Raw genomic sequence first — 288,358 nt, forward strand, 5'->3', positions numbered from 1 at the left:
CTGCGAAGTAGATCTCGGGATGTCGAATACAACATTTCGGTTGAAAAATGTTCATATAATTACTACGAAAACAGCTAAAATGGGGCAATGTCAAAACATTTTGCTGCAAAGGTAAATATAATTTTCCCACTTCGAGAACTCGGAATGCCAAATTAGCACCACATTTTTTTGTAAATGTCTAACATGCGTTTGGACTTTCCAAATATGGAGCTATATATTTCCAAATTACTGTAAAGTCGGCTATAATCATAAAAAATACAAAAAAATGGGGCGGCACCTTAACATGGGGCTTTTTTAAAAACATGAATCTTTATTTACAATTTTCTGAGCATACGTTTTTAGGCCTTTTAGAGCTCAGAATGCCAATCTACAGTCATATCTTTTTGGAAGATGCGCTCAGGACCAGGAATATATTGGGCAGTATTAAAACATCAACCTATGATGAAAAAAAAAATTGGAAAATTGTTTTAACACTCCAATACCAAATGCGATTGAAATATGCCCCTAAGGGTTAACCTTGTATGTAAGTTATACCAAAATGCGAAATTCACCGATATACTATCTTCAATACAAAACATCCTAGGAGTGATTTCAAAATACAAACGGACCCCAATAGATGCTTCGAAGTGTTGCATGCGGGTTGATATATTACACATACCCCCTACCATATAGTGAAAGGAATAAACAATGGAAAACATTTTCCAAAAAAGTTTTTCCAATTAATTTACAATATGTAAGTCCACCTTAATCGAGGTATCTTTCCTATAGAAAAACCATACGTAGACAGTGTTATTTTCAAAACTTTATTATTTTGATTCCTTTTTAATTATCAATTTAGAATCTTCAAGTAATACTTTCGATGTACTAGCAACACTAGAATCATGGCCACCAATCATTTCATCATCTGTGTCATTGGGATTTTGAAATTGATTTAATTCATCATTTTCTTCATAGTCGCCATCATCTTCGACTGCAGAGGATGATGATGCCGATTCATTTGTCAAATCGTCATCATGAGAATTTACAATAGCGGCAGCTTTACGTTTTAAATCTCTACGCCTTTTGCTTATGGTGTTGTCGTTAGTTTCTGAAATCCCTTCAGTTGTTCCATCCAATATATTTTTAATATTATTGAAAACATAATTCATATTCTTAAAGATGTTAGTAGGAGGTAATGTGGCAGTTTTTGACTTTCCAATTGACTTTTTCAGTGCATTATATTCATCCTCTTGGGCAGTCATTTCTTTAAGGTCATCTTGTATTTCGGGAACCAACAGCAATTTATCTTTGGCTGTTACCCTTATAACTTCGGTGTGTTTTTCTGCTTCGTTCTGCTCCACGGTTATTTTATCATAATCAACCAATTCCGGCCCAACACAATAATCCATAGCTGTAAAACGAAATGCCCCGGCTTTGTACAAACGCCAAAATACGTAACGGACATGATCCATTTTTGGGTCACCGCTCAACGATTCCATGAATGTTACAGTATCACGCCATGTCTCCAAGCTGACAGTAATTTTGACATATTCCTTCGTTGGCTGCTTAAAATAGATGGCATACATTAGGTACATGCCACCAATTCGTCGCAGCAGATTTCGCCGTTCATTACCCTCAGTACTCGATAGATATTTACCAAATTCATCTTTGGCACAAATTGATCTTTTGGCCATGTGAAAGATGGTCTTAGTTGTTTGTATAACTTCCAATACAGATGTTTGCACAGCATAGATATGTTGGAACATTTGTTTTTTCCACACGGAACAAAAGCTGGAAAATTCGACGGAATCATTGTTAATGAATTCTTCTATTAGATCGTGACAATCCTTGTAAAGTGCCGCTTCCATTGCGGGATATTTTTTTTTTGTTTATTTCAAATTCTGAGTTTATTATTGTTTACATTTGAGATGATAATCTATCGATGGCCGCGTTATCGATAATAAGAATTTAGAAATGTTTTCTTTTTTGTTCGATTTTACACATAGAAAGTTTGCGTGTGGAAAATCTGATTATTTCGAAATTCATATATGCAAATTATTATTAATATACATCAAAATGGACATGAACATTAAAAAAAATCAGGTTAGATAATTCGTTTATGATTCTGAACATTTTAAAAGAGGATTCGAACCTTTTGGAGGTGGTTATGCCTATAGGTCAAATGGTCTCTCCAAAAATAGTGTTTAAAAATCCACGCCCATAGGTCAGATGGTCTCTCCAAAAATATTATTTAAAAATCCGCGCCCATAGGTCAGATGGTCTCTCCAGAAATATTATTTAAAAATCCACGCCTATAGGTCAGATGATTGGTGAAAAAATATGATTTAAAAATCCACGCCTATAGGTCAGATGATTGGTGAAAAAATATGATTTAAAAAGGTCAGATTGGTGAAAAAATATGATTTAAAAATCCACGCCTATAGGTCAGATGGTATCTCCAAAAATATTATTTAAAAATCCACGCCTATAGGTCAGATGGTTGGTGAAAAAATAGGATTTAAAAATCCACGCCTATAGGTCAGATGGTTGGTGAAAAAATAGGATTTAAAAATCCACGCCTATAGGTCAGATGGTTGGTGAAAAAATAGGATTTAAAAATCCACGCCTATAGGTCAGATGGTTGGTGAAAAAATAGGATTTAAAAATCCACGCCTATAGGTCAGATGGTTGGTGAAAAAATAGGATTTAAAAATCCACGCCTATAGGTCAGATGGTTGGTGAAAAAATAGGATTTAAAAATCCACGCCTATAGGTCAGATGGTTGGTGAAAAAATAGGATTTAAAAATCCACGCCTATAGGTCAGATGGTTGGTGAAAAAATAGGATTTAAAAATCCACGCCTATAGGTCAGATGGTTGGTGAAAAAATAGGATTTAAAAATCCACGCCTATAGGTCAGATGGTTGATTTAAAAATCCACGCCTATGAAAAAATAGGATTTAAAAATCCACGCCTATAGGTCAGATGGTTGGTGAAAAAATAGGATTTAAAAAACGCCTATAGGTCAGATGGTTGGTGAAAAAATAGGATTTAAAAATCCACGCCTATAGGTCAGATGGTTGGTGAAAAAATAGGATTTAAAAATCCACGCCTATAGGTCAGATGGTTGGTGAAAAAATAGGATTTAAAAATCCACGCCTATAGGTCAGATGGTTGGTGAAAAAATAGGATTTAAAAATCCACGCCTATAGGTCAGATGGTTGGTGAAAAAATAGGATTTAAAAATCCACGCCTATAGGTCAGATGGTTGGTGAAAAAATAGGATTTAAAAATCCACGCCTATAGGTCAGATGGTTGGTGAAAAAATAGGATTTAAAAATCCACGCCTATAGGTCAGATGGTTGGTGAAAAAATAGGATTTAAAAATCCACGCCTATAGGTCAGATGGTTGGTGAAAAAATAGGATTTAAAAATCCACGCCTATAGGTCAGATGGTTGGTGAAAAAATAGGATTTAAAAATCCACGCCTATAGGTCAGATGGTTGGTGAAAAAATAGGATTTAAAAATCCACGCCTATAGGTCAGATGGTTGGTGAAAAAATAGGATTTAAAAATCCACGCCTATAGGTCAGATGGTTGGTGAAAAAATAGGATTTAAAAATCCACGCCTATAGGTCAGATGGTTGGTGAAAAAATAGGATTTAAAAATCCACGCCTATAGGTCAGATGGTTGGTGAAAAAATAGGATTTAAAAATCCACGCCTATAGGTCAGATGGTTGGTGAAAAAATAGGATTTAAAAATCCACGCCTATAGGTCAGATGGTTGGTGAAAAAATAGGATTTAAAAATCCACGCCTATAGGTCAGATGGTTGGTGAAAAAATAGGATTTAAAAATCCACGCCTATAGGTCAGATGGTTGGTGAAAAAATATGAATTAAAAATCCACGCCAATAGGTCAGATGGTTGGTGAAAAAATATTATTTAAAAATCCACGCCTATAGGTCAGATGGTTGGTGAAAAAATATTATTTAAAAATCCACGCCTATAGGTCAAGAAGAATCTCATGTGCATTCGGAAGTTAAATAACTCCTAGTCGTGTACGAAGGTGGTTCAAATTAACTATCCACTGGATAGTCTTTTACACCATATTGATTACCATTTGATTTTGATCTTCTACACTATATCGATTAATAGTTTCTATTGAATGTAAAAATAATTTCCATTCAAAATTCCGACAATTATCAAAAATATAATATTATATGAATTAAAGGTACCCCAATACATACTGGACGATGCCTATCGACGTCGGCAATATTGTAAAATTGTGTGTACTCAACCAAGGCGTATAGCAGCAATATCGATAGCCAAGCGGGTGTGTAATGAACGCAACTGGCAGGAAGGAACAGTGGTTGGCTATAAGGTATATTATTTAATACTAATATTCAATATTATTGAAATATTCACCATTAAAAAAACTTCGTTAAAGGTTGGTCTTCATTCCAACGTTAGCGATTACACTCGCTTGTTATATTGTACAACGGGTGTTCTATTACAAAAGCTAATTGGAGAGAAGACCCTCAACCCCTACACACATATTATTGTGGATGAGGTACATGAACGTGATCAAGAAATGGATTTTTTACTAATTGTTTTGAGAAGACTTTTGTTGACAAATTCACGACATGTTAAAGTTATATTAATGTCGGCCACAATGGATACATCGGAGGTAGGGGGTCTTTAAAATTAATTTACCATTACCGTTTAACGGAGAATATATCAAAAAATAAATAACTTTCATTTAGTTCTCCAATTATTTTAAAATACGAAACAATCCAGCCCCTGTAGTGCGGGCCGATTTGCGACGCCTGTTCCAAGTGAAGGAATTTTATTTGAACGATTTGGATGATTTAAATAATCATGTAAGTACAAATTCAATTTAGGTTAGATTTAAATATATATATATAAATTTATTTTCTTTTAGAAAGTCCAAGTGGCTTTGGCGGAACCTGGTATATCAACGGAAATGTTACATTTGGCCTTAAAATTGATTGTCATAATTGATAACATTGAAAAACAAGAAGCATCTCTAAATCCGGATATCAATGATAGGACAAGTAAAACATCAATTTTAATATTTCTACCCGGTATAAATGAAATTGAGCAAATGTTAAGAAAAATTCAATTACTATGTCAGGCGGAAAGGTAATTATATACAATTTATTTATTAAAAATTATTAATATGTTGATTTCATTTCTATAGAGATAAAGTAAAACTATGCTGTATACGTTTACATTCTGTGGTCTCACCCGAAGAACAAGTTCGAGTATTTCATCGACCACCACCGGGTTATCGTAAAGTAATCTTGGCCACAAATATTGCTGAAAGTTCCATAACAGTTCCTGATGTTAAATATGGTGGGATTGGATTTTATTTAATAATAAAATTTAAATTTTATTTTTTATTTATTTTTTGCAGTTATTGATTTTTGTCTAACAAAGATTTTGGTCACCGATAGTGCCACAAATTTTACCACTTTACAATTAAATTGGGCTTCTAAAGCCAATTGTCGACAGCGTGCTGGTCGGGCTGGACGTGTAATGAATGGCAGGGTATATCGTTTGGTTCCACGAACATTTTATCTGGTAATACACTTATAGCTGAACATTATATATTACGTATTTTCTGAGACCATATCTTCATATTTTTTTTTTTTTGGACTAATAGTATAAACAATTTTGAAGATATAATCGAACTTCCCAATAACTAATGGGGGTTTATTTTGTTATTTTGCCTTGTAAGGCCAGTGATCATTTGAATTAAATTTTCATTGAGTTATTTATACTCTTTCGATTCGAGCTTAATGATCTAAGTTTTGCAGAAGAACCTACGTACCCACCATTATGCAACGCTTCGCCGTTGTTTAAAGGGCTCATCAGGTATATTGGGCAATGTGGCTTTACAAAGGTCGTATGTTGATAACTTGGATTTATTTCGCCCTGATGCGAACTTGCATATGTGAATTAAATTCAAATTTGTCTAGGTTCGACATTTGTCTTCATTCTAGAAACAGTACTTTTTAAAACAGATTCTTGTTTTTTAATTATCGGATATTTATTTATGTTTATAATGTATGTCATTAATAATCAGAAGATCACTGTGGTCTATTGTCATCACGTAATCGAGAGATATTATGTATGTATTGAAAGAATTCACAATTTTTCTGATAAATGAACTAGCGAAGGATAGGAATAAAAAAAGTAATAGACAAAAATAGTCTTGGACAGTCATCGGGTTTTGGGCGAGTATCTATGATAACCGAGGCAGAATTGGTGCCCCAAATAATTAATTATATAAGGCCTTAAGGGATGACTCAGATAATAGATACCAATCAACGGCTTTGATTGGCTCTAACATGGCATGGTCTTATCTTGGTCTTTCATCACAATTGTGGACACTGGACTCCCGTGGTGTCACTTGAGGTAACTATTTCCATCATCCATTGAAATAGTGAGCTGATATGTGCCGCGAGTTCAGCCATAAGAACTAGATGAAAATGGGTTGAGACGTCAATATTGACAACCCCCGCAAACGTATAAAAGACCACGATCTGCGAATCTGCACTTGGAATATGCGCACGTTGTACAGAGCATGCACAGTTTTCGCTTTGGCAAATGTACTCAAGAAGTACAAAGCCGATATAATTGCCTAACAAGATAAAAAGGGATTGGTGTAAGTAAATCTGATTATTACGCCTCGTATTATAGCTGCGGATTTATGGTTAATAGGAGAATAAAAGACCTCGTCTCACTCCAGTAGATGAGCGAATTGCAATAATCCGTATAAAAGCGCAGTTCTTCTACATAAGTCTTATTTGCACTCATGTTCCGACCGAAGACAAAGATGAGCAGACCAAAGACATATTTTACGAGAGTCAGAGTGCCAATTAATCGGCTGAAGAACAATAAAGTAGCAGATGCTGATGGAGTTCACCATCTATTCTCGGACATCGGACATTTGTCTATCCGTAACTGTTATGTTATGGGGAAAGAAATTCCATTGTAATTAGATTTTTAAAATTGTTTAGGACTCGATTTTGCGAAATTGGTTAATTCGATTTTGCATCATACCCACTAGGAGATGTGTCAGTATTCTGGTTATCCTCTTAATTAATTAAATGTTCTTCTTTTCTCTTTTTTTAACTTAGAACTATTTGGAAGAATTTAGTGTACCGGAAATGTTGCGTTGTCCCTTGGAGACGGTGTGTCTAAAGGCGAAATTACTAAATATGGGTTCACCACCAACTGTTCTTAGCTTGGCCATGAATCCTCCGAATTTAAATGATATAAAAAATACTATCGTAACTCTGAAGGAAATTGGTGCTTTATATAAATATATGGATGGCGAATATGTTGCGGATGATGGTGATCTGACGTTTATCGGACGTCTTATGGCTCATTTACCATTAGATGTTCGACTATCACGACTTATTGTATTTGGCTATATGTTTAATTGTTTGGAGGAGTCAATCATAATGGGTAAGACAACATTTTCAAATATGTATTTAAATATTTCAGATAAATGCATTCAACCAGTTAATACTTAAAAAAAAAAAATAATTTTCGAGGTTCCTGTTAATATCCTCCTTCGATGTGGTGCGAGGAAATCCTTATTTATATTATCAAACATAAAATTACAGTTTAAAATAGATATAAAGAAAATAAATTACAAATCCAAAATCCTTTTCAGCTGCTGGCCTAAGTGTTCGTTCAATTTTTAAGTCTGGACAATATAGACATATTGGTGAACTTAAAGCCTACATACAAAAACTAAAATGGGCAGATGGTTCGGGTTCGGATCTAATTGCAATAGTATATGCTTACAAAGTAAATATTCCCCGTTTTATTTTAAGTCACGTTAGTTAAATACATTCTCATCCATCTTCCATAGGAATGGCTTACATTCGACCCTGAAGATGATGAGGGACAACATGCCTGGGCAAATCGTAAATATATCAACATACGTTCGATACGTGAAATGCATTTACTTGTTGAGGAATTGAAACAACGTTTAAAGCCGCTTGGCATAAAAATTCCACGAAATAATCGGCAACATAACGATGGCGATTGGGAAAAATCCATTATATTGAAAATCATTATTGCCGGAGCATTTTATCCAAATTATTTTGTTTACACCAAGCTACAACATCCCGATAAAGAACGTGCTGACTTCCATATATTATGCGGACAAAATCCAAAACGTACGGTATATTTTACAAATTTCGATACACGTCACATTGGCCAATTGTATGCCCGATCGATTAAGGAATTATTCAAACCGGCCGATATCAATCCGAAGAATATTGAAGTTAGTTTTCAGGCAAATTGTGAACGTGTATTGGTTATATTTAAAGATGATCCCGATGCAGATGATAGCAGTGATAAGATAAAAACTCCAGGGTCTGTGTGTGCCGAAGTTTATAAGGCGATAAAAATGCGTTCTTTAAATTTACCCAATGCCATTGATGTTATGGAGTAAGTTTGGTCTCATTTTATGTTATTATACTCTCCACCATATAATGTGGGGATTTATTAATTTCCTTGGAGAGTATAACATGTTCGGCCTGCACGAACATAACATCATTTTCAAAAGGACTGTATTTTTAAAGAATTCTTCAAATTCAATTTCCAGACCTCGTGCCGGTGTTAAATACGCTGAAGATCATGGTTTGGGTTCTATGTATGATGGTGCTTGGCGACCAACAAAACGTCTATTGGTCAATGCTGAACTGGTAGTATTGCCATCGGTATTCCAAAGAAATATTAGCGGTCTCATAACTCATGTAAGCTACTACTATTAACAAAATCTATTGAAAAACAATAACCACAAATACGAATTTTAATTAAAAATCTATTTAATATTTGTTCAATATTATAGATTGAAACATGTAGTAAATTCTATTTTCAACCCTTATCGGAAACTGAACGAATCAATGAAATACAAGATATGCTCGATGAGGCCAATAAACATGAAAATTGTCGATTTCCCCATCCCGGGGCTGTGGCAAAGGGCATGATATTGGCCGCACCGTTTGAGGGTAAATATCATCGAGCTAAGGTGTTAAAAGTTATCATTCAAAATAGGCACCAAGTGGAGGTTAAGGTAAAGAAAATTATAATCATTAGGGAATATAATTTTTTTTATAAAAAAAAATAAATTTATTTTTGCATTTTCAGGTTTTCTTTATCGATTATGGCAATGTATCGATGGTTGATTTTAAAGATTTACGCTACTTGTCGGAGACGTGTAAATATTTAGCCGATATACCACCACGTTTATTTGAGTGTCGCTTGGCTTTGGTAGAACCGTCAACATTAAAATCATCCAGTGGCAAATGGACCGATGAAGCAATGGAATATATGCAATCACATGCTGATTCGGGAATTGTCGAAATTGAAATTTTCTCCGTTGTAGATGGGATATCAAATGTCCTACTGAAAAAAGATGGCAGCACAATTAATCATATTCTGGTGGAAAAGGGTTTGGCCCGCAGTGCTGATGAAAGTTTTATGTCAAAGGTAAGTTTTGGAGGTAAGAAATTCGGAGTTATTTAAAATATAGAGTGGATCAATATATGTGGTTTTCGAAAAAATGGTTCACTAGACCCTAAAATGCGGGTTTGCAAAAAACACGAACTTTAAGCTAGGGGGTTATAACGAACTTTAAGCTAGTGGGTTAAATAAATATTTTTGCGATGGAACTATAAGCGTGTTTTTTAACAAACTTTTAATAACTTTTATTTTAAAAGAAAGATCTATGTGTGTGTCATTTTTAATCATTTTTATTATTCAAACTTACTTACTTATATAGCTGGCTTGTGACAGAACTTTCGTTCCATAAGCCGAGCTTAAAAAAGACTTCCAGGCGCGTTGGTCTTTTGCGCAGTTTTTCCAATTTGAAAGACCATATTCGGCAATGTTATCATCCACTTGATCTTTCCATCTTATTCGCGGCCTTCCCCTTCTGCGTGAACCATCAGCTGGTTCGCTTTTATATGCCGTCTGTTCTGGGGCATATTCATCCATTCTCACAACATGACCCAGCCAACGTAGTCATTGCAGCTCAATACGTCTAACAATGTCGATGTCCGAGAATAGCTGGTACAACTCATTGTTCATTCGACGGCGATATTCACCGTCAACGCAGATCGGCCCATAGATCTTTCAGAGAATTTTTCTCTCAAACACTCTAAGAGCTGGCTCATCTGCTTGCGTAAGTACCAATGTATATAAAATCTTGGACTACCTCTAAGCTGTAGTTATCAAGTTCCACAGTTGGTCCGAGTCTACTGGACATTGGTATGATCCAATAATGTCATTGACCATTGGCTTCAGACGTTCACACAGCACGCTGGATAGCACTTTATATGCGATGGTGAGGATCGTTTGGTCTAATTTTTTGTTTGTGCACGGGACACATGGTGCTAAGGTTCAAATCACTAGGCATGCATTCCTCTAGCCAAATTGTAATAATCAGCTGGTGCATGCTCCTGACCAGTATCCGACCACCGATCTTAAATAATTCGGCTGGTAGTCCATCAGCACCTGCTGCTTTATTGTTCTTCAGCCGATTAATTGCTACTCTGACCTCATATTGGCTAGATGGTATACACTCTATACCGTCATCTCTTATTGGTTCTGCGGTATTTTCTTCATCGTTATTATTTCATATCAGAAGCTTTGAAAAATGCTCCTTCCAGATCTTCAGCACGCTGTCTGTATCTGTCACAAGGTTTCCTTCTTCATCTCTACAGGCAGGCACATCCCTGCCTACGGTTTGGCGTTTTACTCGTTGGTAAAATTTCCGGACTTCATTCTGACTCCTGTACATCTCGATTTGCTCACGCTCTCGTTCTTCCTTTATTTGAAAATATATTTCTCCTTTTCTCCCGATAATTCTCCATCGCATTACGTGTTGTAGTGTCTGCAGGGTTGCCCTATACGCTGCGTTTTTCACATCACTGGCATTACGTCACTCCTGATCATACCATGGGTTCCTGGATGGTGGTTTTTGGAACCCAAGTATTGTTTTTGCTGCAGTTTGTGGGGAGTGGGCAATTCATTGCCATTGTACTTCTATATTATTATCGGGACAAGGAATGCTTTCGTCATTTTACGGTCCGATCTGTAAGTCTAAAATATTTTAAAAGGTCCAAGGTACATGCAAAATACTTGTTAATTCGAGTGCGAAATTTGAAAAATATATTTAAAAATAGTTCGTACTTTCTGCATGGATTTTATTTTCCATTCATATATATATTTCATGTCTTTTTTACAGTCTGATCATGATTTGCGTATGCGTAAACAATCGGTGGCCAATCGTTTCCTCGAAAATGACCACTCACGTCAGAATGAAGAATATTTACGTTCCATACGTCCAGAGATTGATATGGACACTGAACCACCACCAAGAGAGCTATGTCGAAATGTTATACGTCTGCGTGGACCATTTAGTCCACTTGAAATAAATATTTATTCAGCTATACGTATTGGTACATGGAAATCGGTACAAATAGATCGTGAATCGGTAAATTATGATAATATCGATAGTGATCCGTTCGATATGTATGAACGTTTAATTGTGGCCTCAGATATTAATGAAACGTCGAAGGGAGATTCCCTACTAGCCAGAAGTACAACCCGAATGCCAAATATTCATGGTTTTGGCGCCCTAATGACAATGTTATTTTGTCCCGCAATGCAAATTAAATGTAATAAAATGCGTACGAAATATGTTGCTCTATTGGCCGGTTTGGGTCATGATGAAAATACCTATGAACCCTTATATGCTGAGCATGATATTGTTCTTAATTTAGATGTTGACATACTACCGGATGATATTGAATTGGTAAGTGGTAATTAAATGTTGAAGAAATTATTTTTAATACCTTCTCGTTTTACTTTTAGATAAATCAAATACGATCAATGATGGATAAAATACTTTATATAGAACCCGAACAAAATGAGCTTGGTAAACATCCCAAAGAAATGCATGAAATTTCAACAACTATTAGAAATCTCATATTAAGGTATACAGCTTGAACTCTTTCGTAGATCATTCCTAATTAAAATCTTCATTATAGACTCTTAAGTAAACAGCGTAAATATATTGAATTACATATTGATGTCAATGACAATAAGTGGGAGACATTTGATGCTAATGAAATTATTACTCCCACCTCCGAGAAACTGAGTCGTTCTATATTTCCTGCTCACTCTTATTTACGTTTATATGATGAGAAATTTGAACATATCCATACGTTAAATATGCATTGCCAGGAACTACATCGTTTGAGGCAATTGTGAGTATTTCAAATTCATGACTTCGCAGTTAAAATATTTAAAATATTTATTTTTTTAGTGATGGCACAATCGAACCCACCACCTGTCGCCTGTGTAGTGTACCTTTGGACAATATTGTACAATTACGCATACATTTGCTGTCACAAATGCATCGTGATCGTGAACAGCACATTCATTTCAGTCCCATAACAAATTAATAAGCTAATTGACATACTACGAAATAAAGCACAAACAAAAATATTTTTCAAGAATCTAATTTTAAATTGCAATGGGGATATATTACTATTAATGCAAATCCAAGCACAAGCAAATTGTATTTTCCACTTCGCAAAGGCAATTATTTTAATATTTTCCGCTACGACCCATATTTTTAAGAAACAAAGACACGATTACCAAAAGTGAGTACACGTTCAATTTTATTTTAAAATATAATTGTAGAAAATTCAATAGTGTATTTCAAAAATCTAGTATGAGTTTCAGACATTACCCAGTTTTAAGTGTTCCGTACCATATGTCAATTATAATAATTATTTTATAAGTTACAATAATAATATATTGAAATTAACCTTCACAGACATAGTAGCTTTATACATTAGGAACTGGAAAATCCTAAAGGTTCCTTATCAAATATATAATGTCGAACCTAAATTTAGGCATTATTGAAATAGAAAAAAATATTGAAATAGGAATCAAACTTAGCACAACCTAATATTTTTACCATGTTCGTATAATTTTGGAAGATGGGACTTATCGGTCCACTCTTTCTATTACTTCAACCACAAAGGTTCAACATTTTAAAAACTTGTAAATCTCATATGAAGCGAACGGAATATCCAAACGAAAACCATAGGTTGAGGGTAAATATCTCTGTAACACCGACTAAAACTAATTTCATTGTTTTCAAACAAAGTTTATTTTTTCAATGAAAATTGTTGTTTTTGTAGCGTCTGAAATACATAATATAATAAAGCTATTTTAGTGGGTTTCCCGACTGTAACAGCCATCCAAATGGTTCACTTCGTTGCGGACACTTTCATATTCATTACATGGAAGAAACCTATATACCAGGGATTGTGCTGATGATTATTACATCTTTACTAATCCTCTTCGATGTTATGCAAGGTGCACTGCTGCAAAACTCATGTGGGGGCGAGAAGAAGGCTTTTATACTTTTTAAGGGATTTACGGCTGCTGATTGCAACCGTTCACTCAGAGACATTTGTCCATTGGTACCTGAAAAGAGGGGAGAAAAGAGAATGGAAGAGAGAAAAGATAGTGGAAGTTGGAGATTATAAAAAGGTGGTTATTTTAGCCATGTCAAAATCTTAACAAAGCTTAGGATCTGCTTGTGGTCTATTCCGGAGAAGATTGCTAGATTATCAATTTCATATTTGCCGAACTGTCTGTGTCTTCTGCCACCTAGCGATGAATAGCTACAGAAGATATGTTAAATTTTTTCTAGCTCTTCCTCATCCTCACATAGACTAATCCACTCCGTTGATGTCCCATTTTGAAGTGAGAGATCTAATCTTGCAGTGATCTGTTATAATCCCCACAATGGTCTCTCTTGTTATGCGACAACAGCGAAGAAGTTCTACGGCGAGAGAATTCTGACCAGATGGTTTTCGAAAACCTGCACCCAGGTTCGGATGATAGCCATCTGTTGCCGACTATCTCGCAATACTTCAAACGGATTCTATAAATAAAGTATGGTCGATTGTACAGATATCTCACTCGGAAGATTGGACGACTGTGAACACACCCGAGTAAGCTCGTCGGCGATCTCATACCCTTCTATGTTACAATGTCCTGGAACCCAACATAATTTAACCATCCGTCATATATCATGAAGAGCAACCTTGTAATCAAGAACCGCTTTTGAAGTAATGGTGTACGACTTAAGGACCGCTATGTGTTATCGGCAGTAAGAGTTTTGCCTATCTCAGCCGCTTTCGCGATTGCCAGGATCGAAGCCGATCGCTGTACTGTATTCATTTTAGCCAGCAGTATTTTCTTGTTGATCCGTTGCCACCATACAAGGCATCCATATGTAAGAATGGGGAGTACTACCGTCACATACAACCTCTCTGTATGATCTATGGCTTTAGTCCTCAACTCTTACCTATAGAGAGTGCTATTAGTCCTTTCTTAGTGCGTTCCTCAACATTCCTTTTCCACGTTAATTTGTGATCAAGAATTGTACCAAGGTATTTTGCTTCTAAAGAAAGGGCTAAGGTAACTCCACCCAATTTAAGGTCAAGAATTGTACCAAGGTATTTTGCTTCTAAACAAAGGGCTAAGGTAACTCCACCCAATTTATTTTACGTTTCCTAGTAAAGAGTACCATGTCTGTCTTAGTGGGGTTTATGCCAAGACCATTGGTACGAGCCCAGTGGGGCAGAGTTGAAGGGCACCCTTTATGATATCGGAAATAGTCGGCAGAAACGTCCCATCGACTGGCAGGACTATATCATCAGCATAGGCTACAACATTTGTTTTAAAGTTGTCGAATTTAAGCAGTATCTCATCTATCACCAGAAGCCATAGAAGGGGAGATAATACTCCACCTTGTGGTGTGCCTCTGTTGACAGATTTCCTCATGGAACTCTCTCCCATGAACGAATTGATAATTGTGCTTTCCAGCATTCTATCAATCCAATCCGTTAAGAGGGAGGGGATACCTGAACTATCGAAAATGTAGGGAATGTTACCTATAACAAGAACTATCAGAAGTCCTCCATAATCGTAAAAGACATTGTAAAGAGAGAAAAATATGAAATAACCAGTGAGCGGAGCAGTATAGTCGGACGGAGCCGACCATACAATACCCTATACAACTGTCACGGAACTCTAACTTTCTGAGGATTTTTATTCCGAGCCTAGGCAATATACCGATTAGAGGTCAACTGCACCTCTTCCTTACACTGACTTATTTTCCGTATTTTACTAATATTTAGTACAGTCCTTCTAAATACTTGTCGAGATTCCCTTCACCTATAGATAGGCTCAAAAAAAAAAAAAAAGGTTTCCGGTCCACTTCATCCCAAAAATGATTACCTGATCATCACCGAAAATTATAGTCGTTGTCCTTGACCATAACTGAAATCTCATTGAAAATTTCAAAGCGATCAGCGCTATATTTTCACACTCTAGCGTGGTAATGGGTTACTAAATAATATATGAATACGTAAGCACCTCTAAATATTGAAGCGTAACTCCCGCATTTTTTACGTTTTTGGTATATTTAAAGGCCAACCACTCCTCTTTGATACACCAACTTCTCGGGTCTATGTCCTTCAGGAGTAAATATATACGCTATAGAATACACATTTTGTCATTTTTCACACAAAAGTCAGGGTCCATTTGACCCGCTAAATATTGACCGATCTTTATCAAAACATGCATGCTTATTCCTTGGCTCAATACCCATCTCCTTGTAAAAATTTGAGATGTTTGGGCCATAATTGCGGCCTCTAGAGCGACCAAAAAAACAAACAATAATAATGTATTTGGTCCATTTCATCCCCTAAATATTAACCGATCTTTACCAAAAACAATAGGGGTCTTCATTGGCCCATTTACCCATTCTACATGCAAAATTTCGTGAAGATTGGTCCATAACTGTGGACCAATCTTCACAATCTTCTTCGTGTTTACAAATTATAATGGAGAGACGGACGGACACACATGTCTAGATCGACTCAGCCAGTCGAGATATGATATGATCGGTATACTTAAAGGTGAGTCTAGGACCAATATTTCGCGGCGTTACAAACTATTGGGGCTGCACAAAGCTATAATACCCTGACAACAAAGTTGTGTAGGGTATAAAATTGGGGAGATTTAAGGGTTAGGCAATGGAAATCGTCACCCTTATTACGGTAGACGTAGTCGTTGTACGGCAGCTCTCGTAGGGGTAGTCGAAGGCGTTGTCGTAGTCGTTTTTGTTCGGTATTATGTAAATTTACGACAACGCCAAATTTGTAATAGATTTTTCTTTTACTCTGTTACAAAAAAATCTTGTTTTCCCGTGGAAATATTTACGCTATACACTAAAAATTTTGTCACTTTAGGTTTTGGTTAGTTTGACTCTCGGAATATTGATCGCTCATCATCTAAACAGCCGCTCTAAGTATTTGGTCGATCTCCTTCACCATGGTAAATATGTGATGTTCTGCATACAATAATGGTCTCTAGAGCGATTAGAAATTCTAACAAATTATCTCAACATCACCAAAAACCGAATCAAACCGATCAGCGCGACATTTCCGCTCCCTAGTAGGGTAATAGTAATACTAAACAACATAGTCATAACACATAGTCATCTTTAAATATTTACGTATAACTCTCACATCCGAGTACATACATGGTATCAATTTAAAGGTCAACCACACTCCCCTTTGTTATACTATTAACCTATCGGGTCTATATCCTTCAGGAGTAAATTTATACACCCCAGAATATAAATTTTGTATTTTTCACACAAAATTCTGGGTCCATTTGCCCCAATAAATATTGAACGATTTCCCGATTCTATCGACCTTGTGGAGAGTGTGAACATTGAATAAAAAAACATTTTTTTATTTTATTTTCTTTTTATTTAAAAATATACTCGTAATGGATTATTGATTCGCAAAATAATAAATACATTTTATAAAGTAATATTATAATAAGAGTTTTTTTATATTTATTATTTTTTTATTTATGTATTTAAAAAAACATGATTCGTTTAAATTATTTAAATAAAATTATACATTTTATTTTTCATACTTTAATAAATAAAAAAATAATATTTTATATGAATCAATTTGATTATTAAAATGAATATGATAGACATAGAAATCGAGAAGACAGTGATAGTTATCTCTGAGATTAAATCAAGTTCAACAAATCGCAAGTCTAATAAGAAACCGCGATGTTAATTTGCTACAACAAATTTCAAATTAGACTTGCAAGAGTTGCAACTTTGGGCAATTGGTGGTGGTGGTGGTGGTGGGTGGATGATGATAGAAAGCAGTTCCTTACTATGAGTGTGAATTATGTGAATATCTGTATATATTACGGATAGAAATGTACGTATATATGTTGAGAAGTTTACGGTATTGAAATATTTTGTTGTATGTTTGTTTTCTTTTTTCTTTTCTTAAAGCAAATTATTTAAATATTAAATATTATAAATATATTGTTTTTTAAATACCTATTTAATAAATAATAATAATTATAATAAATTATAGCTACAAAATAATAATAATAAGATTAGAATTTGTGAAAAATGCCTAGAAAATTCTTTAATTAATTTAATTTTTTTTATTCCGTTGTTTTTTTTTCTTATTGGTAATTTAAATTTTCAAACTACGTGGTCCCATGCGTGGTATACTTCTTGGTCCACTCATCATGGCTTTGGTTGGTTCTTTGCGGGCCTGCGGTTCTTCTCGTGGCACCTCGGCTTGGGCATTCACTTCGTCATCGGTGTCATCGTCACCGAACAACAATGCTGCCAAACTGGTTTCGAATTTCGATTTAATACGTTTGGTGGTGGTTTCGGGGGCCTTGGTGGTACTGGTACTACTACTGTCGACTTCTTTATTTTCGTCTAACAAAGGTTTAACAGTTGTGGTAGAGGTTGTGGAAGAAGTCGAGCTGGATGACGACGGAAGGGCTTGCTGTAAATGCAGTGGCAATTCCATGCGACTGGCCAATGCCAAGGGTATATTATTGCTTTCATGTTTCTGCAATTGTTCCTGCTCCTCATCTTCATTTGCCAATTTGTAACCAGGTGGATAGATGGGTTTGAAACCTCCCTGTAACTCCGGTTGGAATTTATCCATTTCAAAAGATTTCAAAGTAGTGCTCTCAGCGGCCTCATCCTCCTGTCCTCCTTCCTTATTGTTATTGGAATCACCTGAGTTCACATCCGAACGATCGATATTATTCTTGCTGTACAAAGGTTCCTTGGTGGTCGATTGTAAAATATTCCAACCATTCGATGGGGTACTGGTCACTGAGTCCAAACTAACACTGGGATAGAAGGGAGCCATGAAATTCTTTTCATAATTCTGACCCCGCAAATCGACATCATGTCCCCTATCGGCAGCCTCATCATCGAATTGACGAATTTCCTTAATGACCGGTGTGGCCAAATTCACATTTGAGTACATTTGCTGTTCCTGATGTTTTTGTTGTTGTTGCATCTGCTGCTGGTATTGCTGTTGTTGTTGCATTTGATAGTGATGCTGTTCCTGTTGCATTTTTTTGATATGGGGTGTGGGTTCAGTGGGGGTGTAGGCAATGGCAATGGGTGCCACGGTACCCGTACCATAGGCTCCATTAATGATTTTGGGTGCAATCAGGACACCGGGTACCTTAGCTGGCTTATTCAGTTCACTGTATGAGGGATCGGGTTTTTCAATTGGATATGGGAAGGTGTCTTTGGCAGCTTGAGCCTTTTGTTGTTGTTGCAGGGAAACGGGTTTCTTATTTTTCAGAATTGGTTCCTGTGGTTCATCGCGGACCACGGAGAAGGGTGTATTTTGGTATTCACTACCGGTGGGGGGTTCAACATGAGCCACGGCGGGTAATTTATTTTTCAAATCATCCGAAACTTTATCACCCGATTTCTTATCTCCTGCCAAGGGGTAAACCACATACAGACCATTGCGATTATTCGATTCTGCAGCTTGGTTAATTTCCTCTTCCGCTTCATCTAAACTGGGTACCTGAATTTCACCGGCACCGGTATCGTCATTTGGCAAAGAGACAGCCTTCTTTTGGGATTGCAACATTTGTAAGGTGACAACAGGTTCCAATTTAGCATCATTGACCAGGGACGACTCTTTGCTGGGAGCAATGGGTTGTGGTGGATCGTTGATAACCAAATCTTCTTCTTCGAAAGCGGGCAATTTCTCCAAAACTGGAGACATAACATGTCTCTCCACATTCAACGATTCAGCTGGTCTCAAGCCATGTGGTGGCATATGGGGTCTACGTAGTGGTGGGTATGCACCAGGACGTTCCAAATATTGCATACCTTGTCCGCCGTAAGGTGAGACACGATAAATACGTCTGTTGGCAATTTCATGCGGAGCTAATTGGGGTGGTGGTGGTCCAACTGAGGCATAATCCACATTACGATTCAAGGGATAACGGTTAGGTTGACCACCCAAAGGCTGGCGACGATGTGAAAATTGTGGATTTCCTCCTACATTGGGACCACGTTTCAGGTGAGGAGGTTGAGGTCCACCTACCAAGATGTTGCCGGGTTCCTGATTGAAATTAGTCTGTTGAGGATGGCCAGTGGATACCTTCGAACTTGGTCGGAATTGTGGTAAAATATTGGGTAAATGACGGTCGGGATTGGGGCGAGTAATACCGGGTATGGGTTTACGGGTATATTCATTGAAGGGATATTGTGGACCACCATGAGGCCGGTTTGGTTTTTGCAATTCATGTTCGTTAATGCTGTTGGGTAGTGGTGGTGGGAATCGTGGAGGCGGTACCATGTGGGTCGCGGGAGTATTGGGTTCATTCGATGTCGGGAAATTCTGTGAAGAGAAAGGACATTTATTATTGAAAAATAATATCCAAGATCAAATTTTTATCGGTGTACATGGATATTTCTATATAGTGGGATTTTCGTTGAGGTATTAAAGTCTCGGGGGGTGGCGTAGTGGATGATAGATACCAAACAACGGCTCTGATTGACTTTAACAATGCAAAGCCTCTCTTTTATCTCAATTGTGGACTCTGACCTCTCCGTGTTGTCACTTGGCTGTAATGTGGAATTTCGGGTTCTTGGGGAATTAAACAACATATGTTCAATAACCTAGCGGAATTTTCCAACCTAAGTCTCTTTAATCTGGTACTTCGTTTTCTCTAAGGATCAAAATCCTTTTAATAGATAATTTACAACGAAGATCCCCAACGGTCCCGAGCAATTTTTGGTATTTTAAATATGCACTTCATTGTGCATCGTTTAAAATGTTCGGCCGAATCGAACCTACTCTTTTTTTACTTCTTTAAAAATATCCATGTACACCGTACCCCCTCTAAACCTCCTGAAAATTTTAAAATATCTTACCAATTTCTGTTGATGTTGACTCATAGTTAGAACTTCATGTTTTTGGATTTGTACAGCTGCGGGATCAGCACTTACCACCGTACCACTAACGGTCTCTTCGGATTTGGGGAAAACAACAGTATTGCTATTTTGTATTTGCTGCAGACTCAAGGGTTGGGCGTGACCATTAACTTGGGGTCCAGCTGGTGGTCCATTCGAAACGGGTAGCGAGGGTACCTCAGCCGATTGTTCTTCATTGGCGGGGAAACGAATATTTGTGGATACTAATAATTCTTTGGTATTTTGATTTGAACCCAAGGTGATCGAATTGGGATCAGCATTCTCTTGAGGGTCAACCGATTGGACAGATCCAACGCCGGCTCCTTGCATGGCTACTGGAGATTGTTGTTGTTGCTGTTGAGGTGGCTGGGGTTTTTGAGCGGGATTTTTATTTCGAATATTTGAACCAATCAATGGCAACTGTTGATATGGTGAGGGAGCAGCTGGTGGGGCTTCTTGGTACACATTATTACCCGAAGGTCTGGGAATATCAGGTCTCACTGCATCCGTGCCATAGTTACCATTTTGATGGAAATTCGAAGTGGGAACGGGTTTGGGCATTTCCTGATAAGGTGTTGGTGGGCTGGGAGGTGGCTGGCGATTCAAGGTGCTAATGTCCTCATTGATAACGGTACCATATTGGACGGGATGTTCCTTGGAGAATAGTGGTTCCTTTTCAACGCTGCCAAATGAATTGGCGCCCACTTGCTGTTGACTACCCAAAACAAAGGAGGCAGAATTTTGTCCAGGCGAAATGACCACATTATTTATGGCTCCTGGTGCGGGACGATATTGCATTATATTGGGTTGTTGAACTTGATACGAAACATATTCGTTGTTGAAGTTCTCTTGATTGCCGGAAATCACCTGACCATTGAGCGAGGATGGGGTGTTACTGGTGGCGCTGAAGGTTGGCTTTGTGGGTGGAGCCTGAGGTCTACGTGCCGAATTCTGTTGCATGGCAAATGGTGATGGTTTCGAGGGATCTAAGGGTTCCATTAAATTGCCTTGGGCATCTAGTCCCTGATGCGAAGGATTGCTTACGGCAGCCACGGCGGATTCTTCCTCAGCCAAGCTATTGAAAATATCGGCCAATGTCATGCTGGGTTTTTGTTCGAATTTATTTTCCACATTCTTTTGATCCAAAGTGTGATAAACATCAGCGGGATCGAGTTCGGGTATGCGGGTGCTAGTAGGCAGAGGACTGAATGCGGGTGGTGATGTAGGATCTTCGGTGAAAACAACAGGTTGGCCGGTGGTACTTGTACTGGGTGGAGCGGGATACCAGTCCTTGCTTTCTGTGGCTTCAGTGGGGAAAATGGCAGCAGATGGTGTGGGATGGCGTGTGGTGAGCACGGCAGTTGTTGTTGGTTTGGTGGGTTTGGTTGTCACATTGAATTGCTGTTGATCGGGGAAACGCATGGCGGTGGTGCTGGTAGATCCAGTCGTCGAAGGGCTATATTTCTTGGTGGGCACAAACTTCTTACGGGTTGTGGTGGTCTTGGGTACCGGGGTAGTTGTTGTAGTTGGTCGCTTACTCGATGTGGTATATTTGGCAGATGATGTGGCCAATGTGGTTTGGGTTGGAACTGGAGCTTTTGTGGTGGTGGTGGTCGATGTAGATGTCGATGTTGTGGAAGTTGTGGTACTGGTCGAAGTAGAGGTTGTTGATGTTGAAGTCGACGTAGAAGTTGTGGTGGGCTTCTTAGTGGTACTAGTAGTACTTGTAGTTGTCGTTGTTGTACTACTACTTGTCGAACTGCTGGGCTGTGTTGGTGGCACCGGTGTCAATTTAGTTGTGGGCAATGTAAAATAATTGGCCGTATGATAATTTGGTGCCAGCGTCGCCTGCACCACTTGCGTCGGCTTCTTATTGGTGATATAATTTTTATTACTTCCCTGATATTTCAAATTCGCATAAGAACTTGAAACCAGAGGATAGACAAATTTCGATGATGAATATTTAACCGGGAGATTAAGAAAATCATGAATATTCGGCGATGAAGAAGTTATGACTGTCTTCTCATTCGGATCAACGACTTCATTTGCTGAAGTCTCAATACCAGCTGGCTTTTTAACATTGAAATCTAATTGACCGGAAATAGGATCTTTGGCAGCGTAGTAAGGTTTTCCATCATTGAAAATTTGATTTGGCAGTACATAGCTGGTCGAAATAACGGGGTCATCATCTTCTTCGAAACTATCACCATCGCCACCTCGTGCTTCGACGGGCAGTTGGGCTGATGAGAGTACAGCGGCGCTGCAGCCAACGCATATGGCGACAAAGGCTATTAGAAGCCTTATTTTAAATTTAATCATGATGTTGTTGGTGGGGAATTATCTGGAATGACAGAGAGGCAATTTTTAGAGGTTAGAAATGCAGATCAAAATATATAAATGTAAAATGTAATATAAAGAAGAGATTATATCGATAAAAAAGACTTCCTGAAGTAGGAGCAGGTCTTCTATAAATATAAAAGGCATTTCATTAATAAAAGAGGTCTTCTATTAATAGAAAATATTTTCGATGATGGAAGAGGTCTTCTAGGGATAGCAGAGATATTATACGGATAGAAGAAGTCGTATAGGTATGGAAGAGATCCTCTATGTATATAAGATACGTTTTATTGGTAGAATTATTGTTACAGATAAAAGAGGTCTTCTACGGATATTAGAAGAGGTCTTCTATGGATAGAAGAGATCTTCCATGGAAAGAAGAGGTATTTTATGGATTGAAGAAGTTTTCTATGAATAGTTAAGTTACATTTTTTGAATAGCCTCAATAAAAGGTCCCGCCCAGTTTCGATATTCTGGTCCTTTTTTCAACCTGAGTCTTTAATTTTGTATTTCGTACAAACCCACCCTGGTATAACCTCCATATAATAAGACAGACCGACATTACTTACCCGGCCAAACTTTTTAAAACATAAAAAAATTTTTGAGGGCCCTGTTTTGGTCATGTATATTTTACAAATAGTTTTAGAGGTCCTAGTTAAGGCGTGAAGTTTATAAAGAATTTTTTAAGAGGTCCTAGTTAAGGCGTGGTGTTTTAAAAGAATATTTTAAGAGGTCCTAGGTAAGGCGTGGAGTTTTTAAATAATATTTTAAGAGGTCCTAGATAAGGCGTGGAGTTTTTTTAACAATATGTTGAGATTTTACATGGTTTTTTAAATATTTTAAGAGGTCCCAGTTAAGGCGTGGATTTTTTAAGAATATATTAAGAGGTCGTGGTTAAGGCCTGGAGTTTTTAAAGGATATTTGTTCAAGGACTATCAGAGAAGTGATTTTTTTAAAGAACATTTTAAGAGGTCTTGGTTAAGGTGTAGAGTTTTTAAAAAAATATTTTATGAGGTCCTAGTTAAGGTGTGGTTTTTTAAGTATATTTTTTCAAGGACTATCAGAGACGTGGATTTTTAAAGAACATTTTTCGAGGACTATCAGAGACGTGGATTTTTTAAAGAACATTTTTTTTCAAGGACTGCCAAAGGCGTGGATTTTTGAAAGAGTATTTTAAGAGGTCCCAGTTTAAGCGTGGATTTTTTAAAGAATATGTTGAGAGGTCACAGTTTAAGCGTGGATTTTTAAAGAATATGTTGAGAGGTCCCAGTTTAGGCGTGGATTTTTTAAAGAATATGTTTAGAGGTCCCAGTTTATGCGTGGATTTTTTTTAAAGAATATGTTTAGAGGTCCCAGTTTAGTCGTTGATTTTTTTAAAGAATTTGTTGAGAGGTGGATGGGGGTGGATTTTTAAATAATATTATTATTTTTAGAGCTTCCACTGCGCTTTCAAATACAATTATAGGAAGTCAAAATATATAACATCTGACCATTGCTTTAAATATTTTTTCTACTTCTTCTTCCTCATATCGACCCACAAAAAAACAATTATTAAAATTACATCATACCCTCCTGCATGTTGTAGTAGAAATGTAAATTCAATTAATCTTCTCTTCGAGTTGAAATGTTTTGAAAACTTCACAACAATTTGAATAATTACATTTTGTTGTTCATGTCTTTCTTTCACTACCTGTATCTTCTTCAATATGTTATTATTTTTTCGTTATGATTTCAATAAATCATTCATTGATTGTATAATAAGAGAAAAGTTAAAGTAAACTATAATTTATTTTGTATTATTGTTGTAATTACTGTAGTTGTTCAAATTGTGTGTGACTAGAAAAAAGAAACGAAATATTGATGTATTTTTTTATTTTCATGTAGGCTCAGCAAACAAACTGATACGATTTTATGAACATAGACTGAACCATATTAAAATATGATAACACTTGTAATCTAATAGGAAAGCTTCAAGATAAAGTGAAAATCGCTAGAGATTTGCAATATTAAAAATTATGTAAATTTTAACACATTAAAAGAGCGTAAATGGTCTACATTAATTTGTACTTCATATCTGTATCCGACTTTGATCAGTCACTTGGTTGAAAATACTTTTGCATCTTCCCCCCTTATAAACTTATTTTGTCTTAATTCTTGGGTTGTTGTTCCCCGAAAGATGTTTCTTGGTCAACCTCGATTACGTGATACTTGGGGATTTAATTCAAGCACCTTTCTGGTGTCGTGGACAATTTTTCTTCAGACATGACTATTCTATCCCTTTTTCTTACGTTATATATTCCATTGTCCTCGTATATATAAATAATCTACATTTATAATGTCCAGCTGTCTAATCGCGTTTATTTTGTGCACACTGTTTTTCTCAGTAACATTGGCAACACTGTTTTGGCATTCATTTCTTCTTCTTCTCCGTTCAGTTGTCTATTTTAAAAGCCGGGTCGGTCGTGAATTGTACTCGTTGGTTGAAAATCCTTCAAATGTAATTAAATATTTAGTTATACCCAGGGTTTAAAATGCTAACGCCAAAATAGCAAAAACACAGAAAATTGCCGCACTGCTAACTAAATTCATCCTCAAAATATGCAGCACAGCCAAGCACAACTGCAATAAATAGCAATACATTACGAATAATTTTAGCAAGCAAAACTAAAGCTTCTTGATTTTGTCAGCAGTTACAAAATAGCAATGAACAACTACAACATAATTGTCAACGCTACTAACAACCAAAGCTTTCAATGAAGACTAAGCACCTTGACTGTGGCTGCTTAGCAAGATTTTTAGCAAACAAAACCCGAGCATTTTTCGAGTTCAGTGTTGTCCATTGAAATTTTATTATTTATATGAGAGAATTAAAAATCGCGATTATGATAATTTCATTTTTCGAACAAATACAATTAGTAATACTTGCTAAAGAGTTTAATTTAATATATTATTTAGTTTTTAGTACTATTATTGACAGTTTTTAATTGCGATTTGACAAGTTTAAATTAAATAAAAACGCACAAAATGAAATGCCTTTTTTCTAATTTCTGCGTTGGCAACACACAAACATAAAAACAACCCTCGGCTGATTATTCGTCGACAGCGAAATATGAATATGTAGTCGTACTGCCGATTAGTCATAACAAAAAAAGCTCGCATGTGCAATACGTGCTTAGCACGGATGCTACGAACTAAAAAAGCTAGTCGTTTGCTGATTTAGTCGTAATGTCAATATTTTTTAGCAGTAGCTCTGTAAGACTAATGCTAATATTTTTTGATGCTGCATTTTAAACCCTGGTTATACCGTATAGAAAATATTACAAAATATTCTAAAGACATACAACAACAACAAAATATATAAATTGTTGTGTTTTCAACAAAAAAAAAATTAAATAAAAACAAGTGTTTTCTGTGATGTGTCACATCAATGTCATTCTTGTTGTCCCTTATAATCCGTTATAATGATTTCAGTTCGTGTGTGTGTTGATGAGAGAGATGCATTGCATTGTTGTTGTTTTCGACTAAAGAGTAGTGATCTCATTTTCTTCCGGGCGTATTTAAGCTCCGTTTAAAATTGTTGGTGGAGCATTGTTGTGTAATATCCCTATCTGATGGTGGGGAGAGACGTGTTTAAAAGAGAAACGATGTTGAAGAGTGATAATGTGAATGTGATTTATCATGTTTACATTTAACGCATAATTATACAAGTATTAAAAGTGTGCAGAAACTAAAGCAGGAATTAAAGGGGTAAGTTTAAATCAGTGTTGAACAGAACTAAATTAAGAGTAAGTGGTTGAGAGCGTAACTGACTGTCAAATGTATATCGTATCAACAAAGATTGAACTGAAGTCTTCTGAGAAGTTCGAAAAACGAATTAGAGAAGACGAATGATTGTGCGTCACGTAAATATGACCTCTCATACATCGGTTCAAATCTGCGCTTCTTGGCCCGATAAACACCGCTGTACAGTCCCAATTTGTCACAAATTTTTTTTTATCACAATTAATTAGTTTCAAACGATCGATCGATTCGATGCGATCTCTCACACATCGGTTCAATCCAGCGCATTTTTGACAGAGCAAAAGATGACGTACAGTTGAGACTGAGACCGATTGTCTTGTTATACCCGAACATCAAAAAATGAAATGTGTGGTCGACGATTTTCTTCCCCGGAAGATTATGTCGAAGTGTTCAAGAACCTTGTTTATAAGGTGTCTATTTTTGTCCGTGTAAAATGTTTTTACAAGTATCTTAACTTATAGCGTATTTTTATAAAGACGTGGTTTCAATTAGTTTCAAATTTGAATCCATTGTTTCCACGCATTTTATTTGCTAATTTCACGCAAAAACAATATATCTTTCAAGATAGTGCTTTGCCATCTAATTGTTGCATGCATTCCCGGCAATAAATATCCTTAGACTTAGATATGGTCAATGGTCATTGCTAAGTTTTTGAATTGGATGCAACTTTACACTTTCATCCATGGTCATCAATCAACAACAGCAATGAAAAAAATCATAGTTGTAGCGCTAACGAAAAAAGTGCGAAATCATCAACAATTCACACATTGCAAGTGCGCGCGTCACTAAACACGTGCAACATTTAACACAACACCATGTAAGGTGAAACATTTCCTGCAACCACATTTGGAGGCATCAAATCGCAAACATGCATTCAAACAATGCACTTGAATACATAATACAATTTTCGAGTGTGTGCAGATATTTTGTAAAATCTTATCAAGATATGAAACAAAACGCAACACGAGAAGCAAAAAAAAACATCAGGTGTTTTCTACAAGTAGTATCATAGCCATAGACCATATAAAGTCCGAAACAATAAAATATCTGCAAATAGCGCATTTTGTGTTGTTAAATGTTGTTCACGTTGTTGTCGTCGTTGTTTCATTCACTTTTCATTTCGTTGAAAATTGTTTGGCGAACGTGTTCAACTGTCAAAATCTTTTCGAAATCAATTGAAGCCGCATATTTTCAATGTCAATATTTGGTTAGAAAAATGCCTTTGGTTTCATTTCGCTCTCTGACTGATTAGTTTTGAAGCTATTACGGCGTCATTGGTCAATTTTCCTTTTCAATAATTTTGTTTTTTTTATTGTGGTAATGTTTTTTGTTCAATTTTCCAATTGCTTGCCAATGGTTTGCATGTCCAATTGATGATGGCCTTTCATTGTTATTTTGCTCCTGTTCAGTGTCAATCAATCATTTAAGCAATTTTTATTGTTGTTGTTGCAACTACTACTGTTGCTGCTGCTGCCATTAAACAGTTTTCATTTTCAATTTGTTTTCAATATTTCTCTTTTTGTATTCCTGCGGCTTAAAACAACACCACAAAAAACGAAGTCTCATGTAACGTTTAATCTTTGACTTGGCCTTTTTCTCTTTTTTGGCTTTCATCATTCATCAACAACTTTTATTATTTTCTCAGAGCAAAACTAAGATTACAAGAATTCAGCTTTTGAACTTTCAATTTTGTGATAAATGTATGTACATCTAAACGGGTTCCACTCTAAATAAATATATTATATTTTTTGAGAAGAAAATAAAAATAAATGTGTTGAAATTATAATATTTCGGCCAACAGATCTAAATATTTCCAACAGACATTTTTATAACCTTCACCACACTGTGGTACAGGGTATTATGTCTTTGTGCATTTGTTCCTTTCGAGAATATGCATACAATCACTTTCTGAGTCGATTTATGCATGTGCGTCCGTCTGTTGGTGTTAAATTGTAGACAAAGTGCAGGTCGCATTTATAAACCGATTTGATTGAAATTTGGTACAGCTCATTTGTTTGGCCCAAGGACGAATCCTATTGCAATTGGGGAAAATTGGTTCAGATTTAGATATAGCTCTTATATATATTTTTGTCCGATTTTAAGTAAATGGTGCACCAAAGTCCTTATATATCTTTCGATTTGCACGAAATTTGCCATAGCGTACTAATTTAAGTCTAGAATAATGTGTGCTAAGTTTCGTGGAAATTGGTTCAGATTTAGATATAGCTCCCATATATATTTTCGTCCGATTTAATTGAAATGGTGCACAAATGTTCCTATATATATTTCGTTCAATTTCATGCCAGTGTTCTTTCGAAAAGGCGACGTCTGTTATGACTATGTAGAATATACCCGAAGTGGTAGAGGGTATCATATAGTCGGCCCAGTCAGACTTTACTACTTTCCTTACTGGTTAAGCATAAACTTATTCAGTACGGTTTTACGTACGACCATGTGTTGTGTTGGTTACATCGACTTGAAAAATCAATTGGAATCAACTGGTAAATATTTTTGCACTGAGTGCTGCCGCATTAGGAGACTATGTAAAATATACCCAAAGTGGTGAAGGGTATCATATAGTCGGTCCAGTCCGACTTTACTACTTACTTTACTGGTTAAGCATAAACTTATTCAGTACTAAGTGTGATTGGGCGTACGATCATGTGTGGTTTTGTTTTCCAAAAAAATGGAATTAACTCATCCAATTTTTTGCCCGAAGCAACACTCAGTGTTCCCTGATGCCATCTGACATTTACATTGGCGTATGACCATGTGTTATTATCTATTAAACATTTTCGTGTTATAATTTTTTACAACTTCTGACGAGGATTATCATGATATGTGTGCATTGACGCTCGCTCAAAGACAAAGGTCGTCCAAAAACGGTCGTTGTTCCACAGAACATGGTTGTCGTACGTGAACTGATAAAACAAGATAGATATGTGACATAGAAGCGTAGGTTGCAGAGAGGATATATGAGAAGAAAGGAGAGAACAGAGGATGAAATAGCTTGACTAGTTTAGATTTTTGGCAAAACTATGAATGTTGGTGGGAATTATTCCTAAGAAGAAGGTTAGAGATGAGAGACCAATTTCTACAGTGGTCTATTATATTAAAAATTAGGTAGATCTATGTGGTGGAAATTCCAGCTTTTTCGCTATTGCATATTTTGTCAATGTTAGGTAGGTAGGTAGTATTACAGGCTCTGCAGATTTAAAACATCTTGAGATGTAATTTAGACGGATACAATTATAAAGAGAGAAGCCGATGGTTCTAGTTTTAATCTCCATCTTCCTTGCATGAGTAATGTGACATTAGCTCTTTCTTAATGTGCTCCTCTACATCCCTTTTCCAAGTTAATGGGATTTTACATTTCTTAGTGGAGAGCATCAACTCTGTCTTAATAGGGTTTGAGAGATAGAGGCCTCCTTTGACATTTCTTCCGCCAGCATACATTCGATATTGAACGAAGATCTAGCCGTAAAAATGTTTGTTCACGCATAATCGCCCAAAAAAGTTTAACTGATCATCATAGTTCACCGAGGAGGTCTATGAAGGCGATTCAGTTCCATCGAAAGTGGTTCCTGGAAAAAGGTTGTGATTACCTGAGGACTGTCGAATTTTCCAACCTAGGGGTCTTAAATTTTGTATTTTGCCTTTTCCAAAGGTAAAATAACCTCAACAAGGCGTGGATTATTTAAGTAATATTTTCTAGGGACCAATAATGCTTTTAAGAATATTTTGTTAGGAATCAATAAGGCTTGGAGTTTTTAAAGAATATTTTTAGGAGCCAACAAGGTGTAGTTTTTTCAACGTCATCAACGTGTTTTTATAAAGGAAAAAAATAAGCGACCAACCATGAGTGGATTTTTATAAAGAATATTTTTCAGAGACAAACAAGGCTTGGAGTTTTTAAATGATATTTTTTTAGGGACCGATTAGGCTTGGCCCTAAGATGGCATATATTTAACAAGGACCTAAGAAGGCATATATTTAACAAGTAAAACGGATGAGTCGGCGTTGCCGACAGATATATACCCTCACTCTATGGTAGGATGTACTAGAGGAGATGGCAGACGGGTCCCACCTTCGGACCGGATCTAGGCTTGGTAATGATAACCGGTCGCACATTCAAATCGCCTGATATTGGATTTATAAATATTCAAAATTGTGACCCTTTGTGGGGGTGGTATCAAAAGGAGTGAACCAATGGGTCCCATCTTCAAACTTGATCTATTTTTGGTAAAGATAATTGGTTGTGCAAAGTTTGGTTCAAATCGGACATTCCATACATTATGAAAAATTTAGACCATTTGTGGGGGAGGTACTAGAAGGAGGAGACCGATGATTCCCAAATTCAAACTTGATCTAGATTTGGTTAATAGAATAGGTTGTGCAAAATTTGGTTCAAATCGTACATTCCATTCGCCTGATATTGAATTTATAAATATTGCAAATTTTGGGAGGTACCAGAAGGAGTGGACCAATGGTCCCATCTTCCTACTTGATCTGGACTTAGTAAAGATAATATGTTGTACAAAGTTTCGTTAAAATCGGATAGTCTGTTTGCATGTTGTTTTAATATAATTTTTGTAAGCACAATTTTGACAATTTTGTGGAGAAGGTACCAGAAGGAGTGGACCGATATTCCCCATCTTCGAACTTAAACCAAGTTTGAAGGAAATATTAAGATGTGCAAAGTTTGGATGAAAACTATTATTCCCTTCGAGAGAAAAACTATTTTTTTTAGTCTCTAACAAAAAATTTTGTTTTCAATCTCTAACACGGCGTAGTTTTATAAAAATATTTTTTCTCAGACTCTAACAAGGCGTAGTTTTATTAAAGAAATAAATATTATAAAAAGGCGTATTTTTGTTATAAAATATTTTTCTTAATGTATAACTAGAGGTAGATTTTTATGGATCTATATGGGATCAAAAAATAAAAAATAAAATAAAAAATATATATTTTTAAGGGGATAAATCTCAAAGCTTTAATTAGTATGAACTTTACCACACCTCTTTAATAAAACACATATTTTCTTCCATTCATTAAATTTGGCCACCTGGCTAGTGAGGCCGAAACAGCAGGTGAAATTTTTTGTTTATTAAAATAAAAATATTTCATTATAAAAATTCAGCCGAATTTCATTTCTTTTTTCTTAACCTGTCACGAACGGTATGCTAGATATAATATCTATACGTATAAATATATTTAAAGTAATTAAAAATAATGAGGCAAATTGATAATTAAAAATTAATAATAAAATAACAATAATTATTGGCAATCAATATCAACATTTCGATTTTATTGTTTAACCGCAGGGGAGAGAGAGTGGATATTAAAATAGTTTTTTTTTGAAAACTCTTTTGGGAATTTCCTTTACGAAAAAAATTAATCTGTTATCCTGGAAATGAAGGCAATTAAAATTTTGCCAAACATTTATTGAATAATAAACGAAAACACAAATTGGAATATTGAAACGCAAATTTTCCCATGTGAATAAAGTTGAGATTTCCAATGTAGATGACATATAAAAATATGACATTAATACATACATATGTATGATATACTATACGGCCATGCAGAACCTTGCTTCAACTTTCAAAATATATACACGAAAGCTTATCTCGTTTTTATTACCACATGCCAAGCTGGAGGCTGGCCTGGCTGTTAAGCCATACCAACCAAGCCTTTGGAATTTTTAATAAGATGAGTTTGTGTCTTAAGTCTTTTGTTTATATCGCAGACATATGTATATTTATATTAGTTTGGTATGAGACTTTCATTAAAATTAAAGCTGACAAACACACAATAAGAATTTGTTACATCATCATCAGCGTTATTTAAATTTCTGAGAAATTTCTTTTCTTTGTTTGCTTGATGTTGTTGTAGTTGTATTTTTTACATAAATTAATGAAAAACGAAAGTTTTGTTTTTATTTTCTTTTTGGTTAAGAAATGAAAAGGAAATCAATTTCATAAAAAATTGAATTATGAATGGAAGTTGAAGAGGAGGTATGGCATGTGTGCGTGTCTCAATGTCAGGCCAATCAACAACCACAACATAAAAACATGCAACACAAAGTTCAAATTTAATCAGGAATTGGATGGTTTGTTGTTATTATCGGTTTCAAAGGAAATAGGAAATAAATGTTGGAATTTTTCTTCTTTTTTATTTCTTATTTCAATAATTATTACCTGTTACTGTAGACAATTTCAATTCCTTATTATTGGATACAATCTGAAATGAAACGAAATAGAAAGTAAATTAGTCGATATAATAAAAAAATACATGTAAAAATTATGTTAAGTTTTATAAAAAAATCTGCCTATTGGGCATATCGACACTATACTAAAGATTTAAAATATCGTACTCATTTAAACATGAAAGACAGAAAAATACCAAACTTGTCGGCATTTTTAATACCTTCTATTTTCACATACTTCGATGTCTTAAAAATGAAATAAGATAAATCAATTTAGAATACATTATTTATCAATGTACATATGTATATGTATGTTTGTAACAAGCACATGTCTAGCTTATAAAATCAACATGTTCTGTATTTAAATGAAAATTTCTTTAAAGCAATTAAAACTTCGATACTACGTGTTTATGGACATAATAATTGGCCGGAAGAACATCGTTTCTTTAAAGCAATTTGTTTACTTCGTCAAGAGCAATTGTTAGTCAAAAGCTGCTCTGACATGTTGTTCTGGTTGTAAGAAAACAAAAGTGTCATAAAGATAATGGAGATCTGGTACATGTCTGCTACACCACAATAACCAGAAAAAGTGAAATTTAGAATGGAGTTAATTGCAGGTTCGACATTTATCATGATTCTCGTGATATTGAGATATCGTTTTAACTCTCTAAAATACATTGTGGGGAAGATAAATAGTTTTGGAAGTTAGATGAAATTCAATCGTAAGTTATGAATACCAGGTTCTATGCCTAAAATTCACGTCAATGCTTTGATATCCCTTTCAATTTTTTTATATATAGTTTTTAGTCCATTTCATCACTTAAAAATTAACCGATCGTTATGAAACAATTGGGTCTTCTTTGCTTGGAATCGGACCTACATGCAAAATTAGTCCATGAATACCTATAGCGTTTCCACAGGAAGAGGAATACCTACAGCTCTACTAGGAAGAAAATTACATGCAGCTCTTGTATAGGAGAAGAATACCACAGGAAGGATAATACCTTCAGGTCTTCCACAGGAAGAAGAATACCAGCAGTGCTTCCACAGAAAGAAGAATACCTACAACTCTTCCACAGGAAGAAGACTCCTGCAGCTCTTCCATAGTTAGAAAAATACCTACAGTTTTCCTCTAGGAAGAAGAATACCTGCAGCTCTTCCACAGGAAGAAGAATACCTGCAGCGCTTCCACAGGAAGATGAATACCTACAGCGCTTCCACAGGAAATGAATACCTAGAGCTCTTGTAGGAAGAGAATTATATGCAGCTATCGTATAGAAGAAGTTTACCACAGGAAGAAGAATACCTTCAGGTCTTCCATAGGAAGAAGAATACCTGCAGCGCTTCTACAGGAAGAACAATTTCTGCAGCTCTTCCACATAAAGAAGACTCCTGCACCTCTTCCGCAGGGAGAGGAATGAATACAGCTCTTTCAAAGAAAGAATAACACCTGAACCTCTTCTATAGGAAGAAGAATAAATGTAGATCTTTCACAGGAAAAATGATACCTGCAGCTCTTCATCAGAAAGAAAAATACGATTGGTCCATAACTGTGACCTGTAGCGAGTTTTCAAATTATAATGGACATGAGCGGCTGGACGCACATGGCTAAATCGAGATATGACGATCGGTATATTATTAGTTGGGTCTAGGAAGAACATTCCCTGGCATTACAAACTCTTTGGGCTACACAAAGCTTTAATACCCTTACAACATCCTTATGTAGGGTATAAAAATCCTAGCCTGTGTATATTGTGGGATAACTTACCCTCAAATATATTCTTAACATTTTCAGCCGCTGTCTTAACTCTTTGTGGATTATGCTCTGAAGTTTAAATTTTCAAAATACTAAAAATGGTTCTGAAGTTTCATATAACATCTTGGACCTATATCAAAGAGGTTTGTCACCTACCAAGTACTCAGAATAACAAATTACAGCCTCTTCGATGGGAAAATGCGAAAAATACCCAAATTAAGAACGCATACATGATGGAGCCCTGGTGTCACTCGAAATGATTTTTTATTACAACAATTTAAAATAAAAAAAAATTCTTTTGAAAATGTCCTTAAAAATGAAAACCTTTGACTTTAATTAACCTTTAAATTTCATGGCAAGTTCCTTATATTTATGACCTCTACCTAATATATATTTCTGGTCTAATAATGAACCAATTGTCGAAACGCCTATTCCACTCAAATTAATACACACAAAAATAATGGTTTTTGAGTGCTTCAAAAGTACTATCTGGCGACAAAAATCGTTGATAACCCATTCATTCCTCGATGTTCGGGAATAAAAAGAAGTCATTGAGTGCCAAATAGAGGGCTATTAGGCAATTTTAGATGTTGTGTGAGAGCTCGCATTGTCATGATAATCAATAATTTAATTTTTTTAAATCGATTTCTGAATTTCTACAAATATTGCAGGCAAATATAGTATTTTGCGGTGTACTATTTTCCCGAAGTTTTATTTTGATGATGATAAGGGATTGGACTGTGGTATTGGACTGTGGTATTGGACTGTTTCTCTTTTTTCTGGAGTTCGATTTATTTACTATATCACATCCGATTGTTAATATAGATTAATTGAAAACGCTATAGTTTCATTCAGTGAAGAAAATATACCTCTTGTTTAGGTGTTTCAGCATGACAATAGCCTCAAAAATACATCGAAACATGTAAAAGACTGGTTGTGGCAGTCAAAAATCTGAGTTTTATAATGGCCAATGCAATCCTCAGATCTTTATCCTATAAAAAATCTTTGGAGTATCTTAAATTGCAAAATGAAAAGAGTTTCGCAAACAAACAGGCATAGTCTCTTACCAAATGTTCAGGATGCAAGTACCCAAGGATCAAATTGAGCATTTTATTGATTTAATGTCTCGTTGATGTACTGCCGTAATGAAAAATTATGGCTATGCTGTCGATTACTAGCAAAATTTGCCTATTTATAAGAAAATATCAAAAAGTTGCTTTAGTTTTGACCAAGCAAAAATTGGAGAAATTTAGTTTTCCATACAATATAGAAAATTTAGTTATTCATAGAATATAATATTCACTATAAGTTTATTTTCATCAAAGTTAAAGGTCATTTATTCAGTTTGCAATTTCAGTTGCTTTTTTTTTTTGGCCACCAGTGTATCTTTGGTTTGTAGGTTATTTAAGAGATGACAAGTTTTCAGTCAAAGCGAACGGGGAATATTTTTGTAAAACATGACCTCCTTCTAACTGAAATCCTTGTGCGTCTTTTTCGTCCTTATTATCTTGAACCGTGAACTAACTATCATGAGATTTTTTGACCTAAAATTGCTCTTCAAAATCGTCGCTCATAATTTATTAGATAATTTCCTCAAATACAATAAATCAATATTCGTATGCTTTTATCGTCCTTTTCCACTTCTAACCAATCATTGCTCAGAAATTCGATTATCTTTACACACTTATACATTTGGTATACGTTGTAGATTATGAAGAAGTATCAGATTCGTCTGAAATATTTACCATAAATATGTATCATTATGCCAAAAACGATACTATTATAATAATTATTTTCATTGTGGATAACAGATCTGGATCTCTTAAGTTTTTAAACGGATTTTTTAACTCGTATCAGATAATAAGACTTTTGTATCGGTTTTAATCAATCGATTAAACTTATGTGCATATCATTTGAAATCTACTGGCATTGCTAATCACATAAAAACTGTTTGCTTAAGAGTTTACTGGATCAAATACAACGTTTAATTTATAACCTCTTCGATTCAAAATTAGAACACAAATTGTTCTCTTTCGCGCAAAGCATTTTACAACTGCATATTATACATAATAAAGATAAGTGACATAATGAATTGTGTCTAATAGCCATTTATGTGAAAACCCGTTAAAACACATACGCACACAAATACTCACACACACTGCACTTAGCTATAATCAGTTATAATTCTAATGAATGAACATCGCGATGTTGTTATAGTTTGCTGTTTGTTTTGTAAATATAATCCAATACCGGCAAATCAACCAACAACCAATTCAGTTCAGTTGTCTGCGTTAAAAATATGCGCATGAGTGACGTGATATCGGAAAAATAGGCGGGAGGTGCATTCAAACCAAACAGCCAAACAACCAACTAACCACCCCATTATTATGGGGGAGCTGTTATTAACTATTCGCATGCATTCAATTCAGTCGAAGCAAAGTGAGGCACAAAGCAATGTGAGGCACTATCTGTCTGTCTGACAGCCTGGCCAGACAGACAGATAGTGCCTCACATTGCTTTGTTTGTGTGGAAACAAGTTTTCCTAATTTGTGACCCAATTGCCTAGTTTGTTTGGCGTCGTCGATGTTGTTCGTTTTCGCTGCTGTTAATGTCTGCGTTTATGTATTTACATGCCTAAGTGATAGTGTTTGTCTTCTTTTTTTAAAAAAAGACAGAGTAAAAACCACAAAGAGAGTAAAATGTTGTTGGAAAATGTCTTGATCAATTTGTTTTTGCAAAGAAAACTCCATTAGGCCACAAGAGCACATTATGGTCGTATCTACATTTCGAACAAAGCTGTTAGCTGATATACATTCGTATGTATATACATATAAATGTTTTGTTGTTTGTGTCAAACATGATCGAAGACATGTGCTGTAAACACGTTACACATTCGACATGCGACACCATGTTCGACTGTCGATTATCATAGCGTATTGTATTGAAATATATACTCGTAGTATCAAAATAGTTGCCAATTTTCTAGCCACAAAATGATTGTATGTGTCAGTGTTTGTGTGTTCTGTTTTATTTGCTGATTTGTATGTAAGTATGTAAGTCAAAGAAAATTGAAATCATACCATGCTTTTGTCTTAAACAACAACAACAAATAAGTTGTCATCAGGTCGACATCAACATTACCATACATGAGGTTTACAATGTTGTGTATGTGTCATTTAAAAAATTGTACACTGGAGTTTCTTTTTCTTAAAGGGATTCTAAAAACAAGATACATTTTTAACTTTATTATAATCTGATATTTTTTATTTAAATTATTAAAAAAATACTGTTTTTAAACATTTAATATTATTTAACCACTGTCCACATACCAGATTGCGTGTCAGTAGCACACACACGAAATTGGCGCCTGGTTCATATTACATTGCCACAACAACAAACATCATTGGTCTCTTGTCTGTTTCAATTATTAGAAGTAATTAATTTCTTCATTGTCGGTACTTAAAATAGATTATGTATTAATTTATATTTTTATGAAGTGAAAAATTATAACAAAATTAAATAATTTATATTATTTAGTAAAATTACTATTATCTATGTATGGGCGTATGTGTCTTAAGTCTTTAGTATATAAAGTGGAAGAAAAAAGCGATGGCAGTGAAACCAAGAACATTTTATTTGGGTTGGAGAAGTTTTTTGAAGTATTGCAAATGTTCTTGTAAATAATTGAACATATAAAATTTTGAAACATGTTTCAGTTATAGACGACTAATGAAGGAAGTGTCAGGAGGGCGCTAGAGATTTTCTAAATACAGTGTTTCACGACTGGAGTAAATACTTAAATCATTCGGGTGAGTTTTTAACTTAAAATTGTCAACACTCGTGAATAAGACGTTTGTTTGGAAAAGGTGTGTAAAATTGAGGATCTAGACCTATGGTTTAATAAGTTCTATGTTTCTGTTGTTTTTGTATCTAAAAGCGATTTAACAGTTTTTTATTAAAAAAGTACGTGAACACAGTGATTCTGTCTTTCTTAAGATAGGGATATCGGCTGAAAATTAAATTCAAATTGTTGGAATTGACCCTAGAAGGCTTACATATACGAACAATATTTATCATTCTCAAGACGAACTTCAAAATTGCAGCAATGGCGTCAAATTCTGTTGATTATTGTCAGAATTCAATGCAAAGGTTATCAACTGGCTAAAATTCTTTGCAACTGGAGAGCAGTAATATTTTAAAATGTATGTATCATATATGTTGGTATTATAGCCATGATTATGCAATAGGTTGATAATGGCATGGTAATGGGGTGTCTGCGCCAAATTGGGGGTTTAAGGGGACATCCCCCATTCTCGATTTTAAATTTTTCAAGATTTTCATTGGGCGGGTAAAAGAATAACAATGCATGTTATGGTTTGTAACTTTACACATATATAATTGAAGATTTAAAGAAAAGTCCTTATTTCTGATGGCGGGCATGATAACTCATCACTGGAAGATCGGAATCCGGAAATTCCAACGGTGTTAGAAAGAATACACGACTGGCTCTCGTATGAACTAGGTTTATCGACATCGCTCAAAAATTAACAAAATGGGGGACCTTTTTTTTTTTTTTTTGGAAATTCGACTATTTTTGACCACAAACTATGTTCAAAATAACGAAGCTCTTCACCGATTGGCTTTATCCTAGTTCATACGAGAGCTATACACTCCCAGAGAAACGTGGCAAAATTTGGAACCGATTAGATTATTAGTTTTTGAGTTATCATGCCCGCCATTTGTAAAAAGCTGTTTCGAAAAAAATGCATTTAAAGTTTGAAAATCACTCTTGCCGTCACTTGATGCTGACACAATAAATCGGCTATATCTTCAAGAGTTCTTGAGATTTTCACATGAAATTTTGTAGGGACTTTCTAGAATTAGAGTAGATTAGAATTAAATAAAACAAATTTGACACCGAGAAAGGGGGGGGGGGTCCCCATTAAATCTAATATTTCCTACTGGCGTTTATAATCACCGCTATAACGTGGAGTGTAAATGATATTTGTCAATCCGTTTTTGTATTGCCCCTGCAAAACAATACTCCCAAAAATCGGTATTTTCAGGAATGTTGAGCACGAGTTTCAGCCAAATTGCCTATAAATGTATATCTTGACTCCTATATGGTGTCAAATCACACTACCAAAAAATATCAATACCGATCACCGTTTTGGTATAGCCCCAATACAACTTTAACCCCACTATTCCGTATTTTGAATATTGCAGAAATATTTTCCAACTGTCACGTGCCATTTTAAGGCCCTAGCCCAAGATGAGTCTTTGTAGTGTTTGTATCTTCAGTCTTATGGCTAATGACGGTATATACACATTGCAAATGTGTCTCGTCGAAATGTTGGTTTTATAACTCATATTTCAGATAATTTTGAGTCGATTCTAGTATAACGCCAAAAAATGGTAAAAATTGTGTTACAAATTAAGTTTATAATATCATGCGAACGAACTAACCGATTTGCCCTTTACAAAGCCTAGATCAAGTTCGAAGATCAAGAAGATCCCACACAAAGAGTCAACATTTTCCATATTCATAAATTCAATATTAGGCGCTTTTGGTCCACTTCTTCTGGTACCACACTCTCACAGACTCAAATTGTTCAATATGTATTAAGGCGAAAGAAATGATCAACATCAAATGCAATAACTCTATGATAAAAGCCTTATATAAAGCGAATAATAAAACCTGTGTGTAAAACCGTGGCCGTTACCACGATGCAAAATACAATTGTGCATGAGTTTTTAGCTAATAACAAAACCAACCATCATATTTACCCGACTTGGCCCCGATATCTTTTTTCTCTTCCCAAAAATGAAAACACCTATGAAAAGAACGAGGATTATTAACATTAAGAATTGTTAATGAAAGCACGGGAGATCTCGACCGATAACATTTATCATAGTTCATACGAAATATAGAACAAATTTTACTATTAGTTTTTGAGTTATTGTGTCCGCCATTCGTAAAACACTGTCGCCACTTGATGCTAACACAATAAATCGGCTATATCTCCAAGAGTTGTTGAGATTTTCACTTGAACTTCTAATTTTTTAAGTTTGAATTAAATAAAAAACCAAAATTCAATTTTTTGAAGCCATAACTATTATAAATGAGAACAGAGTGTAGGCATAACTTTATGTGCAGGAATAGTGTGGTAGCTTCCTCGACATTATACTTGTTTGAATTGTATATCGAACCTCAGTAATTTATTAACATAGAAAAAATTAGTTCCAGTCTCCACTGAAACAAAACAGATTACTGATTAGCTGATTTTTTTTTCTAAAAAAAATACTGAGGTTTATATTTTATATAAAAAAAATTGTGCTCACTAGCAATACATAAAACCTTCTCTAAAAACCTCTGTTAAATATGAAATATTTTATTAAGTGTATTTTTGTTTCACTTTTTTTCTCGAGTGTATTTATTTAAAATTCATTCAGCATTGGTCATCAGAGGTTATGTTTAATCTTTGTGTGTGTGTATTTTGTTGAAGTAAAGTTCAAGCTGTTTATTTTTCAAAACGAAGAAAAAAAGTTTCACTTTCATTCGACATGTGTGTAATCTTCTTTTGTTGTGGTTGTTGTTGGTTTTTTTCACCACAAATGAATGGCACTGGAGTTTTACCAAAACAGCTCAACGTCCAAGTTATAATCTGTATAATACGTAAATTTGTTTAAAAAAACACAATCGACGAAAATTACAAATGTGAATATTGATTATTGTTGTATCCACCACCACAACCGCCACATACTCGTTCGTACATATTTAACATTCCATTTTATTGAGTTAATTTGATGGTGTTTTATTATAATTTCACCTCGCCACTTTGTGTCAAGATTTTGGAAAATGTCAATAAACTTTGTGATTGTTGCTGAGGAGTTTTGAGTTAGGCTTTTAGCCGGTAACTACCACACAACTGATTTTTGGCCATAGTGGTGTTTACTTCGTTGCTTGGTTGTTTGCTTATCCGCATAACCCAAATTCTTTATTGAACACGTAAAATTATTAATTTCGTTGAACTACCGGATGGACGGGTTAGTTAGCCCCCTCATGTGTTCATGAGCCTACCTTTCTTTCTGGTGGCCTTCCTTCAGTTGCTCACTTCAATTCAGTTTTTGTTTACTTTTTTCTTCGTTCATTAACACTTTCTTTATCTGACGCACATACACGTACATACACACATAATACCTTTAAATTCTTGGCTTATTGAATTGGTGTTTTTTTCTTTGATGTTTATTTAGCGTATATTTGGTAATCAAATTTAATTTCCTTTACTCCAAATATGACACATTGACCTCAATTGCTTATTTTATGAAATATTCATTGAATTATATTTGGCAAAGGAAATAGGTCTTGCCGTTGGCTGCTCCCATTGATTGTCACATCCATTAGAATGACTTTCTTTTTTCTGTATTCACAAGTCCATGCATTTCGTAAATCACACGTTTCTCTTTGAGCGATTGCTTATTATTTGTTTACTTTTTTTGTCATTCAAACAAAAAATTCTGGCTATTATTTATTGATTTTGAATTTTGTTTAACCCAATTTTGAATAAATTGGAACATAACTGAGATTTTTGCTCTATTTGCAAACAATAATGAAATTGATGACAATGGAAAATGAATGGGTTTGGCTTGAAAGTGTTGTGTCATAGATTTTGCGATAAATGTTGGCAAATTTCTTAGAAAATATGTGCATACATATATATCAGGTTACATATCATCGCCAAAAATAGAATAAACAAAATATGTATATATTAAATAAATATATGAGTCAGAATCATCGATTTACATTTTAACATAAGAGAAGCATAAATGGACCTCAGATTTTCCATAAGTTTCTATAATTATGATATCAAATTTCAAATTTCGGCCAGCATTCTAGCAAAATTACGAAAATGACGTGTGACTTTTTATGGGGACTATTTCGGAACATGAACTTATGTGAACATTGTTTATGAAGAAATTGATTACCAGCAGTTACCGAAGTGACAAATTTCTGCCACTACGTATTAAAATATAGTCACTTGCAGACTATCAAACCAGTAAGGAACATAGTCAAGTCGGGCTGGGTCTTCAACACTTTGGGTATATTCTAGAAATGTATCCTAACAATTTCATGTCAATGTTCCTTCCAGGGAATGTTGGCAGAATTCATATCGGCAATAAACTCAAAAGAAATAACAAAAGGGAAGACCTTCGAGGAAATATATTTTGCTGAAATGAGTCCCTGGTAATGGACAATACTACTATGAATGTGGTTATGCCAAAGACAAAAGTATAACGAAAACAGGGAGACAAGCGTCCGCATGTAAAGAGAGTCCAACATTTCATACGCACCAACCTAATATATCGAAGTTATGTCTGCATTTTCACCAATTTCAAAAAGAAAAAAAATTATTCTAGTCTCAATGTGATACGTTGTGCAAAATTTCATGTCAATCAGACAAACATTAGGAGTGCCCCATTTACCTTAAATCGGACCAAAATATATATTTTGGAGCTATATCTAAATCTGAACCGACTTCAACGAAACTTGCCAGAGATTAATTTATATTAAATTCAGTACATTTAACAAAATTGTGTGGCAATCGGACAAACTTTGGGTATTTAGTGTACAATTTACATAAAATCGGAAGAAAATATTAACCGGAACTATATCTAAATCTGAACCGATTGTCACGAAACTTAACACACATAATTAGACAATTAAGTCAGTACGCTATGCCAAATTTCGTGCAAATTGAAAGATATATTGAGACTTTGGTACACCATTTACAGTAAATCCGACGAAAATATATATGTGAGCTATATCTAAATCTGAAGCGATTGTCACGAAACTTAACACACATAATTAGACAATTAAGTCAGTACGCTATCCAAAATTTCGTGCAAATCGAATGATATATAGGGACTTTAGTACACCATTTACTCAAAATCGGACGAAAATATATACCGGAGCTATACCAAAATCTGATCCAATTGGTTATAATTTAACATCTACAGACGTACGAAATGCTCAGAAAGTGATTGTATGCATATTCTCAAAAGGAACCATGGGTCTATCTCGGTTCATTTTGCCTTTTACAAATATATGCCCATAGACAAAATACCCTGTACCACAGGGTGATGAAGGGTATGAAGGGTTTAAAAAAATAAATCGGCTAATATTTAGGATCGCCATATCGACTAGCTGAGTGGATGTGTGTCCGTCCGTCCGTCTGTCAGGCCACAGTTATGGACCAATCTTCACGAAATTTTGCATCTAGGATGGGTTCGGGCTAATGAAGACCCCATTTTTTTTTGATAAAGATCGGCTAATATTTAGGGTATGATATGGACCAAATACCTAATTTGTGTCGGGTTTTCTGGTCGCTCTACATGGAGAAGAGGATCGGGCCAAAGAATAAGAATGCCTATTTGATAAAGATCGGTCAATATTTGGACCCTGACTTTTTTGTAAAAAATTACTATATTTCTCAAAACAGTGTTTTTCGGATGGCGGGCACGATAACTCAAAAACTGATAATTCAGTCCGTTCCAAATTTTAATATGTTAGTCTGTACATACATAGCTATCGTATGAAATAGGATAAATGTAATCGGTCAAGATTATCGGTAATCGGTCACTTTCCCAAAAAAATTCCTACATCGGTAATTTTTTTTAATTTTTGAGCGAAGTCAATAATCCTAATTCATTTCAGAGTCAGATATTACGTTTGATTTCTGAAATTCGGATGTTCTTTTGTGATCGGCAATAATGCCGCCGTCGAAAGGAGCGATTTTTCTTAAATTAAAAAAAGAAACATTTTGTCAATTTATTGTTTTCTTCTTTACATCTTCAAATCTTTAAAATAATGTATGCTCATTTGCCACCCGGTTGGAATTTCGAAATATGAAATCGAGAATCGAAATATGAAAACTAAAAAGTTCGTCGATATATCACCCAGCACTAACTGAAGTCGTTTTCTATAAAAAGTATATCTTATTTAAGTCTGTAGCTAAATATACTTATCAGTCTAAACTGACGTTTAATTTGTACATACCTAAAGAAGTTATTCATTCAGATGAATAGCTATGTATATAGAAGTTTATTTTTATAAAAGACTAGAAAGTTTTCAATCTATAGAATAATTTCGATGTTTACATGGAAAACAATAAGAGGACTTCGACGTTGTTTGTCTATGACACTTTTATGTGCAAAGGCCCGTATGCAAACTTGTATTTTAGAAGATCTTCTGCCCAACTATAAACAATAATTTAACCAACTTCAATAACAATTTTTCTACAAAAAATACATAGTCGTCCACATTGCCAACAGTATAATTTTTTTCTGCAAATTCCCATTATTACATGTTAAACCACTTGATGCCCATTGGGTAATCTGCATACATGAGACCACCCAAAAAATATGGCTGATGGCCAACATTGAAATTTATTGATATTAATCATCAATTGGACACGCCAAGTTGGTCAAATCAATATATAAAATGCCAATTGTAAAATCAACATTGCCAGCATTACTTAATTGAATGATATGCCAACGAGATATAATAAAACCATCAAGATATGCTACAAAAGATACAAGACATCCTGTGCATATTAATTTCAAACTGAGAATATTAATCTCAATTAAAATGACATTAAATGAAAAAGAGAGGAATTGAAATAAATTTCAATGTATATTAATGAGTGCTCAAAAAATTGAGCTCCATTAATTTACTTTACTATCCCACAGATACCAGTGCACCAGATTATCCACAAAATTTCTTACGATTTGTTAAACCTCTTTACATTATTCCTTTGGTTTCTTTTTTCCAGTATAGTAGCTACACTTTGTGAATTTCTTTTCATCCAATTAGAATAACTTGTTGTTGCATTTTCAATTGAGTTATTCAAAAATTCTGGTTCTGCAAGTTTTCTTACAAAAATCCACCTTGCTCTACACCATGCTATGGTTGTACATGCCAGAAAAAGAAATTTCATGTCTTTTAGAAATTTGTTTATTTTTTCTGTCTTTTTTTGGTTTTCAAGATCATGTTTAGTTGGTCAATGTTGTTGCTGTTATTGTTGCTGTAGTTTACTTTCGTTTGTCCAGCAGTCCATGTTTGGAATGTAGAATGTAAATTTGTTTTCTGGATATGTTAATTTTTGAAGGCGAGGTTATTTTTGTGGTAGCTGGGGAATATTTACAGCATTTGGTCAATGCATGAGAACAATCTTTAGTATGGGAAACTCTATAGTTCTTCTATACATTAGGGGTCTTATATAGTTCTTCGTAACATAAAATCCCTTCTTCAGATATTCTATATATAGAAGTACTTCTTTTCCGTAAGTCATTTAGCAAAATCTGTTGGAAACTTGTAGAAGGTAACGCTAGAAGACGTGAATAATGTATTTTATTTGTAGAGAGCGCTTATAGAAAAAGAAAACATATAATGATAGGGGATATATAGAGGAAAACTGAAGGTCCTCGGCCTACCTTAGCAAATAACTTTTTTGTATAATTATGTTCGAAAATATTTTTGGAGGCCGGTTATTACTCATTTAAAATCTGGGAATAAAATATAGTCGCTGGGGACTTAATTTGGAGAATTATAGGATTGTGAAAGCAATACGAATCCAAATTATTATCTTAGTGAATCTTCACCGATTTCGTTATCAACAAAAATTTATTGTAGGAAAACCTTATTGATGATGGAAAACTTTGGCGGTATGAAATAAGTCCCCAAACAGAAAATTGGGCTTTATTTCATTATGAATTTTTGATAAACATCGGTCAATATATAGCTGGTCAAATGGACCTTTTGTGTGAAAAATGACAAAATTTGTATATCTTGTGTATATATTTACTCCTGAAGGACATAGATCTGAGAAGTTGATAGTATATCCAAGAGGAGTTGTTGACTAATACCAATTATATTGTTGTATGTGCGCGGATGTGGGAGTTACACTTAAATATTTACAGGTGCTTACGTATTCATATATTATTTAGTATTACATTATCACACTAGCGGGCGGAAATATAGCGCTGATTGCTTTGAAATTTTCCATTGTCAAGGACAACGCCTATAATTTTTGGTGATGAACAGATACAAATTTTGGGATGAAGGGGACCGAAAACTTAATTTGTAATTTTTTTCGAGTCGATATAGGCCACAATTATAAGCCGAACATCACAACACAACCCACGGTAAAGGGAATCTGGACAAGTAATTAGAAGGGCTGTACTGAATATTAGTGCAAATATTACGAAATATTTTCCAGGCTCAGAATAACAATCTGCAGAAATCTTTGTTGTATTAGTTTGGCTGTAGGTTTTTTAAAGTTAAAAATCGTTTTCAATTTTGATTTTTAATATTTATTGTTTACAATATTTCGATTGGATTCTCCAATCATCCTCAGGGAACTACAATTAGATATATTTTAACAGATTTTCAAAAACAATAACAAAAAGTTAGAGTTCCGTGGAAGATGTGTAAGGTATCGTCCGACTGTACTGCTCACTGGTTTAAAAATATTTGTGTAGGTTGTTTTGTAGGTAAAATGTTTAAATTACAAGTTACAGCCACATCGATTAGAACAAGAGGCTGGGTCTTTAAAGGACTCAATATCGATTGACAACGTTGTATGAACCAAATTGCAGAAATTTGGGTTGGAAAATACGACCAATACCATCCGAATAGCTTCTTTTTGGAGTCTATACCAAAACATATACCTATATTGATGATTGTTTTTGTTCAGAGAACGAGTATCTTCTGAAACCCTGAAATAACTAATTAATGATGAAATTAATTTGGACATTTATATGGGGCTATGCCGAACATGGATCTAGACGTTTATTTTCTTAGAGCCCCTTTGTTGGGAAAAAGTTGCTAGAGACTTCAAAATTTACAAAAGTGGCAGGTGCAGGTGGTTGCGAAATTGAAATACAAATTTGTTAAACAAATAGTTTGGAAAATGAGGCTAGGACCACCAAAATTTCGAAAAAAAACTTTTATTATGTTCTCCCCCTGGACGACCATAAAAATATTTAAAACCAGTGAGCGGAGCAGTATAGTCGGACGGGGCCGACCATACGATACCCTACACAACTACCACGGAACTCAAATTTTCTGTGGATGTATATTCCAGATTGTCCAGATTCCCTTCACGGTGGGTTGTGTTGTGATGTTCAGCTTTCATTTGTAGTCTATAGATCGACTCGAAAATAACACAAACATTTAAGTTTTCGGTCCACTTCATTCCAAAAAATTATTATCTGATCATCACCGAAAATTTTAACCGTTGTACTTGATCATAACTAGAACATTTCAAAGCGATCAGCGCTATAGTTCCGCTCTCTAGAAGTATAATGGGTTACTAATAATATATAAATGTTGTCCGATCTTTATGAAAACAGGCATGCTTATTCTTTGGCCCGATCCCCTTCTGAAGATTGGTCCATAACTGTGACCTGTATCGTGTTTACAAATTATAATGGACAGACGGACACACATGTCTAGATCGACTCAGCTAGTCGAGATATGATGATCGGTATACTTAAAGGTGGGTCCAGGACCAATATTTCGCGGCGTTACAAACTTTTGGGGCTGCACAAAGCTATAATACCCTGACAACATAGTTGTGTAGGGTATAAAAATCCCACATATGGAGAAAATATGTTGGAATCTATATATGAGACCATTAAGTTCCTTCTCTGGTCCCAGAAGGGTTTACAGAAGCTGCGTGGCCTATCAAAATACTTAAAACGTGATAGTAGCCACATATAGTGGCTATATGGAAACTTGTACTTATGTTTTCGACGTAGAGTCTTGAAAAATGAACTACAACCTGCCATTCCGATGTATGAGGATTATTTCAAAGAGTGAATCGATAATTCCCGCTTTTGCTATAAGTAAATTTTAAAATTTTGCAACCTCAATCTTAATTTCTAGAGGGATATGAGAATGGATAGATCTACTTTTGTTCATCATCGACACAATTGTCGTGAGCTTTCGAACGAAGTGACACTTCACTTTCTGTAGGAGGGTATCCAAAAGTCTAATGTTGTTCTATTATATTGACGACTTTTTTTATAAAATATCCCATAGATATAAGCGCTTCATTATTCTTCTAAAGAAAAAAGCTGTTACATTGTGAAAATTCCTGATTCGGATCTCCTTTCTCACAAGACCTACAACTTATTTCCTAAATTTCCGACATGGACTACCCACATGTGATATATAAACAAGTCACAACTCTTCAATTTCACAACCAGCTGACATTAAAGAATGTAACACACACAGAAATACATACATGCATACATATTTGCCAAAGAAATTGTATTACTCATTCACAACTTTTCTCTGTATGTACATGAGTAAATTAAAAAAAATCGGTAATCATATGATTTTTTTTTTTTCGAAGATACCATTCGATGAAAAAAAATGAAAAAACATTTCTTCTTTTCCTTTAGCCTTGCACTGTTGTGTTTGTATGGCTGTTTTGTGATTGTGTTGTGGGATTATGTTTGTAACATGTCGTCGTCTTGTTGTTGTTGTATTTCTGTATAGAGATGACTGTCTGTCGCATGATTTTTGCTGGTCTGGTCTCTGCCTATTTTTACTTCTTACTTAGATTGTTGTGACCGACCGATCGACCGGCTAAAAAAGTGAAAGTAGCTTCTCTGGTTAAGTTTTGTAAATGATATGTGTGAGTGCGAGTGTGTGGCTATGTGGTTAACAATATGTATGTATGGTGGGGTTTGTTGTTATTGTTTTTGAATATAATGCCAAGGTTTTGAACCAAAAAAATTGTTGAGGTGTTGTTGTGCTCTGCTGCAGACATTCTACAGCAGCACTCTTTCTGAGACAAAGTTGAAAGAAGTGGAGTTTTTTTTTGGTATTTTGTTTTGATCACACATTCACATATACTTGTGAATCGTCATTGGGGATTTTTTTTTTGTTTTTGTCGTCAAGACATGAAAAAGAATCAATTTGTAAAGGTGACTCTTTGGAAATGTTTTTTTGTTTTGTCTGTTATTTAAGCCTTTTTTAATTAGTTTGATAATAACAATTTGTCTTGGAAAGTTCAAATGAAAAGCATGGCATCGCTAACTGTTTGGTTGTTGCATCTTTTGTTGTTACTTAATAATTTCGCGGTAAATTAGTTTATTATTAAATTCATTAAGCCTCAATTAGTTGCATGATTTTGTAATTTGTTTTTTAATAATTAAGTTTACAGGGTTTAAAATAAAACCAGTAAGGAAAGTAGTAAAGTCGGACGGGGCCGACTTTATGATACCCTTCACCACTTTGGGTGTATTCAACAGGACCATTAAAATGAAATTGGATGAACTAAAATAGTTGATATTTATTTAAATGTGAATCTACCTAGATATATCCATAAAGTATGTAAATCGACTTCAAACAAATATAAATAGGTCATCCGTTGGGCTATGTCTGTACTTCTGGAAAACGCAACTACGTAATTCTATGCTAAATTTTGTAAGTTGTGCAAAATTTGATGTCAATCTGACTAACATGAGGAGTTTGATGCCCAATTTACCTGAAACCGGGGGAAAATATATATGGAAGCTCTATCCAAATATTAAGCGATTTGAAACAAACATGTCACAGATTAGTTTGTTCTAATTTCAGAAAGTTTTGTTGCTATCAGCTCATTGGTTCCTTGGTGCGTCAATTACTTAAAATCAATCTATAATAAAAGGGAGCTATATCTAAATCTGGGCCGATTTTCACGAAAAAAAGCAGACATCACTCTAGGCTCAATTCAGTACGTTATGCCAAATTTCGTGCAAATCGAAAGGTATATAGCGACTTTGGTGCACCATTTACATGAAATCGGACGAAACTATATATGGGAGCTATATAGAAATCTGGACCGATTTTCTCGAAACTTGGCAGATATCACTCTAGGCTCATTTCAGTGCGTTATGCCAAATTTCGTGCAAATCGAAAGATATATAGGGACTTTGGGGCACCATTTACATTAAATCGGACGAAACTATATATGGGAGGTATATCTAAATCTGAACCGATTTTCTCAAAACTTGGCAGACATGACTCTGGGCTCAATTCATTACGTTATGCCAAATTTCGTGCAAATCGAAGGATATATATATAGGGACTTTGGTGCACCATTTACATGAAATCGGACGAAACTATATATGGGAGCTATATCTAAATCTGGACCGATTTTCACGAAACTTGGCAGACATGACTCTGGGCTCAATTCTGTACGTTGTGCCAAATTTCGTGCAAATCGAAGGATATATAGGGACTTTGGTGCACCATTTACATGAAATCGGACGAAACTATATATGGGAGCTATATCTTAATCTGGACCGATTTTCACGAAACTTGGCAGACATAATTCTAGGCTCAATTCAGTACGTTGTGCCAAATTTGGTGCAAATCGAAGGATATATAGGGATTTTGGTGCACCATTTACATGAAATCGGACGAAACTATATATGGGAGCTATATCTAAATCTGGACCGATTTTCACGAAAATTGGCAGACATCATTCTAGACCTAAATGATTAGGCTGTACCAAATTTCGTGCAAATCGAAAGATATATAGGGACCGTTTACATTAAATCGGTTAAATATATATATGGGAGCTATATCTAAATCTGAACCGATTTTTCCCAATTTCAATAGGGTTCGTCCTTGGGCCGAATAAGTGACCTATGCCAATTTTCATCCAATTCGGATAATAAATGCGGCCTGTACTTTGTTTACAATTTAACATGGACAGACAGACGGACAGACGGACAGACGGACAGACGGACGGACGGACGGACGGACGGACATGCATAAATCGACTTAGAAAGTGATTCTATGCATATTCTCAAAAGGAACCATGTGTCTATCTCGATTATTTTTGCCTGTTACAAACATATGCACAAAGACATAATACCCTGTACCACAGTGTGGTGAAGGGTATAAAAATGTTGAATGGGAATGTAATAAAAATACAACGGGTCATGTTTGTGTCTTAAGTCTTTCCTTCAAGGCTTGAACTCTGTACTTACTTTGAAGGAAAAAATTTCAATTATGATTATTTACCTGGAATTAGAAATGAAAAAATTGATTATTAGAAAAAATTAAAATTATTCAAAATTACATCAATTGTTGTGAAAAAAATAAGAAAATTTAAATTGGAGACGATATGCATACTTTTGTGGGAACGTACTAGAAAAATTGGTTCGATATTCCCCATCTAAAATGTGAACAAATATTGATCATTTTTATGGAAACCTGAAAGTTCAAATTAAAGCCAATTCAGTTAAAACAAGTGCAAAAGCGTTAAGTTTGGCCGGGCCGAACTTTGGATATCTTCCACCATAGATATGCTGACAGGTACTTGAAATGAAAATATAGGGAACATACCAAAAAGTGGATCTATACCGACATTTCTACAAATCGATTATGTGAACCATAATACAAATTTCAAAAAAAAAAAAAAAAAAATTAATAGATAATTATACCCTCAGCCTTATGGCTAATGAGGGTGTATACACTTTGACACGTTGAAAATGTGCCTCATCGAAATATTGATTCTAGACCCCATGTTTCTTTGGGCAAAATTCATTTCAGAAACTTTTGATTCCATCCAAACTTTTTATTTCCTCCAAACTTAGTTCTAGTTCGAAGATGGGGAATATCGGTCCACTGCTTCTGGTACCTCCCACACAGGAGCTAGGGCTAGGCCTAAATGCGGGCTATAGTTCATATAAAGTTCATTATGGAAACATACGTTCTAGTTTTTTATCTCGATATCCTCCGCAGGTTAAAAGATTACAACAGAGTCTTAGAACCAAACCCAAAACGCGGAACAAATCAGATAACTATTTATGTTTTGTGCACATGTTTGTAACAGGCAAAAGGGAACGAGATAGACACATGGTTCCTTTTGAGAATATGCATAGAATCCCTTTCTAAGTCGATGCATGTCCGTCCGTCCGTCTGTCTGCCTGTTCATGTTAAATTGTAAACAAAGTACAGGTCGCATTTTTGATTCGAATTGGATGAAATTTGGCACAGCTAATTTATTTGGCCCAAGAACTGAAATTGGGAAAAATCGGTTCAGATTTAGATATAGCTCCCATATATATTTTCGTCCGATTTAATGTAAATGGTGTACCAAAGTCCCTATATATCTTTCGATTTGCACGAAATTTGGCACAGCGTACTGAATTAAGTCTAGAATGATGCGTGCTAAGTTTCGTGAAAATCGGTTCAGATTTAGATATAGTTCCCGTATATATTTTCGTCCGATTTAAGGCAAATAGTGTACCAAAGTCCCTATATATATTTTGATTTGGACGGAATTTGGCACAGCGTAACGAAATTTGGTCAAGAACGATGTGTGTTCAGTTTCCTGAAAATCGGTCCAGATTTAGATATAGCTCCCATGTATATTTTCGTCCGATTTAATGTAAATGGTGCACCAAAGGCCCTATATATCGTTCGATATGCACGAAATTTGGCATAGCGTATTGAATTAAGTCTAGAATGATGAGTGGTAAGTTTCAAGAAAATCGGCTCAGATTTTGATATAGCTCCTATATACATTTTCGTCCGATTTTATGTAAATGGTACAGAAAAGTCCTTCGATTTGCACGAAATTTGGCATAGCGTACTGAACTACGTCTAGAACAAAGTGTGTTAAATTTCGTTAAAATCGGTTCAGATTTAGATATAGCCCCCATATATATTTACGTCCGATTTTAAGGTTAACAGGGCACCAAAGCCCTTTATATTCCTTCAATTTGCAAGAGATTTGGCATACCGTACTAAATTGAGTTTAGAATGATGAGTGGTAAGTTTCGGGAAAATCGGTTCAGATTTATATATTTTCGTCTGTTTATCCTTCGATTTGAACGAAATTTGGCATAGAGTACTGAGGTGTGGTAAGTTTCAGGAAAATCGGTTCAGATTTCAATATAATTCCCACATATACATATATATTCGTCCAATTTTACATAAATGGTGCACCAAACTCCGATTTGTCCAATTAACACGACATTTTGCACAACGTATCAAATTGGGACTTTAATGACGTTATTGCGTTTCGTTGAAATTGGTGCAGATACAGCCATAGCTTCATTATGTATTTCGAACGGGTGTCTGATTGAAATAAAATTTTTAACAGTGCGGCGTACGGAATAGCCTGTATCAATTTTGCTATAAATCGTTTTCCATAAATTTGTCCCATGGTACGCAGACGATTCTAAATCTGCCCGAATTAAATTAAATTTTGCATAGGTTTCAGACATGTATGTCCCTTTAAGGGGCATATATATGTACAATATACCCAAAGTGGTGAAGGGTATCATATAATCGACCCAGTCCGACTTTACTACTTTCCTTACTGATTTTGGTATGGACATTTTCTACTCAAGGAGAATCCAAAATTCATCTTGTTACAAATGTGTCTGAAAGTGTTAAATATTATAACAAATTCATTCAACGACTTTCGTTATCAAAAAATATTTCTACCGATTTCTTCTTCGAACGCCCTGCGGTCAAAAAATTTCTCTTCTATTCTTAATTAAAAATTCCACGCATTTAATTGCTATTTTATGGAAAATTCTTTAGACACTTTCATCGCAGAGGCATTAATCATTTTTCCTTGCCATTGACACTCAAATTTAAAATGATAATCCCACCTTTACAAAAAATTTTATACACATTTCAACAAACAGGTGAAACCGGCGAACAAGCCAACCAAGCCACATAGCCAAGCCATTGATAATAAATCTCTCAAATTACAAAACTATGTATATGGGTCAATATGAATGAATGAAAGATGAAAAAAATATTAAAAAATAAAGTAGTAATAGAAAAACTAAAAAAAATGAATCTTACAAACAAGAAGCCACCAGAACTTTTCGTCCATTGCAGTGTGGTGTGGTTTATAGAAAATATTGTGGCCACTCAATTTAGCTGGCAATGTACTAAAAATCAAGTGACCATAAAATAAAGCAAAGCCGCACACAATTTTTACTGTTTGGTGTATCACGATGAGCCACAGACAATCTCGTGGTAGTAACAAGAATATGGCCACAACACCAACAACAAAAAAAACTTTTTCCTAAAACCGCAAAAAAAAAACAAATAAACGAAAAAAATTCAAACGTGACTTCAATATTAAATCGTAGCTCACATTATTATCCATCGTAAAAGAATAAAAAGTGAAAAAAGAAAAAGAAAAAATAAAATATTTAAGTAAATAAATGAAAATTAATTTCACACATTTTTCTTATTTGGGTTAAGTAAACACAGAGAAATTATAGGTTCTCCCTTTACCCTCAATAATTTACTAGAAAACTTTTCAGTAATATTTATTGGCTACATAAAAAATGGGGGTTTGAAAATTGACCAACCAAATTTGGCTAACAATAGAAAATTAGCTATGTCCATTTTTGTGTTGTACGAAAAAAGTAATGACCAATATTTTTATTAACTTATTTTGTTGACTTCCTTTTACAGTGGTCAACCGATCAAATCATAATTTACAATTTTGGTAAAAAAAGGAAAAATGTACCCAAAAATGTTTGTTATATTTTGCTGTGTCTTTGGGGTAAAGAAAGTCATGGAGCATGGTTTTATCTTTAAAATAATATTGGAATGGTGTTGTGTGGACTCTTAGACAGCAATGTGACTCAAAATCGAGATCATGGGATGGGGTTGGAAATTACCGCATGGGGATAAAAGCCCATGACGAGTGTATTAAAAACACTGAAGGACAAATTGCCAGAGTCCGGTTTTCGAGTTATGAAGTGATTAACTGTTGCATGTAACTCTAAAATTCATGAAGAACGAGTGCCTATTACAGATATTTTTTGAAATAACATGTCTACAATCAAATCGAATGAGGAATATTTTGGTAAAACAATCCTTCTTCTATCTCGAGTCCTTCTGCGTTTTTTGTCCTTATTTCCCTGAATCGCAAACTAAAATACCACAAGTCCAGATTTTTTGACCTCCAAATATTCTACAAAAATGTTTGTCATACGATTTCAAATAGGGTCCTGAAATATAAGAAATCGATATAAGTATTTTTTACTCGTCCTTTTCCACTTTTACCTGACAATTGTTCAGAAAACTTTATACTTCGTATAAATTGCAGATAATGAAAACTTGTCGTATTCGACTGAAATATTTACCATAAGTATATCTGCTAGTACAAAATGAAAAATCGCTGTTGAAAGCGAGAATGGATGATCCTTTTAAGTGTTTTTTTTTCAATTTTTCAAGAGCAGTTTTAAGATATGGGATTTATGTTGGATTTAGCCAGGCATTTTCCAAACGATGTTTGTCAGGTTGTCCAGGTTTCGACCTAGAGCCCATATGAAGGTCCCGCCCCATATGGCACATTCTGAAAACCTTAACTTCATTTACAACCGGTAGGTATTTCGTGTTTTCAGGTGATTAAAGACCTACTCCTGGTGGAATATACCCATTAAAGGATCTTGTTCCAATATTATATCCACAATAAGGTCCCGTTTATTCAATCATTATAAAATCGTATGTCAATATAGGCTTGCATGTCCGTCCGTCGAAGTGTCTGTTGAAATCACGAAATGATACACATACACTTCTACTAATCACATATTACTATATGTGAGTAGTTTTAGGTTCTGATACAAATCTTGATCAAAACTACATCATATATTCTATCATGTTTTTCAAAGTTCCGCCATTTTGTTTATTGTTGTGCGAAGTCAATAATCCTTGTTCATACGAGAGCCAGGCATGTACTCTTTCTAAAACAGTTGGATGTTCCAGTGAGGAGTTATCATGCCCGCCATAAAAAATAAGGACTTTTCTTTGATCACAAAAAACAACAATTTTTTTTTTTTTGGAAATTATTTTTCTTCCTTTTTAAATCTTCAAATATATATGTGCAAAATTAAAAACCTTAACAAGCATTGGCATTCATTTACCAGCCCATTTAAAATCTTAAAAATAAAAAAAAAACTGAAGGGGGGCGGGTTTTCCCTTAAGGTATTTGAAGACCCTTGTCATGGTTTCAATTATGATTTCATTTTTGTAATAATTTTTGTTTCTTGGATTTTTCTCATATTATTAGAAATTGATAGATAAGTTAGAAAAGGTTTGCCATTATCAGCTTCTCAAACCATAATTTTCAACCGATGTGGCTATAATTAAACATGATTCTATAAAGTCTTTTTGGAAAAATAATTTACCATTTTTGATCTTCCATAAAGTTTTACCTGATATACCCTGATATTATAATGTCAGCAATCAAGGGTCTTTTGTTTTCCAGCAATTTTACAAACACAACAATACAATAATCTGTAAATATTTCGCACACTTGAATGCCTTCCTCCATGGCCTTTGGAAACAAACAATTTAAAAAAAAAAAACAATAATATTGCTACCGTATTTAGCCTTCTTACAAGATGGCAATTTTCTATAGATTGGCCTCCAGAAAGAGGAAAATAATGGCGAAGAAGACGAAGTAGCAAAAAAACAAACTATGTCAGCAATTACATGCATGTTTTGGCACATAAAAACAAACAACTACAATATTATCATCATCGTCATCATCATTTGCCACAATTGAAAATGAAACAAACAAAAAAATAGTGGCAAACACTATGATATTGATAGTGATCAAGATAAGCTATCATGGCCATAATGTTCTTTGGTGTAAAATAAAACAAAAAGTTTTCCTTTTTAAGCTTCAGTGAATAAAATATGGCAGCCAGCACATAAAAAGATATTTGTAGGTATAGAGAGACCAACGAAAATCAATAAATTGTATTTGACCATAAATGAGTGGACAGCAGTGTATCTAGCTACCATATGTGGCAATAAAGTGTGACTTTTCGTTTTTATACCCTACATAACTATGTTGTCAGGGTATTATAGCTTTGTGCAGCCCCAAATGCTTGTAACGCCGCGAAATATTGGATCTCGACTAACTGAGTCGATCTAGACATGTGTGTCCGTCCGTCTGTCATTATAAAAAAGATCGGTCAATATTTATTGTTTTTGGAAAAGATCGGGTCAAATGGACCCTGACTTTTGTGAGAAAAATGACAAAATTTATATTCTATAGCAAGAAGTTTATATTATATCCAAGAGGAGTGGTTGACCTTTAAATTAATACCAATTATATTGTTGTATGTGCTCGGATGTGGGAGTTACACCTAAATATTAACAGGTATCTCCGTATTCGTATATTATTTAGTAACCCATTATCACTCTAGAGAGCGGAACTATAGCGCTGATCGCTTTGAAACGTTCCATGAGGTTCCAGTTATGGTCAAGGACAACGCCTATAATTTCGGTGATGATCAGATAATAATTTTGGAATGAAGTGGACCGAAAACTTAATTTTTGTGTTATTTTAGAGTCGATCTATACACCACAAATGAAAGCTCAACATCACAACACAACCCACGGTGAAGGGAATCTGGACAATAGCTGTATTGAATACTCGTAATATTCGGAAAATATGTCAGTGTGAGGAAGAGGTACTGTTTACCTCTAATCGGGCAAGAGGGTGCAAATATCACGAAATATTGCCCAGAGTCGAAATATACATCCTCAGAAATTTTGAGTTCCGTGGTAGTTGTGTAGGGTATCGCATGGTCGGCCCCGTCCATCTATACTGCTCCGCTCACTGGTTTAGTATACAATTTCGTATGGGCCATAGGATATGGAGGTAAAGTTTGTCGGGATATTTATATCTAAAGCGAATTATCATCAAAAAAAAAAAAAAAAATAGGCGTGGATTTTTTAAAAATATTTTTTTAAAGGTCTAACCAGAGGTGTGGATTTTTTGAAATATTTTTAAATTTATTTAAGGTCTTGCTGGATTATAAAAAATACAATTTTTTAAGGTTAGGTGGAGGCGTTGATTTCTTGAAAATATTTTTTAACGTCTACCCAGAAGCTTACGCCATAAATCGACGTCGATATTTTAATTGTTGAATGTGTCAACGAAATTAAAAAAGAAGAAAGTAGGCAATTTTTAAAACCGATAATGATAAGTATATAAAAAATAAGGATTCCAAAACTGGTCCGGGACATAACCTCTATACTCAAAATAACTTCGTATCTCATAGTCCATAATATACAAAACCGATTCTGCTATGCAGTAATATAACCGTATAGCAGATTGGGGAAGAATATGTAGGCTATTCTGGCCCAACATCATAAGTAACATAAAGGTGTGCAACAACAACTGTCAGACTAAATGTAAGAAATGGTGATGGCTTGGCCACTCCTTAATATACATATCATAACCAGCATGGCGCTTGAATGGAATCACCAAATATCTCGAAATAGAGGATGACCATGAAATATCTGGAGACGAATAATAAACTAGAACTAAGACACATTTGATGAAATGGTGTATGTGAAAAATGATGTAAAAATAATGTCAATCAAAACATGCATTTACATATATTGACAGTTTTCAACAAAGATGATTTTTCGTCCTCCAAGAACCTGGAATGACCAGTTCGTTCCAAGAGTGCGGTTAAAACGACAAAAATACTTAAAATGGCGATACATTTAATGGTGACATTTCAAAGACTGCGCATTTATTGAGCATTTTTGCGAATAATTTTTTTACTCACAAGGATTTCGAATTTCCAATGTTGGCAGGGTATTATAGCTTTGTGCAGCCCGAAGAGTTTGTAACGCCGCGAAATATTGGTCTTAGACCCACCTTTAAGTATACCGATCGTCATATCTCGACATGCATACCTGTTCTGATAAAGATTGGTCAATATTTAGCGGGTCAAATGGATTCTGACTTTTGTGTGAAAAATAACAAAATTGGTATATACTGTATTATAGTATATTTTTACTCCTGAAGGACATAGACCCGAGAAGTTGATAGTATATCCAAGAGGAATGGTTGACCTTTAAATGTATACCAATTATATTGTCGTATATACTCGGATGTGGGAGTTACTCTTAAATATATAGAGGTGCTTATGTATTCATATATTATTTAGCAGCCCATTACCACAGTAGAGAGCGAAAAAATTCATATATTGCAACTTTTATAGGTCAGGGACAACTATAATATGGAATCTGAAATGAAGATAACAATGGAAAATTGAACATTACAACACAACCCACGGTGAAGGGAATCTGGATAAGTAATTAGAAGGACTGTACTGAATATTAGAAATATTTTTTTACCTCTATCCGGTTTGACCCCAGAGGATGCAAATATCGCGAAATATTGGCAAGCTCAGAACATAGAACCACACAAAGTTAGACTTTCGTGGATGTTGTGTAGGGTATCATTTGATCGGCCCCGTCCGACTTTACTGCTCGGCTCACTGTTTACACCTACAATTTAATGTAATTGCTTACATATTTTACATAAACATTCAAAGGCATTTACTCCCAAAAAACCCTCAAACATTTGAATTTCTCCCCACAAAAAAGGTTTCTTTCTTAAGTCTTTCCTTTAACTCTCAACAAACCCAATGCCAAACCTCTTCTTTAATTTTCATTGACATAACTTATCACATTTTAACCTTTACTCATAGCTATGTATGTATATATCACTCACATGTGCACACAGTTCACATACAAGGCCAACACTTTCATTTTCTTTTGAAAAAATAGACAGTCGGCAGCTGCCGCCGCGGTTTCTTGATTTCTATTAAAAGTGACAACATAATCGTCATCATCACTGATTCATCAAAATGACTTGTTGTTGTTGTGCCGAAAATATGGTGTAAATTATGAATCATAATTTGATTAAAATGAAAAGCCACACTCACGCTCACATATGAAATACATAAGAAGTACTTTCTTAACATGAATTGTTTGTTGGCCATTTATGTGTCACAAAAATAAAGATGAAAATAAAATTGCAGACCAACAGATGGACGGACAAATGGGCAGATCGTTTTTCTTTTGTTTTTCTTTGATTTTTGTTATGCATTTGTTATATTTTATTGTCTTGTTGTTTATATTTTCTATTTTATTTTAGTATTTTTGTTTTGCTATTGTTGTAGTTGTTGTTGTGGAAAGCCACATAAAATTACTTTACAAATAAGGCAATGACAACAATAATAACAATAATAGTAATAATAGCGACACCATCATCACATAAGACCACATTAGCTAAATGACAAACATGAAAATGTAGAAAAACCTGAAGCTGTTTCTTGGGGTTCGAATCCATGGTTGGTTGGGATGGTGCTGCTACTTCTGTTGTTTTCTTAGATTTTGGTTTGGTTTGGTCGTTTTCTGGTTGTGCCGGTGTAGTTGGAATCAAGTTTTGAATCTGGTAATGTTTTGCATTACCATAATTAAGGCATTCATTAACCATACAATGTACCAAACACACACACACACGAAATACAAACAAAAAGTAAATTGTAAATAAAGTGGATTCTTGTAAATATAACACACTTACATTGTTTTTGTTGATACAATTTTTAGTAAAGAATAATAATAACCAACAAACACAATCACAACCACAATAATAATAATAACGATGATAATAATTGCAATGTCGTTTTCTTCTTCTCATTTTGTTTGTCTTTGTGTTTTGTTTTTTGTTTGTAATTGCTAACATTCAGCAAATCATAATATTATTGTCATTTACTTTCGCTTTTCATTTAGTGGCAGATTGTTTTTGTTTGTATTGCCTGTTTAAATGAAATTAAAATTTCTATTTTGTTTTTTTTTTCTTAGATTTAGTTTTCAGTTTATTTTTTCCTCATTGTGAAATTTTTGTATAGACCACCCATTGTCATTGCCCCTAATTAATTAATGTTTTTTTTTTTTAATTTTGTAATTGTTATTATTTTTTAATTAGTTTGTTTTTGTTTTCTAATTACAGGTGTGTTCAGTGCCATGAAGGTGACTTCTGGCGGAAAATGTTTACAAGACAAAACTTATGAAATTTCGAAAATTGCAATTAAGGTAAATTAACTATATTTCTATTATGGAACTTCACCATAGGAGACACAATTAAATATTTTTGTTCAGAATATAAGGTCAACATTAATTACAAATGTACTATTGCCAATGGTTTTCCTACAAAGACCTTCAGTAGTTTACATTATTTCTTCTGAAGACACACTTCCCATTGGCCAGGAATCAAATTCGAGCTTTATACCAGTGCAATTTTATATCACAGTGGGGTCACGGTTTACAAATGAAAAATTGTATATTTTTGTGAATATAATTCATTTTTGAAAATTTTTATATAACATTGAAAAGTGTCAAATACAAATTATTTGTAATTTGAATTTCGTATATAAAACTCATAAATACAAATCCAAAAATTTGAGTTTGAGAACCTAGTGGTTTTAGCACCAATCGATTGACAGTAATTTGGTATTTTGGGTTCACATTGCGTAGCACATATTCTTACCAAAAGTGATCAATTTTGGTCCACTTTTTAATTGCGGTATTTTGGGCACGATATTCAACCAAATTGCCTGTAAATTAGTATTTCGAATTCTCATTGGGTGTGAAATCGTCGTACCAAAAATTTTTATTTTTGGCTTATGTTTTGTGTTAGGTCCCATATAATCGGACCCCCCATTATTCGGAATTTTGGTAATTTCAACCACGTTTTTAACAATTAAATCGGATATATTAGCATGGGGAAAAAGAAATCAATTACAAATTAAATTTCTCGAAGTATCGAACAAATAATTTCAGATTTATATCACAGTCAAAAAAATTATTTTGTTGTTTTTTTGTTTGGTGCACTCACTTGTGAGTTACAAGGAGTTGAAAATGGAAGTAAACAAAGAGAAAAATTCGGTACATTTTACAGTTTTTCTTTGACAAAGGCGAAAAGGCAAGCCAAGCGGCATTCACAAGAATGGTGTTTATGGTTCCGATACAGTAACAGCCAATTATGTGCAATTTTGGTTTCGTAGATTCCGTTCAGGAATTTTTGATGTTAAAGATGCACCTCGCCCAGGTAGGCCGGTCGTCGAATATATCGATAAAATCGGAAGAATGATCGAAGTTGGCCGGCATGTTAGCAGTCGTAACATCGCCCAGAAGCTAAAAATCGACCATAAACAGAATTAACCAACAGAAGAGGTGTCGTGTTCCACCAGGACAACGTTAGGCCACACACATCTACAGTGTCTCGCCAGACACTTCGGGAGCTTGGTTGGGAAGTTTTAATTTATCCGCCATACAGTCCGGACTTGGCACCAAGCGATTATCATATTTTTCTTGCATTGCAAAATTTCTTTACTGATAAAAATTTATATCTAGGGAGGATTGTGAAAATCGACTACTAGAGTTTTTTTTTTGCAAATAAAGAGCAGGACTTCTATGAGTGAGGCATTATGGAGTTACCTTTAAAATGGCAACCAAACGGTGCACATTTGGACAAATCGGACATTCCGAAGCATGTTTGTTCTTGTTGGATCCCGCACAATTTTACAATCGTTAAAAAAATGTTTATTACAACCTTCATCTCACTGTGGTACAGGGTATTATGTCTTTGTGCATATATTTGTAACATACAAAAGGAAACGAGATAGACACATGGTTTCTTTTTGAGAATATGCATAAAATTACATTCGGTTAGATTTATATATAGCTCCCATATATATTTTCGTCTGATTTTATGTAAATAGTGTACCAAAACTCATATATTTGTTTCGATTTGCACGAAATTTGGCATAGCGTACTAAATTAAGTGTAGAATGATGTGTGCTTATTTTCTTGAAAATCGGTTCAGATTTAGATATAGCTCCTATATATATATTAACGTCCGATTTTATGTAAATTAAGCACCAAAGTCCCTATATATTGTTCGATTTGCACGAAATTTTGCATAGTGCACTGAATTACGTCTAGAATAATATGTGTTAAGTTTCGTAAAAATCGATTAAGATTTATATGTAGCTCCCATATATATTTTCTTCCGATTGTATGTAAACTATGCACTGAAGACCTAAATTTGTCCGATACAATTTTATACAATGTACTAAAGTAAATATAAATTGATCTCTGGCAACTTTCGTTGAAATCAGTTCAGATCTAGATATAGCTTCCATATCAATTTTCGTCCGATTTTAGGTAAATTTTAAACAAGGCTATATAGTCCACTACGGTGCACTACCCCATGAAAGGGTCTATATTTTGAAAATTCCAGCGAAAGGAATATCTATTTTTATCCAAACTTAGTCCATCGTAATATTTTTAAAGCCTATATCAAGTCCAAAGATGGGATGCATCTGTTCAATTCTTCTAGTACATCCCCCACTGTGTCAAAATTTTCAGTATTTATAAACCCAATATTAGGCGAATGTAATGTCCGATTCGAACAAAGCAAATTTTTTTTGACAATGACAATAGCCTATATTTATGCCCCTAATACTAATAATAACAATATATAAAGGGTTGTTTATTCGTTGCCCAAATATAATTTTGTTGGACCTTTTGATCCACCAAATATTTACCGATAGGTCTCGTCATTGCGCATAATCTACATGCAAATGACGAAGGATCCTGTCTAGATGGACTAAGTCAGTCGAGATGTATCGGTGTACTATCAGGGGCAATATTACACCTTTTTTAAATTTTTGGGCCTATAATATACCTCACAACATCGGGTATTCAAATATAAAAAACAAAAATATCGATATGATGCAAAAAAATGCCCAAGTCATACATTTTACATTTGTTATGCCCACTTTTGGGTATAAATGCCCACTTTCGGCAACACTGTTTGCATGTCCATCCTCTAACAAGTTCCTCATTGACTCCCTTTAATTAACGGACAATAGTGATGGGTAATTAATTTTGGTCTTTAAAAGAAGTGAATGTTTGTGTAATTGAAGTAAAAATTGGTAGCAAATCTTGCCTATTTAAATTTTATTTTTTCTTATTTAATCAGAGGCGAAATAGTCTATACATTCGTTATTTTTTTCCTTGTAAAAAATTATACAAAATCCAATAAGAAATTGCCGACATCATTCTTTTTCACCATATTTATCTTTGTATTTGCATGCCTTACCTCAAACAAGTTCGTTTCTTAAGTCTTTCGTTTCAAAATTAAGTTCACACATTCCACAGTGAATTCCTTGAGAAATAAAAAAAAACACAACACACTCCATATTATTTACAAATTCACTTTCATTGGTATTCTTGCATGTCTCATTTGTATTAAAACAACAACTACTATAAATTACAACAAAAAACCTACAACAACAAATGAAATATCTTTCCCTTTTCTTCTTAATCACATTAATGTCACACAAAATGTAAATTTCGAAAAAAGTAAACTTTCATTGATTTTCAAAAGCAGAGAATGTTTTAAATGATATGATGATGGTGTGTATGAGATATAAAAATAATAATGAAGCGGCAACGTGTTTGGAAGATTCAACGACGACACTATAAATTACCATTTAAAGGCTATCAATTAGGTAAATGATAGAAAATAACCCACGTTTATAAGTAACAATTTAGAAGATGCCGAAATTAAATAAATTTCACCATAAAGAAAAAAATAACAAATTTATTGTTGTTGTTATTTTGAGTAAGCTTTATAGCAATAAATGTTGTCAATAAAATTGGCAGAGTGACGCAGAGTCAAACATTGTTAGTTAGATGCTTGAACATAATTGCTTATCAATTCATATGTACGAAAAAAATGATGTGAATTTCTTCTTGTCGCCGAAGACAACTCTGTTGCTTAGACATTTAGTTTTTTACTTTCTGGTCGGTCGTTTGCTTGTGTTTATCTTTATTCGTTATCTTGTTTAGAGTGTTTCTTCTACGAGTAGAGGAGGAAGACAATTTCTATGTTTGGCTAATAAGTATATTTTCCATACATTTCATCTATACTCAACTACGGTATGTTATTATTAGTAATTTTTCACATTTTTTGAATTGTTGGTTGGTTCGTTAGTTCGGTTGAACTCAATGAATAAGAATTTCAAACACGCACACACAGAGACTGACTGTTACTTTCATTGCTATTTTTGTTAAATTTGGTTAACTCGACAAATAGTCAGACGGTTGGACAGACAGACAAATAAAGAGGGATGAACCATCAATAAATAACCGTTTCGTACTTTAAATGGCCATGTGATATGTCCGCTCCGCCTCAGAGGAAGTCAAGACAATTTTTAAATAGAAATATGGCATAGCATTATATGGGGAGGCATTATTGCTAACAAGTGCCGATTATGGTCTTATAAGTATAAAGTTATTAAAATGTTTATGCATGTAAATCAATTTCTCTTTAATTCGATTTAATAAAGAAATTATGAAGGGGGGAATGTTTAATAAAAAGGAATAGAATGTGTAAAAGAAAAATGTGTATGTGGGCGATTTCAATGCAAATATGGTAAATGGAGAAAATTGGAATTTTGTTTGTGAGCAAAGGTGTGGCAAGAAAGAAAATGTGGTTTATTTGTGTCAAAAGAATTTTGATATGTATTTGTATGTGGTGAAAATAAAAGTGAAAAAAATTGGAGTGAAATGAATTTTTGGTGGGAGAAACTGGATTTTGAGGGAAGTAAATTCTTGACATTTTAGTATTAGTAAAGGAAAAAGTTATTGCGGATATTCACATATTTTCGACCACAAAAAAGAAAAGATCTTCAATGATTGTAGACATTACTGATAAGTTATAAGTTCAAATTATATCGAAATTAAAAAAAAACGTTTGTTTTGAAACATAGAATAGGGTGGGGCCCCCTTAGTATTATAAATTTCTCAAGATATATCCATTTGAACCGATTGTCATATTCATGCATGATTGTAAAAACCAGTAAAGGAAAGTAGTAAAGTCGGACGAGGCCGACTATATGATACCCTTCACCACTTTGGGCATATTCAACAGCTGAATCCTAACAGACATCGTTCTTTTAAATACCATTAACATGAAATTTCATCCATAAACATGTCATTCTGCAACCAATACAAAATTTTTAAGTTGGTCAGATATAGAGTTGCTTCTTACAATGGGACAAAATTATGTAAATTAATTTAAATCAAATATCAATCGGATACCCGCTGATTATTTGTATAAACATCTGATAAACATGAGGAGTTTGGTGCACGATTTACTGAAAATCGGAGGAAAATATATATAAAAGCTATATCGAAATCTAAATCGTTTCATCGAAACTTGTCACAGTTTAGGTTATACCAATTTCAGTATGTTTTGTGCATATAGGCCACATTTTGAGTTCTTGGTGCCTCATTTACTTAAAATTGGCACCAATTTCAACAAAACTTTCCACAATGAACCGATCTGAACCGATTTTCACGAAACTTAACAGACATCATTCTAGACTTAATTCAATATGTTACGCCAATTTTGGTCCAACGGACGAAACTATATATGGGAGCTATATCGAAATCTAAACCGATTTCACGAAACTTAACACACATCACTATAGACTTAATTCAGTACGCTATGTATTCGTGCACATCGAAATATATAAAGGTACTTTGGTGCACCATTTACCTTAAATCGGACAAATATATATATATGGGAGCTATATCTAAATCTGAACCGATTTGCGACCTGTACTTTGTGTACAATTTAATATGGACAGAGAGATGGACGGACGAGCGGACGGTCCTGCATAAATCGGCTTAAAAAGTGATTCTATGCTTATTCTCAGAAGGAACCATGTGTCTATTTCGTTTCCTTTTGTCTGTTACAAACATATGCACAAAGACATAATAACCTGTACCACAGTGTGGTGAAGGGTATAAAAAGACTGTAATTTCGAAGGCTGACATTATTACCGATCAACTTAACATCCGAATCTGACAATTTCAATGCATAGAAAGAGTACATATCTTGCTCCAGTTTGAACTAGGATTATTGACTTCGCTCGAAAATTAGACCCAAATATTGACCCATACATTATGTTGGTTAAAGGATGGACCCTATAAAAATTGGTGAGAATCAATTCCGATTTAGATATTATTCTTCATATATACATTTTGCTTGGATTTGGCGTATATAACGGATCCTTGAATGACGTATAATTCAGAATCCATCCATGCGAGTTCTGGAACTTCTAAATATCTAAAATAAATTTTAAGTGCGTTATTTTGTACTGTTTGGAGTCGAGCTTAATGATCTAAGTTTTGCAATGAAAAGGAAAGCCAGGAGTAGAACCTACGTACCCACCGTTGGTTAAGCGGCTCATCAGGCATATTGCGCTATGTGGCTTTTCAAAGGTCGTAAGTTGATAACTTTATTTATTTTGCTCTGATGCGAAACTTGCATATGCGAATTAAATTTAAATTTGTCAAGATTCGACAATTGTCTTCATTCTAGAAACAGTCTTTTTCAAAGCAGGTTTTTATTGTAGCGATGGATAATTAATCCACACACCTACAATTGCTTACATGGTATACATATGTTTTTATATATTGAGTTCTGGCATATATGTGTTTTGATTTGGCTTAAATAAGTCTGTAATCTTAAATGGGGAGTATACCATAGAGAATTTTCATTTCCAGGGTTCTTTTTTACCATATAAGAAATCTATATATCAGGTAATAGAAATCTGTGTTTGAAACTACAACAAGAACATTTCAAATATCTAATGTGTGAGGTAAAAATGTGCCACTATTTTCTTATAGGCCAATATCATTTTGTACACATGGACTAATACTGAAAACCTTTTGCCGAAATTTAATTACCCTCCAAAAGTTCGCATTGTCAAATTAAAAGTTATTTTATCATAATTAATAAAAAGTTTTTAAATTGTGAATATTCAAATAAATTCGAATAAGACATTTTTCGGTCAGTGATTCATATGTTTTAATAAAAATTATATTAATGTATATGTTGGTCACGCAAATACCCCTAGTACAAATTTCTAGGAAGCTATTAAGAACCTATAACATTAATCATTAATAATAATAATGTGTCATAGATAAATAATTATAACGGTTATTAAAAGAAATTAAGCCAATGGAAATGCCATTAAAATAACAACAAAAAGCTTCAATGATTATGTCATTATCATATATATAGGCTAGCTTAGAGCTAAAAGCTAAGAAGAATCCCATAATAACATGACACATGTTCCTATAAACCAATGGCTACTTCTTTTACTTCATTGCCATGAACATTTCTACCTTTACACTGGCAATAACTCAAAAACATTGATTTCTTATACATATATAGGAACTCACGCAAATGTCTTAAAAAAGTTGTAAAAATCTATGAAGAAGAAGACGATGAAAAGCTGACACAAACACATATTATGTATGAAGCTCATCCCATAAAACGTAATTGTAAGCGGTACAATGTAAAAGAAAAACACATCCAGGTAAATGTAATAATAACAACAATAAAAAAATATTCACATTTTATAACAGTTTTTAAAGTGCGGATGGACTCATTTTCAAATGAAAAATAGACAAAACAAAAACAACATTCATAAAGAAATGTTACAATTTTATATGTTGTTGTGAAAAAAAGTAAACTTAACTCATTAAACCTAATGTTTAGTTTTGAAAGAAATGTGTCAGTATTAAGAAATAGTTGTATTTATTTTTAAAATGGTCAAGAAGAAAATGCAGAAGGGTAACAGGTGTTATATTTTTCTTGTTTTTCTTTTAAAATATAGAATATTGTTGTCTGTGGCCATTAAATAATCACACAACCATTATAACAGATAATTCTGTCAGATATTTGGAACTAACAGCAATCAAAAAATAAACTTTAATATTAACGGCAAAATCGGTGTAAGTAAACAACAATATTATTAAAAAATATAAGTAAAAACAATTAAAGATGTCGATAAGTTCTTACGGGCCGAACTTTTTATATCATCCATCATGTGATATGCATTCAAACTTTTCTAAAAAGCTCGGTACCCTTTTATGGATGCTATGACATTGTAAATTATTTGCTGGTTGGTTGATTATGGTCTGAGGAAATTAAATTCCAAAATACAGACAATCAGATTGGAAAACTGGGATAAGAACATCAAGGTGGACCATTGAATGGGAACTATTAAAAACATGGAAATTACAGCAACTGAAGTGGAAAAATGTGGCTATAATCTTCAAAATACCGACAATGAGTCGGATTTTTTCTATGTCATTATGTCAGCTTCCAAAGACCCGCAATGTCATATTGCTGGAAAATACGGCTAAAACCATCAAAATACATGAACAGCCAGACAGACGGACATCCACAACCCATTGTATATAAGTCTTGGAAAACATTATTTTAAAAATCCACGCCCATTGTATACATAGGTCTTGGAAAACATTATTTTAAAAATCTACACTTGTTATAGGTCTTAGAAAAAATATTTTAAAAATTCACGCCTATTGTAGGCTTCGAAAATAGTTATTTGAAAAATCCAGTGATCGGAAATCATGCCCATCATCGAAAAGAAGAACTTTTCTTTAATTACAAAAAAAAAAAAAAAAAAAAAAAACATTGAGCGGAGCAGTATGGTCGGACGGGGCCGATCATACGATACCATACGCGACTATCATGGATCACTAACTTTCTGCTTATGTTTATTCCGACCCTGGGCAATATTTCTGATATTTGCACCCACTTACCCGATTAGAGGTCAACAAAACCTCTTCCTTTGTAATGTTCGGCTTATAATTGTGGCCTATATATCGACTCCAAAAAACACAAAAAATTAAGTTTTCGGTCGACTTCATCCCTAAATTATTATCTGATCATCACGGAAAAATATAGACTGGAAACTCATGGAAAATTTCAAAGCCATCAGCGTTATATTTCCGCCCTCTAGTATGGTAATGGGTTACTAAATAATATGGTATTCACATATGCACCTGTAAATATTTAAGTGTAACTCCAATATCCGAGTACATACGACAATATATTTGGTATCAATTTAAAGGTCAACCACTTGGATATACTATCAACTTTTCCGGCATATGTCCTTCAGGAGTAAATATATACGCCAAAGAATACATATGTTGTAATTTTTCACACAAAAGTCGGGTTCCGAGAATGGGGGGTGCCCTTAATTCAATATATATACATAAATATGTTTGCTTTTATGCTGGGGTCATACAATCTTATAACACCCTTACAACATATTTAATCATTATTTGAATATTCATTGATTATGGGGTAAAATTATGGCCCGAGGTCAGTTTCGTGCAAAGATTCAAATAAGATTCCATAGCCCCAAACTAAATTGAGATCTTCTTCATTAATTTATTTCGGAATATATTGTCAATGAAAAGACTCAAGTAACAAACTTTTTTGCCTGATGTCATGTTTTATCTTGCCTGGAAGATCGATTTGAAAAATTACTACAAATTGATGACCGACATCAATCGTATTTAGGTGTTTGTTCCATTTATTTGCACAGTTGTTGTTAGAACCAAACAAAAGACTTAAGTAACAAACTTGATGGCACACATATGTGGCAGCAAGTCAAGTCGATATTTTTAAAAAATTCGATTTGTTTTTAAATATTATAGATATTTACCTTTTTTATTCTTATATGATGTAAATATATAATCCAAGTGATTCTTTCTTTGTATTGGAGATGAAAATGTAAACTATTTTCTTTCTTTCTTCTTCGTCTGATTACTTCTTTTTCATCAATCAGACATTATAACACTTTCTGCCACAAATACAATCTAGTTGTCGGGAGATGTTTAACTACCGTTGTTTGCGTTTACTTGCTTGCTGGCTTCTGTTTTCACACCATCAGCTGCGTTTTAAACATCAATTCTATTCTTTGTTTTAAACTTCGTTTAGAAATTCAATTAGTTTTCTTTCTTGTTGTCTGCTTTAGCACTTTTGGGTGAGATTGAATTTTTCTTTTTTATTTTCTTGCAAAAAATATTTTTTTTATTTTCTTTAATAAATGAAATTTTCCTTTTTTATGAATTTTCTTCTTAGTTTTTATTTGACATGTTTATTTTTTGTTAATTTTGTATTTTTTTATTTTTGAAATAAAAGAAATGAACAGTCGTTGAGTTTTAATCCCGTCAAAGACGACCGTGCTGTCGTATGGTCGCGTACTGAATGAAACTTGTAAGTTTCAAATAAAAGAAATGTGTTTTGGTGTGTGGTTGATTGGTTGTTACTAAAAAGAAAGCACACCACCTCTTCTTCGTTTTTATGTTTGTATTACGTTTTACGTTTTATTTGCTTGTGTGCGCATGTGTGTGTGTGAGTCGGTCTGTCTGAGTGTGGCCGTAGAGTAGTAGCAGCAATATGGCTTTTGCTTTTTAGCTTGTCTTTGCTTTTCAGCCACATTGATGTGGTGTCATTCCATACCGCATTTTTGCAGTCAGCAGAGTCATGTTAAACGCTGCCATCACTGGCTATGTTGGCTGCAGTTTTGTTGTTGTTGTACCATCAACCCAGCTAGCTACTGATTGCTGGTGTGGTGTGGCGCTCTACAATCTACAACATCATAATGAAGTTACCGCTTCTTCTTATTCATTGCTTCACACGAGCTTTATTCAATAATGTCTGAATGTTTTGAAAACCATTAAAGAAGCTATTGTTTAATTTAATTTTATTTTTCTCCCCACTTCTTCGTCTTCGTTTTAAGATAAACTTAAGAAAATTAAGACATTTTCCGGAAATATTTGTGATAAATTATTAGAGCAATAGCCCAGCCGCCCATTGAGGCGCGTGTAAATTAAATAAATTTCAAAACTTCTTATACGCCCCATAAATTAAATGATTTTAATGATTTTTAAATAACAAACAAAACTTTCTTTAGGCAAGTAAACCAAAACTAAACCAGTAAGGAAAGTAGTAAAGTCGGACGGGGCCGACTATATGATACCCTTCACCACTATGGGTATATTAAACAGGACTATTAACATGTAATTGGATGAAAAAAAGTAATATTTATCTAAATGTGAATCTACCTAGATCTATCCATAAAGTATGTTAATCGACTTCAAACAAATATAAATAAGTCCGTTGGGCTATGTCTGTACTTCTAGAAAACGCAACTACGTAATTGTATGCTCAATTTTGTGCGTTGTGCACAATTTGATGTCAATCTGACTAACATGAGGAGTCTGATGCCCAATTTACTTGAAATCGGTCGAAAATATATATGGAAGCTCTATCCAAATATTAAGCGATTTCAAACAAACTTGTCACAGGTTAGGTTATACTAATTTCAGAACGTTTTGTTTCTATTGGTTCCTTAGTACGTCAATTACTTAAAATCAATCTATAATAAAAGGGAGCTATATCTAAATCTGGACCGATTTTCACGAAACTTGGCAGACATCATTCTAGGCTCAATTCAGTACGTTATGACAAATTTCGTGCAAATCGAAAGTTATGTAGGGACTTTGGGGCACCATTTACATGAAATCGTACGAAACTATATGTGGGAGCTATATCTAAATCTCGGCCGATTTTCTCGAAACTTGGTAGACATCATTCTAGGCTCAATTCAGTGCGTTATGCCAAATTTCGTGCAAATCGAAAGTTATATAGGGACTTTGAGGCACCATTTACATGAAATCGGACGAAACTATATATGGGAGCTATATCTAAATCTGGACCGATTTTCTCCAAACTTGGCAGACATCACTCTAGGCTTAATTCAGTACGTTATGCCAAATTTCGTGCAAATCAAAAGATATATAGGGACTTTGGGGCACCATTTACATGAAATCGTACGAAACTATATATGGGAGCTAAATCTAAATCTGGACCGATTTTCTCCAAACTTGTTAGACATCATTCTAAGCTCAATTCAGTGCGTTATGCCAAATTTCGTGCAAATCGAAAGTTATATAGGGACTTTGAGGCACCATTTACATGAAATCGGACGAAACTATATATGGGAGCTATATCTAAATTTGGACCGATTTTCTCCAAACTTGGCAGACATCACTCTAAGCTTAATTCAGTACGTTATGCCAAATTTCGTGCAAATCGAAAGTTATATAGGGACTTTGAGGCACCATTTACATGAAATCGGACGAAACTATATATGGGAGCTATATCTAAATCTGGACCGATTTTCTCCAAACTTGGCAGACATCACTCTAGGCTTGATTCAGTACGTTATGCCAAATTTCGTGCAAATCAAAAGATATATACGGACTTTGGGGCACCATTTACATGAAATCGTACGAAACTATATATGGGAGCTAAATCTAAATCTGGACCGATTTTCTCCAAACTTGTTAGACATCATTCTAAGCTCAATTCAGTACGTTATGCCAAATTTCGCGCAAATCGAAAGATATATAGGGACTTTGGGGCACCTTTTACATGAAATCGGACGAAACTATATATGGGAGCTATATCTAAATCTGGACCGATTTTCTCCAAACTTGGCAGACATCACTCTAGGCTTAATTCAGTACGTTATACCAAATTTCGTGCAAATCAAAAGATATATAGGAACTTTGGGGCACCATATACATGAAATCGGACGAAACTATATATGGGAGCTATATCTAAATCTGGACCGATTTTCACGAAACTTGGCAGACATCATTCTAGACCTAAATGATTAAGCTGTACCAAATTTCGTGCAAATCGAAAGATATATAGGGGCCGTTTACATTAAATCGGTTAAATATATATATGGGAGCTATATCTAAATCTGAACCGATTTTTCCCAATTTCAATAGGGTTCGTCCTTGGGCCGAATAAGTGACCTATGCCAAATTTCATTCAATTCGGATCATAAATGCGACCTGTACTTTGTTTACAATTTAACATGGACAGACAGACAGACAGACAGACAGACGGACGGACGGACATGCATAAATCGACTTAGAAAGTGATTCTATGCATATTCTCAAAAGGAACCATGTGTCTATCTCGTTTCCTTGTGCCTGTTACAAACATATGCACAAAGACATAATACCCTGTACCACAGTGTGGTGAAGGGTATAAAAAGGTAATAATATTGCCATTAAAATAATTCTACCCGAACAGAAAGTTAAATATGAAAAAAAATGAATGAACAAATAATTGGAAGTTTTCGTTTAACTATATGCAGCGAACATAAAATGAAAGTTTTCAAGAATCGAAATCAGCAATATAAAACTAATACAGAGAAATACAGGCAAAAAACAACAAGACAAAAACAATTGCAAAGAAAACAATATACTGCGCCACAGAGAACAAAAAAAAACAAAAGACTTAAGCAACAAGCGGGCATTATGCAAAAAAATAATAATGTGCATTTACTCTTTAAAATGGGCTTTCATTGTTGCAAAAAAATGTATTGGAATTTATGTTTATGAGGCAAAACCCCATGGTCTTCATTTTTTGGCATGAATCATCATCTCTACTGAAAAATGTTGTAATTTTTATCAACGTCATTTCCAAAGCTTGTTTTTGATGGGGCAGAAAAATAACCAAATTTCTTGTTCATTCATTGGTAAGCCACACATGACCTGTTACTCTGTTCCCATCATCTGTTAATAATAATAATAATAATGGCTGTTAGTCATTCGGCGATTTTTTATCAATAACCTATGCAAAAATATTTCCCCCACCGTGACCTAATCTCTGTAGGGGGAACGATTTTTGCTAATTGAAATAACAAAATTTATCATTGGTCATAAATAAAAGAAATTTCTCTCCCATGACCTTGAAGTGCTTTCTTATTTCATTAATAAAATGATGTCTCTTGTATGGATTGTATAATGAAATTGGTGAGAAAGTTGTTTAAAATACATTTTTTGTAGATGAAATTCAAAACATTTCAATTGTATTTTGAGAATTTTAATAACAGTTCAAATGATCACATTAGTAATTATAACCTCAGCATTATGGCTAATGGCAAAGTATCTCATTAGCCATACGTTCAGAAATGTACCTTATCAAAATAATAATTTTATACCAAATCGTTTCCAGGCAATTTAAAATCGATTAGAGAAAATCCCACCCCATCCCTCCCAATTCTCGATTTCAAATTCTAAAGATTTTTGATGGGCTTGTAAATCAATACCAAAGCTTGCTAAGTTTTGTAACTTCGCAAATATATATATATATATATATTTGAAGGTTTAAAGGAAAAGAAAAATAATTTACAAAATTTTTTTGTTATCGTTTTGTTGTTGTTTTATGGGATTAAAGAAAAGTCCTTAATTTTGATGGCGGGCATGATAACTCCTCACTGGAACATCGGAATCCGAAAATTGCAACGGTGTAAGAAAGGGTACATGTCTGGCTCTCTAAAATGATATTTTTGGGAAATCGCCCATTTTTTACCACAAACCAAGTTAAAAAAGAAGAAGAAGAGGAAGATTTTGACCGATTTAATTTATCCTAGTTCATACAATAGCTATACACTCACAGAGAAATGTCCCAAACTTTGGAATCTATGGGATTATTAGTTTTTGAGTTATCGTGCCCCCCATTCGCATAAACGCTGTTTGGAGAAAAATGCGTTGAAAGTTTGAGAAATCCTCTTGCACAATAAATCGGCCATATCTTCAAAAATTGTTGAGATTTTTACTTGAAATTTTATTGGGACATTCTTGAATTAGTGAAGGTTTGAATTAAATTTTTTGAAACCCCTTAATGGGGATTTTTCCTTAAACCTGAAAACCCTAAAACATAAACCGATATTGATAACGCATGGTAGACTGGAACATGTGTATAAAATCCTCAAACTACTGCAATTTAGAGCGCAAAGTTATATGAGGCTATGCCTAAAGGGGACCAATATTGATTACAAGGCTAGGAATTAGCGAGGGGTTATCATTATGTGGGAGGCTAATTAATGACCGATATATCGCTCATTTGCTATAAGGCCGTCATAACTCAAAAAACGTGATTTTCGATTTAATGATGTACGATTGTTCGCTATAATGGACCTAATGTTGTATAAAAAATTTATATGAATATCTCTTACACAATCTAATTGAGAAGCTGTAGAAGTTCCTCTGTCCCATATAAAGTGTGAGTAAATTGAAAACTTAAAACGTATTTTCAGTTCGTTTTGTATCTCAATTCTTTTCTTCAGGAGGTATAATTATATTGAGGAGATGCCTAAATGCTGGCCGATATATTTCATTATCGTCAGGTTTGAGTTTTTTTATCACGATATACTTAGAAAGCGGAATAATTACAACCGATGGCTAAATAGTCTTAGAATTTCATACTTTGTAGGGTAAAAACTGACTATAACGACTATCCCCTATACTATGGTAGAATACGCCTATATGGGGACAACTGCAACACACGGAACTAATCAGCTAACTATTTTAATATAAAATGAGGGTTATATGGGAACTACCAAAGGGCGAATATTAATAAATGTTGGTTGGGAGATTTGTTACCATATGCGACTACAAAATAGTAAATTACAGCGAATTCGGTTTAAAAACGCGCTCAAGAACCCGAAAATACTGAAAATTGGGGGTACTCTTATATCGGGGCTTACCGAATAAATCGACCTATATTTATAATTTTTAGTGGATAAATTTGGTACCTAATAAGAACCGAATGTACCAAATTTCAGCGAATTCGGTGGAAAACGCGCTTAAAACCCCATAAAATACCTAACCGTTATATATATATGTTATATATAACGTTATATGGGGTCTATGCCTAAACGTGGACCGATATAGCCAATCTTCGAACTTGACCTCTGCAGGCAAAAGACTTTATATGCTAAATTTTGGCGATCTATCTCAATTCGTTCAGACGCTAGAGTGATTACAGCAGACAGACGAACATGCTTAACCCTTTGTGGCCCAATGTTGCCCACAGGCAACAAAATGTTTTAGAGCTTATATTTATTATACAGCTAGTAGATATGCATTCTTTGGAGTTCCTATGTCAAGACCTGATTATGGACGACACATATCACAAGAAAAATCTAAAAAAATCAAATTTTTAGTAAAGTTATGAGCTTTTTAATACAGAGAAGAGGGCAAAAATGTGTACAGTACTAATTTGTGTATACAGTCAAAATTATTTAAATCGCTTCGTATTCAAATTGTGTTAATTCTGCCATCAGAATTATTTTTGATTCTTGTAAAAATTAATATAGAGAATAATTTAAAAAGATTTTTCAGCCGATTTCGCATTTGGTTTTCTTGATATTGGACTTTAATTTGTCCGAAAGAATGTACTGTATCTCCCGAACGCAAGGATGTAGCGATGTCAAATTTTGTGTACATCCTATTTAGGATAGTTACATTAAATCTGTGAACAGAAATTAGTTCTAAGATTGCGGAAAAAATTCGGGGCTCAAAGGGTTAAATCGTCATAGAATTTTACGCTGATCAAGAATATATATACTTTATAGGGTCGAAAATGATTATTTGGATGAGATATAAACAGAAAAACAAAACTAATATAGTCTCCATACTATGGTGGAGGGTATAAAAATAAATTAAATTTTCTCAGTACACTTCAATTATTGAGTTTATCTTAGCTTATTGTTAGTTGTTTTCTTTATATCAATGTTATTTTGGATTAAATGTCGACATTTTTTACATTTACGTATAAGAAAATTATAGTTTTTTTTTTGAGTATTGTTACAGCCAAATAATATGTGCATTTGTACATTTTATTTGTACTTATTGTCTTCATTCGAAATATATTGACAAATTTATTTTTAATTAAAAAATTGTATACACGCACATGAGTGTCCAACACACAAATATTGGTATGTCACGATTGTCGCATAAAAAAGCACACATTTTTGATCGCACACAGACAACCTTTCAGTCTATTAATAGTGTCACTTGTACCTTAAATGGCCAAATGGTTTTTGAGGTCTCCGAGAACATTTGACACTGCATCGAGCTTTCCCTACTATATCACTTTCATACAAATACTTTAAAAGGTAATCAGTACATAAACATATAGATATTTGAATAAAATCAAAAATACCAGTGTGTTGCATGTATAGAATTTACTAGAAATTAATAATAATTTATATATTCATTTTTTAGAACAAATTTTAAATATTGGAATAAAATGGGTAATAGTCTTTAAAAATATTTTAATTCATATGCATAATTAATAAAATAATAAATCGAAAACACCTTTACTCCAACAAGGTATTTATTGTCGTAAATTTTTAATTGATATGTTTGCAGTAAAAGGATTCATTCAATATTTTGTAGAAGCTATTTAATTACAATGTGCAACAAGATATTGGCGGGTGAAAAATTACTTATGGGAATGAAAGCCTGTGGCGAGTATATATAAAAGCCCAGAAGGACAAATTTTTTTTTTAATTTTTTTCAGTCAATTTTTGTTAAACATATTCTTCCTATATCGAGTGCGCCTCTTCGTCTTTATTTTCTTGAACATTTTGGAGCTACCGCTCTATGTGACCTACCCCAAAACATGGTCCAATATTGATCATTTTTAGTAGGGAGATTTTCTAGCCAAAATCCACAAAATACCAAATATTGTGGGGTACCGCTACATGGGGACTACCCTTAAAAGTGGACCGATTCAAATGCAGTGGTAGTAGCTATATATGGTTAGTCCTGTTTAATATACAAAAGACCAAATATTGTGGGGTACCGCTACATGGGGACTACCCTTAAAAGTGGACCGATTCAAATACAGTGGTAGTAGCTATGTATGGTTACATTTTAAAATGTTTATCTTAAAAGTTGCGAACTCTATTTCAACGGCCAAAAATCAAAAACTTGGCCTATAGCGAATTTGTCCTTCTGCGTTCTTAGTGTACTCGCCAAGGGCTTTAGTCCCCATAGTGTTAATGTTTCTTATACACCTCTATATATCCTATCTTATATTATTGTGCAATGGTTGCTTAGAAATTTTAAAATATTTGGCATACCTTTTTATGAATCATCCGTTTTCATTCAATTTTTTACTTGATGTTGTTCGATAACCTTTTACATTTTTTTTAACTTGAGAGAGCAAACTATCTATGTTTTTGTATCCAACTTTATGTATGTAAGCATATGGATTTTCCATAAACTGAATTATAAATTTTTGGCAAGTCATTGCAATAGTGCATTGAAATTTATGTAGACAATTATTACAGCCTACATTTTGTTTATAAAAAAACATCATTTGTAAACCACAAGGTGTATGCCAGAAATTTTGTTACATATCAACTGAATTTGTTGCCCCAATGAATAATAACAATGTAAATACGCCAAGTAACAAAATCAATATTGAATGGGACATTTTGAGATTTTATTCAAGAAATGCTGCATCATCGATTTACCATGATTACAATGGAATGCAGATGAAAAAACAAATACTTCCTTCCTAAGATTAGAGGACAAATTGTATTATTGTTCACAAAATCCCACATTTACACATACAAGGTATAATTGTAATTAGTATTTTTATAGCCCACCAAAAACGAAGTAAAAAAAAATTGTTAAGTCATCACCGAATATATAGTTTTTTCTTTTTGCTTATGATTTTATTTTCAACTTTATCGACACATTGTCCACAGTGACGATGACCATTGTACGGAATTGAGCTGTTGGTCACAACAATCATAACGGTGACTTCCGCTTTCACTATCATTTCTTTGATGTAACGCAGCACATCGAGGCGAGGGCCATCAATGATGTGTCCGTCGACCAACTGAGTGACTGTTTCCATAACTGATGGAGTTTGTTTTTTTTTTACTTCTTAGTTTTTTTTTTCTGGCTTAACTTACCTCACCCAAACTCTCACGGCGGACTTCACTTGACTTTGAGTGCGTACGTACTCTGTTAGTCATTTTTTTAAATGCACTTGTTTTGTTTTTCAAATTTAATTTTTCTTCTTTTGACCAGGGATAATAAAACAAGAAAATCCGATAACCGTATAAAAGCCCCCAATAATATGTCATACAAATGATCTTAATAGTGTCAATTAATCCTATATGTATTTTAATTTATTTGTAACATTTGGAACTACTCAAGCGATGCCCTTTTTTAATTGATTTATTTCTTTTTTTAAGTCAAGCCCCCAAACATAAAAACTTCATTGATGATAACGCGCCCCATTTAACATTTATATTTCGTGTGAATGTTTTGAAATTTGATGATTATTGCCTTTGTTTTCTTGTAAAAGCCATTGTCATTACAGGTTTTAAATTTTACAGCACAAACTGGCACACACACAATTTTAAGAGGATTATATAAGACTTTTACTTTAATTTATATTAAACATTTGATAATAACAATCAAATTGGTGTTCAACGTGTCAGATAAGTAATGCAATGAAATTCCACTCTGAAAAATGAAATGGGTGCTCAGCGTTTTTTGTAAAAGTGTGTTAAACACCTATTAAAATAAACCAAATTTGGTTTACTTAACTACAACAACAACAATGGTATTTAAGTGTTGCTCCTCAAGGAAAAAAATATATGTTTTCAGAAATAAATTCTGCAAAATGTATTCGAAGACTAATCTCACATCTTCAGATGTTCTAACAATTTTATACTCTGCTCTATAGAGGGTATATTTCTTAATATCGTGTGTAACGCATCAAAATAATCATTTCCGAAACAGAAGCAACTAAAATTAAAAAGTTGTTAAATGTCGTCAATTATGTTATGAAGATGTTTTTATTTTTATGAAGTTACATTAAAATACGAGATTTAATATATAACATACAAATGTGTTCCAAACGTCTTAATAATTATAATCCATTATAATGGACAACACAGTCATCAGTTCTTCCCCCTACAAAAAAATCTTTGGAGTATCATAAATATCAAAATAAAAATGAATTTCACAAACAAACATAACCTCTTGCCAAAGATTCAGGATGAGAGGAATAGTACATACAGGGATCAAATTAAGCGTTTTATTGAATCAATGCCTCGTAGTTGTGCTGCCGTAATGAAAAATAATGGTTAAGCTGTTGATTACTAGCAAAATTTACTTATTAGTTTGCAAAAATTGGGAACGAAGTTTTCCAAAAAAATTGTTATTAAAAAATTAGACCACCAGATTTTAGAAATGAATATAGATGACATCAACAAAATGTATGAATGTACAATTATTTGGTCTGTTTTTTCCATATCATTAATGAAAATTTGTTATCGTAGTTGTTAAATAAAAATAATAAAAAATATATATTGCTCTGTTCGCGAACCTGCAAGAACTAATTTTTAGATCTACTTATAAATATATAAAAAAAAGTTACAAATAATGAATCTTACTTTTCAGATTTGGAACCTTCTGTAATAATGCAAATATAATATTCTAAAATCGAATATAATTTGGACTGATGGAAGATACTTAATGTCTTAAATGTTAAAAGCAGATAAGAGTTCAGTAATAGTTTTAACAGTACAAGCACTGCAACAAATTTTGTCGACTTGAAAAAAATTTAAAATTTGCTAAGATAAATATGGATCGAGGTTTAACCCTTTATGGCCCAATGTTGCCCACAGGCATCAAAATGTTCTAGAGCTTATATTTAACCCTGTCAGTGTCAAAAAAAAATTTTTTTGTCTGATTAAAAATCTAAAATGTTGTATTTAAGGTCATATTAAGGCATAGAGTTTAGAAAAAAAATAGCAATGTTAATTTTAACCCTCGGCCAGGTTCGTCTGTTTTTCAGCAAAAACAAAAACATCAATAGTAACGGTACATAGGATAACAGAAAAATCGCAAAGAAAGAGAGTACTTTTAAATGTCGAATATATTCGACAAAAACACTGAAAGGATTAATACGCGGCAAGTAAATATATATTTTTGGATTACATATATTAAGAGCTGATTATGGACGACACATATCAAAAGAAAAATCTAAAAAATTCGAATTTTTGGTCATCTTATACGCTTTTCAATACGTAGATTAGTGCACAAATATGTACAGTACCAAATATTTTGGACTGTACACACGTCCAAAATATTTGAATCGCTTCGTATTCGAAAGGTACGAATTGTACCCTCTAAATTGTTGTTGAACCTAAAGAATAATTAAAAGTGATTTTTTCGTCGATATTGCATTTGCTTTTGTTTTTTATTTTTTTTCGGAAAGAAGGTACTGTATCTTCCGAATGCAAGGATGTAGCGACGTCAAATTTTGGTCATATCCTATTTAGGATAGTTAAATTAAATCTGTGCCCAGAAAATACTTCTATTGGCACGGGAAAAACTCGGGCCACCAAGGGTTAACAAAATATAGATGACTAAAGATGACCGATTAAAGAAATACACTAATTTTAGAATGTTCCTTTCAAATTTTAAGTGATAAGTGGAAGATATAGTCAATTTAATCCAATCCATTTCAAATTTTAACACATTATGTGCATATGTACGATAGCTATCCTATGAACTTGGAAAAATGTAATCGGTTAGGATCTTCGACTTGTGGTAGAAAATAGGGAGTAAAAAAAAAATAAATTTCATATGTCCACCATTCATACCAGAGCCAGACATGTACACTTTCAAATGCAATTGGAATTGTTGGAATCGGCTGAAAAGAAGGACTTTTTGTTAATTACAAAAACAACTACTAAATAACAAAACTATGTCAAGTCATTTTCTTATCCTTTAAGTCTTCAAGTACTTACATACAAAGTTACAAGTCGTCAATGTAATGCACGTCCATTTGCCAAAGTAATTTTCTACCATTTTTAGTACTAACATTTGCCCGCTACTTCGTTTGCGAATGTGGGAAATATTTAGACATGTCTTAACGTATTAATTTTCCCAAATTTGGTACCATTTAGTACACATGAATATAAATCCAATAGAAGTCATATTTCCCAATTTCAGGATTCCAACCCAATCGCTTCACCCAAATATAATTGTACCATTTAGTACAAATTTCCAAAAATTCCTACATATCTTAATCCTACACCACAACAATTATCCTAACTTCAAATTCCAGGATCCAAGCTCTATCGGTTCACCCAAAATTAAAATTATTCCAAATTTAGTACCCATAAGTATGAATTTCTAAAATTGCATTCTAAACTCCAACAGCAACCTGTCTTTTCAAATTTCAGTGTTCCAACTCTATCGCCTCGCCCAAATCCACATTTGGTGCCATTTAGTACTCATTAGTACAAATTTCCAAAACTTCCTACATATCCCAATCCAATAACTCAAAAGTGGCCCTAACTCCAAATTTTAAAATTTTAGCTCTATCGGTTCACTTAAATCCACATTTGGTACCATTTAGTAAACTTTTACATATCCCAATACTACACCCCAACAGTGACATTAACTTTAAATTTCAGGATTTCAGCTCTATCGGTTCACCCACAGTACGAATTTTCAAAACTTCCTCGATACCCCAATCCTACACCCCATGAATGAGTATAACTCCATATTTCAGAATATAATTTAGTACTTTTTACTACTTTTCGTATACATGAGTACACACTTTCAAAACCACGTATTTACCAAATTTAGTAACTTGTACCAAATGTAGTACATTTTTGTACTTTTCGTATACTTATAGTTCGAACGTGCAAAGAAACCTTCGCTCTACTATTATACTCTATCAGTGACCCTCACTTAAAATTTATGTATTCTAACACTACTTGTTCGCCAAATGCAAATGGTATTTAATACTTTTCGTGCCGTTGTGTATGGATTTCTAAAAACCCAGCCTTATCTGACACCTTTGGACCAAGATTGACCCTCACACCAAATTTCAAGATTTTAGTTTTAGAGGTCGACAGGTCCTCTTTTTACATTGGTTATATTCGAATTAGTGGTCAGCTATATTTCTTAGCGATCAGCCCAACATTTCTTTTTTAAATTATAAAAAAACCAGCACTCAACAATATTCTAAAATTTTTTCAATTTTTTTTGGCGGAAGCCCTTCCAACTTCTATATATACGCATAACAGTGTGTCCTTTTCTAAGGAAGTTCTAAAACTGATCCTGTTAGTATCACATTCAAGGCACTTATTTTTGGTAATTTACTTACACATTTTCTCTTCTATGGATGAAAATATACTTGGTTGGCCTCACTCCCAATCCAGTCACAATCTTCTTATACTACATAAATGTTGGACAATATGGATGTATTCCTGGTCTACTACAACTGTAAAATCCTTGTTTAATGAGGTTTTTTTGTGAGTCATAATTTTTAAATAATAATCATTTGTATTACAAAATAAATATCTATTTTTTTATTTTCATAAATTTAATAAATTCTATATGAGTTCTATGTTACTTAATAAACAATATTAAAAAATAAATGAAAACAATTTGGGAAGGAAAGCAACAGTCTATGTAAACTAATATAAATTAAATTTAAATATATCAATATATGATTATATGAATAATTTGCAAACAAAATATAGTTTATGACGCAGGCAGGAATTCCTAACCGTTTGCGAGAACAAAATAAAATCATGACACAGCCCCTTTGCCTTATTATTTTAACGAGCCTGATTGAATGGATTATCGGGTGATTTGTTCCATTCTTTCATTAGAATTTGTTTCCATTGGGACAAACGCAAAGATGGATTTTCAGCTTTAATGCGAGGCAGGTTTGCAGCTTCAAATGCCTTGTAGGCGGCTCTCATACGTTTCTCGGGATGTTTATCTTCTTCATCGTCCTTGACACTGTAAAGAAATTAAAATTTATTGTATGTGTACTAAAGAGAAAATAACACAAATACCAACCTCAGCACCGCCAAAGCCTGATCAACAGTGGAGGCAACCTCAACATCGGCCATGGATCTATTAAGATTCTCTTCAATATAATTTGTCTGGACCACAACACGAGCCTGTGGCTTATTAGCCGCTGCAATGGCTTCCAGTGCCCTCTGTTTCTTTTCCATTTCTTCCAAGACCTGTTGACGATTGATTTTCGCCAATGGTTGTTTACCCTGTGTTTTAATGGAATTCATTTCTTGATCCAATAGTGCCTTTGCTTCTGCCTTCCTCCTGGCTGCCTCAGCTCGTTTCCGTTCTTCCTCTTCACGTTTTTGCTGCTTCTTGGCCAAAGTTTTATCATCATCCTTCCAAAGACGATCTTCTGCTTCCTTGGCAAGTTTCGATTGAGTAGCCTGTTTTGCAGCAGCCTTGCGTTCACGTGCCTCAACGGCCTTACTATTTATTCCCATCTTCTTAGGCATTTTGTAATTGAAGTCGTTTGTAAAAGAAGTCCTCGTAGAATTTTGTGGAAGTTTGCAAGTGCCAAGTCTGTTGCAAAAAAAAAAAGAAACAAAAACAATATTGCCAAATGTCAAGTGTGATGCGTTGCCAAATCACTGAATAATTGTATACCATACAGAACATGGTGGCTTTAGACTATGTGAATTGAATGTGTGACATATCGTCGGATGTGTGCTTATATATACATGTTTCCAATTCTGATTTCATAGTCAAGGCATTTACAAAGTTTTACTAAGAATAACTCTGTTCTTAGAGAGTTACTATTAGAGTTCTTTAACAAATGTAGTACATAGACTTTAAGTGCATATTAGTATCAAATCGCTATAATTTCGCACGTTTCATTTAAAATTTGTCTCTAAAAATGTTATTTTTTTATGAGAGGCCATTTTTTTTAATTTGGGACTTAATTCGGCAATTGTGTAAATTTCTATTTGTAACTCTAACAAAACAAAGTAAATTGTTATTAAAATAACTAACCAAATATGGAATGAATCGTTAAAAGATAAATGCTTGGTTCAGACCACCAATCATTTCCGTCAACAGCCCGACTTTTTAACCCACTAAGATTCTTGGGTATCCAAGACAAATTTTCGTAAAATCGCCAGCACTGCTACCAATCGCTATTGTTGCTAGATAAAATAAGACTAAACTCTGAACAGACCATGCAACCTAATGCCGAAACATTTGGACGGTATGAAAATTACTAAAAAGTATTTGGCGAACCGGAAGAGCTAGATCTCTTAAATTTGAAATGAGGTTCTCTGATGGAGTTTAGAATAGCTATAGCAATGTTTTTATTTTTTTTTTTTGACATTCGAACTATAAGTATCCGAAAAGTAATAAAATGTACTAAATTTTGTACAATTTCGTAGCATGTAAATAGATATATCAAAAAACGGGAAATTTGGAATACGAATTGAGGTATGAAAATTACTAAAAAGTATTTTTTTTTTTTTTTTTGACATTCGAACTATAAGTATTCGAAAAGTAATAAAAGTTACTAAATTTTGTACAATTTCGTAGCATGTAAATGGATAAAGCAAATTGGAAATTTGGAATGAGAATTGAGGTTGAGAAGTAGGGTCGACCTATGGAGGTGGTTTTACAAGCGTGTACCTTTGTATACGAAAAATACTATATTTTGTACAATTTTGTAATTGGAGGTACAAATGGAGCTGGATTGGAGCTGAAATTTGAAATTAGCATTACCGTCGGAGTGTTGGATTGGAATTTTTTTACTTATGTGTACAAAAAGTACTAAATCGTACTATAATTGGTACAATTCGAATTTGAGTGTATGTACATACCCCTATTATCATAACTCCAATATGTCAGGATCCCAGCTCTAACGGTTCACTCAAATCCGAATTGTACCAATTATAGTATTTGAAATGGTACCAAATTTGGCTGGAAATGAATCGATAGAGCTGGAATCTTGAAATTTGAAGTTAGGATCACTTTCGGGGTGTAGGATTGGGCTATGTAGAAAGTTTTAGAATTTCGTACTAATGTGTACTAAATGGTATTATATTTAGATTTGGATGAACCGATGGAGCTGGAATCTTTGAATTTGATGTTGAAATCACTGTTGGGGTGTAGAATTGGAGTTTGTAGATAGTTTTGAAAATTCGTACTAATGTGTACTAAATTTGGTACAATTTAATTTTTGGGTGAACCAATAGAGCTGGAATCCTGAAATCTGGAGTTAGGGTCACTTTTTGGGAGTAGGAATGGTAATATTGTGTACAAAATTGAACCAAATGTGGATTTCGGTGAACCGATAGAGCTGGAACGCTGAAATTTGGAAATAGGGTGTAGGATGGAGGTATGGATGCAGTTTTGGAAATCCTTACACTTATGTGTACTAAATTGTACCGTTATTTTTTTCTCATTTTGAGTTATATGTTAAAAATATGTAGAACGATTTATTGCATTTCTATTTATTCGGACATTTTTTCTTTTTTGGCAAAATATACCCTACCTTGTATAATTGTACCATGATACCAATGCTGTTTTAAAGCGAAAGAAAATTATATGGAATTTATCTACAACCACCAACAAAGCCAGAGCTCGGGCCCCTCCACAATAATTTCTTGCACAATAAATGTATGTTTTCATTAGCCAATTTTTTAATTTTGTGTGGTAAATAACATTATTTGTTTTTTCCCGTGTATTGGTGGTTGGCAACACGAACAGAGCTACCATCACTGTATTCATCAAAGGAAATACAACTCTGAAATCATATGTGAAACAAAAATAAATTGACAGATACCACTATTGTTTATGTTTTGTTATTAAGTACGTTTCCACAAAATATTTACTGCTGAATTTATTGCTATACTTACAAAAATATAAAACAAAATAAATGGATGTTATAAAAGCTGAAATAGCAAGGAAGCGAAAACTCCTGGAAGAGAAACAGTTGGTGGATGACAAAAAGAAATTCTTCAAACGAGGAGATTTGATAGCCAAGAACAATGAAGGAATTCTACAGAAACAAGGCTACAAGAAACCAGAAAGCAATGAAACAGATCAAAGCATTCACGAAGGATATAATTTCACCGGGGAGGGTCAGAACATATTACCACGAAATGAAGTAATACGACGTCTGAGGGAGAGAGGTGAACCAATTTTATTGTTTGGTGAAACAGAATCAATGGCATTTTCTCGTCTGAGACAATGTGAAATTTCACAGCCCGAAGCTAATCGAGGTTTCCGCAATGATTTCCAAGAGGCCATGGAACAGGTGGATCAGGCATATTTGCAAGAAATGTTTGCCAATACATCGACCACAAAAGAGGAAAAGAAAAACGAATTTGCCGAATTAGATGAGACAGTGGATTGGGAGAGCATAAAGGAGATGGCACAAAAAATGGGACGCAACAATAAGGAATATGATATGGATGTCATTATGACCCTGTTGACATATATACTTAAATTATGGAATGATCAAATTGCCGGCTATTCGAAACAAGAAAAAATGTCAACCAAAGTTAAAATGACAAGAGTCATTTATACACAGACCAAGGAGTATGTGAAGCCACTGTTTAGAAAGCTAAAAAATCGTTCATTGTCCGATGATATTTTGGAAAGTTTAACAGATATTTGTAAACATCTGCTGAATCGTAACTATATACAGGCCAGTGATGCCTACTTGGAAATGGCTATTGGTAATGCCCCATGGCCAATTGGTGTTACTATGGTTGGTATTCACGCTCGTACAGGTCGTGAAAAGATTTTCTCCAAAAATGTTGCCCATGTAATGAACGACGAGACGCAGCGTAAATATATACAGGGCTTGAAACGTTTGATGACAAAGTGTCAAGAATATTTTCCAACAGATCCTTCAAAGTGTGTCGAGTATGTAAGCAAAAAAGATCGAGAATAAAGGCAAGCAAAATAACGTGTATTTAGTCAAATAATTGAGTATGTTTTATTTGTTTATGGTTTTTGGGATGTCATGTTGCAAACATAGAAATATTTCACATAAAAACATGAAACACATATTTCATTTTATTTGGAGGAGTACGCATTCGATTGGTAAGTCCGGCTTACTTTATTTGCCTTTACGTCCAAGTTCAGCAGATCGTTGAGAGGATTTCTCAACGGCATTGATGATGGTGGATCTGAAAGATAAAGAAATTTAAGATATTAAATTTTTACATTTTAATCATAGCTTAAACTGAAAGGAAACTTCTGTAAAACAAGACGTTTTAAGATCCTAGAAGAACCATCAGATCGTTTAGAAGACTTCAAATTATTATCAAAATACTTTGTGATCTTTTTCATCTACAAAAAACATTTAGATCTTTCGTGCGAACACATAATTTCTTCAAGCTCGTATGATCTTCTATATTATAAGACTTTTGGGACATATATCACAAAACAATTTGCGAAAAATTTCTTCTGGTATTTGTTCTTCTATTTCAGAAGACTCTAGTATAGTCTATCAGAAACCCTTCTGGACTGCTATATCAAAAGTATTCTCGGTCTTTGAGTAAACGCGATCTTGTGGTTTTCAATAATCGGGGTACCTCTAGGTTCAAAAGAAATCATTTTTACCTTTTACAATAGAAGCCATTATTTTAAATATCGTATGGATTTTTATTTGACGACCTTATGATCGTTTATCACAGCCTTCTTTTCTATGTTAAGAAAAAACCTCATGGTCTCCATTAAGAAATAGATTTTGGTTTTCAATAATAGTATCCATTTTAATCTTCTTTAATAGTAGGAATTATTGTCTCCTATATCTGAAGACCTGAGGATTTTCTATAATAGAAGGCCTTTTTAGACGATCTTCTGGTTTAAAAAAAAAATATATATATATATATATATATATTCTTCTGTATTAAAATACTTCCTATATAATTTCACCAGGGAGGGTCAGAACATATTTATTACCACGGAATGAAGCAATACGTTGTCTGAGGGAATGAGGTGAACCAATTTTGTAATTTGGAGCGGAATAAATGTGAAATTTTACAACCAGAAACGAATGAAAGTTTCCATAATGATTCCCAAGGAGCCAGATTACGAAAAAACCTCCTGGTCTTCATAAGGAAATACATTTTGGTTTTCAATAATATAATCATTTTGATCTTCTAAAATAGTAGGAATTCTTGTCTTCTATATTTGAAGGCCTACGGATTTTCTATTTTAGAAAACCTATAAGACTATATAAAATTTTCTAGTCTTCTATATTAGAATACCTCCTATATTAGAAGACCCTTTGGTATCTTAAATAGTTAGTCTTTCTCCAATATTTTGACCATAAGATCATCTAATTTATTGCTTTCCTTTTTGTCTGAAAATAAGAATTTTTGACATTGGACATTCCAATCTTCAGCAATCAAATCTCCTTATAGAGTTTTGTTCTAAATTGTCTTTTCTTTCATTTTACTCTAAACCATAGATGACCTTCCATGAAATTTTTTTCTAACCTTTTAAGGTCCCTTTACTACTAGATTTTAGTAATTTCATGTTTTTCTGCAATTTTACAGTTTTTTAAGGAAGATTTTACAGTCTTCTATATGATGATTTGTTTTTCACATAAATCTAGTCCCTCCGGCCATTACTAAAAATTTACTTTTTCTTAAAAATAATACCCTTTGACATTTTAAGAAATATTTCTGATCTGTCAAGATACCCTTTTCTGTCTTCAATAATAGGGTTTTGTGCTCTCCCATTTTCTTTGTTTTAAATTACCTCAAATTCCCCTTTTCCAATTCATGTACACCGACAATAGTAGCACCACCGGGCGAGCAGACTTCATCTCTCAAAACGGCAGGATGTTTACCGGTAACCATAACGGTTTTTGCAGCACCCAAAACAGTTTGTGTAGCAAATTGCAGTGCCATTTGACGTGGTACACCATTTTTAACAGCACCATCGGCCAAAGCCTCAATTATGGTATAAACAAAAGCTGGACCACAACCTGACACACCGGTAACACAATCTATCATTGACTCGGGTACTTGTTGAGCAATACCCAAAGAATTTAACATTAAATGGACTTTTTCCAAATCTTGCTGTACCACATAGGAGCCAGGAGTGTATACCGTACAACCTTCACCAACTTGCATGGGTGTATTGGGCATGGTGCGTATCATTTTTAAGCCATCAATGAAAGAGAAATTCTAAAAATGAAAAAAAAAAACAATTTTATTTGAATTATTTTATTTATTTGTACAACTTACCTCCTCCAAATCATGTAGGCTAACTCCCGCCAATACGGACACAAACAGCTTATCTTTATCCTTAATTGTGCGTACATGATTATTACGCAGTTGCACCGCACATGGTGTCAAAATATGCGGCTTAACACAAATGAAAATTATATCGGATTTATCTAGCACCTCATTATTGTCATCAGTCGTGGCGACACCAATATCACGCCATCTTTGTAAATTTTCTATATTAGGTCCGGATACCAAGACCTGTCCAGTCTTAACAATTCCACGATTTATTAATCCAGATCCAATGGCAAATGCCATATTACCGCCACCAATGAAACCAATTTTTTCATCTAGCTTTGCCATTTCTGAAATAAAAGAGAAACACATTTAATGTTGACATTATCATAAATTGACGTTTTCAAAACAAATTCTTAGCGACTTAAATTCCAATTCCTTCTCGGAAATATGCATTCCACAATCATTAAATTCACATGTGCCTCCTCTAATAAACAATAGAAATTGCGTAATATACCTGCACTAGATTCTGGAATTTTAAATATGTAACTCGAAGCTTTAGCTCTCAACGTTTTCAATATTGCACACAATTACAAACATGCACATTATTAAATTAGAATTTTGTTCAAATGTTTACACTTCCGTATCACTTCTTAATACGTGGAAAATTTTGACTTCTACACATCACCCATCTCAACCCACTTCATTTTCTACAATCTTGAAAATATTAAAACCAAAAATATTTGTGAACAGCTTTGAATTCATTGACTTGCTCTAATCAACAAAAGTTGATAATCTTGATAATTTGTTTACAACATAAAACAAGGAATTGTTGTTGATCAAGTGGTTGTTGTTATCATTAATTGAATGTAAATTACAACAATTATTGATGCACTGTCTCGTAAATTGTTACCGAAATAATCGTGCTTCTTACTTGCTTCTCTCCTTATGTTATTGCTTTTGTTTCTCTGTTCTATATTAAATTATTAATTTCTTAAATTGATTTCAATCTGTGTGCGGCCTTTGTTCAATTAGATTTAATTTATTTACGAATTATCTATACACGACCAACCCGGCCAAATAAACATTTATTTTTTATGCGAAAACGACAGTGACAGGGTGATTCAGAGAAACATTTAAATAAGTTACAGCTGTTAGTGGTGAGTTTGTTTAATGTATGTTATTACACAGGGTGTGTTGTGATTGTAAACAATTGCTCAATTAAACGGTTAAAAAAATACAGTGTGTCTTGTGTTGCAGCTATACAATGATTTAAGGTAAATTTTAAATGGTTATTTCTCGGCAACGGATGGAAATACTTCAGTGATTCTTTCACTGTTAGCTACGGTAATACCGTAACTTTTCATTTATATGTTCGGAGTTTTTAATTTGATTCTTAAAGAAGCTTATTTGATTAAATTCATTAAACATGCTAGAATTTTTCTAAGTTATAATAGAGGGATTCATTTCAAATTCGCTCAGGGAAAAACTAGAAAATTCTATCTAACTAATAATGCAAGTTTCATGGTTTCATGCGGAGATATACGTATTTGAATTTTACCTTGTGCCAAATTATAGCTGCTACGCATTGCTGGTCGCCTAGTACCTCAAAGTGATTTTGATGAAATTTTGGTTGCCGGGTTCAGATTTAACGAAAAGTTAAACATTTCTTCAGTAGGGAATTTTGAGGTAATAGGCGACCAGCACTGTGTACTGTTAGTGATTTTGATGAAATTTTGATTAAATTTATTAAATTTGCTAGATTTTTTCTAAGTTATAATAGAGGGATTCATTTGGAATTCGCTCAGGGAAAAAACTATAAAATTCCTTCTAACTAATAATGCAAGTTTCATGGCAATACCTTCATTCGTTGCGGAGATATACGTACTTGAATTTTACCTTGTGTCAATTCAGATTTTACGTGAAAATTCAGATTTTACGAAAAGTATAATTTCTTCTGGAGGGAATTTTGAGGTAATAGGCGACCAGCACTGTGTAGCAGCTATACAATGATTTAAGGCAAACTTTAAATAGTTATTTCTCGACAATGGATGGAGATACTTTAGTGATTCTTTCACTGTTACATAAGGTTAAGTCGTAACATTTCATTTATATGTTCGGGGTTTTTATTTTGAGTCATATGGAAGCTTATTTGATTACATTTATTAAATATGCTAGATTTTTTCTAAGTTATATTAGAGGAATTCGTTTCGATTTCAGGGTAAAACTATAAAATTCCTTCTAACTAATAATGTAAGTTTCATGGCAATACCTCCATTCGTTGCGGAGATATATGTACTTGAATTGTACCTTGTGCAAAATTATAGCTGCTACGCATTGCTGGTCGCCTAGTACCTCAAAGTGATTTTGGTGAAATTTTGGTTGCCGAAAAATTGCCCTGAAAACTCAGTCAGATTTTACGAAAAGTAAAATTTCTTCAGGAGGAAATTTTGTGGTAATAGGCGACCAGCACGATGTAGAGTTATACAACGATTTAAGTCAAACTTTAAATAGTTATTTATCGGCAATGGGTGGAGATACTTTAGTGATTCTTTCACTGTTAGTTAAGGTTAAGTCGTACCATTTCATGTATATGTTCGGAGTTTTGATTTTGATTCTTGTCATTTCGAATTCAGTAAAATTTCTTCAGTAGGGAATTTTGAGGTAATAGGCGACCAGCACTGTGTGCAGCTATAAAATGATTTAAGACAAATATTAAATAGTTATTTCTCGGGAATGGATGGAGATACTTTAGTGATTCTTTCACTGTTAGTTAAGGTAAAGCCGTAACATTTCATTTATATTTTCGGAGTTTTTATTGATTTTTACAGAACCTTATTTGATTAAATTTATTTAATATGTTTTTTTTTCAAAATTATAATACAGGGATTCCTTTCGAATTCGCTCAGGGAAAAACTAGAAAATTCCTTCTAACTAATAATGCAAGTTTCATGGCAAACCTCCTTTCGTTGCGGGGATATACGTACTTGAATTGTTTGCCCTGAAATTTCAGATTTTACGAAAAGTACAATTTTTTTAAGGCAAACTTTAAGTTGGCATTTCTCGGCAATGGATGGACATACTTTAGTGATTCTAACACTGTTAGTTAAGATAACACCGTAACTTTTCATTTATATATTCGGACTTTTGATTTTGATTCTTAATGAAGCTTATTTGATTAAACTTATTAAATATGATATTTTCTAAGTTATTTTAGAGGAATTCATTTCATTTAGCTCAGGGAAAAACTAGAAAATTCTTTCTAACTAATAATGCAAGTTTCATAGCAATACCTCCATTCATAGCGGAGATATACGCATTTGAATTGTACCTTGTGCCAAATTATAGCTGCTACGCATTGCTGGTCGCCTAGTACCTCAAAGTGATTTTGGTGAAATTTTGGTTGCCGAAAAATTGCCCTGAAAACTCAGTCAGATTTTACGAAAAGTACAATTTCTTCAGTAGGGAATTTTGAGGTAATAGGCGACCAGCACTGTGTAGCAACTATCCAATGATTTAAGGCAAACTTCAAATAGTTATATCTCGGCAATGGATGGAGATATTTTAGTGATTCTTTCACTGTTAGTTATGTAAAGCCGTAAAATTTCATTTATAGTTCCGTTCCAGAACCTAAAAGAATCTTCTATTTTTACAAGTTTTGAACCTTTTTACTCGAAAACCACTTGTTTTCCGCCCTTTTTTGAGAAAATAAAAATCATTATTTTTTCATTCATAAAAATTAATTTATTTTTTTCTCTACACATACATTTGAGCTTAATATACATTTCGAATTACGTTTACATATGATAATTTGACACGTGTTCCATAGTTTTTTTACTTAGTGTACAGAAACAAAATTGTCTACACATTTATTTGATTGTTGCAATAAATTTAAAACATTTACACAAATTTATAGACATTTTGTTGCACTAAATATTTTGTTTTTATAATTATCTAAAAAAACAACTAAATTTAATAAATCTATGATAAAACTAAAGTATACGTATATAACAATTATATGGTTAAACATATACATTTATACATATAGATAGAAATAGGGAATAGGCATAAAAGTATTTATAGAAAACCTACTTTATACAAAAGTTTTATATATCTATTTCATATTGAAAATATAATTTCTAAAAATTTATTTCATTTTTGTGTGAATTAATTACATTAATTGTTTTTATATATAAAATCACAACTTATTAGACTAATGACTATTTTATAAATATTATAATTTGTTATTATTATTTGCAGATTGTTATTCATTTTACAGTGTTTGTTTATTATTTATTTATTTTCTAAAGAAAAGTCTTAGTTTTTTTCGGAATTTATTTACAAAAAATGTATACTATAAACTTAATGGCAACTTTTGTATAAAATTAATTCAATTTCTTTTATTTTTTGTAATTCCTAAATTAATTATTATTGCATTCGTTTTTGTTTCTTCTAAAGTTTTTATTTTTTAAATGTTATATATTTTTTATTTTATTAACTAAACTATTTTTTTAAAATTGTATTTTGGCTTGTTCTTGGGGGATTATAATTCGATTCGATATTTTGTTTAGTTGATTGATTTCATTCGTATCGTATGCTTTGAAATATTTTCATAATTCTGTAGTTGTTTCGACTTCGGAACGATCCAAATCGTTTAGGTAGGAAAATCCCATTTGACCATAATCACGTTTGCCAAATGTAACATTTTCATTGGTGGGACTTAGGTGGGATAGATCGCCATTGGATCTGGAAAAGAAGATTAATAAAACAATTATAATAGTTGGTTAATAATAAAAAATAACATTTAAAATCAGTAAGGAAAGTAGTCAAGTCGGACGGGGCCGACTATATCCTTCACCACTTTGGGTATATTCAACAGATGAATCCTAACAGACGTCGCATTTTTAAAGACCAGTAAAATGAAATTGGATCCATAAACATGCCATTCTGCAACCGATACTAATTTTTTCATTCGGTCAGATATAGAAGCTAAATCTAAATCTGAACCGATTTCAGGAAACGTAACACACATCATTGTAGACCTAATTCATTACGCTGTGCCAAATTTCGTGCAAACCGAAAGATATTAAGGGACTTTGGTACATCATTTACCTTTAGTCGGACGAAAATATATATGGAAGATATATCTAAATCTGAACCAATTTTCATGAAACTTAACACACATTATTCTAGACCTAATTCATTACGCTGTGCCAAATGTTGTGCAAATCGAAAGATATTTAGGGACTTTGTGCTCCATTTACATAAAATCGGACGAAAATATATATGGGAGCTATATCGAAATCTGAACCGATTTTCACGAAACTTAACACACATCATTCTAGACCCAATTCGTTATGCTGTGCCAAATTTCGTGCAAATCGAAAGATATAAAGATGCACCATTTTCATTAAATCAGACGAACATTTTTATGGGAGCTATATCTAAATCTGAACCGTTTTTTTCTAATTTCAATAGGGTTCGTCCTTGGGCCAAATAAGTGACCTTTGCCAAATTTAATCCAAATCGGATCATAAATGCGACCTGTACTTTGTTCACAAAATACAAGGACTATTCAAGGACGACTTGTGTATATTTAAATTGTATTGGAATCACGATAGTGAGCCGCGTGTAGGAGATGATAGATACCAAGAAACGGGCCTGATTGCTTTAACATGGCAAAGCCCAGGCTTACCTTGGTCTCTCTTTCATTTCAAGTTCATTGAATGATTGGGAAAGGACATCATTCTTTTCGGTTGATGGAACTGGCAGCTTTAATGCAATATCAATTGAACTGAGTGACCATTTGAACGACATAGGGTAACTGAACGAGGTGAACGGACTAGTTCTATTTTAAAAAAAGGGACCTAGTTCGCTCGATCACTGTTCTGAACGAGATTGCCCAAGACTAGTCTCGAGCCAGCTAAGAAAGTCGATTAAAAATGCAAGTAAAGGCAAGTTTAAGGTGATTATTGGGTCCCTTGATTCGGTCCTAATGACATCGTCTATAAATTGTCACTTGAAATTGCAAATTTATACGTTTTTACGAACGTATATATTCTCTCGACTCCTCCAACTTACCTCTGAAACAATGGATTTGTTATCGGGACCTCATTATAACCCCTCTGAATATTATGCTGCGGCTGTTGATGATTTCTCCCCAACGTGTTTGTCATTAGCTCTCCATTACCACCACTAAGATCACCATTGAGGCCACCATTCAAATTGGAATTATTACCAAATGTATTACCCCTCCGACCCAAGGTGCTGTAGGCATTATTTTGTAAATTTGCCAAATTATTACGACTAACACTATCCATTTTATAGCCACCATTTTGATAATGATTGGAATTTTGATGTTTAATGCGACCCAAAGTGAGGGTGCCCGGTAGGGTACCATTTGCTGCCAGCGGGTTGGCATTATTACGGGCATTCATCTCGAGTGTACGATTGAAGGTGTTTTGACGATTATTCATGGTACTGTGATTATTGTTGTTGTTGATATTATTATTGGCGGACATATTATTTAGATTATTGTTGTTATTATTCCTTCGCAGGGTGGCAATGGTGGCAGTTGTGGCCTCGGAATGGGATGGACTTGTTTGGCCACCACTTGAACTACCATTGTGTTCCTTGTGGGTAATATAGCTAACATTGTCCAAAGAGAAGGCATGATTTTTGGCACTGAAATCCAGTTGCAATTCATCATCACCATCTGGTGGTACAGCCATGGCTAGAACTTGGGTTTCATATTCCTTCAGATTGGCTACCGTGTCGCCGGCATTTGAGGCCTGAGAGTTGACAATGACCGGATCATAACGTGTGGGGCTTGGAGTGGAATATTGACGCATGCGTTGTTTGAAGTTTTTGTATCTGTAATAAAAGTTGGAAATTATTATTTATTGATTAAATTGAACATAGGTTTCTCAAACTTACTTGGACCAGGAGATACATATGTAGATAATACCAATAATACCCAAAATTAAAATAATTATTGAAATGGCTATCAAGGTGTAGGGGAATACTTCATCATCAATGGCAATGGCGGCCTTGACCTGTAGAAAAAACAACTTTATATATATTTTTTCAGATTGAAATGGATTTCCTGAACGTACCTTGTGGACCTGTTGTTTCATTTCAATGGGTGCATAAATACCCTCTGCAGTGGCCCGGGTTTTCGATGAGGCAGCGAAAATAATCTCCGAACTTGCTGTGGGTTCTAATAATGTCTCTTGCACCACTGAGGCATTACGTGGCAGAATCTTTTCCGTCTTGGGATCAATCAAATAGAACCAAACATCCGTGGCAGCGGGATTTTCCAATATGGTACCATTTTCATTTAAAAATTTACGATTACTAAATCTTTCAATACCGCTAATGAGACCTCCGGTCTTTTCAGAGAACAATTCCTCCAGAGCGGCATAATGATTACGTAGCTCATTGGGTGTGGCATCAGAGAAGAATAGCGAATGACGTTGCAGATCGGTAATTTTATTGATGACAATACGGGCTCGGGTGCGATGGGAACCCATTTCCTGGCCATCATTGTCTCTGGCCTCTACATAGAAAATCATGGGGAATTGGGCTTCGTCGCGGAATAATTTGGCAGTGCGTAAGATGCCAGTGTCCTCGGTCATGGTGAAATAGGTGGAGGGCTAAGGGGAGAAAAATTAAACATAAAATAACTATACCCTTCAGATTTATTCCAAAATCTATACTCACCAAATTCTCATTATTGACATTATTATCCTCCTCATCATAGAGCTTATAACGGATCATTCCAAATTTACCAGAATCCCGATCAGTGGCTCGAACTTGCAAAATTGGTGTATCTATGTCCATTTCAGGACTAACCACACCATAAAAGGTATCCTTACGGCCGCGAGCCCGATTAAAAATAAATTCCGGAGCATTATCATTCTCATCCTGCACAATAATCTTAACCGTTGTTGTACTCTTCTGAGGATTAATGAAATACTTGTGGGAGGTCAAACGCAAATCCAACGAGAATGTGGTCATATTTTCATAATCCAAATGTTTTATCAGCTGTATACCACAACCATGATCCTCTTGGGTAACATTGAAGAGACCCCATTCATTTCCTCCAATTATTTCACATTTAAAACCAGGATTCGATTTGACCGATTTTTTCGAATTAATAACCTGGATGAGTTTAATGGTGGCATTGATACCAGTGGTCTCAGGAACCCCAGTCGTATAGCTATCATCACTAAAGGCCAAACCGAGGCTTTCGGGTGAGGTAATGACACCATTATCGGTGCGTCCTTCCATGGCACTATCTTCATTGGGATCGGTAAGGAGGTGTCTAACGAATACCGGCAAGGTGGCCACTGAACTCAGTTGGGGTTCACCCATATCATAAGCACGAATATCCACCTGGTACTCAGTATCCTCTTCCTTACGTAACTCATCTCGAATGCGTATGGCTCCCGTATCGGGGTCAACTTGGAAATATTTCAATGCCTTACCGCGACCGACAATTTCATAACGTACCACATTACCTGGGGATGAACCATCACCATCTATGGCTGGCATCGTGGCAATCATGGCACCAATTGGTTGATCATCATTGACGGTAACGGGTTCGGGTACGGAAACGAAAACGGGCCTAACATCATTACGATCTTCCACATCCACCACAACTTTCACCGTATCTCCAGGACCATTTTCATCATTCTCAATTGTGCCCACAATCAATTCGTGGGTTTTCTGCTTCTCATAATCCAATCCCTTAGTGGTTCGAATCTCTCCTGTTGCAGGATTAACCTTAAAGAATTCTGTTTCTCCCTTACGTATCACATAGGTTATATCCGGAATAGTATCAGGATCATAGGCTTGCACCGTGGCCACCAAAAAATCTGGCTCATTTTCTGGGACCTTAACATCAATATGGGTATCGGTGAACTTCGGTACTTCATCTGGTAAATCCCGGACCTGTACCGTAACACTGGCCGTTCCCAGGCGGGCATCTGGTGCCCCATCCTTAGCTGTGACCACAAAACGGTATTCATTTTGTTTTTCATAATCCAAGGCCTTAGATGTCCTTATCTCTCCGGAGCTACCATTAATGGAGAATGGTATATCCTGAGGTATGGAATAGGTAATTTCAGCATTGATACCCTCATCAGCATCGGTGGCGTGGACAATGCCGACAAATGCCTGTTCGCGGCCCTCATCAACTTGGAAGACATAGGGCAAGGTGGATTCATCAAATTCCGGATTCTTATCATTGATATCGGTTACCTTAATATTGACAGTTGCACTGCTGGACAAACCACCATTATCCGCTGCCTTTACAATCAATTGGTAGCGGGTCAAACTTTCACGATCTAATTTGCGAATTACAGAAATAACCCCCGACTCTTGTCCCACAGCAAATTGCCGCAAATCATTACCCGATACAATGGAATAGACGACCGGATCGTTTTCAGGATCTTCAGCATGGATAACCGAGACAGTGGAATTAATTTCGGCTCCTTCGCTCACCTGCACCTCATAGACGGACTTCACAAATTTCGGTGGTTTTGTATTCGGTCCCGGTGTAACAGTAACCTCCACAATAGCCTGTGACGACAAACCCCCAACATCGGTGGCCTGTACCGTTATACTATATTGTTCTCCAGCCAATAGGCGACCTCGGGTTTCAATTTCTCCCGTTTGCTCATCAATGGTGAACTTTTGCAGACCATTATTGGAAACGTGGTATATGGAATAGGTAATAGCGGCATTGGCACCCTCATCATTATCTGTTGCCGATACCTGGGCCAGCTTACGTACACCATCTCCGGCGGTAATGGATACGGGTGGGACCATTGAAATTTTCGGTGCATTGTCATTGACATCTTTCAAAATCACAGTCAAACTCAGCGGTGCACTGGCGGCGTTTGTTTTGGGTTCTCGGGCCACAACTTGGAATTTATATTTACCCGGTGCCGGGGGATCACGATCCAGACCTTCTTCATTGACCACCAAAACACCTTCGGAAGTTACCTCAAATGAGGGTGTAGTCAATTCATAAATGTAGTCCGGTTTCGGATCATCTTCTGTTAAATCAGCATCACTGGTCTTAAAGCTAATCGGTTTGCCATGTTCATCTAAAACTTTTGTACCCAAGGGGGAGTTTTCATCAACAAAGCCCACAATGGAGCTAGCAGAAATTACCGGCGGATTGGCATCAACAGGCTTCACATTTATTGTCAATTTCGCCGTAGTAAATCTCTTAATCATTGACACTTCCTCCGCCTTGACAATAATGTCATATCGCTTCGCAGTCGAGGTATCCACAGCTTTGATTTGTTTCAACACTCCCGTCTGTTCATCAATTTCAAAATAATCCGCATAATTTCCAGGCATACCACTGGCAAATGAATAACGTATTGGTGCACTGATAGTATCCAAGTCCACAGCTTGTATTCTTTCGGGAGTAACGGTTAGGACACCTTGTAGTGAGCCGGCAGGCACTGAGGCGGTATATTCGGGATTAATGCATGCTCCATCCAATAGAACACAATTACGATAGATGAACGAGGGATCCAAATCATCCGAATCGGCTATATTCACTGTGAGTGTGGTGGTTGATGTTAGCCGCTCGGAAACGTTGCGAGCGCGATCCTGGAAAGAGAAACACAAGGGAAGGAGATGTGAGAATTGATCGAATTAAAATAATGGGATATGAATACAATATGAACAAGTGAAAGTTCGACTAGGTCATATTACAGCCACTTCGAATCTAAACCTTTATCATATGTCATAAGACGGACCTATATCGAAAATCTTCTTTGAGAACGCGGAAATGACAACCACATGGGCTGACAAGTTCGGATAAAACTTTCAAATTACCGGAAATAAGGCGGAACATCTATATGCGGGTTCATCGGATTCATCGAATTCGGGATTCTTATCATTGATATCCGTAACCTTAATATTGACAGTTGCACTGCTGGACAAACCGCCATTATCCGCTGCCTTGACAATCAGTTGGTAGCGGGTCAAACTTTCACGATCCAGTTTTCGAATAACGGAAATAACACCCGACTCTTGGCCCACAGCAAATTGCCGCAAATCATTGCCGGATACAATGGAATATACAACCGGATCATTTTCAGGATCTTCAGCATGAATAACCGAGGCAGTCGATTTTATTTCCGCTCCTATATGCGGGTTATGGACTTATATTGAATATTTTCGGCATATATGGTTTTCACCCTCCATGAACCCTAAATGCCAAGATAAATCCACAGCATTACGAAAATGTTGCTAGAACATTAAAAGTACCAAAAAAAGGGCGGGACCTTTATGTGGGGGCTTTGTAAGCACATACATCTACGGTATTTTGAGCTAAAACCTTCAAAATACCGAAAGTGATGCGGTACTGTTATAAGAGAACTGTACCAAACCGGAATATTTGACACCCTATGTGCCTTGTGGATCTGATAGCCCCTTAACAAGTATTATTTTAAAATCCATGCCTTGTGCCTTTGATTGTCCCCCAAAAAATTTCTTTAAAAATCTACGCCTTGTGCCTTTGCACAAGTCGGAAATAACACCCGACTCTTGGCCCACAGCAAATTGCCGCAAATCATTGCCGGATACAATGGAATATACAACCGGATCATTTTCAGGATCTTCAGCATGAATAACCGAGGCAGTCGATTTTATTTCCGCTCCTATATGCGGGTTATGGACTTATATTGAATATTTTCGGCATATATGGTTTTCACCCTCCATGAACCCTAAATGCCAAGATAAATCCACAGCATTACGAAAATGTTGCTAGAACATTAAAAGTACCAAAAAAAGGGCGGGACCTTTATGTGGGGGCTTTGTAAGCACATACATCTACGGTATTTTGAGCTAAAACCTTCAAAATACCGAAAGTGATGCGGTACTGTTATAAGAGAACTGTACCAAACCGGAATATTTGACACCCTATGTGCCTTGTGGATCTGATAGCCCCTTAACAAGTATTATTTTAAAATCCATGCCTTGTGCCTTTGATTGTCCCCCAAAAAATTTCTTTAAAAATCTACGCCTTGTGCCTTTGCTAGTCCCACAAAAATGTACTTTTAAAATCCACGCTTTGTGCCTTTGATAGTCCCTCAAAAATTTACTTTAAAAATCTACGCTATGTGCCTTTGCTAGTCCCACAAAAATGTACTTTTAAAATCCACGCTTTGTACCTTTGATAGTCCCCCAAAAATTTACTTTAAAAATCCACGGTTTTTGGCTTTGATAGTCCCACAAAAAATCTACTTTAAAAATCCACGCATTGAGGCTTTGATAGTCCCTCAAAAAAACTGCTTAAAAATTTAACGCTTTGGATTAGTCTCTCAAACAATCTTCTTTAGAAATCCCCGCCTTGTGGCTTGGATAGTTCTACAAAAAATCTTCTTTAAAAATCCCCGCCTTGTGGCTTGGATAGTTCTACAAAAAATTTTCTTTAAAAATCCACGCCTTGCGGCCCAGATAGTCTCGCAAAAATCTTCCTTAAAATTTAAGAATTTTTTTTAAATCAAATTGTGTGGCCCGGGTTCGAATCCAAGTAAAATGAGGCTTACATCTCCCTTGAAGATGAAATGTTTCGAAGGCAGGATATAGCGCCATCCAGAAGAAAATTGCAACACTAAAATAATCTATGATCCCAACCATTGAACACAATTCTAGAAGACGTTGTTTCTAGGCAACAACAGATGGCACTTCCATCACCTGGGTTAGGTAACAGAAGATCAATCATCTGCTTAGCTGGCATGATTCATCGGTAAGATGTTGTGTTTATTATTTCTAGACAACGATAGATGGCATCGCCATCACTTAGGACGAGCAAGAGCATACCCATCATATATTCAGCTTGAATAAAAAAGACTATTCAGAAAGATGGCTATGCTTCGCGGAAGCCCTAAGACCTTAAGAAAAGTAACAAGTGAGACTAAAAAAAATATGTCGGGACCCCAACCACTGCAAAAAATTCTAGGAGGCATTGTTTCTAGGCAACGATAGATGGCAGCATCATAACCTAGAAGCAGACCAATCTATTTAGCTAGAATGAAAAGGACTAATCAGTAAGATAGCTTCGTGAAAGCCAATGCCCTCAAGAGAAGTAACAAGAGGGAAAATAATAAGTCAGGACCCCAACCACTGCACAAATTTCTAAGAGGCGTTGTTTTTAGACACCTATAGATGACATCTAGGACAGGCTACATCTATTTAGCTTGAAAGTACTAATCAGTAAGATGGTTATGCCTCGTGGAAGCCCTATACCCTCAAGAAAAGTAACAGGATACAGAAAAAATAAGCAAGGACCCCAACCACTGCATAAAACTGCGGGAGGCGTTGTTTCTAGATAACGATAGATGACAGTCCCATCAGCTAAGACAGGGAATAGCAGACCAAGTAAAAAGGACTAATTAATATATTCTCATTGACTCCTTAGCCCCCAAAAAAGCGAAGGAGCTATAATGTAAGGCCATATTGATTTAATTTTTTCAAGATCCAGAATTTAAATAATAATAATAGATGTTCATTTATTACTCTTAAACGCCTAAGTCTAACCAATAGTAAATTGCAACGTGCTTTTGCAGTATTCATGCAACAATGTTTTTCTCATATTTTCCTCAATGAAAAATCACGGAAAATTATCCAATTTTTTGGTTTTCCAATATTTCCATACCAAATCTATTGATTAGTGTTTTTATTGGTCAGTTGTAGTTTTTTTCCTCCTGCAGCCTAACAAAGTGTGAAACAACTGTAACACAAAGATCTTATAAGAAAATAAACGTAATTCCTAGTCCACACAATACAGAAAACCTCCGCAAGTGTTACTAACTATGAAGTTAAGAGTTAACACTTTTTCCTGTACGAATACGTGGAGTTCGAGTGAGTGTGTATATCGACGACGATATACATATGTCTTGTTACATGCGATTCATTTCGATTTCTAGTGTGAATAATTACAATTGACATCAAAATTGCAATAACGTGTTTTGTGTCTGTCTGTGTTCACATGGTGGTGTTAAAATGTGTATTAGAAACAAAATAAAAAAAACCAACTGCATTTTGCAACATGCTTTCAATTTCCTAATTTAGTTTAAAGTTTGCCAGAAGTGAAAATTATAAGACAACAAAGCAGGCAAGCAAGCACAGCAATTCGTTCAAATCATGATCGATAAAATGAAGTTTGGATTTTTTATTTCAATGTAAACATTATTTTGTTGGTCTCTATTTTGACTCCCGGGTTTTTTCGCTTTCTTCCAATGTTGTAGTGCTTGACATGTCAGTTAGTTAGACATTCAAACTCCAAAAATAGCTGAATACTTTAAACAAAATAGCAAAATTCCTAAGTGTCCGTTTTAAAAACAATTTTGTTTTATGTTTAAATCTCGAGGGAGCGGGAGAAAGACAGAGAAAAAGTGTTGGTGTTTTCCTTGATTAATTGTTAGATTTTTGTAATGTTTTTGTCCCTCTAATACATGCGTTTTTTTGGTCATTCCAGCTGCCGGTTTGTGTTGTATTGGAAAATAAATTGTATGTTTTCAAAATAATTAAAAAAAAGAAAACTCCATAAAACAACAGCAGCCAACAAATTTGTTTGTCACCAAACATAAACACGCTTCATTGTACACACAACACAACAATTTAGCTGACAGAAAATAGTTTTCCTTACATGGCCGTGTTGAAGTAATCAACTCTCCCTCGCATTTTTTACGTAATCAAAATCTCTGGTTTGGATTTTGGGCATTATTTTTGAAACTGAAAGTTATATTGCAATGTGGAACAAAATGGAGCTCATGGTCTGAAGAGTGGAAATTTTCTTATGGGGATGAATGAGCTTGCCAATAACCTAATAGTATAAATTCACTATAGGTCAAGTTTTGAGGTATGAAATGATAAAATTTCACGAATGAAAAGGTTTATATCGTTTGCGGCCATTGCAGGTTATTTTTGAGATGACATGTCTTCAGTCACATCCAATACGGAATATTTTTGTAAAACAAATCCTCCTTCTATCACGAGTCCTTGTGCGTAATTTTCGTCCTCATTTGCTTGATACGTAAACTAAATACCATAATAAGAGATTTTTCGACATGAAAATATTCTGCAAAATTGTCGCTCATAAGATTTGAGATAGGGTCCTCAAAGATATGAAATCGATATTCGCATTTTTTTCATCCTCCTTTTCCACTATATCCTTACACAGAAAATATTCTTTACAAATTCAGGCTCTGAAAGTCTTAGAAAAAACTGTTTCTAAAAATCCACAATTTTGTAGGACTCGAAAAAAATATTTTTAAAAAATTCACGATTTTATAGTTATAGAAAAATAATATTCATAATAATAATATTCAAAATCAATGCTCTTATAGCCCTAAAAACATTGTTTGACATTTTCAGGCTTACATCTTCCTTTTAGATGAAATGCATCCGAAGCCTCCTATCATTCTAATAACCAACTTCAACACGTGAGGATAACACAAAAATAGGCATGACAGGATATATCGCCAAGCACTGGAAAATGGCAACACTAAAATAAACCAGGACCTCAACCATTGCAAAAAATTTTATGAGACGTTGTTTTTAGGCAACTGTAGATGGCGGTCTCATCACGTAGGATAGGTTACAGCAGTACAATCATCGACTTAGTTGGAATAAAAAAATGCCAATATGAATATGCTTCGTGGAAGCTCTATGCCCTCAAGAAAAGATACAGGATAGAGAAAAATAAGCCAGGGCCTCAACCACTGCATAAAATCCTATCAGGCGTTGTTTCTAGGTAACGATAGATGGCATTCCCAACACCTAAGACAAGGTACAGCAGACCAGTCATCTACTTAGCTGGAACTAATGGAATCGATATGCTTTGTTGGAGCCATATGCAATATAAGAGAGTATAAGATGAGTTCTAGAAAAATAGGCTTTTAAATTGAGAATACATATATATTTTAAGAAATCTACGCTTCAATATGTGTAGAAGAAAATATTTTTTTAAATCCACGCTTCAGTAGGTCTAGGAAAAATATTTTTTATGTTTTATTTTAATGGGTCTAGAGGTCTAGAAGAAAATATTTTTTTTTCATATTCACTAAAAATCCTCAATTGAGCCTTTAAGAGTCCTAGAAAAAATATTCTTTAAAAATTAACGCATGATCTCAAATAAGTCCTAGAAAAAAAAATTCTTTAAAACGATCATTTAATAGTCCTAAAAAATCTTTGAAAAATGTCTCCTAGAAAATATTTTTTTGGTCTCTAATAGTCCAAAAATTCTCTCTCTACATATTATTAAAAATAAATAAATCTGATAGACCTAGAAATCCACATTCTGATAACCCAAGAAAAAATCCACGCTAGAAAATATTCGTTAGGCTCTAATAATCGTAAAAATCCAAACTTTAGCCTCTAAAAATAGTCTTTAAAAATTCACAATTGAGCCACTAATAGTCCTAGAAAAATATTCTTAAAAAACCTCTCATTTTTGAACCGCTAATAGTCTTAATAAAATATTAATTAAAATCCGCTATCTGATACGCTAAAAATATGTTTCAAAATCCAATCATGAGCCCTTTATAGTCTAAGAAAAGAAAAAATCTAAGCCTCTAGTAGTCCTAGAATAGTTCTAGGCAATATTTTTTAAAAATCTGCACTTGAGTCTATAATAGTCCTATACAAAATTCGTTTAAAATATTCTATGATGGGCCTAGAGTATTATTTTAAAATCTAAGCTGTGATAGGCGTAGATTTGAGACTTGAGGCCTAGAAAAAAATATTCATTAAAATCCTTAATCCAAAAAAATCCTTAAATTCTTTAAAAATACACGCTTGTGCCATATAAAATATGACATCCAAATTACATATTTGTTCTTCATTTAATAAAAAAAATGAAATAAAAATTGATTTCCACAAAAATTCATAAAAATAATAACCATAGTCACATACAATTATTTTCAAATTGTATATTGTATGTTCATTAATTTGCCAAAGACAACAAAAACAACAACTACCACAAGTAGCTGCAGCTGTTGGCTGGTTAACTTCCAAAAATCTCAGCCACAACCAACCAAAAGTAAAGTTTGACTACATAAAGTCATAGAAACACCTACGCCAAAGATAGACAAATATGCAACGAATAAAAGACACATACATGAAAAAATTTGGTTATATTTGATTGTGCTTCTAATAGAGTTACAAAAAATTTACCAAAAAAAAAAAAGACAAGAAAAAATTAAAAAACCAAGCAACCTGTCTAACCGAAAACACAACTCCTACAAATCAAAAGACTTAAGAAACAAACACGGCTTTCATCATTCCCCCGTTATTAATGTCGAGAATTATAACTAATATTAAGTTATTTATATATTTGTCTGTCTGTTTTATGCCTGAGAACATTGCTGCCACACCAGCAAATTCTTGGAAATATATTAAAAACAAATTTTAAAGTGTTTCAATTAATTAGAGGTATGGGCATTTTCTTTTTTTTTTTTTTGCAAAAAAGAAGTAAATTTGCTGTATTTGTTGAAAATGCAATATTTCAAAAAATTTTTTTATTGGTGTTCACCACACCAGCTTTTGTTGTTGTTATTTTTTGTTAAAGAATTTTATGGCAATTAAATGGTTAGATGGTCATTTATTTTGTTTGCAGTGCTAATTTGTTTGTTTTGTTCGTTTGGATTTTTTGTCGACCTGCATAGGTGCTGGAGTTCATTGTTGATGTACAACTTCATCATTTATCCATATGTGGCATTTGTGCGAGGTTGTCTCAACACTTTGTCTTCTTCGTTTTTTCGAAGATTTAGTATCGCAATTTTTTCTTGAAAAAAGTGGTACAGTTCATAAGGTTAAACGTCGAAAAAAATATGTTGGTTATGTTGCAATGATGGTAGTTAAGAGATAAAAAACGAAACTGATTTTAACTTAATCACCTTGGATTTTTTTGAAAAATTAGTTGGAGATTAAGAAAACAATTAAAATACCATATTAAGGTCACGATAAATTATAAAATATATAAAGAAAAAATCTATATATAAACCGAGAAAATAATTAAATATACACACCACTGATAGATCTAGATAACATAATCATTAAAAGTGTACCATCGACAAAAAATAATCCTTAAATTCCATTAAGCTTTTATAAAAGCCATTGTTTAAATCTAGGATAGTTCTAAAAAATATAAATAAAAACCAGTAAGGAAAGTAGTAAAGTCGGACTGGGCCGACTATATGATACCCTTCAAGCTCCCATAAATAAGTGACTTGTGCTACATTTTATCTGAATCGGATTATAAATGCGACCTGTACTTTGTTTACAATTTAACATCTGCAGACGGACATGCATACATCGACTCAGAAAGTAATTCTATGCATATTCTCAAAGGAACCTTGTGTCTATCTCGTTTCCTTTTGCCTGTTACAAACATATGCACAAAGACATAATACCCTGAACCACAGTATGGTGAAGGGTATAAAAACACTCTTTAATTGTCCTAGAAAAAAATATTCTTTAAAAATTCAGGCTCCGATAGTCCTAGAAAAAATATTTTTAAATAGTGAGCGGTGCAGTATAGTCGGACGAGTTTTTATCGAGCCTGGGCTATATTTCGTGATATTTGTACCCTCTTGCCCGATTACTGCACCTCTTCCTTACACTGACATATTTTCCGAATATTACTGATATTAAGTACAGTCTTCTAATTACTTCCAATTACAGTTTGAATGTCAACTACTCCTCTTCGATATACTATCAACTTCTTGGGTCTATATCCTTTATGGGTAAATATATACGCCATAGAATAAAATTTTTTTAATTTTTCACACAAAAGTCAGGGTCCATTTGACCCGCTAAATACTGACCCATCTTAATCAAAACAGATAAAAAATCGATGGGCCATAATTACGGTCTCTGGATCGACCAGAAAATCAGACAAAATATAGTAAATATATCCCGATCTTTACCAAAAATAATAGGGGTCTTCATTGACCAGCACCCATTCTACACATGTCTAGATCGACACAGCTAGTCGAGATATGATACGAGATATCGGTATACTTAAAGGTGGTCTAGGACCAATATTTCGCGGCGTTACAAACCCTTGGGGCTGCACAAAGCTATAGTACTATGACAACATAGTTGTGTAGGGTATAAAAAATATTTTTTAAAAATTAATATTTTAAATATTTAAAACATATAATTCAAGAATTCATCCGTTAATGGTCCTAGAAAAACAATATCCTTAAAAAAATCGCATTCTGATAGTCTCGGAAAAAATATTCTTAAAAATCGATTTTCCTAGAAACAAAATATTTGATCCGGAAATCCGAGTTTTTTTTTATTCACGGCCTCCTAGCCGACGAAAAAATGTTCTTTAAAAATCCAAGCTCTGATAGTCTTAGAAAAAAAAAATATTCTTTGTAATCTAGAGTCTTAAAATCCTAGAAAAAATATTTTTCAGTCCTAAAAAAAAATTTGTTTGAATCTCCAAGCTCTATTAGAGCTAGATGAAAATATTCCATAAACGCTCTGATAGTCCCGAAGAAACTTTAAAATCTAACGCTTATTATACCCCATTTAGGAAATATAAATTTCCAAAATATTTTCCCATAAATAACAACAACCAATCAGAGAGCATTACAAACGAGTATTGAACTTTTGCTATCACATAATTTTTTCTTCGGCAATCATACATTAGATTGGTTGTTTGTTACAACATCACATAACATGATTAGCATCAAATGAAAAAAACTAAGCAGCAATTTCATGCAAATTAAAAATTCATTAAAAATATTCAACACTTGTTACTTTTGGACAGACAATTTAAGTAACAACCACTCAACCTACTTCGATTTTTTTTTTGGCAAAACCGAAATAAGCTTAAATATTTTTTTCTTTTTGCTTACATATGAAATTATTTCCATTAAAGAATTTATGTTTGAACTCCTCCCTCTGAAAAAATAGACATTTTTTTTCAAAATGTTAACGTTAACAAATTTATGATTAGCCACAAAGAAAACAAGTTTAGAAATTAGCACACATTTAATTTTTTCTGTGTGGTGGTGTTGTTGGTGCCTATGAAAGGTAACAATTGTGCGGAATGCGATAGAAACCATTTATTGAATTTATGGCAAACATGTAGGTAAACATAGATTTTTTCACAATTGCAGATTTACACAGAAGATAAAAAACTTGGATTTTAAAATGTTTTCGTTGGTTATTATACACCCACTTCCGATAGAATTTTTGGAGATTAGATTTTGAGTTGTAGCAAATAAAGAAAAACTTCACAGTAAATAAATTTTCAGTAGCAGGTAATTTAGTTTGGAAGCTGTGCAAAATAAATTTAAGAAACACTTAATGGTTTCGAATTTAATGCGGAACATTGGTAATAATGTGTTTTGGGTTTCCAAGAATTTATTTTTTTATATTTTTTTAGTCATGGGCCGAAAATATCCAACAAAGTACTTATTTTTGCAAATTTTCAAAATTTGCTGATTGTTGTGGAGATTTTTGTTCTTGGCAATTATCAATTCCACAAGAACCCAGCCATATATTAAGACATCCGGTGGGTTGGCCAAAGAAGCCAAAAATTGATAATAAGTACTTAAGAAGAAGATGAAGAGTCATAAATTAGTACTAAGACCTTTTAAGAGTTATTGGTGACTTCAATTGGGGGTTTTGGAAAAACATTTCAGCTGACATCACTTACGGTGTATGTTGCTTAAGTCTTTTGTTTGACTCATGCATATACAAAACAAGATCTAATGTTGGTAGAAATAAATAATCTTAAAACATGCGAAATTTAGACTCTGATAATCTTCAAATAAATCCACGCTTTAGGCTGTGATAATCCTAGCCTGTAAATTTTTTCATAAATCAAGGCTCTCGTAGTCCTATTAGAATTACGATTTTTAAATAAGACTCTAAAAGTCATAGAAATTTTAAAATATCCAGACCATATAATTGGTCATAAGAAAAAAATGTTTACAAATCCAGGCTCTGCTTGTCCTCAAGCAAATATTTTTTCAAAATCTAGGCTGGAAAAAAATGAACTGAAGCTCGACTACTTTTAACTTATTAGAAATAATATCCACTCTTAATGATCTGGTAGTTCTAAAATAACATTCTTCCAAAATATATGCCTAATCCCACATACAATATCATCAGGACCACGATACAGACCCTGACAATGCAAGAAACAAATATTATTGTGATAGAAACCATACTAAATTTTTAAATGACAAATGTATATGGATGTTATCTAAAAATCCAAATTTAATGGAGAACAACAAATGTAAGTCCACACGGCCTCTCCTCCTCCCATTGTCGTGCTGCAAACAATTAGTGTTTGGCTTAAAAGATTAATTAGCAGTTTAAACTTTTAAATGAATTGAACTGGTTTCTGTTATGGCAGTAGCTATTGCCTCAATAAACTAGACTCTTGGATAAAGCCTATGTGTAAGAAACCCCCTCTCCATCCTTCCCTTTTAAGCCTACTTCAATCCACCCAAAAATTAAAGCCCACAATTGCAAACGGTGCATGCAAGTAAAGCTTATAACAAAATTTATAACTTCTAATTATAATTTACACCCCAAAAAATCAAGAGCTACAATAGCCAAGGCAGCAACAACAACAACAAGGAAAATCGTAATTTACCATAACCCACTTCAAATGAAAATGGTTTTGCAAACGAAAAAGAATTTGAAATTTACAATAACTGTGGAAAATATCAAATTTATGGAAATAATGCCCAACACTTTAGCCAGCAATGGCAACAACAACAATTACTGCAGCAGATAGAAAATATTTATTATCAGCAGTAGACACAACAAAAATACATTGTGGCCTAAAGGTTTTTCAAAAGTAAAAATGTTTGGTGTTTTTTTTTTGTTTTGGTAGTAGGAGTTAAAGGCTGATACAGCATCGTAAACGAGGCGGGTTTGATTGGGGTAGAAGAAAAAAAATTAAGAGAAAACTATTAACAACCGACGTTCTCGAAAATAGATAGTATATGTGTATGGCCTTGGGTTATCCTGTGAAACACGACACCTCTCCTGTTGGCAAATTCTGACCGTTTCTGGTAAATTGCAATCTTCAAACGGTCCAGGTGTTGAGAGTAGAGATCAGAAGTTAGCGTTTGGCCATATGGAAGCAACTCATAATAAATAATCCCCTTATAGTCCCACAAAATACATAGCAGAACCTTCCTGGCCCTTAGTCCCGGTTTGGCCACCGTTTGAGGTGCTTCACCGCTTTTTGACCACGATCGTTTTTGCACAGGGTTATTGTATGTGATCCATTTCTCATCTTTAGTCACCATCCGTTTACGAAATGAGTCTATCTCATTCGGTTTGGCTTCGCAGTTGAAAATTCGATCTATTTTATTTTTTCTGTTAATTGGTGTGGCACTCAAACCATTTACATTAAATCGGAAGAAAGATATATAAGGACTTTGGTACACCATTTCCATTAAATCGGACGAAAATATATATGGGAGCAATATATAAATCTGAACCGATTTTCAGAAAACTTAACACACATAATTCTAGACCCAATTCGTTATGCTGTGTCAAATTTCGTGCAAATCGAAAGATATATAGGGACTTTGGTGTACCATTTACATTAAATCGGACGAAAATATATATGGGAGCTATATCTAAATCTGGACAGATTTCCAGGAAACTTAACACACATCATTCTAGACCATATTCAGTACGCTATGCCAAATTTCGTGCAAATCGGAAGATATATAGGGGCTTTGGTATACCATTTACCTTAAATCGGACAAAAATATATATGGGAGCTATATCTATATCTGAACCGATTTTCCCGAAATTTCGCACACATCATTGTCGACTTAATTCAGTACGCCGTGCCAAAATTCGTGCAAATCTAATGAATTTCAAGGACTTTGGTGCACCGTTCGTCCTTGGGCCAATCGAATGGGCTGTGCCAAATTTCGTCCAATTCGGATCATAAATGCGACCTGTACTTTGCTCACAAAAATGCATGGACGGAAGGATGGACATACATAAATCGACTCAGAATGTGATTATTGTATGGAACCATTATTAAAAGGAACCATGGGTCTATCTCGATTCCTTTTGCCTGTTACAAACATATGCACAAATACATAATACCCTGTACCACAGTGCGGTGAATGGTATAAAAATCCTAGCTTATGCAGTGAAACTTCTTGAAAAAATACTTAAAAAAATAAATTAAAAAAGAACGAAAAATGTTTTTGTTTTAAATCCACGCTTAAGTTTCTTACAGATTCTTTATTTATTTATTTAATTTTTTATTTTATTCTACAATTTTTATTTATTCTTGTTAATATTTGTTTCATATTACTTGACATTCGATATTCAGATATCCGCCGTTCTCACAACCTCATTTCATAAATTTGTATTTTTTTTATTTACTGCACTCGTTCTTTTTTCTTTTTCGAAAAAAAAACTGAACTTAAAAGTTGTGCCACTTATCATGTGTGTGGTTGTTCGTTTGTGTGTTTTGGTGGCGTTGGTGATTGGTTTTGAGGTTTCAATTTTTTTTATTCGAACTTAAGCTGTGATCTTATTACAGGTAGTTGGTTGACTTTTCGTTGGTGGGTTTTTCGCAAAAGTTTTTTTTTGTTTAGCTGGGTCAGCACTTTGTCCATAGAACTGGTATTGAAATAAAGTTTTTTGTGGTTTCTCTTTCGTTCTTTGTTGGTTGTTATTTTTTATATGAGCAACAAAAAAATTAACGCGTCAATGGTTGCAATCTTTGATTTTTTTTGCTAAGTTCGCCAAACTTTAAGACTGCTTGAATTTGCAAAAAAGGTTTTGGGGTAATGCAAATTTGTTAAGAAAAAAAGGAATGGGGATCTCTAAATCCTAAATTGTTGTTGTGTTGGCTTTTAAAGTTGTTGTAGAGAGCAGAAGCCCCTGGTAAAAGATAATACTGCTTAGCTAAAAGTTTTAACCCAAAAACAACAATGTGCGATATTGTATATTTTTATACATTAAAATCAAAGTGATCGCATTGATTGACGTTAAAACTACTTAAGAAGCAATAAATTGCCAATAGCCATCGCCCAGCGATAAATATTTCAGATGATGTCGAATAGCCGGAAAGTGTGAAAACAAACCCGGCAACATAGTATGGAGTTAGGAGGAATATTTTTTAAATGGAGTTTGGTGGTTTTGAGAGGCGGACTCAATTTTTTATTGTGAGATAGAAATATTTAAGAAGGCGTGACAGAAGTTTTTGGTGGGGAAATCTTTTATATTGATTGATAAATATTAATATAAAACCAAGGGGAAATTTCACTTTAAGAATTTAACATAACTAGTAGGCGTTACTACTGTGCTAAATTTTTATAAATTTTTTAGGCCTTAACAATATCTACAAAATTTGTTTATATCTCTTCAACCTAATTACAAAACTATTCATCAATCATAATTTATATCATACATGTATCAGTGAGACCCCCAAAACCAATAGCCGGCAACCAATGTCCAAACAAACAAAGTTATAAGCTATCAAACACACAACACGTTCTATAGACAAAGCTTAACACATTAACTCAAACATCACAACTCCTATGAAAAAAGTTAAACCAAATTTGAAATTGGAAAAAGCCTACATGGTAGAAAACAAAAATCACTAGACCACAAAAAATAAGATTGATGATTACCGATAATGACAAAGGAAAAACCTCTTAGGAGAGTAGAAAAATATATGAAATACTATAAAACCATTAAAATTATAAATTGTGTTAAAGATAATATTGTATTATTAATTATAATCAAGATAAAAGAAAAAAATGTAACATATAGCTAATGGCTATGGCATAACGTCAAAAACACCAAACCAGTTATTAAAGTTAACGCTAACAAATAGCAAAAGCTTACAAAGAAAGGGTTAGGCATTGTCGGTGGTCAAGATATTGTGACACAGTGTGTGGCCCTTAGCTATGGATGTGGTGAAGAGAGTACATTATTTTTTGGGAATAAAAAATAAAAATTGAAACTTATTGCATTAACAATCGTATCATCTATAGCTAGCTATAACAGCTATCAGTGTGCATATTTTATTCTTGCTTTGGAATAATATTCCTAGAATGATTTTTAATGAATATTTTTGATCACATTTTTTAAAATAATATCCTAAAAATTATTATTGGTTAAAGGGTGTAGTATTTTTTTGGTTTTTAGGATAATTTAAGTGGTAAAGAGAGGGGGAAGATATGGTCGTAATTTTCAGCCTTTATTTCGAAAAAATACAGAAATAGTTTTTAAAAGTATAGTTTTTAAACAATATTTTCCCAAAGAGTAGATTTTTAAGATTGAGAATTTTAAAATACAACTAATTTTACAACTAACTTACATTTCTAAAAGATAATTTTTAAGGACTAAATTTTCAAAGCTAAATTCGTTTAATCAATACATTTTTCAAAGTGTGGATTTTTTTTCAAAAAATGTATTCATATATTTTTATTATATTTTGAAACATCAACATCCGATTATGGATTTTTAAAGACAATTTTTAAAAGTAAATTTTGGTAGGATATATTTTACATTTTTATACCCTACACAACTATGTTGTCAGGGTATTATAGCTTTGTGCAGCCCCAAGAGTTATTAACGCCGCGAAATTTTGGTCCTAGACCGATCTTTAAGTATACAGATCATATCTCGACTAGCTGAGTCGACACGATATAGGCCACAGTTACGAACCAATCTTCACGAAATTTTGCATGTAGGAAGGGTTCGGCCCAATGAAGACCCCTATTGTTTTTGGTAAAGATCGGTTAATATTTAGGGGATGAAATGGACCAAATACTTAATTTTTGTCGGTTTTTCTGGTCGCTCCAGAGGCAGCAATTATGGTATATTTCGAATTTCTACACGGAGAATAAGCATGCCTGTTTTGATAAAGATTGGTCAATATTTAGCGGGTCAAATGGACCTTGACTTTTGAGTGAAAAATAACAAAATTTGTATTCTAACGCGTAGATATTTACTCCTGAAGAACATAGAGCCGAGATGTTGATAGTATATCCAAGAGGAGTGCTTGGCCTTTAAATTGATACCAATTATATTGTCGTATGTAGTCGGATGTGGGAGTTACACGTAAAAATGTATAGGTGCTTACGTATTCAGATATTATTTAATAAGCCATTATTACACTAGAGGGCGGAAATATAGCGCGGATCGCTTTGAAATGTTCCATGAGGTTCCAGTTATGGCCAAGGACAACGCCTATAATTTTCGGCCATGATCAGATAATAACTTTGGGGTGAAGTGGACCGAAAACTAATTTTTTGTGTTTGTTGATTCGATCTATAGGCTACAATTATAAGCCGAACATCACAACACAACCCACGGTGAAGGGAATATGGACAAGTAATTAGAAGGGCTGTACTGAATATTGGTAATATTCGGAAAATATGTCAGTGTAAGGAAGAGGTGCTGTTGACCTCTAATCGGGAAAAAGGGTGCAATTATCACGAAATATTACCCAGGATCGGAATAAAAATTTGCAAAAAGATAGATTTCTGTGGTAGTTGTGTAGGGTATCGTATGGTCGGCCCCGTCCGACTATACTGCTCCGCTCACTGGTTTGGAATATTTTATTGTGTTTATTGAATATTTTTATAGGACTTTTTTGGAAAATATTTGTGGAGAATATTCGAGATGATTCCCAACGATGTGTTTTTAATTTGGCAGTCCAGGAATTTTTAACATGAGATTCGGTAAAATAGTATTTGGTTCACTAATAGAAATGAAAACCACCACATCAAATAATACCAAACGATTTGCATTTTTTCCATTATTTATCGGAAAAAATACCTCTAATTTTTATTTGAATGTCCTATGAAAAAGTGTCTACCTTAAATATTCAGCTTAACACGAATTTATCATACCATCGCTACTTAATATTATCCAACAAATTTGAACGAATGAATATAACATCCATAGGAAAGCCCACATCCCTTTTACTTTTCTTACTAACTTTTCATATCATCTATACCTGCAGAGGGAATAAGAAAACCCCCTCTCAATATTAATGTTCATAGCCACATTACATAAAACGTTTAAAAAACAATTTAAAACTAATAACATGCAACATGTATTATGGCTAAATGTAATACGTTGGACCCCAGGTACACCAAACAACAACAATAACCGGGACGACGGTAACGACAACGATGACGACAATATCAACATACACGGGTCATGGCCTGTAACAACCTCTTACTTACTCCATATTCTTGCAAATCCCGACTCCCAGTCATCCTTGTTTCTTTTTTTTTCTTGGTTATGAAATGTTAGACAATTTTGTTGTAGTATTTAGTTCGGCTAAACAATATGCTCTGTGAGGAGCAGGAGTAGCAACAGCAACAAAAGAAAGGATTCAATACGACACAATCACGTGCTACCAACAACAAACCCAAACGGCAGAACAGTAACAAAAATACATGGATGACGACAACGGCATAACAACAACAAAATTCAGGCAACAACATAGATCATGATGATGATAGTTTTTTTCTTTTTTTCGCTCTTAACTTCAATGCGGTGGTAATCAATGGCCACAACGAAGACCACGAAATAGCCTCCCAAAAAAATAAAACACCAAGATATATGTATGTATGAATATTCCGAACAACAGGTACTACTCCATATTTTGTTAATGTTGTTCGACAATTTTCAATAAACACGAGCTACCATTGCTTGAAAGCAAGGCACAACATGTTTAAAAGCAATGTTTGGAGCCAACTACGTTCACTCCTGGCTGGAGATACCAACAGAAAAAAGCCCCAATATTGAAAGATATGATAAAAGACCTTTACTAATGTGCCAATATAAGAAGTTATTGCTATGGTCTCACTTGGCGTTGCAGGCGGCTAAGACGATATTTTGTAGTCTCCATAGGCAACGATGGCTCAGATGACGATGATGATGACAATAATATGGGCAATAATGCCAATGTCGTTTAAATACTGCAGAACACAAAAAACAACACAAAGTTTAAAGTTTAATTTCTCGGGCTCCCTTGCCTGCCTAGCAAAATGAGAAGTAACAAGAGTAGCAGCCATTTTGAACAAGAAAATTTGCATGTTCTCTGGCATTTATGAAATCATTTATCAGAAGTATTTTTGTTTTTATTTTTTCTCTTCTGTAGATCTGTTTGTGTTGGAAATATTTCATTTCATCGTTCATGTTTTTTTTTTCATGAAATAAATTATCATAGATATTTTATCTGAACACAGTACACACCATTGGGGTGTGTGTGTGTGTGTGGCCAACACTCTTACCATGGAAGCACGTCATTGTAATCGTATCGATATTGATTGCCCCTTGGCAAAATAATGTGAGTGGGTGGTTTTATTTCCATTAAACAAGACAATAGAACAGATTAAAGTTTGTTGTCTAAGTCTTTTGTTTCAATGTTTTTTTTTTTGGTTTGTAAGATTTCGGGTGAAATTTGATTTAACAATGACATGTGTATTTTCTATGCCAATCACTTGAGAATGATTTGATTTTTTACCGAATCATAAAATCTTCGTTATAGCCAGTGGCAAATTGCTGAATTTTATAATTTAAAATTAATTATCGGTTGAGTTAAAAAATCGTATTTTTTATTAAAAGAGATTCACAATCTATCACCCTTAAGCAAATATTTATTATGAATGGAGAAAGTTCATATAGGTTAGAATAAGCATTGCCTACCTAAAGATTCTAGTTAAGCAGATTGACTGCCTGACTTAACGATTCATCAACGAATGGACGAAACGGCTGAAGCTCGAATTTTGAAGTTTTGGTTGAGGGCAACTCTAAGTTTGATGGTGTCTGTAAAAGCTAGGTTTATGGAAATTCGTACTAGAACGGCACGAAAAGTGCCAAAAAAGTACTAAATATGGTAGCATTTGTATTTGGCGAACCGCTTTGGATAGACGTACTATTTTTTTTTTTTTTTTGGAAATTCGAACTATAAGTAAGTATAAGTATTAAAATGTACTAATTTGGTACAATTTCGTAGCATGTGAACGGATAGGTTGAGAAGTAGGGTCGATATACGAAGGTTCTTTAGGAAGTGTGTACTAATGTACACAAATGTACTAAATGGTACTAAATTTGGTACAATATAAATTAGGAGGAACGGATGGAGCTGGAATCCCGAAAATTGAAATTTACATTACGTACATTGGAGTGTAGGGTTGGGATATGGAGGCAGTTCTGAATATTTGGATTTTAGTGAAGCGATAGAGCTGAAACACTGGCAATACGATTAATATTGCAAATGCAGAATTGAGGTATGTAGTTAGTTGTGGAAATTTGTACTTATGTGTACTAAATGGTACTAAATTTGGTATTTGAGTTTTGGGTGAACCGATAGAGCTGGTTGGGATGTAGAATTGGGATATGTAGGAAGTTTTTGTGAAATTCCTACTAAGTTTGGTACAATTTGGTATTGATGAAATCCTGAAATATGAAGTAAGAAAAACTGTTGGGATGTACTATTGGGATATGTAAGAAGTTTTGGAAATTCGTACTAATATGTACTAAAATTTGGTACGATTTGATATTGATGGAATGCTAAAATACGGAGTTAGTATGTTGGATTGGGATATGTAGGAAGTTTTGGAAATTCGTACTAATATGTACTAAATTTGGTATTGATGGTATGATGTAGGTAGTTTTAGAAATTCGTACTAAATGTACCATTTAATAAGGTTTGAGAATTCGTGCTATTGTGTACTAAATGGTACTAAATTTATATGATTTATATTTAGGTGATGAGATAGAGCTAGAATCCTAAAAATTGGAATTCATATTACTGTTGGAGCTGGAATCCTAAAAATTGGAATTCATATTACTGTTGGAGTGGTGGGATATGTAGGAAGTTTTGAAAACTAGTATTTATATGCACTCAATGGTACTAAATTTGATTTTGAGTGAACTGGAATCCCAAAATTTGGAAACATGATTTCTATTGGATTGTTTGGGTAGGTAGAAATGGAAATGTATATTAATGTGTACTAAATTTGCTACATTTTGGATTTGGGTGAATATATAGTGCTCGAATCATGAAATGCGGAATTAGTTTAGTCGTTAAGTGAACCGAACTTTTTATACCTTCCGGCATTCAAATCGGAACTTTTATATGGGGATATACCATAATAAATTGCTGCCAGGAGAAAACGAAATACCAAACTGACAACCTTTGAAATACGAAATGTGGCGCGTTCCCTTTGTATGGGAGCTATTCAATATTTTTATTTGTTGGTAGGAAGAGAATACTAATTAAAAGTACTAAATTGTACCCAAATCGGTTAAAAAATATGTCGAAGATCTCCAATATACCGAATGATATAGGTTAACGGAAGTTACACCTGAGCCAATATTTATAAATTTTGGTAGGGACATTTTCTACCTAATGAAATTCCAAAATTTTAAATTACAGCCAATTTGGCTGAAGACGTTGCCCAAACTCCAAAATATGCAAGATATCATTGTATCGAGGGCTGCCCTAAAAATTGAACAAATATTTATAATTTCTGGTAGGCAGATTTTCCATCCAATATGAAACTAACGCCCATAGGGTACACGGTGGTACCCATTGACTTTGTTTTTATTTCCAAATATACAAACTCGTGGATAAAATGATATATTATCCCAAACTTATATATTATTCAAACTGATTTTCCTAAGAAATATTATATATACATAATTTGAATACATTATCAAGATATACAAATTCCTATTACTTCCTATTATAAAATAGCTTAAATACAAATCCCAGAATCATAAATGACCTGGTGGTTGAAAAAATGCAGGAAAACTACTGATAACACAAAACAAATAAAAGACATAACCGAATGAATGACAATAAATTCTATGTGGTCTTATTCGACAAAAAACTATAAAAATGTCCTTCTAATAAAATCAGAAAAATCTTCAAACGTGATGGGTTAAAATTGTCTACAAAAAAGTCTGGAGAGAAAGAAACATTGATCTACGTTCAGCAATTTTATTTACTGCCAGCAATAAAAAGAGGAAGGCGAGCGCAACTGCCAGCAACAATTTACCAAAAAACCAAACAAAGTAAAAATCTATAGACAATTATCTTAAAACACGACCATTTAGAAGAGAAAAAACCTTGCAAAGCGTTTTAAGTCATGAGGATGAAACCAAAAAGGCAAACTAAATTGTATTGGACTTTTCCAGGAATTTCTTAAAAATATATTGTAGCAGTTATCGATAACAACAATGTGTTGAATACAATACACCAGACCTGCAGTATGGAGTACATGGCTATATCGCTGTAAATGCAATTATGCATTCGGTTTTAGGCATTAGAAGCAAATAACTAATATTTTCTTTATGCATAATTAAAATGCTAGTATTTCGATTACGTTTTGTTCTGTGGGGAGATAAATACCAGAGCGTGCAGTTTAGAACAAAAAAAATAGCCAACAACATTATTCTTTACAACCATGACAATCATCGTATGTTTGTTATGCCCGGTGTAATCGTTCGGCTCACCACCAAATGGGGGGCCGCTTATGATCTTGCACGGGCCATCGAACGAAATAAAAACAATGATACGAGACAGCTAAGAACAGAAATGTTGGTTAAAAAAGATTCTAATGTCCACCTCGTTGCTTGTCAATATTTGCTACAGATAGAATCAAATGATGGCACCAAAACAAGAGCAACAACTTTTGGAGACATTTTTGCTCGAAGCTAACTGAAATATTTCGTTTGAAATGTTTGTTGTTGGTGTTTTTTTAATGCAGCACACAATCCTTCCAAAAAAGCAGAGTATCTGTATTACCAAGAGAATAATGTGCATTATTTTTTTAAGGAAAATAAAAACTATTTGGTGTTTGAAAACATGATTATAGTTCAAAATGGTTTAAGTTTTTTTTTTTTTTTAAGAAATTTTCGAGGGTGGTATAGAGAGGAATGAAAATTTGGTGTTTGAAAATAATTTTTTTATGGTACAAATCCAAACATTTTTTATGAGTCACATTATTGATCTCTCAAAGGTTTAACTTATTATTAGCCAAAGGCAAAGGGCTAACTTCGACCGATAAATAGATATTCTATAACGAGATTAGGTATACAAACCGAACAGAAAATTGTAATAAATACTGTACGTAAATATTTCGAAAATAAATTGGTTGGGGCTGTGATAAAATATGGACACATATTGACAAGTATTTGCCATGAGACATTTTAAAACTTCGATATGCCAATTTTAAACCAGATGAGTTGAAAATGTGGAGAATTGGTTTGAACAAATTGCAGATACTCTTATAAAAAGAACTCATAAATTTCAAACATATTCCCACATGGATTATTATGCATGGAAATATTGGAAGATGGGTTCGGCATTTCAATTCTTTAAAAGTGTTTGTTAAATCGGGGACACACATTCTCTACATATAAGATGAGTCCGAAGCCACCCTCTTATTCTTATAACCAACATCGGCATCAACAATTAGACTTATGGATGTCACAAAATAAGGTTATCCGAAATAGCGCCGCCCATAGGAAAATGGCTAAACTAACTCAGCAAGGATCCCAACGACACATTACAAACAGATGGCTCCTGGTTTTCAATTTATTCAGTGTTTTTGAATAGTTGTAAAATTAGAAGTTTATATCCCTTCAGATGAAATGGATACGGCATTCATCAACTAGGAATTGCAGGAGATAGCAGGGATCCCAACCACAGCACAAAACTCAAGGAGGCATTGTTTCTAGGTAACGATAGATGGCAGCCCCATTACTTAGGACAGACAACAGCAGACCAATCATTTACTTAGGTGAAATAAAAAAATTAATAATTTAAGAAACTTTTACTACACAGCACAAAAACTCAAGGAGGCATTGTTTCAAGGTAACGATAGATGACAGCCCCATTACCTAGGACAGCCAATAGCAGACCAATCATTTACTTAGGTGAAATAAAAAAATTAATAATTTAAGAAACTTTTACTATGGCTAATCGAATATGACGGGACTGTGAAACGGATTACCGACTTATTCCAAGATTTGACCGATTCAAAAGGCGCTGGTATGAGTTTATGTGCCACTGCTCACATTTTCATGGTGTACAATGATTCGTATTCTTCATATAAGATATAAGGTAACACAAAGTAGGAATGGCGGGAGATACCGCCACCCGGAGTAAACTTGGTGATGATAAGCAGGGATCACAACCGCAGCACAAAATTCAAGTAGGCACTGTTTCTAGGTAATCATAGATGGCAGCCTCATTACCTACGACAGGTTATATCAGACCAATCATTTACTTAGATCAGAGTGGAAATAATTGTTGTATTTTGGCCTCTTTGGCTTCGTTGCAAAAAGGGAAATAAATTATATGAAATTATAAAAATTACTATTAACGAACCTAGCACAAGGACTTATCGAATAAGTCAGGGTTGTTCAGCGGATAACCCATTTATTCCAAAACTTGGTCTGCCAAAAAGACGCTGGTATGAGTTGTACTATCATTGTGTGCAATGGTTCGTCCTCTCTTCATCATTTTTCGAATTTCTATATATATTTTCAGGCAAAAATTTATGGTGTACGACTTAAAATTTACCATATTTCGTTGCTCAAGCGGAACAGTAGATACATGATCAGTTTAGTCAAAGAAAAAGGTGACACAGGTGCCTCAAAGTGATTCTTCCACGAATAACATTTTTGGGAAATTTGGTTTGACTTCGAAGACACCTTTAAGGATCTGATAAACACATGGTTGAACGTCAAACTGTACTGTACACATTTTTTACAGTACATGGATCTTCGCATCAATCGACACAGTCCTTTTTTGAGTGATTGTCAAATTGTGCGGATCCAATGAGTACGGATGCCATGGTATGCCCCATCACTATCTTGTATTATCAGTTCGTAGCGCGTGACGTTCCTTGGCACATATGTCGTTTTTTGACGAGATTCGTCTTGAACGAGCGTTGGCCACGATCGAATTTAATTAAACCAGTTTTTTAATGATAGACTATCCCGAAAATTGTAAAAAATACCGTACGAACACGTTCAAGAATTATAATATTTTATTGACAAATTGTAACGTCACTGCAAACAACACAACACATGTTCGTACGTCAAACTGTACTGTACACATTTATGCAATAAATTTTCTAATTGAAATCATAGATGGCGTTGTTCAGGTCAGAAATAGATGTATACAGTAGCCATAGTATTTTGTCTGCAGGCGAAAAGTCATTTACTCAGAACTGTCACCAACTTAACCAAGGGGCTAAGAACCACATAAAATAAATATGGCAATGTGGATTTCAGGATTTGGAACTAATGACATTCGCAAAGGTTCGAAATCGTTTATTTTCTCTAATTAAGATAGAAACGGTTTCTGATTTTTTTCTCCAAAAGGCCAAGAAAAATCGGAGGAATGATATAATACGTAACAAATGAATTCGAGGAAATTTCTACCAAAGAGTATTTTAATTGTTTTCAATGGCGAGACTTAATTAAAGTCCTTCCGATTTATTTAATCTAAGTAGCAGTAGTAGTATTTCGGTATGTCCGGAATACCTCCTCTAATATTGTTTCAAATATGTACCTGTGTTGACAAAGCTCCCTGAATTCAGACACCATCTGCCTTTCAGTTTTTTAGAATTTTACTAGGCCAAGTGCCTGCTATATAGACTTCCTGAGAATTATATTTTTAATTTATAAATGGCTTTAAAATCTATGAATTAGGAAAAAATTATTTATTATTTTTTTTAAATTATAGATTCATTGAAAACTATCTTTGTTTTGTGAAAGTAGAATATTTGTCCTACATTTTCACCTCAGACAAAATTGACATATGTACCTCCCACACAATAACCATTAGCCCTTTACTTTTTTTGTCAGAAAGGGTTAATAAATTCTAAGAATTTCTAATAAACCACAAACATTTTTCAATTCTCTTCGCGATGACACAGTTGTCAATTCTGTGTTTTGTATCGGGAAAAATACATTTTCTTGGGTGACCGCATTTTCCATACGCCTTCGCATATTCTGTCATGTTCGGTCGTACGCTTGTTGGGTTCGATGGTGGTGGCACATACTAAATCCATAGTTGGCACATACTAAATCGTGCAATTACCAATATATATTTTTTTGTTCATACGATTTCCTATTTCTCCGTTGTTTCTGTTGTTGCTGTTGTTCTATTTGACAATGAATGTGCCCTGGCCGTTTTGGTCGTTCCAAATCAAATGCTTCTAATGCTACCTACACACGTACCAACATGTCGGGCGACACACTAATCTTGTGTTTTTGTCCAGGAAAAAAAAAAGAAGTTTCTTTTGCTGGCCGAATCGGAAAGCCAGAAACATGGATGGAGTCATTTTGGAATGTTATTGCAATGTAATGGAAACTGTATGAGGGAAGGGGAAGAGGGAGGCAGTGAGCAAGCCAGCCAGCTACGAGTACATGTACACGTTTGTACAATTGGCTATTTGGATGTTTTACTTGTTTAACCTCTTTACGGGAGAAAAACAAAAACCTAAAAGACACCAGCGCAACAAGCTGTAAAAGCAACAACAACACCGAACCAAAGCAACATGTGCTCCAATTTTTTGCATTGTTGTTGCCTCGAGGCTTTTTTGGCAAATGCCGCCTGACAAGACGGCCGCATTGAAGACGCAGAATAAACGGATACTCCATATTGTGGGGAAGGTAGGAAAGCGGTCCAGAGGGTGTCTATGTGTGTTGTATCTGTAAACATGAACTCCTTTTTGATTTTTCCAACCATTGTCGCCGTTATCGCTAAATTTTTCAGTGCTCGCACATGTATCCAACCAATGAACTTTTTTTGGGGCCAGTTGTTATTCCAGCCTCCGAATGGCCGATCGGTCAGTGTTGGTGGTGGCGTTTGTTTGTTGCGTTCCAATTTTGTTGAGTTTGTTTTTTTGCTGTTGTTGTCAAAGATTGAATTTAATTACCAAAAAATGCTGAACCAAAAAATAACCCAACTCAACAAGAAGACGAAACAACGCAATAACCCAAGGCATAGCTCGCCATCCTGCCCGATATTCTACCAGTGACTACAACAAAAGAAATCGCTTTGAAATACCTTTCAAGTCAACTATGTGTGTGGGTTCAGCATCCATACATGATTGCTTTGTTGTTGTTGGTTTTTTCTTTGGTGTAGATCAAATGTGATCTATGCCTTCTGCACTTTACCGGGTATCAAATGGCCACCAACCGGCCCAAATATTTTCGCTGTTTGTTTTTTAACAAAATAACAGGTGGGTCCTTAATTGAGTTTAACCATTGACCAGATTTGAACCGTAAATAGCGATGTGTTAAATAAGCTGAGTGTTTTTAAATTGGTCCATTTTTCGGGTATGAGGGGTTTTAAAGTCAACAAATCGCATTGTAACAAAAAACAAAAAGCCTTCTAAGGTTATAATGTTTGAACCTTTAAGGCAAATAACATGGATGTGTTTTTTTCTTCTTCTTGTTTTGACCACAATGTTTTGTTCATCCGCCGCCGACTCTGTTGGTGGCTTGTTAATGGTTCGGTATTTTTTCTTTTTGTTGTGTGATGTGAAAACTATTTGTTACAATTATTTTTAATTGCCGTTTTAGTGTAATGTCATATTTGGAAAGGGTTAGACAATTGCGATGCACAAGAGGAGGAATTTTGCAATTATCATCCATGGCTGAAATGCGTGTGAAGACAAGCCCCAAAATAAATATCAAATCTTTTTTTTTTTCGGGTCTATAGAAAATAAAAGAGGGTTTTATACATAGCTGAAATTATGACAATGTTGATTTCAGGATATTGTTTTTCAGGCAACCATGGTCTCTGATATTAATTTCACAAGGAGGTAAAATTATATGAATAATATAATAATGGAATACTAATTTAAATGGATTAAAAATAGGCATATATAACAGGCCATATACCGAAAAAAATAATCGAATCGGATAAAAGATCAAATGAGTGAGGGTATTTTAGGTTCTAGAACGCTGTGTGTAAAGGCCACATTCCTCACATACCCCGGATTTCGCCTTAAGTGATATTTTCCTATTTTCAGACTTGATAAAATGAATCGGCAAAAAAAATCATGTCAAAGATGTCAACAATTGAAATGCATACACAAAATGGAGACAATTTTTAGTAATAGCTTCGATACATATTTGAGTATTAGCTTGTTTCTGTAAAATTGGAAAATAACGAATTCGAGGGAGTTCCTACCAATTGTATTTAAATTTTTCTCAACGGGTATACTTATCCCCAGTTGTTGTAGCTGTCCTATTGTTTTTACACAATGTCCTAAGGTGACAGATGTTGACCTCTCTGTCGGGGAAACGACATATCTCCAGTGGTGTCAGTGGGTGCACGTTTTGTCGTACATTAAAGGTCCAACATTCTATAAATAATTTTCTATACGAAGTGTGGAAATTTAACAAGTAAAAACGATGTTAAGAGTGGACCGGCCGAACTTTTTATACCCTCCACAACAATGTGGAGGGTATAAAGGGGACTCCTTGGATAAGGCCATGTTATAATAGGACCTTGAACATACCGAAAAATACGTGAGAAATAAATTATTGCAATTCTCAAAATATCTAATAGTGGGTGTACCGGCTATAATAAAGCTGAGATCAATAATGAGTAGTGAGATTTGACAGCCAAATATAATACAAAACGTGGGTCAATATTAAACCTTTTAGTATGGAAACGTGCTATACAGTGAGAACCCAAGAATCTCTTTATTGAAGGTCAATATTTTCGGAGCGTAATATATTGATTCGAATTAATTCAGATACCGAAAAGGTATAATTTAGATACGGCCAAGGGTCGTCAGATATATCAGAATGTCATATTATGTATTTTTCAAATTCAGGCTGAAATCAGTTGTCCTTTTAGTTACTCAAGAAATTACTTCAGGCTTTGAACAGAATTCGAAAGAAGAAGAGATCAGATTTTCCTACCCCAGTTTGGTCAAACCTCAAATCAATCACTCCATGTGACTATCGAAACGACTTTTGTCGGAATTTGACATCGGAAGACTTTTGCCGATTTTCGAAGTGGAATTCTTTGAATAACAAGTAAAATGAGGGTACATACACTTTGATACAGCAAAAATGTGCCTCATCGAAATATTGGTTTTAGATCCCATGTTTCTTTGGACCAAATCCGTTTCAGACAATTTGGAGTCGATTTCCAATGTCCGTCCGTCTGTCTGTCTGGCCGGCTAGCGCGTACGATGACTCTCGAAGAGAGCAACCGATTTCGTCCAAACTTTGCACATCGTAAAATTTCTTCCAAACTTAGTTTAAGTTCGAAAATGGGGTATATCGGTGCACTCCTTCTGGTACCTCCCCCAGGAAGTGTCCAAATTTTGCAGAAAATTAATTTGATAAAATCATGGTACGGACTATCCGATTTGAACCAAAATTTGCAGAACCTATTACGTTTACCAAGCGTAGATCAAATCCGAAGGTGGGAGCCATTGGTCCACTCCTTTTGGTACTTCCCCACAAATTTGCAATGTTTATAAATCCAATATCAGACGAATAAAATGTCCGACTTGAACCGAACTTTGCACAACCTATTACCTTTACCAAACATAGATCCGAAGATGGGACCCATTGGCCCACTTTATAAAATTGTAAATTTAATTTGAAGCTATTTGATAAAAACCTATACCTTACATAAAGCGAATAATAAAACCTGTGTGTAATTTCGAAGATCACCGCAAACCAGAGGCTGAGGTTAAATATCTGTCGGCGAAACCGACTGACACTTTTTTACTTGTTATCCTTCATAATATCGAAACAATGTTAATTTTGAAGGTTCGTTTGCCACAGTCCGAAAATTTTATCGGAGACCCAAAAAGGGGATACTGAACTTAAATTTAAATAGGATGCTTTGTTACGATGACGGAATTTATCGGTCCAAATTTTGGGAAAATGCATAAGGTTCCGAACATAATTTGGTGTTTTGGATTTTATGAATATGTAAGACCTCTAATATAATTCCATATTAGTCACTGTTTTGACATTATCCTCATATGAAGCTCAGGAATGACTTTAGACATTTTAAAGGTCCTAGCCTCATTTTTCAACCGAAGTGGTTGTAATTTGACATTTTCTGTTTCCAAAGTAGAATACCTTATATAGTATAGCCACAAGTTTTGAATTTGGGTCAATAAAGGTATTTTGAAAATCATAGCATAATTGCTAAAAAATGGCTCGACCTACTTTAGGTATTTTGAAGGTCCTAGCTGCATTAGACACTTTTTGATAATCGTATCCGCAATATCTTCATATGTAGCTGCAATTTGAAAATTCGAAGTTCCCAGATTTAAACAAAAAATTAGTACGAAATGCCTTATATTTTGGAATTTCTGGTTCTCAGAACGCCTTTCGACCGAACATGTTTAATACATGTTCATGTTTGGAGATATCCCAACATAAATTTCAAACCATAGCTTCTATAATTTTGGAATTTCTCGCAGAATTATACGAAATTCTTATTAATTTGTATCACCAGAATTTGTTGTGGTTCTTCATTGTGGGGGAGAAAAAAGTTTGATCTGATCTCAAAATATCCTTCGACAGAAAATTTTTAATGCATGTTCATGTTCATATTTGAACATATCCTAACCTAATTTCGTAGCTAAAGCAAGATTATATGGAACTCCAACTGATTATACCACCCGCATATTTCGTGGTTCTTCGTTGTGGAGGTTAAACAAGTTTCACCTGATCACAGAAGGTCCTTCGACAGAAAATGCTTAAAACATGTTCATGTTTGGGCATATCCTAACCTAATTTTCACACCCTAGGGGATAAAATATCACTTAGAAGGACATTTTCGATATTTGTTTTTGCATGATTAAATGCAACTCCAATTGATTTGTACCACTCGATTTTTTTGTGATTCTGTAATGTGGAGGTTAAAAAAGTTTGACCTAATCTTAAACGAAAATTTTCTTTATTTGTGCCACATCTCTGAACATACCAGCTCCTAATACAAAAATTATATATTTTTATCATAAAAATATAAAATAATGATAGCAATAACAACAAATTTACACCCAACCAACCCAAGCACAATGGAGCATTTGAAACAGCAGCAATACAGTAAAAAAATAACAAAAACAACACAATCATAAGCTGTTGATTAGCGTTACCAATTGGAGCTTTATTATCCGAACGGAATAATAGAAGACAAAACACAAAAAACAAGATCACTTGTGGCTATATTTGGTTACCCAACACAATGTTTAAATGTTTTTCGAAGCAATTTGCGATTTTTAAAAGTGCGCGCGTTCGCAAGCTGTGGTCATATATGGTTTGGGTCTGTGGTTTTTGTTTTCTACTTTTTTAGGGCTACAAGTTTTAATGATACTCGTACATAGTTTGATATGAAATATCTAAGAAAAACATTATATGGGGAGTTGTAATGTAACAAGGGGAGGTGTAGGGGTTGGGGAAATTACAACCAAGAAATAGCTAAACATTGTGTTGAGGCTATGCAATTCACAGAAATGGGGGAGATAGGGGATATATTTTACAGCAAATAGGCAGTCGTTTATAATGTTGTGGTGTTTATAAATTTTGAATTGTTTTATTTTTTTGAGTTCTCAGATAAACGATAACAATCATAAATGTTTAAAAGCGAAATATAAAAACGAGACAACAACAGTGCCAAAAATGCATTGCTCCGATATGTTTTCAATAAAGTGCTAGGTTCTCCTTCCCTCCTCTCGAATTTATTTTTATACAGTTCAAATGTATCGGAATTCCTTCTGTTATGCCGCAACGTAGATACAAATTTACCCAATTGAATTTTTACAAATTTATTTCAGATATGATAAATTAATTACAACATGAGGTAGCCACAAATGTGGGTTTTACGATTTTGAAATGAAATTTGAAGATATTTTTTCTACTTGTACAATCTATCGCTGAAGAGTAGTACAGGCTATTATGTCTGCCACCATTATAGAATAAAAAACAAATCAGACTTATTGATATATCTAGAATTCCGATGAGAATTAACACAACTCATTTTATTAGCCCAAAGATGAATCATATAGGCGATCCTGCCCGATTTTGGTAATTTTCTATTTTTTTTTTTAATTTAATTTGTATAAAATGTTTGACATTCTTGGAATATTTTCAAGAAGCTATTATCTCTAATAACTTGACATTTTCATTTCATTATGAAATTGACAGCAATTTTCTACTGACAATTGTAAACCAAAAACGACGTAACAACACGAATGACACTTCAGGCAATCATTAGAATAATCATTGAATACCATTAATTTGAAATCCCACAGAGAGACAAAATTTGTGTCTACCTCATGATCGATCTTCTCTCATTGCTGCGGATCTGATCATAGGCTACCAGAAAAAAACTAATACTCTTTAATAACATCACGACAATTTGGAATATTGCTCGTAGCCTTTTTTGAGGACATTAAAACACATTTTTTCTCGTCACAAAAACATTTGTGACAACAACGACAACAAAACACAGCGATGACACTTGCCTCCAACTTTAACCCGTAAAGGTATTTTTGTATGGATGCACATGGCATCCACAAACGTAACCACATTTACCACCACCATCATCACTCTAAACTGCAGGAGCATCACCAACCAACCAGTCAGCCAGCCAACTTCAAAAAGTCAAATCATTAAAAACGACAACGTTTGGCACCTGAACACAGTTTTCAATATTTTTTTGTGGCAATTGCCATTGTACTTAGCGCTCCATCATTGGTGTCTAATGACACAGTAATGAGTGAGCAGCTAGCGAGCGAGCCAGCAAGCGATCAGGCACGTTTAGGACCAGCAGCTATAAAACAAAAAGCAACACGCTTTACAATATTGTAGAGGTGATGGTGGTGCTGGTAAGCAAGCAGAATGACTTGATGCTGCTGGTACAATTGGCAGCTGAATTTGGTTGCTTGCTGCTAAAATCGGCAGCAAGCATCGGCGAGGGGTCTGGATGAAACCACCACTATATTTTGTCGATTTCTTAAAGGCTTTAGACATGACACGATTTTCGTCATTTTTACCAGTTTTTAGTTTAGCCATTCAAGATTCAATGAATTATAAATGTTGTTCTTGCTATTATTGTTGTGTTTTGGTATTTTAGTGGCGATTTTTCATGCTAGTGTTTTTTTTTTACGATTTCATTCAATAATTGGTTGCATTTAAGTGATGGCGGTAAAACTATGTTTACCATATGCTCAACTATAACTGGATTTTTTTATTTGTGGTATTGACACTCAGTTTGCTGTCATTTATTCACTCACATTGGAGGATATTCAAGAAACAAAAACAAAAATTTATAAAATAAACAATGATGAGACATCAAAAACCGGATATTAATATTTAAATTTTATATAAATGAGAGATAAAAAGGGAATGTAAAAAAGTGGTATTGGAAGAAGCCCTGGAAGATTTTTTTCGGAGAGCTCTTGATCCACGTATGTCTGATTGACTTTAAAAATATTCTAAATAACTCCATGTCTTTATTGTCTTAAAAATATTCTAAAAATTCCGTCTTAATCGGACGGGAAATCGGAGGAAAATATAGCTCGAAGCTATAAATAGATAGAACTAGACCTGAAGCGACTCTAATCTTGAAAAACTATTTTTAAAAATTTACAATCTTGAAAAATCTTGTAGGAAAAATAAAAAAAGATCACTTTTAGCTCTGAAAATCGTTGAGAAAGTAGGTCTGTTTAGGCCCGAAAGTTCTTTGAACTTTTTGAATAAAAACCCACGCTTTGTGATTTTAAAGTCCTACAGAGAACAATTTTACAAACTCTGCGGCTTTAGCTCTGACAGTCCTTTGGAAAAATATAAAAATCCACGAACCATCATTTCTTAATGTCATTCAAAATGTTTTCTTTAAAATCCAAGATTATAGCTCCGATTTCCTTCACAAAATATTTTCTTTTAAAATCCAGGCTTTTAGTTCTGAAGATTCTTAAAAAGAAATATTCTTTAAAAATTCACCTTCTTAGTTCTGATGGCTCTTAAAAATATTCTGTTGAGATATAAGCTTTGGTTGTCCTTCAAAAATATGCTTGAAAAATAGCTCTGATGGTCCATGAAAAATACGTTTTAAAATTAATACCTATAGTTCTAATAACCCTTCCAAAAATATTTTTTGTAGATCCATAATTATAATAATAATTCTTCTAAAAATATTCTTTAAAAATTCAAATTTTTAGTTTCGCTAGTCCTTAAAAAAATGTTTCAAAGTCTATCCTTATAGCTTTTAAACTTCTTTAGACAATTTAAAAAGAATCCGTGCTTATAGCTATAAGTATCCTTCAAACTCATTATTTAATATCCACGCTTAAAACTTAATAGTATTTCCAAAAAATTTTTTTAAGAAAAAATGCAAATCTTAAAAATAAACTTTAAATTTTAAGCTTATACTTCTGGTAGTCATTAAAACAAATTCTTAGGTATCTTTTGTAGTTCAGTTAATATAAAAAAAATTTAACCCTAAAAGCTTATAACACTTGACAAAAATAATTTCCAAATTCCATCCAAAAGCCATATAGTCTATATAAATTACGAAACAGTTATTTCCTGATATCATCAACGCTGAAATTCCTCACATTCGTTGTTAAAATCAGTTCGTTTACAACTTGTTGCCATAATACATGTCCAATGACTGACACATATCATTGCATAAACTAATTGTTTTTGAAATATAAAACCCCAAGTAATTTTATTGTCCAAATGTTGAAGACTTCAAAGCAAACAAAAAATAAATAACTATTCAAATAACAACAGTTAGATGCCCAATATACATATACATACAAACATATTTCCATAACAAAAACAATACAATGTTGAAAGAAATCCTCTTAAAAACAAGCAAGAATTCAGTGTTAAATAATAATATATTGCTGTTTATTTTTTGTTCTACAAACTTAGTTGTCCGATTATGTGGTATGTGTTTGCTTTTTTGGTTATAATCCTTTTGGTTAAACATCTGGTCTTCTGGTTTCATATAAAGCAATAAAATACACAAGGTGACATTTGAAAGCATCAACTACAATGACAGCAGCAACAAAACAACAACAACATCATCGCAGACAGACAACACATTCTAGCATATCTGCAACAACTCCTCTTCTCTCTCACAGGAAAATAGAGATGAGAACAATATCTTTGTTTTTGGTCTTGTGTCTTTGACACCTGAATAGAATTTAACGTGACACTCAAGTAAAACGTGACAAGAAAATCCTCCGCATTAAATTCAAGTAAGCTAGCAAGCAAACAACAAACCCCAACAACCACACACTCATTGCCACACACACATATATATGAAATCCTTCAACTAGCCGTTGAATGTTACATTTGAAGACAGTTCTGTTGCTGCTGCTGCCAAGAGAAATGCCAACGAAGAGAGATCTCGTGTGTATTGTGCCGGCGGCCAAATGGACAACGGCGTTGCATCAATGTTACTATTGTTGTTGCTGTTTTTTGATATTCGATGCCGATCTCTAACTCTCCAGCTGTTGACATATGTGTGGTAATCATTTAACATAGTTGACAGAAGCGCTCAAAGACAAAAAGGAATAAAAAATGAAACGGAAAATAGAAAACCAAAAAAAAAAAAAAAAACACAACTTTTTTGGAGGGATATATAATTTGGAAAAATTATCCGACTATACTTTAGTACTAAAGATCAAATAGTATACAAAAGCAACCCTCCGATTGGTTGCGGATGAACCCCTAGAGGGGCGAGATTTCAAGAAGAGCTACAATTCGAAATTATTGAAATATGTAAGTTTAAATAGTACCGAAGATCGAAATAGTACTAAATAAAGTATTCTATATTTCAGTGAAATATAAAAATGTTCACACCCAGCCTTAAGTGAGGACAGATTTTTCAATAGGAAAATATACACCTCAGTCTTATATAAGATCTTAAATAAAAATACTCTAATTTTTTCCTATAGAAAAAGTTCACCTCAACCTTTTTCTGTAAAAAAGATCATACCTCACCCCCTTAAGTGGGGTCTAATTTTTTCCTAAAAAACACTCAACGGAGATCCGGACTCTTTTCCCACAGAAAAAAATATTCCTCAACCTAAAAAGAGGTATGTTTTTTTTCTGTAAAAAATATCACACCTCAGCCTTTTTTAATAGGAAAAGTACACCTCAGGCATATGACATACCAGGAGAAATAAGCATTCTTGGGAATTCCATACACCAGCGTAAATTTGATATTGAAAGAACACTTGGACGAAGTAAAGGTTTATTCTGATAGGCTTCCGCACAATTGGTGCAAAGAAATGTTGAGAAATTGGATCGCGGCGCTTCGTCGCAGATGATGAATCATGGGTCTAATGTAGTTCGTACTGGGTAGGAAAACGGACACACATGTAGGTTCCTATATTAACATGTCGGCTGATCTGTTTTGATTTCTGAAAATCAATAGTTCTTAAAATAGAGTTTCATAAAGATTTTTAACTTTCGTTACAATTTGAATCAAATGACAAAAATATCTTTCGAAATATCTTTTGTTTCTTTTTTAATTTTCATCATTCAAAACACGTTTCGAATTTTACACGTGTAATTTTCATGTTGGTGGTGTTTGATGTTGTAAATCAATGATTTTTTTCTTTTATTTTTCATTATTAACAAAAACTGCCACAGCACGTTTGATCTAGATTCTGAACAAATTAATCGAAATAGTATAAAAAAGTTGGTTACACCAAAACAAAATAACTGCAACAACAACAGCAGCACCAAATCCATAAAAAAATGCCCATGGACATGTAGAAAAGTTATTTGAAATTTAAGTTGACTGCGTGTGGTTAGGTGGCATTTTGGTGTTGGTTGGTTGGAGTCTGGACCACAGCAGCCGTTCATTGTTCATGTCAGTTATGTTGGAGAGGGGGAAACACAAACGAAATGCACAACTAAATCCAAATCCAAAATAAAAAAATTTTCTGTGCAACAGTGAGTGGTTGGTCTGTCTGACTGACAGTTTGGTAGTTATTTTCAATGTTTTTGGTTTGGTTTGCGCTTACGTGTTTTCACAAATGATATAAGTTTTAATTTCTTTAAACCAAAAATAAAATAAAAAAACAAATCTATTTAACTTTTGTGTGTTTTGACTATTTTTGTAGCAAAAACAAAAAATTGTTTGCTTGTTTTTACCATAATACATTATAATTAGCTAAAATTTATTTAACCAAAAATGTAGATAATTTATTTTTGTTTTTAAAACCGTCACAAATTCCTAATTCTTCGAAGAAAAACAAAAAATCGTATAAACTCAAATTATGGTCAAAGCTTGCAATATCAACTACCCGGATTTTGCGTTGTATTATAACGCAATCACTACAAATTTAAAAAAAACTCTGTAAAAAAATATTACGCTTGAATGAATGTCTGAATGCTCAAATCAATGAATGAATGAAGGAATTGTAAGACTTCAGCAAATCAAAAATAATTTTGTTGAAGGCTAAACCATTTTCTGATTTGCAACTGTGGCAGTCCATTTGAAATTGCATTAGATTTTGTTGGCTATGTTCAACATCAAGTTGCATACAATGTTGCAGGAGATTTATGGATTTGTAGTGAATTTTTGAAGTGTAGCAAAATTGAAAAAAAATGTTTTAAAAGTTAAAAACATTTTAATTTGACTTGAAAGATGATTTAGTAGCAGATTAATTTTTTTTACTGACACCTGTTGCAAATAAATTAGTATTGTAATCAACATGTTTGAACCAATTAAAATGTTTGTCTATAAATATCAAAACTCTATTAAGGTTGAAGATTACTTTCTATATTCAGCGTCATAAGGCGTAGTGTATATAGACAGGTGTGTATGTATATTGAAATCACGATAGATATCGAAATATTAAATATAGATCTTTGACATTTTGCATATAGTTACCTAATACTCAATATAACGGATTCCCTATCTTTTTTGGTATTTTGATATTTCGAATTCTTTGTGGGTAAAAAAATCCTCAGTATTAGTCCATATAAAGATGCAGTACTGAACTCCGGTACTTCTTACTGAAATTCTTTAGGAAATAAAAATCATATTCACAAAACAAATTAAATATCGGTCCATGCTTTGTCATATCCATGTAAAGGTTTTCCCATTATAGGCATTATTTATTTTTCCAGCGAAGTGGCTGTACTTTGGCATTGCGGGTTCTTGGAGGATGAAAAATATATAGGCTGAACATTTTCAATAAAGGTCCATGTTATATCAAAATAAACCATATATCCTACATAAAGGTCCCGCTCTATTTTCAGAACTTTAAGGGTTGAATGCTAATTTTGTCCACCAAAGTGACTTTAATCTGATATTCCGGGTCTTTGCAGAAAATTATAAATATTGTTCCATGTTGAGACATAGTCCCTTTATAAAAGTCCCACCTAATTTTCGAAATTTTGAAGGCGGCTGTAACTTTATATTCCGGATTTTTTAGAGGCAGAAATTTATCAATATAAGTCCATGCTATGACATATCAACCATGTACAGGTCCCGCCCCATTTAAACTATTTTGAAGTTTCAGACATTTTTTCCAAAGTGGTTTTACTATGGTTCAGCCTAAACTAAGGTCTGATTTTCAGTCTATACTGAGGTCAGATATTTTTTTTCTGTACAAAAAGATCTCAACTCAGTGTTAACCGAGGGTGGAATCATACTCCACTGAAGTCTAATATTTTCTTTAGAAAAAAGATCACACCTCAGTCTGAACTGAGGTCTGACTTTTTTCTATAAGTAGAAGTCCTCCAGCTCTTCTAAAAGAAAAATACAGCTTGCTCTTTTATGAGAAGAATACCTCCTGCTCTTTTATAAGATGAAGCTCTTCTGTAGGAAGAAGAAGACCTACAGCTCTTCTATGGGAAGAAGAAGACCTCCTAATCTTCTATAAGAAGCTGAAGACCTCCAGCTCTTCTGTAGGAAGAAGACGACCTCCAGCGCTTCTGTAGGAAGAAGAAGACCTCCAGATCTTATATAGGAAGAAGACGACTTCCAGCTCTTATATACGAAGAAGAAGACCTCCAATTCTTTTATAAGAAAAATACGATCTCCAGCTCTTCTATGGGAAGAAGAAGGCCCCTAGCTCTCCTATAGGAAGAATACCTCCTACTCTTCTATAGGAAGCAGAAGACCTCCTGCACTTCTACAGGAAGAAGAAAACCTCCAGCTCTTTTATGGGATGAAGAAGACCTTCTGTTCTTCTATGGAAGAAGAAGACCTCCTGCTCTTCTTGTTCCTCTACAGGAAGGAGGAGAAGACCTCAGCCTTTTTTGCTATAGAAAAAAAAATAATCCTCAACCAAACTGAGGTCTGTTTTTTCTTATAGAAACAAATAATCCTCATCCTAAACTGAGGTCTGATTATTTTCTATAGAAAAAAGTTGAACTCAATCTGAACCCCTTAACTGGGGTTTGATTTTTTCCTACAGAAAAAATAATGATCAACCTAAACTGAACTCTGATAGATAAATAGTTTGACCTGAACCGAAGTCTGATTTTTTTCTGCAAAAAAAAAACAAAAAAAATCACATATCTGCCCCGTAACTGGGGTCTGATTTTTTTCCTACAAAATATACTCGACAAAGTAAACAGAGTTCTGAAAAATATTACACCTCAATCTTAACGGAGGTCCGGGCTCTTTTCCCACAGAAAAAACTGCTCCTCAACCTAAACTGAGGTCTATTTTTTTCTATAAAAAAAGTTATACTCAACATTAACCGAAGTCTGATTTTCTTCTGCAAAGAAGATCATACCTCAGCCTTATGTAAGGAAGATTTTCCAATAAAAAATACTCAGTCTTATTTGAGATCTGACATTATGTGTCAGTCATATGGCATACTAGGAGAAAAAAGCATAGTGAATTCGATATTAAAAGAATACATGGCCGTAGAAAATGTTAATTCTGCTTGGATCCCGCACAATTGGTGCAAATAAAAGTTGAGAAATTCGATCGCGGTGCTTCAAAAAATGTTATAGGATCGTGGCAGATGATGAATTATGGGTCTAAGCCGATAAAGCGGAAATAAACTGGCAGTCGACGTGGTTCATAGAAGAAACATTTCGAATCAAATGGTTGGTCGGCTGTTTCTTCGCAACGATGATTAATTCGGAGTGTACGATACTGGGGCTCTCAAATCCGACGAACGCTTTTCTGGAAGAAGCCTTTCATCGTCAAAACTGATCATGTGGTAACTATTCGGCTTGATGAAGGTAGCACGGTCAATGCTGAGTGGCTTGAAGTTTTCGGAGAAGTTTGAGAAATGAATAAGGGAAGACAAATTATTGTGCTTTTTTGACCGGTCAGAACATGGAATACCTAGGTTATCTGTCATAGAACCCTGACATGGCATTAAATGACTATCCTTTTATTCCTACACAAGAAGAAAAAATATGTGGCCAAAGAGTTTTTCTCCGGAAGTCTATGTTGAAGCGTTCAAAAACCATGTTTTGGAGGTGTCTCAATTTTCATTATTAAATCTTCTAATTTTATTTATTATACTAAAACATTTTTAGTAAACCTCGTATGTTCTACAAATACCTCACCTACATACCACATAATTGTCCCTTATTATGCAAATTCCAATATATGGCATCACATCAACATCATCACCATCCCCATGCTCATCTACATAGATCAAGACTACAACTTGTTTATTTATATTGCCGACAAAATGTTACGATAATGTCAGAACAGCAACACCAAATATAAAACCTAAACAATAATCAAAGTGGTTTTTGGCGGTGCGCACGACAAATATGAAACCTTTCTAAATCATATCGCAAAAAAAATGCACACATTTCCATTTGCAGCGATGACAATACGAACGAAGTTCGATATCACTACCACACCACAAGGTGTGCAGCAATCGGCCCATTTTAACATTCATATTCTTCATGTGATACATAATAAATCCATAAAAATGTAGACAACACACGACAGGAGAACAGGATTGTCATGCATAGAGCATAGAGTGTGCATATATGAAAGAGGAAGGAGGGGTGGGATGGTCATTGCCTTCATGCATCCCATACACTGAATAACGCATGAAAACGGCAAATCCATAGAAAAAACCCAAAATACCGCAAACAACAGGATTTGAAAACCAGGGAACGAACGGGCCAACGTGAAAAATGGAAATGAATCCCGAATTGACCATAAACGTATGACATGCAAGACTACGATGAAAGCTATGCAACAACAACAACAGCAGCTTAAAAATGAATAACAAAAATTATATATATTTTATTTCAAAACAAATAAAATTTATTACTTTTGTCGCTCGATGCGAAAGCATGCATAAACTACACACCAATGCTCAACACAGCCGACCAAAGCTATGGTTACAATTTGGTTTTCACGGATGCATGCAACATCAATGACAACCAGATCAAGCCAAACACAAACATTCACACGCATAAGCAGAGCAACAGCCTTCCCCAAAAATATATTGCAATAATACCAGGATGAATTGCAAAGAGAAAAATAAAAAATACACCATTTGAAATTGGTAACAATCCACGACTGGCAGCCAGCCTGCCTGCCAACCAGGCGTGTAGACACTGAAAGCAAGCAATGACACCAGCAATGGACACTCTAAATTCCCGGCATCAACAACATAAAAACTTCAAACACATGCAGCAGAAGCTCGTGCAGTATCAACAGCAATTTGTTGGGTTTTTGGGGGGCTACAACAATGTGCAAATGCCAAAATCCAAATAGAGAAAAAAATAACATAACAGAAGCATTGAAATACTTTGTTGGTTTTTATTTTGTTTTATTTTCTTTTGGGCGAAATGTAACAGCAGCAGCGGCAAATTTGTTTTTATTTTCTACTGCAGCCGATCATGTAGAACAACAAACATGGAAATTTGCTCGAAGATATATTTGATTTAAGGTTTCGTACGTCAAAGAGAGTAATGGCAACGGTGTGAGTCAGTTTAGGCATGTGGATTTTAGAGGGGGAAATTGTACACATAAAAATGCACAGTAATTTGGTAAAGTAATTTTAAAATATAAAATTGTAATAATTAAAATTAAATATGAAATAAAATAAAAAGGTGCCTCTAGGCGTATAATTGCTGTCAACAATAATACGCACAGTGGATCCCCATGATAAAATAGGTTTCTAGCTATGAAATAAATGAAAAAATATTTGGGTATGTCAGAGATTAGGCATGTGGATTTTAGGTAGGATTTGTGCACATATATATTAAATTGGATAATCACAGCAAATTATTAGAGAAATAAACAGGAAAGGTACCTGGTGGTGTATAATTGCTGTTATTATGTATACGCACAGCGGTCAGATTGAGCTGGTGCGCATTGTGCACATACAAATTATATTTACAAAAATTATGTACAAATATCTTCATTTGGACATATAGGTATTGCGTCAACATTGTTACCAAATATGTATTTGTTCCGATTGTAGGTAATGTCGATTAATTTCTCCTCGTATCACTTATGCATTATGAATTCTTATTAAGATATATCTAAATTAAATAATTATAACAAATAAATAGTGGAATGAAATAAGAAGGTTCCAGGTGGCGTATAACTGCTGATATTGAGTATACGAAAATTGGCCCCCATGAAATTGAGAGTTATATTGCATTAATCAGACTGAGCAGGTGGGAATTTTGCACATAAAAATTATCTTCCCGAACATATAGTACAAATAAAAGTATTTCGTATAATTGAAATTGAATAATTATATAATTACAAAAAAAGAAAAGAGGAATATTTGGCGTACGCAAATTGGACCCCATGAAAAACGTACTCAATATCAGCACAAGAAAGTGCCAGCATTTGCTGTTATTTACATCATGAGTACTTGTCACACAGAGTTGTTCGTGAGTTTGATGCCTCAAACACAACATTTATCGGACTTGGCCCCCGATGGAAACGTAGAAAAATCAAAGCAGGAGATGTTGTTATACCAAAAACCAGTGAGCGGAGCAGTATAATCGGACGGGACCGATCAAATGATACCCTACACAACTACCACAGAACACAAACTCTCTGCGGATCTATATTAAGTGTCTGGATAATATTTCGCGATTATTGACCCTCTTGACAAATTAGAGATCAATAGCTACTCTTTACACAGAAAGGTCTTGGTTGATTTGACCCACTGACTAGTGACCGATAAGAACTGACTTTCTAATTAGTTCGCCAGATTCTCTTTCACATGTAATGTGTTGTGATGTTCGGCTTTTTATTGTGGCCTATAGAGCGACTTGAAAAAAACACACAAAAACTTACTTTCTGGAACATTTCATCCCCTAAATATCATCTGATCATCTCCGAAAATTATAGGCGTCATTCTTGACCATAAGCGGAATTTCGTGTAAAATTTTAAATCGATCAGCGCGAAATGTATGTGTTAATGATAATCAAAATAGGTAGATCTCTTTTAATATTTTCGTATAACCAATTCGGAGAACATACAACAATATAATTGGCATCAATTTAAAGGTCAACAACTCCACTCGCATACCCTATCAACCTCTGGGCTCTATATCCTTCAGAAGTAAATATATTTGTTATAGTATAAACAAAACAAAACAAAAGTTTGGTCTATTTGAACCGCTAAATATTGACCGATCATCAACAAAACTGTCATGCTTAATCTATGATCAGACCCCTCTCCCGGTGTAACTGTGATATTCGGAACTCCTCTAGAGCGACAAGAAAAAAAAAAAGAAAAATGAAGTTTTTGGTCCGTTTCATCCCCTAAATATTAACCGATCATTACCAATAACTGTAGGGGTCTTCTTTGGCCAGAACGTCCGTCATAAATGCAAAATTTCGTGACGGTTGGTCCATAACTGTGGCATGTATGGTGTTTTGAGTATTTATGGCACGGTGATCTCAAAGTGTAGAAAATCTTCGCACTAAAAATGATGCGTATTGGTCCATTTTTTATGGTTATTAACATTGAATAAAATTTTTAGTGTAGCCTCTATTTAAAAGAACGTCCCAAATTTTGGCATTTGGAAGGTTTGGAGACGCTTTCCAACTAAACTGGCTGTAATTTAGTATTTTTGAATCTCAATCGACCGGAAAAATTCATATCATAAATAATGAATATTTAATCATGTTTTGGGGTAAGCCCGAATTTAACTTAACTTGATTTCCTTGTCATTGTGTCAGGACTTTTGGGCGGATGATCCCTCAATTCCACGCTTGCAGCTCTGATAGTCCTTCTAGAAAAATTTTTAAAAATTCACGCTTGAAACTCAATAGTCCTTCAAGAAAATTATTTAAAAATTCTTCGCTTTAAGCTCTGATATCCCTTCAATAAAATTAAAAAAATCCAGGTTTTAACCTCCGATAGTCCTTCAATACAATTATTTAAAAAATCCACGTTTAGAGGTATAATAGTTCTCCAAGAAAATTATTTAAAAAATGTTTAAAGCTCTGATAGTCCTTCAAAAAAATTTAAAAAATCAACGCTTTGTGGCCCGAATTTATTATTTGTGGCTCTTATATCAATCAACCTCATGATGGACGTCTTAACTTGATTTCTTTGTCATTGTGTCAGGACTGTTGGGCGGATGGTCCCTAAATTCCACTCTTTGGCTGATCAAAAAAGGCCCAAGTTTGAACCGACGTGTGTAGGCTCGTATTGCCATGGTGTACAATGATGCCTCTCCCCTGTTCGAATTTCTCCTTAGGTGTCAGGCAAAAACAAATGTGGTGTACCACTCAGAACTGGCTGTATTACCTCGTTACACTCATTGATTGAATTTCATCACCAGGCAAAATGCATCGATGTACCCTTGTCCTGATAATCCTTAATAAAAATTGTGAAAAGTGATCGCACGAGGTAACTGACCCATAATAAAAAAGGGATCCCAAAATATATATTTATAGTAATTTGGGAAAGTTTTAAATTTGCAGGGGGGCCCAAGGGTTCGAGGATATGTTTTACATATAATATACCCCATTCGATTTACATAAACACATGTCATCGGAAAAATACCCTACCATAGTCCTAGATGAAGATCTAAAGCATTTTCTTCATGCCCTTTAGTGTTACAAGCAAAAAATGCATCTTAATATGTTCGGTAAGGGTTTTCGTCCCCATAAGGAGTTTTCCATCCCCAGACCATAAACTCGATTTTGTGTCACGGTGTATTTCAGAGGATATTGTTTTCTATATAAAATATTTTTGAAACTTTATATCGTGAGATTGCAAAACGATTTATATTTACAAACTTTTTTTATGGATATTTAAAAAAAGTTTACGGTATAAAGTTTAAGGAAGTTTACGGAAAAACTGTGTGGGTGGCGAATGATTTATATGCCCATGATTGCAATAAGTATACGCTCGAATGTCTGAGACAATCAAATTCACACAATACAATTGTTTAAAATTAATGTAAACATAGCATCTTTGAATTTTCGCCCCATTTGGAGGTAAATAACTGGCAAAGTAGAATTTTGGATCAGATTAGGTGCCTTCCTAAATATATTAATTGACGGATTATATTAATTGGCACTACAAATGGATGTGTTCTTGTTGACGTATATCCTGGATTTAAGACATATTCACAATTGCCAGCGCCATTATAGAATGTCTATAGTTTATGTAAATTATTAACTTCAGTTTATTGGTTTCAATTGTTTTTTACTTTTTATGAAATGATAAATTGCCCCATTTTTAAACACTGTTCCATTGCGAATAACAATTTCATTTCATTGTGTTGATTCCCCAAAAAGCCATATTTAGGCATTTTTTGCGGTTAGACCACAGAAAAAAGAAACATTTGCAGCAACATTAACAACAACAGGAGCAGTTTACAAGCAACAGTAATGGCAACAGTAAAATAAATGTAATGCACATGGAAAGAAAAAAAAGCAACAGCAGCAATCGCCCCTTCCATTCGGGAAGGCGCTTAAGCATATGTACAACAACGATGTTGTCAATGTATCAAAAGGAAATAAAACATTTATATGCCAAAACGTTTGATTACAAGTGAATTGTTTTAAGGAAAGTCGGCGAGGAACAGCCAGCCAAACGCTTTTGGCAATGATATCTTTTTAGAAAAGGTTACCATTTTCCCCAACCCAAAGGGTTAGTCGTACACCGGACAGACATCTGTGGATTGAAAATTTAAAATTGTTATACGAAGAATCAGAGAAAAAAGCCCAAACAAAATATATTTCTAAGCTCAAAAAGATTTATGCTTTGGCGTTACACCAGGCATAGCATGGCAAATTAATCCAGGAAGTGAATTTAGAAACGGAGGAAAAAACAAAAAATGGGAAACAGATGAACAGCCAGAACAGAATTGCATCAAGCAAACAGCAGTGGCCAAACAAAACCAATATGGTATCACTGAAAACCCTGCCTGGTCGGCATATATCTTTTTTTCGGTTATTGTCTTTGTGCAGTCAGAGCATTTTAGCTTCATTCAAAAAGCCATTGAATTGATTTGAAAAAATCGCAAATGGAAGGAAAGCTAACCGCACAAAATACAAGAAGCCAAAATGCTTGTCAGTTTTGGTTGTGGGTTCACAGCGGAATAAGACATATTTCTTAGGAAAACTTCAGTGCTATTGATTTTTTCTCTCTCTCCTTGGCGAATACAGTTTTCCATTGTAAATAATGTTGTTGTTGTTGCAGTTGTTGCTGCTGTTGGTTTATCTCATGGTTTGTTTATTTTCATGATCATGACTTTGACTTACCGATGCGACAATTGTCAAGTAGTAACGTTGTATTTTCTCGTAATCCAATGTTTTAGCAACGGTAACCTGTAAAAAAATCATAGGAAAAAATAGAAACAATAATATTAGTGGATTGGAAAAAAATATGCAACAATAAATAGGAATTATTATTTATATAACGATTTCGCAAGTCTAAAGAAAAAAACTTAAAAAAAGCTACCATATCCAGGCCTGATGGTTCAAAACAACAACGAACATTAACAAATCTGCTCATGTAATCCTGATAGTCCTTGAAAAGAAATACTTAAACTTGTTTAGATAATGATAAGATAAAAGATCTACGTTACTTTGATTTAAAAAAATCCCAGCATTTTTTTAAAAATCCATTCTTCAAGCTCTGATATTTATTTAGGAATATAAATAAAAGAGCTCTGAGAGTCCTTAAAAATTATTTAAAAATCCACGCTTAGAGCTCATTAGAGGTCGAAAATTATTAAAAAATCCAAGCTAAGAGTTCGAATAGTCCTTCAAGAAAATCATTTTAAAAAGCCACGCTTAGAGCTCCGATAGTCCTTCAAGAAAATTATTTTAAAAATCCACGCTTAGAGCTCAAATAGTCCTTCAAAAAATCCACGGTTAGAGCTCTGATAGTTTTTTGAAAAAAATGTCGAAAAAAATCAAAGAAAGTCCTTCACACGCTTAGAGCTCTGATAGTCCTTTACGAAAATTATTTAAAAATTCACGCTTAGAGCTTTGATAGTCATTTAAGAAAATTATTTAAAAATTCACGCTTAGAGCTTTGATAGTCATTTAAGAAAATTATTTAAAAAAATCCACGCTTAGAGCTCTGATAGTCCTTTAAGAAAATTAAAAAAATCCACGCTGAGAGCTCTGATAGTCCTTTAAGAAAAGTATTTAAAACATCTACGCTTAGAGCTCTGATAGTCCTTTAAGAAAATTATTTAAAAAATCCACGCTTAGAGCTCTGATAGTCCTTTAAGACTTGAACACTTCAAGCTCTGATAGTCTTTCCAAAGAATTACTTAAAAATACACACTTCAAACTCTGATAGTCCTCCCAAAAATTAGGGTGGGGTATGTAAGTAATACCACTTTCTAACTGTATTGAATCTTTAAATTTCCTGAAAAAATCCTCCACATTATCTAAAGCAAATAATCATGATTATATTATTTTCGACATTTCAACGGTTGCTGGACGTTGTGGTGGTGAAATAGCTCAAGTACCATCATCATCTTCACCACTAACATTGCCATTTGAAATAACAACTTCAAATCATCAATCATTTAGAAAAGAATTTATTGTCAAAAGCGTCAAAACATAAACCTCACCATTTGATTGATGTATTAGCTTATCAGAAATAATAGAAAAATCTCTACGCCAAAGCCATATTGAGAAGAAAAGGTAACAGCAAAAAAACAACAACAGACGAAGACATAAATACAGGGTATATTGTGGTAGACATCACCATCCACTACTGCCACCATCAACATCATTATAGCCAAACTGCCACAATGTCGCCTCTGTCAGCAAACATCAGGAGAAGTCATGTTATGCCGAAGAAGAAAAAAAGCGAAAACCGCCAACGCAATAGTAAGGGGGATCTTTGTTATTGTACTTTTAATGGTGGAGGTAACTTTTCCAGATTCTTAAGAATGTGATATGGCTTTTGTTTTGTTGTTGTTGAGGGGTTTTCTTATTGTTCTTACGTTTGTTTTATAAATTATAGTGAAATTTATTGTTGTAGCTGGCATAGATGAAGGAAAATGATCTTAGACCACAAAATATGCAACCTTTCACTCTCATTTTATTGGATTCTTGGGAAAATTGTAAAAAATAAAGGGAAATCACTTTTTTTTAAAGGTGAGAAGAAGTTCAAGACTACAAAATCTTCGTTTCTTTATCAAATAGCCCTGGAAGAAAAATATTACAAAAATCTGAATTTCTAGCTCGGATAGTCCTTGAAGAAAAGTAAATTAGAAATCAAGCTCTGAAAGTCCTGAAATAGCAAGACAAAAAGTAGAAAAATGCTCTGATAAACCCGGATAGTCCTTCAAGAAAAATATAATTAAAAAATCTACGCTTCAGGCCCTAATAGTCCTTCAAGAAAAATATTTAGAAGTCCACGCTTTAGATTCACACCTCAGGTCTTAATAGTCCAAGCCTCTGGCCTTAATTGTCCTTGAAGAAATTTATTTAAAAAACTCCACAATTCATGCTCTGATAGTCCTTAAAGAAAATTAATTAAAAGAACTCTACGCTTCATGCTCGGATTGTCCTTAAAGAAATGTATTTAATAAATCCACGATTCAGGTCTTAATAGTATTTGAAGAAATGTATTTAAAAAATAATCATGCTCTGATAGTCCATAAAGAAATTTATTTAAAAAAAAAATAAATTTCTTTAAAAAATCCACGCTTCTGGCTCTGATAGTCACCTCAAGAAATTTCTTTAAAAAATCCACGCTTCTGGCTCTGATAGTAACCTCAAGAAATTTCTTTAAAAAATCCACGCTTCTGGCTCTGATAGTAACCTCAAGAAATTTCTTTAAAAAATCCACGCTTCTGGCTCTGATAGTCCCCTCAAGAAATTTCTTTAAAAAATCCTCGCATCTGGCTCTGATAGTCCCCTCAAGAAATTTCTTTAAAAAATCCTCGCATCTGGCTCTGATAGTCCCCTCAAGAAATTTCTTTAAAAAATCCACGCTTCTGGCTCTGATAGTCCCCTCAAGAATTTTCTTTAAAAAATCCACGCTTCTGGCTCTGATAGTCCCCTCAAGAAATTTCTTTAAAAAAATCCACGCTTTTGGCTCTGATAGTCCTTCAATAAATTTCTATAAAAAATCCACGCTTTTGGCTCTGATAGTCTCTAATAGTCCTTGAAGTAAATTATTTAAAAAAACCACGCTTCAAGATCCGATAGTCCTTGAAGAAATTTATTGAAAAAATCCGCACTTCATTTCTCTAACAGTCCTTGAAGAAATCTGTTGAAAAAATCCACTCTTCAAGCTCCGATAGTCCTTGAAAAAAATAGCCAACCAATAGCCTTTAAAAAATATATAAAAAATCGACACTTATGTAAATAAACTTTTTTTGCACAAGGCAGGACGGGCGGAAAGCAGGAAATCTTTCGACAAATGACCTGAAGGCAGAGGTCTTTCGATAGAAAAGATTGAGTCAGGGAGTTTTTCAATAGATGAGCTGAAGCCATGAAATATTTCTATAGACGAAGGCAGGAAGTATTGCCATATATGGGCTGGAGGCAGGGGTCTTTTGACTCGCTGGAGTCAGGGACAAGCTGAAGGCAGGGAATTTTCGGATGGACGACCTAAAAATAGGAGGTCTTTCTATAGTCGAATTGAAAGCATGGAGTCTTTCTATGGACGAATTGAAAGCATGGAGTCTTTCTATGGACGAACTGAAGCCATGGAGTCTCCCTATAGATGATCTAAAAGCAGGGACCCTTTATGTAGAAGACAGGGAAGGCAGGGTGTCTTTCTATAGGCGACCTGAAAGCAGGAAGTCTTTCGGTAGACAAGCTGGTGTCAGGGAGTCTTTCAATAGATGAACTGAAGGCAGGGAGTTTTTATATGGACGAGCTGAATGCTGGGAGTTTTTCTATTGTTGAACTAACCGTAGATAATCTTTCTATAGCGGATCTGAAAACATGAAGTTTTTTTAAAGACAATCTGAAGGTAGGTAGTCTTCAATAGACCACCAGAAGGCAGTCAATTTGAGAGGCTGTGAGTCTTTTATAGACGAAGGCAGTCTTCTACAGACGATCTGAAGGCAGGGAGATTTATAAAAATCCTATCCTTTGTAATAAACGTCAGTCTTTTAATATTTTATTTTAAGTTGATACTAACTTGATTACAATTGTATATGACACTTAAACATATGCATGTATGTAAGATTGTATACCCCATACCCCTTCAAGATTTTTGTTATATTTCCGCACGTACATTATAACAAACTAACAAGCATTTAATTCATTTCGCAACGATTACAACAATGAGTTAAAAAGTAAAATTGATTTCTTATCCGCCAACAGCATCAGGATCTTCGATACACTGGCAGATGCTAATACCATTCAAAGGCTACCAGAGGCTCCCGCACTTTTGTAACTAAAAGAAACTCTATGGCTATGGCTGCGATCAATCAATGTAATTGAAATTGATTGATTTCGTTTATTGGATATAACAACAAGGAGATCAAAAAACCTCAAGCAATGGACCAGAATACTACACCACCATCGCCATCATCTTTGATTGACGACAATTGCAATATTGCGAATTTATAGCTATAACGTTGGGTGATCTATTTTTATGGCAAATTGATTTTGATTAATTTTCATCAAGGAAATATTCATAAGGGATCCGACGTATTTTTCTGTTTTAAAGCATTGTAACATGTTACGATATTGCGATAGCTTGTTGCAGATGCTATCATGTGCAATGGTTATAACTTACAATGCACATTTTCTTATAACAGGTTTATGTCAGTAAAAAAGAAAAAAAAAAACAGCAGAAATACCCCAGTCATTGTTAAGTGGCGTCCCTTTGTGAAGACACCAACAAAGCCATCAAGAAGTCATCATCAATATGGTTAATGTAAACTAACCAATCATCAGTAGAAGAAAAAAATTGTTAGACTTTGGGTTTTTTTCTTCTTAACTTTTTTATGGTTTAAATGTGCGGAATCTTAGTTAGTGTTTTGTGGTTTGATTTAGGTATTCAGAGAAGGTAATGCGGCATAGCTAAGGGTACAGTGACATGTGACAGTGGGGCAATAAAAATAAAAGTATCAGGATGGAAATATTATAAATCAGAAAAAGATATTCATTATAGACGTGCTTAAGCAGGACGACTTTATGTATGCGAACAAAAACCAGGAAGTCTTACTATAGACGAACTAAAGGCAAGAAGTTTTCCCACATACGAACTGAAGTCTGAGAGAATTTTATAGAATGCAGAGAATATTTCATGGGCGAGTGGAAGGCAGGGGTATTTACGTCAGCTGAAAATAGGGAGTCTTTAATAGGCTGGTGCTAGTATGCTAATAAGCTGCAAGTTTTATATCTGAAGGCAGGCAGTCTTCTAAAGACGAGCTGAAGGCAGGGGTCTTTTTACTTGCGTGCTGAGGAAGAAGGAGTCTTCTACAGACAAGCTTAAGGCAGGGTGTTGATCTATAGGTGAGCTAAAGGAATGCAGTTTTTTCTGAAGGCCAGGAGTCTGTTAAAGACGAGCTGAGGGCAGGGAGGTTTCCTATAGACGAGATTAAGACAGGAAATCTTATTATAGTTAGACTTAAGGCAGGGAGTCTTTCTATATGTGAATTGAAGACAAGGAGTCTTTTATAGACGAGCTGACTGCTGGGAGTCTTTCTATATCAGGGATGAAGACAGGAAGTCTTTCTATAGACTAGCCGAACCCAGGGAATCTTTTATAGACGAACTAAGAGTCTGTTACAAATGATCTGAATAAAGAGTTTTTAATACACTCTGAGGGCAGGAAGACTTCTTTTAAACGGGTTGAAGGCAAGTACATTTCCTATGGACGATCTGAAGGAGGATAGTCTTTAATCTACAGAATTAGAGGCTGGGAGTCTTTCCTACACCAGGTGAAGGCGTTGAATCTTATACAGACGAGCGTAGTGGGTAGAGTTTTAAAATGTCAAAGATAATCTGAATTCTTTCTGTGGACGTGCTAATGGCAGGGAGATTTTTTTCTACAGACAGGTGAGTCTTTGTAGACGAAGTGAAGGTAGTCTTTATAGACGATCTCAAAGGAGTCTCTGTCATTATAGTGGAGCTAGCCCCGCTGTAGAGGGTATATATTGACAAAGGAATGTATGACCTATGAGGCCTATCAGATTTATAAACCTGATTTTTTAAGTTGTTTCCTTGAATTTCTATAAATATTTTTCTTGTGAACTGAAAGCATGTACTTTTCAGGTCTTTATCCCTTTCAGTGCCAAAAAAATTTGTCGGAATAAAAATCTAAAATTTTGTTTAAAATTGTTTGTTTTTTAAAATTATATAAAGGGAAATAGTTTAGAAAAATAGGAATTGTCATTTCAACCCTCAGCCAGTTTCGTGTGTCTTTCAGCATAAACAAAAACATCAATAGTAACGGTACATAGGATAACCGAAAAATCGCAAAGAAAGAGAGTATTTTTAAATGTCGACTATATTCGACAAAAACACTGAAAGGGTTAAAGTAGAATTTTAGGCCCAAATCGTGGATTTTTTAAATATTTTTTGAGGGACTATCAAAGCCCGAAGCATGAACTTTTGTTTATATTTTTCTGAAGCGTGGATTCTTTAAAATTTTTTTCTTGAGGGACTATCAAAACCCGAAGCCTCAATTTTTTAAACATTTTTATTAAGGGACTTTCAAAGCCCGAAGCATGGATTGTTTAAACCTTTTCCTTTCAAAGCCCGATTTTTTAAACATTTTTCTTGACTATAAAAGCCCGAATCGTGGATTTTTTAAATATTTGTCTTGAGGGAATATCAAAGTCCGAAGCATGGAGTGGATTTTTAAACATTTTTTGAGGGACTATTGAAGTCCGAAGTGTGGATTTTTAAACATTTTTCTTGAGGGACTATAAAAGCCCGAAGAGTAGATTTTTTTAGAGTTTTTATATATCAAAGCTCGAAGCGTTGATTTTCATATCCTTTTCATGGGGACTATCAAAACCCTAAGTTGTTTTTTTATATTTCTCCTGAGACTATCAAAGTCTGAAAAGCGATGTATTTAAACATATTCTTGAGGATCTATTATTTATATTATAATTTTTTTATTAATTTTTTTTTTGAGGGGCTTTTAGTCCTCTAAGCTTGGGGTTTTAATATTTTTATCGGTGGACTATTAGACCTTCAATCGTGGATTTTTATAATATTTTTTTCGAAAGACTATTACACCTTCAGGCGTGCATTTTTTAAATATTTTTCTCGAAGGACTATTAGATCTCTATGCGAATATTTTTAAAATATTTTTCTCGAGGGACTATTAGACCTCTAAGCGTGGATTTTTTAAATCTTTTTCTCGAGGGACTATTAGACATCTAAGCGTGGATTTTTAAAATATTTCTTTCGAAAGACTATTCGACCTCTAAGCGTGGTTTTCTTAAATACTTTTTTCGAAAGACTACTCGACCTCTAAGCATGGATTTTTTAAATATTAGACAAAAATATTTTTAAGTGAGGATTTTTTTATAATTCCTTATGAGTTTATTATTAGGCCTCTAAACTATTATGAGAGTTCTTAGTTCTACGTCCATTTTTAAAAAAGCTAAAATAAGTGTTATTTGCCTTATTTATTTTAAAATAAATATCCTGAGAATTTCCTACGAATAATATAAATATTCATCCACTATGAATTATATCTATCAGTTTTTTTATATTAGTATTATTATTGTTGTAATGTTTTTTCCTCTGTCTTTTAATATCTTTGTTATACACTCACCTGGCCCTGATGGGGAAATGATATGGCAAATGTGCCATAACCATCAGCAATTGTCATCTTTTCATCTTCTGTGGTATTTGTGGAGCCCTCAACAATAAAGTACTCAACCAGGCCATTAACACCGGCATCCTTATCCAAGGCTTGAATATTGCGAAAAATCGTTGTCCCCACTGGAGTGCTCTGCAAAAGAATGAGAAAAAAAACAGAAAACGTAAATACACACACGGACATTAATAAACAAGAAAGAAAAAAATACACACAATCGATAATAGAGAGGAAGATATAACGACATGAAGGGAATAACATTAAATCAAGTGTATAAATACCAATTGCTAGATAGATGTTGGTTGGTTGGTCCGGCTATTTTGTAGTCAACATAAAAACTAAATTACTAAGTCAACATAATGGTCTGGCTGGCAAAATGAACAGGAGCAGACGCTTCAGAAGCTAGTAGAAGTTGAAAACCTGGCTGTGCCAGCTAAAATTGAAGTTTGAAATGAAATGAAGCAAAACTAAGCTGTCCTTTTGTATTCAATCTGTTGGCCCTATGCTGGGAGCCGTTGCGTTTTTTTTGTCGATTTGGTCTCTGGCCACCACATATGCTTCTGTAAATGGTATGAAATCATCAACTATGTGTGTGATTTTTTTTGTTTTCTTAGTCTCAACACTGATTATATTTTTCTTTTCTCATCGTCATCATCGTTGGAAGACGACGACGTCATTTCGTGTGTAATAGAGTGCAAAAATATAAAAATAAATAACCAAACCAACAATCATTACAATAGCAACAACAATAATAATAAAATCCAATATGAACATACATATATAATAATAAAAAATAGTAACAAAAAGAATGAAGAAGGAAGACAAAGGAGAGAAAGACAAAAACCACAAAGCTAACATATTCTATGTATAGCATTTACCATAAATTAATTTGTTGTTTAAGTTAGATGAGGCCTGAAGGCACAAACGATGGCCCAACGTCATTGGAACCCCAAGGAAAATGAGTTACAAGGAATAGGGATGGGGAATGATAAGTTCGGGAAGTTATTAAATGAACAGAAGAGAGGTCCTAGATTTTTAAAATATTTTTAACGAAGGATCATATTTTAACTGAAGGACTATCAAAGCTTCAGGCCTAGAGGTGTTTGAGGTTCTTTAAAGGCTCTAATCGTGGATTTTTAGACAAATATTTGTAAAGGTCGTTCAAGGTTCTAAGCGTAGATTTTCAAAAGAATAGTTGTGAAGGTTGATCAACGTTCTAAGCGTGGATTTAAAACCAGTAAGGAAAGTAGTAAAGTCGGACGGGGCCGACTATATGATACCCTTCACCACTATGGGTATATTAAACAGGACTATTAACATGAAATTGGATGAAATAAAATATGTGATATTTATCTAAATGTGAATCTACCTAGATCTATCCATAAAGTATGTAAATCGACTTCAAACAAATATAAATAGGTCATCCGTTGGGCTATGTCTGTCAAATTTCGTGCAAATCGAAAGATATATAGCGACTTTGGTCCACCATTTACATGAAATCGGACGAAACTATATATGGGAGCTATATCTAAATCTGGACCGATTTTCTCGAAACTTGGCAGACATCATTCTAGGCTCAATTCAGTACGTTATGCCAAATTTCGTGCAAATCGAAAGATATATAAGGACTTTGGGGCACCATTTACATGAAATCGGACGAAACTATACATGGGAGCTATATCTAAATCTGGACCGATTTTCTCGAAACTTGGCAGACATAATTCTAGGCTCAATTCAGTACGTTATGCCAAATTTGGTGCAAATCGAAAGATATATAGGGACTTTGGAGCACCATTTACATGAAATCGGACGAAACTATATATGGGAGCTATATCTAAATCTGAACCGATTTTCACGAAACTTGGCAGACATCATTCTAGACCTAATTGATTAGGCTGTACCAAATTTCGTGCAAATCGAAAGATATATAGCGACTTTGGTCCACCATTTACATGAAATCGGACGAATCTATATATGGGAGCTATATCTAAATCTGGACCGATTTTTTCGAAACTTAGCAGACATCATTCAAGGCTCAATTCAGTACGTTATGCCAAATTTCGTGCAAATCGAAAGATATATAGGGACTTTGGGGCACCATTTACATGAAATCGGACGAAACTATACATGGGAGCTATATCTAAATCTGGACCGATTTTCTCGAAACTTGGCAGACATAATTCTATGCTCAATTCAGTACGTCATGCCAAATTTGGTGCAAATCGAAAGATATATAGGGACTTTGGAGCACCATTTACCTGAAATCGGACGAAACTATATATGGGAGCTATATCTAAATCTGGACCGATTTTCACGAAACTTGGCAGACATCATTCAAGGCTCAATTCAGTACGTTATGCCAAATTTCGTGCAAATCGAAAGATATATAGGGACTTTGGGGCACCATTTACATGAAATCGGACGAAACTATACATGGGAGCTATATCTAAATCTGGACCGATTTTCTCGAAACTTGGCAGACATAATTCTGTGCTCAATTCAGTACGTCATGCCAAATTTGTTGCAAATCGAAAGATATATAGGGACTTTGGAGCACCATTTACCTGAAATCGGACGAAACTATATATGGGAGCTATATCTAAATCTGGACCGATTTTCACGAAACTTGGCAGACATCATTCTAGACCTAATTGATTAGGCTGTACCAAATTTCGTGCAAATCGAAAGATATATAGGGACTTTGGGGCACCATTTACATGAAATCGGACGAAACTATACATGGGAGCTATATCTAAATCTGGACCGATTTTCTCGAAACTTGGCAGACATAATTCTATGCTCAATTCAGTACGTCATGCAAAATTTGGTGCAAATCGAAAGATATATAGGGACTTTGGAGCACCATTTACCTGAAATCGGACGAAACTATATATGGGAGCTATATCTAAATCTGGACCGATTTTCACGAAACTTGGCAGACATCATTCTAGACCTAATTGATTAGGCTGTACCAAATTTCGTGCAAATCGAAAGATATATAGGGACCGTTTACATTAAATCGGTTAAATATATATATGGGAGCTATATCTAAATCTGAACCGATTTTTGCAAATTTCAATAGGGTTCGTCCTTGGGCCGAATAAGTGACCTATGCCAAATTTCATCTAAATCGGATAATAAATGCGACCTGTACTTTGTTTACAATTTAACACCAACAGACGGACAGACGGACGGACGGACATTCATAAATCGACTCAGAAAGTGATTCTATGCATATTCTCAAAAGGAATTATGGGTCTACCTCGTTTCCTTTTGCCTGTTACAAACATATGCACAAAGACATAATACCCTGTACCACAGTGTGGTGAAGGGTATAAACATATTTTTGAGGATCTTTGAGGGCTCTAAGCCTGGATTTTAAAAGGAATATTTTCGAAGGTCGGGGAAGGTTTTAAACGTGGATTTTTAAAGAATTTTTTGAGGATCTTTGAAGGCCATAAGCGTGGATTTTGAAAAGAATATTTTTAAGGATTTTGGAGGCTCTGAGCCTGGATTTTTTAAAGAATAATTTGGATGAACTTTCAAACCTGTGTGGATTTTTTAAAGAATATTTTTGAAGGTATTTCAAGGCTCTAAGCGTGGAGTATTTTAAAGAATATTTGGGAAGGTATTTCAAGGCTCTAAGCGTGGATTTTTTTAAAGAATATTTGGGAAGGTATTTCAAGGCTCTAAGCGTGGATTTTTTTAAAGAATATTTGGGAAGGTATTTCAAGGCTCTAAGCGTGGAGTATTTTAAAGAATATTTGGGAAGGTATTTCAAGGCTCTAAGCGTGGAGTATTTTAAAGAATATTTGGGAAGGTATTTCAAGGCTCTAAGCGTGGATTTTTAAAGAATATTTGGGAAGGTATTTCAAGGCTCTAAGCGTGGATTTTAAAGAATATTTGGGAAGGTATTTCAAGGCTCTAAGCGTGGATTTTTTAAAGAATATTTTTGAAGTTATTTGATGGGCGTAAGCGTGGATTTTCTAAAGAATATTTTTGAAGTTATTTTTCTAAAGAATATTTTTGAAGTGTCTTTAAAGTCTTTAAAGGATCTAAGCCTGGATTTTTTAAAGAATATTTTTCAATCTCTTTAAAGGCTCTGAGCCTGGATTTTTTAAAGAAAAATTTTCAAGCTCTTTAAGGGCTCTACGCCTGGATTTTTAAAGACTATTTTTCAAGCTCTTTAAAAGCTCTACGCCTGGAATTTTTAAAGAACATTTTTAAGGTCTTTAAAGGCTCTACGCCTGGATTTTTAAAGAATACTTTTAAGGTCTTTGCAAGAGCTAAGTTCTCGACTTTTTGATTTCCCTAACTTCTCAATCTTCCCTGTTAAAACATTCCTCACAAATCTAACCAAAGCAGGATATCTCTCACAACATTTCATGACAAAGATGTGTTGCATGCAGCTGCCGCTTCTGCTGTGGCCGATGATGTTCTTGTTGCCTATTACTATTATGACTGTTATTGCTGTTGATGTGGTCGGAGCATATTTTTGCTGTCCGCCTAGAGAGTGTCTAAGAATGTCCCTTATTTCATGTAAAGGGCGACATAAGAATGTTAGTTTGATGTACGAAGCTTTACATGGTCAGTAGTCCGTGAGTACAGCTGAGGGAAGTATGGCACCACAACACATTGCTGGAATCTCATCCCCCAGTTGAGTTGGGATAGCTATGTGAATGTCTCCATATACCACATAGATATTTTTTAGTTGGACAGCAGTAACAAATATTAATCAGTTTTGAAAATGTGCTGTGTGTGTTGTGTTGGAATTCTTAAAGTTCAGTCATTTTCAGTCCGTTTATTGTAATGACAATGAACTTGGACTTGTCTTGGGCCATAGCTATGGTCAACATAAATTGGTATTCTAGTTGGCTATTTTGTGAGTGAGTGTGTGTGTGCGCTCTTCATTGTCAAGTTATGTTTACTCCATTGACCGCATAGAGAGTTGATTGTTGTCATAAATGGTTATAGTGTTAATCATGGTTGATTCTTTTGTCTCCATTTAAAGGCAAAAGTGTTTGATGAAAATAATTTCTGTTGTCGTTTGGTTGTAGTTTTTGCTGTTTTTTCTATTTAATAATGATAGCTATTTGAGAAAATGTGTTTTCTTCGGTATATTTGGTAGCAAAAATAATAATTAACTTTGAATTTTACAAATTGTTATAGTTTTTCCAACCAAGGGAATGGGGAAAATAGAATTCTCAAGGTAATGCAACATGAGAAACAATTTTTAATGCCTGTTAGATTTTACAAGTCTAATTGTGTTCAATTATTATCAGAACCAGAATAGTTTCGAAGGTCTACAAAGGCTCTAAGATTGGATTTTTTAAAGAATATTCGTTACAGACTTTGAAATCTCTAAACGTGGATTTTTTTAAGATTTTTTTTTAAGACTTTGAAGCCTCTTAGTATGGATCTTTTCAAGAATATTTTGCAAGGAAGCCTCAAAGCGTGGATTTTTAAAAGAATATTTTGAAAGGACTTTGAAGCCTCTAAGTGTGGTTATTTTAAAGAATATTTTGAAAGGCTATTAAAGACTCTAAGCGTGGATTTTCTAAAGAATATTTTGAAAGGTCTTTAAAGGCTCTAAGCGTGGATTTTCTAAAGATTATTTTTGAAGGTCTTTAAAAGGCTCTAAGCGTGAATTTTCTATTTTCGAAGGTCTTTAAAGACTCTAAGCGTGGATTTTCTAAAGACTATTTTTGATGGCCTTTATAGGCTCTAAGCGTGGATTTTCTAACAAATATTGTTGAAGGTCTTTAAAGGCTCTAAGCGTGGATTTTCTAAAGACTATTTGTGATTTCATAAATTATTCATATTGAAAAAAAAACAACAACAACAATAACACTGAAGAAAAATAATACTACAAATAACGCTTTACAATGCATGGTAAGGCGGCGGTAGTCACACAGCTGGAAAATTTAAAAATTGTTGAACGAGGGAAGGTTTTAAAAGGTCAGGTCTCAGGTTTAGTAATAAAGACTAAAAGTCGTGGATTTAAAAAAAATATAAAAATGATTTTTTTAGGTTTGAAGGCTCTAGGCTTGGATTTTTAATGAATATTTTTGAAGGTTCCACGCGTGGAATTTTTAAAGAATATTTTTGAAGGCTTTAGGCTTGGATTTTTTAACGAAGGCTCTAAGCGTGCAAGGAAGCCTCAAAGCGTGGATTTTTAAAAGAATATTTTGAAAGGACTTTGAAGCCTCTAAGTGTGGTTATTTTAAAGAGCTATTAAAGACTCTAAGCGTGGATTTTCTAAAGAATATTTTGAAAGGTCTTTAAAGGCTCTAAGCGTGGATTTTCTAAAGATTATTTTTGAAGGTCTTTAAAAGGCTCTAAGCGTGAATTTTCTATTTTCGAAGGTCTTTAAAGGCTCTAAGCGTGGATTTTCTAAAGACTATTTTTGATGGCCTTTAAAGGCTCTAAGCGTGGATTTTCTAACAAATATTTTTAAAGGTCTTTAAAGGCTCTAAGCGTGGATTTTCTAACAAATATTTTTGAAGGTCTTTAAAGGCTCTAAGGGTGGATTTTCTAAAGACTACTTTTGGCTCTAAGCGTGGATTTTCTAACAAATATTTGTGAAGGTCTTTATAGGCTCTAAGCGTGGATTTTCTAACAAATATTGTTGAAGGTCTTTAAAGGCTCTAAGCGTGGATTTTCTAAAGACTATTTGTGATGGCATTTAAAGGCTCTAAGCGTGGAGTTTCTAACAAATATTTTTGAAGGTCTTTAAAGGCTCTAAGCGTGGATTTTCCTAATACTTAAAGGTCACAGAAGGCTCTAAGCGTGGATTTTTTTAGAGAATATTTCAAAGGTCATTGAAGGCTCTAAGCGTGGGTTTTTTAAAGAATATGTTAAAAGGTCATTGAAGGCTCTAAGCTTAAATTTCTTAAAGAATATTTTGAAAGGTCATTGAAGGATCTAAGAGTGTATTATTTATAGAAACATTTGAAAGGTCACTGAAGGTTCTGAGCGTGTATTTTTTTATAGAAAAATTTGAAAGGTCACTGAAGGGCCTGAGCGTGGTTTTTTAGAATATTATGAAGCGTCATCGAAGGCTCTAAGCGTGGATGTTTTAAGGAAAATTTTGAAAAGCCACTGAAGGCCCTGAACGTGGATTTTTTTAGGAATATTATGAAGGGTCTTCGAAGGCTTTAAAAATATTGTGAAGTGCCATCGAAGGCTCTAAGCGTGGATTTTTTAAAGAATATATTTTAGGGTCTATCAGAGATTATTTCTTTATGGATATGTAAATTATATATCACATCTTGTTTTATTATTTGCATTTTAGGTGCATACATCATATCTATTGAAACTTCCATTCTTCTTCAGGAATATGTCAAACTGAAAACAATTCCTAACTGAATTGACATGACTTTAAAGCACAAACAAAAAAGGAGAAGGTGGTGGAAGTGGCAGAGGCAGTTTCCAATATGCCTTCCTTTTATTGTTTTAGGCCTTTGGATGGCCACACAAACGGCCAAAATCACACTTCATATTTTAAAGGCGACACAACGGCTAACATAAACAGAAAACTTGGTAGAGATTCTACCATCTTGCCAGACGGCCATCTTAAACAAAAAATGTAAAGATTTGGTTTTCAAGAAAGAAAAAAAAAGAATTGAAAGAACAGTAAAGAAATATCAATAATATTTTAAAGTTTTCAACATATTCTGTCGTAAAAGAAGACGGCTTTTGTAAATGGTAAACAAAGCAAAGCTGTTGTAGTGGCATGGCCTGCCCTGGCCAATAGGAAATGCCAACAAAAATGCATATTAAATTGAAAATCGTTTACAGCTGAAAGATATATGTGGAAGAATTCAAACGGGAGGCATCTTGAAAATGGTAAGGGTTATTTTATTTTGTCACTTGATTTATAGAACCCCCTCCTCGTCTCTCTTTTTTCCCGCCCGTTCCATATTAAATCATCTTGCATAAAAAAGTCGTATCCCCAAACACAATATTCTAAAAGTATTTGCAGATTTGTTGGTTGGTTGCTTTGCTTTCTACTTAACCAAATAATATGAAAATAAACAGAAAGACATATTAAAAAAAAAAAATGGAAGAAGACACCCAAACCGTTGAATGGCTGGCCAAAGAGGAAAAAAAGATAGCTGGTAGCAAAGTGATTGCATGGCTGCGCAACAGATTGGGTGTTTGTTTAGATGGATGCAGAGCTCAAAACCTCTTAGTGGTGGTCATAAAGAAAATCTTGAATAGGGTTATTCCTTTCGGTATGTTTATTTGTTATTGTTGTTGTTATCTTTTGGGGGCTTTGTTTGTTCGTTCGTTGACAACGATGACGGTGACGACAACGACATATGAATGCAATTTAAATATTTGCTATTCGGCTGATCTCTACATGGTTTTCATAAATTATTCATATTGAAAAAAAAAACAACAACAACAACAATAACACTGAAGAAAAATAATACTACAAATAACGCTTTACAATGCATGGTAAGGCGGCGGTAGTCACACAGCTGGAAAATTTAAAAATTGTTGAACGAGGGGAGGTTTTAAAATGTAAGGTCTAAAGTTTAGTAATCAAGACTAAGAGTCGTGGATTTCAAAAATATAAAAATAACATTTTATTAACTTCTTCGAAGGCTCTGGGCTTGGATTTTTTAATGAATATTTTTGAAGGTTCCACGCGTGGAATTTTTAAAGAATATTTTTGAAGGCTTTAGGCTTGGATTTTTTAACGAAGGCTCTAAGCGTGGATTTTTAAAAGACTATTTTTAAGATCTTTGAAGGCTCTAATTGTGGATTTTCTAAAAAAAAATTTTGAATGTATTTAAAGGCTCTAAGCGTGGATTTTCTAAGGAATACTTTTGAAGGTATTTAAAGGCTCTAAGCGTGGATTTTCTAAATATTTCTGAAGCTATTTAAAGGTTCTACGCGTGGATTTTATAAAGAATATTTTTGAAGGTCTTTCATGGCTCTAAGCGTGGATTTTTTAAAGAATATTTTTGAAGGTATTTAAAGGCTCTAAGCCTGGATTTTCTAAACAATTTTTTTTAAGGTATAGAAAGGCTCTATGCGTGGATTTTCTAAAGAATATTTTGGAAGGCATTTCAAGGCTGTAACCCTGGATTTTCTAAATTATATTTTTGAAGGTATTTAAAGGCTCTAAGCCTGGATTTTCTAAAAAATATTTTTGAAGGTATTTAAAGGCTCTAAGCCTGGATTTTCTAAAAAATATTTTAGAAGGTCTTTGAAGGTTCTAAATTTTGATTTTTTAAAGAATATTTTCAAGGTCTTTCATGGCTCTAAGCGTGTATTTTCTTAATATTATTTTTTTAGGTCTTTAAATGGTCTATGTGTAAAGTTCTAAATCGTGGATTTTTCGAATGATATTTTTGAAGGTTTGAGGCTTTGATTTTTTTAATAATACTTTTGGAGGGCTTCAACTGATCTAAGCGTAGATTCAAGGGCCCTAAGCGTGGCTTTTTAACAGATTTCTTTTTGAAGGGATTCAAAGGTTCTTAGCGTGGATTTGTTGAAGGGCTCCAAAGACTCTAACAGTGTATCGTTAAAATATATTTTTGAAGGATTTAAACACTCTAAGCTTGGATTGTTAGAAGATTTACTTTTGAAGGACCACAAAGGCCATTAGCGAATTTTTTATAGATTTTTTGAAGTTCTTCAGGGGGTTTTAGCGGGGTTTTGTTAAAGCCTCTTATCGTAGAGCATTAACATATTTTGGGAAGGACTTCAAAGACTCTAAGGCTTGTTATACGATTTTTACGGCCATAAAGACTATATGCGCGGGTAGATAAAATATTTTTTTCAAAAGCTACACGCTTATTATTTCATGGGCTACAAAGGCTTAATTTTTAGAATAACATTTATGAAGGCAGAAATAATATTTATTTTATTTAATCCACGCCTCTGAACGTTGAAATAATATTAATTTTATTTTATTCACGCTTATGGGCCTTGGAACTTCATTTATTTTATTTAATCCACGCCTGTGAGAATTGAAATAATATTGCATTTATTTCATATCCATCTCTTGTCACTAAAAAGTTTTATTGGATTTGAGACTTTAATCTTTGAGACTTTTAATATGTGAACCCAATTTTTATATACCACCCTTTCATACTTACTATAAAACATAACAATGCGAAAAAACAACAACAACAAAATCAAAATGTAACTATTTAATGCTAATGTCCTTCCACCAAAAAAACTGACAAAGCCCCAAACAAAAGAAAATCCGAATACAAAGTAGCATTTTGTGTATATTGCAAAAAAAAAAAAAAAAAAAACCAAAAATAAAACAAATTTTTACCACATTTGGCTATACTGAGATATTATATAACTGTAAGATAATATTTTTGTTGTTGCTTAATGCTAACTAGCCTTTGACTGGGGTACACAGCTGTAAGTTATATTCTACGTTCTTATTATTTGGAAAAAAACAAACACTATGAAAAACGAACCGATAAAAAAGAAGACGTTCTTAGTTCGCTTTGACCTTTTTGTGAGCTTTCTTAACACCACCACCACCATTGTGTGTAGCAGAGACCATTTGGCCTTTTTTGTGCCTAGGTGGGTTGTAGGTGATGATGTCACCTTAGCTAAGCTTGAAAGGAATAACAATTCCTGCGATTTTTTTCTTCATGATAAAATTCTTATGAACATAATGATTTATGAGTTGTGTGATGGTGGTGCTAAGGCGTTGGTTGACAAATTTTATTGTTCCATCCATCCAGCCATCCATGGCAGTAGATGTATGCGCAAAGGAATGTAAATTATATTTGTGAGTGTGATACTATTCTATAGCTGTCGTCATTTGTCATGTGAAGTGAACTGTAGTGATATCGAGTTATTGTATTTTTTATAGAAATACGAAATGATGTACGAGAAGAAATATGGTGTGTTGAAGTGTGTGCCTTAAGTCTTTTGATTTGGGACCATACCCTTTAAATGAAATACAACATAGTTTGAATCAATTAATACTATAAGTTAAATATGGTGAAAAATAAAAAAATAAGTGAATAAATATTTATAGCAGATTGAGTTCTACTTTATTTAATAGCAATTTTAGAAATACGACAAATTTGTATTATATTAAAAGTGTATTTAAATGTGTGGACTACCAGAACCATGAACTGATTTTGTTAAAAATTTAGTATTTTCCAAGCCTCAGAGGCCTGAATAAATAAAAAAATGCTTGGTCAAGGCGTTTTAAAAAGAAATTCGAATATTTTAAAGATTGTATGAAAAAACTAAATATTATTTTAATACCAAAGTCGGGATTTACTAAGTCAAATATTTGTTAAAGTTTCGGATGTCAGAATTAAAGAAATAAATATTTGATCACACGTTCTGAGATCCGGAGGCGTAAAATAAGTAATACAAATATTTTATTGAGATCAAGGTGCGAGGTTTAAAATATAAAATATTAAATAAGAATATATTTTTGCACACAGGCTTGGATTTAATAAAATTCCTTTAAATTCCAAAAGTGTCGATTAAAAATATTCTTTTAAGTTCCAGATGCGTGGACATGGTATAACTAAAACCTAAACCAAGACTCATGATATAAAAAAATAAAGTCCTGAGGAGTGGATTAAAAATATTAATATTTTTTTAGACTAAAATTTTGATAAAACCGGAGAAATGGTTGAAGTTGACCGGCATGTTAGCAGTCGTAACATCGCCCAGGAACTAAAAATCGACCATAAAACTATTATAAACCTTTTACACAAATCTGGATTCAAAAAGAAGCTCGATGTTTGGGTGCCACACCAATTAACAGAATAAAATAGGATGGATCGAATTTGCGAATTCTGCGAAACTTTGGCCAAATGGAATGAGATAGACCCATTTCTTAAACGGATGGTGACTGGAGATTAGAAATGGATCACATACGATAACTCTGTGCGAAAACGATAGTGGTCAAAGAGCGGTGAAGCACATCAAAGGTTGCCAAACCACGACTAACGATCAGGAAGGTTCTGTTATGCATTTGGGCTTAAAGGCGATTATTTATAAGGAGTTGCTTCCATATGTCCAAACGCTAAATTCTGATCTCTACTGCCAACAACTGGACCGTTAGAATATAGAATCGGCTAAAATTGGCCAACAGGAGAGGTTTCGTGTTCCACCAGGGCAACGCTAGGCCACACACATCTACAGTGACTCGCCAGAAACTTCGAAAGCTTTGTTGGGAAGTTTTAATGCATCCGCCATACCGGCACCATGCGAAAATTGGTATCTAAAAAGGATGTGACAATCGACAACTAGATTTTTTTTTGCAAATAGAGTGCAGGACTTCTAAGAGATAGGCATTATGAAGTTACATTTAAAATGGCAACAAGTCATACAACAAAACGGTAATATTTGGCCCAAATCGGACATTCCGAATCATGTTAAATAAAGTCCTATAGTTCATATAAAAATAACGCATTTCTTTTTCCCCAAATTAATATATTTTAAGGCGCAGATTTGTAAATATGTGTGTCATGAAAAGCTGAATTTGGAGATGTGACCCAAAAATATGTTTCTAAGAAAACTGTGCATAGAAGCATCACTAAAAAATATTTTTCAAGTGCGTGACTTAAAAAATAGTTTTTATTTTAGAGAACAGGGTTTGTAGTTGTGAAATAAAAAATATATTTTTCAAAATTCCAACAGAAGAGGTTTAATTGGTTTCAAGAAGATTTTCTATGGTCTTGGTAAAGATCGAATTTCGGGGAGAAGGCAAATATCAAATGTGGTAGAGGTTTTAGAAGACCTACAGAGGAACTTCTATAGCATAAAGCCTCTGATACTGATACTGATTTCACTGATTTCTTCTATAGATGTTTATAGAATATTATCTAAACTTTCCGAGATAATTGTGAGTAACATGTCGCGCATTATTTAATATTTAAATTTATCATTCCTGGCGCATCTACGGTAGCATAATAAAGTGATTACGTGCCTAAAAAACTGTGCTTAGAGGCGTGATTAAAAAAATAAACAGGGTTTAAGTGGTGAATTGCAAAATATGTTTCTGAATATAAAACCGATGTTCTGAGTTCAAAAATGATTATTTCTCAAGGAATATAAGACCGGGTTCAGTATGATAGATGCTTGTATAAAAAATTCCAGGACTTGACGTAAATTTGTAGACCTGCAGGAAAATTAAATATTTTCAAGGGCCGTAAATTTTTTATAAAATCTTCTTATGGCGCAATGAGAGCAGCAAGCGCGATTTTTTAATATTATCATAAATTTATCAAGATTTTTATATAAATAAAAAACAAAAAAATTTCTCAAATTTATTAATTAAAATTGGAAATTTAAATTTATTTTTATTACTAAAATATTAAAATTATAATTATATATAGCTACTGGTTTTGTGGGCAACAATAAATTAAAAAATCCATTTTCATAGAAAACCACTAAAGCATTGAATTTAACAATTATAAATTGTAACACATAAAATCGCAGAGTAATTAAATGCCAGTTAACAATTTTATTTCAAGTGGAAAATCATGCATAAATAAAAACAATAAGATATGGAAATTAACTGCTGAGTATTTGGTTACAGCTGTGGTAAATTATTTTTTTATTGTTTGCAGTTTAGTTGAGTGTTAAAAGCCAACTGAAAATTAATAGAACCTAAGCAAAATTTTCTTCGGAACAAACATGTGTGTTTTCAAATCAAGAAAATGTTTTAAATTGTTAGAAGGCAAAAAAACGAACATAATTCCAGCCCCGATCAAGACACCTCACAGTCAAAATAATACAGAATCTTGTCGGCTTTAATCCACTACCTAAGAGCAAATTAATATATCTCATACCCTTAAAGGATTATTATTAGTTCCCTTTGATTTATACTCTATGGACCAACATATTTTTTCTTGAATTTCTCACACAAAGTCAAACACCCACTACCCGTTTATAACTCATAAAAACAACAAACAAATCCATATTATTTTCACATATAATTCTAACAATAGTTTGTTTACTCATAACGTCCAATAAAACAAACATGAATTTACCGCGAATTCCGCCACGTTTAACCCTAACCTAACTTTAACAAGAAATAAGCCAAGCAGAAAACAGAAAAAATCTCAAAACTAGTCCCTTTTTGTAAAGATGCACGTAGCATCGTTGTGTACACATACCGAAAAAACAAAGGTTCACAAAAAAATCGTTCATCATCATTGATGGCCCCAATGGTTATGGTAGGTAGTCAATGGCTTTGGTTAGAGAGAAAACCAATTACAATTTTCATTGCCTCTTTTTGCAATAGATTCGAAGGTTTTTTATTGCCTTATTTTCCAATAGCTTCATAGGTTGTGTGTTTTTTGGCGGTTGTGATAAACTTTTTCTCCAGTTGAGGTTAAATTGAAATAAACTTTGAACTTTTTTTATTTTTGGTATTGGGAAATATTTAGGATTCGGGGAAATTCAATATTTGATTGACAACGAATTTGGGGAGCACTATAAACAATATTTCCTATGCTCGGTACACTAAAGAGTCTCATCAGAAACTTACAAAAGTAAATTTTAATATCAGACTCTTTGAAAAAGTATTAATTATTTTAGAACTAGTTGTATGACAATTTGAACTACACTTCTAGTAAAAAAATCGCTCAATACAAAGTTGAATAAAGTTTGTGTCTTGAGTCGTTTGTTTTAAATTGTGTATACAATGTTAAAGTGTTATGACGTTTGTGTCTTAAGTCGTTTGTTTTAAGGGATATTTGCAATGTTGTAGTGGATTAAAGTTTGTGCCTTAAGTCTTTGGTTTTATAGGGTGTATAGCATATTAAAGTAATCCTCCGTTGTTTACATTTTCTGTTTAAAGTACACATATTGGCAATAGAAAAAATTAGCTATATCCTACATGGTCTTCCCTAACTCTTCTGCTTGTTTGTTAGGCTTAAGGCATATAGCTGTTACACAGCAAAGTACACGTGTGTAAATATTGGTTCCATTGCAAAATTTCTTTCTACCATTAGTTGTGGAATCACTATGTTATAAATCTCTTTTTGGGTTGGTTAAGCCTTCAAGGCTATTTTTGCATATATCTTCAGCGGTAACAACAACAAAAAATACCATGGAACATATACATACGCAAACATTTCAACTTGTATTAGATGTAGATATGGCAAGACTACTTTGAGCATGACCGCACGCGTTAAGCGCTTATCGTTTTTTGGGAAGTAAACAGCAAAGCATGGAGTTTGGTGGATTGGAAGTTTATTTTTTTTTATTTAGCTTGCTTAGAATTTTCGGTTAGATTTGAATTGGGAATTTAAGGGCTTGGATAGTTATGATTAATTGTCCATTGTGTAGAACATTTGTTGTTTTTCTAGGCAATGGCAAAAGGAACGTATTTAGGATGAAGTTCAATGAGATTTTCAATATGAATTTTATGAATATTTGCGATCAGGTAAATTCCCTAAAAATTTTAAGGAACGGTAAAGTTTTAAATTTCTTAAATATTTTTTAAGGTATTTATGAATAGTGTCTAGAAGATTTTCTACAGTCTGGCCAGATATGAAATGTGGTAGAGGTTTTAGAAGACCTACAGTGGATCTGCTATAGCATAAAGCCCCTCCAAAAAACTTCCATTGATAAAACATATTTTACTGACTTTACTTCCATAGTTATTCTATCGATGTTTACAGAATGTTATCTACCCTTTTCCGAGATAATTGTGAGTAACCTATCGGACACTATTATATATATAATTTTATCATTTATTATTACTTAAGGCACTGCTGTAGCAATTTCAAGTGTTTACATGCCTAACTAAATTCAGAAATCCCCCTAGGACTATATCTGACTATATGCTATGACAGAACATAATAACAACTCTAGACTATACAGGATCTTCTGGATGTATGCCTAGCCGTAGGTACTGATGCAGCTTGACTTATAATAACCAGCGGACCTTCGATTGATTTCGAACTATGAATAGAATGGCAAAAACTACACGATCGGAAAATACATAATATAATATTATTGGGTTTGAAAGGCGAATACTTGATATTCTCGATTCGACACAGAATACTCGATCGAATCTAAACAGACGAATACTCAGGAACTACAGAACATTTTAAGAATATCAAGTGTTCGCCCTTCAAACCCAAAATGGTATCCTCATCAGTCAGATGACGCCAATACCACAACCCGCCAATGAAAAAACATAAGGTTCTTGCAACAGGTGATTGTGCGGAGTAGATACTATGTACGTCATAATTCTGCTGTACACAATTTAGATTAAAAGAATTTTCTGAAAAAAATATAGCTCGAGCCAACGATGCCTAAGCAAATACCAGTAATAGCAGCTTAAATCGAAAATTTCGAATTAGACTCTGAGATGGACAACCGACGAAATCCCCTGATAAACTACAGGAAGAATTTTAGTTCTCATGATCCCGATTTCGGCTCCCGATTTTTGGAAAACAAGTCTTGCATGAATTCTACAATGGAGCCTCTGTACATATTTTAAAAATATGACACGTCATATATGTCGTTTAGAGTTAGTGGAATTCTGTACGTCTCCTATAGACAGGAAACCTCCCGTCTGTATCGATAAACGGACATTCTGCTGATAGAATATCTATTATAGGTCTAGACAGAGTACTTCGGTAAATAAAAATAAATATACTCTGTAGGTCTTATACATACAGACATGTTCATTTAGATCTTCATAAGTTAGAGAACCTTTTGTAGGTATGTACAATATGTGGGTCTTCGTTGGCCCTGAGACCTCATGTAGACATTCTATAGGCAGAATACCTCCAGTAGTTCTTCTGTAGATAGAAGACCTTCCGTCGATCTTCGTTGACCCTGAGACTTCATGTAGTCATTCTATACCTTTCGTAGGTCTTCTATAAACAAGGGAACTCATATGGGTCTTCTATGGACTGACGCCTTTTATATACAAAATATCTCATGTAGGTCTTTTTCTGCACATATTTTAATGGGGTGTTCAGTATATAAATCATCTGCAAATTTCAAACCTTCAATGAGTTTTCTGTAGAAAAAAAAATTATATACAACACTTTTTACAAGACATAATATAGAATTTTTCCGAATCGTAAACATTTCTCTATAGAAATCCTTATTAGGGGTTTCTTACAAGAACTTTGGATTAGTAGTAGGTATTCTGTAGATCTTATATAAATAGGAGACAGTCCTTCTATGAACAGACGACTTGTTGTAAATCTTCTATAGACCTGCGTAGGTCTTCAATAGATAAAATAGCGCATGTTTTTGTTTGGTTTTGTGTATATATGAATTTCAATGAGTTTTCTATAGAAAAATTAAGATACTAAATTTTTTACAAGACTTAATATAGAATTTTTTACAAGAACTTCGGACTCCTATAGAATAGGGAGGCGTCCTATGGCTACTTTAGGACGACTTCTAGGTATCTAGAATAAAACTATAAAAAAATCTTTTATATGATCTCATATCGACGCCACCGAACCATAGTATGCTAAGTCTGAAAAGTGAGTTTTTCAGTAGAAGCTTTCAAAGTATGGAAGTTTATTTAATCGTACGTGCCATGCTAAACATTTTTGATTATAACTTTGGTTTGGATTGGCCGATGATTACCAAAATTTCAGTGAATATAAATTAAGGACCGTAGTATATAAAAACGTAAAGAACTTTAAAACATGCTAAGCCGACTTAGCATACTATGGTTCGGAGGGGTCGATATGTAGATTTCCTGTAGAAAACCTTCCTAGAGAAGATCTAACATATATCTGTTATAGAATACCTCAAAGAGAATACCTCAAAGTAGAGGTTATCTATGAATTATCTCCTGTAGGTCTCGTAAACAGTACATTCCATGTGTCTATTTATACTATTTTTATAGATCAAAGATAAAAGAGTTTATACATTGCCCCTATATAACATCTAATGTGTACTACATAAACATTTCGATGGCACATATATTAACCATCTCTATAACGCTAATGTCATGTATAGTGGAAGATTTTCTTCAGGACTCTGTTCTGAAGGTCTTGGAAATATTTCTGATTTTTTAAAATAATTTATAGGTGGTCAGAAGTGCACAGGTAAAACTTTTTATATGTAATACTTTAAAAAAATCCTGTTTATCCCTTTAATTTCTTTTAATTCATGTTTGTTTCTTAAGTCGTTTGTTTTCTCAGCGCAATCCAAATATAGCAAATATGATTATATTAAATATATAATACATTAAAAATATTTCTACAAAAATAAAAATGTCCCCTGCCATTCAGACCACCACCTTACAAATACATTTCTCACATCACCATGGCCAACATGTGAAAATTATTGCAATGCTTGACAGCAATGGAATAATGACAATTATATTTCTAACACATGTCGATTACACCAAAGTAATTTTATGGTATGAACAACAAACATGACTTGGCTTAGACAAGAAACAAGATATCCACCAAGAAGAAGACTAAGAAGAAGATGTGGAAGAATCCGCCTTTTCTATACGAGACAAAATATTTGTAATTGGATACTGCAGTGGTCCATACCATAGCTTATAAGAAAGAACATGCTCTTAATCCGTTTTATGTTAACAAATAAATATTTCGTTAGCAGTCAGATAAGAAGAAAGTGCAGCGCAGTGCAGTGGAGTGGCGTGGTCTGGTATATGGAGAAGTTGTTTTCTCCAAATACCTACCTGTAGCAACTGCTCTTTGTACGCTGTGTGTACATATAAATAAATATATTTGATTCTTGGCAAACAGTTGACTAAATAAAGCATTTTAATTGGCTGTAAAACAGAGCAAAAATATTTACTCCAATATGTCCGGTGACGGTTGCATTTGTATTTTACGTTCTTGGAATACGGTTGGCATTAAAACTTTGTTTGTATCATGCATGGAATGATGCTGTAGTTGCTTCGTTTTTTATTTGCTTTCCAGAATTACAAACATTGTTTTGAGTGGTTGGGTATTGCATTGCAAGTCCCGGGAGGTTTTGTGGATGTGTTTTATCAAGTAACCAACCCAACACAAGAGCCAGCCAGTCAGAAAACCAACCCGTCATCCAACTAAAACATTCAATACAACAAACCTTAATTCCTTAATGTTTACACATGTTAGAGTAGAGATATGTTGTGGGGCACTGTAATAGCAGAGATGTGTCAAATAACTGAATAGCTAATTTCTACAACTTGCTGTTGTTGCAACTGTTGTCTCCAAAGTTGTCCAGCATCTATAGCAATTGTCATTGCTGGGTACATTGCTTTAAAGACAATTGCTGTTGTTTGTCGCCTTTTATTTACTTGTGTGTGTGTTTGTGTGCGTTTAAGACCATTTTCCTCTCTGGTTTGAAATTAAGAAAATTCTACAGTCTGTATTTATATATATGGCCATTGCAAGAATTGTTTCAGCAGCCCCATCTCATGTTTATTTATTAGCGTCTTTAATAAAATATTTAGTCATAAGATGTCAATTAATTTTCCATTTATTGTCTGTGCTCGTAGCTTTTTTGTTGCTCGTTACAAGGAAATTGATTTTAAATTTAACACATAATTAGCCAAGTTTGGCTTGATGAAATTCATTGTATGTATTTAGAATTTACATTTAATTAAATTAAATAATGGGATGGAAATGTGTAGTAGCTGCAGGTGGGGTGAATTGTCGGGTTATTTTAAATAGTGCGATTTTTACAGAAACCAAGGTAAAGTATATCCAACCTTACCAAAATATAACAGACGCTGATCTTCCGTGCAGTTTACCGCGATATTAATGTTGTTCATTTTGGGAAACATAATAGATAAAATTGGCTAAATTAAGTAAAACGGTAAAATATAAAAGACGCTATGATTAGTTTTATTATGAAAAATAATTATAAGAAGCAAAATTAATTCTGCATCTGTCCCGAAACTTCAAGACCTTCTATAGGTTTAAAATGGAAAAGGAACTGAGTATCTCATAAAGAATACCTCATATTCTGTAGGTCTCCTATATTGGTATTCCATGGGCCCTCATAAATATCTTTTATATGTCCCTAATATCTCTTTTATAGGTTTGGTATAGGAAATCTAGTGAGTTATTCTCTATTGAAGAAATGTAGTTCTAGATTTGTCTAGGAAATATCAAAATATTTTAAATGCGTCCTATGTTATGTACTTTCCTCTAGAAGACCTTCTGTACGTCCCGAATATAAGACCGTCTGTAGGTAATCTATAACAAGTCTTCCATAGGTCCCTAAAAATTAGAACATCTTCTGTAATTCTTCTAAGGATACATACATGAGGTATTAACTGGATCTGTCCTAATCATATTAAACATTTAGACGTGAATGGAGTGGGTCCCCTAAAAAAGTTGATTCAGTTTTCAGCTAATGATTCGACTCAATGTTTGAAGATTATTAAGTTTTATAAATTCAAGTTTTTGAGGTTATACAGCAATTACGATTTTAACCTACTTCAAATCGCGGAAATACATATCGAAATCGAAAATTGGGTCTTTGATATGATAATGCACATTGCTACAAATCATTAAGAGCTATGGAAAAAGTAAATGAATTTCGTACCGTATTGTCTAGAACTGGTAATCGATGTATCACAATTAAGGATAATTATGTGGAGTTCAAAGAAAGATTTAACCAACAAATTATTTTTTTAGGCCTGACTGGAAGAGTCTTCCCATAAGGGAAGCTGGATAAACCAACAGAAGATTATAAATAGTCGACCAGAAAGGAGTCTAGGCGAGGAACCGGAGGTAGACTATATAGATAACTTGAAGACGACCAGAAGGTAATCTTTATACGTGATATTTTGAACAGAAATGCGATAGGTACACATAAATAGTGATAGGTCAACATATAAAGCATCAATATGGTCCTTAAATGGAAGTGGTAGGTAATATTATAGATTATTCATTGTCGCTTAGAAGGTCTAAATGACCAGACCTTATTTACAAATGTCTCTAGGACCTTCAAAATTAGGAAATAGAGGTGGGACCATAACAGGAAGTAGACTTTTAATAAAACTTAAAGATGTTATTTATAGGCGAAAAAAGAACCTTTAAGGCAAGATATGGTCCTAAAATGCAGGTGGTAGGTAATATAGAAGTATGGCAATCTGCGGATATCAAACGCGTTTCATCGTCATGTAATATGCCTTGTAAAGAGAGGTCGAAATTTTTATAAGATGACCTCCACAGGGCTGATTTCTATTCGTACTGATGCCAGAATTCAATACAATGTACGATTTTTGCCTGACTAAACAAGTTCTTTATAAACGAAGGAAGTCTTTATAGACAATTAAAAGGAATCAGAAATATATATTCTGAAATGACCGGAAGGTATTAAGATAATAATCAAGCAGAAGGGAGTCTAAATGACCAGATGATATTTTTATAGACGATCAAAAGGGATTCTTAATAGACAATATGTTGTTTAGAGCTGTGTATAGGACCTCTAAAATTAGAAAATTCGGATGATTCCGTTATATGAGACCATAATGTGGCCTTTACCACAATGAGATATATCCACATACGAAGGTAGGTTTCCGTTTCCTTTTTTTCGAACGGCAAAACTGCTCGTGAGATCCTGTGGAATACCTCATTTAAGTCTCCAAGAGAAGAAGTCATGAAGGTTCTGTAGGTCTTCTAAGAAATATTTTTTAGGTTTGTTATAGTAGGTTATCAACATGGTCCGAAAATGTAAGAGGCATCTGTTTCGGTGTTGAATACCAACGTTATTAAAAATGGGACTTTTATATTTTTGGCTTTGACCCATATTGACAATTTTTTTCAAAAAAAAGTTTTCCTATCCACTGAAAACCGTAGTGGCAAATTATGGTTACTTCAGTTGGAAATCAGGGACATACCTTTAATAGGGTTGGACATAAATAAAGAGGCTAAAAAAGTGGATATATATTAAAAAATTACTGCGATGGGACGTCGATGATTTTCGCCGGAACGAACTTTCTACCATTACCATCAAAAATTCCTAAAATCGATTCCAAGAGAATATAATATACCAAACTACATACACTCTGGTTGGAAAATTGGACTAGGACCTTGAATATACCAAAATATAAAATTAAACACATTTGGTTGAAGGTATGCCCAAATTCCCCAACCTACCGAAGTTAGGGTATTATCGTCATATGGGGACTACCCTAAAAAAAGGCCCAATATTCATGATTTGTTGTATAGCCACCGGTTTATTATTATTTGCTACCTAATGAGAACAACAAATACCGATTTACAACCAATTTTGTTGAAAAACTTGTTCAAAATACCGAATATTGCTGGGGACTATGCCACCACATTTCAAAGCTCTTTCGGAAATATTCTAACTGCTATCGTGATTCAAACATAAATACGAAAAGGACTGCATCGACATTCTGATGGGATCTCTGGTGAAGATTTAGAGGCCTTGCAAACGTCATGATATGGTGGAAGTTTTGAAAAACGTGGACTGTGGATATTAGGTGATCCATTTTGATTGGAAGTCACACATGGTTCAACCATTACAGATCACATCAAGTGAAACACATTAAAGACTTTCACCGATTTAATATATTCTAGTTATTACCATATGTATCGAATCAAACTTCATGCACCTTAATTTTCTTTATGTCTTAATATTTATCAGTCCCTGTTTTTAATTTTCTTTATGTCGTAATATTTATCAGTCCCTGTTTTTAATAATGTTAATTTTTGTAGGGAAACGAATATTAACCATTTTTTTGCTTTTCCTCAGAGTCTATTTTACAACCAACCAACATTGACCTTAAAAAACAGTCACACTTGTCACCTTTTGAAGGAAAAAAAATTCGTTTCCCAAGTCTTTCGTTTGAAATGACTTTTGTGTTGACCGAAATTCTGCGTTAAATTCTGCATTCCCCCATGATGACCCCTAAAACCAATCAAACTGTTCTCTCTCTTCAATCGCCAATGTCACTGAAGAAAAAAAAAACAAAACAGTTCGTGTCTTAAGTCTTTCGTTTGAATTGACTGCAATGACCGCAATCTTGTGCCAAAAATTGTGCATTTCAATAAAAATGTCTGTTAATGTCATTGTGTGTTATTGAACACATGTTTGCGTTGTGTTTGAGTTTTGTTGCTTAGCGTGTTTTTGTTTTCTTCTCTACTCGCCATTGGCTTCAAACATGTCATAGGCGTACAGCAAACAAATAGCAGGTAAGATGTACATGTGTACATCCATCGCAAAAACGAGGAAGAAACGTAACAGCATCATGCAGATGCCACATAATACATACTTCTGCTGCTGCTTCTTCTTCTACGTTTTCTTTCTCTAGAATTAGCAATTCAATAAATACAGCCTAAGGTTATAAAATAAAATACAACAACAACAGCAACAGGAAAAAAACTCATCTTTAACTGTTTCTCGGTTTGAAATGCTTCTTCGATCAGTTTCGTTTTAAAAATTTGTTTATGGTTTCCAGCTGTTTTTTGTCGTTTTGTGTGCTGGACGACTGTCGACAAAAGATGACGTCTGAGTAGTCGCAGAAGAAGATAGTAGATGATATTATTTCATATCATGAAATGTTATCCTAAATGGCACTCTGTATGCCATCATTTTCATGTCGTGTGTTTTTTTCCTGCACAATACCTCACTTCCTTGTGTGAGTTTTGTTGGCGACTTTTTGGGGACAGAGTTTAGGGGGTTTGGCTTTAAAATTCACATTCGCATAGAAGAAGAATTTCATAGAGAGATTTGTTTTTCTTGTCTAAGATGGAGCAACTTTCAAAACGACTTTTTTGAGCTATGATTTTTTTTTTTTGGTTTTTGGTATTTTATGTAATGTCAGCGTGTGTATGTGAACAAAAAGTTTTGTTTTTGTTGTAGTTGGGAACAACGGGAATCAAAACTATAAGTGCTGATATATTTTATTGATATTTATTTGGGGTGGAGAATATTTGCCTGAGATTTGTTGCAGTTTGCGTGACATTTTGACATTAGCAAGTGCATGCACCGTTAACGAGGTGGGTTTGGGAAGGGAGGGAAAAAATTATTCAACTTTTTTATATTCGGTCTATAAACCTCTTCAGATTTTCTATATACATACCAACCTCATTCGAATTCCTGTAGGCTTAAGAGGATTTACCGATCTCCTATATATCGAAGAGCCTTCCCTGATATTCTGCAGACAGAAGAGTCTCTACCGATTTTCTGTAGACCGAAGAACCACTCCTATAGGCAGAAGTCTCATTTGAACTTCTATATACAGAAGAGCCTTTTCCGATTAACTATGGACAGATGATCGTATTCCAATTTTCTGTAGGCAGAGGGCCTTTTCCGGCCTTCTATAGACACTTTCTGAAGCCTCTTCCCAAGTTCTATAGAAAGAAGACCTCCTCCACTTATTGTATACCAGAAAAGTCTTTTCCGATTAACTATGGACAGATGATCTTCCCCAGATCTTCTTTAAAATACATTTTATACACAGAAAACTTTTTCCACTTTCTATAGACATGCGATATTCTCCAGACAGTAGAATCTAGCGATATTTTATACACTTTCTGAAGCCTCTTCCCAAGTTCTATAAAAAGAACACCTCCTCCACTTATTTTATACCCAAAATAGCTTCACGAACTCTTTATACACCGCAGAGCTTCCACAGATCTTCTTTAAAATATATTTTATACACAGAAAAGCTTTTTCAGATTTTCTATAGACAGGCGAGCTTTTTGAGTTCTTCTATATATAGAAGAGCTTCTTTAGCTCTTCAATAGCTGTAAAAGTTCCATGAGTTCTTCTTTGGACAGCTGATCTTCTTTCGCTCTTCTATGTCTAGGAAAGCTTCTTCAACTCTGTTATGGACAGCTGATCTTCTTCCGCTCTTCCATGACTAGGAAAGCTTCTTCAGCTCTGTTATAGACAGAAGAGTCTCTTCAGCTCTTCTATAGGCAGAAGAGCCTCTTCAGCTCTTCTATAGGCAGAAGAGCTTCATCAGATCTTTTATAGGCAGAAGAGCTTTATCAGCTCTTTTATAGACAGAAGAGCTTCTTTACCTCATCTATATACAGAAGAACCTCTTCAGATCACCTATAGATAGAACAGCTTGAGTAGAAGAGCCTCTTCAGGTCTTCTACAGACAGAAAAGCCTTTTCAGATCTTCTATAGACAGAAGAGCCTCTATAGACAAAAGAGCTTTTTTAAACTATTCTATAGACAGAAGGGCTTTTTCAGCTCTTCTATATACAGAAGAGCCTTTTCAGATCTTCCACAGACCGAAGAGCTTTTTCAGCTCCTCTACTGACAGAAGAGCTTTTGCAGCTTTTTCTATAGACATAAGATCTTTTTCAGCTCTTCTATAGACAGAAGGGCTTTTTCAGCTAGTCTTTGGACAGCAAAACTTCTCCAACTCTTCTATGGAGAGCATAGCTTTTTGATTTCTTATATGTACAGAATAGCTTATTCTACAGTCGAAGGAGCTTCATCAGCTCTTCTAAGCCGAAAGAGGTTTTTCAGCTCTCCGATAGACAAAAGAGTTTATAAACTATAGACAGAAGAACTTATTTAGATCTTCTATAGAATTAAGAGCTTATTCAGCTTCTTTATAGACAGAAGAACACCTTAAATTCTTCCTTAGGCAGAATAATTTCTATAAAAATGGGATTTCCTTATATATTTTATGGACAAAAAGAGCTTCTGTATATCTGCTATAGAAGAAGAGCTTTTGTAGGTCTTCCATAGACTAAGGCATTTCTTGACCCATTATATGCTGGAAGAGCTTATTTTCCTCTTCTATTATCATAAGAGCTTTTTTATATTTTTTGTGACTACGTGAGCTTTCAGGCGATGACACGCAAAATCATTTATCAACAATAATTATTGCACTTGTTGTTGGTGTTATTGCTGTTGTCGAAGCCATTGTCAACGGTATCTCCTTTGTTTATGTCTATGACTGTAATAGTTAAACAAAACTGTTACAATTCCTATTGACGTCTAACTATGACGGCTACCTACATTCGTACATGTCTTTTTCCAAACAACCAGCGGCCATATAACATCATTGTTATTGTCATCACTGCGCTTTTTTGTTTGATCCGTCCGTTTGGTTTTGTTAGCGATGTGTTGCTTTGCGTTTCTCCATAAGCAAGTTGTTTATGGTCTCTTGTGAACATCTTGTTAACAACCAATGACTGACGTCCACAGTCAATTAAAGATAAATTACATCCTGAAAAGAACTGTAAAGCTAAACGAAGAGGCACACACACACACAAATACATATACACGCAAAAACCTTTAAGTAACATTTAATACATAGAAAAGTACGTATTTGGTTTAGTTGGGCTCCCGCAAACCAGCGAGAGAGAGACTGTGTCATTTTATTGTTTTTGAACATTTGTGCCTCATTGTATGTTGCTGCTTAAGAATACCGCTTTTTTCCTACACATAGATCTATTTTTGGTTTTGCTTCTCTATGGTGGTCTATTGGCGATTTGGTCACAATTGCAACGCATGTTGGTTTTAATTGTCACTGACTGCCTACAAAAAAAAATCGTTACAATTTATTTTTCTTGTGTTATGACTTTTTGTGTGTTGTGGTCACCCTTAAGCGTCTGATGTCTGCCAGTTAGCTTACGCATTAGCTAACTATGGCTCCACAGCTAACCGAAATTGGTGTTACAAGTGCCACAAACCGTTTTTTTAGCATTTTATAAAAATGGCAATGCAAGTTCTTGCTAACTGGCGTTCTACGTTTGCTTAACTATATCCAATAATATATACGTATGTAAGTATGTACGTGTGTGTTTGTGTTGGTTGCAAATTCAGCTCACCTTCCGTTTTGCCGTTGTTTGCTTTTATATGGAATCTGATGTATAAAATTAATTGGTGAAAGGTTCTCTAAATGGTATTTTCTCACACATTTTACAGCTTGTTTGATATCTTCGTTGCTTGCCTTCACCTCCTCCTCATAGATGCCTTTGGGACTTTCCAAAATGTTAACGGAGGTGGTGTTTTTGTTTGGCCTTAATGAAATACAAGAAGTTTTATTGCTTACGAGATATGTAGAAAAAAGTAGGAGCTGCTTGTATAAATGAGGAGGATAGGTTTGTAATAGAAGAAATTGTAAAATATTTACACAATTTGTTTTTCTTTAAAAAAAATCTGATATCCATGAGAAAGTAGAAACAATGTTTGAAGTATAGGTAAATTGTTGTGTGTAAATTAAAAGGTTATTTGAAATTGGAATTTGATTACAAAATAGGTCGTAGATTTATAGGAAGAAGTTCTGAAGTCTTAATTTGTTTCATTTTACTGCTGTGTATAGACGACATATATAAGGGGTATTTTCTCTAAAAGGAATTCAAGGCGACTTTTAACAACAGAATACATTGTATTTAATAAGGAGTTGACGGTGATATTTTATTTATGGAAGAGACGAAGAGGTTCTGTCGTATCTAGAAAAGCTTAAAATTATATATCATACATATCTCGAGAAGTCGTGGAAGATAAGTCTGAAGAATTTTTTGTATAGAAAACAACCTACTCTACCTATAGGATCATTGAAGAGATCTTCCTGTCTATAGAAGTACTAAAGAGCCTATTCTATCTACGGGAAGGCTGGAATAGTTCTTCGACTGATAGAAATTCTGAAGAATTTTTTCGATGTATAGAAAAGTTGATTACTAATTTGCATTTGTGAAGTAGGTCTGCTGTCTATGGAATATATGAAAAAGATTGGCTTCAACTGAAGATTCACTTCTACTTAGTTGGCTCGAAACCGAACATTTGTTCCATAAGCCGAACTTAAAAACAAGTTTCAGGCGCATCGATCTTGTGCGCCGTTTTTCCAATTTGAGACACCATGATTTGATATATGCATATGCATTTCCATATCGATGGAAAGATCAAATGGAGAAGTAGTTGATCTTTCCATCGAAATCATGATCTTCCCCTTCTGCGGGAACCATCAGTTGAGTCGCTTTTATATGCCTTTTGAGTTAGGATATCCTCATCCATTCCCATACAATGGCCTAGCCACCGGTGAAGATCGATACGATTGACTATGTCGATGTCCGTGTATAGATGGCAAAGATCGTGGTTCGTTCGACGCCGATATTTCGAAGAATATTTCTCTCAAAGGTGACGTAGGGGTTGATAGATAGCAAGCAACGGCTCTCATTGTTTAACATGGCAAAGCCCAGGCTTATCTTGGTCCCTCATTCATCTCAATTGTGGACATTGACCTCACCGCGGTGTCACCTGGAGTGAACTAATAAGTGCCGAGAGTTTACCCATAAGAACTATAAAACATGAGATGAGGCGCCGAGTTAGTTGCCCACACTCGGAAACCCCTCCTACTATGAAAAAACAACTAAGATTCTCTTCTGTCTATTGAAATGCTGGATAGGCTCCTCCGTCTATAGAAGAGCTGGAAATGCTCTTCTGTCTATAGACGAACTTTTCATCTTCAGATGAGCTGGAGATGCTCTACTGTCTATAGAGACGAGTTGAATGAGGCTATTTTGTCTTTAGAAGAGCTGGTTAGGCTCTTTGGTTTATAGAAGAGCAGGAGAGATTATACGGTCTATAGACGAGTTTGGGAGGCTATTCCGTATATAGAAGAGCTGGAGATACTCTTCGGTATATAGACGAGCAGAAGAGTCTCTTCTCTCTATGGACTAGCTGAATCGGACCATTCTGTATACATTTAAGTTAAAGTGGCTCATCGAAGTAACTCTTGTCTGTTGAAGAGCTGAAGAAATTATTCCACCAGAAACTTAAAGAGACGCTGAAGAAGCTCATCGGTCCGTAGATGTCCTGAAGCTTCTATGTATACAGTTCTACAGGCTCTTCTGTCTATGAATGAATTAAAGAGGTTCTCTGTCCATGGAGAACTATAGGAGCTCTTGTTTACGTACCAATTTATAGCATTTAGAGCTGATTAAACTATTCGATCTATAGGAAAACTGAAGCTCACAGACCGATGCTGAAGAAACTCCTTTGTATGCAGTATTACATGCTCTTCTGTCTATGAAAAAATTAAAGAGATTTTCTGTCCCTGGAAAACTGTAGGAGCTCCCCTCCTTGTGGCAGAGCTAAATATATTTGTTATCCATATAGGAACTGTAGATGCTCTCCTGGGCATTAAAGGACTGAAAATTTTCTCCCCTTCATAGAAAAGTCTCTCCATGAAAAAGGTTATGTCTCTTCTTGTTTAACTATCTCTTTATTTCACATTAAAATCTGACATAAGCAGTACTTATGATATTTCCTTTTCTATCAAAGAAAAAAATACAATAACAAGTCTTGTGGCACAATCTCTTTTTCTTTTCTTTTTTGTTTGCAATTCATATTAGAATATTGGCCGAGAGTGTATTAATTTCCTTATTGCATAAATCAAAATGTACTCCAAGTTTTATTTTTTGTTATTTTGTCGATACAAATCAAACTAATGACAGAAAAATGAAAAGCCGGTTCTATATGCCAATGCAATAATATTTTTTTACTTTTTTCCTTTAAATCGGAAAACAGTTTTTCCCCTCGGCAACGGAGTTTGATTTTTTTCAGTTTGCTTTCCTCTCCGTCTATGCGATTCTGATTTTTCATTCATTCATTTTTTATAACAATTTATGTTAAATATGTAATAATAGCCAATACCACTTGTTACATTATGTCAATCCACTTAGTGTCGTATCGTTTATTTTTTTTATTTAGTCGAGACAGTTTCCAGTTTTCCAAGTGACCGGCATGAACATTCGAACGTTCTGCCGTTATTTTGGTCGGCATGTTTTTGTTTGGATTTTGGTGCGGGGTTTTCGTTCGATTTCTGGGAGGACTTTTGTAACGAATTGAGTTTTGTCCATTTTACCATTTGATTTGATTCGATCCGGCTGTTATGTTATTGCTGCTGCCGCGGCTGCTGCTGTCACCGTTTGTTTGCTGACTGGCCGCTTCCACGTTATTAGTGGAAAAATATTATGTCAACTCAGTTTGAATGATTGTCCATTAAATGAGCTTAAAATGTGGCCATTTAGTGCTCATTGCTGGCTGCTGCAGCAAAGAAGTAACCGAGTCGAGTTGAACGAACAAGATGGCGAACAATAAAATTTGAAAAGATAGATATATTGCATAGAGGTGACTTGTCAAAGTCGTTCGGTCACATTTCAAATGGCATTCATAGAAAAAATCTGAGATTTTTGTTTTTTTTTTCACTAACGACTGTGATTGGCGTCTTTAGTATTATAATGCTGATGATAATGGCAAAGTTTGGTGTAGCGAAATATGCTGCACGAAAATCGTTTTTCTCTTTTTCATTTTTTTGTTTGTTATTAAAGATAATATTTACATTTTTTATGAGCTGAGATGAAAATAAATTATAGCATTAGTCGTCTCAGAGTGAATAAATTATTATTAAAAAATTAATGGACAGAAATGTGTAGGGTTAATATTTATAAGATGGGAATTGAAAGTTTCAAAGCGAATAGGAATAAATCGGATAAAAAATCGGAGCTTAAAAAATGTGTGAAACAATATAATCCTTTTCCGGCATTTTTACAGAAAAAATTAAGCAGGTCCTAGAATATTTGAAGGTTCTGGTTACACATCGTTACAAGAGCAGAATATGTTTTTTCAATAGAAAAACAGAGCTGAAGAAGTTACATTATCGGTAAAAAATTTGAAGCTGATCTTCAGGTTGTAGAAAACTGAAGAACTTTTATTTCGTTTGATGAGCGGAAAATGGTCTTCTCTGATATTTTGTCAATATAAGATCTGATGTACTTTTTCTGTCTATAGAAGTGAAGTCGTTCGTCTGTTTACAGAAATACTGCCCATTTCACTATGGCCTTTGGGCTCTACAAAAATCGGAGCTGATCTTCAGGCTACAGAAAAAATTAAGCAGGTCTTAGGGGTTCTGGTTACACAGCCGAAGTCAGGAAGCTTTTATAGGCTAACTGGAGACGGAATTTTTTTAGATGAGTTGAAGGTAGAGATTCTTTTATAGACACAGACAAGTGTCTGTGTATTTGAGAGCAGACGTAGGTCTTTGATCTAAAGCATCTCCTCTGACTATAGAAGACCTGAAGAACCTCTCTAGAGAAGTTTTTTTAAGGTGTTCGATATTTCGAAGAATTGGATCAATAGTAAAGGAATGTGGGAAATAAAGGCATAAGAAAATAGTACCGAAGGAAGTATTTATAGAAGAGCACATCGGAGTCTTTATAATCGTGCTTAGGGGCGTCTTCATAGGTGAGCGTCTATAGATGAGCGAAGTCTCTGAAAACGATCTCTAGGAAAGCTGTATAAGCTCTTATAACTTTAGAAGTTCTCAAGAACCTCCTGAAGCATTTTTTCTTCATCTAGAAAGGAAGCAGGTATTCGATCTATAGAAAATAAAAATCAGATCCTCTGGTTATAGAAGCCCTAAAGTGTCTGTGTATTAGTGAGCTGAAGCAGGTCTTTGATCTAATGCTTCTCCTTTCACTATAGAATACCTGAAGAACCTTTTCTGTCCATAGAAGGGATGAAAACGTTTTTCGTTCTCCAGAGAAATTTTTTTTGGAGGCCTTCAGTATTTGGAAGAAGAGGGTCAATAGTCTGATGTCCGGGTCTACTGTTGAGGATGTGAAGGCATAAGAAAATATTGCCGAAGGGTGAATATAGAAAAGCTCATAGCAATCTTAATAGACGACCGTCTTCATAGGTGAGCGGCTATGGGCGAGCGAAAGGTTGCTTTAACATAATTCTCTGAAAGAATCTCTAGGAAATCTGAATAAGCTCTTATAACTTTAGAAAATCTCTGGAACTTCCAGAAGCATTTTTTCTTCCTATAGAAAGGTTTAAGTCCATCGTCTATATGTAGTAGGGATAAATCAGATCGTCTGTGGCTGAAACAGGTCTTCGATCTATACAAGAATTGAAGCAATTCCATTGCTATGTAATACCTGAAGAATCTTTAAAGGTGAGCTGAAGGGTGTTTCCATAGAAGGGTTTCTTGTAGACGAAGGGTTTATTGTAGACGAACTAAAGGGAGTCTCTGAAAAAACACTAAAAAGCTTAAGAAACTCGTATTTCTTTAGAAGAGATAAAGAGCTTGTGTTCATCAGTATCAGTAACAGCTTGGCCTGAATATTAGTTTGTCTTTAAAAAGGCTAAAGTCGATCTTCTGCATAAAGAGGAGCTGCAGCAGATCTTCTGTCCATTCAAGAAACCGCATTCGATTTATTGAAGATTAAATATACCTAATCTGTCTATATAAAGCCTGAAGAAGCAGTTTTCTGTAAAATTACTGTAGCTGCAGTTTTAGGTCTCTATAAAGATTTGAAATTCTTCGGTATGTAGAAGAACCTCGATTTTCTGAAGGGTGTTTCTATAGAAAAAAACACTAAGAAGAGATCAATTGCAGTTTTTAGGTCTCTATGGCAGTTTTGAAATTCTTCGGTGTGTAGAACCTCGATTTTCTTCTGTTCATAAAAAATCTGAATTTATTTACGATCATGATTTTCTTTTTCCGCCATAAATAAAATATATGTGACACATGTCAACATAAAATATAGCAACATCAACTATTTAGTGCAATAATTTAGATGAAAAACATCTCCAATTTTTTATCTACGATGACAAATTTTACGACTTCGAAGAAAATTGTGTCACCAAGTTAAGAAAAATGTTCCTGGAAATAGAATAACGATTTAGCAACCTGTTAAGCTGCAACATTTAACTGAATTCTTTTCCTGCAGCCTCCATCAAAACACATATCCTAACTATTTTCCACATTCACGATTCTCTACTAACAAAAAATACACAAACAAAAGACTTAAGACACAAACAGATTACTTTTGCAATCAGAGAAAAAACTAAGTGGAACATCCTTACAATTGGGTTAAACTCATTAACAGGATTTTTACTGTTCTTAGCTAACAAGATAAAAACCAAACAATAACATCAACAACAAAAAAGAAGAAACATAAGAACAATGTGGCAATCTTTTAATAAAAATACAATTCAATTAAAATAAAATAACTTTATTACCCAACAATAATTGACAAATGAATGTATGTCGGACGGACCGGACCATTTTCTGAAATCCTGAAATGGCTGTTATTCTTTCACCAAAGTAATTTCTGTACACATACAATGTGGCCAAGGTATATGAAAATCCCCTCCTCTCACTCACTCAATCATCATTTAATTATAGAGTTATGGCTTCCGTGTTATGTTTTTTCCGGCATCTTGGTCGTGTTCATGTTGCAGATATCTTCTCAGCTACTCCCTGCATTCCCTCTTTTTATACCATGTTAGAAAAAATTATAGTTTATGCAACAGAATGCCAAGGGTAATTAGATGGATGGCAAAAAAAAAGACTAAGAATCTTGTCTTTTTCACCAGTAGCAGCTTGGCTGCTAGACCACAAAAACAATAACAGCCACATCTACAACAATTGCCCCCAAAGAACTGTCATCAAGAACTCGTTTCTTTTGATTGAAGAGCAACAAACAACAGTTTTAGCAAAATAAAGTTGATTGAAAACACAATAGAATCACATTGAATGCCATTGGCTGCTGCTGTTTGATCTCAAAAAGATCAGCTGCCAGACAAAAAGTTGCAGAGAATATTTGATAGTCTTAGACAGGAGGAAAATCAGATAGAAAAATGTTAGAAACGAGATCAGGAGCTTTGGTTACATCAACTCAAGTGCATGTAGATTTTTTTATGAACCGCTTGATCAATAAAACGAAAGGCTTGTCATCAATCAACATAATTGAGGATGAAACGAAAAAAGACGAAAAACACAACAGCAACAACAACATGTGAAGTGAACTTTAAAATGAAATTGCCATCAATTTTCAGTTAGATCGATAGGTAGGTAGGCAGTAGCCTGAAACTAAAATGACAAATATCCATAATATCGACAGTGGAATATCAATGAATCAAGTCGATGAATGAAGTTCATGTGAAATGTCTGCAGTACAGGAGTTGAAGGAATGTGCGAGGGAAAGGGGTGTGCATAGACTATAGAAAGGGGTTTTTATAGAAAAGCAGAAGTTAATGTTTTTAGGAGATTTGAAGGTAGGCAGTCTTTTTAGGTGAGTTGAAGGGAGTCTTTATAGGTGAGCTGAAAGGAGTCTTTATAGGCAAGCTGAAGGGAGTTTTTATAAACGAGCTGAAGGGAGTCTTTCATAGATAACCTGATGTGAGTCTTTCATAGACGAGCTGAAGTGAGTGTTTCATAGACGAGTAGAAGGGAGTGTTTCATAGCCGAGTAGAAGGGGCGTTCTGAACGAAGTCACATGGACGAACTGAAGGGATACTGATACTTGGTGTATAAAGGAGCTAGAGCTCTTTCTGTATTTTAGCGGCGAACTAAAGGAGGGAGAGGTCTTATCATAGACGAGCTGCAGTTGGAAATTTTTCTTTAATTTTTTAATATTCGGTCTATAGAGAGCAGAAGGAAGTATTTAAAGAAAAGCTGACTTAAGTAGTCTTCCTATAGATGATCTGCAGCGAGGAGATTTTGTCTATTTTTTTTCTGCTACATATATGAGCTAGAGCTCGGTGGGTAAATGACCTGCTCTTCAGTCTATTTGGTCTATAAAAGAGCTGGTATTCAATCTATAGGAAAGCTGATTTTCGGTCTATAGGAGAGCTGATCTTCGGTCTATAGAAGAGCTGATCTTCAGTCGATAGAAGGGCTTATCATCGGTCAATAAAACAGCTACTTTTCGATTTGTAACATAGTTGATCTATGGAAGAGCTCCCTCTATATTCTGCGGTCTATATAAGCGCTGATCTACGGTCTATATAAGAGGTTGAGTATCGGTCTATGGAAAAATCAGCTTCTGTTTAAAGAAGAGCTGCTATTTTGACTGTAAAAGACTGTAAAAGTCTATAAAAGATCTATGTCGGTAAAAGACCTACTCTTCCGTTTATAGATTAGAAGATATTTAATCTGTAAAAGAGCTGGTATTCGGTACATAGGAGAGCTGATCTTCGGTCTATAAGACAGCTGATCTTCTGCATATAGGATGACTCATCTTCGATCAATAGAACGGCTCATCATCGTCCATAGAAGGGCTAATCTTTGATCTATAATATAGTTGATCCATAAAAGAGTTGCCTCTATGTTCTGTGGTCTATATAGGATCTGAAATTCGGTCTATATGAGAGGCTGATATTCGGTCTATGGAAGGTCAACTTCTATATAAACTCCCATTAGGTTTTTATAAGAAGTAACCATTAGGTATTTAGAAGATCTGTTCTCTCCTATGTCTCTGGAAGACTATAGAGTTCCTGTCAGTGAAGTTTTGGTCTATACAAGACCAAATCTGTCGGGTTGACTGGTGCCAAATCCAAACTGTTCACTTGGCCAACATTTTTTCTGTTAACTCTCTTACAGAAAGCCAACATTTAGAAGATTTGTAAATTTTATATCAGTATAACTGAGAGTTCGAATTGACCCAGTCTTGGCAAATATTTTTACTAAACTTGGATCAAGTCTGAAGATGCCAGAGTCCAATTTCTCTGCTATCCCCCATAAAATGTCAATATTAGGAAAATTTATAATAGAATGGGGTATTAGATTTGATGCAAACTTTGAACATCGTAATATTTTTGCCACATTCATGATTAAACGGAATATGGGATCTATCGGTCCACTTCTACTAGTACTAGAGAGTCTACATTTAAAACATTTTTAAATAAACATTTTGGACGCTTGTAAATTTCATATTTAGCTATTTGACAAAGTGTATTGATTCAAATTTTTAAATTATAATATTTTTTTTGTTATATTCAAGGATCATTGTAATATTTTTACCAAACCTACATTAAATGCGAATTTGCTTAAACTTCGTAACGAAAATCTCATTTATAGAAACTGGGAGAAAGCATCCATATATGGCGCCCAAAGTTCTTTTTTGTAAATTTTCTGCGATAATTTCTACATTAAAAGCGAAGTTTGGGTTTACTGGTTAATTCCTCTTGGTACCTCCCTCACATATACTAATATTAATGAAATGATGAATTCTATTTGGTTCAAACAAAAATAGGTAATAAAAGATATTTTCATCATATATATCTCGACAATACGGACTGAAACTTTCTGACTAGTTATTTTATCTGAGGTACCACATTTTTGCCACCACTGATGCGAATAAAAAATAATTTATCTCCACTAATTTTTCATTTGGTATTTATTATTTCTCTATCGATAGTTATTTTTCAATCAGCCACAACCCAACAAATGAATTGGAATTCTTAGATATTTAAATAAATAGAAAACAAAAAACATACAAATAACCAGTGAGCGGAGCAGTATAGTCGGACGGGGCCGACCATACGATACCCTACACAACTACCACTGAACTCAAATTTTCTACATTAAAAGCGGGCAATATTTGGGTTTACGATTAGAGGTAAACAGCATTCCTCACACTGACATATTTTCGAATATTACATATACAGTAAGTTATTTAATGACTCGAAAATAACACAAAAATTAAGTTTTCGGTCCACGTCATTCCAAAATTAATATGATCATCACCGAAAATTATAGGCGTTGTTTGACCATTGGAACCTCAAAACATTTCAAAGCGATCAATAAAAGATATTTAACATACAAATACATATATATCAGATCACATACAACAATATAATTGGTCTTAATTTAAAGGTCAACCACTCCTCTTGGATACAATATCAACTTTTCGGGTCTATGTCCTTCAGGGGTAAATATAAACGCTATAGAATACAAATTTTGTCATTTTTCACACCACTGATGCGATCTTTATCAAAAAATAATTCTCCAAGCAAAATCTCCACTAATTTTTCATTTGGTATTTATTATTTCTCTATCGATAGTTATTTTTCAATCAGTCACAACCCAAAAAATGAATCGGAATTCTTAGATATTTAAATAAATAGAAAACAAAAAACATACAAATAAAAATATTTAAAATTCCTTGCATTTTGGCATTTAAACAATACCGAGTCAAACGGTTAATTCACAAAAAAAAAACCGGCAAACGGTGTATCTGTCTATGGACACACAACAGAACAATTCTGGAGATTATTTAAAACAGATTTGTATGGAATTAAAATTGAAAGGAATGACTATACAGCAAATGCCATAACATGTAGAGCTATTGTATTCCAATGGCGGTGCTTGGTTGGCATACCACGAACTCACACACACACAGGTTCTAATGTTTAGAAGTTCAGTGCAATTGTTTTGCCCAAAAGTGCATTAAACTTTGAATCGCGCTGTCTGCTATGAACGACAATAAAACAATAATGAAAGCTTTGAAGAAAAAAATAACGAACAAAATTAGAAGACGGTAATAAAACAAATAGACAATGTGGCTGGTGTGGTGTGGCATGGCGGCGTGGGCGAGATAAGGTACCATAGCGAACTACAACTATTGTGATACATATGCAAAGATTAAAGAGAGCCAAACTTCTTGACTGCCACCCACCTTTTAGAAACAAAATTTGGTTTGGTTTTTCAGTTTTTTTTTTGTTGGAACTCCAAAAAACCGTAATTCATAGATATTGCGAAGATAGCTGGTTGGCTGGATAGCCGGCCGACTTGCGGATGCATATTCAAATGCCTGGCTGCAGACTAAGCAGCATAAGGAATACGATACCGCCACGCCAAAGACGATGCTCTGTGTGCAAGCATTTAGAATCAGAGGAAATATTTTTTAATTGTTATTTTTGTGTTTTTTTTTTCATCGTTGTTGTTTACTGCTCATGTTCATGTTCTTGTTGTAAATTTGTATGTTTAACACAATATACATATTTGTGAATGGATGGATATTTGAAACAATGGTTTAACAAAACCAAAAAAATGTAAAACTTACCTCAGGCACTGTAACCTCATAAGGTGTGTTCATGAAACGTGGCGCATTATCATTAACATCAGACACGCGCACTATAATCGGTATATTGCGACGTTTGTTCGAGGAACGTACTGTACAGGAAACCTGAAATGAAAAAACAAAAAGCGAAGAATAAAATTAGCAATTAAAGAAAACTTTGTGCAGAAATATTGGTGGTAATAAAAAAATACTGTGGTCGTTATGCACTACATTCATATTACACCTGCTCGCCTTTAAAAAAAAGAGTAAACTTGTCACATAATTTATGTACACCCCTTTTTCGTTACAATAAAATGAACAACATCAACAGTTATGGCTTTTTAGAAAAAATGTCTTAATTACGACGAAGAGTTTTCTAACGTATGGGGAGTATACCCAGTGTGCAATTTGCTTTTCAAATGTATAATTATGTAGACGATGTGATAGTTTACTGATGTGAAAACAAGATATAAAGAGGATGATAAGAAATAAAATGCTATTAAAAACAAATAGAGGATAGTGAGAACTTGATATAAAGACTGTAGTGGGTAGGATCAACAACTTAACTAAAGGAAAAAATCATAATTTTCTTTGATTATATACACTACACGAGGAATATATTAACAAGCTCCCTATCTACTCCCTATCCCTATCTACCTATAGAAGTATTACATCAAACGAATGCCGATAGATGTATTCTATATATAGAAATCGGAATACATTATAGATTTACTTTGGTCTTTATATAAGGTCTATTGAACATTTCTATATGTATAGAATAATAATAAAATTTAATCTACGTATAGAAAGCTGGTGGACGGACGACTTTTCCTATATTCATAAAACCAATAGAAGGCCTTCTCTTTTTACATTTTCCATTCTGAAGAACGACTATTACTAAGAGAAGATTTCTGTCTGAGAGATTTAATAATGTATATCTGAAGAGGACTAAATCGAACTCTTCCATTTTCAGAAGATCTATAGGTAGTATTTTATGGATAGATGACTTAGAAGAATATGCCTATAAAAAGTTTGTTTCTCATAAAAGTATAAAAGGTATATACATGGTCTTTTACGGATAGACGACATTGATATACGAAATATGTCTTTAATTGTACATTAAGACATATATTTGTAGAACCCCTTGATTTATAGAAGATCTTTCAAAGGAAATTATCTACTTATAAAATAGGGTATTCCATAAATATACAAAGGATGTAATTAAGCGTATAGGACGTCTAAAGAAGTCTTCAATCTATAGAACATCTGAAGAATTCTTTAAAACAACTGAACTCCTGCTCTCTATTTGCAAAAAAACTCTAGTAGCCGATTTTCGCAATCCTCCCTATATACCAATTATTAATCATTAAAGAAATTTCAAAATGCAAGAAAAAGTCAGTTGACCAAGTCGTTTCTGTTCAATTGTAAATGGTTTAAAACAGTTTTATGGTCGATTTTTAGCTCCTGGGCGATGTAACGACTGCTAATTGCCAGTCAACTTCAATCATTTCTCCGATTTTATCGACATTTTTGACGACCGGCCTAATGGATTTCCAAGTTAGAAAATGAAGAACATCTTGACCGATTACATTTATCCTAGTTCATACTATTTGGAACCGATTGGATTATTACTTTTTCAGTTATCGTGCCACATAATCATAAAAAAACACATCAACCTGGAATATATGGCGGATATTTCGAAAGGAATTTCTATCGAAGTCGGTTTTGTAATAGGCCACAATTTCTGAACACGTTTCAATGGATCAGCCAAATTAGAAAAAGGACAGCTGCTTTGTCATCAGTGAACTTCTGAATGTAATTTAGAGAGTCAGGAAAAAAATATTAGAGAAATATTAGAGAACTCCGGATAATAATAGCCAGTATATCGGGTACTAACCGAGTAATTGACACATCTCTCGATTTTTTGGAATACGACTCTTTTTTGGAATAAGAGTATACAGTGCTTTGTCATCAGTGAACTTCTGAATGTAATTTAGAGAGTCAGGAAAAAAATATTAGAGAAATATTAGAGAACTCCGGATAATAATAGCCAGTATATCGGGTACTAACCGAGTAATTGACACATCTCCCGATTTTTTGGAATACGACTCTTTTTTGGAATAAGAGTATACAGTGATGGTCCAACCACATTCTCTGCTAATGATATTGGCGATTAATGTCTTACCGAATATTCCCATTTACTATCGGATCGAGGACAATATAGACGTAAAGACCATGAATCCTCCGAGATAATCCTATGTTACGTAAAGTGGTGAGTCTTTATTGTTATGAATAAAATAAACGATTATCTACATCAGCAAAACATTCAAAATATATAAAGTGAACTCACAATCCGGGAGCTATTAGATTTTAATTTTTAATTACATATATCTGGCGACGTAAGTGCTGGCCACCTTTTAATATTTCTTCCAGAATTGCATACACCAGTTTCTCCTTCAAAGTCAGGAGTGCCACCTTTTAACTCCAAGAAGCTTTAAATCAACCTGGAACTTGTGCGACAATACGAAGGTAATGGTAATGGTGGTTCGAAAATTCCTATTTGGGATGAAAGATCTTGGTGAGCATAAGAAGACCTCAGAAGGAAAAATTTACCATAGGGCAAAGTTCGGAGATGTGACGACCCTATTATACTTGAAGACATATATTTATATCTGCATTTGTAGCTGTGGTAGTTATTATTACAGATTACATTTTCTCTGTAACTTCGGGTAAGGTTTTTTTTAAACTTTTCTAAATCGACTCCTTGTGCGGTCTTTTTGTCCTTAATTTATTGAACCGGACTCAACTTATCAGAAAATGCGATTTTCCATACTCGCAATATTCTACAAAACTGTTGCTCATAAGATTTTAGATGGGGCCCTCAAAGACGAGAAATCGATATTTTATCGTTTTATTGGTCTATTCTCAAATTTACCCGTTACTTGTTACTAAAACCGTATATGCATGTATTTCAATAAGTTCAGTATATTCGTCCGAATTATTTTCTACCAAAAAATAAATTTTGAGGAAAAAAGAACCGAGTTTCTAAATTTTTTGAACCGGATATTCTAATATGTCGTTCTATCTAATTTTAACAGGCCATCGATAGCGAGTCCAGCAATAGGCTGATATTGGTGCAATTTAGAGAACTAAATCAAAGTAAGGCAAATTCGAAGCAAAACAAATCTACAGAGAACGAAATCCTGAACTAAAGCCCTCCCTGCCAACAAAGCTCTTATGTCGCACATCATTTGTAGCAGTATTGACTCTGTTTTTTTATTTCGGTTATTAGAGGGTAAAATACTAAAAATTATCCAATATTTTTTTACTTAGTTGGAATATATATTTTATATTTTTACGGTCCTTGCCGAATTTTCATATCGTAGACAATTCCTGGTAAACAGTTTTTAATATATGTATTAACTTCGGCCCGATATATACATATAGCTTAGGAACGAGTACATATTTAGGAGTATCTCAAATAAGGGTTTCTATTTGAAATCGGCCTTTTCCCCCTCTACAGAGTATCTTATGCAGTTTCACTAAGAAACCCGTTTTTCTGCAAAAATTTGACTTATTCAATTATGTTTACTTACTTGAAATACAATATGACTTAAATTCTCTTCATCGCGATCCAATGGCTGTAGCAGTTGTAATTTTTTGCCATTCAATAAGAATATAGGATTTCCTTTGGGAAAGACTAGATCCAAGGCAATTTCCGTAAACGGATCACCAAATATGGGTAGTTCGGGTGGATTTGTTTGTTGGCCAATATCTGAAAAAGAGAGAAAAACAAAAACAAAAATTCATTAACATATTTTCATTGCAAAGCAAAAGAAAAGGATAAGAGCAAAAGCGTAGGCAACCGTTATGGTAGCCAAATAAAACGCAGGCCTTTCACTTTAACGGTAAGGCATGGTAAAATAGTTTGGTCTAATCATTTTTTAAATGACTACTAAATGGAAATAAGTCTAAGATACTTAACTATAGCAGGAGAAGCATAAAAAATGCTGTGCAGTAAAAAAAAATGTTGATGACAGTGCCACCATTAACATTTATAACAGACGACAAAAAGAGCAATGTCCGCAATGGAGAATCTGTAACTGCAGCGTGCATTGGATGTTATCGTTTTACAATTGCTTTTAATTTTAGAGTGAGTAAAGTGGGCAGTGGGAATGTAAACTTATTTTTATGAGGGAGGTATGGAAGAGATATAGGATTTTTGTTTTATGGGGGAGGAATTAAAGAGGGATATTTTAAGGGACTGAAGAATGTTATGTGGATCTAAGAAACTTTATAAACATAACATTTGTATTGAATATTTAATTCGTTTTATATTTTCAATATTTTTTAATATTATGGAGCAGTATATTTTGGCATTTTTAGATACAAACATTTTTCCAAGGGCCCAAAGTGGCATATACATTAGATCTTTTAACGTGTTAACCTGCTTTATGAGGATTCTTTTGATATATTATGTACAAATATAAAAGTCTATAAGAACCTTCCAATTAATTGAAATCATTTATTCAAAATTTATATTTTCCAATTTTTCCATACCCATCTCGTTTTTCTTTCGCTCGCTTAGCATTTTAAGGTTTTTATGGCTCTATGGTGGTGCATAATAAATTTTAGCATTAGATTATTAACTACTATTAAAGAGAACAACTCTGAAATCTAAGGAGTAGAATGCCTACTTAAAACATCGACATAATAAAGTCGGTATTTATTTTTGTGAATGGCAGCCACTTAAAAGAGTCTTCATAATATTTTTCCTTAAATAGAAAATTTAATATTAGCTATTTGGTGTCGCATTTAGAATGGCAAACAGATGTTCAAACAATACTAATATAGATAACTGGAAAAGATTTTTCATAGCAGAAATTTGACAATATTAGAATTCTATAATATGATTATAATTATAAACCGATGAGGAAAGCCGCACAATGATGGATCCGACTACATGATTCTCTATACCATGGTTATTGTATTAACCCTAAGATCAATGACCGGCTACAGTTGTACCTTTTTTATTAAGAATGCTGTAAAATTTTGACATGTATTTGGTCAATTTGTATGATATTTTTTTTTATCACTTTTTTGCTGTAGACAAACAAATTTTCAATTCCGTTGAGGAGACTTTTGATATGAAAAAAAAAATACTTCCAGAGGAGACTTTTTTATAGAAAAAAAATCAGTCTTTTTATATAAAAAATCATGACAATTTCAAAAAAAAAAATCATCTGGATTCAGAGAAGATGTTTTTCTTTTTTCCATGAATGAAAAATTCCAAAAAATCCAAAATAATAATTCAAGTAATTTAAGGAGAATTTTTGATATAGAATACAACAATTCCATCACGTCCCTGAGGAGACCTATTTCTTCAGAAAAAATCTATCAGGACCCTGAGAGGTATTTTTTTTATTAAAAAAATCGTCAGGACCATGAAGAAAAATTTCATCAGTCCCATGAGGAGCATTTTTATATAAAAAATAATTACAATTTTCAAAAAAAAAAAAATCATATGGGCTCAGAGAAGACGTTTTTCTTCAAAAAAAAAAAAAAATCCATTCCCTGAGAAGTTTTTTTCTAATGAAAAATTCCAAAAAAAACCAAAATAATAATTCAAGTAATTTTAGGAGAATTTTTGATATAGAATAAAATTCCATCAGGTCCCAGAGGAGACCTATTTCTTCAGAAAAAAAACATCAGGACCCTGAGTGGTATTTTTTTATTAAAAAATCGTCAGGACCATGAAGAAAAATTTCATCAGCACCATGAGGAAGCATATTTCATTTTTTTTAAACAACAATTTCATCAGGTTCCGGTTCCTGAGGATCCTTCCTTTCTATAGGAAAAAATCATATCTTTTTCTATTGTAAAATTTTTCGTCAGGTCACCGGGGGACACTTCATTTTCTATAAAAATACATTTAGTCAGGAGCCCTGAGGATACTTCATTTTTTTAAGTTCGTCCGGTTTGAAATGGTTATACGCTCCCGAAAACTCATTCAATATGATATTACGTGAGAAGATTACACTGGAAAATTGGGACTAAAAACTTCTAAGTACTGAAAATGAGCGGGAACTTTATATGGAGGCTATGTGAAAAAAAATACCTATAAACCAAATTTTCTGCAAAGATTTTTTCACCTTCCTAGTATTACGGCCGAGACCTCCAGACTTTAATGAGAAAATTCGTTGACTACCTTCAAAATGCAGAAAAATACTGGGACCTCTATATGAAGCTACGTCAAAACATGGTTATCGAACATTTTCAGCAAATATGTTTTTCATGCTTCAATTTATGAAAGCTATACCAAAATGTGGACCGATATTTGTTATTTTCAGTCAGAAGATTTGGCACCCAATGAAAACCTAGAAATATCAAATTATAGCTAATGGCTTGCCAAAATTTCTCTTCCTAAACACACTGGGGCTGTACCAAAAAGTGGATCGATATATCCCATTTTCAATTCTAAACATCCGAGGAGTTGTTTCGAAGCTCTGTTTATGTATTGCTATCTCTGTCGTACGTGCGGACATAGCTAACAAAATTCATATTTGTGATTATGTATTCTTCTTAAAAAATCCACGCTTTAAGGTCTCCGATGCCACATTTTTTTCGTAACATGTATCCTTTAACGACTACTAGTCCCAGGGTCAACAAAGAAAAGAAACTGCTGTATATATATTTGCATCGTCATTTTCCACAATTTAGCCACTTCTTTCTTACTATATTAACATTTATTCGGAAAACAGATACGGTTCTTAAAAATTTAAAACCTGGTGTTTAGATTAAAACTCCGATTTTTGATCATTATCAATTATTTTGAACATTATCAATTTTTAATCAGATGTAATAAATTATGTGCAAAATTTCGCTGTAATAGGACAAACGAGCACCCTTAAAATTAAATGGTAAGAAAATATATATGGGAACTATATCTAAATATAAAACGATTTTTACTAACTCCAAAAAATATACAAACAAACTGATATTCTCATATATGATTATAATCTCAAAAGTAAGTATGGTTCTGTCTTCTTTCCTCATGTTACATATAAATGCACAAAAACATAATACCCTAAACCAGATTATAGTGCAGGGTATAAAAATTGGTTGTTAAATCCGAAGTTATAATAATGAATGTATTTTTATGTCTCCAGCTTATATGGACAAGATATATTTTAATATTCAGATTAATTTCATCAATTGAATGGAATTAACCGAAGAATAGGCCTTTGCCACACGCCTTATGGTCTAGTAGTCCTTTGAAAAATTCTTCTTAAAAAAACCACGCTTTTGAGGAAAAAAAAATCGGAGAAAGCATTTAAACATAAGTAAAAAAACCACGCCTTGAAAAATTCTTCAAAAAAAATGGTCTAGTAGTCCTTTGAAAAATTCTTCTTAAAAAAACCACGCCTTATGGTCTAGTAGTCCTTTGAAAAATTCTTCTTAAAAAAACCACGCCTTATGGTCTAGTAGTCCTTTGAAAAATTCTTCTTAAAAAAACCACGCCTTATGGTCTAGTAGTCCTTTGAAAAATTCTTCTTAAAAAATCCACGCCTTATGGTCTAGTAGTCCTTTGAAAAATTCTTCTTAAAAAATCCACGCCTTATGGTCTAGTAGTCCTTTGAAAAATTCTTCTTAAAAAATCCACGCCTTATGGTCTAGTAGTCCTTTGAAAAATTCTTCTTAAAAAATCCACGCCTTATGGTCTAGTAGTCCTTTGAAAAATTCTTCTTAAAAAATCCACACCTTATAGTTTATTAGCGCTTTGGCCCAATATATTATGGTCTAGTAGTCCTTTGAAAAATTCTTCAGGTGTATATTTAAAATTCGAGCATCCTTAAGATTTAGTTCTTTACACATTTTACCCACATTACCCCAAGACGACACAGTGGCGTTTGCTTGAAAAGCACACACTTCAATGATGGTTTTTTTTAGAAAAAACAAAAAATTCCATCAAGGCCATGAGTGAGGGTATCATCATGTCATTATGTGATTGCTGAAAAAATTTACTACCTTGGCAGTCAACATCGCCAAGATATGTGTTTGTTGTTCTAGCCAATTAATGGTAATTATTTTAAATTAGCATTTTGAACCATGCAGCGGAATATATATATAGATGCAAACTAATCAAAGCATCACCACCACCATGACTATGTCTTTCAAGTAAAAGGAAGTAATATGGAAATTCTAAAGGAACCACAAATTGCCACGTGCGTTTAGGGCCAACAAACTGCTGATATGATGCTGTTTTTATATTGTTGGTATACTTGATTTTGAATTTTATAGTGTTTGAATTAATTTCCGGTTGAGTTGTTTCAGGTCTAATGTTACACAAAGAGAGCAATAACACACTCATACATATTAGTTCAAAGCAAAGCGAGAGACCCATCATTTTCACAACATCATCATCAATGGCAGGATCAGAGTTGTTTTTTTGTTTGGCTCATATTTATTGGCGTCGTCGTACTCATCATCATCATAAATATGTGTGTTATGTTACAGAAAAAATGGGTTTAATGTTACACTTAGTGAAGGGGACAGTGGGTCTCTGAAGCAGTTATAAGATAAAAGTATTGTAGGAAAGAGCAAATTAATAAAAGTGAATAATTTTTAAATGACTTCCAGAACTCCAAACAGAATTTTGAAACGACTTTTTAAACTCAATATATTTTTTCAGAAAGCTTTGCAGCTTGGATAGTTCAGGAATATTTTCTGAAGACTGTTAGACCTCTATGATTGAGCTTTTATATTTTAGAATATTTTTCAAGGACTTTAAAATCTCTAAGCGTGGATTTTTAAAAAGTATAATTGAAGGACTATTAGACCTCTAAGCGTTGATTTTGTAAAAATAATTTTTTAAGGACTATCAGACCTCTAAACGTGGTTTAAAAAAGTTTTTTGAAAGACTATCAGAGCTTTAAGCGCGGATTAAAAAAAAGGTTTTTGAAGGAATACCAGTCCAAGCTTGGATTTAAAAAAACGGATATTTGAAGGACTATCAGATATCTAAGTGTGGATTTTTTAAAAGAATTTTTGAGGGACTATCAGACCTCTAATTTGGAATTTTTACAAAGAATTTTTAAGGGACTATCAGACTTCTAAGTATGGATTTTTAAGAAGAATTTTTAAGGGACTATTAGACCTCTATGCGTGCATTTTTTAAAAACGGATTATTCAAAGACTACCAGACTTCTAGTCGTGTATTTTTTAAAATTAATTTTTAAAGGACTATCAGACCTCTAGTCGGACCTCTAAGCTTGGATTTTTAAGAGGAATTTTTATAGGACTGTCATACCTCGAAGCATGGACTTTAAGAAGAATTGTTAAAGGACTATCAGACCTCGAAGCGATTTTTTAAAGAATTTTATAAGGACATTCAGCCATCTAAGCATGGATATATTGAAAAGAGTTTTGTAAGGACTATCAGATTTCTAAGCGGGGAGTTTTCTAGAATAATTTTGAAATATACTTTCAGACTTTTATGGGTGAATTTTTATTAAAGAATTTTGAAAGGACTGTCAAACCTCTAAACGTGGATTTTTAAGAAGAATTTTTAAAGGACTATCATACCTCTAATTGAGGATTTTAGTCAGAAGACTATTAAAGAACTCTCAGATGTCTAGCGTACACTTTTTAACAAAGATTTTAAAGGACTCTCAGGGTTTTAAGCGTAGATTTTTTAAAAAGGATTTTAAAAGACTCTCAGGTTCTAAGCGTGATTTTTTAAGAAGGACTTTAAAAGACTATCAGCGTTCTAAGCGTGATTTTTAAGAAGAATTTTAAAGGACTCTCAGATGTCTAAGCTTTTATTTTTTAAGAATACTTTACAAAGAAGTTGTAGAACATTAGGAAATGAATATTTTTTCAAAAGACCCATTAGGCGTGGGTTTTTTAAGAATAATTTTTCGAAGAAGAATTTTAAAGGACTCTCAGTTCTCTATGCGTTGATTTTTAAGCGGACATTTGAAATTTGAAGAACTTCTGAAGGATTGTATAGGACCTTATTACTGAAAAAATACATTTTCAAGGAAATTTATTTTTTAATTTAAATAACGCTTGTGTCTTAAGTCTTTTGTTTTTTTTTGCCATGATTTAATAACTTCCATACATCTTATTTGAAAACTAATGTATGTCTATTCCATTCCTTTGCACTGTTCTACACATTACATTATTCCTCTTGACCAAACTTGATCTCATGAAATATTCCCCCTCATCATTAATTTATGTATCAGTGTGTGTGTGTATTTGAGTTCTTTGCCCATAATAGCTGATGAAGTGGTGAATGTTCAGTGATTTACATATGACTAGTCTCTGTTGTGTCTGTACTTTGAATGTTCTTTCACAATGTAATTTTACTAGGCGGCATCTAATCAAAACCTAACAACAGCCCTGCATGCATTCGCATCCAACCGCGTTGTAGGGTCCACTGCATAGATTTGAAAAAAATTGACTATTGGGCGGGTTTGTGTTACACTTGGAGCCACCAAAGGCAATAATATGTATGCATGTTAGTATAGAAGATACATATTGACCACATCAAGAGTGGTGGAAACTTTGCAAATGTTGGACATGGGATGTCGGTGTGGTTACATTGTGAGACGTACATTTTAATTGAACTGATTGTTCGTCGTTCGAACGCTTCTCAAATATGTATGTATAAGTGTGTGTATATTTTTTATTAATGCGTTTCTTTTCCACATGTTTTTGTCCTCCACTTCTTGGATATCTTCTGTATGCTCTCGAATAAAATGCTATAGGCGTTCACATTTGCTTCCAATACAAAGTAGACAATTTTAGTTTTCAACTGTCTTAAGGGGCAATTGCTAGTTATGTGTTTGTAGTTGTTATTGTTATTATTGGAGTTTTTTTTTTGTTTTTTGATTTCCTTTAATAAAATCGTTTATCTTATTCTCTTATGGAAAGTAATACTGATTTGTTAGCATTTGCTATTTCCGAACAACAATGGGGCTTAGTTTCGATCTTACCTTGTCTAAGGACGGACCTGGGTCTTATGTGTGTGTAAGCAATCATTGGTATTATGGCAAATTCTTTACGATTTGAACAATTTATTACTTTATTATTGAAAATATAATTGGATTTGTACTATTGTAAATGTGATTTTGATATTTTTTTATTCTTATTCTTCGTTTTTAGTATTGATGTTGTAGAATATTAATGAAGTTGGGAGTAGCAGTGTTGTAGAATAACTTTTGCTTATTTTCACAGGAAATGAAAGTAAAATTAGATTTTTATCGGTGGTTAGATCAATAAGAAATATTTACTAAGGATTATTCATAAAGAGGGGATTTTGTTCAAAATAAATTGGGAAGGAATATCAGGCTTCTAAGTGTGTATTTTAACAACAATTTTTATAATTGATTATCACGTGCATTTTTTAACTTCTAGATTACTATACCAGATTTTTAAATAAATTTTTTTAAGAAACAAATTTCCAAAGAACTACAGATTACATGACGTGGATTTTTAATAATAATCAAAGGATTTATATAGACCGCTAGGCGTGATATTTTAATGAGTATTTTTTGAAAGGACTTCTAGATTACTATACCTGTTTTTTTAAATAATATTTTTTCCAAAGGACTTTAAGATCATTAGGACTGTTTTTTAGGAATATTTTTTCAAATGACTTCTAGGCAATTAGGCGTGGTTTTTAAGAATATTTTGTAAATGACTTCTAGACCATTAGGCGTGGGTTTTAAGATTAATTTTTCAAAGGACTACTAGACCATTAGGCGTAGTTTTTTAAGAATATTTTTCCAAAGGACTTAAAGACCATTAGGCGTGGTTTTTTAAGAATATTTTTCCAAAGGACTTAAAGACCATTAGGCGTGGTTTTTTAAGAATATTTTTCCAAAGGACTTAAAGACCATTAGGCGTGGTTTTTTAAGAATAATTGTTCAAAATATTACTAGACCATTAGGCTTGGTTTTTTTAAAAATAAATTGTCAAAGGACTTCTAGACAATTAGGCGTGTTTTTTAAGAATAATTTCTCAAAGGACTTTTAGACAATTAGGCGTGTTTTTAAGACTAACTTTTCAAAGGACTTCTACACAATTAGGCGTGGTTTTTTAAGAATAAATTTTCAAAGGACTTCTAGACCATTAGGCGTGGTTTTTTAAAAATAAATTTTCAAAGGACTTCTAGACCATTAGGCGTGGTTTTTTAAAAATAAAATTTCAAAGGACTTCTAGACCATTATGCGTGGTTTTTTAAAAATAAATTGTCAAAGGACTTCTTGACCATTAGGCGAAGTTTTTTAAAATATTTTTTTAATTAGGCGTGTTTTTTAAATAATTTTTCAAAAACACTTGTACAGCATTAGGCGTGGCTTTTTTAAGAATAATTTTTCAAAGGACTTCTAGACCATTAGGCGTGGCTTTTTCAAGAATACTTTTTCAACGGACTTCTAGACCATTAGGCGTGGCTTTTTTAAGAATAATTTTCAAAGGACTACTAGGCCATAAGGCTTTGATTTTTTAAGATTACATTTTCAAAGGACTACTGGGCCATAAGGCTTTGATTTTTTAAGATTTCATTTTCAAAGGACTACTGGGCCACAAGGCTTTGATTTTTTAAGATTAAATTTTCAAAGGACTTTTAGACCATTAGGTGTGGTTTTTCAAGAATATGCAGACCGCCCATTTTGGGGCTTTGTTTAAAGTATAATTTTATGAAGAATTTGATGGGTTAAAAATAAAGAGCTTCTAGTCTGGATTCAATATTTTTGGAAGTAAAATAATTTTTGTTGGATACATATACATTGGATATATATACATTTCCTATGCGCATTTTTCTTGAAGTGAATTTATTTCATACCTCTTCTACCGATTTGATCAAAATCTCAACGTAAAGAATTTTATAATTACATACGTCGTACAATTGGTTTTTTTAATTACACGCATACCAAACACAACTGAATAATGTTAATCCTTTAACCCCAATGAAAATAATTAAGAACGGATGATGGTTCCGCCGAAAAAGTCATCAATAACAACAACCAACAAAAGAATCATCAAGGTTTTGTAATGTTTTAAAAATGGGCTGGCTGTTTGCGGCCATCCGGTCGGTTGGTCATCATCAACTGCTATCATAAATGCGTAGGTCTTCAAGAAAATATTATAAATCTTCAACAACAACAAAATGATCGAGAATGGAATAAAGGGCAATCATTAAGAGACGATGACATGAAAGGAACTTGGTCGTATAAAATTGTTGGGAATTAAAGATGGGCTATAAAAACGGCTTTGTAATTAAGGTGTTAAAAATTTCTTCACTATATACATCATCAGCATCATCGCAGCCATTGCCAGAAGAAGCCGCAGAATCCTTGGATATTTGGCTTGCTAAAATGTTGTCATTAATGTAAAACCCAGGTGTGGAGGAACATAAACTGTGTGATATCTACACATGACCGCTACTACTTTAGAGAATGAAACAAATTAAAAAACAATCGTAAAAGTAATAAATCCTTGATATGGCTACTTTGCAAAAATAAATGCAAGTCTTTGATTTTATTTTAGGACTATATTCTTTGTAAAAAAAAACATTATAGCCTCCTTTTTTCATTGGCATTCTTTCGATCAGTGATTAAGTTAAGTTGTTTTCTTCATCTTCTTCGACAAGACTATTTCATTTATTTAACTTGACAGGATTTTGTAGCTCCGTAATCTACTTCAGTGCTGATGTTGTGAATGATTTTTAACACTTGCCATACAATAAAAAAATCTAAAGTTCCAGCTGCCTCTTATTCTTTTCATCATCAGAGGCTTTTCGCGTATTTTTTTCTGTTGCTTTAACTTTAACAACCAATAAATCAATGTAAAACATTGGTGTTTATGAATGCTTCATGAGCTATTGTATTTATTTTTATGCGAATGTGTAGAAATAAGTTGTCGAGAGGGGAGGGAGGGGAATCGACATTTGTTTTTATGTGGCTGATGATCGAATCTGGAGTGTTATAAATCTTCAATGGATTTTTGTTGTTGTTATTGTGTTTCTTATTTTTTAAGTTCGAATTGGATTTTTTTTTGTTGTATTCCTGGGAAGAAGTTTTAAAAATATCTCATAAATAATGGATTAAAATGTTATTCATGACATCAAAATGTATTATTGCGAGTTATTTGGTATTATTGGGTTATTTAGAGATTTGGAAGTGTAGAAGTTATTTAGAGGATAATAAACAGGGAGTTAAGAATATTTTTGAAATTTTTACGAAATTAAAAAAAATATACTAAAACACTAGGCACAGTTTATGAAGGATAAATTTTCAAAGTACTACCAGAATACTAAGAGAACTACTAGACCACTGCGCATGTGTGTTATTAAGAATAATTATTCAAAGGACAACCAGACCAAAAGGCGTAGATTTTTAAGAATAATTTTTCAATAAACTAACAGACAAATTGGCGTGGATTTTTTAAGGCATAGATTTTTAATAAATAATATTTCAAATGACTACCAGACCACTAGGCGTGGATTTTTAAAGAATAATTCTTCAAAGGATTACAACACCATTAGGCGTGAATTTTTTAAGAATAACTTTTCAAAAGGCTACCATACCAATAGGTGTGGATTTTTAAAGAATAATTTTTCTAAGGACTACCAGACCAATAGGCGTGGATTTTTAAAGAATAATTCTTTCAATGACTTCCAGACTACTAGACGTGGATTTTTAAAGAACAACTTTTCAAAGGACTACCAGACCAATAGGCGCGGATTTTTAAAGAATAATTCTTTCAAGGACTACCATACCACTAGACGTGGATTTTTAAAGAACAACTTTTCAAAGGACTACCAGACCACTAGGCGTGGATTTTTAAAGAATAATTTGTCAAATGACTACCATACCACTAGACGTGGATTTTTAAAGAACAACTTTTCAAAGGACTACCAGACCACTAGACGTGGATTTTTAAAGAACAACTTTTCAAAGCACTACCAGACCACTATGCGTGGATTTTGTCAAATGAGGGTTTTCAGAATATTTTTTTCTAATTTTTTTTTTCGCGGATTTTTTTCGAATATTTTCCAAAGGCCACTTAAGCATGGATCTAGAACAGTTCCGTAGATTTCTAAGAATAATTGTAAAGGATTATCACATCTCTTAGCGTAGATTCTTTATTATAAACATATTTCTAATAATTTTGAAAGGTCTATCACCGCTCTAAGCATATATTTATTTAATGCATGGATTTTTAATAATATTTTAAAAGATCATGGATTAGAATATTATTTTAACTCCTAATCTTGAGGTGATTCTAAGCCGGAATTAAATTACTCTTAAATATCCAGCGCACTTAAATCGATGTATTTTATCCTGTAAAAAATTCACCCAATTATTTTTTTTTCGCATTTTTCCATTTTATGTTTATTCGCACAACAATCAAAATCCAATTTTGCTATTTACCATAATTCTTCGCCAAACAACATTTAGAAATTCAAATACAAAAACTTAAATTGCGCTTTATAAAGAATTGTTGAATTCAAATATTCTTTTCTGGTACCTTTACAGAGAAGAGAACACCACAAATCGCTGCTGCCGTACAGCAGACATTTTCTGAAATTAATTTAAATGTCTGATTCTCACGCAACTATGTCTGTTTTGTTGTTGTATTTTTTGTCTTAATGAAACTGACATTTGGTATAAGGTTCGAGGTTACAAATCCACATTAGCATTAACATCGTCGTCTGCAGCAGCATCAGAGTCAAATGTTAGTCCACGGAATCTTGTGAATGACTTTACCGGCTCTTAAAGCACCCTTAATGAATTGTAATGTGAGTCATCATTTTTATATCCGCTTTGTTAATAGTCTTTTCACTGATCTTCCTTTTTGGTTGGTTGTTTGTTTTGCTTTTGTTGTTGTTATTTGCTTGGCATTATAAATTAAAGTTCCCCTTGTGTTGTGGTGTGGTCGATCACATTGTACCTTTTGTGTGTGTGTGTTGGAGTTGGTGGCTATGTAATCAAATATTTGTTGGGTAATGAAGTTAATTTGAAACTTTGAAATCTTTTTCAACTTAATTTTCTACAAACACGCTATTGCCTCCATACCATTCCTTCGAGGAGGAGGAGTAGGAGAGTGAATGGCTTCTTGTGCCAAGATTACAGAATGTTAGTTTGGATTAAATAAAGTTTGTGTCTTAAGTCTTTTGTATGAATCGGTACCCTTAGTCTTTTTCTCTTTCTATGCAGTCTTTAGTAAAAGTGATTTTGATACACATACCCACAGACATATACTATGTTACATGTTTGGTATAATATTGGCCTTAGGCCATTTATTCATTTCTTGATAGCTTCACACAAAACGTCAAAATTGTTTTGCCACTGCCAAGTGCCTTCTAGATCGCTGTCGTTGCTCTCGTCGTCATCATCATCATCAGCAACAGCACCAGCTACAACAGCCATGTTTTGGACACAATCTATGGCACCATCTTCATTTCAACCACTTTTTTCAGTTTTTTTATTACACTTTTGCTTAGATCACTTTTCCGAGCCTACGTTTCTATACACCAGAGAGAGGTGGTATGACTTAGAAGACTTTCATTAAAATCATAAATTCAAGTTCAAATTTTGCTGCCAATGTAGAATTTCAGAGGCTTGTTACATCTATGGTTTATGTAATTTTCCCTTTTAGGCATTACACAAAATGTGTTCTACGGGCCAGGTGAGTTAGTTAGATTTTCCTCTATGGTATCCTCATATGTGGCAGGGATGATTAGGCTGGTGCTGCTGCTGATGATGACGTGTATCCGTATTACGTGGTAATCTCTTTTGGCAAACCCATTATAGATGTTCAAAGTAATTTGATGTAGTTTATGTAACATAGTAATTTTGGTTAGTAAATATTTCGGTTTATAGCCTTCCTTCCCTGTTGTTGGCCAACAACAAAATCATGATAACAGCAACAATTTTTGTTTTCCTTATTCTTCTTCTACTCATTTTTAAAACAATGTATTTAATGATGGACAAGGAATTTTCTAAGCAAATACTAACACCACGATACATAAATATAGGTGGTGCTGCTTGGTTTTATGTAGTTTCTTCCCCTCTGGGTGAGGAGAGCAGTTAACAGCAAATGGAAAATGTTAGTGTTATTATTAGATTGATGAGGTACAATGGTGTTTTATATACCATAAGAATCAATTAGATTTCATCGAATAAGCTTGGAGTTAGATATTTGTTTTATAATTTGCATGGTGTTTGCCACCATGGAGGGAGATTTTGTTTTTCTTTTCGTTTTATGAAAATAATGGTAGGCGTGTTATTTTACACATTAAACCTGAAGCGATTTGAAACCAAAACAGTGTGTATAGCATTTGTGGCATAGCTTTAATCGGATAAAATGCATCATTATATTTAATGTTGTAATTTAATAAAATAAATGTTGTATTTATATAGAATGAAAAAAAAACTCTACTTATATACTGTTATTAGAAATATTTATCTATTCCAATATAAATATTTCAAAATGGCGTTTAGGTTTGGTTAAAAAATTGTGGTGATGATAGGTCTGAAAAATAAATAAGATTACAGTATTTTACAAAAATATGTTTTATTTCGATTCTCAAAGAGACATACCCTTTTTATACCCTCCACTATTTTTTCATTCCACTTGCAATTACTCGAAATATTCATCGGAGACCCCACGAAGTCTATATTTTCTTTATCAGAATATAAATCTGAGTCGATTTAGCATGCAATATTAAATACTGAAATTTGTAACATACATTGCTACTACATGTGGGATATTTGGTATTGAAAATGAGGTATGCCAATCCTCGCCTAAATATATCTCCTCCCAATTTTCCGATTTTTGGGGAGATTGGGAGCGTTTTTCTACCACGTTGGCTGTAACATATTATTTTGGGTTCTAATTAGGTTGTCAATCTTCAAACAAAAACTAGATCAAAATTGGTCCTCTTTTTAGGTTAGCCCCCATATAACGGTTTGTCTCCATTTTTGGTATTTTGGGGAGATGGGGCCTTGTCAACCGAAGTGGCTTTTGTTTAAAATTTTGGATTCTTTCTTATTGGCTGTAAAATCGTTTTACCAAAATTATGAATTTTGGTACAAGTTGTGATTTAGCCCTCATATAACCGTACTAAAAATTATTCAATATTTAGGAGTGCTTGGGATTTTTTGTAGTTTAGATTTTGGTTTATCATTGGGTATAAAATTTTCCCACAATAAAAAAATATCAATATGGGTTTATCGCACGTATAAAAGGTACAGCTTCTTTACAGCTATGCTATGTGGCTGTAATTTTGCATTTTGGGACCTCAGAAGAATTTTTCAATAAAAGTCCATGTTTGAACATACTCTCCTTACAATGTTCTCACATAAATTTCGGTATGTTCAAGCACCTAGCAGAATTTTCCAACCTTGCGGTTTATTGGTTTGTGTTTAGTTTTCTGCTGCAGCAATTTATCATGGCGTAACCCGCATATAAAAGTCCCAATCGAGTTTAGGTATTTTGAATTCTCGCTCCATATTGAAGGGCATAAAAAGTTTTGCTGGGCCAAACCCAGCGGCTTTCTTAATTTGTTTAAGAAAAATCTAAAGAAATCGGAAGGCACGCCTTTAATACTGAAAAAAATCAAGCGAAATTCCACCACGACCGCGCTTACATTTTAAGAAATTGTGTGTAATTAGATTTCAAAATGGTTGCCCTAGGTCTTCGATTGCCGCAAGACTTCTAGTTTTGGCGTTTTGAATCCACACTGCGCTGGATTAGAAAAAAATCGGAAGGCATGCCTTGTATTAGAAAAAACCAGTAAGGAATGTAGTAAAGTCGGACGGGGACGACTATGGGTATATTAAATAGCATTATTAACATGAAATTGGATGAAATAAAATATGTGATATTTATCTAAAAGTGAATCGGACTAGATCTATCCATAAACATGTCATTCGCATGTTAAGTTATACTAATTTCGGTACGTTTAGTTCCTTTTATTCATATATTGGTTTCTTGGTGCGTCAATTACTTCATATCAGCTATATCTAAATCCCAGCCGATTTTTACGAAACTTGGCACACAAAATTCTGGACTAAATTCAGTACGCTATGCAACATAGGAACTTTGGCACATTATTTAAATTAAATCGGACGAATATATATATATATATATAGATCTGAACCGATTTTCACGAAACTTGGCAGACATCGCTCTACGCTCAATTCAATACGTCATGCCATATTTCGTGCAAATGGAAAGATATATAGAGGGACTTTGGTGCACCATTTACATTAAATCGAACGAAACTATACATGGGAGCTATATCTAAGCCGATTTTCATGAAACTTGGCAGACATCATTCTAGGCTCAATTCAGTACGTTATGCCAAATTTCGTACAAATCGAAAGATATATAGGGACTTTGGTGCACCATTTACATGAAATCGGAAGAAACTATATATGGGAGCTATATCTAAATCTGGACCGATTTTCAGGAAATTTGGTTGACATCATTCTAGACTTAATTCAGTACGCTGTGTCGAATTTCATGCAAATCGAAAGATATAGAGGGAGTTTGGTGCCCAATTTACCTTAAATCGGACGAAACTATATATGGGAGCTATATCTAAATCTGAACCGATTTTCTCGAAGCTTGGCACACATCATTCTGGAGCTAATTCAGTACTCTGTGTCAAGTTTCATGCAAATCGAAAGATATAGAGGGACTTTGGTGCCCCATTTACCTTAAATCGGACGAAACTATATATGGGAGCTATATCTAAATCTGAACCGATTTTTCGCAATTTCAATAGGGTTCGTCCATGGGCCAAATAAGTGACTTGTGCCAAATTTGTTTACAATTTAACATCTACAGACGGACGGACATGCATAAATCGACTCAGAAAGTGATTCTATGCATATTCTCAAAATGAACCATGTGTCTATCTCGTTTCCTTTCGCCTGTTACAAACATATGCACAAAGACATAATACCCTGTACCACAGTGTGGTGAAGGGTATAAAAATCAAGCGAGAGTCCACCTGTCCATGAAATTGTGTGTTATTAAATCGGAAAGTGGCTACCCTAGGTCTCCGATTGCTAAAAAATTCTATTTTGGAGTAGACCTTTTATTTCACGTGGCACCAAAGGTGACAAGGGGTTAAATTACAAATTCTGGGTGGTGAATAGTTATGACCATCACCGAAACTTTCCCATAAGGGAGAAACGTTTGTGTTGCTTGTGTTGAAAGTAAACGTTGCCCAGATCAATAGTATCCAACTCCGACCAACATTTCTTCCGACCTCATTTTCAATGACCCAGGCGTACTATAAAGCTCACCAGCATAAGTTTCAACAATTTTACTTGTTATCGTAGCTACCGTGGAGGGAAAGGTTCCAAATGATTTTTAAATGGAATTTCGGATAATTTTCAAGGATCCAAGAATCAAATCCGAAAGAACTTGCCGCTTCAGTTCTGATGCTAACAATATTTCATAACAATATTTCAAGTGTTTTTGCAAAATTTTGAATTCCCATTTGAACGTGAAATGAACAACCATGTCTAAAATAAATAATCGCTGGGAAGAAATTTTCGTCGAATGAAATAGTAATCGCCAAGACAGGATATTTTTAAAGCAACGGATGGTGCATTACAATGTATCGAAAAATATGATGGTCGATATAATCTAGGTTTTAGCCTTGGTGAACAACAGCATCTTAATTGTCCGTAATTCCATTACAAACCACTATTTGTGTCTTACGCTCAGAACACTATTCACTACATTAGTCAATAGAGATAGAAAAAACTTCCATTTGAGAACATCTTTCGCACAAGCAGTAACCATTTTTCATAAGTGTCGGAATTTGACCTTGCACGTCAATTGAAAAGAGCCTTAAATTGCATTGGGAATGAAGGAAACTTAAATTTATATTTTTGAAAAGTACTCGATTTTTAGGCTCACAAAATTATTTTTGTCAAATTTTTAATATTGCAAGGATTGGATTGATTCAATCATCATTCAAAACATAAGTGGTGTCCGAGCGACCTTTTTTGATTTTTTAAGGCTTCCTGGCGATCCATATAACAAAATACAGAACCATTTATTTGCTTTAGTTGTGGATATTTTTTATTATTTTTTCCGAGTACATCTTCAATTTAAATTCAATTAGACCAGGATTTTAATGCTACACGCATATTTTTTCCATGTGTCTATTGCATTTCTCTGGAGGACACAAAACCTCAAGCTACAGGGCAAAAATATACGTACATAGCAATTAAGTGTTTAGCAACAACAAGCAAAGACAGCTTACAGACAATGACTCGGACTTGAATTATTTGGGCTATAATTTATGGACAAAAAACAACAACAAAAAACAATATTCTCAACAGTTTGCACTTAATTCTAAATGGTGTGTGTGTGCATGTTTGTGAATTTTCGAAGATGTATGTGACTCTACTACTGCCCTGAGACTTTAGTAAAATCGTTACAGTATTGTTGATTATTTCGAAATGAAAATTTTTGTTAGCAGTAAGTGCGGTAATAATAGGTTTTGTTGGTACTACACGGATAGGCATACGTGGCAAACGCATGCAGCATCTTTTCTACATTTATTTTCAGGCTGTAATTTTTCTTCTTCTTCTTATGGTTGAGGATGCTAAGGCTAAAAAAGAAAAAAAAACAAACGGATAGGCAAGTATTTAGTAAGGACAATAAGAATATATCAAAAAGTTGTCCTCATCGCCATCGCTGCAGCAGCATCAGCGTCATCATCATCAGCTACAAGAGGCCACAAAACGTAATAGCATCTGCATCACCATTTTTTGTGTGATGGAGATTATGGAAGAGAATTCTTCGTTTTTGTTTTCTATGATCCCTCTTCTAAATGGCGTCACGTTTTCAGCTTCTTGTAGCCAATACCTTTTTATCACATTAGGCCGACAGGAGAACGCGTCTTAGATGAGGGCCAATGCTACCTACGAGCTTTTTTTCCTTATTCACTTTGATAGCTGGGTATTACATAAAGAGGAAGATGCCAGATACTATGTTAAAGTGCTGTGGCCTACAAAAGACTTAAGACACAAACACGAAAATGCTTTGTAAGGATTGTAGTGTTTTATTTAGAGGTGACTTAATCTGCTTCATTTTATCACGGTTCAATAACTACCCACCTATTTGCTATTATTTTTAAGCAATTTGGGTTGGCCCACCCTTTGAGCGACATTTTTTGTAATGATCAGCTACAAAAATAAAAGAAAAACTTAGCTGTTGCTAAGAGGGGTTAACAAGAGGAATTTAGGGAACAAATGGAGATCAGAAGCGGTAGGAAAAGATAGTGGAACATATTATAATGTTTGGAGGATTAAATAGGAAACATATTTTTTGAAATAAAATAAATTCTATTTGAATTATGGATATTTCTTTGGAACTTAATTAATCTTACAAAGTTCAATAACAAAATTCTCTCATGCATTAAAGGAATTTATTTCTGAACTTCTTCTCTATCATAAGGCGTTACTTTATCCCGACCACATAAATATGTATCTTAGGTTAAGTCTACATTTCTCATTTCTAAGCAGTCTTAGTGTAGTTTTTCTGTTTTCATTGCATAGATTTCAATCAATGATTAATGAAACAAAACTCATCTTTGGTCTATGGCTAGGTAGGTAGGCCTCTTTTTTGTTTTGAACCAGCCTATGGTGACTCTGCAAATATGTTGCCACAGATCAAAGTGTCTAAAACAAAAGTGAACTGAATCAAAAAAAGTAGAAACGAAAATAACTAACTATGTTAGCCAGGCAGCCAGAGACTTGATGATGAAGAAAAATTATATGTGTTGTATTCACCTTAGATAGGGAGTAGGATGGTCTTGTTCTTGTTCCCCATGGTCAACGGCATTCATTCATTTATTCTTTATAAGTGGGTGTTTCCTAATTTGTTGTAGTGCATAAAATAGAGAGCATTTTTATCAGCAAAGCTCTTCGGGACGATCAACAGATGTTATATTTGATTGAAAAAGAATTATCGTTTTACTATAAATTTTAATTAAAGCAGACAAAAAGGGTGTAGAGAAGTTAAATGTGAGTGAGGTGGTGGTCATAGAACGCATGCGTAGTTAGAGGAGTTGTTTTTAATTGTTGTGGAGAGTGGTTGGATGGAATTAGAACTAAATTTAAGATAAAAACCAATATAAGCAGGAAGGTAATATTCTAGAAGGAGAAGGATATTTTGCCTATGTACATCGGCTCTTGTATAATATGTCGCCCCATTTTTGACTGTAATTGGCATTTCAGTTCCTCAGAGGTAAAAACAATCCATATTGCAAAATTTTTAAAGGCTCAAATTTAGACTGCAATTTGGGATTTGTGTCTCTTAACGATTAACAGCATTCGTGGCCAAATTTGAAAAATGTCCTTCAGAAAGTAAGTAACTATAATATAGTAATACCACTCAATGGAGTGTACAGCGTATATAGTAAGAAATACATAGTGACTTATTCACTTTTTTCAGTTAACGTTGCAAGATTTTCTTTGGAACTTTTTTAATTTTATTTAGAAATATGCGCAAATTGCGGCGTGATCGAACTTTTTATATCCTCCATCGTGATGTTAATATTAAAAAAAACTCTGAAATTGATTTTATGTTGGGTTAGGGATCGGGACCTTTGCTATGGTAAATTCTTTCCACAAGTAGGGGAAATATCAAATTACAGACACTAAGGTTGGAAAATGGGATAGTGTGTTGAACATACCAATAATGGCCCATGTGCATTGTATTGGGAAAAAAGAATATATAAAACAGAATCACATTCGATTTCCAAAGCGTGTTAAAAATCCTCGACAATACCGAATAATGGAGTACCGTGATATAGCAGCTAATCCGTAAACCTAAAACGTAAACCAATATTCATCATATTGATATAAAGATTTGCTACCAAATCAGAAAAATTCCAATATCCAATATTCAGTGGCGGAAAAAAATAAGAACGAGTAAATAAAACTTGGGAGTATTTATTATTCCTCAAATAAATAAATAATAATAATAAATAAAGAATATACAAATGGAACAGTAAACTATTTTTAATTATCAAATTTTAAATAATTCGACGCTGGTTTTCACTCCCGATAAAACTACATTGCATGACAACAAATTATATATTTTTTAGATAATTCTTCTATTCCGCTATCATCAGTTTAGGCGATTAAAATTGGAGCATATCAATCGTCACAACAGATGCTTCCTGATATTTTAAATGCTCAGAGCAGTGCGATTTATCTTCAGTCTTACTTTAGTTTCATGCGGCAGCTCTTTTATATCGATGAAAATGGGATTATGTTCTTGCTGGGATCAATATTCATGTACATCTGTGAGCAATGTGACATACTTGCTATTATACCAAAATGGCAAAAAAAAAATTAAAACAATTTCGTAAAGAATATCATTATCTCAATATAGTTATAATTTATGACGAATATTAAAAAAAATAATGGATTTTTGTGTACAAGGTACATCATGCTAGAATATCGATAAATAATTGCAAATATTATTCCATTATCTTCCTTTCCTTTATCTTGTTTTTGAACTATAATTTCTAATATTATTATGTATTTTTAATCAAAATTAATCACATGCCTTATCAGCAAATATTAATGACTTTCTTTACACATATTGAGTGATTCTTTGTTCATTATTTGATAGAAAGATATGAAACTATTTATTTGCAATTTATTTTAATAGAGTTTTTAATTAATTTTCACTACAACAAAACTTGTTTGATGATAGAAAAAATGAACTAAATACAACTAATGTACAGAAACTAACTTAGGTGTTCGATTAGTTGTAAAGGGGAAACGAAAGACTTAAGACACAAACGTTCTAATAAATAAAAATGGTAAAAAATAAACAACTTAAACAATGGATGTTATAGTTATAGTTATATAAAATCGGGGGCTATGAATGGGTCATTGGAGTCGGAGCTGTGTTATTTTTGGACTCAGATATTTTTAAGCAATTGAAAACATCATTTAAATCCGCAAAATGACGAAAAATTGAGGTACTATTATATTAGGACTATATCCGATCATTGACCGATGTTGGTACTTTCTAGTAAGACATATTTCTCAACCTCTGAGGACTAAACATATATAATAAAAAAAAAAACTTGGGAATATTATTGTACGGGGAATATTGTTTAACGTGGATATTATGGGGGCTACCCTAAAATGAATACCAATACTGATTCTTTTAGTAGGAATATTTTTTACTTAATGATAATTGAAAATACCAAATTCAAGCTGTTTAGGTTGGAAAGACGTGCTAAAAGCCCCGTCATATGAAAAGTGGACCCTCTATCCTATTTTCAATATCAATTATACTAGGAGTAGTAGCACAATTAGTAGTGTGGAAAATTTCACAGCGAATATTTCGAGGTGTTGGAAACGGATTGACAAATCTGATATACTCTCATATTCTGATAGAGGTTCATAGTATTTTTTCCCAAAACCTACATGTCACACAGCCACAAACAAAATTAATACCACTTAAGGGGACCTCGCCATTCTCGGAGTCAAAATTTTTTTTTGGATTTAATTCGAATCTACACTAATTCAAGAATATCCCTACAAAATTTCAAGTGAAAATCTCAAGAACTCTTGAAGATATAGCCGATTTATTGTGTCAGCATCAAGTGACGGCTAAAGAGCTTCTCAAACTTTAATCGCGTTTTTCTTATTTGTGAATGGCGGCACGATAACTCAAAAACTAATAAACCAATCTCCAAATTTTTACACGTTTCTCTGTGAGTGTATAGCTATCGTATGAACTAGGATAAAGCCAATCGGTGAAGATCTTCCTTATTTTTTAAATTGGTTTTTGGTCAAAAATCGGCGATTTTCCTAAAATATTTTTTCAAAGGTCCGCCATTTTGTTAATTTTAGAGCGAAGTCAATAATCCTAGTTCATACGAGAGCCAGACATGTACTCTTTCTAACACCGTTGGAATTTTCGGATTCCGATGTTCCAGTGAGGAGTTATCATGCCCGCCATCAAAAATAAGGACTTCTCTTTAATTACAAAAAACAATTACAAAATTTTTCTGTAAATAATTTTTCCTCTCTTTTTAATCTTCAAATATATATGTGCAATGTTACAAACCTTAACAAGCATTGGTATTGATTTACCAGCCCATTGAAAATCTTCCCTTAACAAGATTTTTGAAACAAATCAAACCCAAATCTTTAAATATATTTGTAACACCGCGAAATATTGGCCCTAGACCCCAAGTTTTAGTATACCGATCATATCTCATAAATATAAATAGATCTACAAATTTGTGTCGGCCAGTCCATCTGTGGCCGGAATAGTCATGAATAGTCATTATTTAGCGGGTCAAATGAACCAAAACTTTTGTGTCTAAAATATCAAAATTTGGAATAATTTTTCCGAGAAAAATAATTCTGAAAAGATGTAGCAGAGAAGCTGTTGGCCTCTAATCGGTCAAGAGAGTGCAAATATCGCGATAGGAATATGGATGCGCAGACACATAGAACTCCGTGGTAGTTATGTAGGGTAATATGTGGTCAGCCCCATCTGAATATACTGCTCAGCTCACTGGCTTTCTGTTATATTTGTACGCATGTTTGTTCTATATATACAAGCCATTTTGGATTGCCAGTTTGTTTTTGACAGTTACAAAGTTTTGTGAGCCCTTCAATATTTTACTTGATGGATATTTCAATCGCACAAAATTTTCATCACAATAACGCACCAGCTCACGCATTGATGCTAGAGTTTTTGGCTAAACACAATCGTTGTATTCACCGGACTGATTGACAGTTGATGTATTCCGCTTCAATACGAAATTCGAATACACCCACGAAAGGAAAGCGTTTTGCTAGGATTGGGGGAGGCTATACCAAAAAGTGCGTTTCAAAAGTGTTTTGTGGATTTAAAAAAAAAAACAACGCTGGCATAACTTTATTGTATCTGAGGGGATTACATTTTAGGGGACAAGACAGTTATTGCTGAATAAATGAAGGGTTAAATATTAATAAGGTCTTAAGGCAACCCCCAGTCTCGATGTAAAATTTCGGCGATTTTTAATCGTGTGGCAAATGAACGAGCATTATATTGAAGACTTGTGACTTAGCATATAAGATTTAAAGATATAAAATATAAGAAAGTTAATTGACATAATTTTGTTGTCATTGGTTTCTTTATAAAGAAAAGTACATCTTAACGATGGCGGAAATAATTTCCGATTACTAAAACATCGGAAAGATAAAATGCCAACGTAATAGAAACCAGTAAGGAAAGTAGTAAAGTCGGACGGGGCCGACTATATGATACCCTTCACCACTATGGGTATGTTAAACAGGACTATTATAATGAAATTGGATGAAATAAAATATGTGATATTTATCTAAATGTGAATCTACCTAGATCTATCCATAAAGAATGTAAATCGACTTCAAACAAATATCAATAGGTCATCCGTTGGGCTATATCTGTACTTCTAGAAAACGCAACTACGTAATTCTATGCTCAATTTTGTATGTTGTTCAAAATTTGATGTCAATCTGACTAACATGAGGAGTAATTTTAGAACGTTTTGTTCCTATTGGTTCCTTGGTGCGTCAATTACTTAAAATCAATTTATAATAAATGGGAGCCATATCTAAATCTGGACCGATTTTCACGAAACAAGGCAAACATCACTCTAGGCTCAATTCAGTACGTTATGCGAGATTTCGTGCAAATCGAAAGATATATAGGGACTTTGGGGCACCAGTTACATGAAATCGGACGAATCTATATATGGGAGCTATATCTAAATCTGGGCCGATTTTCACGAAACTTGGCAGACATCATTCTAGACCTAAATGATTAGGCTGTACCAAATTTCGTGCAAATCGAAAGATATATAGGGACCGTTTACATTAAATCGGTTAAATATATATATGGGAGCTATATCTAAATCTGAACAGATTTTTCCCAATTTCAATAGGGTTCGTTCTTGGGCCAAATAGACTACCTGTGCTAAATTTCATCCAATTCGGATCATAAATGCGACCTGTACTTTGTTTACAATTTAACATCTACAGACGGACGGACAGACGGACGGACATGCATAAATCGACTCAGAAAGTGATTCTATGCATATTCTCAAAAGGAACCATGTGTCTATCTCGTTTCCTTTTGCCTGTTACAAACATATGCACAAAGACATAATACCCTGTACCACAGTGTGGTGAAGGGTATAAAAATACATGTTAGCTTTGGTATGAACAAGTATTATAAAATTCGCACAAAAATTAAGAAAACAGCGGAACTTCGATTTTTTGTCTGAATATCGCCTAGTTTCGGCCACAAAAAATTTTAAAAGTAGGAATATCTACAACGATTGTATATCTTGTTCATGCGAAAGCTATTTACTTAAAGTATAAGGTGTGTTAAAGTTTGGAACTGATTGAATTATTATTTTTTAGTTATCGTGTCCGCCATTCGAAAAAAACGCGTTTATAGTTTGAGAAGTATTCATGCCGTCCCTATATGCTAACTCAAAAAATCAAAGAGATGTTGAAATTTTCACATGCATTTTAAAATCGATATTATTGAATTGTAGTTTCAAATTATATAAGAACATAAATTCAAATTTTTCAAACCAAGAAGGGGTGTAACGGTTCCTTAACGTTTCTGTTTAGATGAAACTTCATATTATCAGAAGCTGTCAGTATATGGATCCAGTTACAGTAGTTCTCAGTATTACTGGCCGAATTGTTTTTCATTTTATTGTCTGGGAATTTAACCATTTTTATTGTTTGAGTTCACTACCAAATTTAAGGTGGAGTCCGAAATTAACAAATATTTAATAGCCGTATAGTTGTTTGATTAAAATTACAATTTTTTTTATTTTAGTAAAAATATGTGGTGGTAATACTTACAGTCTCCCCTGCTCTCCTCAATATCCAATATAATATTTGTTTGTCCCGTCTCAACTTCACACATTTGTGATTTGCCCAAAAGGCCAGCCACTTTGTGGCATTTGAGCAGCAATAAAAATGTTAAATAAAATGACGATAAATATGTAAATCGGTGGAGGGATGTGAGGCTGTGTGTGCGGCTTTTTGTAGACATTGTGACTGAAATGAAAAACAATAAAATATAAATTAATTAAAGAAAAAATAATAAATATTTGTCATTTCAATTTTAAAAATTTGCTATATTTTATGAAGTTATTGTTTTGAAAAAATTGTTGAATTGTAAATTCTTTCACGTTTGCATTTCTCGACCCCTTTTAATTGAAAAAGTGCACCTGGCGACTATAATTTTCACCAAAACCAATTGTTTCCAATTATTATAATTTTATTTTTACGGAAAACAAATAAAAGTAATTTTTAAATATAAAATTGCTCTCTCTGTATTACCAGCAAGGTCCATGGAAGATAACCTCATCTCTTATATTGATTTTACCCAATTTTCTTCTCACAAACCAATACGACATAAAAAATATCTACACACATGTTCGAGTAAAACATTTGTTTTTATTTGCATAACCATTTACTTAACAATTCATTGCCAAATTGTCGTTAGCTGTTATTTTTGGGTAAAGGTTTTTTTTTGGGTCTGCAAGCAATTGTTTTTCCAACAGTTTTCCTATTTGTGCTATAGTTTTCACCTTATATGGTGATATTCTCAAACGATGCTGTTTGAATGGCAACCAAATGTTTTTTGGCATTAAAGTTTCAATGCCAAAAACAAAACGAAAAGTCGAAAAAAACCAAAACAACATAAAAGAGTCAATGTCTAAGGCAACACGCCTGTTTTGACAATCTACAAACAATGGGCAAAATGCCTTTGTGTCGCTGTGTCGATTTTTTTCTTCTTCGTTTTGTATCCTGTGTATAACTGTAACTTGTATGGTTTTTTGCTAGGGGTATTGTAGAAGTGTTGTCATATATGGTAATATGCAATTTTCATAAATGTGATAATAATATGGGCATATTTTACAAAACAATTTTTGTAAAAAAACCATATAGTAAAAACTTCGCAAGAACCACAAAATTTTATTTAAATTTTCCTGTACAAAACAATTTTCTAATTCTGTTCAATTCCTGTTATATTTGGTGTGCAAAGAATTTTTAAAGTGGCTATTAAGTGTAATATCTCGGGTCTGTCTTTTCCATGGGTAATTTTTATGTGTTTGTTCGTTTTTCGTAAGATTTGTGTAAAGCATTTTACTTTTACGAGCAATTTCCTTTTTTACAATCCCGAGCAGTTATTTTGCTTAGAGAGAAAACAAAATGGTGTTTGTGGTCTAAGTCTTTTGTTGTTTTGTGTTAATGGGATTTAAAGTAATTTCAAGATAATATTATTACCTTTGTTGGCCAAGAGGTAAATAGGTGGAATAGTTTAAAAGTTTTTTTGTTTTTCACAAGCCTATTTTTGTATAGTATGGATTTTGTATGGTAGGAATGAAAAATATGTTCACTGTAACGACACATGTTTATTTCAGGTGCAGGGATGAGGTCTCGATGCTCAGGACCTTCAACAGAATTTATGAAATAAAACCAAGAGTGGTGATAAGTAGTATTTTCTTCTGATTACTGGATTGAGGTCTCGAAGTTCAGTGTCACCAACAGAATTCGAGATATAATAATGACCAAAATAATTTTTATGGGTTTGGTCTTCATTAGTATCATTTGGAAAATTAATATGAAGGTGTAGGTGCTGAAAATGTTCCTTATGAACGCCCTGGCCAAGTATACCCAAAAAATTTGACAGCCCTAAGATCCTGTCTTGATAGGATACCTCGATTAGTACTTCCTATTCACTGGCATCGTAGCAGTCCTTGTAAGTTTCTCCCAGCTACTTCTGATCATAGCAAGGGGTTAATGCCGCGGAAAAATGAGTTACGAATATCACAAGAGTGATGTTTGAATTCGGGGAGGTCTTCAGTTTTATGACTCATTCGTGGCAGGAACCATGGATAATTATTTTTGTGATGTTGACTATTCAGGAGACCTGAATAAGTTCTCGCGTTATTTTTTAATTAATTACTCGGGCATACTATATAGGCCCCTATGGGTTTAGGGCTAGGTCGCAAAAAATGTTAACGAGGGACTAGGGCTTTTGACTGTTTGGTTGATCTTGATAAAAGTTCGTTCCTAGCTGCACATGGTTATTTATTCGAGGATACTGTGGAGACTATTCACGGGACCAAGAGTTCGTCGGTTCTATGACCTGGATAAGCCAGAAAATCTGAATAATTGCATCTGGAAGACTAATTTCAGATTCGTCTATTTCTAACGGGTGACACTACTTGTTTTTATTGCTCGGAATCACTACTTTTGTAATTGCTTACGGTGCTACGAAACATGCAAATGGGTAATCCTATAGGCCTAAGATTTACGGACACAACAAGTGTTCATAAGGTTTATTTATAGAGATCCACGGGTAATAAAAACTACAAGAGGTTCCTGACTAGTGATTCTCCACTGGGCTTGAGAATTATGGACACTATAAGGGATTGCCAATTGACTAAAGAACTAACAACACTACAATGGGTGCTTACCACTAAATTTCTAAATATCCGTCCCTAAGGGGTTAATTCTAAGGATCGAAGAGTAGAGAACGTCGCAGGGTAACAAGGGATATCTAAAGGTTAATTCAACAGACTCAAGAGTTAGATATACTACAAGGAATCATCTGTGCCAGACACATTTCCTACGGTCTCGGATTTACTGACACAGCTCTAGAAGATTGAGAAGATTTCTTAAGGTGCATTGTATACATAAAAGATCTCTTGATTACTTTTTTCTTATAGAAGACCTCATGAAGTATTCTATATCTCCTAAATACTTCATGAATAGATATAAATCTATAAAATATCACTTGATGAACTAAGAAATCCAAATATATCGCCTTTAACGTAAAAATGTTACAGAACAAGCTTTGGAAGGTCTCCTATCTACGAATGCTTCTGAAAATCTCTTTTGTTTATAGAAAATTCCTGAAAGGGCCTTAAATGTACAAAATACCTATCCATTTATAGAACATCTTTAGAAGGGTCTTATATATACAGGATGCCTTTTGAAGGGCCACTTACAGGACTTAAAGGGTTTTCTACCTATAATATACCTCTTTACAGATCTTACATACGAATACAACTACTTGTAGGGTAATCTGATGAAGATATTTTAAAAGACATCTTCAAGGGACTTTCATGATGAGAAACCCTTTGAAGGGGCCTCTATCACTGAAGACCTTTTAAAGACCTTGAAGGATCTTCTGTCTGCAGAGTACCTTTGAAGGGTCTTTTAAACTGAGAAAACCTCTTGAAGGGCAAAATAAAGCAAAAAACCTCTAAAAAGTTCTACTAAGAGTATTATACCTTTAGGGGCCTAGAAGACCTGCCGATTTCTTGCATCAGTGATGGAAAGAGTGGTTCTTAAACTTTAAACGGGTCTTTTTCTAAATAGAGTTTTTACGAATGACTGATATTACTGATATCTGTCACTTGACCTTTTGAAGGTTTTTCTATCTACAGAAGAACTGTAGAAAATATCTCTCATAGAATATCTCTTTATAAGTATTTTTTTATACCCTTCACCACACTGTTGTACCGGGTATTATGTCTTTGTGCATATGTTTGTAACAGGCAAAAATAATCGAGATAGACCCATGGTTCCTTTTGAGAATATGCATAGAAACACTTTCTGAGTCGATTTACGCATGTCCGTCTGTCCATGTTAAATTGTAAACACAGTACAGGTCGCATTTATGATCCGAATTGGATGAAATTTGGCACAGGTCACTTAATTGGCCCAAGGACGAACCCTATTGGAGAAAATCGGTCCACGTTTAGCTGCCATATAAGGGTACCCCCAAAATTTCGGTATTTTGAGGTTCTTGAGCGCGTTTTTTAACTGAATTCGCTGAAATTTGGTACTTTGAGTTCTTATTGGGTATCAAATCTCCTTACCACAAATTATAAATAAAGGTCCATTTTTTCGGAGAGCCCCTATATAAGGGTACCCTCAATTTTCGGTATTTTCGGGTTCTTGGGCTCGTTTTATTACTGAATTCTCTGAAATTTTGTACATTGGGTTCTTATTGTGTACCAAATTACTCCACTAACAATTATAAATATAGGTCCAGTTTTTCTGGTAGTCCTCCTATAACAGTACCCCCAAATTTTTGGTATTTTGGAGGTTCTGATCGTATTTTTCGACCGAATTGGCTGTAATTTAGTACGTCGAGTTCTTATTAGGTAGCAAATCTCTCCACTATAAATGATAAATGTTGGTAAATTTTTTCTGGTAGCCCCCATATAAGGGTACCCCCCAATTTTCGGTATTTTGAGGTTCCTGAACCAGATTCTTTTTATACCCTTCACCACACTGTGGTACAGGGTATTATGTCTTTGTGCATATGATTGTAACAGGCAAAAGGAACCGAGATAGACACAGGGTTCCTTTTGAGAATATGCATAGAATTACTTTTTGAGTCGATTTAAGCACGAAATTCGGCACAGCGTAACAAATTAGGTCTAGAATGATGTGTGTTAAGTTTCCTGAAAATCGGTTCAGATTTAGACATAGATCTCATATATATTTTCGTCCGATTTAAGGTAAATTGTGCACAAAAGTCCCTATATATCTCTCGATTTGCACTAAATTTGGCTCAGTGTAATGAATTAGGTCTAGAATGATGTGTGTTAAGTTTCCTGAAAATCGGTTCGGATTTAGATATAGCTCCCATATACATTTTAGTCCGATTTAATGTAAATGGTGCACCAAAGTCCCTTAATATCTTTCGGTTTGCACTAAGTTTGGCACAGCGTAAAGAATTAGGTCTAGATGTGTGTTACGTTTTCTGAAATCGGTTCAGATTAGATTTAGCTTCTATATCTGACCAAGTGAACAATTTAGTATCGGTTGCAGAATGACGTGTTTAAGGTTCCAATTTCATTTTACTGGTCCTTAAAAATGCGACGTCTGTTAGGATTCATCTGTTGAATATACTCAAAGTGGTGAAGGGTATCATATCGTCGACCCCGTCCGACTTTACTACTTTCCTTACTGGTTAGTATTATTGTCGTTCCACCAGTACCACCTCATCCTAACATATCTTATTTTACATCTCCAAAAAAAAAAAAAAAAAAAAAACGTGGTGGAAGTTGCGCTTCATTACAATGTTGTTATTTTTTTAGGATATTTCTCATAAACACTGTGAACATAAAATACGTGCCAAATTATGATTTTCATTTGTTTCGTTTGTAGCTGACAAACACCCACCAGTTTATGCAGCCACCAGCTAGAACACCATCCACCATGCCAACCGCCAACACTTCTTCCCAGCCAAACCAGCTGTAGTTTACTTGACTACTATTATTCATACCAGAAGACCATCTTCAATTACATTTGGGAAATGAGATTTCAGTTGAGAATCTGAGAATTACGGTCATAATTCAAATATTAAGAAACTTTGCAACCAACCCGCCGAAAAAATACTGATGTCGATGATGAGACTGACAAAGACCTAGACGTAGACATGGCAAACATAAAAAAGGTATGGATTTTTGCTCACTCACTCACTACTGGCCACATAACTAACTAAAGTGGCTGTCATTTTTTAAATTCCCCATAGTCGTTAAATTGCTTTTACAGTAAACCGCCATCATCATCATGAAATTGCCGCTATACGAAAGTCATGGTGGCAAATAGCAAAACGAAAAAAAAAAATTAAATACAAAAAGAAAGGAACAGACAAAAAAAACTGCAAAGACACGACAAACAGATCAGGTGCAATGTAAAGTTAAAGAGTTTGCAAAAAGGAAGCTTTTTTGTTGTTGTTGTCGTTTTGAGGAAAGGTGAGAGGTAGCGGTTGCCGAAAAACACAAACAAAAAAACGCTGGCTTACTGGAAACTAAAGCACTTGCTTATGTTTTGCACGTATACAGTTATATGATTTCAGTGAGCGTGTGTGTATGTATGTTTGTCTTTTCCTGGCTACTTGCATGGAGCTGTTAGGTTGGACCCGTTGCCATGTCAGGATGTTTGTATTTTAAAGTCATGTTGAAGCGAAAAATATCAAAAGAGAAACATGCTTGCCCTTCATGCGGTATTTACCGCCATGACCAAAGCTATCACTCCGCAAACAGGCGGCCCCTATACAAAAAAAGTAACTACACGATCAACAGGAAAACGGAAAGAATAGAAAAGAAAAGAACGGTTGTTTGGTTTTGTTGTGGTACATTGTTGTTGCTCGAGCTGTGCTTTTACTGCCATTGCAATTTTTTCGACCACAAATATCCGTTCGTTTATTTCTTTTTTCGGTTTGATTCTTTCTAATGCTGGTTAAATAGCCAACTCAGCTTAGCTAAGCTGGTTGGTCGGCTGTCTGGCTATGTTTGGCTGTTAATCTTCTGGTATGTTTACCTTTCCACGTACGACGATGTCGACGACGAAGAGGGATATGTTATGTGGACGTTGTGTGTGTTAAGTGTTTAACCCAATTGTTCGGCTTAACCATTTATGTTGTTGGTCTGCTTTTGCCTTAAAGCTAGAGAATGCTCTCTATGACCATAGGAAATAAAAATAATTGTTTTTGTCGTGTTTATAGCCAAGTGTATAGAAAACCAAGTGCAGAAGCAGAATGAATTTAAGTCACTACAACGTGCAATCTTTAACTGCGGCAGCGACAAAATATGAACATCGGACATTTTTCTGTATTTGTTATTTGGGGAAATGTAAAAAGTAATTTATTTTCGAAGAATACGGTATAGAACGGTATACGGATACTGAGTTCTTTGGGGGACATTTCTTGACCGTTACACTTGTGGTTTGAGTGATAGGAGTTTTCTTTAATATTTTCAAATAACAAAAAAATAATTTGGTGGAAGATATATCGATTTTAAAATAGTGTTTCACTTCAGAAATCAAGGAAAATTTTTGTGTGAAAGATTATTGCTAGGAAAATTTATTTTTAAACACATAAAACCTACTCAAAGACCCTCTATAGTGTAGGGTACAATGGCGAAATGTCCTACGAAAGCCATATTAAATAAACGACATATATATAGAAGGCATTTTTATATGTTTTCTTATATATTGAACGTCTCCTGAAGAGTTAATTGAAACACTATACGTAAGGTCTGCTACAATGCTTAGGATGTTTGGTATTAAAAATAGGAGGTATCGATTCACGTATAGTCTCAAATATAATTGCAGGATACCATTTCCGACATTTTAAAGGTTATTTCACATGTTGGATTGGAGAAAATATATTTACAAAAAATATTTCACGTAAGTTCATGTTTTGACATAGTCCATATTTAAGGATCCTAGAAGTATTTTTGCAGAAAATTTTCAAAATTTAGGCACATGTTTTGACATTAAATTCCCGCCGATTTTAAGTATATTATCAATCATATGAAGGTTCAGACCTGATTTTAGGCATCTTGAACTCCCAACTGCGTCTTCAATCGAGTCCAATCGAACCACAAAAAATGGAAACGTTTTCATCCGGTGTAATACATCATACTTCTGATGTTTCAATAATGGAGTACACCTTCGATAATTCACTTGTTTTTCACCATTATGTCTTGTAAGGCACTGGGAATTACTTCAACTAATTTTATATTCAAAACATCTTCTGCTTTGTTCGCCCTCTTTGATTCGAACAGTTCCATTTTCTTCGTAAAACTTGCGATGATCGTTCACTCAAGAAAATAGTGCCCTATAGTTTCTTAGACTCATTGGAAGACTTGAAATACTCGTCCGTCGAGAGTCTTCGAACTTCCATTCTGCATCCAAATTGAAGTCCCAAACATGGAGAACGATGTCACTTTTTATTCCATAAATCTCTCTCCCTGTCTTCTTCTTCCTGTTTGTTTGCTATTTCTGATTATTATTCTTCACTGTTTTCTTAATTAAACTTCATAAGAATTTAACCACAAGATAATTCCGTCAACACGTTCAGAAATACCACCTCATTGCTGTCCATCATTTGAAGCAAGCCGTCGTATTTGCCAATCGAAAAATGTCACAAATTCTACAGCTGTAAAGACCTTACCTTTCTGTATATTCTATATTCAGATTTTCGGGTTTCAACCATTTAACTTAAAAATAGAATATCAAAACATTTTTTTTTTCAAAAATCTACTCTTTTACCGGTGAAAGTCCTTAATTTTTCTTTTTCGGAGATAGATTTTTTTTTTTTTTTTTTTTTTGAAAAAAAAAAATTCAACCCTACATCGGAGATAGATCTTGAAAAATATTCTTTAAAATTTCCAGACCTATATCTCAAATAGCAATTCAAAAATATTCTAAAAACTTTTCACGCCTAAATTTCAAAAAAGCCATTGAATATAGTCCTTTAAAAATATTCTTACAAAAATTCAGGTCTCTTCCACAAATAGTCATTAAAAACATATTCGTTAAAAAATCCACGCCTATAATAGCCCTTTAAAAACATTCTTTAAAAAATGCCCGCCTATAATAGTCCTTTAACATATTCTTTAAAAAAGCCACGCCTATAATATTTCTTGATAAAATATTCTTTCAAAAATAAAATCCTATAATACTGTTTAAAAATCCATGCCTATAATAGTCCTTGAAAAAAATATTCTTAAAAAACCCCGGACCTATAATGGTCCTTGGAACATATTCTTTAAAAATCCAGGCCCACAATAGTCCTTGAAAAATATTCTTCAAAAATTCCTTGAAAAATATTCTTTAAAAACTGAACGGCTATAAAAGTCCTCGAATAATATTCTTTAAAAAATCCACGTCTATAATAATCCTTGAAAAAATATTCTTTAAAAACTGCAAGCCCATAAGAGTCCTCGAATAATATAATTTCAAAAATCCAATAAGTCTTTAAAAGACATTCTTTAAAAAATCCACGACTAGCCCTTGAAAAATATTCCTTAAAAAACTCCACGTTTATAATAGTCCTTGAAGAAATATTCCTTAAAGAACTCCACGCCTACAATAGTGCATGAAAAATACTCTTTGAAAAATCCGTGCCTATAATAGTCCTTGAAAAAAATTATTCTTTAAAAAATCCACCCCCATAGTATTCTTTGTAAAATATTATTTAAAAAAACCCCTATAATAGTCCTTAAAAAAATATTCTTTAAATTATCCACGCCTATAATAGTGTTTGAAAAAATCCTTTAAAATGCCTATATTTCAGATATACCTTGACAAAAATATTTTTAAGAAGATATATTCGCCAGTCCTTAATTTTTTCTAAAATAATTGAAGCTCTTGTCCCCGCATTTGAGTCGCTCCGGAAATCTCCAAAGCTTATATATTAAATTAAAATACTCCAGATCTTTTCAATACATTACAACCATATTTAACTGTCATCACATTGAAGTAAAAAACTTCCCATAATCTTCTTTTATATTTCCCGGAAAATCATTAGCATTTATACAGAATTCTATAATATCAAATGCTCGACTTAAACTAAATAACAATAGAAATACAACAAATATCACTTGAAACCAGAACAAATCTCAACCGCATTATTGACACCTTTCCCATCGACAACAAAAGAAACAAAAAGTTGCATGATTGTCGTAACTTTGAAATAGAAAAAAAAGAACCGTTAAAAGATACTCTAATTTAATTACATATAATATCCGACTATACTTGCAGTTAATATGGAACACATCGACGTATGTGTGAATAAAAACACATTCTCTTATAAGTCATCAACAAATACCTTTGAGGTGTGTGAGAAGAAAAAAAACATCAAAAACAATTTTGCTATATGATATTACAAAAACAAAATCTAATATCTTGAATAACACTTTATAATAACAATCAACGGCTACTGGTGGCAGCAGCTCAAAGCTCTACATTATTACACCACAATCTCACAATGTAGTGTGGAAAAATTACAACAGCAACTACACCAACAATTTAATAGGAAAACCACAAGTGCTGAAATACTATTCTTATTTCTAGAGATTTTACTCAAACATCAAACCAGCAAAAAACCTGCAATAGGTAATAATGCCACAGAGAGGGGTGTTTAAAATCAGGTTAATAATTCATAATAATCGGTATCATTTAACAAAGATGAAAAAAGAAGAAGAAAAAAATCGAAAAAATAAGAAGAACAACTATTTCAGAAATGTGTTGTATTAAGTTGATAGCTCAACAAAGAAGAGGTGGATGAGGATCAAGATGCAGGCTATGGATGAAAAACAGAAATATCTGCTATTAGAACACAATGCAAATCCATTAAATCCAATGCCAGCCACTTAACTAGTTGTTCCGCTAGCATTCTCATGCCGACTGTCGATTGTCTAAAAGATATAACAAACGGTATTGTAGTTATAAAAACAGCAACAACAAACAAGAATCCTTGAAAAATAGTCCTTGAAAAAAGATCTTTAAAAATCCACGCCTATAATAGTCCTTGAAAAAATATACTTGAAAAAATATACTTTAAAAATCCACGCCTATAATAGTCCTTGAAAAAATATACTTTAAAAATCCACGCCTATAATAGTCCTTGAAAAAATATACTTTAAAAAATCCACGCCTATAATAGTCCTTGAAAAAATATACTTTAAAAAATCCACGCCTATAATAGTCCTTGAAAAAATATACTTTAAAAAATCCACGCCTATAATAGTCCTTGATAAAATATACTTTAAAAAATCCACGCCTATAATAGTCCTTGAAAAAATATACTTTAAAAAATCCACGCCTATAATAGTCCTTGAAAAAATATTCTTTAAAAAATCCACGCCTATAATAGTCCTTAAAAAAATATTCTTTAAAAAATCCACGCCTATAATAGTCCTTGAAAAAGTAATTTTTAAAAATCCACGCCTTTAATAGTCCTTTAAAAAGTACTCTTTAAAAATCCACGCCTATAATAGTCCTTGAAAAAGTAATTTTAAAAAATCCAAGCCCATAATAGTCCTTTAAAAAATATTCTTTAAAAAATCCACGCCTATAATAGTCCTTATTCTTTAAAAAAAAATATTCTTTAAAAAATCCACGCCTATAATAGTCCTTGAAAAAATATTCTTTAAAAAATCCACGCCTATAATAGTCCTTGAAAAAATATTCTTTAAAAAATCCACGCCTATAATAGTCCTTGAAAAAATATCTTTAAAAATCCACGCCTATAATAGTCCTTGAAAAAATATTCTTTAAAAAATCCACGCCTATAATAGTCCTTGAAAAAATATTCTTTAAAAAATCCACGCCTATAATAGTCCTTGAAAAAATATTCTTTAAAAAATCCACGCCTATAATAGTCCTTGAAAAAATATCTTTAAAAATCCACGCCTATAATAGTCCTTGAAAAAATATTCTTTAAAAAATCCACGCCTATAATAGTCCTTGAAAAAATATTCTTTAAAAAATCCACGCCTATAATAGTCCTTGAAAAAATAATAGTCCTTGAAAAAAAAAAATATTCTTTAAAAAATCCACGCCTATAATAGTCCTTGAAAAAATATTCTTTAAAAAATCCACGCCTATAATAGTCCTTGAAAAAATATTCTTTAAAAAATCCACGCCTATAATAGTCCTTGAAAAAATATTCTTTAAAAAAATCATAGTCCTTGAAAAAATAAAAAATCCACGCCTATAATAGTCCTTGAAAAAATATTCTTTAAAAAATCCACGCCTCAAATAGTCCTTGAAAAAATATTCTTTAAAAAATCCACGCCTCAAATAGTCCTTGAAAAAATATTCTTTAAAAAATCCACGCCTATAATAGTCCTTGAAAAAATATTCTTTAAAAAATCCACGCCTATAATAGTCCTTGAAAAAATATTCTTTAAAAAATCCACGCCTATAATAGTCCTTGAAAAAAGTATTCTTTAAAAAATCCACGCCTATAATAGTCCTTGAAAAAGTAATTTTAAAAAATCCAAGCCCATAATAGTCCTTTAAAAAGGAATATTTAAAAATCCACGCCTATAATAGTCCTTGAAAAAATATTCTTTAAAAAATCCACGCCTATAATAGTCCTTGAAAAAATATTCTTTAAAAAATCCACGCCTATAATAGTCCTTGAAAAAATATTCTTTAAAAAATCCACGCCTATAATAGTCCTTGAAAAAATATTCTTTAAAAAATCCACGCCTATAATAGTCCTTGAAAAAATATTCTTTAAAAAATCCACGCCTATAATAGTCCTTGAAAAAATATTCTTTAAAAAATCCACGCCTATAATAGTCCTTGAAAAAAGTAATCTTTAAAAATCCACGCCTATAATAGTCCTTGAAAAATAGTCTTAAAAAATCCACGCCTATAATAGTCCTTGAAAAAATATTCTTTAAAAAATCCACGCCTATAATAGTCCTTGAAAAAATATTCTTTAAAAAATCCACGCCTATAATAGTCCTTGAAAAAATATTCTTTAAAAAATCCACGCCTATAATAGTCCTTGAAAAAATATTCTTTAAAAAATCCACGCCTATAATAGTCCTTGAAAAAATATTCTTTAAAAAATCCACGCCTATAATAGTCCTTGAAAAAATATCTTTAAAAATCCACGCCTATAATAGTCTTTAAAAAATCCACGCCTATAATAGTCCTTGAAAAAATATTCTTTAAAAAATCCACGCCTATAATAGTCCTTGAAAAAATATTCTTTAAAAAATCCACGCCTATAATAGTCCTTGAAAAAATATTCTTTAAAAAATCCACGCCTATAATAGTCCTTGAAAAAATATTCTTTAAAAAATCCACGCCTATAATAGTCCTTGAAAAAATATTCTTTAAAAAATCCACGCCTATAATAGTCCTTGAAAAAATATTCTTTAAAAAATCCACGCCTATAATAGTCCTTGAAAAAATATTCTTTAATAAATCCACGCCTATAATAGTCCTTGAAAAAATATTCTTTAATAAATCCACGCCTATAATAGTCCTTGAAAAAATATTCTTTAATAAATCCACGCCTATAATAGTCCTTGAAAAAACATTCTTTAATAAATCCACGCCTATAATAGTCCTTGAAAAAAGTATTCTTTAATAAATCCACGCCTGGAATAGTCCTTGCGAACACAACGAATGGGTTTTATGCTTCATATGAACTACCCACATATAACACAATATTTTAAATATAATATTACGCATAATTTGTATACATATTTTTAATAATAAAAATAGTGTTATAAAACAAATTTTTTTAAATGTTTTCAATTTTGTTTTTCTAAAATCCCAATATTCAATTTTGCGAAGTGTGTAACATCGATTTAAAAACTTATTGACAAACATTATAACAAAATGACCATACCAAGAATCTATGATGAAGTGTGTTTGCCAAGGAAAAAACAAAAAACGAATGCCATAATAAACATAACGGATCATAAATCTATAGCAGAAGTAATAGTAGGCTATAACCAGCTAACCAGGCGGTAGTCAGCCAGCCAGCCAACACAATGCCCCAACAAACAGACAGAGGAAGACCATAAAAACAGTAAGACAGTAAAATCTGAAATAAAAAAGAGGACCACAGAGAGAAGTTATTTAAAATAGCCAAACCACCAAACCGAACCCAACCCAATAGCCACCAATGCCTGTCTAACTGAACTGGTCCAAAAGTTCGTGTTGATTTAAAAGTGCACCGAAAATATCTAAGTGGATATTTTGTTTGAATTCTGGTTTGGCTGACTGACTCTATCGATCGTTAAACAGCACCAAATGGATAAATGTTTGCCAGCAGTCGCAGCAGCAGCCAGTAACCGACCAACTTTGAAATCAAACCGGACCAATTGATGACTGGCTAAGAACATAACGGCCATCGCACCTGGCTTATTGACGTAATGGTAGCAAAACTTTAGCCATAGCCATCAGCAACAGTAATTGCTGTGTGCAATGTCAGTAGGATATAAAGAAAAAAAATTAAACATTTTGATATTTCTATAAACTAGATTAGAAAAAGTTGTGGTGGTGGAGGTTGTGCTGGCGGTTTGAAGTAGCATCGATTTTTTTGAAGTTATTCGATTTGTTGCAAAATAACTTTTTAGTTGCAGGTTTTTTTGGAAAATTTGTTGGTGGTATTTATATTTGATACACACATAAAAATATGAGAAAAATTTAGTATCGGAATAGAGTCTATAGGAGATATAGTAAAACATCAACGGGCAGGTCCTATATATCATTCGAAGTTGTTTATGTTTAGGATATCAGAGGGTAAAAGGTGGATTCATAGAGTTCCAGAGCAATGAATTTTTAAGGACCATGGAAGGTATAAGGTTGTTTTTTCAAATATATATTTTTTAAGGACCATGGGAGGCAAATCGTGAATTTTTAAAGGTATATTTGTTAGGACCATGGATGTATATCGTGAACTTTTTAATAATATTTGTAAGGACCATTGGAGCAGTGCGGACCAATAGACCACAAAATGTATTTTTTAGGATATGAATTAAAAATATTTTTTAGGGACCATGAGACCTATTACCAAGATTTTTTAAAAAAAAAATTATTTAAATAACCTTGAGAACTTTAATCAAAGATTTTGAAGGACTATTCTTGAAATATCCTGAGGATTTCAAGCATGATTTTTTGTAGAAAATGAGAGAGGTATGATGACCATTATAGAGGATTTTTAATAAATATTTTTCAAAGATCATGAGGACTTTATGCGTGGATTTCCTAAGGAATATTTTTAGTAGATTTTAAGGAATATTTTTTCAAGGATTTTCATAGAATATTTTTTAAGAGCCCTAAGCGTAAATTTTCAAAAAATATTTTAAGGTCCCTAAGTGCAGTTTTTAAAAGGAATTTTTTTACCAAGAACAATGGGGCCTTAGATTTGTTAAAGAATATTTTTTTCAGCAACCAAAGTGGCGTAGATTTTTTCAGGAACCATAGAGCTGAGACTTTTTTACGAACCATAGGGGCGTAGATTTTTTAAAGATTTTTTTAGGAACAGTAGGAGCGTATATTTTGTAAACAAATTTTCCGGAACTATAAAAGCGTAGATTTTTTATGGAATATTTTTCAGAGTCCATAGAAGTGTAGATATTTTAAAGATTATTTTTCCAGAGAACCAAGGATCGTAGATTTTTTTAAAGAAAAAAATCTAGGGACCCTGAGAGCGTAGATTTTTTTAATGAAAACAATCTAGGGACCCAAGGAGCGTAGATTTTTTAAAGAAAAAAAATTTAGGGACCCAAGAAGCGTAGATTTTTTTAAGAAAAAAAATCCAGAAGCTTAAGGAGCGTAGATTTTTTTAAAGAAAAATTTTTTTTAGGCCTACAAAAGGCGTAGATTTTTTTAAAGAAAAAAAATCAGAAGCTTAAGGAACGTAGATTTTTTTAAAGAAAAAATTTTCAGAGACCATAAGAGCCTAGACATTTTAAAGAATAGTTTTTTTTCAGAGACCATAAGAGCGTAGACTTTTTAAAGCATATTTTTCGGATACCATAAGAGTGTAGACTTTTTAAAGAATAGTTTTTTCAGAGACCATAGCAGCGTAGATGTTCTTAAGAAATATTTTTTCCAGAGACCAAGGAGCGCATATTTTTTAAGAATATTTTTTTTCTAGAAGCATTTTATAAGAGATTATTGAGCGTAGATTTTTTAAAGAACATATTTTCACAGACCATATGGGCGTACATTTTTTAATGAATATATTATCAGAGACCATAGGAGCGTAGATTTTTTAAAAAATATTTGTTCAGAGACCATAGGAGCTCAGATTTTTAGAGAATTTTTATTTTTGAAAATTTACTCCCTGTAGAGAGTTTACATGCATATCAGATTGTTAAGAATCATTTCATCCACTTTAAAGCCTTCTATCTATGCTCTCTCCCTTTGGTCTCTGCATTTTTTTGATATTTGCATTTCTTGAAAAAAATCCTACCAACACTGTACCTGCTCCAACACTCCATAAAATGAAAATGTTCTAAATGCGATTTCCATCTAATTTTTCATGAAAATGAGGCATTAAAAAGAGCTTGTCTCAAGGAGTACAAACAAACAACAAAATTTCTTCCTGGTTGTGGAGTATTAAGTTATCAAACAAGACGATGGCTGTTGGGTAGCATCGTTATATGGCAATAAAATTGCCATGGAAGGTGATTAGACTATTTGGTGGGCAAACGAGTGTTTACATAGGCCACACTAAGTAAACGAAGATACCAAGATGCCACAAAACCAAAAGACTAAATGGTTCGACTAAACAATGATGGATGTACCGAAGAGATGTTGGTAGAGATCGCAACTATAGCAACAACACCCCATAGAGTTAGATTTCCAACCCAAAGCCTCGGTGATAGAGAGATAAAAATTGATGTTAGAAAATTGGAAGACGAAAACGAAAAAAAAAACTAGTAACATTATAATAGCAACAGAAAAATCTTAACATATAGCTAGAAAACAACAACTGCCCCAGCACCAGCAAAATAGGTGTCGGAAAATAAATTATTTGTAATTTAACAAATCTATTGGTAGCTTTTGCTTGCATGCGGCTGCCACTCTTATTACGTTAATGCAAACATTGCTGCGGAGTGAAAAATGTTGATATCTTAAGAAGATTTCCTTGGAGTTGCAGCACCCATGTCCACCAAATGGTGCGCTATTGATAAATGAGATGTTTTGTCTATATAACAAAACACGGACTCCATTTTTTTGCTCTGTTGTGGTACACCATTATTTTGTTACGCAATACACAGTTCACTGTAATCGATAGCAAAAGTATTGATTAATTTGAAAAGAACGGAAGAAAATTGTTTGGTTGAGCCATATGGCTTAATTTCAGTACTATATTGTAATGGTAGTATGTTAAGGTAAGACTAAAACCTGTTTAGGCGCAAGTGTAATTTAAGTAAAAGAATGGAAATTATAGATTGTAATAAATTGCATACATTAATAATAATAACAGTTAGGTTGAGAAGGAATTGGGAGTTGTTTTGAAATATAGAACCAAAGGGAAATGCTGAGAAAGAAAGCAATTTAATTATGATATGGATTGAAGGAAAAGTTCACATAAATAACTAGAACCTAAGGAACCAATTGGGTATCCTGATATCGGATTACATTAATTAGGGACAGGATAAAAAAAAACAAGAATATTAATTATAAAAATCATAATGTAATATAAAAAAAACATAATTATATAAAATACATAATACAATAAATATTCCGTATTCAGGGTATTTGGATGCTGACAAAATATTTTTTTATAAAAATCTAGACCCGTTGGAGTTTGACAAAATATTCAGTACAAAAATTTTGAAAAATATCTTTATAAAAATACATGCCTCTTGGATCTTACAAAAATGTCCTTATAAAAATCCGCTCATTGGAGGTTGACAAAAAATTCTTTACATATATACCGGATGACAAATATTCCTTATAACAATTCAGGGCCATTGCAAAATCCAGACCCATTGGAAATTGACTAAATATTCAGCATACAAATATTGTATTCAGTATAAAAATCCAGACTCTTTAAAATTTGACAAAATATTCAGTATAACAATCTTAAAAAAAGTCCAAAATTCTTGAAAAATCTTAAAAAATGTCCTTATGAAAATCCATGTGTCTTGAATCTTAAAAAAAATGTCCTTGTAAAAATCCTTGCCACTTGATTCTTATCGATTGCAAAATCCAGACCCAGGGCCATTGCAAAATCCAGACCCATTGGAAATTGACTAAATATTCAGCATACAAATATTGTATTCAGTATAAAAACAATCTTTAAAATTTGACAAAATATTCAGTATAACAACTTAAAAAAATGTCCAAAATTCTTGAAAAATCTTAAAAAATGTTCTTATGGAAGTCCATGTGTCTTGAATCTTAAAAAAATTTCCTTGTAAAAATCCTTGCCACTTGATTCTTATCGATTGCAAAATCCAGACCCAGGGCCATTGCAAAATCCAGACCCATTTGAAATTGACTAAATATTCAGCATACAAATATTGTATTCAGTATAAAAATCCAGACTCTTTAAAATTTGACAAAATATTCAGTATAACAATCATGAACAAAATGTCCAAAATTCTTGAAAAATCTTAAAAAATGTTCTTATGAAAGTCCATGTGTCTTGAATCTTAAAAAATTTCCTTGCAAAAATCCTTGCCACTTGATTTATATCGATGTGGTGATCATTCCGTCTTCTTAACGCGGTCTGGGTCATTAGGTTTGTAATGCTTTAAAAAATCATAAAAATAGCTAGTCTTGGAATTTAAAATAAGATATATTTCTCGTTCTCTAAGATCATGGCCAAGATCTTCAAAATACGGAAAATCGACGGGGATATAAAAAAACATGGACCCACCCTTCAAGAAACCGAAATGTCAGTCAGTCAGAAAAATGCGCGTAGAACTTAAAATCAGTAAGGAAAGAAGTAAAGTCGGACTGGGCCGACTATATGATACCCTTCACCACTTTCGGTTCATTCTACAAATGTATCCTAACAGACGTCGCGTTTTTGTTAAATATCTATATCTGAACCGATTTCAGGGAAACTTGCCAGAGACTAATATATATTACTTCAGAACGTTGTGTCAAAATTCGTTCGAATCGAAAGATATATAGGGACTTTGGTGCACCAATTACCTAAAATCGGGCGAAACTATATAGGGGAGCTATATCTAAATCTGAACCGATTTTCACGAAACTTTGCACACATCATTCTAGACTAAATTCATTACGCTGTGCCAAATTTCGTGCAAATCGGATGCTTTTCAGAGACTTTGATGCACCAATTACCTAAAATCGGCCGAAACTATATATCTTAACCGATTTTCACGAAACTTTGCACACATCATTCTAGACTTAATTCATTACGCTATGCCAAAATTCGTGCTAATGAAAAGATTTGCAGGGCCTTTGGTGCACCATTTACCTAAAATCGGGCGAAACTATATAGGGGAGCTATATCTAAATCTGAACCGATTTTCACGAAACTTTGCACACATCATTCTAGACTAAATTCAGTACAATGTACCAAATTTCGTGCAAATCGAAATATATATAGGAACTTTGGTACACCATTTACCTTACATCGGACGAAAATATATATGGAAGCTATATCTAAATCTGAACCGATTGTTCCCAATTTCAATTGGGTTTGTCCTTGGGCCAAACAAATGAGCTGTGCCAAACTTCATTCAATTCGGATAATAAATGCGACCTGTAGTTTGTTTACAATACCCTGTACCCCAGTGTGGTGAAGGGTATAAATATGGGAATATTTTGATAATTTCCGAAACACTGGAATTCAAATTACAGCCTCTATAAATGAACAATTTGGCTAAATTCGTGAAAATGCAAAAATAGGGCGGGATCTTAAAAAGGGCGTTTTGTAACACGTACATTTATGTTAGCATCCAAAAATCCGGAATGACAAATAACCTTCTAAATACTGAAAATTGATTTGTATCATTCTACAAATCTATATCAGAACGTGGACCTATATATACAATTTGTAACATCAAATACCCTACGAGTATTAGCTATGTATGTTCAAAATTTCAAAGCTCTATCTTACATATTGCGATCTCTAACGCTATTTTAACAGACATACGTCTAACATGGCTAAGTCGACATAGGATTTTAATCTGATCAAGAATATATTCTCTTTATAGGGTATCCGGAGAAATTTTTGTGGTATTGCAAACGGAATGACAAATATTGGAGCTAAAGAAATATTTAAAAAAGTGTACGAAATCGAAATCGAAAAATTTAGAAGTGCACTCCTATTTGATCATAAACAATTTTCTTAACAAGTGGAGGCCTATTTTTATAGAGTCTACTCCGGCCGTAGCTTCTAATTTTCTCTACAAATTCTAATTTTCAGTAGTGTTGGCGGGTTATTTGGGATACCATTTGTATTTTGTTTTTGCAAAATAGTCAGGCTGAATCCCAGTTTGTTTGTTTTTATAAAAAAAACAACAATATATGACATTGTGCGGCGAGGGGTAAGGCAGGGAAGACTATAGTTTCGGATATCGCCACAAATTTTCTGTAAAAACTCCACGCCTATTGGATCTTAAAAATAGTCTATAAATAAATCCATCCGTAAATATTTAATATATATCCCCTATAAATATTTAACAAGAACGTACAGAAGTTCATAAATATCGTAATTCTCATTTGTAGTTTCCTTATCTCATTACATTGCAAAATCATATCTGAAAAAACCCCATGCAACATTGTATTTAATTAAGATCAGTGTTAAATTATATATAACATATAAAAATTCTTTCACTTCATAACAATTACTTAAGAGACAGAGAATCAGAGCAACACAACATCCTTTTAAGATAATTGAAGCTTTCAAGATTACTTGTGCAGCCACGACCAGACAGAGAAACCAACAATATGTGGCTGACTAGAATACAAACAAAAAAAATCTTACAACAAAAAACTAAGAAAAACAGCAAACAAACGGTTTCTTAACCTGTTGGTAATGTCACACTTTACTTTTTGAGGAAGAGAAAAAAAAACAACAACACAGCTTAAATGAACTTTATTATTTTGTTAAGACTAGTGGTAATGTTTTTTCAATAGTTTTTCTGTACCTAGTTTTTCCAACAGTGTCTGTCATCTATGTTGTCTGCAAAAAATCTGCTGACATCTCTTTAAAAAGTTTATCTTCATTAGGTTTGAGTGGCGGTTTTTGTGTTTGACTCACAGAGAGGGCCTCCACAATTCTGCCCAAAGGAACCTAACAATCTTGGACAACACCATAATCATGATGATCATTAGCAAACAACATAATAATGATCATCATATTGGAGGAATGCTCATTGCAATGACGATGGTTCAAATAATGTTAGTAGAAAGTTAGTTTACTACCTTTAGCCTGACTTCCTTAGTTCGTTCCATTTCAAGTGCACCACAAAGTGGCCGCTACATCATTAGTTGAAATAACAGTGTTTGAAAGGCTCTCTCCCTCTGTAGCTGCACAGAAAATTGGCGGGGGGATATTGTTAATGATTGGAAACAAGTTTGTTGCAAACGAGGGAAGTACTTTTGCCTTTGCCTTTTTGACTTGGCTTTCTTCTACAATTCGCATGAACTGATAACATCATCATAACAGGGAGCGAGAGAGAAATGGGGGGAAAATATGCAGTATGTGATCACAGAGTGTGTTATTGGCAATAATAAGGTAGGTTTGTGTCTTAAGTCGTTTGATTTTTTATACACATTTTCACATATTTCAGTAGCCCTGTTAAGTTATGAGTAAAAAAGGAAATGGTCTGATATGATCGAGGCCAATGACCACCAGACAAATTTAATTATTATTTGTGGTGTATACTTTCAAGTAATAAATGTTTTTTTTTTTAATATAATACTTTTTTACACAATATTAATTTTTTTGTAAACTGTGTATTTTGCAAGTCAGAATATGTTTTGTGTTTTGTTTTTGATTTTTTTTTGAACATGTCACGACATTTGTATTTGCATGTAATAAATATCTTTAAAGAACATGCCTTGGATAATAAATTTGATTGAAATTGCGTTTTTTCGTTGTTGTTATTTTTTCTTCTTATGAATACAACTGCTAGACACAATGTTTAACATTTTAGTTAATGGTTTATTAACACCATTAAATATGATAAATGACAATCTGGTATGACATTAAGGTGGATTTGCAAACTTTAGAAAAACACAACATTGTTTATAATAATAATTCAAGGCAAAAATTATTATAGGGGTATTTACAATGGGTTTGTTTTTATTAAAACTTAAAAAAGTACTAAAAATACAGAAACTAGTAAAAAATATTTAACAAGGGCACAATTCTCAAAACATCTTTTGTTGGTATAGAAATGTGTCTGTCATATCTCTATCAAAGTCGCTTTAGCTATGTATCGGATATTAAGGTATATATCTTAAGTCTTGCAAGACATGATCCAGAAATGTTGCTATTGTGTGGAAGTAGATTGGTTGACTTTAATTTGATATCAAAGCAGTACAAATAAGTGTGATAAGTTCAAATAATGGAAAAGTAAAGATATAGCTCGCAGAAAATTAAAGTCCAGTGCTAATTGTCAATTTGCTTGTTGTTTCAGACTCATAGATCCTGTATTAGTCTTGTTGTGCGGGATCAAACCTTTTTAAGAGCGAAGTGTTCATAAAAATATTAAATGCATTCCGGATGGAATAGAAGCCCAAGGACATCTCCATTATATTATAAGTTTATGTGCGACATCATTATCTTCATTTTTGGCAAAATGATTGTTGAATTCACGGTAAATAACACATCACATGATCGTACGTCAAACCGTACCAAGTACGTTTATGCTCCAAAAATTAAATGTTTCCAATGGAAATCTCAGAAAACCACCACCCTATTTTACATATTTGTAACTTTTAAAAATATATTCTGACCTAACATCACACGTCTTACATGAGGTACCAACAGTACAATGTATGCCTCAATCAATGGGTCTCTAGAAAATATTGAGCTTAGAGAATATATGTATGTTTTATGTTCAAAACGCATGGTCTTAAAATAAATTTTATTTAGTGACCAAGCCGGAGAATGTACTTTTAAAGATAGCCATGCCTTTTGAGCTTTGAAAATATATTTGTTTCGGGGTTTCACGTCGTTTGCATACTGGGCAAATTTTTCCCCAGGGACTACGACTATTGAGATTTGAAAATATAGTTTTATCTTGTGAAAACGTCAATTAGTTTTGAGAATTATTTTTATGTCAACAACCTTGCACCTTAATAACATATTTTTAATGCCCACGCCTCTTGGCTTTAAATGAAAATTATTATCTGATGTCAATACCTCTTAAGCGTTGAGAAATTTATAACTAAGATGTTTAATCCCTTTTTTGTCCTTCAGAAAATATTTTCAATTTGGTCCGGACACTCAGACCTTGAGAATAAAATTTTAAGGTTTATACGTCTATTGAGACTTGCGAATCTGTAGAAAAAAACATATTTTTATTTAACGTCACATTCCTCGGGTCTCCAGCGAATATGCCCTACGCCCTAGTATCTTGAGAAAATACTATGGAGAACCCGAAAAAAATATGTTTGAATGATGTCCCCGCTTCTGAGGCAGCGACAAGTAATTTCGAAAAAATATTCCTTGCAGACAATTACGCCTAGAAAAAATATTTCTTGAAGAAAACCTTGCCTAAAAAAATATTTCTTGAAGAAAACCTTGTCTAGAAAAAATATTTTTTGCAGACGCCTTGAAGAAAACTACGCCTAGAAAAAATATTTCTTGAAGAAAACCATGACTGGAAAAATATTTCTTGAAGAAAACCATGCCTAGAAAAAATATTTTTGGAAGAAAACCACTCCTAGGAAAATATTTCTTGAAGAAAACCACACCCAGAAAAAAGTCTTGAAGAAAACCACGCCCAGAAAAAAAATTTCATGAAGAAAACCACGCATAAAAAATATTTCTTGAAGAAAACCACGTATAAAAAATATTTCTTGAAGAAAACCACGCCTAAAAAATATTTCTTGAAGAAAACCACGCCCAGAAAAAAAAAATTCTTAAAAAAACCACGCCTAAAAAATATTTCTTGAAGAAAACCATGCCTAGATAAAATATTTATTGAAGAAAACCTTGAAGAAAACCCAGAAAAAAATATTTCTTGAAGAAAATCGCACCAAGAAAAGATATTTCTTGAAGAAAATCGCACCAAGAAAAGATATTTCTTGAAGAAAATCGCACCAAGAAAAGATATTTCTTGAAGAAAATCGCACCAAGAAAATATATTTCTTAAAGAAAACCGCACCTAGAAAAATATTTCTTACAGGCAGCCACGCCTAGAAAAAATATTTCTTGAAGAAAACCACGCCAAGAAAAAATATTTCTTGAAGAAAACCACGCCAAGAAAAAATATTTCTTGAAGAAAACCACGCCTAGAAAAATATTTTTAAAGAAGAAATCCAATCGTATTAAAGCTAGAAAAAACTATCTCACAAAGTATCTCACTTTTTTAAATGACAAAAAGTATTTAATTACAAAAATATTTTTAAAGAAGAAATTCTGATATTTACCAGACAAAGACGAAGTCTCAAATGTCCATCATTATGTCACTTGGTCAGCAGACAGTTTAAACTCTGGCAAGACTTTGGACTGTGAACTCGTTGAGAATCAACGAAACCATTGTAATTTTCCAACAATAATATGACACACAATTAAAATAACATTTGTATGTGTGTGTATATGTGTTCAATGCATAATAATTGCAAATTGATAGTCATTGCCGTTATTGCTATTGTATTGAAAAAGTAAAAAAAAAAAATGGACTATACTAATACACCAATGCGTATTCACCACAACGTTCGACATCATGACATTATTTGTACGACACCAATATATGAAAACTTGAATACGAAACAAATTATTATTGTTATTAGTACAAAATACGCTATTGCTATTAGTATAAGACTTTAGAATGACCAAGTCATTTAAGTCAACAACTTTAGGTTCTCCGTTTTTTGTATGCCATGCGAGGCCAAAATTATTAATTTTACAATCCCCAATACCGTTGAAGATTTCAACTACAAAAAACAGAAAAAATGCAAGACACTTGAGGCAGGCATGGCTGGACACATGCAACGTGGTGGTTGCTCGTCTAATACCCATAGTACACCTTTTGCAAAATAAAACTCAATTGTACAGCAATTATTAAGTTTCTTTGCATATTAAATGTCTGGTCATTTGTATTAAAAAAAAACTTGGGAGAAAAAAATGTCGACTGGAGGAAAAATAACTCCAACTAAGAAAAATATGTCACTAATATATCTGTGAAAGAAACCGAAATAATAAAAAAACTTTTTAAGTGGTTTCTTGTTGGTTTTTTCTTTTCAAGAGCTAGGCACAAATGTTAAATTGAACTCACGGTAGTGGCAGGCAACTGGTACTGCACCTGTATGGCATTGTCATAACAAAAAATCCAACAACAAAACCTGGCTGACGTTTTGTTGGAGAATCTTGTTGGTGTTATATCGGTTCGCCTTGGTTTTGGGTTTTATGATTTTGGCCTGTCCTCCCCCATCCCTCTACGACTTATGTAAAGATGTTGACTTTTATTTATCCTTCTTTTGTCTGGTCGTTTTGCTTTGTGAATAATATAAAGTAAATAATGCCTAGTGGCATTTAAACTATCACCAAAAAATTGAAAAAAAATAACTGACATTACAATGGTATAGACTTTTGTTAGGATTTTGCTGTTTGTTGTTTCCACAACTCCTTGGATTTTATTTTCGGGGCAAGGGAAACTTTTTTTCAAAAATCCGCCATAGCTGTTCATTATATTGCCAGTATTTTCAGATTTCTGGCTTCTCCTTTTTCCTGTGCCTTATGAGAAAAAAAACGAAATAAACCATTGCCAGTTTGCTGAACTTTGCCCTTATTGTATTAAGTAGCTGCTGTGACTGCCACAGTTTGTCTACACAGTGAAGGCAGTTTGTTTATGTGAAGGCACTTCTGTTAAGTTTACCAACATTGTTTTTTTTGTTTGTTTGTTTGTTTAACCCTACGGTCAATAACCGGGTACATTTGTACCTTTTTTTGAATAAAAACGTTGTAAATTTTTTAATAATGGTGATATTTGGATCAAATTTTTAGGAATCATTCTTGAGGTATTTTCACACATAATCGAAGAAAAAAATTATAAAAATTTTCCATATATATATTTTTTACAATTTTTAAAAGTTATTACCTACGTAGATCAATAACCGTGGTACATTTGTACCCATCCAAAGATAGCTCTGTAACTCATTAAAAAATTTGACTAATCTAGATGTAGGAACTCAAAATTATATATACATTAAAATAATATATATTTAAATCCATGCTTAAATGATAATCTATCTAAAACAATCATAGTAAATTCGTTATAGCTTTCGAATGGGTTAAGCTTTTTTAGTTACTTTTTTATTGGGATCTTATTTAGGTGTTCCTCAACCCCTCTGCAAATTTTTGTGGCCCTAGACAACATGGGGCCATCAGGGCGACTCGTGGAAATCAGAAACTACCTTGGGGTTGAGGAACACCAAAATAAAATCCCATTAAAAAAATAACTAAAAAAGCTTAACCCATTCGAAAGATATAACGAATTTACTATGATTGTTTTAGATAGATTATCATTTAAGCATGGATTTAAATATATATTATTTTAATGTATATATAATTTTGAGTTCCTACATCCATACTCAGATCCGTATAGACTAATTTAAAACAAAAAATCTCACGATAGTCCAATTTTTTAATGAGTTACAGAGCTATCTTTGGATGGGTACAAATGTACCACGGTTATTGATCTACGTATACTTTTTTGGTTATTGACCGTAGGGTTAATAAATGTATGTTAAAAATTATTTAATATGATGTGCCATTTTTCATTGTGTTGTACCTTTTGGTTTTAGTTGTTTTTTTTTTCAGTGCATAATTATATGTTTTCTCATAATATTGTGAGTAGAGTAAACATTGAATTGTATGATTGGCGGGAAACTTGGAGTAGATAAAAACAAAAACAACAACAAAAAAATATAAAACATCGCAAATTTGTATGTTTTTAATTTCATGGGAAAATTTTAAATATTGGAGGGGAAAAAATGACTAGTCATGCAATGGTGCATCTTCAAACTACACACACTGGCTCGTCACAACAAAAGACTTAAGAACCAAACCTTGCTTGAATATTTTTAGATATGATTATTCATATTTAAAAAACAGTAAATATAGACAGCTGAATATTAATATTGTATGCCATCACATTTATAATTTATAATAAGGATAATGTCGTTAAAAATTACCTATTTTTGTATTTAAAATGACCTCAAAGGTTTTCGGGCCAATCAATTTATTATTGTCCCTTTTCTAGCCACATTATTGGCCGCAATTATGAACCCAATTTTAGGAAAATGAAGACAAAGAAGGGATAGGGCCTACGAATAAGCGAATAACCTTTTTTAATTATCATAGGAGTCAAATTGACCATTGAGTAAAAAAAATTAGAACATTTTATTGGGTATATGTTTACTTCAGAAAAAATGGTCTGGGAAGTGTCCTAATAATGAAATAGGAATTTTTTTAATTTATTATTTTTTTATTATTTCACCTACTTCATAAATTTTTTGGGTAATGGGAATAAATCAGGCATGGTCGGCCATACACGCTACCGTAACTGAGTGTCGATGGTTAAACACGCATTCTCTTTTTTCTCTTTTCGTCAGTCGTTTTTAATGATTAACAGAACGCTTACCCAAATAGAACGCTCACCCAAACTTGTGCTCAATTTTGTTATGTCCACCACTGATATAAATGATGGAAATTGGGAAAAGTGATCTCAAATTCATTAATTTAGGAAGGGGAATTAAAATTTCCCAATAATGAAAAAAAATTTCCAATAATGTTTGTATTCTGTCACAAATTAGAGGTCTAAAACTGAGTATATCGGACAAAACGTGGGTGAAATATGAGTATCAACAATAAGAATCCGTTGCGGTGCCCACTGTAGCTCGTAAGATTCCATGTTAATACGTTTTGTCGGATTATTACACAGATAAAACCAGTGTCCGCTTTTTTAATTCAATTTCGCTTAAGGATGATATAATAGAGGGTTTTCGAGCTACAGTGGGTAACGCAAACCGCGTCAGTAAAAACTATGTTTCGTAGGCGAACTTTTTTCAAAAACCCGACAATATTTTTCAAAAACAAAAACCAAAACTATATCAAGTTGTGATCTTTCAGATAAAAAATATTTAGAAAGTTTGGTAGATTTTTTTGTAGAAAATTATGAAGATGGCTTTTTTGTCCCTCAATAAGTGGCTATAACCCCTCCATTACAAATTTAAAGTCTGATGATATGAGAAAATATTTGTTCTTTTAAAGAATACATGAATATTTTTATCTGGAAGTAAATCTAAATAATTTTGAAAAAGCTTTTGTCCAATCGAAAGAAGGCCTTCTTCTTTTAGAAACCCCAAAAATGTTAATCCCGAAGATATTATGTCTATAGTAGTTTTAAAGAAGACCAGAGAAGGTATTTTATTAAAAAACCCAAAAAAAATATATCCTGGAGTGGCCTATTGTAATGGATAGTGTGCTAGACTTAAACCGATGTGCACCGGGTTCAAATTCCAGCGCGGAAGGACAAATTATTTCAAAGAGGTTTTCTATTAGTAGAAATGTATCCAAAATCCCCTGGCATTCTGATAACAAACCTCGGCATCAACACGTGAGGATAACACAATGTGGACATAGCGCCACCGAGAAGAAAACGACAGCATTAAATTGGTGTGGCCTAGTGCAGTGGACAGTGTGCTAGACTTAAACCGATGTGTATCGGGTTCAAAGTGGTTTTCGAATTCTTGTAAAGAGATACATTCATTCTCTTTTAGTTGAAATGGCATTCGAATAGTAAACCTGGGCATCAACACGTGAGAATAACACAATGTATTAATGGCAGGCCATAGCGCCACCGAGTGCAAAATAACAGCACTAAATAAGCAAGGACCTCAACCAAAGCTCAAAATTCATGATGGCGTTGTTTCTAGGCAACGATAGGTGTCAACTCCCATAATGAAGGACAACATACAGCAGTCCATTATCTGAAAAACAATGATTAACTAAACCAACATCAACACATCCTATGTACAGATGTTGTTTGCTGTTTTTTCCGATCATGGTCTGAGACATGTACTTATACATACAGTACCTGAAGAAAGTTATTTAGAACATTTCTATACTCTCAGCTTTAATGGTGATGAGTCTATTCTTCATAACTCACGACAGAAATATCTGATCTCATAAAAACCCTCGAATCACGGATCATGTTTTAAATAAAAACCATTGGTCCACTACTTATGAAATCTCTTACAAGAAAAATGGGACAACATTTTGAAAATTCGATATAAGCGAATGTAAGATCAGATTTCGACCAAAGACCTGATTGGGACCTCACCTACGCAGACCACATAGCGTATTCGGCAATCTAACCTAGATCAATTTGAGTATACGATATACGCTGAATAAAGTTCAAAAAGTGGATCCTGTTTTAAATCAGTATTTATACCCTGTGGTACAGGGTATTATGTCTCTGTAATTATGTTTGTAACAGACATATGGTTCCTTTGGAGAATATGCATAGAATCACTTTCTGAGACGATTTGTTCATGTCCGTCCCTCCATGTTAAATTGTAAATAAAGTACAGGTCGAATTTATGACTCGAATTGGATTAAATTTGATTACTACAGTCTAGCGGGTGTAAAGTTTTGTTGAAATCGGTTCAGTTTTGGATATAGCTCCAATATATATTTTCGTCCTATTTTAAGTAAATGGTACACCAAAGACCCAAAGTTAGGCCGCGTGTAAAGTTTGGTTCAAATGGGTTCAGATTTAGATATAGTTCCCATATATATTTTCATCCGTTTTAAAGTAAATGGTGCATCAAAGACCTAAAGTTAGGCCAATTGCCACAAAATGTTGTAAAACGTACTGAAGATAGTGTAGTCTAATGTGTGTCAAGTTTTGTTGAAATCGGTTCAAATTTACGTATAGCTCACATATATATATATTTCCGATTTTAAGCAAATGATGCACCAAGGGTCAAAAAATGTTCTGCTATGGCACATTTTTGGTAGGATGATTTTCGGTCCAATGAAAACCTAAAATATTCAATTTGGTGGAAAACGTTTATAATCCGCAAATATCGGAGGGACATGAGAAACGTGTCCAAACTCCCAAATTATCGAAACATAGGAGATACCATTATTATGGAAGAGGACTTATATTAATAATTTTTGATAGGAAGAAAATGCAAAATCACAGCCAATTCGGTTGTCTACAATACCATAAATATTGAATATTTGGGGGTAATAATTAAAAAAAATACAATCTGATTTAACCTAGTTTGTACCATAAATAATTGTTAAAATACAGGATTTCAATTTGGATTTCTTTGGATTAATCGATTTTAGCTTTTAGAAAAACACACCAGCAATTTTAAGAAACTCTACAGGCGCCATAAGATCCTTCCATCACATGAATTTTTAAAAATTTTACTTGAAATTTCAAAGCGATATTTTTGAATATTTATAACATCGATTCTTTGAAATGGAAATTGAAGTTCTAAGACTTATTCAAAATGAATTTGAAGGGTATACATATATAAATCTCCACTAGAATCTTGTGTTACCTTAATATTCAAAACTTCTTCAGTGATTGCAATCCGTATAACACACAATCATAACATTCTTTTATTTTGCGAGCGTACGACCAACCGTACGACTCAGCTGTCCCAAATAATTGGTATGCTGGGTAGTGGCCAGAATCTTTTTAACAAGAGGCTCGTGTTAGATGTCACGCCAAAACCATACTCATGGGCATTATGGCCATATTCACAAATGGGTTGGCACCACACCACAACACGACGACGCAACATTTAAATGAAATAAAATTTGAAAGAGAAAAAACCAAAACATAAACAGCAACAATAATACATGGGGGAGCAATCATAAGACAGAATACATTCGTTGAGCGGGCACACACATAGTCAGCAAGATATTCAGACCAGGCCAACAACAGAGTTAACAACAATAGAAAAAAGGCAAGTACTCAAAAAAAAGTTCTGTTATGATAGCTTACATAAAAGGCGTGATTCTTAAGTACGAAAAGGAGGTCAAGTCAAACAATATGTTAATTTTGAACTTCAAAATTCTATTTCTGTAGAATTTGTGCATGGACATGTACTTCAATCATTTCGATGGCAACAATAAGAAAAACAAAACAAATTATTAAAATAAACGTTATTTTGTTGTTTCTTATTCTAACGAGTCTGTCTAGTGTTGGTTGGATGGACAGACGGACATGTATTAGGTTACATGATTTATTCTTTGCAATTTGACCAATTGCGAACTAGATTTTGAATTGGTGTATTTCTGAGCTTGAGCTATTTAATTAGGAATTTATGAAAATGCAAAATAGTGTTTGTTTTTCAGTTTGAATGAATGGCGGGTTTTCATAAAAATCGCAACACCTGCTTTTTATTTGTGTGTGTAATTGTTGTTGTTGTTGTTTATATTCCATTTAAACTGGCCAGTTGTGATATTTACTTTTCAATGTTTACATCGCCAACCAAGCAATTGCAGTTAACACACCCAAAAAATACCGTCTGCGTTCTGTTTCTTTTTTCGCTTGGTTTGAATTTGCACTAAAAAATGCCAAGCAATTACGAAAAAAGTGGAAAATAATTGAAATTTGTTAAAGGAATTGTCTGACATTCATCGGCAAAGTATTAGACTTATGTTGCCTTGTAATAGATTTAGCGGTTTTTAATGTTTGTGGTCATACAAGTGTTTTATGTTGGATATTTGGCTATTATGGCTACTGTCAGCCACTTTGTTAACTAAGACATCATGTTTTTTATTTTTTTCTATAATTTTCTTGCTTGTAATTCAAGTAGCTAAACACTAATAAGACACTAATATTGTTGTCTAGAGCATAAAAAACATAAAGAAAAAGAAAAAGCAAAAACAAAAAATAATTTATTACAGCCAAACTATTAAGTAAGAACATAATTATTACAACTTCTACAAAACATAAAACAAACAACATTCGAAATGAATTATAAACATCTGAAGGTTATCGTTTCACCAAATTATGTTAATAAATATCGGCTCTTTTTTCAAGAGGGATTTGTGCTGAAAAAATTATTATGTTTGGGGTTTCTTGATTATTTTTTTTTTTTTTGGTAACCCAATAAAAGTGACACTCAGACAACCTTGTATGTCAAGAAAATTTATGTTGTGTATATATATTTTTTTTTAAATTTAAATACAATCATATATGAAAATTGTTTATCAGTTCGAGACACTTGTTAGGAGAATGTAGATTTATGATGATGACAATATTATGGAATTTGCTTTCAAAACTGATAAAAATGCTAATAAGCTAGACAATTCCAGAGTAAAAACAAAACCCAGTGATGTAAGTAGTAAAGTCGGACGGGCCGATTATATAATATGATACCCTTCAATATATATATATGCTACGTATGGATTTCTACAAAACGCAATTACGTCACTCGCTACTCAGTTTTATACGCTGTGCAAAATTTCGAAACATGAGGACTTTGGTGCACCATTTACTTAAAATCGTATGAAAATATATATGAGAGCTATATCCAAATCTGAACCAATTTCAACAAAACTTGACACACGTTATGATACAGTAACTTCAGTACATATATATGCGAGCTATATCTAAATCTGAAACGATTTCAAACCAAATCATATAAAGATTAAGTTTGAGCTCAGTAAGCACCGGATTCAATAATGTTATTTAGAAAACAAACTCGTTTATACATCCGATTCGGCCGCTTTTTTCATAAGAATATGTGCCCGAGTTTATCTTTATTTCAGTACGATAAATTTTAAATTTATAAAACCAGGCAAAAACATCATTACGTTCAGCGGGGTCGAACTTAGTATGTCCTCCATTTTCATGTGGACATTCAAATCCTCAAAATACCGAAAATCGGGGATCAAGAACTATTAGTACTAGTACACATAAATACCATTTTACAGTCAATTACGTTGAAACCCCTAAACATTCTAAAAAAACTGGGTATCGTTACAAGGGGACCATAATCAGACATGAACCGATATTAATTATTTTTTGAAGGGAAATTTTCCATTCAAGAAAATCGGAAATATAAAATAAGAGCCAATTCATATGAAGAAGGTTTTATGTGGGCGAAAATCTCTAAATGTTATAAGGAAGCTGCGCAGTAAATGTTTTAATTTTTGAATATTAATGACTATTTGCATAATTTCATTCATAGTAAATTTTTTCCATATTGTAGTTGTACCTCAATTTGAATACATGTAAAAATTCTTATAATCATGAGAAAGCCTCTACTTTTTCAAAAAAAAAAAAAAAAAAAAAGAAATGTAAACATTTCATTTACATGACAACTATTATCCTACTTCGTTGTACTTCAACACAATTTGCGCTCATTTTCTCTTTCTCTCTCTCTTTTGACAAAAACAGATGCAAAATACCACCACCATTGTTTGGCTGTGTTTTGCTTTGGTATCGTTCTCTCCCCTTACTTGGTGGTTATTATTTTTGCAACCGCTTTGACTACTGTTGTTGTTGCTTACAATCGCTGACTTTCCTCTCACTCAATTGTGATTAGTTATGCATTCCATTCCAACCACTACATTGGTGTAGCAAAATTCGCATACGTATTTTCCAAAATTTTTCGATATAAATGATAAATACAATAACTTTGTATATGCTTTTTCCAATGACACAGGACATGGACATGTAAGTAAATAAGAAGGAACGAAGCAAGGGATAACGAAGGAGAAGAAAACATAAAATCAATTTTTTTCATTCTCTCTGACATTCATAAAATGCAGAAATCCCATCATTGGCAACACTTTCTGAACACTATTCATATACGGATTATGTTTTGATTGTGTATACCAAACGAGGAGCAATAAATCGCAATATCAAACAAACTATTATAAATTATCGAGCTCTATCATTATTTTCACAGACATAGAATTTTATTCTGATCAAGAAAATCTGTAATTTTTGGGGTACCCATATATTTCTTACCACAATTTCCAAATATGTTTTTAACGAAATACATTATTTTGACTTGTCTTACCTGTAAAGAGAAAGAAAAAATAGAATATTAATTTCAAGTTTAATGGAAATAAAGGTATAGTATATATTATTTTTGTAAAATTTTAAATAATTTATATACATTTGAAATCGTTTATAACGACATATTTTTAAGAAATACCATAAAACCATGATGGTATCCATAAGAAAAAATATTCTGCCCTATGTCACCGGTTGCCTGACTGTCGTCATAAGCGATTTCGATTGAATATTGTTTATCATGGTATTTTATATATTATACTTATTTCATTTACAAAAACTTTCTCAAAAAATAATAAAAAACACTAAAATATCACTGGACTTTGACCAGTGTCAGTTAAAATGTCAAATGTAGATCCTAATGCAGATAAGTGGCAAAAAAGCAATAAAGGAATTTTTGTTATTTTTTCTCGTGAATAAACAACAAAAAATAAAATCCAACTAACAAACAATGGCTAGTGTAAATAAATTGTCAAAACAAACTGAAATCGTGATTTTACAACAAATGACAACTTTGCAAAAAAGAACCATAGATACTCCATACTCCGCCATTGATGTTGAAAGGTGAAATCCGCAAGCATAAAAGGTGACAAAATGAAATTATCCAATATTTATGTGTGGTTGTGTGAAAACAGCATGACACCTGAAGACAGCAACAAAAACGGGCCAAGAAAAAGAGAAAAAAGATAATATCCACACAATTGCATACATATGTATATAGGATATGGAGGAGGAAGATGGGGTAATGGGCTAGTGTATTTTCCAAAGATGATAATATTGATGATGATTATGGCGATGTCATTGTTTGTTGGCTGTGTTAATATTTCCCTCTCTCTTTAACTCTGATGACACACTCCACTGACATAAAGTTAAACAATATTCGACAGTTATCTCAAAACGTTCGACAATGCGGGGGTTATATCTTCCTTAAAAGTAGAGAGACCATTCACAGCAAAAAGAAAATAACAAAAATATGCCACCAAAACCGAAGATGAGTTTCACCTAATGACCTCTATTTCGTTGGCTGCGGCGTGCAATTTATGAAAGTAACACACTTTGAAGATGCTTCAACTTCTTCGTCGTCTCCTTCAAATCGTTTGAATTGAAATGCAATTCAACAAGGATTTCGTTGAATTTAAATTTGGCGACCGATCGTTTTGTTCGTTTGTTTCTGTTTTTGTAATATTGATGCAAATGCATGTCGGCGGGATTTTCTCTTACGCCGCTCTTTTGTAGTTTTTTAAAAATGTATTTTTTTGTTTACCTTTCTTCGCACTCAGTTTAGCTAAACGAGAAATTGATTTATGCATTTTAAGCGAACATGTCATGCTTTGCATAAATTTAAACGCTAAACGTTATTTTTGTTCTGGCCTACAAAATCCAGGAAAAAAGAGTAGAAGAAGTTGTCGTCTTCTTCTTCATCAGTTGTGTTTCGTTTTATTGTTAGATAAACATGAAGATGCTGTTTTGGCTTTTTGTATTGTGTTGTTTGTTGGCCAGACAATTGACCTACTCTTGGTTGGTTAGTTGCTGTTGTTTTTTTTTATTTCGTTTTGTACTGATTATTAATCGCCTGCGTTTTTTTTTTTGTGAAATATAATTACATGGTTATTAAGGTTTTTTTGTCGAAATAGATAAGCATGTAGTTGATGGTGTAAGTTAGAAGAAAAAATATGATTAGATTTAAAGAGAATGGAATTCTTGTTTATGATTTATAAACAGAACATTGCCGACATTTTTACATGGCTTATTTTACAGACAAAAATATCGGAGATTAAAAAAAAATACTGATGTACAGTCAGTCCAAGACTGACTTGACTGACAAACTATCCTGATACCAATGACTTATATCATTATGAAAAAAATATTCGATAAAAACTGTCATATAATCTAGGGAAAATATAGATGTACCATTGCCAGAAAAAATCATAATGACACATGGTCAAAAAAGAACCATATTGGGTCATATTGAACAATCCAATAGGAATTATATTCTATATTCAATTCATTGACTCAAAGTCATACTGAACATTGGTCAAAATTAAAGAATCATGGTAAAATTATTATTTCTAGTCTATAGAAGTCATATTGAGCCCGATAGTCAATAGAAGTCATGTTGATCAATGGTCAATAGATAACATATTAATCCATGGTCAATATATGTCATATTAATCCATGGTAAATAGAAGCCATTTTGACAAAAGAAGTCATATTAAAACCATACTCAATAGAAGTCATACTGACCATTAGTCAATAAGTTATATTGAAGTCATATTTCAATATTCAAAAGAAGTCATTTAGATCTATGTCCAATAAAATTTATATTGGCCTAGCGTCAATAGAAATCATATTGACCCAGAGTCAACTGACGTTATAGTAATCTATGGTTATTAAAAGTCATATTGGTCCATGATCAATAGAAGTCATATTGAGCCATGATCAATAGAAGTCATATTGAGCCTTGATCAATTGAAGTGATATTGAGCCTTGATCAATAGAAGTAGTTTTGATCCATAGTCAACATAAGTCATTTTGACAAATAGTCAATACAAGTCATACTAAAACCATGGTCAATTTAAGTCATATTGTCCCATAGTCAATAAGTTATATTGATCCATGGTCAATAGAAGTAATATTGATCGATGCATACTATAAATCATATTGACCCATGATCAATAGAAGTCATATTGATCCATGGTCAATAGAAGTCCTATTGATCTATGGCCAATAGAAGTCATATTGACCTAATGTCAATAGAAGTCTTATTGATCCATGGACAATAGAAGTCTTATTGATTCATGGTCAACAGAAATCATATTGACCCAGAGTCAGCAGACGTCAAAGTGACCCATGGTTATTATATGTCATATTGAACTATGGGCAATAGAATCATATAATTTATAAGTCATATTGACCTCCGCTGTCAATAGAAGTCATATTAACACCCGCTGTGAATAGAAGTCATATTGACTCCACTGTTCAAAAATCATATTTTAGGTTCATGACAAGTCTTTCATAGACGAGCTGAAGGGAGTCTTTCATAGACGAGCTGAAGGGAGTCTTTCATAGACGAGCTGAAGGGAGTCTTTCATAGACGAGCTGAAGGGAGTCTTTCATAGACGAGCTGAAGGGAGTCTTTCATAGACGAGCTGAAGGGAGTCTTTCATAGACGAGCTGAAGGGAGTCTTTCATAGACGAGCTGAAGGGAGTCTTTCATAGACGAGCTGAAGGGAGTCTTTCATAGACGAGCTGAAGGGAGTCTTTCATAGACGAGCTGAAGGGAGTCTTTCATAGACGAGCTGAAGGGAGTCTTTCATAGACGAGCTGAAGGGAGTCTTTCATAGACGAGCTGAAGGGAGTCTTTCATAGACGAGCTGAAGGGAGTCTTTCATAGACGAGCTGAAGGGAGTCTTTCATAGACGAGCTGAGGGGAGTCTTTATAGACGAGCTGAAGGAAGTCTTTATAGACGAGCTGAAGGAAGTCTTTCATAGACAAGCTGAAGGGAGTCTTTCATAGACAAGCTGAAGGGAGTCTTTCATAGACGAGCTGAAGGGAGTCTTTCATAGACGAGCTGAAGGGAGTCTTTCATAGACGAGGAGTCTTTCATAGACGAGCTGAGGGGAGTCTTTCATAGACGAGCTGAGGGGAGTCTTTATAGACGAGCTGAAGGAAGTCTTTATAGGCGAGCTGAAGGGAGTCTTTCATAGACAAGCTGAAGGGAGTCTTTCATAGACGAGCTGAAGGGAGTCTTTCATAGACGAGCTGAAGGGAGTCTTTCATAGACGAGCTGAAGGGAGTCTTTCATAGACGAGCTGAAGGGAGTCTTTCATAGACGAGCTGAAGGGAGTCTTTCATAGACGAGCTGAAGGGAGTCTTTCATAGACGAGCTGAAGGGAGTCTTTCATAGACGAGCTGAAGGGAGTCTTTCATAGACGAGCTGAAGGGAGTCTTTCATAGACGAGCTGAAGGGAGTCTTTCATAGACGAGCTGAAGGGAGTCTTTCATAGACGAGCTGAAGGGAGTCTTTCATAGACGAGCTGAAGGGAGTCTTTCATAGACGAGCTGAAGGTAGTCTTTCATAGACGAGCTGAAGGGAGTCTTTCATAGACGAGCTGAAGGGAGTCTTTAAAGACGAGCTGAAGGGAGTCTTTATAGACGAGTTGAAGAGAGTCTTTCATAGACGAGCTGAAGGGAGTCTTTCATAGACGAGCTGAATGGAGTCTTTCATAGACGAGCTGAAGGGAGTCTTTCATAGACGAGCTGAAGGGAGTCTTTCATAGACGAGCTGAAGGGAGTCTTTCATAGACGAGCTGAAGAGAATGTTTTTAGATGAGCAGAAGGGAGTCTTATTAGACAAGCAGGACGCAGTCTTTATAGACGAGATGAAGGGAGTCTTTATATATGTGTGTTTGTAGAAGAGCTTAAAGTAGTATATGATTACAGTATTTTTCGGTTAATTGCACATCAAAATTTGCACAAATTTTTGTTCAATTAACCGAGGAACCAATTATCTGAACCCACTTAATTGAATAGATCACGTATAATTGGAACTACTAATAATTTAAAAAACTCGAATGTCAAATACAAATTACGCTTTCTCGCAGTTTTTCCTTAGCAATAAATATATATTTTGAATTAGTAGAGATGCCACCTAGTCTTTTTTACAAATTATGCCAAATATGTATGTAAAAAAATGACAGATTATTTTTCAATTATTATTATGCAATTAACCGGTGAAAAGTAAAAGGAAATTTATTTTTGATGACATGAATTTTGAACCAATTAAGCGGGAAAATCAATTAACAGGGTTTAATAATCCGAGAAAATTTACATGTATTTTCCTATGAAATATTTTTGCCCCATCATGTGGTTCAATTAATCGTGGAAACCAATTAACCGAAAAATACTGTAGTACACGGTACATGTACATAAAGTTTGTGTCTTAAGTCTTTAGTTTTTTTTTGCGAATGGCTCATTTTGTATTCATATTTTATTTTTTTAATACCCAATATATTTATTAATTATTTTTTTATAAAATTTAAAATTTATTTTTAGTTAAAAATAAGAATAAACTGTTAAACACTTTATTTTTTTAACGTTTGTGTCTTAAGTCTTTTGTTTTTTCCTTAATACATCATATTTTTATTAATTATTATTTTTTTATAAAATTAATATTCCTTTTTTATTTAAAATAAATGCCCGTCATGTAGAGATTAGCACAACAGATTATCTTAACAAAAATTATGAACACACTAGACCTCAAATGCAACACCCACCAGAAAAAAAGCAAAGCGTTATCTAGCAATGCGTCTAAAACTTCGTGATTAAATATAAACACAACGGTCAAGTCAAGTACTATTGAGGAGGAGAGAGTGGTAATTTTTAATATAAGACATGCAACAATTTTTTAATTTATGATACAAAGGAAAACGTATTTCTTAAGCAAACCCCATGACTCAGTTGCTATCTATAGGGGTCTTCTTTCAAGCCGTAGTGTTGCAAAGGAGGTGTTTTTTGTGTTTAGGAAAATTATGGATCTTCCATAAATTTAGCACACCAAAAAATTCACACCTTTTCCTTCGTCAATGGAAATCATATACAAAAAAATAGATGGTAAAGTGGGATAATTTTTGTAACTAAACGATGAGTCAAAGAAAAGAAGAAGAAGGAGACGGAGAATAAAAACTAAAATAAACTAACTGTGTAATCAAACAAACTAACCTGGGTTAGTAGTATAAGTGGGAATCCTTTCATCACAACAGACTTCTGTTAGAGTTTTTTTATTTTGTAATGTTTGCCACTCCACACAACAAAGTTGTGTTGGAAGTGTCTGCAGTGTATTTTTTCCATTCTTGGTTAGTTGTGTTTGTTGTCTGGAATGTGGCATCTATGAGCTTTGTTTTTCTGGGTGCAATGTTTTCCCATTGATGTTTTACTGCTGATTATTGTTTAATAGTGTGGAAGTAATTTCATGGTTTATTTTTTTGCCATTTCGAGTGTTGAGAAAAAACCACACAAAACAATGAATGGAGGGGTGAAAAAAGATGATCATCGCCATTCGCCACCAGCGGGTTGAGGGAGTTAGGAGCGGCGGCTAGGAATTTTGTGGTTAACCAGAAACTGCTGTTTTGCAAAAGATTTTCCTAAAACTTGTTTTGTTCTCTCTGTTACCCAGTTGTGTGTGTTTTTTCTATTTCTCTCGCTTATGATTTTAAATATCTTTAGAGTTTCGTTGGAAAATAGTTAGGCATGTCAGTGTTTTTGCCGGCATGAAATGATGCTTGTGAAATTATGTGAAAAATAACAAAACTGCGTGTCTGAGATCACTTCGTGAAATAATAAATTTATTAAAGTAATGAGAATTTATAACAAAAAGAAGCGAATGAAAAAAACTTACAAAGAAACTAGTTTAGCTTTTGTTGTGTCTGCGATAAGAAATAATGAAAAATTGTTATGTTAAATGTTAGGTGAAAAATAACGAAACGGTTTACATAAAAAAAGAAAAGGTTTAATTAATGATGAGCCAATCAAGAGGGGTTTTAAAGACCGAAGAAGGCAGGGATAATTTGTATACCATCCCAAGGGAGACTTTACAGAGGATTATTAAAGAGGAGTTGAAGGGAGACTCCAAATACGACCTGAAGGGAGACTCTATAGAAGAGGTGAAGGAAGGTTCTATAGACGAGCTGAAGGGAGTCTATAACGAAGTCTCTATGGACGAGCTGAAGGGAGTCTTCATAGACGAGCTTGATGGTGTCTTTATGGACGAGCTGAATGGTGTGCATACAGTTGAGGTTAAGGCAGTCTTTATGAACGAGCTGAATGGTGTCTTTGGTGACCTGAAAGGAGACTCTATAGAAGAGGTGAAGGGAGGTTCTATAGACGAGCTGAAGGGAGTCTATAACGAAGTCTCTATGGACGAGCTGAAGGGAGTCTTTATAAACGAGCTTGATGGTGTCTTTATGGACGAGCTGAATGCTGTGCATACAGTAGAGGTTAAGGCAGTCTTAATGGACGAGCTGAATGGTGACTTTGTAGACGATATGAAGACTTTATTCATATACGGGTCTCTACTGAAGACAGTCTCGATAACGTAGGAAAGAAGAATCTATGGACTAGCTGAAGGGAGTCTTAATAGACGAGCTATACAGTGTAATTTCAGACGAGCTAAAGGGAATAATATATACCTAATATACGAGTCTCTACAGACGAGCTGAAGGGAGTCTTAAGAGGCGAGATAAAGGGAGCCTCTACAGATGAGCTTACGAGATTCTCTATAACGAAGAAAGAAAGTCTCTATGGACTAGCTGAAGGGAGTATTAAATGAAGAGTTGGAGTGTATCTTTATTGAAGAACTAAAACTGTAGTAAAGTAAGTATTTGCAGACGATATGAAGACTGTCTTGAAGTACGGAAGCAGGATTTTTTTTATATACGAGCTGAGACAGGGAGTCTTTGAAGTTGGGCTGAAGGGACAAACTAAGTCGGAGGACGATCTTGAAGACATAAGTCTTTATAGAAGACCCTAACAAGAAGTGTGTGTATGTGAGCTTGTATAGGCAAACTGAATAAGGTCTTTGTAGACGAGGAAGCTGGTGAGATTGAGCATTGTAGTATACATAGACATAAAGGGGCCTAATATACGAGTCTCTACGGAAATTTATAGACCAGGTGAATAATAAAACTTATTTATTGCTGAGCGAATCCCTTCATTTCTTATTTATAGCTAAGCAAATCCCTTCATTTCTTTATAGATAAGCTAATGGAGATGATATTTTATGGACAAGCTGTGGCAAAGGGTTTTTAAAAGAAATGAAAGATGAAACTGTCAGAACAAAATTCACTGTTCATTCAAATGGGGTCCACTCCTTAAACCCAATAACAAAATTCTGAAAAAAACTTACTGGCCATAATTTTCAATTTCAAAAACATTTTGCATATTTAAATAACAACAAATCCCTGCCTATATTAAAATGCCACAAAATAATAGGGTGGTGACTACTGAGGAAAAAAATATGCTGCCAAATTATATATATTTGAAACTTATAAGACATCGATCAAATAAGCACTTTAGTGGCATACCAAGACAAAATTTGCAATCAAAATCAGTTAAGATTTTTCACAGATACCCAAACACACACACTCCGATATTGCAGAAAAAGTCTAAAATCATAATTTACCCAAACAGGCAAACCTGTTCTAAGTTTAGTATTTAACTCTGCTGCTGTTGTTCGTTATACATAATTTACAAAATTACATAAATTTAGTTTTTATGTTTTTGTTGTTGTTCTGCTATTAAAATACAACCTTTTCCGTGGCTACCATTCAAAAATCGCTTGCAGGGATTTTTTCCCCGACTTTGCCATATCTTATATAACAACTAGCAAAAGGGGTGCACACAAGAACTACCAACACTTTAACAAAATCGTTATCAAGTCACTAGCTTGTTATTTTTACAAAAATGGAGGGGAATGTTGAAAAATATGATTTCCTTTAGTTTCAGCAAAACATTCGTTACATATTTTCAACGCTTATCAAAAGGCCGCCTAGAATGTTAGCATAAAAATTACAGTCTAAACAACATTGTATGTATGCGTGTGTGTGTGTGTGGTAGGCAATTATTGTCTAAGAAAAATAGGTTGCATAAAATTAAGTTTTTTTTTCATTCGTTTGTTTTTAAATTGGTAAGAACTGAAAACAACAACTACAGTCAGCAAGCATAGTTTTAATCGCAATATTAAATAATGTGAGAAAATTTTGCGCTGTGCATACACGCATGTTTAGTGTGTTGTAATTCTATTGTTATAGGTCAAATAAAGTTTGCAAATTTTTATAGATGTAATTCACACACGGAGACACGTCATGATTGTGGGACGGAGGGTGATATACAAAACATATACATAGATAACCTTAAAAGGAAGCAAGCTAACACTTACGTAAGCCTCAGAAAAAAACTCCACAAATTCGATGGAGCATTGGAAAAATATTTTTAAAAAATGCACGCTATTTATGGCCTATATTAGGTCTCTGAATTTTTTTTTAAATATCCACGCATTTATTCCGACCCTGATTTATTTTTAAATCCACGCATCTATTCAGCCCTTGATTTTTTTTTAATCCACGCCTATATTTGTTTATATTTGTTTAAAATGCACGCCCACATAAAGTCACCCTTCACCACTTTGGGTATATTCTACATATGTATCCTTACAGGCGTAGCGTGTTTGTTATATATCTATATATGAACCGATTTCAGGGAAACTTGCCAGATACTAATCTATATTACTTCAGTACGTTGTGTCAATTGGCCTAGCTATGGATCTTTTCACAAAGCTTAACAACATCATTCTAGACTTAATTCACTACCCTATACCAAAATTCATGCAAATCGAAAGATATATAGGGTCTTTGATGCACCAATTACCTTAAATCGGATGAAAATATATATGGGAGCTATATCAAAATCTGAACCGATTTTCACGAAACTTTGGTGCACACCATTTACGATTTTCACGAAACTTTGCACACATCATTCTATACTTAATTCAGTACGTTATGTCAAATTTCGTGCAAATCGAAAGATATATAGGGGCTTTGGTGCACACCATTTACCTAAAATCGGACGAAGATATATATGCTGAACCAATTTTCGCGAAACATAACACACATCATTCTAGACCTTATTCATTACGCTGTGCCAAATTTCGTGCAAAACGAAAAATTTATAGAAACATTAGTGGACTATTTACCTAAAATCGGGCGAAACTATATATGGGAGATATAGCTAAATCTGAACCGATTTTCACGAAGCTTAGCACACATCATTCTAGACTTAATTCAGTACGCTATGCCAAATTTCGTGCAAATCGAAAGATATATAGGGACTTTGGTACACCATTAACTTAAATCGGACGAAGATATATATGGGAGCTATATCTAAATCTGAACCGATTTTTCCCAATTTCAATGGGGTTCGTCCTTGGGCCAAACGAATGAGCTATGCCAAATTTCATCCAATTCGGATCATAAATGCGACCTGTACTTTGTTTACAATTTAACACTTTCAGACGGACGGACATGCATAAATCGACTTAGAAAGTGATTCTATGTATATTCTCAAAAGGAACCATGGGTCTATCTCGATTATTTTTGCCTGTTACAAACATATGCACAAAGACATAATACCCTGTACCACAGTATGGTGAAGGGTATAAAAATCAACGCTTAAATTAGGCATCTGAAAAATATTTTTCAAAATTGACGCTTAAATATAGCATTTGCAAATTATTTTTTTAAAAAAGTACCTCTGAAAAATCTTTGTAGAAGTCCACGCCCACATGAAGCCTCTGATGGTCCTCTGAAAAATATTTGTAGAAGTCCACGCCCACATGTAGCCTCTGATGGTCCTCTGAAAAATATTTGTAGAAGTCCACGCCCACATGAAGCCTCTGATGGACCTCTGAAAAATATTTGTAGAAGTCCACGCCCACATGAAGCCTCTGATGGACCTCTGAAAAATATTTGTAGAAGTCCACGCCCACATGAAGCCTCTGATGGACCTCTGAAAAATATTTGTAGAAGTCCACGCTCACATGAAACCTCCAAAAATATTTGTAGAAGTCCACGCCCACATGAAGCCTTTGAAAATCCAGGCCTAGGTTCAGCCTCAAAAATATGTTAAAAAAGGAGGTCATGTCTGCATGAAGCCTCGGAAAAATATTTGTAGAAGTCCACGCCTGTATGAAGCCTCTGAAAAATATTTGTAGAAGTCCACGCCTGCATGAAGCCTCAGAAAAATATTTGTAGAAGTCCACGCCTGCATGAAGCCTCTGAAAATATTTGTTGAAGTCCACTCTTGCATGAAGTCTCTGAAAAATATTTGAAAAGCCTATTTTTTAAACCTCAACAAATATTTTTAAAATCCACGCCTGTATGAAACCTCTGAAAAATATTTGTATAAGTCCACGCCTGCATGAAGCCTATTTTTTAAACCTCAAAAACATATTTCAAGAATTCACTCGTATATAAGCCTCTGAAAAAGTATTTGTAAAAATAAAAGCCGCTGAAATTAAATTTAAAAAAATCCTCACCTAAATTAAGCCTGTGAAAATTTATTTAAAAATCCACGCCTACATTAGGCCTCTCAAAAGATATTTTTACAAATTCGATGCCTCCAAAAATATTTGTAGGCATCTGAATTTTTTTTTAAATAATCGCGGCTTATTTTTAATCCGCTCCCTATGAAGCCTCAGTTATTTCTCACGATTTTTCGCAAACAATTCCTGTGATTTATGTCTCCTTTTTGCAGCAACAAAAACCCACACACCCTGCACAATTTATTATTTGTTTTAGTTGTTAGCTAATCAAACGATTTGCTCTCTAGAGATTTTTAGTATTTTCTGCTGTTAAATACTTGTTTATTGTCTCCCATTTTAATCATTTAAATGTTAACCTAATGAGTTTACAATTTACGACACAAACTTGATCTTAAAGTATTGAAAATACAGCCAATCAGTCGATTAAAAATAGAAGAAGAAAAACAAAACAACGACAACAACAAAGAAGATGCTAACCTTAAAAAAAACTTGGGTTTAAATGGTCTTTAGCATAAATTCTCTATTTTATATTGTTACAAATGTCAAATGGCTACGGCGACAATGCTGCCGATGATGATGCTCAGCGTATTGCAAAATCTTAAAGAAGAAGATTTTCAAAAAACCTAAGCCAAACCTACCTACTAAAATACTATTTTGTTGGTGTTGTTGTTTCCCAAAATCGTTTACTTTAAATGTCTACAATATAGTCGTAATAAAGTAAAGAAGATGAGAAAATCGAAAATGAAAAAAAAAACAAACATTAACATGTTCCGCCGATGCTATGAATAATCAAGAATAAAGGTTTTAAGTGGGTTTATGTTTGTATCGAAGTCTGATGGTTGGTTGTTGGTGGTGCTTAAATTGGGCTGAATTTTTAAATGGCACAAGTGCCAGGCTAGGCTGCCATTTATTTGCCATGGCAGCTCTTCTCTCTTCTCTTCAGCTCTTCTTCTACTATTCTTTGTGGCATTGTTTTAGTGTTGGCTTTTCTTGTTTCTTTGTTTTGTTTGCAACTAAATGTCGCCGTGTCGCTGCAATTTTGTTTGCCCGTTGGCGGTCACTTGTTTTAGTTGCCACTACGTTTTTCCCCAAAACGACAGCAACAACAAAACATCCATACACTGTCATCAGCAAATAGCACCTTTGTTTCAGCGCCTTGTGCGCAATATTTACCAGCCCCCAAAGAAGAAGACGAAGAAGGAGGAGGTGAAGAAGACAAAAACTGATCATTAAAAATGCTTTAACATTCAAATATTTTATGTGTCGGCATGAGTACCTCTCCCCTCGGTTTTTTGTTTCTTTCTCACCTCGTTGAAAAGTGGTTTTTGTTTGGGTTAATGATGTTTTGCCGCCGCCAGTATTCAGATTGAAGGGGTGTCCATTCGACTGTCGGTGTGTGTCCGAATTCTTCCACCAAATCATTTATTAATAATTATCGTTTTTATGTTTATGCCTGGTTGAAAATGTGGTTTCTGAATGAGGTGTTTTTGTTTGTCTTCAGGTTATCTGGTCTCTGGCAGTCAGAACATTTAAGAATAATGACCCAGTGAAAGTTGTGCAAAAAATTAAACGAATACCAAAAACCCACAATTGGAGGGTATGTGTGCGCAAAACAAAAGCCTTAAGCGAAATTTTCACTTTTTATTGAAGTCGGAATGTAAAGCCAATGTACATGAATGAAGTTATAAATAGTAGACAAACAAAAGCTACTCAAATTGTCGGCTTGAGTTAAAAGAGAACTTGAAATACAACTCAATGACGTTAATGAAAGTAATTTTTGTCACTTTTTTTGTTCCATGCCATGGCCCACTTTGGTTGAGAGACAATGTTGAACGTGAGAGTCTGTTAATGAAAACTAAAGTTATTAAGTTTTATGATGGAAATATCCGCAGTAGGGTAATATCCTGAGTAAAGTTTTGAGCAATTTTTAATTAAGTTGGTGATGTTTTTATTAATTGAAAATTTCATCAAATCAAATCGGAAAGTGGTAGTCATATTATATTGCTTGGAGAAAAGTTGCTAATGGTATCACAACGATTGTAAGGTGGATAACAATTTCCTGTCCGACAGAAAAATAAAATTTAATTAATTAAAAATTATTTTGACATATAAGAAACATTTGATTTTTTGTTAAATTATTGTTAAATTATTTTTTCGTCTTATCAAAACATTGACCTATATATTCACGACATATTAATTTCAAAAATACGAAGTGTATTTTCCTACATTTGTTCGACATACAGAAAATCCAGAAAAGTTATTCCCAACTGTGTTCATTTTATTCAAATAAATCAGTTTTCAATAAAGAAGTCCTTCTAAATACATTAAAACTGCATGTACGAGTATATTCGAATTTTATACCGGCCTAACCTACGCCATGAGGATTTATGTGAGATATATGGAATGAAATTGACATTTTAAAGCCTTTGGGTAAATGAAATCCAGTACAATGTAAATTTACTATAGAGGTGCTCGAAATATAAAAACTTGGATTGAGTTTCTTCTGGAAAACTAGGTGCAAAAATCCAGCCTCACTTGTCTGAATATGTGGCTTCAAAATATCTAAAATGGACTGTACATTATATTTTTTATACCCTTAACCACACTGTGGAACAGGGTATTATGTCTTTGTGCATATGTTTGTAACAGGCAAAAATAATCGAAATAGACTCATGGTTTCTTTTGAGATGCACAGAATTACTTTCTGAGTCGATTTACGCATGTCCGTCTGTCCGTCCGTCCATGTATTTTTGTGAACAAAGTACAGGTCCATTTATGATCCGATTTGGATGAAATTTGGCACAGTTCACTTATTTGACACAAGGACAAACCCTATTGAAATTGGAGAAAATCGGTTCAGATTTAGGCATTGCTCCCATATATAGTTTCGTCCGATTTTAGGTAAATGATGCACCAGACTCCCAATATTTGTCCGATTGGGACAAAATTTTACACAGCGCACTGAATCAGGTCCATACGTATGTGTGCGAAGTTTTGTTTGAATCGGTTCAGATTTAGATATAGCTCCCATATATAGTTTCGTCCGATTTTATATGAATGATGCATTAGACTCCCAATATTTGTCCGATTGCACAGAGTACAGAATCAGGTCAATACTTATGTATGCGAATTTTTGTTGGAATCGGTTCAGATTTAGATATTGCTCCCATATATAGTTTCGATTTTAGGTAAATGATCAACCAAACTCCCAATATTTGTCCGATTGGGACAACATTTTGCACAGAGTACTGAATTAGGTCTAGACTGATGTCTGCGAAGTTTTGTTAAAATCGGTTCAGATTTAGATAAAGCTCCCATATATAGTTTCTTCCGATTTTTTTGTGAATTATGCACCAAACTGCCAACATTTGTCCGATTGAGACAAAATTTTGCACATAGTACTGAACTAGGTCCATACTTACATATGCATAGTTTTGTTGGAATCGGTTCAGATTTAGATATAGCTTCCATATATAGTATCGTACGATTTTATGTAGATGATTCACCAAACTCCCAATATTTGTCCGATTGGGACAAAATTCTGCACACAGTACTGAATACTTTGGATGTAGCTCCCATATATACTTTCGTCCGATTTTTGTGAATGATACACCAAACGCCCAATATTTGTCCGGTTGAGCAAAATTTCGCCCGATTCCATATCAATGGTCCTAAAAAGATACTATGTCTGTTCTATCTACAGGATATTGTAGATATTAACATCTCCTGTATGAAGTCAAAGTGGTGAAGGATATCATATAGTCGGGTCCTTTTGAACTTTCCTTACTGGTTTATTTCTGAAAATCCGAAGTGTCAAACTATAGACACTTTGATTAAAAATGCATCTAAAATCGGAAATTTCTATAGATATAGGATGACATGTATTGAATGAAAATGGTTACTAATATCATAGAACCGCATTATTTACAATATGTTGAACTGAAGTAATCGAAGAGAAAACTGGCCATCTGGCAACGCTTGAGCAACGTAGGAGGGCAATACTGAGTGAAACAGTACACATTTTGGATAAATTCGAAAAGGCAACAAGAATCATTGTGCAGCATGAAGATGCACTTGAAGCATTCAAAATTACGTGTTGGATGTGGCTCAACTATAAAGGAAAAACTGTTTCAAGCGCATGATAAATATTAGGTTGGGGAAAAATAAATCCATTATTTTTATATGAACAATAGGACTTTATTTCACAGGCTTCGGAATATCCGATTTGGGATAAATATGCACCGTTTTATTGTATGATTTGTTGCCATTTTAAGTGAAACTTCATAATCTCTCTCATAGAACTCCTGCTCTCTATTTGCAAAAAACTCTAGTTGTCGATTTTCACAATCCTCCCTAGATAACAAATTTTTATAATTAATAAAATTTTGCAATGTAAGAAAAATATGATAATCGCTGGTGCCAAGTCCGCACTGTATGGCGGATGCATTAAAACTTCCCAACCAAGATCCCGAAGTTTCTGGCAAGTCACTGTAGATTTGTGTGTCCTAGCGTTTTCCTGTTGGCCAATTCTGGCAGTTTCTGGTCAATTGTAAATGATTTAAAACAGTTTTATGGTCGATTTTTAGATCCTGGGCGATGTTGCAACTGTTAACATGCCGGACAATTTCGATCATTTCTTCGATTTTATCGACATTTTATCGATGCCGGCCTACCTGTGCGAGGTGCATCTATAACATCAAAAATTCCTGAACGGAATCTTCGAAACCAAAATTGCACATAATTGGCTGTTCCAGTATCGGAACCATAAACACCATACACAATTTTAGCCACTGACTGCCATTGCACACACTTGATTCACTTAATGCTGTACAATGCTAAAGATCCAACAAGTGTAACATTTATACCCGATTCTTATAAAGGTTGTGTCTTACCATTTGAATTTAATTTTAGTCATATTTTACAAAAAAATTTGCAACATAAAATCGTACATACTATGCCAATATCCAAAAACAACTCTGAAAATAGAGTTATCCCTCAATCCATCACAATATTTAAACATCCTAATAACTACAGTAGCCACCAAACAATTATCTTATTTCAAAAAAATAATTCTTTTTAATTGAGTTTCACACAATCACTACGATTTCTTAATTTTTTTTGTTACTCAAAATTATATTATTAAACTGAAAATAATAGCATGTGAAACTATGGTGTCGTATTACTTTCATTTTTTCAGCTTGGGGTTTTTTGCAAAAACTTTTCGGGTAATAATTTCAAATATAATTTCATAGCAGTTTTTTTACATTACAGCTATATTAATTTTTTATGGTGTTATTCTCTCATAAAACAATAAATACAAGAAAAAAACTGCAACAGCAGAAACACCTCTAGTCACACCTTTTGCCAAAATAGATTGATACCGTATTACAAAAGAACAGCAACTTAAACATGGTGTAAATGTTTAAAACAAAACAACAACAAACTAAAAACATACATAAATATTTTGTAATTTTTGCTTGTTTTTGTTGTTGTTTGCCTTAATTTATTTGACATTATTTTGGTGTATGTGTTACGAATTTAAGACAACACACCAAAAAACACACAATGTAACAAGTTGTATGTCAGAAGAAAAAAAAAAATAGACACAGAAAACAAAAGGAGTAGGTGTAGACATCTAGAGGCGTTAGACGGTCCACTCTATTAATCGAGAATTATGTAAATCAATGAATAAAAGGTGGGGGAGACAAAACAAATTTTCAATTGTGTTTTTGGTATCAAGTTGTGGTATTTGTTTTTGGAGGCATATACCAAAAACGGTAAATTGAAATTGAACCAATTTGGTAACCAATATTGGAGAAATAGTGTCAATTTATAGGCAAGAGTAACAATAACAACAACAACAAAAATTAATGCAGTAGCAATACAATAGGCCGGCTAGCCAGCCACGGCTGAAGGTTATGCCACGTAAAAAACGTGTGTCGTTTCTTTGTTTTTTGGTCCATTAAGTGAGGGTGATATGAAGGCGGCCGGTTGATTCTGACTTAATATGGTCATATTTTGTCAAATAAAAACAAAATTGAAAAATGCCTTCAAGAAAAAAATGACACGATTGATTTTTTGTGATTTCGTTTTCGTTGAGAAAAATATGCTAACGTTCACAAGTTACGAACAGATTAAGGTCAACTGACATTTTCAATCAAAATGGAAATATGGTTGTCGGCTGTCATTGTTCTTTATAATTGATATGACAATAATTGAAATGTTTGAGTTATTGTTGGTTAGAAAAACAAATGAAATTGAAATTCCAATAAAAATTTACGAATAACAAACTGGCCTTAATTTGTTTGTCCTACTGCACACAGAAATAAACAAACAAATTTGATATGATAAATTTGGTGACATATTCCAAAATGTTTATGGATAACGTTTTTTTGGGTTGTCTTTTGGTTTACAAATTGTTGTACGAACTCGAAATGAAGAATAAAAATAAAAAAATAATTAATTATTTTGCTTATTTTATGTAAAATATAACCAAAATCATACACTTAAAACTCCAAAACCCTTACCCATTGGGCATAAAATTGTCTCCTCGCCAAATACAAGCATGTTTACATTTTGGATATCGAAAAAACAGTAAGGAAAGTAGTAAAGTCGGGCGGGGCCGACGATATGATACCCTTCACCACTTTGTGTATATTCAACAGATGAATGCTAACAGACGTCGAATTCTGCAACCTATACTAATTTTTTCATTTGTTCAGATATAGGGTTGCTTCTTACAATGGGACAAAAGTACCTAAAATCGGGAGAAAATGTATATAGAAGCTCTATCCAAATCTGAACTGATTTCAAAACATTCCACATTTCAAAACTTTAGTACGTTGTGCAAAATTTGTGTCAATTTTGTGTAAAATCGGACGAAAATATATATATATATATATATATATATATAGAAGCTATATCAAAATCTGAACCTATTTCAATGACAATGGAGGAGGTTCACTTATATTAACCACAGTTTATTGTACAAAATTGTGTGGCTATCGGACAAACTTTGTGTCTTTAGTGCACAATTTAGATAAAATCGGAAGAAAAATATATAGGAGCTATATATAAATCTGAACCGATTTTCAGGAAACTTTACACACATCACTCCAGACTCATTTCAGTACACTATGCCAAATTTTGTGCAAATCGAAATATGTATAGGGACTTTGGTACACCATTTACATTAAATCGGACGAAAATGTATATGGGAGCTATATGTAAATCCAAACCGATCTTCACGAAACTAAACGTGCACTATTCTAGACTTAGTTAAGTACGCTATGACAAATTTCGTGCAAATCGAAAGATATTTGGAGATTATGGGAGCTATATCTAGATCTGAACCGATTTTCAGGAAACTTAACACACATCATTCTAGACCTAATCCATTTCACATTGCCAAATTTCGGTCAAATCAAAAAATATATAGGGACTTTGGTACACCATTTACCTTAAATCGGACGAAGATATATATGGGAGCTATATCTAAATCTAAACCGATTTTCAGGAAACTTAACACACATGATTCTAGACCTAATTCATTACGCTCTGCTAAATTTCGTGCAAATCGAAATATAAGGGATATATATGGGAGCTATACTTTGGATTTTCAGGAAACTTAACACACATCATTCTAGACCATATTCGTTACGCTGTGTCAAGTTTCGTGCAAATCGAAATATATATAGGGACTTTGGTACACGAAAATATATGTGGGAGATATATCTAAATCTGAACCGATTTTTCCCAATTTCAATAGGTTCGTCCTTGGGCCAATTAACTGACCTATGCCAAATTTCATCCAAATTGGGTCATAAATCCGACCTGTACTTTGTTTACAAAAAACATGGACAGACGGACAGACATGCATACATCGACTTAGAAAGTGTTTCTATGCCTATTCTCAAAAGGAACCATGGGTCTATCTCGATTATTTTTGCCTATTACAAACATATGCACAAAGACATAATACCCTGTACCACAGTGTGGTGAAGAGTATAAATATCTTGACCACATTTTATGCTTTTGGTCATAAAATTGTCTCCTCGCCAACTGCAAGCATGTTTACATTTTGGATATCGAAAAAAAAAATAGGCAGACCCTTAAAATATCTTGACCACATTTTATGTTTGCCAAAAGAAATACTAATTAGTTTTCGTTGTTAATAGCTTTTGGCCCAAAAAGGCAAAAAGATGCAAATCATTATCAACACAAAAAAGTAGGCGTTTTAATGAGTATACTATATTTGGTGGTGTTGTATTAACCGCATAGATTAAATAACTAATTAATTATAATCACTTTAAATTAGGTGTTGTTTTCGTGGTAAAAAAAAAACATACACACAAAATGTAAAGCGTATTTCCATGTTCTGATGATGTGAATGTGTAGTTTGTTTTTCGATTTTAATTTTATGCAAATTTTTAATTAGATTTTGTTCGTTTTATTTTTTACCTAAATTAGCATGTCTAATTTACGACAGAAGATTGATATGGTGAGTTCAATGGCCCAGCCATAATGTTGTTACGTCTTGGATTGATGATCAACCTAATTTTGGAAAGGTGGAATATTATATAAAATTTAAATGTAAATAAGAAATAGAATGTTTATTTTCTCAGAATTCTGAGAAATGCGTCATTTGCCAAAAAATGTGAAAAGTTTGCAAAAATACAGTTTCTCACATTTCTAAATAATGTAGAACGAGCTGCCATGAAATCATTAAAAATATTTTCTTAAAAATTTCAACCGGATACAATAAATTAAGATTATTCACACAATCTGTTTTCCAAATAAATTATGTGAAGATAAATGAACGGAAATGAGGATAACTGTTACTGAATGCATACAAATAAATCACATCCGATTATATGTGAAAAATTAGAAAAATATAAAACTTGTAAACTAAAAAAAAAACACGACAAATAAATGAATAAATAAGTATTATAATAATTTTTGTTTTTGTAAATAATATCGATTTCCTTAAGGTCAACTGAGTGGAGTTTACACCCTACACAAAATATCAAATAATATGGCCTTCGAAAATTTCAGAAATACTAAATATATGTGATGATAAGCTCAGTGGAACTATTTTTTGATGATGAAAATTATGTTCAAGGTGTGTCATTTATTAGAAGGCATTTAAGAGATAAATCTATTAGAACTACCATCAGTTCTGTGAGTAGATGCTGACGTTTAAAGAAATGTTCAATCAATTGCTCATATTAGCTTGAAGGCGTATTTTCGACTACCAAAAGATGCCGTTGTGTACATAGATGCAGCCTTAAAACCTGATTTCCGAAAAGCCTGGCGGTCCACAGGAATTCCTCCTCTCTTAAAAATGTGTGCAGCTCTGATGTTTTTTGTGGAGTTATCCGGCTAATAGAGGAAAAACTGTGTAAAATGTTGCTTGTATTCAAATAAACGGAGGAGGAAAAAGGGAAGAATAAAATTTTTTTTATTCGAAAACTAAGTTCCAGGGTGTTGTCGGATGTATTGATAATACACACGTAAATATCATGGACCTAAAAGAAGATGTTCGCCACTTTTTGTCATTCATTTGGAATGCGTGTTGGTGGGCCATAACAGTTAAGATCTTCTGAAATGGCCTTCCACACATCATCGATAGTGGCTTTGGTTTGTCCAAAAGTCCGCACGCCGCACTATGTCGCGAGTTCATATAAACAGCGGCCAAAAATAGAAGGAGTTATCGAAAGTTAATGAAATTTGGTACATGTGCTTATTATTGGCCTAAAGAGAAACTGACAAAAAATTGGATAGATCGGACCAAGATTTGGTATACCTCCCATATAATGGTTCTTGAGAATGTCACCCTTTTTGGGCTATAAAATCTTTAATATTCAAACAAATTCAATGAAAATTGGCAATTTACATTTAATTAGGCCTATAAAGCAACTGACCAAAAACTGGGTAGATCGGACCAAGATTTGATATACCTCCCATACAAAGGGTCTTGAAAATTTTACTATTTTGGGCTATAATATCTTTAATATTCAACCAAATTCAATGAAAATTGACAATTTACCTTTACTTATGCCTATAAAGCAACGGACCAAAAACTGGGTAGATTGGACCAAGATTTGATATACCTCCCATACAAAGGGTCTTGAAAAATCCGATTTTTGGACCTATATATAGTTTATATTCATCCAAATTCCAGGAAAATTTTCATGTCTTCGTCCAAATTACATCTAATTTAGGCGAAGACAGTAATAGGTGTTGTAATTTAGTTGTTACAGGTACCTACCATACCAAAAGTCCCTACAAATTTAACTTTCTGTACTATAAAATCGTTATATGCAGCTAAATTAAGTATAGTAGTTTTATTTTTGTTATTTTTATTATAATATAACAAATATTTGATATCCTTTAATAACTAATAAATTACTTTTTTATCATTCACAACATTTTGAAAACACACATCAGATATATATATATATATATATATATATATTGTCTTCCCAAATGTACGATTTAGTATCATCCACATTATAATCTCGGGCCTTTACTTTATGGCTGTTTAAGGATATTACAAGGTCGGATTGTAATATAAAATACTAAATAAAATCCTTATTTAACTCGGCTTTAACAAAAGTTCGGGTTGCTACTAATTATTTGTTCGCATGACTTGTTAGCATCTTGTGAAAGTCGCTCAAAAGGTATTGTACTGCACTTTGCATATCCCATGCCATGAACAAATATTTTTCTGTATGAACTTTTCACAAAGGTAATTCATGTGCGACCTCTAAATTTAGATTATAAGATTATGTCTCAAATGATCTGATAAATAAGTATAATCTTCAAACTGACTGAAAATTTATTTAAAAGCTATATTTTAAAACCAATTATCCCATATCTCCGCTTCGAATAACGTTTTTACCACTCAATTGCATATTTTATGTAAAATATTGTATTATTACTATGTTCTGAATCCATCTTCTCCTTCCTATTTGACCCTCAACAACTCATTTAATTGTATACATAACATATTGGACTATTCGCTTCTAACCATTTCGTGAATATGCCATATTTTTTCATAAGGTGGTCACCAAAAAAGTTAAATAACTCATAGGACCGCAGGACTCCGCAGCTAATTTTTTTTATTCCTTAAATAACACAATTTCACCACTCAAATATAAAAACAATTAGAGCTAACCTTTTTTAAACTTTTTTTTTTCTGCTCCACTAATTTCAAAATTTGTTTTACAAATTTGATGAACTAAGTACTACAAGTGTGGGCGACTGTATACACCATATGATATTTATATACATACAAACTAAAGCGAATCCTAGTCTTTACATCCACAGCAACCAAAATAAACACTTTTATAATAACCGTTAATTTGAATATTCAAATATCTGAGCATCAGAAAAACACACCCATTTTTCGAAAATATGGTAAAAAATCAGTTTATAAATAATTATCAGATTTGAACCTTTGTAGAGACAAAACTACTCGACATATCGATGTAAAATTTCATATTTATTCTAATTGGAGTATTTTCTATCAATCCTCATCAAAAAATTTGTTCTCCGTGGTACTTGGTTTTGACCATTTTTGGCCGCGGTCGTGACACTGTGCGCCGCGTGCTACATTTGTGTGTTCTCCAAATTGTTCTTTTGGTACTTGGTAAACAGCAACCAGAAATTTGACCATTTTTGAAGTTGACAACAGTTGCCATCCATAATGCAAAATTAGCAACTGGCAACGCAACTAAACTATGGTTGCCATCCGTAATCGACTCATAAATTTAGAGAAACGGATGAAGCTAGAATCGATAGAGCTTGAATCCGGGAATTTGAAGTTAGGGCCACTGTAAAGGAGTAGGATTGGGGTATGGAGGAAGTTTTGGAAATTGGTACTAATGTGTACTAATAGTACCAAAATTGTATTTGGGTGAACCGATAGAGCTAGAACACTGAAATTAGGAAATAAGGTTACTGTTGGAGCGTAGGATTGGTGTATGGATGTAGTTTTGGGAATTCAGACTTATGGGTACTAAATAGTACCGACTTTGATGCAATTTGAATTTTGGGTGAACTGAGGGTGCTGAGATCCTGAAATTTTGAGTTAGGATAATTGTTGGGGTGTACGATTGAGATATGTAGCAAGTTTTGGAAATACATACATATAATGTGTACTAAATTTGGTACAATTTAAATTGTGGGTGAAGCGATAGAATTGGAATCCTGAAATTGGAAAATAAAATTTTCAGTGGTTGTATGATATAGGTAGTTTTGAAAAATGCATAGGAAGCAAGAAGTTTGGGAAGATTGTACTAATATGTACTAAATAGTACCAAATGTGGATTTGGGTGAACCGATCGGGCTGGAATCTTGAAATTTTAATTTAGAATCACTGTGGGGGGTAGGATTGGGCTATGTAAGAAGTTTTAGAAATTCATACTAATGTGTTCTAAATGGTATAAAATTTGGATAAGCGATCGGGATGGAATCTGCAATTAGGAAATAGGGTTTCTATTGGATTTGTATTAATGTGTACAAAATCGTACTAATTTTGGTAAAATTAAGATTTGGGTGAACCTATAGAGCTCGAATTATGAAAGTTGGTATTTGGTAAATATTGGTACCAAAATTAGTATAGAACTAGATTTGAGACATGGAGGTAATTTTGGAAATACGTACTATAATATAACAAAGGAAATATATGGTACTAACATTTTAGCTTTAGACATGTTTAAATAATGCTCACATCCGCTATTAAAGTAGCGGGCATATGCTATTTTTGTAATAAAATTTATTGTAAACCCAGAGTGCCATTGAGTATTTTTGATCGGAATAAAATTCTATGCCAATTTAGCAATGTCCGTATGCTGGTTGAAATCACAATAGAGATCGCAATATTTAAGATAGAGCCAGGATGCAATTTATTTCGGTATTTTAAAGGTGGTAGTCCCACCTTTTGAAGATTTATATTTTATTATAATTATTATATTATTATAATTATTAATAATTTTCGGTAGAGAGATTTTACACCCAATAATAATGCAAAATATTAAATTACAACCAATTTTGTTAAAAAAAATGTGTCCAAAATACCGAATATTGGGGGGTACCGTTATATGAGGGCTACCGTTATATGGGGGCTACCCTGAAACGTTGGCCAATATATTTAATTATTGATACAGAAATGTGTTATACAATTAGAATCAAAAATACCAAATTACTAGTCGCTTTAGGAACGTGTTCAAAATCACAAAATATTGGGGTGTACCGATGTATAGGGCCTGTTTATATATGATCCTGTTTATATATTATCTTTCTATTCGAACTTCAATTTTGGGTAATTACGTTTACTTATACGAGTAACTTCCAATTTTCATAAAAAAAACGGTGTATGCACTGAAGTCAGGTCCATTATTAATTTTATCGATTTGTTTCAATATAAGCATTTACATGAGTGATATAACGACTCTTCCGTAGAGGTAGTTGAAATCTCGAGATTTTTTAAATGTATAATTTACCATAATTATGTTAACAAAGAAAAGATCCTGACAATTTTATTCCAAAATATTTATACTATCCCAAAATTTCTTCTACCATATTTAAAAAAAAAATAATTTCTTTTTACTATTTTTTCTTTTTGATAGAAGAAGTTCTTATTCCCAAACTGTTTTTGTTTACTCACTCTACATTAATTACCGGAAATTTATGATTTAACATTGCAGTTTATTTTTGAACATAATAACAGAGAGAAATAGATGTGTAAATATTGCAGTTTTCCCAAAAAAACAAATTGTTATGTAAAATAGTTGCAAACAACCGTTGCTGCTTTTTTACATGCAGACTAATTCTGAAAAATTACCAAAGCAAAAAATAGAAGACAAAAGAAAAAATAAAATCAAAAATCCCATAACTAGGCTGGCAAACATTTTTTCCAACGAAAAGCCTAAGAAGGCTGCTTGTGGTTTTTATACAAAAATAATTTATGGGAAATGTTGAGATGAGTTGACATTTATATCTTAGCCGGGGTCCGGGTCTGCAGCATGACTTTATATGGCAACAAGAAAATTTCTCAAAAGAAACATACAACAATTTGCAACCAAAACACTCATTCATTACTGCGAAAAATAAAAAATACAACAGAAATCTCTAAAAATAGTGGTAGTCCGCTGTCTGTAAATTACTAACATCAATTAGGGAAGCAAAGAAAAAAAAACGACAACAGAATTTACGGCTAGAATGCTTAATTGGTATGTAAAAAGATGTAAAAACTCAGATAGAATTACTGAATTTTGTTATGTTCTCTCTGCGTCTCTTTTTTTTTTTGGTGTGGAATGTCACCGCTGTGGTTGTTGGCTGTTGGCTGCTGTATTTTACATTTCCTTTAATGTCCATAGAGCAGAATTTTAACGACAACACAGTCCAGCCAACAGTTAAGAAAATTCTTAGAATTTGTAAGAATTATTTATATGAGGCCCCATGGGACTCTAGGGTGGAGTGAAATAAATGCTTAACAATTTGCTAACAGTAAATTTTATTTTTTTTATTGTCAAGAAAAATAAATTTCAAATTAGTGTATATAGCAAATGGCAAAGTAGTATGTCAATATTTATATCTGAATATTAATATACGAGATATAAAGCAATTGTATTTTATAGTCTAATTAAATAATTAACTGTATAGATATATAGATATTATAGGTAGAAACCATAGCATAAGTTGGCTTTTTTTATTGGCTTTAATAACAAATGGCGGCATTTTATTAATTATAAAGTGTTTAAATAAATAATTATAAGCGGTGGATTGTGTTCATTCATAGTGCACACCCATATTGTTTTGTAGCAACAGCTTTGAGTGCTGTGGAATGTCTTAAACGATTACACGCTTCAGAGAACGCACCTTAGTTTTTTGCTGTTGTTGTATTATTATTAGATGTTATATTAAATACATAAATTGATAATCAGTAGTGTAAAGTGGTTAAATGATTGGTAATTGTGAATGAAAAGAACTCAAAATTTAGATTGTTTTTTGCAACTTACAAAATTAGTCATCGATTTTCATTTGAACGTACCTGAAAATAAAAGATAATATCAATTAGTAATCAAATATAGGATACCATTGTAAAAATGGTAATGTAAAAATAAAGATTTCAAATTATAATTAGATGAGGTCAAATATGTTATAATTTACTAAAATGTATATTATTCGAAATATGTAGTGAGACTCTATAGGCCAGGAACCCAAATTTGTGACAAAAGGTCCATTTCAGATAGATAACGTATCGCTAATTTTTGCAGAAAATGCGTTTTAAGTTTTGAATTTGCTCACACTTTATATGTGACAGAGGAACTTCTACAGCTTCCCAATTAGAGTGTGTAAGAGATATTCATATAAATTTTTTACTCGACATGATGTCTATATATAGCGAAAATCGTGCATCAATAACTTGAAAATCGCGTTTTGTGAGTTATGCCTGTCTTGCAGTAAATGAGCGATATGTAGAACCTATTCTTATCAAATAGTGGTGTTTTGAGTATGTATATTGTGGCCGTTTTTGAAATACTATTTGTACGAAATCTTCGTATCAAAAACTATAAATATTGATAGTAATAGTTTTAGGGTAGGCAAGTGGGATAGGTTCAGGGTAGGTCCCGTATAAACTGAGTCCCCGTTATTTGGTACTTTGGAGATTTTGAGCACGTTTTTAAACCAAATCGGCTATATATTAACTTTAATTAAGGTATGCCATAGTTTTATACCAACGATTTCATACTACTTTGATATTAAAAACTCCTATGACATTAAATATTTAATTTTTCTTATGTTTGATCCGTCATTTTAGATAATTTTATTTGATTTTCAAAATCTGATTTCACATTTATAATCAGTGATCATAGAACTACAAAAATTGTTCGATAATAATTTGATTGGTACAATTTAAAAAAAAAAAATTGATCTAACCTATTGCGTTTTTATATTTTGCTTACATAATTCATCAATCAGCGTCGCCGAAACCCTTACATTTAAAATTTATTTCATATTTTCATCATTAGAAATCGACGCATATTCTTCTTAAAAGGATGTTCTAAAAATTCTTCATAATAAATCCACGCCTATTAGGATGCTCTAAAAAATTCTTCATAAAAACAACGATTATTAGCATGATCCGAAAAATTCTTCATAAAAACCCACGCCAATAATAATGCTCTGAAAAATTCTTAATAAAAAAATCCACGCCTATTAAAATGCTCTGAAAAATTCTTCATAAAAACAACGATAATTATCATGCTCCGAAAAATTCTTCATAAAAACCCACGCCAATTAAAATGCTCTGAAAAATTCTTCATAAAAAATCCACGCCTATTAGAATGCTCTTCATAAAATATCCACGCCCATTAGAATGCTCTTCATAAAAAATCCACGCCTAATACGATGCTCTGAAAAATCCATCATAAAAAATCCACGCCTAATAGGATGCTCTGAAAAATTCTTCATAAAAAAATCCACGATTATTAGAATGCTCTGAAAAATTCTTCATAAAAAATCCACGCATACTAGGATGCTCTGAAAATCCTTCATAAAAAATCCACGCCTTTTAGAATGCTCTTCATAAAAAATCCACGCCTATTAGGATGCTCTGAAAAATTCTTTATAAAAAATCCACCCCTAATAGGATGCTCTGAAAAATTCTTCATAAAAAATCCACGATTATTAGGATGCTCTGAAAAATTCTTCATAAAAAATCCACGCATACTAGAATTCTCTGAAAAAAACCTTCATAAAAAATCCAATCTTATTAGATGCTCTGAAAATTTTTTCATAAAAAATCCACGCCTATTAGGATGCTCTGAAAATTTTTCATAAAAAACCCACGCCTATTAGGATGCTCTGAAAATTTTTCATAAAAAATCCACGCCTATTAGGATGCTCTGAAAATTTTTCATAAAAAATCCACGCCTATTAGGATGCTCTGAAAATTTTTCATAAAAATCCACGCCTTAGAAAATTTAGGTCTATTAGAATGCAGATCTTGAAAAAATTCATCCTTAAGATATCCACGCCTATTAGTCTACTGTTTTGGAAAAAAATTCTTCCTTAGAAAATTTACGCCTTTTAGTACGCGGATCTTGAAAATTTCTTCTTAAAGAAATCCACGCCTATTAGGATGATCGTTGAAAAAATTTTCGTAAGAAATCCACGTCTATCAGTCTGATGATGGTTGAAAAATTCTTCTTTATGAAACCAAGCCTATTAGAAATCCACGCCTATTATAAAAAAATCCACACATATTAGCCTATTGACACTGAGGTTTAAAATTAAAAACATGGCAGCAGAAATGCTCAAATTGCGAAAACTTGGGAGTCCCATAAGGGGCTATACCAAAACGACATTTATCATTTGGATCTCATTGTCACCCAATCAAAATATTAAATTATATACAATTCGGCTGAAAAGTGCCCAAAATAATGGGATCTATCCTGAAACTTTCAATAATATTGGTAAAATTTGTAGAAATATTTCTACACACATGCCCAAACTCCCCCAAATACAAAAATTTGCGATATACCATTATATTTTTCTTACGAAATGAGCTTTATGTTCGAATTTACAATAACTCCAGAGAGATACTACATTCCCACCACTATGCGACGCGTTTGGCTGTAGCGACGGCTGTCATCGACGCGTACCTATATCCCTATTTCCAATACCAGACAACCTAGGATTAGAGGCAGGGTACAGCAATTTTAGTGAGTTTTTGTCCCTAATGAAAATCAAAAAATAAAAATGCAGGCAACTTATTTGCCCAAACTCCTCCAAAATAAACCAACAATTATATTTATTTGTTACGGGAACCGGGAACCGTTATATGGATAAATATGAAAACGTGGACCTATATATCACATTTTCAAAACCCAAATCTTAGCAGTAGTATCAATGGATGTGAAAAATGTCAAGGCTTAAATATTACGAGACTTATTGTGATTTCAACAGACAGAAGGGTATCGTTGAATCGACAAAAGCTGGATGGTTTAAAAATTGATTAAATTGGTGCACTATTTACCTAAAATCGGACGAAACTATATATGGGAGCTATATCTAAAGCTGGAAATTTTACACACATCGTTCTAGACTTAATTTAGTACGCTATGCCAAATTTCGTGCAAATCGATGCATATATAGGGACTTTGGTACACTATTTTGGTTTCACTTGGGCCGAATAAGTGACCTGTGCCAAATTTCATCCAATTCGGATCATAAATGCGACCTGTACTTTGTTTACAATTTAACATGGACAGACAGACGGACGGACATGCATAAATCGACTTAGAAAGTGATTCTATGCATATTCTCAAAAGGAACCATGTGTCTATCTCGTTTCCTTTTGCCTGTTACAAACATATGCACAAAGACATAATACCCTGTACAACAGTGTGGTGAAGGGTATAAAAACATAAATTATTAACAATATTACATGTATTGCATATTATCAAACATCCCCAGAGGTTACCACATCTATAGAATGGCTAACTAATTATCTCATTCCAAGATCTTCAAAATTTAAATAGTTTAATTTATATAATATTACAATCTATATTCGACGGGAACTTCATAAAATTAAAAAATTCCAATATTTGATTTATTTTTTTTATAAATTGTTCTCATTTAATTCTAAAATACAAATATAAGACAGGTTACCCCATAACATTGCATGTTTGTGGTAATAACGCTATTCATGCTGTTTTACAGGTATTATTGCATGCTCGACACTGAACACCCCACCTGTGCTCGAGCGCAAAAAATCTTGACCTAGAAAAATAGCTAACGAAAACCAATTAATAATTGATTTGCCTTCTATTGCACAGTTGATTCCCAATACAATTCACAGCGTCAACCAAATAAAAATCCGTGGTGGAGGTAATTGTCAGGATATACAACAAAATAACTGAATGGCATAGAACAACAACAAAAAACTTTACCTCATTGCATGACATTTTGCAACATTATAATAATGCAACGAAGTGCAACTTGAACTACAAGAATTGCATCTGCAATTGCCACACTCACTCACTTAGTTATTCGTTACATGTTGTTCGAGCAATAAAAAAGTATGAGGCCAGTCTATGAGGAGGCACACCGAAACAACATTTGTAATAAACAACAATCATTAAAATCTTGTTAGAGGAGAAAGAAATATTGGCTGGTTCTCTTGGCTGGAAACAAATAACTAACCAACAGCAACAGAGGTAGTAGTGTTGGCAGTAGCCATTGTACGTAAGCAAACCAAACAGGATTTTTATCTTTTACATTTTTTTTTGAAAAAAAGTAGAAAGAAACGGATTTTTTCTAACAATCATGCACAACAACAAACAGCAACAAAATAATAGCCGGAAAACTGGGAGAAAGAAATCATTGCACTTGGAGCATTTTGTCGGCTAAACTGACCCACTTTCAATGTGAATGTGAATTGCGAATGAGTTAGGCCACTGTGAACATTGTTGTGTATGGCTAGGTTTCCGAACCATTCCGTCGCGGTTGGCATCCTCATTTTATACCTTGCTACAAAAAATAAAACAAATTTACTTTGTATTCCTTGAAGTTAGTTGGTAGGTATCTGGAAAAACATTCCCCCTTTTACCAAGACTTCAAAATCCATTCCTAAGGCTTTCTTCCTTTCCCCTTCGAGGTGATTTTGAGTTGCGTTTGTTTTGTTTTTAGAAAGTTGTTGAATGTCTCTCTGATGCCTGGCAGACCGGACGAATAGGTGGAATTTTAGTTTTAAAATGGAAATAAATTACAATGACTATAAAAAAGAAACATCAACAAACAAACGAACATATTTTATGCCTGGCAAAACCAGTCAACTTTTCCAAAACTTTTTAACTGTGACTGCTGCTGCTACGACGATAAGGAGGACAGTTGCCAGGTTTGGTGGGTGAAGGGATGTGTCGGTGAGTGTGTGTGTGAGGAGCTAGTGTTTTTTTCTAATAAAATGTATTTGATTTTTGTGATTGATAAGACCCATAAAACTACTTTAGAGGATGAGATAACAATTTTAACATCACGATTCTTCTTTTTGGGGTTTTTTTGTTGGTTTGTCTTGCGATTGTGGGTTGACATGAAAATGCTTCTTTGCAATGACGTTTCTTTTGCCATATTTGGCAAACAGAGCCAGTGAAGAAGAAGAAAATAAAGAAATTTTCTTGATAGTGAAATAAGAAAAGCATTTTTTCGTAGTATTTTTTTTTGTTAGAGGATGATGTTTTTCTTTGTTCAGTGCACTGTCAAGTTTAATGTTGCAGGCAATTTATTAGGAAGGTTATGTTCAGAAATGTGACTGTAAGGTATTATTTTGGTATTGCCCCATATAGTCATGTCCAGGGCAGGGTACTTATCGGTGTCAGTCAATATATAAAACCTAACCCACCAGATTTATACTATCATATGAGGGTATTTTGATATTTTGTACAGTCTACGGGGTGCGTATACTCCGAACAGGAAGACCTGCTAAATACTGCACAAAAAATTATACAAATGGCGGAATAACTGTACCGAGACACACCAACTTTGCTGTTTATAAAAATCCTCCATTCGCTTCATATGAGATTTAAAAAATTTCCACCAGAAGGAGTAATTATATAGGCTCCATCTTCCAAGTCTGACACTGGAGTCGGACGATTTCTTTGGAGCCAGATTTATACCATCATATGCAATTTACATTTATCCCGAAATTTATATAAACAATAGTAGAGGTGGTACCTGGAGTATGGACCTACAAATCTTTACTGTCCATTTATTTATTATATATTTTAAATTTTTTTATTATTGTTACTGTATAGCCCCAAGCATCTGAGTCGATGTCTGAGACGGCCAATATTGTTCAAGCCAGCCTATGTCATATGAAGTTTATATTTATCCTGGAATTTGTATGATCATTTTGCACGTGGTTCCGGGACTTTTACATATTTACTCTAATTTTATATTCGGTGTAAATATTCTTCATTGACTTCATATGTTTTAATGATGATCAACACCTCAAAATAGTCATATCCGACCCCATAAATTATATATTATTGATCAGAATCGATTTATTCATGTCAGGATGCCCATCTGCCGAAATCACGTTTGATGCCTAACATATTACTTTTAGGTTCAAGTTTTGGTATAGTCCCCATATAACGGTAGCCCAAAATATTCGATATTTTGGGGGGGCTTTGGACACGTTTTCTAAGCAAATTGGGTCCAATTTGATATATTGGATTAGTATTGGTTAGGAAATCTCCTTAGTAAAAATTATCAATATTGGCTCATGTTTCGGGGTAATGCACCGTATTAATCAGGCTTTGGTCAGGCTTTTCAGCCGAATTGGATCCAATCTGATATTTTTGGTTATAAAATCTTCATACTAAAAATATAATTACCGATCCATGTTTGGTATAGCTTCAGCCCATCATCGGTATTTTGAAGGTCTTAGCCGTAGTCTAGGTTTTGACCGTTTCTTGGGATAGTTGTCAACAGAAGTTGTTCCAAATCCGAGAGTTTTCATTCGATACAAAATTTTCTAGAATGAAGTAAATTTTGGTCGTATTAAACAAATTGATATTTTAATAGCATATCTAAATCTGGATCTATGGAAACTTCCATGCTGATCGAATGAAGTAGGGCCGCTGGTTCAATATGAAATTTTCTTTGCAAAAATAAATGTTTTGTATGAAAAAAAAATTAATTTATACGTCCCTAAGCCACTTTAGACCTAAAAAATACCTAAAGGTTGGAAGAACATTATTTTTGGATGAGTTTGCATCTACTGAAAATAAAGAAAAAAAAATCAAATTGAGCTTAATCCATCAAAAAAGGCCCAAAATTCCGATTAATGGAAGGTGTTATATGGATCTACCCCGAAACTTGGAATTAGAAACTTGAATTACCCGATTGGAATCCAAAATACTGAATTACAGTTAATTTGGATGATAATGTGCCCAATGAGATCTATGGTCCATAGTACGATCTATGGTCCAATGAGATCTATGGTCCATAGTACGATATATCCAATGATAACCAAATATCGTAGGCACTCGATCATATGTAGCTTCATCATTCATTATTATAGTCTAATGTCCGCTAATTTTATTCCGTAATAATCTATAAAACCTGATTAAAACAAAAAAATGTTTGCTAAGCTATGTTAACTTTTCTCAGTGGATTATCAATGATAAATGTTTAATTTATTCGAATGGTATGAAATCAAATTATTGCTGCCGCAAACATTCAGGAAGTTTTTTTTCGAAATCTTTCAAACAAAATCTATTGCTTTTATTTATGTTTTGCCTATTGAAAATATGTTAAACAAAACA

At 33.8% G+C, this 288,358-nt stretch overlaps 7 protein-coding genes across 7 annotated transcripts; 2 read left to right on the forward strand and 5 right to left on the reverse strand.

The window, feature by feature from the left end:
• Nucleotides 1-806: 806 nt before the first annotated feature.
• LOC133326041 (snRNA-activating protein complex subunit 1) lies at nucleotides 807-1,847 on the reverse strand. Its single transcript, XM_061534716.1, has one exon. It carries the CDS (start codon nucleotides 1,845-1,847, stop codon nucleotides 807-809), a length of 1,041 nt encoding a protein of 346 aa, XP_061390700.1.
• A 208-nt stretch (nucleotides 1,848-2,055) lies between these two features.
• Nucleotides 2,056-12,498, forward strand: LOC133326042 (probable ATP-dependent RNA helicase spindle-E). Its single transcript, XM_061534717.1, has 17 exons — nucleotides 2,056-2,082; nucleotides 4,212-4,361; nucleotides 4,428-4,667; nucleotides 4,744-4,860; nucleotides 4,923-5,143; nucleotides 5,202-5,356; nucleotides 5,418-5,584; nucleotides 7,147-7,477; nucleotides 7,689-7,825; nucleotides 7,890-8,473; nucleotides 8,631-8,781; nucleotides 8,877-9,101; nucleotides 9,176-9,517; nucleotides 11,277-11,846; nucleotides 11,906-12,027; nucleotides 12,082-12,300; nucleotides 12,360-12,498. Exons 1-17 carry the CDS (start codon nucleotides 2,056-2,058, stop codon nucleotides 12,496-12,498), a joined length of 3,897 nt encoding a protein of 1,298 aa, XP_061390701.1.
• A 5,138-nt stretch (nucleotides 12,499-17,636) lies between these two features.
• On the reverse strand, nucleotides 17,637-22,736 carry LOC133326044 (proteoglycan 4). The gene is made up of 3 exons (XM_061534718.1): nucleotides 20,379-22,736; nucleotides 18,561-19,842; nucleotides 17,637-18,473 (listed from the first exon to the last, which is right to left on the reverse strand). The coding sequence occupies exons 1-3, from the start codon at nucleotides 22,734-22,736 to the stop codon at nucleotides 17,641-17,643; spliced, it is 4,473 nt and encodes a 1,490-aa protein (XP_061390702.1). The 3' UTR covers nucleotides 17,637-17,640.
• A 62,089-nt stretch (nucleotides 22,737-84,825) lies between these two features.
• On the reverse strand, nucleotides 84,826-85,543 carry LOC133326046 (coiled-coil domain-containing protein 124). The gene is made up of 2 exons (XM_061534720.1): nucleotides 85,086-85,543; nucleotides 84,826-85,025 (listed from the first exon to the last, which is right to left on the reverse strand). The coding sequence occupies exons 1-2, from the start codon at nucleotides 85,538-85,540 to the stop codon at nucleotides 84,839-84,841; spliced, it is 642 nt and encodes a 213-aa protein (XP_061390704.1). The 5' UTR covers nucleotides 85,541-85,543; the 3' UTR covers nucleotides 84,826-84,838.
• A 2,402-nt stretch (nucleotides 85,544-87,945) lies between these two features.
• Nucleotides 87,946-88,970, forward strand: LOC133326047 (pre-mRNA-splicing factor 18). The gene has a single exon (XM_061534722.1). The coding sequence runs from the start codon at nucleotides 87,946-87,948 to the stop codon at nucleotides 88,966-88,968; it is 1,023 nt and encodes a 340-aa protein (XP_061390706.1). The 3' UTR covers nucleotides 88,969-88,970.
• Nucleotides 88,971-89,136: 166 nt separating this feature from the next.
• On the reverse strand, nucleotides 89,137-91,623 carry LOC133326045 (uncharacterized). The gene is made up of 3 exons (XM_061534719.1): nucleotides 91,280-91,623; nucleotides 90,789-91,219; nucleotides 89,137-89,206 (listed from the first exon to the last, which is right to left on the reverse strand). Exons 1-3 carry the CDS (start codon nucleotides 91,619-91,621, stop codon nucleotides 89,137-89,139), a joined length of 843 nt encoding a protein of 280 aa, XP_061390703.1. The 5' UTR covers nucleotides 91,622-91,623.
• A 4,231-nt stretch (nucleotides 91,624-95,854) lies between these two features.
• LOC133326040 (cadherin-99C) lies at nucleotides 95,855-221,443 on the reverse strand. Its single transcript, XM_061534715.1, has 10 exons — nucleotides 221,249-221,443; nucleotides 195,911-196,089; nucleotides 192,318-192,440; nucleotides 154,498-154,677; nucleotides 147,033-147,098; nucleotides 98,996-101,905; nucleotides 98,389-98,928; nucleotides 98,210-98,328; nucleotides 97,355-98,146; nucleotides 95,855-96,019 (listed from the first exon to the last, which is right to left on the reverse strand). The coding sequence occupies exons 1-10, from the start codon at nucleotides 221,439-221,441 to the stop codon at nucleotides 95,884-95,886; spliced, it is 5,238 nt and encodes a 1,745-aa protein (XP_061390699.1). The 5' UTR covers nucleotides 221,442-221,443; the 3' UTR covers nucleotides 95,855-95,883.
• Nucleotides 221,444-288,358: the final 66,915 nt, after the last annotated feature.

The sequence above is a fragment of the Musca vetustissima genome, unplaced genomic scaffold (assembly GCF_032173495.1).
Source record: "Musca vetustissima isolate MV318-11 ecotype Yass unplaced genomic scaffold, APGP_CSIRO_Mvet_v1 utg6387, whole genome shotgun sequence".
NCBI classification, from domain to species: domain Eukaryota; kingdom Metazoa; phylum Arthropoda; class Insecta; order Diptera; family Muscidae; genus Musca; species Musca vetustissima.

Bases quoted from the DNA above. Each gene is read 5' to 3' on its own strand.
- LOC133326045 (XM_061534719.1), bottom strand. From the start codon at position 91,621: ATGGCAAAGCTAGATGAAAAAATTGGTTTCATTGGTGGCGGTAATATG. The intron at 91,220-91,279 runs GTAAGTTGTACA...TTTCATTTTTAG, and splicing joins GCCTACATGATTTGGAGGAG to AATTTCTCTTTCATTGATGG. The intron at 89,207-90,788 runs GTAATTTAAAAC...TTTATCTTTCAG, and splicing joins TTGGAAAAGGGGAATTTGAG to ATCCACCATCATCAATGCCG.
- LOC133326047 (XM_061534722.1), top strand. From the start codon at position 87,946: ATGGATGTTATAAAAGCTGAAATAGCAAGGAAGCGAAAACTCCTGGAA.
- LOC133326044 (XM_061534718.1), bottom strand. From the start codon at position 22,736: ATGATTAAATTTAAAATAAGGCTTCTAATAGCCTTTGTCGCCATATGC. The intron at 19,843-20,378 runs GTAAGATATTTT...TTCTCTTCACAG, and splicing joins GTCAACATCAACAGAAATTG to AATTTCCCGACATCGAATGA. The intron at 18,474-18,560 runs ATATCAAAAAAA...AACAACAAAAAC, and splicing joins CCCCACTGAACCCACACCCC to ATCAGGAACAGCAAATGTAC.
- LOC133326046 (XM_061534720.1), bottom strand. From the start codon at position 85,540: ATGCCTAAGAAGATGGGAATAAATAGTAAGGCCGTTGAGGCACGTGAA. The intron at 85,026-85,085 runs GTTGGTATTTGT...ATTTCTTTACAG, and splicing joins CAGGCTTTGGCGGTGCTGAG to TGTCAAGGACGATGAAGAAG.
- LOC133326041 (XM_061534716.1), bottom strand. From the start codon at position 1,847: ATGGAAGCGGCACTTTACAAGGATTGTCACGATCTAATAGAAGAATTC.
- LOC133326040 (XM_061534715.1), bottom strand. From the start codon at position 221,441: ATGTCTACAAAAAGCCGCACACACAGCCTCACATCCCTCCACCGATTT. The intron at 98,147-98,209 runs GTAAGTTTGAGA...CTTTTATTACAG, and splicing joins ATATGTATCTCCTGGTCCAA to ATACAAAAACTTCAAACAAC. The intron at 96,020-97,354 runs GTAAGTTGGAGG...CTTCTTTTCCAG, and splicing joins ACAAATCCATTGTTTCAGAG to ATCCAATGGCGATCTATCCC.
- LOC133326042 (XM_061534717.1), top strand. From the start codon at position 2,056: ATGGACATGAACATTAAAAAAAATCAG. The intron at 4,668-4,743 runs GTAGGGGGTCTT...ACTTTCATTTAG, and splicing joins CCACAATGGATACATCGGAG to TTCTCCAATTATTTTAAAAT. The intron at 4,861-4,922 runs GTAAGTACAAAT...ATTTTCTTTTAG, and splicing joins TGGATGATTTAAATAATCAT to AAAGTCCAAGTGGCTTTGGC.